Source organism: Macaca thibetana, chromosome 10, assembly GCF_024542745.1.
Source record: "Macaca thibetana thibetana isolate TM-01 chromosome 10, ASM2454274v1, whole genome shotgun sequence".
Taxonomy (NCBI): domain Eukaryota; kingdom Metazoa; phylum Chordata; class Mammalia; order Primates; family Cercopithecidae; genus Macaca; species Macaca thibetana.
The window spans coordinates 39,802,304-40,046,096 of NC_065587.1; the positions used below are offsets into that span (position 1 = coordinate 39,802,304).

A 243,793-nucleotide genomic window follows, 5' to 3' on the forward strand; every position below is an offset into this window, starting at 1 on the left:
CCCGGGAGGCAGAGGTTGCAGTGAGCCAAGATCATGCCACTGCACTCCAGCCTGGGCGACAGAGACTCCCTTTCAAAAAAAATTTTTTTTCTTCAATAAAAAATTAACATTACCTCACTGTAAATGTTTTACTTTATAAACTTTTTATTTTTTTAACTTTTTGTAATAACACTTAGCTTAAAACACATTTTAACTGTATAAAAATAATTTCTTTATATCCTCATTCTATAAGCTTTCCTCTGTAAAAGACAAGGTTGTTTGTTTTTGTTTTTGTTTTCGCTCTTCGTTAAAAACTAAGACACAAACACACATAGTAGCCTAGGGTCAGGATCATCAATATCACCGCCTTCCACCTCCACACATTGTCCCACTGGAAGGTCTTCAGAGGCAAAACAGGCTTGGAGCTGTCATCTCCCATGAGAACAATGCCTTCTAGAAATTCTCCCCAAAATACCTGCCTGAGGTTGTTTCACAGTTAAATTTTTTTTTAATAAGTAGAAGGAGTACACTGTAAATTAATGATTAAAAGTACAGTATAGTAAACATATAAACCAGTAACACAGTCATTTGTAAGCACTAAGTAGTATTATGCACTGTACACAATTGTATGTGCTAGACTTTTCTCCAACTGGCAGTGCAGTAGGTTTAAACCAGCTCACAAACACGCGAGGAATGTGCTGTGCGATGATGTTTCGGCAGCTCGCATGTCACCAGGCGATAGGCACTTTTCAGCTCCATTACAATCCTATGGGACAACCATGCTATACACGGTCTGTCACTGACTCAAACATCACTATGCAGCATTTGACTGTAATTCATGGTCACTTTTTAATACCGATACAAGTGAGGCAACTTACATTGAAGAATATCACCATGTCCATAAACTTGGTGCAAGGTTGGGATTTTCATAGCATAAGTGAGGCAGACATCATAAATCAGAGAACAGCACAGCCGAAACATCCTTGGAGGCCACTTCACCCAACCCTGCCATTTAATGTGGAGGGAAAAGGACTAAAAGGACTAGAGAGGGCAAGTGACAAAACCACTCAAGGAGAAACTCCATCTGAATCATGTTAGCACAGACCACTGCAGAGGACATTCACATTTTCCCAGCTTGGCTATCTTCCCCTCTTTCTGGAAATAGCCCAATTGTCATTCAGCAGCTAGGCTGTATGATTTGTGGGTCCTGGCGCAAAGTCAAAATGTGGGGCCCCTTCTTCAATAATTATTAGGAATTTGTAAGATTGTGACAGCAGAAAATTAAACTAAGAGCAGGGCCCTTCTGAGAACAGGGACCCCATGCAGCCATCCAGGCCACACACTCAAGAAGCCAGGCCAGTCTCCCCATCTCCTCCACAAGGCTTGAACAGAGGCCACATCCATCCCTAAAAGCAAGATCATGTGACCCTGAGCTCCCCCAACCCCTATGTTACAATTCTCAGCCATATTGATTGGTTCAGTGGTGAGCATGTGACCCAAAGACGTCCAATCAGAGCAACTCCCAGGGCTTGCGCCAGGAGTGCTGGGAAGCTGTATTCTCCTCTTGCGGACCTTGGAACCTGTAGCCCAGCTTCTGCTGGCAGCCTTCCTGTGACCATGAGGAAAGAACTTGTCTGGAAGGTAGACAGACACAGCAGGCAGAACAGCTAAGCAGGGAGCCAGAGAGAACCAGGCTCTGATCACATCCTTTATGGCGTATGACAAACTTCCCCATTATGTGATCCAATACAATTTTGTTTGTTTAAACTGGTTTGATTTAGATTTTCTGCCACTTCCACCCAAAAGCATCGTCCCTGGTAGAAGTTTCCACAGATCATTAAAAGCGTACATTTTGCCCAAGTTTGTGTGGATGGCAATTTGGCAATGTCAATTAATATTTAAAATGTTTGTGCCATTTGCCCATAAATTCTATTTCTAGGAAGAAATTTACCCTGCAGAATCCCTCACTCAATTATGCGAAAACCTTTTTAATGGTCTTTGCAGCATGGTTAATAATAATGAAAAATTGGAAACAACCATATCTCCGGCAACAGAGGACTGGTTAAATCAACAAAGGTCATTTCATTGTCCTGAGTAACAGAGAAAACTTCAAAAAAATGAGGCTGGTAGGTACTCCCATAGGAAGGAATCCATGATGTGTTGATGAGTTTAAAAAGCAAGCTGTACAAGAATGTTATAGTTTGATCTTATTTTGTAAAATACGTTAACAACCTGCTGCTAGCATATATCTACGGAGAAAATGTTGCTGGAGGATTGCGGGGATTATTGGAGGGGCTTTCAGTTTTACAGGATACATAAAAATTCAAATGCTGCAGAACTCTAATGAGGATGTATTGGTTTTATACTGGGGGAAAAAAAAAAGATATTTTAAATTCCAAAGTGCATAATTTGTCCTGAGGTATTTGGCCATAAGTAACTCTGTGACACCAGCATTAAATAAAACACGATGAGACTCAGGCCTTCTGCTGCCAGTGGTTCCTGAAGGTTTGAGAATGTGTGCGATGGCCATTCCGGGCACCCTGGATTCCGTGTCGCCAGTGATGTTAACAGGCTCAGACTGGTTGATTTCCTGCCTCAGGGTCCCCTGGTGAGCAGGAGTACCACTTTTCCTGTCCATTTTCACATGATCACCATAACATGTCTTTTTTTTTTTTTTTTTTTTTTTTTTTGAGATGGAGTCTCCCTTTGTCACCCAGGCGGGAGTGCAAGTAGCACGATCTCAGCTCACTGCAACCTCCACTTTGTGGGTTCAAGCAATTCTCCTGCCTCAGCCTGCTGAGTAGCTGGGATTACAGGTGTGCCACCACACCCAGTTAATTGTTGTATTTTTAGTGGAGATGGGGTTTTACACCTGTTAGCCAGGCCGGTCTCAAACTCCTGACCTAAAGTGATCCGGCCGCCTCAGCCTCCCACAGTGCTGGGATTACAGCCGTGAGCCACCGCGCCCGGCCTCATAACATGTCTTACAGCCGTGAGCCCCCGCGCCCGGCCTCATAACATGTCTTACAGCCGTGAGCCCCCGCGCCCGGCCTCATAACATGTCTTACAGCCGTGAGCCCCCGCGCCCGGCCTCATAACATGTCTTACAGCCGTGAGCCCCCGCGCCTGGCCTCATAACATGTCTTACAGCCGTGAGCCACCACACCCAGCCTCATAACATGTCTTGAATGTGCCCTTTAACTGAAAATTGAATGTTTAAAAGACATGGTGAGTTGGCGAAGCACAGTGGCTCACACTTGTAGTGCCAAAACTGTGGGAGAGCAAGGCAGGAGGACTGCTTGAAGCCAGGAGTTTAACACCACCTTAGACAACATACTGAAATGCTATTACTACAAAAAATTTTAAAATCAGCCAAGGGTGGTGGCGTGCACCTGTAGACCCAACTACTTGGGAAGCTGAGGTGGGAGGATCACTTGAATCTAGGAGGTTGAGGGTACAGCCAGTTATGATCATACCACTGCACTCCAGCCTGGACAACAGAGCAAGACTGTCTCGCCAAATAAAAAAAGACACCGTGGGTAGCTCCTACATTATCGAGATCTCAAGCCATCATTTCTCATTGAGGAAATAAATGTTTATTGAGCAGCTATTATGTGCCAAGCACTGAGGAAGCAGCACTGGAGGGTTTAGCCCCATGGCTCTGTCTTCCTGGAGCTCTGTAGGGAAGACAGATATGAGGAGTGGTGGAGAGAATGATTCAGAGGGTAGTGGCCGTGTGTCACATGCTAAATGCAGCTTCTGAGTCTAGAGGCTTCTGAAAAGACAGCAGTTTCAGAAGAAGCCTTAGATGAAGTAAGAGTCATCAAAGATAGACATGCATGAAGGCCCTGGGCAAGGAAGACAATGAGACTGAGAGCAACAAAAGGAAACCCAGTTTGTCTGGAACACAGAGAGTTAGGGGGAGAGGCATGAGTGAGGTGAGGAGGCACCTTGGGTTGGGCTTTACAAACCGTGTTTAAAATGTTGTCATTTCTCTTACGCAGGAGGCCGAGGCAAGGAAATCGCTTGAACCCGGGAGGTGGAGGTTGCAGTGAGCAGAGATCACCCCACTGCACTCCAGCCTGGGTGACAGAGAGAGACTTCGTCACACACACACACACACACACACACACACACACACACACACACACGAAAAAATAAAAAGTTGCCATTTCTCTTGAAGAAAATGTAAAATCCCAGGGAGTTTTAAGCCCCAAGGAGCTTGTGATCACATTTGCACAACATAGGAGATAGTCTGTTGTGCAAATGTTGCCAGTGAGCGGTAGAGACCCTGAGAAATCCCCAGGCAGAGGATAGAGGCTGCAGTGGCATTCTGGAGGTGGGAGTGGGTAAAGCAGTCCAGACTCCTTCAGCGCCAGAGGGAGAATCAGCCTGGCTGAGCTGGTGAGGAGTCTGGGGTGGGGAGCCAGTGGTGAGGTGGTGAGGAGTTTGGGCTGGTGAGGAATCTGGCATGGGGAGCCCATCTGACATGGTTTGGATGTGCATCCCCTCCAAATCTCATGTTGAAATGTGATCTGCAATGTTGGTGGTGGGGCATGGTGGGAGGTGTTTGGGTCACGAGGGCAGATCCCTCATGAATGGCTTGGTGACCTCTCCATGGTAATGAATGAATTCTCACTCTGTTAGTTCACGTGAGTGAGAGCTGTTTCAGGGAGCCTGGTGCCTCCTTCTCTCTCTCCTGCTCTCCCTCTCACGTGGGACCCATCTGCTCCCCTTCTCCTTCCACTGTGATTGTAAGCTTCCTGAGGCCTCACCAGAAGCAAATGCCGGTGCCATGCTTCCTGTATAGCCTGCAGAACTGTGAGCCAAATAAACCTCTTCTCTTTATAAATTACCCCACCTCAGGTTTGCCTTTAGAGCAGTGAAAACCAGACTAACACAGCATCTCAGCCCAGCTCCCTCTTCAGTGCCATACTCCAAGGTGGACCCTGTGTCATCATACCCTCACCACTTCCCAGCTGTTTGCTGTGCACTGAGGACCATGCCAAGCCCGTCGTGTCACTTCCACAGGTGCGCATGACACCCAGCACTGTGTGGTTCTCATCTGAGGCATGACAAGCTGGACACGGTGCCCAAAGTGACCCCACCAACGAGGGGCAGCAGGACAGACTGGATGCAGGATCTGCTGCAGAACTTGCCATCCCAGAGCAGAATGAAAATGTGGGTCCTTGTTGAAAAGGTGCTGAGCACCTCAGGTCAGAACTGCAGAGCATTCAGTGGAGTGCAGGGCCCCTCTGAGCGCAGGGCTGTGCAACCCCCCCGGACTAGAGCAACGTGTCCAGCTCCCAGTTCAGGGTCAGTGCTGACCTTGGGTGGACTCTGCAACCGTATGGGTTACTTGATGAGCACTAACTCACACCGACTGTCAGGCAGAGGAACGGTGAGAGTACAATGTGCCTGCTACGGTGGCACACACACGTTTTTTCCCAGGTATTAATGGTTTGAAGCAATTGGGGGTAAGCTTTCTCCCACTTGAAAAGCAAACCTTAGTGATTTAGAAAATGCTTTCAATCCATCGAAATACCTTCCTTTAATGCAAGTAGTGGCTGGTTTAGTGACTTGAAGAGCCACTCCACTCTGCTAGTTAAGCCACCTGCAGCATCTGTGAGTGAACATGAAGAGGCCACAGCTTGTTTCTCCCTGCTTTAAAACAATGATGAGTACACGAAGGAACACCGTGGATGCAATTTGCTTTTTATTTTCATTTTTCAAATGATCTCTATGCAAAACGAATACACTCCAGGACCTACAACTTCAAGAAGGAAGCCCAGGCTGCATGTCTTATGGCTAGAAGGAATGATGCCACCGCCCCGGAGGCCTCCCCACCTCCTCAAGCTGGGTCCCAGCTCCCTTTCTATGCCCCTCGGCTGGCCCCTGCTTCTCCTGGGACAGGCTCTTAAACCTCTTTACGCCTCTATTTCTTCATGAGAAAATCAGGAGGACACTCGTCCCTATTCCACAGAATTCCAGGGTGATGAGTGCTGGTGCCGGGCCCACTCTAGGCTCTCAGTATGTGTCCAGGTTCCTCACTGCGGCTCCCATGTGTGCAGTGATTTACATAATGGCCCTCCTGTGAACTCCACCCTGGCAGAAACCCACCACATGTGCCACGGCGTTCTTGAAATGGGACTTACCCCAACTGAGATTGACTTTAAGTGTAAAATCCACATCCGATTTCTAAGAGTTTGTTTAAAAAAAAAAGTAAAATAACTCATTTATATTCTTATATTGATGACATGTTGAAATAATATTTTGGACATATCGGGTTACATAAATATTGATGAAACTAGTATTACTGGTTTCATTTTATCTTTTTTAATGTGGATACTAGAAAACATTAACTTAAGCACATAACTCACTTTGTATTGCTTTTGGATAGGGGAGGTTTAGACCAGGGACCAGGAAACTTCTTCTGTAAAGGACCAGAGAGTAATTGTTTCTGGCTTTGTGGGCCAGATGATCGATGTCAGACCTGCTCAACTCTGCCACTGCAGCCTGAAAGCTGCCACAGGGAATATATAAGCAAGTGAGTGTGGCCATGTGCCAATAAAACTTTATTTACAGTATCAGGCGGTGGGCCATATTTGGCCTGCAAGCTGGAGTTTGCACTGTGAGCCCCATGAGGGCAGCAGGGACTCGCTTCCTCACCACTCTCCTCTCTGCACCTCATAGAGGACCCAGCACAGCGTAAGTGTTCTGTAAATATCTGATGAATCAGCAGATGGAGCTTATCTAAATCTGGTAAAAAGTATTATTGTTTAATTGAGAAAGGGATGGACTCTGTATGTTGCCCCTCGTGACAGCAAATATGTGATTTACAGGGTCAGAAATGTACATCCCTGCTCTTAGCTCATTGAGCCATGACTCCAGCAGACAGAGTAATGCAGTATGGGGAGGGCGGGCCACTGTGTGCAGGAGGCTGTGTCCATCTGTGCTTGTCAGGGGCCACCTTTCCCTTCTCAGCAGGGTCCTCGCAACCTGAGAGCTGTGTGGGATGCTTCTGTCTCCGAAGCGCCCTCTCTGAGGGCTCCTGCATGGCAGCGCACATAGGAGAGACGCTGTTTCTCTCCCCGTCCTGCTCTCCTCCACACAGCGTGTCCTACAGCCAGGGCCTCAGGCCAACTTCAGGCCTGTAGCCTGCTACCCTGAGGGTCTGCAAGGGAGGACAGACTGACAGTCCAGCCTGATTCTCTCCGCTCACCCCTGCTTGTCCTCTCTCTCCTCCTTGGAAGGGCAGCACGTACAGATACACACACACAGAAAGCGAAAAAAACTCTAGCTGTTTAGTTGCATTATATCTGCTTCATCTCGACAAGTAACTCTTTATCATCAAACTCCTTCTCCCCTACTCACCCTTCAAGCAGGGCTTCCAGGCTCCTGCATTCTCACCACCGCCTCTCACATGCCCTCCCGCTTGCTCACCAGGCCACTACGAGGCTCTGTTCTAGGGGCGCCATGCACACAGGACCCGGCCACACGGTAGCTGCATTCCATGGGGCTGGTGCCCTGTGCAGTTACGTTAGGAGCTGGACTCCTATCCAACCTCCCCTGAGGGAGAGGACACACACCTCCACATTTCTCAGTGAGGTCCCAGGCCCCCTCTAGCATCTGCCACCGATGAAGCCGTTGGTAAATGCCTGCTTGTTTCCATCCTAATAGCAAGGAACAATCATAAGTATCAGAGCAGCCATTCCCCAGAGCTTATTCGGGGCTGGGCACTGAACTGAGTCCCCGACAGGCAACACCTCACTTACCTCTCACCGAGGAGGCAGGCAGAGTTTGCATCTGGCTTTGGAGGTGAGTGTCCTGAGACACAGAGGTGAAGTGGCTTCTCCGGGGTCTGCTTGTAGGAGCCGGCTGTGCTGGAATGGAAACTTGGTCCAACTGACTCACAAGCCTCAGCTCTTACTTTGTTTGTAAAACTGTGAGTGTCCATGCCCACTCTCACCCTTGGAAGTTCAAGATCACCGAAAAAAGTGTTTCCTGGAATGCCTGAGCTTCCCGTTGAAGAAGTCCTGTACCCATTGGCACAGATCACCATGGCTGTTCAAAACCCATTCCCATTATCTGTGGACAGGGCTTTACTCCTTCCGGATCTCCACTGGACTCTGCTATCTGAATCATTCTGTTCCCCTCCCCCTGCCATAGATGTGCCACAAAAACCACTGCTAATTCCAAGAGTTTACTTTCAAAATAATTTCATTTGGGTTTACAAGAAGGTAACAGAAGCCCTTTGATCTCAACAAGGCACGTACTGTTTCATTCCATGGTTTATGAAACAATTTTAGACTAATTATTTTTGACAATTTGCAAATGTTTGTAAACTTCTTCAAGAAGGAAATGGCACAATTATGCCTTCCTCTGACATACAGAGAAGGAAGTTTCCTTTGTGCCAAGTGGCTGATGTCTATTCCCCCAGGAGAATTTGGAAGCCTTGATCTTCTGAGGTGCTCTGGTTTCCGCTGAAATACAGAGTTAATGAAATTGTCCTCTGAGCTGGTATGAGTTAAATTTAACGAAGCAGGTGAAAAGCCACTGTGGTCAGAACTGTTCACTGTGGTGACATCTTTTGTCATGTGGGCGTGATGGTCATGGTCAAATGCTGGCCTTCTTCTGAGTCTGGATGCCGTCCCTCTCCCAGCATCTGTGCTGTTTATCTGTAGAGCTGCTGATAAACAAGACTTGCCATTAAAAAGAACCTGGGTTCTTCATCTGCTTCAGCATTAAAGAAAATCATCTCAAATCATGGCTATTTGCAATGTGCCGAGCAAGCCTGGGAACTTGAAGAAACCCTCAGATCCTGGAAATGATAAATTAAAAACCACAGAATTGCAGCGAGGCAAAGTGAGGCCCCTGGGCTCAATACCACAGAGAAGTAGATTTGGGGCGGTCCCTCCACAGCCCAACTCACATTTTAATGCCCTTTTGATTATTGACCGTTGTTAATTCAAGTATATGCACAGCAAGCAGGTAGAAATATTGCCAAGCCAACCGACTCTTAATCCCTAGCTAATTCCTGGTCAACTAACTATATCCTTCCTTTATTAAAAAGAAAAGAAAAAGGCATTACGAATCTTTCGTTGAAAACAAATTGCCAACTGAAGAAAAGACCTTTTTTTTTCCCTTGAGACCAGTGAGCTGACTTTTACACTCTGGCCCCATAAAAGGAATCACTCTCTGCTTCTCTCAAATATTTTTCCAGGGCACCAACAAAGTTCTCGTTATTTTCAACATAAATCTGTTTTGTAATTTTTGAATGAAAAGTTCCTTTTCACCATTGTGACTATAAGAAGAAATTCTCAATACTCACCATTAGGAGATAGTCACAAAAGCAGAAGCTTCGTCAAGCTGGTCCCTTTCTAGAAAGGTAATGAAGAAAAACTTCAGATTTTTAATTTTTAAAATGGGGCCAGTAGAAGTCGAAATGATGGGCAGATGTATCCAGCATCACCCACTGAGGGTGCTTCTACCTAGGGAGAAACAGCGAGTGTCTCAGGGCAGACTGATCTTTAGAAGGGAGGAAGCCTACTCACACTGGCCCAAGAAAGGGCTTAATATCAGGAATCTCACCGAAGCGAAGAAGACAAAGTGGTCGGCCTCCAGCACGACAAGCAGGAAACAGAAGTCCCCTGGAGACGTGGCCAGCCCCACCTGAGCACCTAGGACGTTCACGCCCATTAAGCAGTGCAAGATGCAGCACGCGAAGCCCAACCCCAGCCCCACCCCCAAGCACCAAGCAATTCTGGGGCAACTGAGGGCATCTGTCGTCTCTCCCAGAGTCTAGACACACATGTCCCTCCTTTCCATTTCTACTGGTCCATTTAAAAATTAAAAATCTGAACTTTGTCTTTGTTAACTTTCTAGAAAGATATCAGCTTGGCCAAGTTTCTATTTTTGTGATTGGCTCACAATGGTGAGTTTGTTGCATGCCTGCATCACAGCTTTGACGCATCCCCTGCACAGCACTGCACAGATCACCTGCACCATCGCTGACTCATATCTTCTCTGTCAATCTGTAAATAATAAGACCATTTAAAAATAAAAAATAAAAAATAAACTATGACTCCCTTAGCGAGGGTAATTTGACAATGTCTGCCAAAATTAGAAGTTAATGTTCTCTTTTACTTAGCAACGCCACTTCCCAGATATGCTCCTATGTGTGTGGGTCGATGTGAGTCCAAGCTATTCGCAGCTACTCTGTTTATAACATCAAAGACCACAAGCACCTTAAGTGTCAATTAGTAGCAAATGGTTGAATGAACTGTGGTACATCCATAAAATGGAATTGTATGCAGCAGAAAACAAGAATGAGGAAACATACAGATAGGGAACAATCACCAGGGTATATTGTTAGGCCAACAAAGACAGAACAGTTCATAAAGTATGCTACCATTTGTGTAGAAAACTGTTGAGGGAGAACATATATTTATAACAGGTTGTATTTGCATAAACTCTTTGGAAGGATGAACAGAAGTCAGTGGTAACACAGTGTGGGTAGGAGCCGGGTGGCAGAAGACAGATGGCAGGCAGAGTTTTCAATACAAACCTTTTGATTTGCATTGATTTTTGAGCTGAGAGAGTGTTCTATCTGGCCAAAAATAAACAAAGCAATTATATATTTAAAGGAAGTTCATTGTCAAATCAAAGAACATGAAAACTATATATCACTCCTGCACACGGAAAACTACCATTTCCCTTAACTGGTGCATAACCATAAAAAGAGATGAAACAAAGATTAGCTATCAAATCATGAAAAGACAATGGAGAAGACTGAAACTCACATTGCTAAGTGAAAGAAGCCAATCTGAAGAGGCTTTGTATCGTGTAATTCCAACTGTATGACATTTTGAAAAAGGTAAAATTATGGGGACAGTAAAAAGACCAGTGGTGCCAGGAGCTATGGGAATGGAAGGAGGAATGGGCAGAGCCCAGAGGATTTTTAGGTCAGTTAGACTCTTCTGTAGGATCCTGTAATGGTGGATATATGTGATTTTGCATTTGTCCAAACCCATAGAATGTATGACACCAAGAGTGAGCCCTAATGCAAACTATATGTCACCCATCTGTCAATGTTGGGTCATTGATTACAACAAATGTACCACCCTAGGGGGAATCTTGAAAATGGGGGAGGTTGTGTGTAGGTGGGGGCAGGAGGTAAATGAGAAATCTCTGCACTTTCTACCCAATTTTACTGTGTACCTAAAACTACTCTAAAAATTAAAGCCTATTTCTTAAATGGATGAAACACCACTATACAGTGTTAGTAACCTCTTAGCACAGTCACCTGCAGAAGCTCCCATCCTGAGGCCCACTCTGTTTGCGTTAGCAAAGGGTGTCAAAGAGAAGCTCAAGACGCCTAGCACCAGCAGAGACTTCCTATTTAGTCTTCAAGGGCCAAGCAAGAGCTGAAATGCGTGGTTTTCTCACCCTGTGATTCGATGTCATTGTATGCCATGATACCACACTTCAGGTAACATAAGCAATCAATGCTGCTAGTTCCTTTTGCTTCTCCTCTCCCCAGAGGTCAAGTTGTCTTAATGAGTTGCAGTACTGACTTGCTCCTTGTGGCTTCTCATCTTTGATGAACGCTGTAGCAGCTGGACACAGCTCTTGAGCTGGGTAACAAGCAGCTCCGTAAATGCCCAGCAATCTATTAAGTGTGTCACGGTCCGCTCTTCACTCTGCACCTCTCCAAGGTGAACAGAAGAGGTGTCAGCTCCAGGTTGCGGTGGTGTCTCAAAGCTGTGACAGGTAAATAATTCTGATTTTACCTTATTTTTTGCAGATGTTAACAGGCCATGTAATCAGATGCATCAATCTGATTTTCACAGACAGCTGCCCCTGAGCCTGTCCAAGCCTCAGCCCTGGGGCTGAAGATGACCAGGAGCACAGGCTGAACAAGAGATCAGAGCCCCAGAGCTCTCTGGAACCAGAGATTATGTTTTAGTTGGGGAGATCACAGAACACTTCAGAGAGATTCCTGTGTGGGGAGCCATCTCGGGCACTGACTGCCGAGGGCTTGCTGGCAGGTGACAGCATGGAACATTTGACGAGGACATCCTTACCTCCTTTGTCATTCACCTTGTTACTCTTGACGAGCAGCTCAGTGAGCATAGACTTGGAGCTGCCCATCTTACAAATGGAATATTAAACAGAGGCACTACAGCAAGGCTGCCCAGCCAAGGGACACAGGAGTGAAAAAAGACAGTGGAAGGCTGAATTCTTTCTGGAATTTGATCTGCTAATTCATCAGCAGCTTAGGGAAGGTAAGGTGTAACCCAAGTGCTTTGCTTCTCTGTGATTGTTCTGGGCTTTTTCCCTCTCTGTGCATCTCTCTAACCCACAGGCTGGCCTCTGCGTGGAACAAGAGCGGTTGCAGGATCCAAAACCACATGAGTGCAGCACACCACCTGGAAGGAGACAGAGCTTTTCTTTCCCAGCTGCTTACCAAAGACATGGGTGTCACTCAGATTGGACCGACTGGAGGCATCTTTCCACCCCTGAGCAAGGACTACAGCCTTGGGCTTATGAAAGCTCCTCCTGGCATTGTAGATGCCACAATTCCAAGCCCCCTTCCCCATGCACGCGTGCGCGCGCGCACACACACACACACACACATTTCACCATAAAGAAGTGGGCAACAGCATTCGCCATGGGAATTATATTTCACTAGAATTTAGGTTTCATTTTAATCACCATCATTATCAGCAGCAGCTCATATCCACCTGGAGTGTCTATGCCAGCATTTTACTAGAAGCTTAGCATGGATTCCCTCACGTCACCCTCCCATCAACCGGAGAGATGATTTGCTCAGGATCCCGTGGCCCATATGTGGCTGAACTGCAAGGTGAGCCCAGGTCCCAACTCCAGGGCCTGTTCTCTGACTGAGGAGCTATGGCTATAGCCATGCAGAGCACAAGAGAGTCTCCACGTAGGTCAGTAGGTACATGTGGCTCAGAGTGGCTCATAACAAAAATTCAACTCAAATCAGTTTCAGAGAATAAGATGGGAATGCAAGGGACTCACCGGCTCACGCAAATGAGGCCTCTTGTCCCAGTTGTGTCCAGAAGCTCCAAGGAGGTGCCTGGGACTTGACCTTTCTCCTTCCATCAGTTCCTCCTTCCTAGGTGGTGGTTTCAATCTCAGGACCTTCTGTTCACAGAGAGCTCCTCACCTGCCCCCACTAGCTTAGCAACCCTGGCAGGAAGCCATTCAGCACTGCTGACTTTAATCCTCATTGGACCCTGTTGGGCAAGGAGCCCAGCCTTACACCAATGATGGAGAGACCAAGGGTTTAGAATATATGAGCTTGCCTGAGCTGGCTGACGTGTGCACCGCATGGACTAAGAGTGGAGAAGGGATGTTCCCTCGAGATAAAATGGAGGATCACCTTCCAGAAATTGGGGAATGCATCCCAGACAGAATAGAATCACAGATATCTGCTACAAAAGGCTTTGTCTCCCTCGGGAAAGTGTGAGCCTCTTCCTATCCAGTCTGTTTCCCACAAGACAGCAAAGCCAGCAGTCTGTCTGCCACTGTCACCTGCCCAGTCCACCCACCTGTCCTCGCTTGTGTCCTTCCTCTTCTCTCACCTCAGCAGATAGTCTGAAGAAAGGGTTAACTCCCAGAAAATGATTAAAACTGATGGAGTTTTCCCACCTATCTGTGGACCGCATTCTCGCGCCCATTTTCCCATAGTGTTCCCATCTACCTTCTGAGCTTGTTCTCAGGGAAAGCCCTGGTATTAGTCATTCACATGTTAGTTCAATGTTTGCCAAACTTAAATCGTCTAGGAAACCCCTACGTGAATTATACCCTACCCACACCCGCATATCACCAGGACCACATTGTTTACTTCATAGTTTTCTTCAAATGATCTCAGCTTTCAAATGAAAATAAATACACTTAAAAATGAAACTTGCCACAAATAGAAAACAATAAAAAAGGAATACCATGAAAATCAATGAATATTATTATATTCTGCTGAGGTACTGCAGCTGTCAACACCTCTGGGCCTCTGGTCCGTTCTCCCTGTTAAGAAAGAGAAAACGGCAAGGGCTACAGAGGCAGCTGAGCCCCAGTCTGAGACACTCTCCGAGGCTCTCAGGACTGAATGGAACTGAAGAGGAAGAACGTTTACTATGTGGATGGTTACTTAATGCTGAGTCTCTGAACACCTCCTGGTGGTAAGTGCCCCTCACTCACCAGGGCACCCCTGGTAAGCACCCCTGGTAAGCACCCCAGAAAAGCCATCGAGGACCTCAACCCTTCTCCTGGAATGAACAAGAACTCCCCGCAGGGAGCCATTTCTGCTGTAAGAAAAAAGCTGATGCACCACACTCTTGGAAGCAAACCGATCAATACTTGCCCTGTCGTTTATGTAACGCACAAATCTTAGAATCCTTAATGTACACTTTCATGAATCCCTTCCGTCAAATCCAGACAGCATCAGCCAAGAACCTCAATGAATTAAAACAGAGAGTGGCAAGCTCTCTCTTGGGGGTTGTTGGCCCCAATCTCCTGTGGCTCCTTCCCAACCTGACCTCTGCTTATTAAAAAGTGTGGGGACACACAAAGGATGAGGGGTTGCCCCTCTGTTGTCAGAGGGAGAATGGAGAGCAAGACCGTCAGGAAATGGGGATTCCAAGGCAACAGAGAAAATAGTGACTTCATGTCATGCCACAATGTCACCTGGAGCCATCCCAGAGAGTAAAAGAATCTTATCTACTAATGTGGAGAGATGGCCAAGACAAAGCAGAAGGAGAGAAGAGCAATTGTCTGTGGTTTTATCACAGCACGCGATGTCTGTCTCCACACCCAGAAATGAGCATGTGCTCTCTCTATGTATAGACCAGATGACATGGAGACATTTATTAGGCAACTACAACGTGCCTTTGCTCCTCTCACCCTCAGAACTTCCTTGAGGGGCAGGCATTGTGATTCCCACTTTACATCAGTGGGAATTTGGACTTGGTGAAGTTAGGTTGTTTGCCAAAGTTACAGGCACTGAATCAGGAACCTGCCCTTCAGGTGTCTACAGCCCACACCCCTGACCATCAGAGGCCAGACTGCTTCCCGCAAGGATGCCAGCATGTGCATGAGAGAAAAGTCTGGAAAATCACACAAAAGCAGCAACAGACCCTATCCTTAGGGGGCAAGATGGCATAAAAGGACCTCTCTTTTTCCTGTTATTCTACATACGTCTGTGTCATTTGAGCTTGACTTTACATTGAGCATGGATAGATTTTGTATTAAAAGTGAACCAGGTAAGAACCCTGGGTAAGGCAGGGCTCCATCCTGTCTCTCTCAGTGAATGTAACAATAAAAGCTAGGCAAAATTGCATGGAGCACTATTCGTAAGCTCTGAAAGTAGATAGTGGCAGGCAAATCCAAAAGAAGACCAGAATGTGAAGTGCCACTCAGTGGGCAGCAGGCTTGCCATTCTTCTCCTTGTGGACCCCCAAGCCTGATACCAGCACAGCCTGAGACCTGGACGTGGGCATCAGGACTCAGAAAGAGAACTCGGGGAGAAGGCCTCTGATCTGGCTTGGGGAGTGAGAAAGCAGACTCCTAGGACTTTGAAAGAGTGCAGAAATCCCCGCATTTTTCTTTTTTCCATTCTCTCCACCCCCAAGCAATAATCAGTGGCAGAAATAGGTTCCCACAAGAGCCAAAATTCTGAAGGAGGAGATGTTTCCTTTCTAGTCATTGGAGTTTCAGAAATAGACGAGAAAGAGTGCAGGGCTGAAAAAGTATGTAATGAAATGATGGCCAAAACTTCCCAAATTTCACAAAAAATATAAGCCTGCAAATTAAGAAGCTCAGCAAACTCCAAGGGGGATAAACCCAAAGAAATCCACACCCAGACTATTTTGTAATCAAATTGTAATCAAATATTTCACTATTTGATTACAAAATAGTGAAAATTAAAGTAAATAACAATAATCTTGAAACTGACAGGGAAATCCAATCTATTTAACCTGTAGGAGAACAATGATCTGAATGACTACATATATCTCATCAGAAACTATGGAGGTCAGAAGGAAATGGCATACCACCTTTGAAATGCTGAAAGTAAAGGATGTTCAAATCAGAATTTATCCAGAGAAAATACACTTCAAGAATAAAGGCAAAATAAAGATATTTTCAGATGAAGGAAAACTAAGAGAATTTATTGCCAGCAAACATGTACTTCAAGAAGTACTAAAGGAAGTTCTTCAAAAGAAGGAAACTTGAAGAATCAGGAATGCAGAAGCAACAGAAATGGGAACAATCTGTGTAAGTACAATAGACTGTTCTCCTCCTGAGGTTTCTTTGTTTGTTTGTTTGCTTGTTTTGAGACAGGGTCTCACTCTGTCACCCATGCTTGAATGTAGTAGCACCATCATGGTTCACTGCAGCCTCAACCTCCCAGGATCAAATGATCCTTCCACCTCAGCCTCCCAAGTAGCTGGGACTAGAGGTGCATGCCAGGCTAATTTTTGTGTTTTTTGTAGAGATGGGGGTTTCGCCATGTTGCCCAGACTGATCTTGAACTCCTGAGCTCAAGTGATCCATCAGCTTCAGCCTCCCAAAGTGCTAGGATTACAGGCACGAGCCATGGCTCCCAGCCCAATTCTTCTCCTAAGTTTTAAAAAATCTGCTGGATGTTGGGAAATAACAATTATAACCACTGATGGGTCTTCACCCTATGTAGATATCATACATAAGGCAAGTACAACATATAGAACATACAGGGGGATGGTGAAGGGACCTGCAAAATTTTCTGAATTCTGAATACACCACTTGTTCAATAATGACTCACAAAAATTACTCAGTAAATACTTTCTACTGGAATGCACTATGTGTTGTCACAAGCCCCAGGCTCGCCAATAGGAATAGGGAAACTCTGATGAACAGAATGGGGTGGTCTATGAAGACTCCACAATCTCTTGGTGACTCAGTGGCCACATCCTACCAGGAAATAAAGCAAGGAACCTCCTGCGACAGGCCCCTTGGAGCTTGGAGGACAGTTTCGCTTCCCCTAAGGTATCTTTCCCTACAAGCAAACTAGGAGAGCCCAGAAGGTCGCACATACTGCGGGAAGCCTGGAGCCTTTTCACATACTTCAGTCATTTTTGTTTGTTTGGCAAATTGCATTTTATTTTTGAAGACTATTGCTCAGAGAGCCTCCCCATCTCACGCATAGATTGATGGATGAGCAGAATATATGGAGATACGACAGAGAGAGAGGAGAGAGAGCAAGCTTGTGTGGGTCATCATTTACCGCTCTCTTCAGCCAATATCGCTGGTATTGCAATATGATCCTCAGGACCCCTGGGACCAAACTGTTACACTCACGGCCAGAGCCTCTACCTCTCTCCCCTTGGGAATGTCCTCCTCACTGAGCTAGCAGCAGCGATAAATGATCTGATTTGTGATCTGTCCCTTTGCTCTTGGGACTGTAAATTCAGCTTTAGTATGTGATGCACAGGGCCGGGCTGTTCCCAGCCTCCCAAGTAAGCAGCTACCCAAGGCTGTAATGTCACTTTATCTCTCTCCCATTCAAAGGCAATTGAAAGTGAACCGAGGAGAATGAGGGCTGCTTGCAACTCCCGGAACCCTTGAGCAGTGCTTGCTGAAGGGCGGCTGGTGGCCCAAAGGCACCTGGTGCTAAAGGAATGGGAAAAAAGCAACAATTTGCAGAATGGCAAACTCTTCATAATAGTCACAGTAATAATTACCACAATAACCACTGCTGTTTATGGAACACTTCTGGATGCCAGCTCTGTGCTAGGGGCACAGGTAAATGCCTTTGTCGATATCACAAGACGAATTTGCAGTAGAAGAATCTGAGTGAGGCCCAGCAAGGTCTCAGCTTCTAAGTCAGGGAGCCAGGAGCTGATCTTGGCTCTGCCAGACTCCAAAGTGTGTACTCATAACCGCCATGTGCGCCTCCTCCTACAACCTGGAGGAGTTAGCAGAGTCCTGCCCTTAAATTTCTGTTTTAAAATGGCAGAAGAAGGTTCCTCCGAAATTATCAATAAGCGTTTGGTAGCCAATGAGCAACAGGACTCAAGATTCAGACCCCACCTCCAAATCACATGTTCTTCTCAGCACTGCAAGGCTCTCCACTCAGGTTCTGCTGAAGCAGCTCCTGGGAAGTTTACCACTCACAATGACCCACCAGGGGATGGGTGGGATTCCAGAGCCCAGGGCACACAAACTGTTACACTCACAGCCAGAGCCTCCACCTCTCTCCCCTTGGGAATGTTCTCCTTGTCGAGTTAGTAGCAGCGATAAATGATCTGACTTGTGATCTGTCCCTTTGCTCTTGGGACTGTAAATGCAGCTTTAGTATGTGATGCACAGGGCCCGGCTGTTCCTGGCCTCCCAAGTAAGCAGCTACCCAAGGCTCTAATTTCACTTTATCTCTCTCCCATTCAAAGGTAATTGAAAGTGAACCGAGGAGAATGCACGGTGGCTGAGGGGCCACATTGGAACTACAGGCTTGACAGACAGTATTGACATCTTTGATGAAGATTCAGCAAATGTTAGGAAAATTGCCAATATGCACCCGTTCTGATAAACTCAGGTCACCCTCAGGAGCAGAGGGGAATGTTTCCAAGTTAGTGAAAATCCCCAAGAAGAGGAGGAGGATGAAGGGCAGGGACTCTGCCCTCAGGGTCGATTTCCTGGGGCACCCGGCTTCTCCCTTTGTGATCTTGAGTAATTAATTAATACCTGGCTGGGGCTCCGTTGTCTCATCTGTGACTCGAGGATAAAGACAGTGCCCATGTACCCTTTTGGGAGGAGCAAATTTAAAATGTACTTAAGATGCTTCACACAGTCAACAGATATTGTTAATTGCATAGTAAACATTAGCGATAAGTAAGTCTTCTTATTGATGATAACAGTGCGTGTCTTCTATCAGGCAGTGAGCACTTTCTCTTTGGTTGGAGTCTAGTTTTTGTGAAAACTGTGAGGCTGGTCAAGTCTAGTGGCCCTTAGTGAACCTTTTTTGCACTTTTTTTTTTTTTTTTGCATCTTTCTGCATTTTTCCACCTCTCCTCAGATTCCAGTACTATGACACCCTGTTGCCTAGTCCCTCAGAAATGCAACCATCAGTGAATTCGTTCATTGTAAGATATGTGTGGCTAAATGCAATTGGTGCCTCAAGCATTTCATTTTCAAAAGGGAATCTGAGAAGAGCTGTGTGGTGGACCACACCATCGAAGTTGAGCGGGGTGGCAACAGGAGCACTCGCACAGTCCTGCCATTGTAGATTGTAGGGCTGCTGACTGGGGAAGGAAGGAGAACCCCCTCTTATTTTACAGGAGAGGGTGGGAGATGAGGTCCACAGAAGGAAGTGGCTTGCTCAAGGTCAATTAACAAATTAATGCGAGATGTGGGCACAGGACCATTTTCACCTGAGAGCATCGCATGCCCTTCCCACGTCATTCCATTGCCTGGGTGATTCCTACTGTGAGGAAGTGAACAATATCTGTTAAGACTCTTCTGCCGGTCGGGCGCAGTGGCTCACGCCTGTAATCCCAGCACTTTGGGAGGCTGAGGTGGGTGGATCATGAGGTCAGGAGTTCGAGAACAGCCTGGCCAACATGGTGAAACCCCGTCTCTACTAAAAATACAAAAATTAGCTGGGCGTGGTGGCGCATGCCTGTAATCCCAGTTACTTGGGAGACTGAGGCAGGAGAATTGCTTGCACTGGGACCCAGAAGGCAGAGGTTGCAGTGAGCTGAAACTGTGCCACTGTACTCCAGCCTGGGCTACAGAGCGAGACTCCATCTCAAAAAGAAACAGACTCTTCCGTTACAAGTGATAAAATCCTATGCAAACTGGCTACCGGCTTCTGTTTAAAAGAGGAAATTATTGGCTTGCCTACTAGCAAAGTTAGGGAGGGGAGCTCTACCTTCAGAACCAGTCTTGCTCTGGTGGCGTTGCAGGGACGCTGCTCTGCCTCAGCTTCTTGTCACCATGTCACAACATGGAAGTGGACAGAGAGAGGCAGCCCCTACTCAGTTCAAGCAAAACACTCAGAGCTCAGTCCCATTGCTCATGATTGGCTTCATTCACCCACATGCCCTACTCTGAATCAGTGGCTGCAAAGAGGGCAGTGCGGGCCTTTGTTAACAGGCCTGGGTCACCTTCTGGCCATATGGAGGGTCCGTGAGTCAAGGTCTATTCAGGGAAACAGAACCCATCCAGGTCTCCCTTGCCTTCCAGCTTTTGGGTTGGTCAAGCTGGGGTGGGGGAGGCCCTTTGTTTCCAACCTCCCCACCCCATTGGCCTCTCTGTTCTTCCACAGCTGGTGTCATAACCTCTAGAACTAAAGAAGAAATGAGAGGAGGTGACATTGCCAGAACACAGGCGCCAAGGCCATCCTGCTGAAGGTGGAGTCAAGTCAGGGGTGTGCTGACTGGAGCGGGGAAGAAAGGGGGAGGGGCTGTGCCGTAGGAGCCATGGGGGAAACATACCAGTGCGAGAGACCCCCATCCCAGGCCATGGGAGAGACAAGCAAATGCCCTGGCTTCTGCCCTCCTCCCTCCTTCCGTCAGTGCTCCACGTCTTCCCAGAGGCCTGTCCCAGCAGCACCCACCCACCCACATCGAGGGCTTGCCCAGGGTGAGAACTGCACGCAGAGATCTGGTAGCCGAGTTGTGACCCAAGCCTCTCCGTGCTCCTCCGTGGCTCTGAGCTCCCCTCTCTAGGCACAGTCAGGTCAGAAAAGCAGTGAGAGCTAAAGCTGCTGCCCTGTGGGAGCCCCCCATCCCAGCTGGGCTGGCTGCAGCCCCGAGCTTTACTCCTCCCTTAATCCCCACAGCCAAGAGCAAGGCTGAGTCACCACAGGAAGCTGTCCCTGTCCCAGAAGAGACAGACTCAGCGGTTCAGAGCGGGGTTCTGCAGCCTGATACCTGGGTTTGTCTCAGCTCTGTCCCTTTTCATCAAGTGAACATGAGTAAGATATTAAACAGCACTGGGCCTCAGCTTCCCCACGGGTAAAATGGGTAGCAGAATATCTGCGGCGCTGCTGCAAGGCCCAATGAGATAACCATATCAGCTCCTACCTTGGCACCCTAGCAGAGAGGGTGCACACAGCAAGGAAGGGTCATTCTCATCTGAACACACTTGGTCTAGGAGGAAGCATGCAGCCATCTAGGGAAGTCCTAAAAACCAGGTGTGCCCTAATGTATTCAATCTCATCATAAAATCCCATTAAATTGGTCAACAAATATCAATTGAGGACCTACCTGCTAGGTGCCACAGCCTGCCTCAGACTACACACTGAGTTACATAAATGACCACCAGGACAACAGAAATAACACTCCAGCGTCACAGCTCTTCATGACTGATCCCTTTTTATGAGTCAAAACAACCCTGGGGGAGGGTTGAGGTACTGTAAAAATGCATTATTACTGCCCCAGGCATCCAATTACATATATAAGTTGCATGTTCTAATTAAATTTTCCTAACTTCACATCGGCTTTGCCCGCTGCTACTAATTGTTGAAGCCACGTTCAGCTTAGGTGGATTTTCCTCTCCCACCTCACCTCCCGTTCACTCTTCTTCACTCCTGGCTGCCCTTCGGCTGGCTGCCACCTCCCTAAGTATGGGTCCCTTTTGAGCAAAGGCACCCACTGTGAGGCTCCCCTGTTGGATAGAGAAGGAGTCACTCGTAGGAGGAGAAGCAAGCATCACCAGGTGGCTTCGTAACAAACACGTTAAGCACAATGATGGTAACGGGGGATACTCCAAAACATCAGCATGTTTCCCTGCACCCCTCCCCCAAGAGGCTTATTTGCTATCTTCTCACCATCACCCACCCCTTGACCTGAAAAAGTGGTAACTACTCCCTCAGAAGGTTAAAGACTGTGGTCAGAGCCCAAGACGCAAGCATGCAGGTGGATCTGGCAGAGGGAGGTTCCCAAGCCCCTGAAATCAGACTTTAAAACGTACCATGGATGAAGGAAAGGTGGGGACCGGGAGAAAGAACACGGAGCCAGGCCTGGAGTTTTTTCTGCTGGCGGCCATCCTGGGAGCTGCCCCAAAGCAGCAAGCCTAGCCCTTCGCAAAGGCTCATCCTGCAGCAATGCACCCGCCGTGCCCCAGACTCTGCCATGGCTCTCACACAACCAGCCCTCCTTTTGTGGTAAGCCCCCAAGACACGCACAAGCCCGAGATGTTCCTGAGCCCTGGGCTGTGCTTGAGATGTGCAACAAGCATAGCTGGAATGAATTCCTATTCCCAACACTAGGAAGAAAGACATACCACCTTCTTTGTTTTCTTTCAGCCAAAGTTCACCTGCAAATAACCGCCACTATCCAAGAGACAGCAAATTCAACGGCAGTCATTATTACTCCCCTGACCCCATGATATCTTTAAGGACTGGACTCATGCATAGTGGACGCCCCACAGAGATGGGGCCGCGAGGGCAGGACCTCAGCCCAAGTCTGCTGCTCCACCTGCTGGTGCCCTGAGCCCGAGCTGTCACTCAGTTCCAGGGAAAGGGCTCAGGGCGCCCCCGGCTGCTGTCCATTCTAGTACAGAGTGACCCACAGGACCCTCTCAGCTGCTCTCCAGGCCATGGGAAATAGTGCCCGACTGCCCAACCACCCACAGCAGCTTCTCATCAGGCATGCTGCAGCCCAGCCCCATTCCTGTCCTCAGCGAGAGAGGACGCCCACGGCCATGGTGTCTGCCAATTCTTGCTTTTGCAATAGACAAGTCACTAAAACCTCCGTTTTCTAGACACGGAGGCTTGGACCTGCAAAATGAAAGCTTGGCTGCCATCCATATTGGGAGTGGAAGTAGGGAAATACCAACCAAGAGGTAAAGTGTTCTTCAACATACGACTGTATCCAAACACCTGGTACGGGGCATCTCACCTGCCACATGCAGACAATTTTGCTCTCTGCCCCCAAATGAATCTGATACACACTGGGGAACAAGAGTGGCTCCAACAGCCGCTTGCTTAGGGAGAATTTTAATCATTTATTCATTCAACCAGAAAACCTCTTCATGAGCACCTGTGACTTGCTAGGCATTGTATAGGCACTGGGGACCCACCCGTGGACAAGACAGACACAGTTCCTGTCCCCGTGATGCTGTAACTAGAGACGGGGAATAATGCTGCGTAAGCATTAGGAATGCAGTGGAAGTGAATTCCAGCCTACAGCGGGTACAACTCAGCAGAGTCTGGAGTCAGGGTGTAGCGATTAAAACACAGACTGGGGAACCGAGACACTTGCCTTTGAATCCCAGCTCTTCTACCTTGCATGTAACCTTGGACAAGTTCATTTACCTCTTAGTGCCTCAGTTTCTCCATCTGCTAACTGTAGACCCTATGTTATCTATGTCATTGGGTTATTGTGGGGATTAAACAGGTTAATCTATGTAAAGGCAAGTATCTGACACACAGCAAGGACTTTATTAATGTTTGCTTATACTGTTTTTCAGGGAAGTCCTCACTGAAGAACAGAGACTGAGACCTGGAAAATAAGCAAGATTTGGTTATAGGCAAGATCGGGGAAGGATGTTCTTGTCAGAGGGAACAGCATGAGTGGAGGCTGGTTGTGGGGAGGCATGGCATTAGAGGAACCGGAAGAAGATAGGCAGGCAGGGAGCAGGATGGGAGACAGATGGAGAAATTGGTTGGGATCATACCCCAAAAAGTCTTAGGCCATGTAATGAGCTTGAACGTTGACCTCAAGAGCCATGGAGGTTTTAAGTAAAGGTTAACTAGATGTCATTCGAGCTACTACATGGAGAATGGATTAATGAAGGTGATGGCAGGAAGACCAATTGAGAGATTGCTGAAACTCAGATGCAAGAAATGGTGTTGGCATGGTCCAAGGAGGTGTTGGTAGAGATGGAGGGAAGTGGAAAATTCAAGAGATAGAAAATAGAAGAGGCAATGCTTGGTGAATAATTTGGTATGTGGAGAAAGGAGAATGGAAATTTAAAAATGATGCCAAGCTGTCACACTTACTTGGAAGACTGAGTAGACAGTTAACACCATTCACTGGGCTTCACATAAGAGAAAAAATTCTTGAAGGGGACATTATCTGTCCTGTTCTGGTCATTTGGCATCCAAAGGGAGAAATTGATTAGGTAGTTGGATGTGGAGATTTTGAACTGGGAGAGGTGGTCATCACAGTGCCTGAGACGCTGAAATTCTACACAGACAAGGTCCTTTACAGAGTGTATTTGGAATCAGCTCTCACTGGACCAGCTCCAGCTAAGTGCCAAACCCTGTGAAGGGCACTAGATTTCAGAGATGAATAAACATCGTCCCTGCCTCAGGGGGTGACAATCTCATTGACCCTGCAGTCATTCTCAATCTGCCTTTATGGTACGGCATCTCTGTTCACCAAAAAACCCATGGTTCGAGCCCCGTGATTTTGCCTGTAGAATGCTAAAAGATTTTCTCTACTTCCTTATTGTGACAGACAGATTCCATTAAAGCATCCACAACCCTGAAGCTCTGTTTCTCCCCCACTGCCTCCCCCCAAGAACTAAAAGAGGATGATTATTAAAAATTACAAGTGCCACCTTCCACACTCCATCTCCCAAACTTCATTTCACGATGGCTGCTGACATCAATAATGTCAGACAGGATAATCAAGTTTGCATAATGTAACAGTTCTCCAAGGGACCCTCTGCACAAACACCCCTCCCAGCCCGGATACAGGGAAACAGACAGACCTTAGATTAGGCAGAAAAGGCCCTTAGACTGTCAAATACAAGAGTCCTTCCTCCACGTGCGATTTTACAGGCGCTAGCCTCCATCGGAAAAGCTGACTTCTGATTCCAGTTCGACCCTTTACTGGCAGGAGGACAGAGGCAAATCATTGAATCATCCTGTGCCTCAATTTTCTCTGCTTTAAAGTGGAAATAACTCTGTAGTATTCTAAAAGAATGTTGATGTTGAATGTCATATGCATACTGTATGAACATTAACTGATGAACATTATTAACCATAAAAATGTGGTGATAGTTCAATAAGTTACTTTGTCAACTTACTAATATTTGTTAACATGCATTGCCAATCATTTATTTGGAAAATAACTAATATTTAGTAAAATAGAACAACAGAATTGCTGGCTTCTGGTATGTCTTAACATGAACTCTAGAAAAAATATTAAAAATTCAAAACTCAATGACACACAGGAAAATCGGGTTAAAATGAACAATAAATTAAAACAATTTCTTGTGGCCTCTTGGCAAATTTTACTTATAACATGTAATTATTTGCAATTTATTGCAGATAGATTCGGTGAACTCTATGCCATTTACATTAGTTTAATATATGAAACACAAAAGGACGCTTGATAACAAGACAACACATGTGAGAAGATCTCCACAAACTTGCTGTGTTTTTCTGAGCCAGGCTTTGACATACTGGGTGCTTTTGCTTTGCATGTCTCTCTCCACCTGCCTCCTGTCCTTGTAACTACTTCCTGTTCATCCTTCCATAATTTTCTGACATATTACTTCATCTGGAAACTATGCCTGACCATGCATGCTGCACCCCCACTGCCCAACACAGTGCACGGCAAAGGGGAGCCCTTATGTACATTCCTTAAATGGATAAATGAAATGATTGAGGCAATCATAAAGCTTAACAGTTAGTGAATGGCTGAGGCTTAACATGCATGGCCAAGGACTCAGAATCCTACTCTAAGAGCAAGCAGGAAAGGTGAACCCTTAGGACCAAGACATTATAAAATTTCCTTTGGGAGGCCAAGGTGGGTGGATTACTTGAGGTCAGGAGTTCAAGACCAGCCTGGCCAACATGATGAAACCCTGTCTCTAATAAAAATACAAAAATTAATTGGGCATGGTGAGGTGCACACCTGTAGTCCCAGCTACTCGGGAGGCTGAGGTGGAGGATCGCTAGAGCCCAGGAGGCAGAAGTTGCAGTGAGCCAAAATCATGCCACTGCACTCCAGCCTGGGTGACAGAGGGAGGCTCTGTCAAAATAATAATAATAATAATAATTCATGCCATATCTTTTTCAGAGGGCTTGGAAGAGACTCAAAGGGAAAAATACTTGCAAAAACACTGTGTGGAACACAAAACACTGTCTGTCCCGTGATGAAATATCTCATTTCTCAGAGGATGTTTAAACCACCTTTGCAATGTGCACAGATGCATACCAGTGCCCCATGTGGCCCAGTCTTTGCATGGAATAGCATTCAAAGACACACATTCCAACAGCTAAACATTATTAGAAATAAATTACCATCTTTTCTTGCTTCTCTCCACAGACATTAATGGGACACCTATTCATAACCCAAAGCATCACTTCTCCAAATTTCCTTTCTTCCTCAATTACCTTATATCCTCCTGACGTCCCACCTGCCAAACCCCAAAATCAATCTCCTGATATCCAAAGTGATCCCCTCTTCCCCTCCTCCTCCTCCACCCACCCCTTCAGTATGTCAACTGCCTGGACACTGCCGCCGCCTCTCCCAGCTTCCTCTTCATGCCACCCATAACCCAGATGTTATATAAGAACAGAGAGCCTGGACGCTATTCCAGCCAGTGTGAATCCCTCCATCGTCTTTCCAGTGGGCCCTGACTTTTCATCTCTGAATCTCAAGTCTTAGACAGAGGAAGAATTGGGGGCAGCAAAGTCAAGCTCTTCTTAATGGTTTGAGGGTCCTGCGAGGAGGCGCCTGACAATGCCCAGCCATTCATCAGTCCCGTCTCTCTGGAATCTCTGCGTCTATTTCCACAGCATTTTGCAGTTTACAAAATTGTTTCCTTTCCATTTTCTCTACCTTTCTTTGCCAAACTGGGAAGTGATCCTCCCTCTGCCCCGAACTTTTTTGCTTTTATTTTTTCCAGATGAGGAAACTGAGGCTCAGGCAATCAAAGGGACCAAAGAAAAGTCACACATCAAGTAGGGAACAGAACGGAGCTGAAACAACACAACCTCTGACCGTGAGTGCACAGATCCCAGCTCTCCTTAATGCTCTGTGTACTAGCTATCAGGCCTCACACGCTAGTGAATGGATATGATTACAATCATCCTCACTTTACAGATGCATAAACCGAGGCCTGGAAAGGTAGAGTAACTTGACCAAAGTCTCACAACCAAAAACTGGCAAATTTGACACTTGATCCCAGTCTGATTAACTCTGAGATCTGTGTTCTTAACCACTATGACATCTGCCCCTTAGATGTTTGTCCCATGAAATGTGATAAAAAATGCTAATAGTTCCTCACTTCTTTTTTCTCTGCTTGGGGCATAGAGGTCACCCTTAAAACATTAATGAAGTCAAATAAGCATGTCTTTTGCATCCTTTCTCAGCACCTCCTTCCACCGGTGCCCCAGGACAGCAGCCTCTCACCTCCCGGTGCACATCCTGCCCATTCCTACTTTGGAGGCTGCATCACCCGGATCCTGTCAGTGAAGGGCTCTCTGCAGCAGGCTGTCAGGGAAGGAGCTTGAGTCCACAAGTGAAAACTGTGGGCACCTCCACCAGCAATAACACCAGCTCAAGTTCAAGACCAGGACTGTTCCCCAAGGGCTGTCTTTTACTTTAGTTTTATAACCTCAGATGAATTATCTGGGTCTTTGGGGGCTTTTATTTGGTCAGGGAAGAAAATCAAGCAAGACTGATTTTTCCCTTAACCTCAGTACCAGAAAACTGTAACGAGCTTGGCCCTTGGGTCAGACAGACTTGGGTTCAAATTCCTGCTCTTTCCCTTGCACCCTGGGGAACCCAGGGAAGCTGTTTAACCCCTGAGGTTGAGGTTGGGTCTGTCTGCAGTGAAATGGAGATGAAGTAGGGAGGGAAGCATATTGAAGACCCAGCTGAGCCTCCCTGCGTGCTGTACTCCTATCCACAGAAGCCAGCACACACAATACTCACCTGGGGCACAGGGGAGGGCTGAGTTACATCAAATCCTTTCTGTGGGCCATGAGCCACATGCTGTCCCCGCCACCCCCACAACTTCGCTCAAGCCTAGACCCAGGGGCATCGTACACCTCGGGTCTCTGCCCTTCCGCCCCTTCCCTCTCTCTGCTTCCCATTTGCTATGATGGTTCTGAAGTGTCAAGAAAGTCTTTTTTTTCCAATCAAAAAAGGAGAATTCTTACATCTTAAGTCTGGGTGCTGCCTTGAGAGGTCGCTTGGTACATACCTTGACTTTAGATGGGGTCACTTTTAACTGATTCAGACAAAGAGGAGCTTTTTCCCCACATTTGCTTAAAAAGGGCACTCCTTTCTCTTTTTGTGGTTTGGGAAGAAGCTAATTTTAACACATCAGAAGAGATATGTAAAGGGCCGAGCAATATGCAGTCAAATGTGCCAATTATACCTTTGAGCCATTTGGGGCGACTGCATAATGAATGGGCCGTTTTTATAGGCAGCCGTCTGGGCCGAGGCCTCATAGGGGCTGTAAGGTCAGCCTTTCTTGTTCTTGGTTTTGTAAATCGAAAAGGGAAGCCTAGACGTGCAGATAAAGACCTAAAGTCATGATGTGCAAATTGGGACAGATTAGATCACTTGATCTATAAATGATAATTCTGGAAAAAAATCAGAGTATGATCGCTTCCGAATCAAAAGCCCTCGCCCGCTCAGCCTCCTGAATGGAGGCCTGACAGCCCCTGCAGCTGACAGCCTAGGCTTTGACATATTTTTCATCTTATTTATTTGAATACCTCAAGAAAGACAATCCAATAAAAAGAGGAAAATAATACTGGAGCTTCCAGCCAAAAGACAGAGGCATTCGTTGATTCCCAACACCAGCTTTAAAGGAAGCCAAGGGCCTGGGTGTTCCCGGTGAGCAATGAGACCTCGAGGGGACAGTGCTGAGCATGACAGAGGGGGGGACTGTCCGTGTAGTCAGAGCCTCCACCTGTGCAAAAAGCAACCCTGCAGAGGAGGGGCCACCTCAGGGGGCAGGTGGGATGGGTTCTGCATGCAGACCACCCCGAGGCTGAGAGCAAGGCCTGGGCAGAGCTCGCATGTAGGGGTCAGGGGTCAGGGGTCAGGGGTCAGGGGTCAGGTGAGCAGGGTCTTTGACAGGCTCCATCAAGGCCTCTCAGGGGCTGACCACCCGCTCTTCAGTCACGCCCTGACAGTCTGAGCCTCGTCCGCACCTTCCTGTCTCTCAATGGGTCTCAGCTGGCAGTGATTTTGACTTCCAGGGAACATTTAGCCTTGTCAAGAGATGCCTCTGGTTATCCTATCTGGGGAGAGAGTGCACTGGCATTGAGTGGATAGAGGCCAGGGTACCGTGCACAGCGCAGCCCCACGACACAGAAGACTCTTGCACAAAATGTCAGTAGTGCCGAGGCTAAGAAACCCTGTCCTAGAGCCTGGGTGGCTATTTCTGAAATGACCATGCTGGCTCTGCAAGGTGCTGAGACGCTGCCACTTTGGGAGACTGTGCTTGGGGAGTGAGCCCTTCCCTGGCTCCCTGTCAGGCACCTCACAAATCAGAGGACGGTGATGGGGAGGGTGGCTGGGAGCCTGCTGCCTGCTGTGTGTGGAAGAACAGTGAGATGAGACAGGAAGGAGGCCAGGCCCTCCTGCTTCCCGACGCAGGGCCCAAGACCACACCGGCGGTAGCAAGGACATGGCCAAGTGGAGGTGAAATTGCTCCTGTGCTCGGACAAGATGTTCTCCTAGACACGGGGCCGTGGTGATTGCATTATCTATTTCTGTGTGTTGTTTATCTGCAATGTAATGAAATCGGATGAATGTGACTTGGGGAGTGTGTGCGAGGCGGGGCAGGGGTGATGCATGTATAATCAAGGCAGGCAGGGAGCTCTCCCAGACATGTAATTGTTTGATTAAAGCAAATCACCACTGGAAGGAGCAGACGGAACTGATTGGCCTTGTTCCAGCACAAAAGGCCAGGGAGGTGAAGGTTGGACTATTCTGGCGTGGAACAACCAAAAGCATCTCCTCCCAGGCTTAGCTGCCAGGTGTCAGCCCTGCCACTGGGGCCTACACCAGTTTCAAAAAGAGCCTCGGGGCACAGGAGTTGCAAAAGCATTTGTGTAAGGAAAAGAGAAGTGCCTTGAAGGGCAGCTTCATCAGTCCATTCACTGCTACAAGGCCTGAGCCCCACTCAGCCTGCAGCCTTGTGCAGGGGCCATGGGAGAAGCAGCAAAGGAAGGGAATGTGGCAAGGAGGGGGCCCCAGCCCAGGACCTGGCTGAAATCTAGGTATCTTACCTTAAAAATTCACAAGCATTGTAGTCGCTGTCTGTAATGTAACTGTATTTGTCTTCATCGTCTTCAAAGGCTGACATTGCTGACTATGGAGGAAACTGGTGCTCCAGGGCAACACACCAGCCTTCTCCCTGGGCTTGACTCAGCCTCTGCCTCTCAGCCCCGCACCCCTGAGGCCTGCACCCCAAACCAGAGAAGTTCTGCCCTAAGGTTAACCCGAGGGGCACACACGACCAATTGGTCTTGTCCCAACAAGAGAAAACTAAGGTGCACTCCTCCAGCCTTAAATGATATTAACAGTAATTAACACGGATCAGCCACTTAATAAATGCAATGAACATTTTATATGGTTTTATCACATTTGATATTCTTGAGATTAGGGTAAGTGCTATTATTGTGCCCATTTTACAGATGGGGAAACTGAGGCTCAGGGAAGTTAAATGGCTTAACCAGAGTCACGTTGCTGAGGCACTAATTGAACCCAGACAGTCTCCAGTCCAGAGCCTACCACAGCATAAGACCTGGCAGGCTCAGGCACTCTGCAGAGAAGGAAAAGAACGGGCATGAATCTCATTCACTTGTTCATCCAGCAGACGTTCAGCATCGCCGTCCCTGTGGATACGCGGTGCTGGGTGCTGGGAAAATAGAGACAGAAAGACAACATCGCTGCCTGCAAGACATGTGCCCTGTGTGGAGCTGAAGGGAAGATTTCTGTGGTAAATGCCACAGAAGAGAAGGGAAGGGTGAAACCCATGGGTCGGAGACACCAGGAAGCTCTGGGCAAAAGGGAACCTCGAGGGGGAAAGACAAGAGTGACAAGAGCCAGGAGCAGGGAGAATGTTTCAGAGCAGTGGTTCTCTGAGTGTGGCCCCTGGACTGGCCACATCAGCCTTACCTGGGAGCCTGTTAGAAATGCACATTGTGAGCGGAAACTCCAGGGGAGAACGTTTTAGCAAAGCTCCCAGGTGATGCTGACGCCTTCCCAAGCTTCAGAACTGCTGTTTTAAGCAAAAAGAAGAAAACATACAGAGAAGATGGAGTCTGGCATATCTGAAAATCAGGGAGAGCCAGACCCTGCTGGCTGCCTGCCTTCTTCTGGATTCTTAGAAGTCTATGTTTGAACAACAATGTGTTTAGGAAAGGTGGATGAATCTCGCTTGGCCTAATCCATGCATCTCCTTTTGGTGATTAAAGAGAAAAAACAACAGAAAAGAAATCAACTATAGGGGCTTCCAGGGAAAATTGTGCTGAGCTCTAGTGGTTTGAAAGGTGCTCCTCAGAAGATATATCCACATCCATCCTAATCCCCAGAACCTGTGGTTGTAACCTGAATTGGAAAGAAGGGCCTGGTCCTTGCAGATGTAATTGAGGATCTTGAGATGAGATCATTCTGGATTACAGTGGACCCCAAATCAATGACATGTGCCCTTACAAGAGACAAGAGAGAAGAAGATGCAGATGCAGAGAAGGCTACATGGGGCCAGAGACAGAGATGGGAGTGATGCAGCTACACAGGGAGGAAGGCCAGGAGACACCACCAAAACCCAGAAGAGGCAAGGAAGGATCCTCTCCTAAAGCCCCCAGAAATAGCAGGGCCCTACCAACACCTGGAGAGAATATGATTCTGGTGATTGGAGCCACTGAATATGCAGTGTTTGTTACAGCAGCCACAGGAGGCTAAGACACCGTCTACAGGACTGGATTCCCTGATGCTCTTATTTCCTTTCTGCTACACGTTACCATCTCCAAGACATGCAGCTATCTGTTTGTTTGGTTGGGTTTTTTTTCCTGTGTTCCTGCTGGACTGGGAGTATTAAAAGGGCATCATCTGGCATTATATCCAGCACATACTAGATGCTCCATAAATAGTTGTTAAATGCATGCATGAGTGGAAGAAGGTGGCCTAACGAAGATCCATCTTCTGACTTCAAGTAATATTTCCTCCTCTACACATTAACAAAATGACAATGCAAATGAAAGTCTAAGCAGTCATATTATGCCACTAAGGTGCCTGGTGCTTGTTACATCATACCACATCAATGTCAAGGGCATGCCATCTCTCCAAAGCCCAGCTCTTGAAGCCAAGTGAGGCACAACAGAGTAAAATTGGCTCATTGGGCCTAAGGCAGAGTTTCTCAGCCTGGGCACTATTTATACTTCAAGGATAAGTCTTTGTTTAAGGCGGGGTGGCCTGTCCTGTGCATCTTAGAACGTTCAGCAGCATCCGTGGTCTCCACCACACCTTCCCCGTCTCCCTGCCCAGCTGTGATGACCAGAATGTCTCTAGACATTGCCAAACATCCCCATCATGCAAAATCACCCCAAAGTAAGATCCACTGACCCAAGGGATCCACAAGTAGACTAGTAAAGTCAGCCTTCCCTGAAACTGGGGAAAGCGCACCACCATGCCACACTGATGGAAATCCACCAGAAGTCATCCAAATCAGGTCAGAGTGACAGGTGCAGGTGAGGTGAGTCACTTTAGCTCATGGACAAGTAAGAGATGTGAGAGTGGGGCCTGGACCACAGGTTACCAGGGACAAAGATAAACTGTCTGCCTGGGCTGGTGCCCCATCCCAGCAGGTCAGGTGAACGGCAGGACCCAGGTAAGAAGAGACGGCCCTGTCATTTTCCCTCACCGGCAGGCAGTGCTGGAGCGTAACCTAGGAATCATGTTGTAAGTCAAAGGAGTCAACAAGGGACACACATAGTGTTCCCACCAAGCACAAGGGCCTGTGCTCCAACTTCTCGATGGGGCGCCAAGCCCAGCTCAACCTGGGAAGAGCTGGGAGCCAAGGGGGTTCACTCCAAGGGCACTGGCTTCACACCAAGGCAAGGGAATAGAGGATTTGGAGGGATGCACCCAGAGCCAAAGTGTTGAAGAGGATGATGACGCCATCTAGCGTTTGTTGAACATCTGCCCCGGGCTGAGCACTGTGCTGTCTAACTCAAGAGTAACAATTGTCAGTGTCCAGCCTCCACCTCCAATTTTTAAAAAGAAGATGAACAGACAGAATTGGTAGAAACACAATAGGAGCCTTTGAAATACCTCTCTAGTCCTTAATGGAGAAACCAGATAGAAATTCATAAAGACCATAAACGCTTTCAAAGACATCATATGTTTCTGTATTTACAACAGAGCTTTTTTGCTTAATGCATAAAATACTACGAGACCTTTGAAGCCCCATTTCTCTGTTACCATTTTGTCTCCGCTCCCTCCCTCCACAGGGGAAACCCTGATTCTTGAAGGTGATGAACACGCTCTCTTCTGTGCTTTTGATGATATATGTGTATATATTATCCACACTTAGGCTCACAAAATCATATCTAACATTGTTTCCTGTTATTTTTTAATTACTTATAACATTGTTTCCTGTTATTTGTTATATAACAAAATTATATATAACAATGTTTTCTGTTATTTTTACACAAATTTATCATGATGAACATGTTCTTTTTCACTTTCTTCTCACCGTCTCCTCCCCCATACTAAGTTTTTGAGAATTTTCCAGGTTGATATCGGTAGACCTGATTTAATCCTTTTACCTGTGGCAGAGTAATCCATTGCATAAATTACCTAATCCAATCCCCTACTGAGGAACATTTAAGTCATTTCTGATTTGTTAACCAGTATGAACAACACTGCAATGAAAAATCTCACACATACCATTTCTTGAGAATGCATAAGAGAGTTTCTCCAGGGCAGGGTCCCCAATCCTGTGCTGTGAACCAGTACAGGTTCGGAACCGGTTACAGGTTAGGAACTGGGCCGTACAGCATGAGATGAGTGGCTGCCGAGTGAGCAAAGCTTAACCTACATTTACAGCTGCTCGCTGTCATTTGCATGGCCTCCTGAGCTCTGCCTTTTGTCAGATCAGCAGCGGTACTAGATTCTCACACGAGCGTGATCCCTACTGTGAACTGCACATGCAAGGGATCCAGGCTACAAGCTCCTTATGAGAATCTAAAGCCTGATGATCTGTCACTGTCTCCCATCACCCCCAGGTGGGACCAGCCAGTTGCAGGAAAACAAGCTCAGGGCTCCCACTGATTCTACATCATGGCGAGTTGTATAATTATTTAATTGTATATTACAATATAATAATAGAAATAAAGTGCACAATAAAGGTAATGTGCTAATAATAATAGAAATAAAGGGCACAGTTCATGTAAGGTGCTCAAATCATCCTGAAGCCACCCCCCACCCAACCCAGTCTGTGGAAAAATTGGCTTCCATATAACCCGTCCCTGGTGCCAAAAATACTGGAGACTCCTACTCTAGGGCCCAGATAGGGGAGTAGAGTTGCAGGAGCATAGGGTATAAATGTTTTGACTTAACTAAATACTAACAAAAGACTTTCCAAAGTGGCTGAAACCATTTATACTCCCAACAGTGGGATAGAAGTTATTGCTTTCCAGAGTCCTATTTTCTCAAATCTTCAAAGAACTGATTATTTCTGTACTATGGAAACAATTCCAGTACATTGAGAAAGACAAAACGTCACTGAATGGTTTCTCCACAGTCAGCATAACCTGAATGCCAGGGCCTGACACAGATTCCCTGCAGAAAAGGTAATTAGAGAAAGTTCATGCAAAAAGCTAGAGAAAAGCGCTGGCAAATAACACACCACAATGGTGAGGAACTGATTCGCAAAATCCAGGAGCTATATGGTTTAGGAAACTTTTAAAAATACTCTCATAACGTTAATAGGACAAAGGAAAAAGCAGCATATGATCATTTCTTATAAGTCACAAAGACATTTGATAAGATTTAACATCCATTTCTGATACTTGAAATTATCAGTAATTCCTTCTTATAAGATTTTGTTCGTTTGGTTGGTTTTTTGTTTCTGTTTTTTTTTTTTTGGTTTTTTTGTTTTTTTGGAGACAGGCTGTCACTCAGTTGCTCAGACTGAAGTGGTGTGGCGCCATGCCATCGCAGCTCACTGCAACCTCCACCTCCAGGGCTCAAGTGATCTTCCCACCTCAGCCTCCTGAGTAGCTGCGACTACAGGTGTGTGCCACCATGCCTGGCTAATTGCTGTTTTTTGTTGTTGTTGCTGTTTGCTTTTGTTTATTTGTTTGTTTTTTGTAGAGACAGGCTTTTGGAATGTTGCCCAGGCTGGTCTCAAACTCAGGCTTAAGCAATCCATCCGCCTTGTCTTCCCAAGGTGCTGGGATTCCAAGTGTGAGCACTGTAGAATTTTTTTAATGCACATTCCAATCCAAAAATTACCATCAAATTTACTTGTAGAAATACCATCAGCCTTCTATGAGAGTCACAAGTTAAGAATATCTTTATCACTAGTATTGCATGACTTCATTCTAGAAGTGCTGAACAAAGCAATCAGACAAGAATATAAAACAGTCATGAACACTGGAAAAGGCAAAACAATCATAATTTGTAGATAATAAGGTTGTATTCCAGGAAAACCCAAAATAAGAGAAAAACTATTAAAACAATAAAAATACAGTAATATGATCAGTTATAAATAATACACAACAATCAATGACTATCTCACATGTAAATTATAACAAGTTAGAAAATACACAGTTTAGAAAATCATTTCCCTTAAAATACCTCAAAATAAATTTAACAATGCATTTGCAGGACATGTGAAGAGCCAAAAATAAGTCTCAGTGAAGATCTTCTTAAAAGATTTCAATACATGGAAATTCATGTCTTTTTTATTGGATAAGAAGACTCAATGCAATAAAAACATATTTTTTTCCCAAATTAGTCTATACATTCAGTATGATCTCAATGTGGGATATATTTTACCTTGGACAAAAAGAGTGATTCTAAAGTTTATCTAGAAGAATAAACATCTTACAACCATCAGAAAAACTCTGAAACAGAGTGGCATTGAGAAACTCTTTTTGCTAGATATTAAAAATGTATAAGATGATGACAGTTCAGTAAAGCACTGTGTTTTGAAAAAGGAATCAAAAGATAGCTCAAAGAGACGAACTGAGATTATAGGAAGAGACCCAAGTATGTAGATATTTTAGAACATAATACAGTGGTCATTTCTAATAAGGGAGAATATGGAAATGGAACAGCTGAATTACCATTTGGGAAACATAAAACTGGAAGCCAGCCCATTTCTTACTGCAAAGTAAATTCCTGAAAGAACAAAGGTTTACATGAAAAAAAAAAATGCTAAAAGCAAATATGGGAGAATATGTATGTAATCATAAGTTGGGGTTGCTTGGCCATTCTAAACATATGAGCATCAGAAAACACAAAATAAGACATAAATTTAACAACATACACATTTACAGCATCTCTGAATGGCTTTAAACATGATAAGCAAAACTAAAGGCAACAATAATTCCATAATTCTTATCACCAAAGCTAATATTCACAATATACACAGAAACAAATTAATTAAACAAATTAATAAGAAAACAAGTTAATATGTGGGAACATTGACAAAAGATATGAACAGATGTTTCATAAAAGAATAAATGCAAAAGGCGAATGGGCACATTCAAGCTCATTATCAATCAAATAAAAATTAAATATCATTTTTTGCCTATCAGATTGAACAAGAATTAAAATGTAGTTGGAAACCAATCATAGCAAGCATTTAGGAAAATGGGCATTTTCATGCAGTCTTGGAGGGAAAGTAAAGTAAGCATCATTTATGGAAGGTGGTTTGACATTATTGTATAAAAATGTAAAATGTTCATGCCTTTGAACCCAGCAATCCAATTCGGGGAATTTATTCTAAGGAGATCATTTCAGAAGTGGGAAAAATGCATGCATGAGAAAACTTTCTATTCCCACCAGTGGGTGACTAAGAAAAATGCAGTATGTGCTTGAATAACTGCTCTGCAGAAATTAAACATGATGGCGAAATATATTTATTGATTGGTAATATTACCTTTGACATTTTCATTAAGGCATTTCATTTGTGACATTTACAAAAGGCAGGTGCCAGCATATAATGTGATGTCAATTACATAAAATTATACACATGTATCTTTATTTGTATCAATATATGTCAAAGGATTCTTCACTCTAGCTCTTTCCTAAAACCATCATAGACCCCAAAGTTTGCATGGTTCATTCTGTCTCATTGTTGAGAAGATTGTCTCAAAATGACACCACCTGGAGCTCTTTTTTCTCATGGTAGTCATTATCAGCATCTGAAAGTACCTGTGTGTTTCTTCATTTTCTCAATGACTTCTGTGCTGCCTCTCCCATGAGAAGTGACACCATGGGAGCCAGGGCTGACTGGTCCACCTCCAGAGCCTAACACGGACCTGGCCCAAAGTCCCTGCTTGGTAAATACCTGCTGGATGAATGCACGGTGTTGTGAGACCAGTGTTTTTCAGAGCACACTTTCTAGAAGAAATGCCAACCTGTGTTATGGACTAAGGTGTCCCATGGGCAAGTAGGTTTTGGAAACGTGGCATTGGATCAAGCCAATCCGGGGGTTTATTTGGTGCAGAACTTTTCAGAGCCTTTAATATCCAAATGCACATTGTGACTGTCCAAGAGTGTCCCAGATGTGTTGACTGCAGAAGTCCCTCTCTCTTCAGCCCCTTGGAGCGTCTTGTACCATGGGACAGTGTGGGGTGGAGTCTGTTCAGAAGAATATTCAGCAACATATTAAATGGGGGGCTGAGATTGGAGCTGATCCCCAATTTGTCATTGTACTGTCTGTATTGTCTGAAATGTTGACACTGAGTGAGCACGTATCATTTCATAAATAGATCCAAGATAAAAGAATAAAACATTAAAAATGCACTTATTGTCTGAATCTCAAAATCAAGTTTATTTTCCAAAACCATGAGTTCCATTGAAGTTGTTTTGAAAGAAGAAAGGCTGGTTTGAACCAAACAGAAACACAGAAAGTAGCAGAGCCAGGTCTTCTGTATTCAAATTCTACTTTCACCATATACTTATCGGGCATCTTTGGGGAAATCACACGAGATCAGTCTGTAAAATGAACACCCTCGTAAGTTGTGAGGATTCAGACTAAAAATCTAATAAGCCCCAATAAGTACTAGCTTTTTCCGTATTAGCATTGATAAATCTAAATTAAGTTGTGCCATCTAAATATGTTTGCATTCCACTTATATCAGTCCGCTCAAGTCATGGTCTCCTATACCCAAACTCTCCAGAGCCTGGAGCTGCCTCCGTTTGCTAAGAAGTCAGCAGACAAAGGTTTTGGGTGGGCCCCATATTTACTCCTGTTCACCATCAGGAAGTTCTGTGCTGGACCCACCTTCAGCCTGTGGCTGTGCTCGTAGCCATCTGCCTGCCAACAAGAGCTGTGCTAAAACAGGGGAACCGTCAGAACCCAGCCCCGGAAGAGCCTCTGCTGGGACGAATGCTGAGAAGCCAGTTCTCACAGCTGGGTGTTCTGTTTGTTTATGGAGTGGTTATTGCAGTAACATCTGGATTCCTTAACCAACACCAGGCAAAGGCAAAGATTATGTTTAGCTGCCTGGTGTATTTCAAGGGATGTAGCTTTTATTCCGCATGATCAGGAAGTAATTAGCAGCTTAAACTTGATGCCTTCACTCAGCGTTGATTCCACGCCTCTCTTTCAGCAAGGAAAGCAGTGGAATTCGTAGTTAGTAAATTCCCATTGTCTACCCCAAATCCTTAGGGTAGGTGCAAACAGAAGACCTTTCTGTCCTTCCTTTGAGTCATTTACAGTTTGAGCTGCCTTTTTCATGGGACCCCATGATGACTGGGAGAGGTGAAATGGAAACATTACCCAGCAGCCTGATTATTCAGCAACCTTTACCAAAACTCAGTCATGGCTACTGTCCACCAGGCAGTGATGGGATACATCTGGGGGTGGGGAAGTGGGGAGAATCAACTAGGAAGAGAGACAGAGCTTCAGGCATAGTGTGGAATGGAAGGATTCAGGCTCGAGATTGGACTCATCTGTCTGGATCCTATTTCCACTGCATGACCTCCATTTCCGTCTAGAATTTGTGCTCTCCTCATCTTCAAAGTGGGGAAAGTGACAGTACTGACCTTGCTATGTTATTTGGGAGGTCAGTAAGATTGCACACACAAGGGGCTTTGCATCAAGCTGGGCACAGAGTGTCACACTTGCCTGGTGGCTTTACTTCTGAGGAGCGTGGCACACAGCAGTTCCACTGAACAGATAAGCACAGGCTCAGCAAGTGAGCAGTTGGAGGGTTGGGAGGGAAGCCCTGCAGCCTTCTGGGAGAGGTCCCTGTGCCAGCTCTGGGTCTGAGCGGGCACACCTCCACCTTGTGATTATTCATGGTCCATGGTTATATACATTTAAAACATATTTTTAAAAACAAAGGTCAGGGAACTGAAGTGACTTGCCCAAGGTCACACAGAGAACTGGAAAGAAATGTGCGTTTGGAACCCATTTCTCGGAGCGGCACCAACATGGCTATGGCTTCCACTTCTCGTGGCAGCCCCAGGTACAGCCTCCTCCTGGGTTGGAATTCTCCATTCCCACACAGGTCACTTTCTTTCCACATGTGCACACACATGCACACAACACACACATGTGCACATGTACACGCAAACACACATGTGTGCACACACACACATGCATGCATACACAAATGCCAGCACACAGTAAGGGTTTAATAATGGCAGCACCGATTTCGTTGCTGACATAATGACCCAAGAACAGTCTTAACAGAACAATTGCCTCATCTGTGTGATGGGGACAAACCTGGGAAGCACCTTCAGAACTCCGTGAGATTAAATGACAAAGTGCACTCGCAACACTTAGAATAGGGCCTGGGACCTAACACGGGCACAATTAAGGGTTGTTATTATCATTGTTATTGCTAATATTAGCCTTCTTTTGACTTATTTCCACCAAAACATGTCAAATTCTCCCCATCTTATCCTTTGGAATCTGCATGTTAACTCTGAGCAGATAAGAAATCTTGCCAAGCAATGCTTTTGTTCCTGGTCTGTAGAAAACCCAGCCCTAAGCTGGGCTTTTCACCTCTTCAGCAAAGCCTTCCCTGCCTAAGTCGGGATTCCACGCCCCTTCTCATACGAAAGCTGCTACCGACCAGCGAGACCACTCCCAGGTAACACAGCTCCTGAGAACCTCCAGATCCCAAAGTGGATTCTTCCAGCTTTCTCCAAATAGAAAGGTTTTTAACACTTTTTAAAACTGAAATTCATTAGTTTAAAACCCCAAAGTGTGATTGTACACATTTATTTCCCTGGAATTATTTTTGAGATCAGAAAAAAATATAATTTTCCTTCTTGAGGAAAATCAAATTACATGTGCACTGACTTTCTCCAAGTAACACAACCTCAGCCCTATAATTAATATCACCACCTTCTTCCACAGCCTCATAATTAAACATGAGATGCACGGGACTGGGAGGAAGTCATGGGAAGGCAGGAGGTAGATCACCGGGCTGGTCTCTGCCACCCATTTCTTGGGAGCCCATAGGAAGGGGGGAGGTGGCATGGGGAACAAGAGCGGCCCTGAAGCGGGCTGGAGGTCACGTGATCATTTATTTCCCTTAGTGGCCCATCGTCCCAGGGCCGTCTGGGGCATGAGGCCAGCAGTGCCTATGAATGGCTGTGGAGTCTTTGCGCACTGCTTGACATGTATACTGCCGGGCCAGCCAAGACGCAGACACTCCAGCCCGTGGGCCGACCTAACGTGAAAGGAGACGGAGGGTTTGTCCGGAGTCTATGCCTGCTGTTCTCACTGAACGTGAGTTTTGAGAAACACCTGTGCAGGGATGATCTGAAGGAAGCTGCAGAGTTTATTCCATTGGTGTTCTCCCTGCTTCTTGCCATCTCCTCCCGCCACGGACCTCGGGTTGTGTGGCTCTTCCCCAGCCCCCTCCTCCCAGAAATGCCCACCCAGCATCCCTCCTCCCAGCAGCACCCATCTTCCTCCCAGAAATGCCCACCCAGTGTTCCTCCTCCCAACAGTGCCCACCCAGTGGCATCCCTCCTCCCGGCAGTGCCTACCCTCCTCCCAGCAGCGCCTACCCAGCATCCCCCCTACCCCTCCAGCTGTGCGGCTCTCCTCCCTCCCCACCCTTCCTAGTGTCCTTCCTGCCTCCTCTGTCCTCCACTCTCCTGCAGGAGGTGGGAGCCATAGGACTGGTCAGGCAAATGGTCCAAGAACAGAAGCAAGCCTGTGGCTGCCAGGCTGATAACAGCTAGTATGTCTCCATTTTCTCCTCTTTGGCAAACCTCATAGGCCACATATTCCAGGTAAGGAGACCAAGAGGTGGAGAAGGTTCTTTAGGTGGAGTGGGGAGAGCAGAGGTCCACACCCACCTGTGCTGGCTAAGTCACGTGATCAAGAAATAAACCTTTCTGGCTGGGCACAGTGGCTCACACCTATAATCCCAGCACTTTGGGAGACCGAGGTGGGGGGATCACCTGAGGTTAGGAGTTTGAGACCAGCAGAGGTTGTAGTGAGCCGGGATTGCACCATTGCACTCCAAACTGGGTGACAAGAGTGAGACTCTGTCTCAAGAAAAAAAAAAAAAAAAAGTAAGAAATCTTTCCAAGATAAGCCATTGACATTGTCTGGGTTATTCACTGCTGCCGCTTATATTAATTACTCTACTAAAACAAGCACATTCTCTGTGCCGGACACAGGTCCATGCAACATTCAACAGCCTTGTGGAAGAGACGGGAAAAACAAATATATATTTAAAAGTGTGATCAATTCCAAAAAGACATCAAGAAGATAATGTCACAGACAACAATAGGGTCAACCTACCTATGTATCTGGGCTGAAGAAGGCCTCTCTGAAGGTGACATTTAAGACAGGATGACGAATTTCTGGGAACAAGTCAAGTGTAGGAAAGAAGGGTAGGTGTTGCAGGCTGTGGGAAAAGCTTGTGCAAAGGCCCTGTGGGAGAAGAGAATTTGAAATTCTTTGAAAAACAGAAAGTAAAAACCATGTGGCTATGGTTTGGTGCATGACAGGACCAAGTGAGGGGAAGGAAACAGGCAGGGACAGATCCCTGGGGCTCTTGCTCTAATTTTCACAGTGCAAGGGAACCTCGGAGGATTTCAAGCAAGGGAAAGACATGGCTGGTTGACTTGTTAGCGGATCGCCCTGTGTGGAGAACAGGCTGCACAGGGGCAAGATGAGAAGCAGGGAGATCAGAGAGGAGATGTGACTGTCACCCCGGTGGGAGACAGAGGCAGCTCAGGGCAGTTTTAGGAGAGAAGGAGAAGGCCACGAGCTTGAGAAGCTGTCACGTGAATTCCTCGTGCGCCACCGAGTTCTTAGGACATTCTTCCTCACCCCAGATGCAAGGTATGCAGTCTGTCCACTCAAACCCTCAGAGCTGAGGGTCCTGGCCCCTGCCAGCAGCAGCTAGGGCTTCCAGCTGGTCACCGAGCCGAGCATGTGCATCCCATCAGAGGACACTGCTGTCAGGACCGTAAGGAAATCTGAAAGGTCCAAGGGGGGACATATGGAGAGGCAAGAAGGCCTCACATGTGTCTCCAGAGCTCAGCACCCAGAAAGGGATGCAGGGTCACCAAATCTGCCTTTTCATAGACTGACCTCAGCCTAAGGATGCAGGCTGCAGCACTGACCTCCCAGCATGGAACTTTCTATCTGCTGCCCCTTTGTTCCCTGACTTGTTAGAATGTTGGGGAATGGCCTCCCCAATTTTCTGCATTTTCCCTTCTTTCAAACAGATTTTCTCTTTTGGGGAGGTATGCTTAGCTGCACTGGAAAGTTAGTCTTAAAGATGATTCTGCCTCAGTACTACTTAGGAAAGCTTTTCAAAAATAGACTCCAGGGCCCATTGCAGGCCTACGGGATCAGAATTGTTCAGGAAGGGTTCCAGAAGGCTCTTCTTTCTAAAAACCCCCTAGACAATTCTGAGGACCAGCCGCTTTAGACCGGGACCGAATGGAAATATAGATGCAGAGATGCATTCCTACCATTCCCCAGAACTTGCTTTAGGGACTGCAATGCCATCCCAACACACGACACCCAGAACCGGCTCAGACGTCAGAGGCCAGGCACAGTGCCCACAAGAATTTCCAGCTAGGAGTTCCAGGCTCCCCAGAACTGGCGCTTCTGGCCAACTGGCCAAAAATTTGGCATTTCCCACAACCCCCTCAGGTTTCATAATTGGCCAGAACAACTGGCAAAACTCAGGAAACTACTGCAGTGACAAGATTACAGTGTTATTATCAAAGGGTGGAAATACAGCCCAGCCCAGTGAAGAGATGCATAGGGCCAGGCCTGGAAGGTTCCATGGCATCACCCTGTGGATCGGGACATGTCATCCCCAGGCACCTTGATGTGTTCACTAATTGGGAGCTCACCTGAGCCCATGCCCAGAATTTTTATTGGAGTTTCATTACAGAGGCATGATTGATCAACTCACTGCCCACGCAATTAAACTCAGTCTCCAGCCCTCCTCCCCTCGCTGGAGGACTGACGTTGTGTTGGTCAAAGCCCCAAGTCTCCAATCACCAGGTTCACCTTTCTGGTGTGGTCAGCTTCCATCCTGGTAATTTCATGAGCATAAACTCAGGTATGGTTGGAAAAGCCCACCATGAATAACATAGATTCTCCTATCAGGAAGTTTCAGGGATGTAGAGGTTTCCTCCAAGAAACCAGGGCCACTGCCCAGCCAAATCCTTTATCATGGAACCCGGAGATTTGTAACTGGACTGATGCTGTCACAGAAGACAGCCATTTACAGTCTGGCCTCTGGCAGAATCCATTGACAATAGCCTTGAGACCTCCACCTCCTTGTTAGTGGCCCCAGACGCCTGGAGTAAAACAAAGACAGTAAGGACTCTGGCCATTTATCATGGGGTGTGGGTTCTGTGGTGATGACAGTTGAATTGGAAGAGGATTTAGAGAACATTCTGGAAGGAGATCTGCATGCATTTCAGGGAAATTTCCTCTTTAAGTTGTGCTTCCTTCCAGAACATTCTGGAAGGAGGTCTGTGCACATTTCAGGGAAATTTCCTCTTTAAGTTGTGCTTCCTTCCAGAACATTCTGGAATGAGGTCCGTATGCATTTTAGAGAAATTTCCTGTTTAACTTGTGCTTCTTCTAGAACATTCTGGAAGGAGGTCTGTATGCATTTCAGGGAAATTTCCTCTTTAAGCTGTGCTTCCTCAGCACCAGAGTGCCCGGGGAGCTCTCCCACTTCCTGCAGGGTGGGCTGGGTTCTGTGGGTGCGTGCTGCTCCCGGATCACAAGCAGGCACAGCTTCAAAGGCAAAGGGGTGGAGGACCAGGTCACATCCTGGCACAGGAGACAATGTCTACACCACAGTCCGTGACACCAATGACCATCCATCCCATAGTGGGCTCTAGGTATCATCCTTCCATAGCAACTCCAGGCCCTCCACCCCAGCCTCATTTCTTGTGACTTTCAATGGGAAACTAGAAGGAGAGAGAATAAATTTTGGTTTTTTATTAAAGAAGACCACAATCGAGGGAATTAAATTGCACTTATGTAAGGCCGTTCTCTCCCAGTCTTGAGGGGAGAGGTAATTTCACAAATTAGCCCAAGAACCCTGAGACTGAGTTAGGTCCGCCAAAGCCAGAGTCCTATTCCCTTCACTGCAGAAGGCGTGGGCCTACACATTTGAGATGTTTTCTGCTCAGAGGACACCCTCCCTCGGGCCTTTTCAAATCCCTCCAATTTTTCTCCAAGCAGCCAGCTCAGTCTTGGGCTCCAAGACTCATCCACGTTCAAAGCAGCGACTTTGGCCAGAAAAAAACGAAAGAAGGGAATTCTGTGTGTGAAATAATGGATTACAGATACAGCCACTCCCCCATCACTGCCACCACTTTAAAATGAATTTCCAATTGAAAATAGCCATCGGACTATAGATAGCTTGGCGCAGAGATGGCCGGTCAGGCTCCACTCCCAGATGCCTGGGTCAGCAAATTCCAAAGCTTCTACTCAGCAGTTCCACATTCTTCCAAGAAAGTTCAGCTCTCTCCCTCCTTTCAGCCCTGGGGCCCAGGGGCTAGAGATGAGGGTGGCCACCCCCACCCTGTGCTGATGCCAGGCACCTCTCCCCGGGACGACTCCAGGCACCAAGTTAAGTAAATTACAAAAAACTGTTTGAACTTATTTATGGTTTGTGTGTTTTTCTGGTCAGCCTGACCTCTGTGAGCACCTCCAAAATAGATTTCTATTAGGGAAGATGACTTCAGCGTTTTTAACTTTTTTCTTGCCCCCAAAGTCATGGTTTTAATTGACAGTATCACCGAGTGGCTCTCCCTGACAGACAGTGACGATGCAGGCCTGTTGAGGCCCGGCAAGGAATGAGCCAAGCAGATTCTGTTTGCGTTAATCCTGCCAGCACAGAAGCTGCATCTCAGGGTAGAGCAACTACAAAATGAGCTTTCGGGCCACGAGCATCTTCCAGCAGAATCTGGGGGTGTCGAGGCTGCCAGACACAGCAGGCATGCCCGCCTGACCCCATGTTGGACAGGCAGGGCTTGTGGCTACCCCAGCTTGCCGTGGCGAAGGGTGCAGAGAATCCCAGCTGCAGCTGGTTCCTGACAGGCCAGGCAGCACTTTGGCACTGCAGACTCATCGTCTTCTCCGGCACCCAGCTTGAGTGCCAGCCTTGAAAAAAATCAATCAGCTGTGGCTCTAATTAATTATAAGCTCTGAGCACCCTGAGCCTGTGCCATGAGACAGGCTGAGCTCTGCATCCTGGCTTGGTGGAGCCCCTGGATGTGACCGGCCTCCTGCTGCAGTGTGACTGCACGACGCCTTCCCCACTGCCCTGGGTAGTGTGGCTGCTGCCTGACAGCGAGCAGCGAAGCCCTGAGAAAGGATTGCCGTCAAGCGTTCATGGTGCAGGTTTCTTGGGGCATTTATTCTGTCTCTTGTTAACGGCGAGGTGAGGCAGGGATTCATCACGTCAGGTCCTGTTCTTCCTGATTCAATGCTGTGTTTGACCTTGCCCAATCACACAAAAACATCCCCCTCTACCAGCAATTTCGGTCGAGGAAAGTACAGACACCCCTCGTTATCCAAACATTGTCAATTCCTGGAAACACTTTGGAGAGCAAATTTTCAGACATCAGGGCTTCATCCCTTTACGTGAACAGGGAAAAAATAATAATACATTCCCAGGCCAACAAAAAACAATCCCCAACCAATTTTCCAAATATCTCTTAAAACACTCTTCAACGCCTAGATAGCAATATGCTAAGGAGGCTTGCACAATGCAAACATTTACAACTCCTGCTTTCTAATGAGTCTACATTGGATGAACTTCTGGGTGGGATGTTCACATGCAGTATTTAACTGCACTGAATGGAGTCAGATTGGAATCATGCTTTCCTTCTACACTGTAAGGGATGTGCGTAAAATGTTAACTGCGCAAATGAGGTAACAGGTGAAAGACAGAAGCTAGGTTAATCCAGCTTGGGAGGAGCAACATGGGAGCTAGAAATGGCTAGACCCCAAGGAAAGGGAGGGAGGGGAGGAGAGTGACACTGCAGAGCGGCTCTGAATGATCTGGCAGGATCCCAGTGGGCAGGGAGCTGAGATGCCCACTGCCGTGCACCCACCCTCTAGTGGGCACCTCCAGGCACTTTCTTATTCTGAGTGAACTTGGGTAAAACGTTAACACATTGTTAAGGTAGATAATTTAGATCAGGAAAAACTGGGGTGGGCGGAGGGATCAGTACTGGTTTTGCCTCCCAAAAGGTAATTGGGCAATGACTGTGTGTGGCAGGGACAAATGCATTCGGACGCTAGACGTTCAGCCCTCCTCTTCCCCGACCCACTAAAGAAAATGTCACGTGTGCCGTTTGCCCTTTAGCATGTCCGCCTCATGCTAAAACGTGGAGCCGAAAACAAGGCCGGAGCCGTGAGGACTGGCTCCGCGGAGCCTCTGGGAAAGAAAAGGGCTCTGGAAAAGCTCCGGAGTGAGACCATGGGAGGGAGAAACACGGGGTGAGAGAATCGGAGGGAAAGTCAGACAGAGGTTTAGAGGAGTGGAAACAACTGGATCTCCTCAAAGGGTTTGGATGAACTCAAGTCATTTTTCCAATTGCTTTGAGAGTCTATTGCTTCTCTTAGCGGGATGCTGACTTCAGAGCAAGGCAGATGGGGCCACAGAGAGTTTCAGGTTATGCTGGGACGTTCAGCTCAGTCTGCTCAGATTTAATTTGGGCAGCAGCATTCACTTTTTAAGGGTGCTATAGGTGCCACCAGAAAGTCTAGTGTTCAAAAGTGTGCTACAAACACAAGGAGGCTGAGTGCCGCCTTGTGCCCCTGTCACAATACCTCGTTACCCATCCACCCCAACGCACCTGTGCTTCCCCAGGGCGGCCTCGTTCACAATCCCCTGCTCTCTGGTGGTGTTGCAAGCACTCCACCATGAACATGTTTCAACTGGGTCTTCTTAGTGTTGATGAGAAACTAAGCCCAGAGGGAACACGCAGTTCCCCCAAGCTCCCTCAGGATGTGGTGAGTGTGGGATCTGGACCCAGGCAGGCTGGCTCTGCAGCCAGGCCCTTCACTGCAGCTGCCCTTCAAAGAATGCCTGGCTGTGGAAGATTGCACCCTGAACCACCTCCTGTCACCACTCATGAGGCCTGTCCTCCCCTGCGTGGCTCACACTTGCAAGTCATTGTCAGGACTTACCTGGCAATGTTATGTGTTAGAATCACATAACCTTGATTCTTGACCATATACACACATGCACTGACGTCAACACACATGCATTACACATACACATAATATAGATATACACATATATATACATGCACACATCTATATGCATACATATACATATGTGGATATAGACAGCTATCAGATAGACATACACATATAAGCACATATCTGTATGCATGCATATATACATACAGATAAACACATGTACACTCATATAGATTCCCACATTTACAAGTGCATGTTGGTACACATATGCATACATACACACATGCAGGCATGCATGAATCTTTTCTCCCTCTATATCACACACATACCTTTTGCTGAGGGCTTAGTATTTACTAGGTGTCAGGCTCTGCTGTCTTAATATAAGGTTGCCCCAAAGCAGACCTCGAGCTGAGGATTCGGGTGCAGGCGGCTAACATGGGCGGTGCATGTATATGCGTGTATAAATGTGTATATGTGTGTACATATGCATGCGTGTGCATATTTAAATATAGCAGTGTGTGTGTTTGCAAAAGTGTATATGGGCATGTATGTGCATATATGTATAGGCATGTGTATATAGATGTGTGTTTATACACATGTGAGTATATATCGATGTATATACCTATATGTATATATATGTATGATACATCTATGTATATGTGGGCATAAGTATTTGTGGGTGCACGCATGTGTGCTGTATATGTACACATCTATAAGGATGTACATTTATGTGTGTATCTGTAGGTCTATACGTGCATGTGCATGTGTGAGCGTACATGTGCATACATAGGTATATGTGTGTATGTATATGTGAATGTGTGTCTGTATATGTGTATTCATGTGTGTATGTGTGTGCCCATGTGTGCATGTGTTCCTGTGTGCACATGTGTGTTCCTGTATGTCCATATATGTACATATGCGTGTGTCCACAGCTGGGATGTGAGCGTCACACAGGAGGAAACAGGTGTTTCCTGACTGCACCCCCAGAAAATATTCTCCGAGGGCCTTTCAGTGACTCTCTGCTGGCCTCACTTCCAGGCCCCCACGCTGGGCCTTATCCCACCTTTCCCTGCCCTCGGCTCCTTCTTTGCACAGGTTCCCATTCACCACAGGTCCCCGGCTTCCTCCCCACACCACGTTACCCTGGGAGGTGGGAAAGCCGGAAGAGGAGACCTCACAGCAGAGCCCACTGACAGCTGCTCCGTGGCAGGACCCAGGGCGGCTGGAAGGAAATGAAATCCCCTCTCACTTAACAGCCTAATAAGGATTTGAACCTGACCCTGCCAGGAATTGTCCGTTTAACTGCTTTCTCAGATGTGAAGAACATGTCTGGGCTTTTAAGCATGCCCCGGGGAGGAGCCATGACACGCTGGAGGGGAGGATGGCGCCTCTTGCTCAGGCTCCACCTGCCCGAGCTTCTCTGTGAGCCCCCAGAAAACAGCACCGGCCTGGCAGGGGAGCTAGATGCGCAGATGAGAGGGGGCAGCGGCCCCGGGAGACCAGCGCTTGCGGGGGAAATGATGTCAGCAAGATGCAGCCTCAGCGCAGCAAGGACTCGCTTGAAGACATTTCCAGCTGACCTGGGCAACCTGATCCTCCTGGGAGAGGGGTCCACAGACTCAGAGGAGCCGCACAGCTCGGAGCCCAATCCTCAGGGCTGTGCCCTTAGCCAGACAGACTGAACTGCATGAAACTGCTTTGTCATTCACACTGGGCCATTCACAGTCTCCCAAGTGGAATCCTCACCCCTAATCCTGCCGGCAGGTAGCCAGGCCCAGGGCCCCTCTGTTCCTCCTTCCGCCTCCTGTTTTCTGCTCAGCCACCTTGGCCTCCTTCTAGTTCTTCAACAAGAGGCTCATCCCCCCTCCCAGGGTTTGCTCTGGCTGCTCCCTCTGCCTGGAGTGCCCGTCCCAGGTCCTCACAGGTGCGGCTTGTTCTGGGCAGTCAGGTGCTTCAGGCTTCCCTGCCCCCTGCCACCAACCTCCTATGTAATTTCATTCTTGCAGCTGGCCCTTTCCTACTTTGTCTTGTTTAACTCCCTAGCAGTTATTTTCTTCCCTCTCCCTGGAAGGTAAGCCCCCTGGTCATCGTGGGCCTTGCGTGTGTCACTCATGCTGCATCCTCAGAGCCCAGAGGCACGGAGTAGCTGCCCACTAAATCCTCGAGGAATGAATGAATGATTGACCACACCCATCACATTAAGCCTTATGGGATTATTATCAAGAATGTCCTGTTTAATGATGGGGACATGCGGCCCCACTTCCATCCCTGGGCCTTGGTGTACAGACCAGAAAGCCCGGGACGGACCACCTGTCCTCCCTACAGGGGACTAACTTACACAAACCAATGGGCATCAAGCACCCATGGGGAGCAGCCGTGACCCCTGGGTCCTCGGTACCAGCCACAAAGCCAGTTCTGAGTTTGTTCGGAATCCTGCTTAGAATGAAGGATGTGCCTACACTAGAGATCTCTTAATACGACCACCAAACACCATGGGATTTTCAAAGGTAGCTGTCACAGCCACAGCGCACAAGCTCTGTTCCTGGCTTGCTTCTGCCATCTGCTGGCCACTTGATAAAAGGCACTGGGGGATTATTTTCCAGTCTCTCTGATGCTCTTGTTTCCTTGTGGGAGGAACTCATCACCTTTCTTGATCTTGACAAGGGCTGCTTGGCAGACCTGTCCCATAAGTAGTGCCATTCAGGAAGATCCTCGACCCCTTGTGGGTGGGGCCGTCATCCAGTCCTGCATCTTATGACTTCACACGTTAAAAACGTTAACTTGCTAAACACCCAATGTGAAACCTAGGAGTAAGGGACAATTATCTTTACTGTCTACAAACAAGGATGTTCAGGCACAGAGAGGCTAAGTAAGTTGTGCAAAGTCACACAGCTACAGAGTTGTGGAGCCGAGATTGGGACTCAGGCAATAAGGCACTTTGATGGCAGGCACCTTGACGGGACATCCTTTACCAACAACCATGCAAACAGCCCAGGTGCTCCCACGACCCCTGATCCAAGGGGTGCCACCAGAGCACCAGAGAGACAGGGATGTGGGAAGAGCAGAGGACAGAAGAGGACACATGCGTCTAACCACTCGGAGGACAGGAGAAGGTGCCCTAGCCTTCTGAGCCGCCATCTTCCAATCAGGAGGATGGGACCACTGGATACACAATCTTGAGGCTTTCTCGACAGTTCTCTGAACAGGACAGAGAGGCAGGGAAGCATAGCGCTTAGAGCACAGTCTTTTTGGTCAGACAGAACTGGGTTAAAGATCAGACACTTCCACTCACTCTCAATGAGTCCCTATCTGTAAGCCTAAGCTTCCCTCCTCACACATGATGATTAAAAAAAAAAAAAAAAGGAGGCCATGTGCAAAGCCTTTAGCATTGTTTCTGGTTCAGGGTAAGGACTTAATACATGTTTTCTTTTTTTTTTTTTTTTTTTTTTTTTTTGAGACGGAGTCTCGCTCTGCCGCCCAGGCTGGAGTGCAGTGGCCGGATCTCAGCTCACTGCAAGCTCCGCCTCCCGGGTTCACGCCATTCTCCTGCCTCAGCCTCCCGAGTAGTTGGGACTACAGGCGCCCGCCACCGCGCCCGGCTAGTTTTTTGTATTTTTTAGTAGAGACGGGGTTTCACCGTGTTAGCCAGGATGGTCTCGATCTCCTGACCTCGTGATCCGCCCGTCTCGGCCTCCCAAAGTGCTGGGATTACAGGCTTGAGCCACCGCGCCCGGCCAATACATGTTTTCTATCATTATAACCACAGTAAAGGCTCTGAGAAGCCCTGCAGGAAGGAAAATTACTTGTCTTTATCTCAGCCATCCCCATGCTGGCTGCCCACAGAACCACCATGGAGCCCGCAGCTCGGTCACCCCATGCAGCCCATGTGCCTGGTCCATTCAAACTTTCCCTCACATGGGAGCCTCAGGCCCCACTGGAAACAGACTCAGGAGACAAGCCCAGGTCTCCTGCTCCCAGCTCCCCGCTCTGTACTTCTGCTTCTACATCCATCTACCTCAAAAGCAGTTTTTACAACCCATCAACAAAAGAATTCAGAGACAATTCTCCAAGGCTCCCAAGAGGGAATATTTCCTCTTTGGCTTCTACAGTGCTTATTTGTCAGTTTTACAGACCAGAGGCAATTAAGAATCTAAGGCGAGAAGGCTGTTTTTAATAATTCTGTCATTATTCTCAATTTTCAGCACCACCACACATGAAAAACCCATTTCCAATTTCCTTAAAGGTGTTAAATGGTTTTTGCCCTGTGTTGTAAAAGTTTGCAGTCAGCCAAACTGCTGCAAAGCGGGCTTGCAGCATCTGGTCCTGAGCTGTGGGAATGACTTGACCGGGCCTGATGTGCTGAAGCCCAGCTCTTTCCTCAAATGTTCAATTCCCAGCACATGCCGCGCGGGTCCCTGTGGATTTCAGGGTGGACTCACAGCGCTGCTGGGTGTTGCAGTCCACACAATTTCACAAGACTCAGTGCAGGACACCTCCACCCGCCCAGGCTCAGGCGGGATGTGAACCGGAAACCACTCTTTCCTGCCGGTCAACACCCAGGAACTGATTAAGTAACCTGGTGCCCAGCCCCTCTGACAGCCACAGAGCCAAGAAGAGGGAAGTGAGGCGGCATCCAAGGCGGCCCCTGCAAAGAACTAAGCAAGGCAAGTTCAAGGGGTCCAGGACTCCACAGCAGCTGGTGGAGGGCAGGGAGGGGCATTCCGTTTTCAGGGCATTGAAAGTCCTTGAAAGGAGAAAACTTTGATTAAGAATGACAAGGCCTGGATGCAGAAGGTGGGAGACCCCTGCCCTTAATAACTGTCATAGTTGCCAATGACAACTGCGATAAAGAGATGACTTCCCATGGCACGCACTTGCTGCCCTCCGCGGTTCTAGGCTCATCACAGAGAACTCTTCATTTTCATGAGGCTCCATAAGGACATCCCTATTCCTATGATCCTTATCAATATCCTGATGTTACAAATGAGGGAACAGGGACACAGAGATGCTGAGGAACTTGTCTAAAGTCACATCATGGGGACAGAGCCTGGGACACAGCCGCGAGAGGGACAGACAGGCCCTGCCCCTATGCACCAAACCATCTGCTGGGGACACAGAAATCAAACAACTCGTGGCTGCCCTTGTGCCCAGCGCCGTGGGCAGGAGCGAGCTGCTTTGAAGAGACAGCGTGGTGACCTGCCCTGCTGGCCCAGGCAGCATCACACAGCAAGAAGGAGGCTTTGAAGGGTTTTAAACAGAGTCGTGTTCCCACGTCCACAGAGAGAGGGCTGCAAGCCTTTGTGTTTTCCACACTGTGTTATACAGCGCTGGGGTTCACAAACCTGCCCCGGAAGCTGCTCATGGGCAAATGGACGACCATGGGTGGGGAAGGAAATTTCCCTCAAATACACACATGCTTCACCTAGAGCAGCCAAGCTGTTGGTGTGTTTGTGTGTATTCATGTGTGTGTGTATGTGTGTGTGTCTTAGGCCTAATGGTTCATTGAGTTTAAGGATCTCTCAGCTTCCTTTCAGCCCAAATGTTTCGTAATTTGGTAATTAGCGCACAGTGACCAGGCAATACACGTTCATCAAAATGCACCAATGAGACAGAGACAGGAGAGGATGTTTTGGTAGCAAACAAACATCCAGGAGGCACAGTACACCCCCATCCCCGGCCCCAACCTCAGAGAAACAATCGGGGAAACAGAGGACATTAGTATGAAATGACCAAAGAGACTTACCAAGCAACATCAGACTCCCTGCGACATGTGTGCTAATGGGACAGAGCGGGAGTTATTCTCATACTTAAGAAATAACCAAGCATTCTGCATCCCAAAGCCAATTCGGGTTTTAAATACCTTTCATAATTTTTCTGACTATGGAGGTAATATATCCTCTGGGCATAAAATTTAGAAATTATAGAAGAGTATTTTTAAAAATCCAACCATTGAGCAATAACCATTATAAAAATTTTACTGTCTTCCTTTCTTGTCATTTATCTAGGCTTATACAGATATTCGGGGCTTTTTTCACAAAACTAGGAAAATGTTAAAAAATATATTCTCATATTCTCTCAAGATTTTATTATTAGATTTATCATAACCATAAAAGATCTGAGCACTTTTCACGGCAGCATATTATTCCATTTCCATGGAATTACGGTAATGAATCTCCTACTGTTGGGTTTCAGTTGCTTCCAAATTTGAATGTAAATAATTTGGGGGCAGTTCTCATTCCATCAATGGCAGACTAAATGCAGTTGAGGTTTTGCAGGCACACACTGTGCCCAAATGAAAGCCACAGCCCAGGATGTTGGCCGTGGAGAGATGATGCTTTCAACTGTATCAACTCTTGAAGCTGGTGAACCTTGGCTTCTCCCCTTCAGGCACTGGCAGACCTTCTCCTCACACTCTTGGCTCTTTGCTGGGCTGACAACTCCCTACTTGCCCTGCAGGCCTTCCCTGAGCTCTGGGGTCTTCTTTCTGCCCGCTTCCATGGCTCCCCGTGGCTGCCCGCATCTCAGCACTGACATCCTACGTGACTCTTTGTCCACACCTACCTCCCTAGACCATGCACCCCTTGTGAGCTAGGTCTTTGTCTTCCACATGGAAGTTCTCACTAACCACTTGAATAAAGGAATGAATAAACAAATGAATGAACAAACAGTCTAACAAAGAAGGAGCACATGGGCTGACCTTGCAGGGCTCTCAGGCCGAATCCTGGAGGTGCCTTCTTCAGCGTTTCTGTCTCCCAGCCGCTTTACCTGTTGCTCAGGCTGCTCCTCAGAAGTGGCGCACGCAGGAAGCACGGGCTTGTTTGTGCTGGCTCCATGTTTGTTTGCATTTAGGATCACAGAGTTTACTCAATTAAGAAACAGAGTGGAGAGGAGGCGCCGCCTCTATTTAGCACATGAAACAAAGAGAGGAAAGGGGAAGATGCCTAGGGCAGATTTCTCCCACTTTCAGTCTTAAATAAATAACCAGTTTCCCGATGCTAATTTTTCCTCTTTATGATCTTGTCCATCTGTGCACAGCGATGAGGTCTGATCCCCTGTGGTCCCGAACGTCACGTGGCAATGACTTTCCAGGCCACGTCCCTATTGCACCAGAACAGCCCACGTGTGTCTTTGTGAGCATGTTCATAGTTAACCTTGTTGATCATTACATGAAGGTATTTAATCCTTACAACAAGCCTGGGAGATAGGAACTCTTACTGTCTAAATTGCACAGACGGGGAAGCCGAGACACAGAGAGGTAAAGTAACTTGCTCAAGGCCACACAGCCAGCAATGGCAGAGCCTGGATTTTAATCCTGACGATCTAACTTCAAAACCTGTACCTATGATCACCAGCTAGCCCTCAATAGCCAACGTGCTGATTTCTCAAGAAATTCCAGCACATTTCCACCATATATAATCAGCCTGTTATTTCCAGGGAATATAAACGCCTTGGGTTTAATTTAATGAAAGCTGTTATCGGAAAAGATACACCAAGATAATTAATTCCTTAAACAATGGAAATGAGGCTGCAGTTGTGTACAATTTTGTTTTTAGCTGGAGGTCTCCCACCTCTGGAAGAGGGTGTGCTAGAAAGCTGAGAATCCCAGAAAGAGAATCGGGGAGTGAGTCTGGAGGCTGCACGGGCCTCAGGGTCATGGAAGGTATGCTAGTGTGTGGGTGCCAGACCCGGAAGGGGGTGCCAAGATCACCTGGACCACAGCATCCAGAGAGCTGGACAAAGCTCTCAGAGATCCTTCCCTGCTTTGAAATGAGATAACCAATCCAGGGTAGAAGTCCATCCTGGAGCCACGGCAGACAGAGGATGAGGAACCAGCCCGCCAGCCCCTTTTTGAGGCTGGGACTTCTTGTTACCTCTACAGGATAGTATGATAAAGCCCCCCTGGCACAGGGCCAACTGGCATACAGTAGGTAAGTCCTGCAGGTTCAGAGGTTAGTTTTAGCCTTCTTACCCTTTATGATAGCATCCTGATCCCCCCGCCCCAACTTCCTATTGTGTGAGTCCTGCTGGGTGGGACTCTCCAAACAAGGATCCCACCCTGCCCAGAGGGGAGGCACGTAACCTGAGCAGATCCACTGGACCCTCTTGCTCAAGGTCCCCACCTTTGATGAGAAGACCCCCAAAAGAGTAGAAAAGGTGCCTATTTCTTCTGGCCACAGCCCTGAGGCCTCCTGGACACCAGAGTGCCTAGGCTCTGGTTCTTTCTAGGTCCATTTCTCCAGCTTCTGCCCTAAATTTGTGCATTTCCCCAAGCCCTTCCAGCAAATGCCCTCTCTGCTTCCCTGTTACTCTGGCTGTTGCTGACACTCAGGGCCCCTAGCAAAGCAGATGCCCCACAACTGGTTGTTGAGAGAACAAACAGCATCTGAGAGTGGGAGTGTGTATCCTCTGCAGCACCCCAGGCCCCGGTCAAGAGCTCTGCTTTTGTTTCACTGCCAGGAGAGCTTGGGAGCGTCTCTGCATCCCACTCAGCCTCTGTATCCCCCGTAAAATGAAAATCATGACAGTTCCACAGGGCAGGAATGTGGCTAGAACAAGGTAATGAAGGTGAAGTGCCAAGCTCAGAACTTGGCACTTGGCACCTGGCAATGATGTTCTCTCTCAAGAGCCCTGGGCTGGAATCCCCCTTCTTGAACGTCCTCGCTCTGCAACTTCTTTGAGGCTCTGTGTCTTCAACTCTGAAATGGACACAACAGAGGCCCCCTTGAGGAGTGAGAAGCATGGGAAGTGAAATACATCAACACCCCTGATGCACGAGACACAGACCTCGGTGATTTTTTGAGGTATACCAATAGAGACATGATGAGAAGTATTTTCTTTTTTCTAACTGTCCTTCTATTTCTCTGGTTACATAAAAAGTCTCAGGTCTGCACTCATCTCTATTAAAGACCCCATCATAATAAAGAGAGCACAGGGCTCAGCTGGGTCCTCACAGGCAATACCATCAACCAGCATTTAGTTGTATGTTTTATGTCATATTGGGTGTGGTTTCTTCCCATTCCTGGAAGTCTTACTAGTTTTCCACTTGGAAGAGAGTTGGAAATCTTACTTTTTTATTTTTTAATTTACTTAATTTTTAATTGTTGTGGGTACGTAGTAGGTATATATATTTATAGGGTTCCTGACATGTTTCGATCCAGGTGTGCCATGCATAGTAACCACATCATGGAGAGTGGGGATATTCATCCCCTGAGCATTTATCCTTTCTGTTGCAAACAATCCAATTATACTTGATTCTTTATTTTTAAATGTACAATTCAGTTACTATTAACTATAGTCATCCTATTGTGCTATCAAATAGTAGGTCTTATTCATTCTAATTTTGTTGTACCCCACTTAAAAAATGCATTCATTTTAAACAAAAAATTGAGTTGATTTAAAGAAAAATCGGAAGTAAATAACTGTACCAGTGTTAGAAGAACATGGCCAAGACCTTGAAGGTGGCACATACTAGACGGTAAGGAGGCTGGAGATAGTGGATGTAATGCAACAGGAACATGGCAGGTGTGCTGTCAGTCCAAGCTGTCATCATTATTATCATTAGCCCCAGTTAGCAGGCCTGGTGTGAGCAAAGGGGCCGGTCTGCACTAACCCCCTTCCGAAAGCTGCTACACTTTGGAAGAATAATCATCTCTGAGGGCAATAGGGATAATTACACAGGGGATCCATGCCACTGTGCCTGGTGATTAATCACTAGCTCTCCCTGACGCTTCCAAGCAACCCCTGCTGATGGGCATAATCAAACTCTGCAACGTGGGTCCTCCCACCAGCCCACAAAACATGCCCCTTGTGGCTCAGACAGATGTTCCTTGGGTTTCAGACCATGGGAAAATAAATGGGCTAATTCATTGCTGCTCCTCTGAAAAACACCGTCCAACCCTGCAATATCCACCAACTCCCTGCTGGCAGAAGTCACCCACTGCACTGGAGACCCCAAGAGACAAATGGCATCCTTTGCCTGTGATTGCTTAGTGGACTCCTGGGGTGCCAGACCCAGACATGGCCATCAGGCGGAGTTCATTCTCAACCCCACCTCCAGGTGGCACTTTTCATCTGAGACGCTCAGCCCCAGCCAGGTAAGCCCTGCTATCTTTAGCCATGTGAGCCACAGGTAGTAACTAGAGACAATGTTCATAATACACCTGGGCAGGGGATAAACACAGGCGGGCTCTTGTGATGGTTTGCTTGCATAAAAATGAAAATGAGCCAGGCAGAAGCCTGCAATATGAAGTGTGACTCTGACTGGAGCTGAACAATATTTGACCCCCTTATCCAAAATGTCAGCATCACCACATCTTTTTCCTAACAGAGCTGTGTGCCTATGAGCCTTGAAAGATGATCTCTACTATAATTTGTAAACGTCCAGGAGTCAGTATGCCAATTATCTGAGGACTCCACGAATATGATGAATGGAGAGAAAGACAAGTACAAAATTGGGATCCAGGCTAGGAACTAGGAGAGACAGGGACCCTAAGGGAGAGACGAGCAAGAGGGTGAAGGAAGGGAGTGGGAGGTCAGAGAAAGGGAGGAAGAAAAACAAGAAAGAAGGAAAAGAGATGACTCATATATTAGTCAGGACCTCTCTATTGTAAGTCACAACAACCTAAAACAAACTGGATTAAAAAGACGTAGAAGATAGTGACTCAGGGAACTGAGATATCCAGCAAATGAAGACTTCAGGCAAAACCGGATGCAGGTGTCGAAACAATAGTATCAGCACCCATTGTCCCTCCATCTCGCCACGCTGCTGTCCTCTGCACCTCAGGAAGGCAGGTATGGAGCAAGGCTAGTCTCCAGCAACTTCAGATTTTCACCACCTTACAGACCAGAAACCCAGAGGCAGGAGAGCAACCCTGAAAGACTCTCATTGGCTTTCCCAGGTCATGTGCTCATTGCTGGACCAATCACTGAATCCAGGAACAATGGAGTATTCTGATTGGTCAGCTTGGGACATGTGATTAACAGTCTCAATAGCAACATGGACAGAAGAGGCGAGAAGTTCCCTGCATGAGGGGTGTTAGGAAGATAGAAAAGGCAGAAAGGGAAGAGAAGGAAAATGAAATTTCCTGGACACCTGCTCTCTGTCAAGCACAATTGAAATTGTTGTTTTTTTCCAATTTAATCCTCATCATAACCCTGCCAGATATGCATTTATATCCCCATTTTACTAGTGAGAAAATTGAAGCCATGTCAAATTTGGCCACCTCCAGCTGTGCAGACATATCAGACAGTGGGATGTGACAGTTGTGGATGGATTCATGCAGCCCCACCCCCACCACACTACCCAGGACTGATGTGTTCATGAGCCCACCTGGGCTGCTGGCCCATGAAACTTCAGCTCCTACCTTGGCTGATCAGTCAGGCAGCAGCCCTGGCTACAATGCAGCTCATGGACTCTTCAAAGACCTTTGTTACTTGTTACTAAGCAATCATTGACGCACTTACTCACTCATCATGTAAAAATACTTTCGGAGACCCTACCGTATACCAGCTGCTGTAATAGGGACCAGGAACACACGAATGAATAAGATACAACCCCAGCCCTCAAGGAAAGACAGGCAGGCAATCAGGAAAATCAGAAACAAACATTTGTAAAAATATTCTGAAGAGGCAAATGCAGGAAGATCTTGATTATGAAGAACACTCCAAAAATGTATCTAATTTGGGGGGGTCAAACTTTCTAGATAGCTAAGGCCTTAGGTTTTTTTGGTTTTTTGCTTGTTTGTTTTCGTTTTGTTTTTTGTTGTTATTTTTGTCGTTGTTGTAGTTTTTTGAGATGGAGTCCCGCTCTGTCGCCCAGCCTGGGGTGCAGTGGCATGATCTCGGCTCACTGCAACCTCCACCTCCCTGGTTCAAGTGATTCTCCTGTCTCAGCCTCCCAAGTAGCTGGGACTACAGGCACATACCACCACACTCAGCTAATTTTTGTATTTTTACTAGAGATGGGGTTTCACCGTACTGGTCAGGCTGGTCTCGAATTTCTGACCTCAGATGATCCACCTGTCTTGGCCTCCCAAAATGCTAGGATTACAGGCGTGAGCCACCGTGTCTTAGGTCTTTAAGAATAAAACTGGCTACAGTGAGCTATAATTGCACCACTGCATTCCAGCCTGGACGACAGAGCAATACCTTGTGTCTAAAATAAAAATAAACATAAAATAATGGGAGTCCTTCCAGGATAGAAATATTTCTTAACTGTGGCACATACTTTTCCTGACTACCTGAGTGGCATCTGCTGCACCCAGTGGAACCTTCCTTGATGACTTAGGGTCTTCATGGTCAACATGAGTGATGTAAGGAACTGAGTGGCCTCACAGTGGACCTGGCTGCCCAGGGGCAAGTACTGGAAGCACTGGGGGAGGCTACATCTCCCTGTGGGTGAGATCTTGTAGGTATATTGAAAAGAATGCGGGATTCTGCAGAGATTCTCAACAGGGGGTGATTGTGTCCCCCAAAGGATATATGGCAATGTCTGGAGACATTTGTGGTTATCAAAACTAGGGAAGGAGAGGTTGCTGCTGGAGTCCAGTGGGTAGAGGCCAGGGATGTTGCTAAACGTCCTACAATGCACATGATGGCCCCATACAATACAGAATTATCCAGCCACAAACGTCAGTGGTACTGAGCTTGAGAAATCTCAGGCTAGATGGAAATTGGTTTGTTGACAGTTTGAAGAAATAATCCAAGTACATGATTTAGCTTAGTGTATGGCAGATAAGGAGCTGTTAAAAATGTATTGCAATATTCACTGCTATTATCTTCATCACCACCATCATAACCATCACTATCATCATTATTATTATCACAATATTTTTTTCTTATAAAGACACTTCCAACCTCCTGTATTCCATTCGGGCAATGGTAACAAGGATTGCTGGATTAGACCTGCATCATCAGAGCACACACATAGTTGTTCTGTCACTAACTCCTAAGATAACTTTCAATACATTACCCTGATCCTCCTAAGGAGCTCAAGATGCTTACCTATAAAATGAGCAAACTGCTGTCCTCTTCATATGATGAAGACAGAGCTCAGTGCACATTAAGTTTCCTACTGTGAATTCCTTTGAATGTCACAATGAAAAACCAGGTTATACATCCAAGAAAGTAGATTCCCATATTCCTCCATGGCTGTCAGTTTCACTGCTGGAAACACCACAGCTATGACCCTGACTAACCTTCAGCTACGTTCCTCTCTTGCAATCCTCCAGCCCTTCAGCATCCGGACAAAATAACTGTCCCCTGCCCACCCCCTGCAGCACGCATAATCTCCGTGGACTATCTAGCCATCTACAGAAGATTTCTGAAGATTCTAAGAAGTGGGAGAAGGAGGCCCTGGACTTTCCAATGGTCACCTTGCCTGTCTTTGTGGGGAAAAGAAAGATCAGACTGTTACTGTGTCTATATAGAAAGAAGTAGACATAAGAGACTCCATTTTGTTCTGTATTTGAGATGCTGTTAATCTGTGACCCTATCCCCAACCTTGTCCTTGCAAGAGACATGTGCTGTGGTGACTCAAGGCTTAATGGATATTGGGCTGTGCAGGATGTGCTTTGTTAAACAAGTGCCTGAAGGCAGCTTACTGGTTAAAAGTCATCACCATTCTCTTAATCTCAAGTACCCAGGGACACGTACACGGCCAAAGGTCACAGGGACCTCTGCCTAGGAAAGCTAGGTATTGTCCAAGGTTTCTCCCCGTGTGATAGTCTGAAATATGGCCACCCGTGAAGGGTCTGTGCTGAGGAGGACTAGTACAAGAGGAAAGAAGGCCTTTTGGCGGATGCTGGCAGTTAAGATAAAGAAAAGCATCTGTCTCCTGCCCGTCCCTGGGGTGTAAAACCCGATTGTATGCTTTGTTTACTGAGAAAGGAGAAAACCGCCTTAGGGCAAAAGGTGGGACTTGCTGGAACAATGCTGCTAAAAGGTTTATGGAGATGTTTGCATATGCATATCAAGGCACAGCATTTTCCTTTGAACTTATTCATGTCACAGATCTTTATTCATATATCTTACTGCCGATTTTCTCCCTACAATGATCCTATTATCCTGCCACTCCCTTATCTTTAAAATGGTAAAGATAATTATCAATAAATACTAAGGGAACTCAGAGACCGGTGCCAGCTGGGTCCTCTGTATGCTGAGCGCCGGTCCCCTGGGCCCACTTTTTCTTTCTCTATACTTTGTGTCTCATTTCTTTTCTCAAGTCTCTCGTTCCACCTAATGAGAAATGCCCACAGGTGTGGAGGGGCAGGCCACCCCTTCAGTCTTCTTGCTTTTCTCAATGTCAGTAACGTCTTATTTCTATTGTAGTTGCTCCATTCTGTCCCAAATGTGACAGCACCTCTGTTTCTTTTCCCAATATACCACCTAGTATGGTTTATGCCAGGTGAACCTTACCTACCAAGTTAGTGGATATAAAATCTCATGATGAATTGAAGTAGGAGGGCTGTAGAGAGCATGATGAAGGCAGATCAGAGCAGAGAGCAGAAAGCAGCTTCACACCAGATGCCAGAAGATGCCCAATGATGCCCGCTCAGCCCCTCAGCCACAACCTATCGTGGGAGCCCCGAGCTGCTGTCTCCTCCAGTGCCAGCCCGCCCTGCCACCCACTCCCACACAGGACCCATTCTTCCTCGGGGCCCCATGCCCTGCCTCAAATCTATCTTCAGGGCCTACTCCAAAGAATTGTGTTTAGGAGCTACTTCTCAGAAGACTGAGAAGTATAAACTACAATTGGGGAATATTTCTATCTCAAAGAGTGAAAAACGTTTCACACTGGAACATGAAGGACTCACATTTACCTTATTGTGTAGAACAATGTGGCCTTCTTTGCCAAGATTTCCGCATTCCAGGCAACACCGTGTACTTTACCTCTCATGACAAATAGGCCCAACAAATGTTTTCCTAGGCAGAATGGCTATTTTGTTAGGCAGTAAATTTTCCTTCCACTTCCTCATGCCACTAGCATGTTATATCTAGTTTTTTAAAAAGGAACTTCTTCTTGTCCTGGTGCACTCTCTTTCAGAGCTACATCACTGTGGCAACCACTTTCCACTGGGGACAGTTCCGATGACCTTGGGCCAGCCTTCTTCCTGGGAGACTTCCCAAGAAGCTGCTAATCCCCTTGATCTTAGCCACAAATCCATCATCTACTGGATCGTTCTTCTTGGAAGGTATTCAAAATGTGATGCATTTTAAAACCACTTTTCCGTTGGTGTCCCATAACTTGTGGGTCTCATAGAGCTTATTCAAAAGCCATTAGCAGCTATTTGTTTTCCTTCTCTTTTGCTATTCAATATGGCTTTAAAGCCTTTCCCCAAAGTAGAGGTAAAACTCATATGTGTGTATGAGACTTTCATCTCAAACTGTATTCTGCCATAAAACACCAGAATTTATTCATCCTATTTAGCTGTAACTTTGTACCCATGGCCAATCTGTCTGCATTATCCTCTTCCTACTACCCTCCCCAGCCTCTGGTAAACACTGTTCTATGCTCTACCTCTATGAAAACAGCTCTTTTAGAATCCACAAATGAGTGAGATTATGCCTTCTTTGTCTTTCTGTGCCTGGCTTATTTCGCTTAACAGATGACCTTCAGGTTCACCCATATTGCCACAAATGATAGGATTTCTTTCTTTTTATGGCTGAATAGTATTCCATTGTGTGTGTGTTTGTGTGTGTGTGCATGTGTGTGTGTTTCTTTGTCCGTTTATCCATTGCCAGACACTAAGGTTGACCATATCTTGGCTATTCTGAATAGTGCTGCCATAGACATAGGAGTTTGAATCTCTCTTAGATATACAGATTTCATTTATTTTAAATAAATACTCAGTGGTGGAATTTCTGAATCATTTGATAATTCTATTTTTAATTATTGAGAAACCTCTATACTGTTTCCATAATGGCTGTACTAATTTACATTCTCACCAACAGTGTCTAAGTGTTCCCTTTCTCCACAGCCATGCCAGCATTTGCAACTTTTTGTCTTTTTAATAATATAGTCATTCTAATTTGGGTGAGGTGATATCTTATTGTGGTTTTTATTTGCATTTATCTTATGATTAGTGACACTGAACATTTTTTTCATGTACCTATTGGCCATTTGTATGTTTTCTTTTGAGAAATGTCTATTTAGATCCTTTGCCCATTTATTAATCTATTACAGTCATCCCTTGGGGTTTCAGGACACCCCTCAGATGCCAAAATCCTCCAATGTTCAAGTCCCACAAATACTACATTTTTAATCCACATTGGTTGAATACACAGATGTGAGACCCTCAGAAAGGGAGGGCCGGCTGTATTTGCTTTTTGCTGTTAAGTTGTTTGAGTTCCTTATGTATTCTAGATATTAACTCTTTGTCAGACTCATAGTTTGCAAATATTTTCTCGTATTATGTATTATAGATATTATATATTCTAGATATTCTATGTATTCTATATATGATGTATTCTAGATATTAACTCCTTATCAGACTCATAGTTTACAAATATTTTCTCCCACTCTGTAGGTTGTCTCTTTACTCTGTTGATTATTTCCTTATCCTCTCAGATATAAAACAAGACAAAGATGCCTACTTTCACCCCTTTTTATTTAACATAGCACTGGAAGTCCTAGCCAGAGCAATTAGGCCACAGGAAAAAAAGGGGGGACCTTCAACTGGAAATGAGTAAGTCAAATGGTCCCTGTTTGCAGAGGACATAACTGTGTATATAGAAAGCCCTGATGACTCTATCAAAAAAAAAAAAAATTAAAACTAATAAATTCAGTAAATTTACAGGATACAAAATCAACGTATAAAAATTAGCAGTGTTTCTACACACAATACTGAACATCTGAAAGAGAAATCAAGAAAGCAATCTCACTTATAATAGCTACAAAAATAAAATAATCTACTTAGGAATACATTTAAGGAAGGAGGTGGAAGACTTCTACAATGAAAACTATAAAACATCAGTGAAGTAGTTGAGAAAGACACACATAAATGGAAAAATATCCCATGTTCATGATTTGGAATAAATAATATTGTTAAAATCTTCATACTACCCAAAGTGATCTACAGATTTAATGTAATTCCTATCACAATGCCAGTAACAGTCTTCACAGAAATTTTTGAAAATCCTAAAATTCATATGGAACAAAAGATGTTAAATAGCCAAAGCAATCTTTAGCAAAAAGAACAAAGCTGGAGGCATCAAACTATCTGACTTCAAGATATAATACAAAGCTATAGTAAGCAAAACAGCATGGTATTGACATAAAAATAGGTCAATAGAACAGGATAGAAAACATGGAAAGAAATCCACACACTTACAACCAAGTGATTTTCCACAAAGGCATCAAGAATACACATTGAGGAAAGGACAGTTTCTTCAATAAATGGTGCTGGGGAAACTGGATATCCACATGCAGAAAAATTAAACCAGACCCCTATTTCTTACCATACAGGAAAATCAACTCAAAATGGATTAAAGACTTAAATGGCTTAAATGTAAGACCTGAAACTATAAAACTACTAGAAGAAAACATAGCCATAGGGGAAATGCTCCATGGCATTGTTCTGGGCAAAGAATTTTGGATAAGAACTCAAAAGTATAAGAAACAAAAGTGAAAACAGACAAATTGGATTACATCAAACTAACAAGTTTCTACACAACAAAGAAAACCAATTTTTCATTTTCTTACATCAATCAAAGTTCACCCGATTCCTGCTATGGGGTTGATGGGAGGTGCCAGGCCCTCTGGCTCTCCAATGCTCACTGCCTGGAACTGCTACTCTTCCCCTCTGGGAAAAGACTCAAGGAAAACTTGCCTATGGCATGGTCATAGCTCCCCCTTGACAAATGTAAACCGGTGGTTCCTCATCTTTAGCATGCATCAGAAATTACCAGAAGAGCTTGTTAACATACTGATTGCTGGACCACACTCCTAGGATTTCTGAGTCAATGGGGCCTGATAAATTTTTATTTCTAATAATTTCCAGGTGATGCTGATGCTGCCTGTCCAGGGACTACAGACAGTAAGTTATGTCGAGTTCCAAACTACCTCAGTGGTATTTAGACTTTTGAATATACAAGCATCATCAAGGAGTTATGAACGATGAAGATTTTAGATCATAGTCATCAAGAGAAATACAATGTAAACCACATATGTAACTGTAAGGTTTCTAATAGCCATGTTTTTAAAAATCAAAACGAAACCATGAAACCAATTTTTAAGATATACTTTATCTCAGTATATTCCAATTTTTATCATTTCAACATATAGTCAATATCAAAGTGATTAATAAAATATTTTCCTTATACCAAATTTTCCAAATCAAATGTGTATTTTGCTCAATGCACTTTCAGATGCTCCATAACCACTGGGCGCTCATAGCTCCCATCCCAAACAGTGCCGTCCTAGCGCCTTCCCTTGGGAAACTCTAGAAGCTGCTCTTCTAGAAAGCCCTTCCCTGCCTCCCTCCCGCCCCTGAACTTCCCTCCAGCACCAAAAAATTCATACCAACTTTCTCTAATTTAGTGCTTCTCAACCCTGGCTGGGCACTGGAATCACCTGAGGGACTTTAAAACATCCTGAGGCTTGGGTTTCACCCATGTGTGTTCTGATGTCAGTGGTCTCTGGTGCAGCCCAGGCAATGGGATAGTTTTAAATCTCCCCAGGTAATCCTAATATCCAGCTCTAGTCATCTCGTGGAAGCCCTCTGACCCAGCGGGACTGTTAGCTCCTGAAGACAGTGCTCCTCACCTCCCGGGACCACGCCAGATGTTCTCAATCCCGGGCCCCATCCAGACCTGCTGAGTTCAATCTGGCATTTTTATAAGATTGCCAGGTGAGCGGCCGGGCGCGGTGGCTCAAGCCTGTAATCCCAGCACTTTGGGAGGCCAAGACTGGCGGATCACGAGGTCAGGAGATCGAGACCATCCTGGCTAACCCCGTGAAACCCCGTCTCTACTAAAAAATACAAAAAACTAGCCGGGCGAGGTGGCGGGCGCCTGTGGTCCCAGCTACTCGGGAGGCTGAGGCAGGAGAATGGCGTAAACCCCGGAGGCGGAGCTTGCAGTGAGCTGAGATCCGGCCACTGCACTCCAGCCTAGGTGACAGAGCGAGACTCTGTCTCAAAAAAAAAAAAAAAAAAAAAAAGGTTGCCAGGTGATTTCTCTGCATATTGAAGTTTGAGAAGCACTGCCTTAAGGGGAGCAATTAAGAAATTAATTGGGCAAATGTTTCACACTGTCTATGAGGGAGCCAAATACACCTTCTCTACCCTCTATGCTGGGGGCCAGGCCTAGTGTAACTCCTCAGTAGAAAGATGGAGGTTGTTCTCAGCGTTCTCAGAGGGGATGTGGCTCTGACTCCAGTCCAGTGGCTACACTTGCTGCTCTATGTTTGGAAAACCACTTGCCCTCTCTGAGCCTCAATTTATATAGCCATAAAATGAGGGAAATGGGCATAATCAAAATGATAAAAGTCTAGTTTACAGAACCATTTTTGTTGGTTAGTGATTTTCAAAAATCGGTTTCTACCATTTAAAAAAGGAAATTTACCATAAAATCCCCAAATTCTAGTTTATCCTAAAAAATCAGAGATCTGGCACCCCGGGGTCCATATTTATCGTGGCCGACAGTTGGGTAAAGCAATGAACTCTCCAGGTGCTCACAACCTCACCCAGCCCCGCCGCTCATTACAGTACTCACCTAGCCCAGGAGAAGGTTGAGTCTGAGAACTTGTACTGCAGCAACAGTATCTAAGCTGGAACTGTGTTTCCCAGAATTCTTTCTGCTGTATGTTTCCAGGCCAAAGTTGGCCACAAAACAAACCTGTAGTGAACTTGAAGGCAGAAGTGAAGGCACATCCAATAGGCTCAGAAGGGCTGGGCGATGTTGAAGCACCTGCTTCGTGTTGCTGATTAGGGGCCAGGCCTGCAACTCTTCCAGCTCCAATGAATTCTGGGCCAGGTGCGTGAGCAGCCTCCTGGCAGCTTCCTTCTGCAGGTCACCTGTGTTGTCGCATTTGGAGGGAGTATGAGACAGATCCGGGTTCTTCTTTTCCCTTGTGCATTCCAGGTTTTCCTTATTCTCCCCTACTTCCTTTCTCCCGAACTCTCAGCCCTGCTGATCTATGGTGACTTCAGGCCAACCACCAGGTGTGGAGTTTACAACAGCCTTCCATAGACTTCTCCACCATCTTCCATACTTGCTTAAGGTATAACCCTAGAAGAAATCTCTAGCTCCAAATCACTCTCAGGGATTGATCAGGAAAGCAAAACCCTTTATCAACCAGCCCTGGACTTCACAAGTCTCCAAAGCAGCGATTAAATTTTGTGGTCACAGGTCAATGGGAAAATCCCATGAGAACTCTGGGATCCCTCACAGACAATGCAAAACATTTTGCCCAGTGGATTCAATAGACCAGTGGGTCTCAAACCTTAATGTACACACGTATCACCTAGGGATCGTGATCTCTTTCTGAAGTGCAGATTCTGGTGCAGCAGGCCTGGGGTGGCGGCTGAGATTCTGCATTTCTGACAAGTTCCGGGGGATGCTGGTGCTGCTGGTCCAGTGACCACACACTGAGTAGCAAGGTGTTCAAAGGTTCAGGAACCCCTCATAGAAGACCTCCCCTAAGGTCTCTCCTAATTAGAATGTGCAATTGTTTGCCCCGTAGTTTGGTTGAACAGATTGCCCAAACTGAGAGGCAAGTCTGGGGTGGCCTGTGCAATGTCTGCTAAACCTCATAATAAATTTCCCCATGGAGCCCCACAATGGAGGTGCAACGGGACAGAAAGCCCCGCGCACCATGGGCTTTGCAGCTGTTACAGGACAGCTCAGCCACCTTTGGTCAGCACAGCCTTGCTTCTGGAAAGGAGATTCTTGCCTGCCCTGGGCAGGGAGTGAGTTCAGATAAAGACCTTGGTGAAGTGAGGCCTTCACCTTGTTCACTTTCTCATTGAGTTATGCAACCCAGAGCCTACCAGATTGCAGGTTTCTGTGGACTGTGTCATCCCTATTTACCTTTTTCTGTAGCTCCAGGTCCTTCCTGATACACATAGTAGATGCTCAATAAATGTATGCTGACTGAATGAAGGAATATGCAATTTTCACAATAGTTCATCTGAAATTAGGCTCCCTTGGCCATCCACACCTTCTAGGGCTTCCCACATGCCTCCCACTGTTTATTTGTGAGCGTTCAAAGTCCAGAGGCTCTTGTCACCATTGCCCTCAACACAACAGAGTTAGAAAGGCAAGACAAGGCTCAAGGTCACAGGTGTGGCTTTCAGAGGCAAAGAAGAAAGGTTAAGAGCAGAGGTTCTCCAATTTCAGCAGGAACTCCAGTCACCTGTGAAGAGTGTTAAAAATGTAGATTCTAGTCACCTGTGAAGAGTGTTAAAAATGTAGATTCCAGCCAGGCACAGTGGCTCACACCTGTAATCCCAGCACTTTGGGGGGCCAAGCCGGGCGGATCACTTGAGGTCAGGAGTTCAAGACCAGCCTGGCCAACATGGTGAAACCCTGTCTGTATTAAAAAAAAGTACAAAAATTAGCCAGGTGTGGTGGCAGGCACCTGTAATCCCAGCTACTCAGGAGGCCAAGACAGGAGAATCACTTGAATCCGGGAGGTGGAGGTTGCAGTGAGCTGATCATGCCACTGCACTCCAGCCTGGGTGACAGAGCGAGAATCCATCTCAAAAAAAAAAAAAAAAAAAAAAAAAAAGGCAGATTCCCAGGGTCTCAGCCCAGACCTGCTGAATAAGCCTCTGTAGGTGGGACCCCAGCACCTGCATTTTAACATACTCCCCAGAGACTTTGGTGCCTGGTAGGTTAGGTTCCACCCCTCATGACCTACTTCTGTCCTGCAACCACCCTTTGTTAGCATAAAACAGCAAGGGGTGTGTTCGTTCACCCTTTAGTGCAACACACATTGACAAATGTTTCACCTCTCACCAGCACTGTGTTGAGTGCAGAGGCTGCAGAAGAAAATGAGACATATCACCAGCCCCCAGTGAGCTCGCCTACAGCCTGGAGGAGGGGCAGACAAACCAGGAGGCGGTGTATTTTCCAGTGGTTCTGTGAGGTGCTGCGGGGATCAGAGGAGAAATCTGGCCCCATGATCATCCCTGCTGGCACCTGAAGGCTGAGAAGGAAAGAGCCAGGAAAACCTCAGTATGATTGGGACACAGAATTCCAGGCAGAGTGTGGAAGAGATAGACTTGAGGGTGTCAAGTGCAGAATCTGGCCTTCCATCCTGGGGACAATGATGACAGGAATGCAATGTGTGAAATCCACACTTCACAGTTAAACTCTGAAGCGATGGGCGTGGAGTGCCCACAGGGTGTGAATAAGAGGTGAGGTGCCCTGGAAACACCATCCATTCTTGAGAACCCAGGTGACTGTCTCCCATCTGAAAAGAGTCTGCAATAAAATAGTCTTTACAGTTATTCAGAGTTTGCCCTGATCCTGCCAACCTCCGTACTTGATTTAAAATCTTTCCAACTGGAATTATTAGTCCAGAGCAGTTTATCAAAGAAAAGATGGATGGTGCAAGCCGACTGCTGCTGGCATTCAGAAAAACATGTTCTAACTCTGCCATTCAGCAAAAGTTCTTTAATCACGGTTGATTGGAGGTTACCAACCTTGAATTATTAGTTAATGGCATCTCTGCAAAGGAATGATTTATTGGGTGAGTAAACTTTGCAAACAAACACAGATCCTACATTGCTGGCTATTTCATTGGAAGCTGAAATGTGCATTATTTCAACTATCTGTCTTTCTAGTGGAATCAAAATCCGAAGCAGAGGCTAATATTTAGCCTTCATCTCAGATTTCTCTGCCATCGAGATGTTAAGAATACAGAAAGCCAAGGCACAGAAGAACCCCCAGAGTCGTTCTGTTTGCAGGGTTCACCTGTGTTCACAGGCTCCCTTGCAGCTGGCACCCCACCTGGGGGCAGCCTCCCTGTTGAGGATCACCATCGGGAGGGGAGCCTGTGGTCAATGGCTGTACCTCCGTCACCTTTCACCAGGACCCTATCCTGAAACACCAGCCAGGGCCAGTACCACTCACTGCTGGAGGATCCCTGCTCTGCCACCTCTCCTTGGTTCATTTGCTCTCAAGCAAATGACTTTGGAACCAAGAAAGGAATGTGCTCTATTTGTCAATTGTCAGGCAGGGGATACATCTTCCCTTTCTTCCCTTGAAGAGGGACTGGTTCAGCCTCAAACCCTCTGAAGGGCAAGATCGGGGGAAGCAGGAATGCTGGGGCTTCCTCCTCCCCCTCCCCAGCCGTGTGAGTCACGGGTGCACCAGGCTCTTTCCTGCTGTCCCTCCGCTGGGACACTGCTCCCTCCAGTTCGCTGTTCATACTCACAGGCAGCTCGGGCATTTGTGGGGTTTCCCCAACCCCCAGACTACGTCAGATCCCTGGGGATACACTCTCCTGATGCACAAACCTTTTGTGTAGCACTGAATATAGTTATGATTGCATTTTTGTGTGTAATGATTAGATTAATTTCCATCTCACCTCCGGGAGGCTCATTGTTTTTTCTCCCTTCAGCACCCCTGGTGCCCAGTGTTGGAGCTGTGGTTGGTAACTAAGAATGACCAGTGGTTAGAATCACTTGAGAGAGCAAGAAAGCCTAGGGAGGTGGCAGGTGGAGAGCAACCTTTCCGCTTCATTACCCAGAGGAGGAGGCTGACTCGGGCATGTAGCTCATAGGCTGGCCAGCCCTTGCTGCTCCCTATGCCACCTGCAGCCAAGTCCCTGGGCAGCTCAGCGTCCTCAGCTCTTTGTTAACAACTCTGGAGGAGGTAAGCAGAGCACCAGCAGCCAGGGGGAGATAGAGCAAAATCTCTGCCATGAGGGCAAGGGGACCAGAGCCCACATGTGACCTGCGGTAGTAGACAAGGCTTCCTGTGCGAGGACCATCGGGGCGGCCAGGAAGGCTGGTGGAGTTTCTATAGGTAGGGGTGGGGACAGGATTCCAGGACGAGAGCACAGAGTAAGCAAAAGCCTGGAGGGAGGCCCAAGATGGTGTCTGGGGTAAAGACCTGTAGCTGGGGTTTCGGGCTTCAGGCAGAGAAGGCAGGCTCATGGTTCGGAGGCCATTGAATGGAAATTCTCAGGCACTGGTGAGCCACTGATGGGTTCTGATCCAGGGAATGGTTGGCGGGGGATCTTCTGGGGATGTTTGTACCCAATAGATCAGAGACACTGAAGCAGAGAGATTTGTCCAGAGGCCGGGGGAAAGGTGGCAATGGGGACAAGACAGAGCTTGGGGAGGTGATGCGTGTCCAACATGACTTCACAGGTTAAAGGTTAAGCAGGTGGAAAACAGAGGTGACAGTGACCAGGATGAGAGATGGGCTATCAACACACCACACATGAAACACATGGCCAGGTCAGGCTGCTGTGTTCCAGGGTCAAGTCTGGTTTGGTGAAGGAAGGTACAGAAGTTTCTTATCACCTCCTTTTCTCACCATTCAGAAATCAGTCTCCTCTTAAAGCCATAAATAAGAGTAATATATTTGACGCCTTTTTTTTTTTTTTTTAGTTTTTGCATGGAAAAAGATACCAAAAACCAAAGGACAAACTGAAAAAAAAAGATAATATATATAACAAACAGAGCTAATATCCTCACATACTGTATTAGCCTATTTGCACACTGCTATAAAGAACTTCCCTGAGACTGGGTAATTTATAAACAAAAGAGGTTTCATTGATTCACAGTCTGCATGGCTGGGGAGGCCTTGGGAAATTCAGAATCATTGCAAAAGGGGAAGCAAACGTACCCTTCTTCAAAAGGTGGCAGGAGAGAGAGAAGAGAAAGTGAAGCAGGAAAGAGCCCCAAATAAAACCACCAGGTTTCCTGAGAACTCACTCACTGTCACAAGAACAGTGGAGGAACCACCCCCCGTGATCCAATCACCTCCCTCCCTCAACACCTGGGATTGCAATTTGAGATGAGATTTGGGTGAGGACGCAGAGCCAAACCATACCACATACCAAGCATTCTTACAAATGAATAAAAAAGACCACAAATCCATCAGAAAAAAAAAACAAACCAGAAACGGGTAAATGACAAAAACGGGCAGTTCACAGGAAAATAAGTGGCTTGTAAACATAATTTCATCTGTTCCAGCTTCATTTATAATGAAAGTTATGGAGGTTAAGACTAAAATTACAAACGCTTTTTAAGTTATTTTACTTAGGCTGGTAAATATTTAAAAACTGATAATACACACTATTGGTGAGAATGTTGGAAAACAATTTGTCAATAGGTATTAATATTTTAAACGTATGTTCCCATTCCTCTAGGAATTTCACTGCTAGGACTATATCCTAAGAATATGTTCATGCGGCCGGGCGCGGTGGCTCAAGCCTGTAATCCCAGCACTTTGGGAGGCCGAGACGGGCGGATCACGAGGTCAGGAGATCGAGACCATCCTGGCTAACACGGTGAAACCCCGTCTCTACTAAAAAATACAGAAAACTAGCCGGGGCGCGGTGGCGGGCGTCTGTAGTCCCAACTACTCGGGAGGCTGAGGCAGGAGAATGGCGTGAACCCGGGAGGCGGAGCTTGCAGTGAGCTGAGATCTGGCCACTGCACTCCAGCCTGGGCGACAGAGCGAGACTCTGTCTCAAAAAAAAAAAAAAAAAAAAAAGAATATGTTCATGCATGCATAGAAAAAAGGGTAAATTAGAATGTTCTCAGCAGGACTGTTTGTTGTAGCAAAAAGCCAGAAATCGCCTGAATATTCTCAGCAGAAAACTGCTTAAGTTATAACACAATCATACAAACAATGACATGAAACTTCTAAAATGCACAATAACTATACATACGTTGATAGGGCAGGATCTCTTAGGTGGATTGTTAGGTGAATAAGTTAAGGTGTGGTTCAGTTTACACACTGGTATTAAAAATCTTTAATGATATGCATTTCTATTTAGAACACACTATGAACCATAATCACCTCTGCGAAGGAGAACCAAAGAGCTCGGATCTGGGACGGGAAGGAGTCCAACTTGGAGCTGTTAGAGCTTTGATTCTGTCCGTGTCAGGCCTTCTGAGCCACTAGCCTTCCCCATCTGTGTTGGAGTCTCCACGTCAGGTTAAAGCCCACTGCTGTTGTTTGTGGTGTTCAGTCACCAACCCATCCATCTCTCAGACTGGCTCTTTCAGAAAGTAAAACAGACAGGGCCTTGGCTCCAGTCTCTGACAATGTCAGGAAAACTTGCTGAAAGTGGCCTTTCATTTGAGCCTGAAGACTAAAGGAGAACTGGCAGAAACACCCATCTGAAGGCAGCTGGGAGCTGGCTGACCTTTGCAGCTGGTGGGGGCCCTGGCACCCCCACCACTGTCAGCTCTCCCCGGGCTGCCTCTGGAAAGCACTCTCCTAAATGCAATCTCTAGGCCCCTGACCAAGGTATTTTTAGCCACCCTCCGTGGTGGCCACGGCTCTGAGGCTCTGAGCAGAGACTTCAAGGGCAGGGCCAGGGAACATTCCTGAACTCTGGGTCTCTGCTCGGGGCCTGGCTTGTTTCCAAGGCTAATTTAGAACTTTCCTGGCTACCTTTGTGACCTTTTGCCTCGTGACCCTTCCTCCCGAGCACAAGCTCTGGCCCCTGACCGTCCTCTGGCCCCACAGTTCCTGACGTGGCACACCGTCCTCTGGCCCCACAGTTCCTGACGTGGCACACCGTCCTCTGGCCCCACAGTTCCTGACGTGGCACACCGTCCTCTGGCCCCACAGTTCCTGACGTGGCACACCGTCCTCTGGCCCCACAGTTCCTGACGTGGCACACCGTCCTCTGGCCCCACAGTTCCTGACGTGGCACACCGTCTTCTGGCCCCACAGTTCCTGACGTGGCACACCATCTTTTCATGGCGAGCAGTGGCAGAACGACATTGCCTTCCCTTGGAACAATGTGGCTTTATGGACAAATGGAGCTGGTGACACTCTGTCTTGAAGAGCAGCACTTCTAAGCTGGAATGCAGGGAGACACTCTGTGTCCCAGGGTTCCTGAAACTTCAGCTCCCTAGGCTTCCCACCTTTGCTATATTGACGGTTCCCGGTTTTCCCCGTGCTGCCACCTGCACTGATTTACCCTCTTCACCTTTACATTCACTTTAGTTGCATCCTGAAACAGAGGATATATGATATCATGGGTTTAACATGCTAGTTGCTTTTTTAATGCATTAAAGGAAATTCTATTAGAATTTATAGAAAGGAAAAAAGAGAAAAAGTAATTCTTCCGTGCATATGGGATAAGCAGTGACCAGGCCAGTGGTGAGAAACACAGTGAAATGCCATCCACAGTTTGCAGAGGAAAAGTATTTTATGACCAGGCCTTTGCACATTATTTCTTCTTCATGATCTCTCACACACACACACACACACACACACACACACACACACACACACACACATCTTGTCTACCTGGATAAATGCCATCTCCTCCAGGAAGCCATTTCCAAGGCCCTCGCCACCAACAGTAAGCCCATGCCCCTCCACTGTACTCAGCCTGAGACAGCCCTGCAGTTGTGACCACCTGCCCATTCTCCTCTGCAGTCTCCTGGAAAACATGGCTTTTTGTTAAGGGGTGATGGGGAATGTGCACTCTGGACTCGAACCCCACCTCATTCATTTTTCAGCTGTGTAACCTTAAACAAGTGGCTCTTTTGCTTTCTCCCAGCCTTGTTTTCCTCGTCTGCAAAATGTGGTGATAACAGAAAGTGAGAATTAAATAACGTAGGCAAAATGGTAACACAGGCTGAGCATTCACTAAGCACTTGATAAATATTTGCCACGTGCATGCATGTGTGAAGGAGGGCAGCCGGTGTACACGAAGGAGGTTGAACCCACAGCTTCAGATCCACCAAAAATCGTATTACAAACACAAGTTCCCGGGGCAGTGGTGGTGGTAAGAGTAATAGCAATGACTACTCAAAAAAACCTATAAGGGGGGTTTACTATTTTCCCTATTTTACAGACAAAGCAATAAGGACTCAAAGTGTTGAATACAGTTAATCAAGCTCACACAAGGTGAATAATAGAGCCGGTATTTAGCCCTGGCTTCCTCCCAAACCAAAGCCAATGCTCTAAATGCTCATGTCATGTGTCTTCCATACACTGTTTTTTGATCCTCTATGAGACACTAGGATTGGAAATGTGATTCTTGTGTTAGGCCCACATTCAAATTCTTCATAATTCCATCATCTAAATCAGTTTTGAGTTTCATTTCTGACTAACAACAGTACAAATCCGTCTTACGTTGGTAGAGGAACCATATGCATCCAGTATCCATGCGTTCATTCTCATCTCCTCATCTCCCTTGCAAATAGATCATGGTCACGGGACTGGTTCTGGCCAATAGAATTTAACAGCCACTGTGCTTTCTTCGTCTTTTCCCCTGCCACAGCCAACCTACAGGCCCAAATTGTGCACTTACTGGACTTTGCCTGAATGAGAAATAAACCTTCATTGGGTTAAAAGCCTTGGTGGATTTGCCTGCTTCAGCTGCCAGCGTTGATTTCTCCGACTAATACACAGATGAATTTCACGGTGAGTTTCTCACTCAACTTCCCCCACACATTGCAAAGCTTGGGCTTTATGCTATCATTTTAATATGATAGTTATTGAATTATAATACTGTTAGATTATGATTTTTCTTTACTATTCTTAGCCTGTTTGGCTTTTGAGAAACAGCTTGGTGTCATTTCATATTAAAAACTGACTTAAAGAAAGAGGCAGGCCTTCCAAGCAGTGTCACCTGTGTCGTGAAAGCTAATAGAAGCAGACAGCTGCCTGTTGGGGTCTTGATTTACACATTGCATGACAGATGAAGTCCATAGGCTTCCAAAGTAGGAGGATGAAAGATTTAACCCACAAAACCAGAAACTGGGAAAGCGAAGACAGTGGCCATCACCCAGCTCCATGATCAACTCCTGAGAGGCTGTGAGCCAGCGTGGGAAGAACACAGCCCGCTCACTTTCGGCCACCTCAACTCTTTCCCAGACTCTCTATAAAGAACCTTCCACATTACACAAAGTCAATCAGCAAAATACAACACAATAACATCAACTGCTCTGGAAATTACAAGCAGAATGCTGTGAAGATCATACTCCTTTCATGTAAAGAACCTGAGGACATTTTTACAAATAATTAATTAAATTGATTTAATTCTCAAGGATTAACTTGAGATGCCTGAATTCATAACTGAATCTTTTTTAAAAGGAGAAATCTAGTACATGCAAAAATACAGAGACTTAAACCTTCCTTAAGGTCACAAAGAACTTTCTTGAAAGAGGGTGTTCTGGCCAAAGCCCCGTGTTTCCGTTTCCCAGGCTGTGTTAGTCTCCGTGGCACCATCTCCTTGTAAATGCCTTGCGGCAGTCCTCGCCCAGCTGTGGCTCTTCCCTGGGGGATGATGCAGCCCCTGCTGAGGCTGAAGTGATTTCTCACTTTAGACTACACAAAGCAGGTGAGCGGTGCTCATGAGAAGGTTCTCCTGGAAAGCTGGACTTCCAGTTAGTCCTCACTGCTACATTCCCACCAGCGCCGTGACAGGTTACAAATGCCATGGCAACATCAGGAAGTTATCCTACATGGCCTAAAAAGGGGAGGCATGAATAATCCACCCCTTGTTTAACATATCATCAAGAAATAACCATAAAAATGGAAAACCAGCAGCCCTCGGGGCTGCTCTGCCTATGGAGCAGCCATTCTTTTATTCCTTTACTTTCTTAAGAAACTCTCTTTCACTTTGAAAAAAGAAAAACTTTTGAAGGAAATGTTTTCACTCGGGCTGGTTTCCAAAAACTTGAATCAAGCACAAAAGTGAATTCACTGGTGCAGGTAGTTGTCCAAGGCGAGTCACGGCTTCTTAACCAGGTGCAAGACTTAAGCAATGTCATTAGAACCCACCCCCTCCCTCTCAACTCACTTCCAGGCTGCCCACATCTGGTGGCCCCCAGCCACTCTGCCTCTTCCCTTCATGTTCTCAAGTGGCTGCAACTGCCCCTGCACTTACAGCCTCTCAGCTTCAAAGTCCATCCAAGGAGTGGGAAAGAGCCTGGGCCGCACTATCACTGGCTCAGTTTGGGTAACATGCACATCTCTGAACTAGCCATCGTGGCCAAGGGGATGGGCTACATTCACTAGCTAAAATCTTCAAGGATCTGCCTCTGGAACTCACAGAAACAGAGGACGAAGAGATGGGGAACTGCCCAAAGGAAGTTCAGGTGTTTTCCTAGAAGAAGGTAAAGAAGCTGGGAAAATAATAAAACAAAGAAAACCAGATACTTAAAGCACCAACAGACCAAAGTTTCTCTGCTGTGATTGACTTCAAATCACCCTGATGTCCCCGGAATGCTGAGGCTCTGGAGAGCTCGGGTGGAAAACCCACCAGTCAAAATGAATTCCCAATTTTTCAAATAGACACTGAGGCCCGACTGGGGATGTCACCCAGTAAAAAGGTAGCAGAGCTCCACAAAACTTGATTCTGGTGATGGTATACTATCACGTCGGATTGTAGATGTTCAATATGTGTCTTTGTTATATTAACATATCGGTTATACCTCAATAAAACCAGGGGATTGTGGGGGGAAGGTGGCAGAAAGGATTCCCTGTTCAATTTCTCTTTCCCTTCCTTGTTTTTCAACCTCAGTGAAGACTGAATCTCTTGTCTCTCAGTGACCATGTGTTCCTTTGCTTTTGTGTATTATTTATTTATTTTTGATGGTAAGGACATTTAACATGAGACCTACACTCTTAACAAATGTTTAAGTGCACACATACATACCATGGAATACTATGCAGTCATAAAAAAGAATGAGTTCATATCCTTTGCAGTGACATGGATGAAGCTGGAAACCATCATTCTAAGCAAACTAACACAGGAACAGAAAACCAAGCACTGTATGTTCTCACTCATAAGTGGGAGTTGGACAATGAGAGCACACGGACACAGGGAGGGGAACATCACACACTGGGGCCTGTTGGGGGGTGGGGGGCAAGGGGAAAGAGGGCATTAGGACAAATACCTAATGCCTGTGGGGCTTAAAACCTAGATGACAGGTTGATAGGTGCAGCAAGCCACCATGGCACACGTATACCTAGGTACCAAACCTGCACGTTCTGCACATGTATCCCAGAACTTAAAGTAAAAAAGAAAAAAGAAATGTTGAAGTGCATTGTTGACTGTGGGTGCTGCGTTGTTGACTGTAGGTGCTACGTTGTGCAGCAGACCTAGAGGACTGATTCCTCTTTTGTAACTGTAACTTTATGCCCATTGACCAACAGATCCCCATCTTCCCATCCCCTAGCTCCTGGAAACTACCATTCTATCTTCATCTGACTCTTTTCGATCACTCACATGGGTGAAACCTTCCAATCCTCATCCTTCTGTGTGCCACTTATTTCACTTAATAGAACGTCTTCCAGACCTATCCATGTTGTTGCAAAGAGTAGGATTTCCTCCTTTTGGAAGGCTGAATAATAGCATCCCCTTGTGTGTCTATATCACGTCTCTCTACTTGTTCATTTATCTGTGGACATTGAGGTTATTTCCATAGCGTGGAGACCGTGAATAACGCTGCAGCGAACGTGAGAATGCAGATACCTGTTTGAGATCCGGATTTCCATTCTTTGAATATATCCTCAGAAATGGGATTGTTGAATCCTACGGTAGTTCCATTTTTAATTCTTTAAGGAACATCCATATTAGTTGTTGTAGCAGCAGTACCATTTTACATTCCAATCAGCAGTGTACCAGGGTTCAAATGTCTCCACAACCTCACCTGCCATGTCAGCCTAAGACACGCTATCCTCACAGGCCAAGCTGTAGCCTCCCGATCGGCCCTGCCTCCCAGCTGTTGCCCATGCTGTGCCCCTCTGAATGTCTCCTGCCTGTGAACTCCCTGCTCAGCATTTTGAATCATCTCTTTCTGCAAGCTCTTCTCTCCCCCTCCACTGCCCCCTCTGCATCACAGGGACTGGCATGTAAATGCTTTTTTATTTGGATTGCCTCTCGCTAAATCAATAAACATAGGGCGCCTACTACATGTCAGGCCCTGGGGATTCAGCCATAACCAGTTCCTTCCCTCAAGGAGCCTGCAGTCCCAGCGGGGGAGACGGGCTTTTAAAAATGTGGCAGATCAAAAGAAGTCAGTCTCAAAGGATTACATACTGTATAATCCCATGTATATCACATTACATAAATGAAAACATTTTAAAAATGTTTAAGGCTGTTGGTCACCAGTGGTTGGGAGAGGGAGTGGGAAGAGGAGAGCAGGTGCGGTTACACTGGAGCAGCCTGGGGGTCCTGGGGGTGCTGCCCTGCTCAGCACCTTGTTCAGCATCAGCCAGTGGTCATGATCACACAGACCTACCCAGGTGGCAAAACAGTGCTGTGCACATTCCTTGGCTTGTGGCCCCTTCAAGGCCACTAATGGCAGGGTGAGTGCTTTTCTGCTTCCAGTCTCTGTGAAGTCCCTTCTGCCTCACCTCCCTTCTGTAACGCACACACAGAGAGAACAGGTGAAACCGAGAAGCATGAGTAAGGTAGGTGGAGCATGTCGATATCAGTATCCTGGTTGTGATACTGTCCAGTTGTCTGGTCAGATGTTACCCTGAGGGAAAACCGAGTGAAGGGTATAAGAGACCTCTTTGTATTATCTGTTACAAATGCATGTGAATCTATCATTATTCCAACCACAATTTCAATTTAAAAGGTGGCAGGTCACCCACATAGAATACAAACTTAAATTATTTAAAATTAAATAAAATTAAAAAGTCAAGTCTTCCATCTTGGTAGACACATTTCCAGTACTCAGGAGCCACACATGGTGGCTGCTGGGCTGGGCAGCACCAATCATTTTTCATCACTGCAAATCCTGCTGTTAGCCAGCAGTAGTCTGTACCTTTCTGGGATGTGGGTTACACAGTTGAATGCATTCGTCAAAACTCATGGAATGGTGAAGTTAAGATCTCCGCATTTCATTTGTAAATTTTACCTTTAAAAGTATCAAACTCAACACTACCTAGGCAAAAGTGTTTAGGGGTAAAGTATACTGATGTCTGCATCAAAGAATAGAATGAAAGAAGAAGAAAGAGGATAAAGAGGAAGAGGAGGAAAAGGAAGAAAAGAAAAAAGAGGGATGGAAAGATGGATTGATGTATGTTAAAGCAAATATAGCAAAATGTTAACTACAGAATTGAGATGATAGGTATACATGATGTCATTGTACAATTCTTTCAACTTTTCTATATCAAGGGAAAAAAACAACAGAGATCAAAATGTGACCCTGTGACCCCCACCCTACCACCACGGTCCTTCTTTTTCACCTGAGCCATATACAGTGACCTTGAGGCCTCCACTGGCCAAAGGAACAGAATCAGAGTCTTGTGATCACATCGGCACTACTTCTCCTCTGCCCAAGACCATAACCCTGTCCCCAGAATGCTAAATGACCACCTACTGCCCCTACCCTCCACATGCCCCTCGACACACACACATACGCACTGTCCTGGCTCCATTTGCTGCTGTGGTCCCTCGTGTCTTCTCCAGCCTTCTTGCAGAAGCCACATACCAATAGTCGCCACATCACTCATTCACTCAGTGAGCACTTAATGAGCACCTATGCTGTTCCAGACACTGTTCCAGGCACCGGAGATGCCTTGGCAAAGCTTCCGTGTGGCAGTTTACATTCATGCTAAGGGCAGTGTATTCGTTTTCTGTTGATGTCATACAGATTACCAGAAAATTCCCTGCTTAAAAGCAGCATAAATTTATCCTACAGAGTTGGTAGGTCAGTAGTGTGGGCACAGCACGGCTCAGCTGGCTCTCTGCCAAGTTTCACAGAGCCAAAGTCAAGGCATCAGCCAGGCTGCATTCCTTCCTACAGGCTCTGGGAGAGAATCCACGCCCAAGTTCTTTCAGGTTCTTGACCGAATGCAGGTCCTTTTTTGTGGGACTGAGGTTCTTGTGTCCTTGCTGGCAATCACCAGTGGGGTGAGGGGACACTCAGATCCTGGAGGCCATGCACGTTCCTTGGCCTGTGGCCCCCTTCAAAGCCACTAATGGCAAGGTGAGTGCTTTTCTTGCTTCCAGTCTCTGTGAAGTCCCTTCTGCCTCATCTCCCTTCTGCCTCCTCTTCTCCCCCCCGCCGCCAACTCCAGCCAGAGAGCTGTCTCCACTCTTGTGGGCTCATAGAATTGCACCAGGCCCACCCACAAGATGCAAGATCAATGCCCGATTTTACAATCAGCTGGTTATTCACCTTAATCCCATCTGCAAATTCCTTCACAGCAGTGCCAGATTCGAGTGTGAGTTGAAAGGCCTCGGGAATCTTGGGAGGATGTCTTCACCATTCTGTCGCCCATAGGGAAACAAACAGTAAACCCCAGAACAATCGCAGACTTCCCAGAGGGGTTGCAGGCGACAGTCACTTTGCGGGACTTCACCTCCTACTAGATTCTAAGTCAGAATGAAGCCTTTTTTGGGCCATATGTCCCAGTGAGACCTGGTGCCTGGCTCTGGGCTCTGAGAAAGCTAACACCACAGATTCCACATAAATGACATAGTGTCCAGCACATGAGGTTCATTTTGGTAGATTGAAAGCATTCAACACACTACGCCGGATTCATTTTGATCAGGGGCGAGCAGCTCCTAATCACCTTTATTCTATTTTCAGACTCTTGGTTTAAGGGTGTTTTGATAAAGGACAGTGTCAGCTGGAGTCAATGCTTGGCAGTCTCGGTGCTGGGGAAACTGGCGGTGCCAGCCCAGAGTTGGCGATCTAGGTACACGCTTACTCCACTGCTTAATACTCCTCTCAGTTGGGCTGAGAGAGGAAGTTTTTAAAAACAGAGTCATTTAAAACAGGTATGCTTGGCCGGGCGCGGTGGCTCACGCCTGTAATCCCAGCACTTTGGGAGGCCGAGGCGGGCGGATCACAAGGTCAGGAGATCGAGACCACGGTGAAACCCCGTCTCTACTAAAAATACAAAAAATTAGCCGGGCGCGGTTGTGGGCGCCTGTAGTCCCAGCTACTCGGGAGGCTGAGGCAGGAGAATGGCGGGAACCCGGGAGGCGGAGCTTGCAGTGAGCCGAGATCGCGCCACTGCACTCCAGCCTGGGCGACAGAGCGAGACTCCGTCTCAAAAAAAAAATAAAAAATAAAAAAAAATAAAACAGGTATGCTCAAGGGCTCAAACCCTCTACAGGCCAATGTGGGAATGGCCTCGTGACTCAGATGATGAGTCCTTCTGCCCTTCACCACACCTGCTCCCAGCCCAGAAGGGTGTCGCTGAGGCTGATCACTCACCTGCCTACCCCTCAAGGCCCTGGAGGACTTCCGGCAGTTTCCAAAATTCAAATCCAAGCTCAAAAGGACTCTGTGACATTGTGAGGTCAGTGGAAAGGGATATTTAAAAGGCTATGCCAGGGGGCAGTGACAGGCACTTTGGAAGAGAATTGTAGGAATCTGTTAAGCAATAGGGCAGCACGGCGTAAGGAGGAAACTCACTCATTGTACAAATACTTATTTAAACATAATGGGAAAAAATCTGTTCACTGAACGCATTTAACTCATCGAGGCAATCACTCTAAAGCATAACACGTTTATGCATCAATGGTTTTCTGTTTATTGGTTTGGTTTTTAGGTCACATTACTTGGGCTAATTAGTATTAAGTTTGACGATGAATGACAGAACACAGTGCCCCAACAAATACTGGCTTACATTTTTTACTCTTTTGTAAAAGTTTGGGGATCCAGGCCTTTTTGGCCTGCTAGTGGAGGGACTCAGGCTTCTTCCAACACAGCGTTCCACTGTGGATGGCTCCCTTCCCAAGCTCTGCAGACAGTCCCCCTTCAGGTCTGTAGCAGCCTGCAGGAAGAGGGAGGAGAGGCAGAGGAGGGCGCACCCGCTGTCTGCAGAATTCTTCAGAACTTGCACGACCACCTCCGCTGCCACTACATGAATCCCATTGGCCAGAACTTAGTCACCTGGTCACAGCTAGGTCAAGGAAGGCTGAGAAATGCAGTGTACATTTGGGAAAGCCAGAGCCCTGGCTAAATTCAGAGTTTTATATCTCATGAATAAGGAAAGAAGAGATCATGGGAGCGGGTGGGGAGATAGCAGTTTCTGCTATAGTCCACTCCTCTGGCCACCCACAGACCTATGTGAGCCTTTCTTCCCACACACAGAATACACTCATCCCCTGCCCCCAAGAGATACATCTGCAAAATTCCATCCAATCACTGCATCTGACTCTAGATCCGGCAACCCAGGGTAAAGCATAGTCCTTTCTCTGAGATATGAATGAGGATTTTAATAGTTTGACAAACTACAAACTAAGTAATAAGTTACTTGTTCTCAATACCTCCAACATAAGGGAGATGAGTAAGCACAGAAGAGCTGTGATTAAAACTCCCACGTGGCAGTTGGAGGCTAATGAACACAGCCCTTACCATCCACACACATAAGCAAATCCCGGTGGGCAGGAAGAGTGGAGTCTCCTTCTGTAGCATCACCCGCCATGGCCATTGGCCTTGTGTTCTCAGAGGCTCTTCCCTACTATTATCTCCACTGCTGCACCCAGTGTGGGGGGCAGAGGGTATGCCCTTCCTGAGGCTACACAGAGTTCTCAGTTTGCTTCTTGTTTTGAAGGTTGGTGGTTCCAACTCCTCAAAGGAATCACTTTGGGGTTAAACAATCACAAGCTTTTGCAGACCAAGCTGCTGGTTTCTTTGGTGAAACAGTTTTTCAAAAACATAAAGACTTCAGATCTACTTGTTTCCAGTGAGCTCTGCTGTGAAGACACGTTTTTAATGCTGAAACTTCTGTTTTTTTCCTTATGGGCCTCCATGCTCTGCTGATATTTTTTTTGTCTCTCTCTCTCAGCATAATGGTACTCACCTGGAGCCATGGGACGCAAGGGCTTGGCTGGGAAGACAAAACCCTTAAAATGACTTTTGACACAAGGTTCCAAATTTGCTGGGATGGGGCACTAGTTTTATCTTCTGCTAAGCAGACTGCTTTGCAGAAATCATTTCTACAACTGATATAGTTGGCAAAACACGGCAGTTGTTTTGTCAATCCCGCAAGGCTCCAAATTACCAAGCTCTCGGTCAACTTAAATTGCAGACTGCAGGTAGAGTGTCTCCATTAGCACACTGTGTTTCCTTTCATTCTTGCTCAGGGACTGGCCCGCAGTAGCCAAAGTCCAGCTCTCTCTTGTAGAATGTTGCTAAAAGCAGCGAGAAGCAGCTAATGCTTTTTTTTTTTTACATTATAAATTTCTCCTGCCATTTCCTGCCTCAGTCCCTGTTCAGGACATGGATTGCTTTTCAAAAAACAATGGGCAGTGGTTTTTATCAAATGCTTTGTTTCTGCATAACAAGGGTCACTGGCTCTCTAGCTCACAATATTTGAGCACCTGCCACCTGAAAACATCCACTAAGCCAACGCCACGTGCTTCAGTTCTGCTACTTGTAGCTCACTTCTCTTGGTCTCTATTTTGTATCAGTTAAGATGAGACCTGGCCATGAATGACAGAAAATCCAAAAGAGCACTGGCTTAAACACGACACATTTAATTCTCCCTCACTTTGAGTCTAGAGGAAGGTAGTTCAGGAGCGGAGTGGGGCTCCCTGGTGCGCAGGCACCTCTGCCTCTTCTATGCTGCGCCACACTGTGTATCAGCTCTGATGGCCGTGACCAGGATGGCTGCTCCACCTCCAGCCATCACATTCTAATTCCAGGCAGTAGAAGAGGAGGGAGAGGAGACAGACACATCACCATCCTCTTCACGGACACTTCCTGGAAGTGGCCTCTCATTGGCCAGAATTGAGTCACACAGCCATGCCCAGCTGAAATGGAGGATGGGAAATGTTGCTGCCATTCTGCCTGACAAGTGCACAGCAAGAACTCAGGGTTCTTTGACCAGTAAAGAAGAGGTCACACATTTTAGGGCAATCAGCAGTCTCTACAGTCTCATACTTGCATAAAATTTCAGCAGTAGAATGCTTGTGTTGGGAAAAGTGAAAGGACTGTTTTCGTTGCTCCAGAATTCTTTATTCTTCTCCTTCTTCATAGCTTATTTGTTTGGCCTTTGACACACACATTTCAGAGAAGACAATGACTAGACAAGGATTGCGGGCTCTGCCACACAGAAAAACTCTCTGATGAGGGGAAGCCGTCTTAGAAACACCCTCTACCGGGCACTGCCTTGATACCCTTGACGGCTGCCACAGGTCATCTTTGAGGGGACCGTTGCTATGTCTACTTCATAGAAACATAAAATGAGGTCTCCTTGGTCAGTGTTTCACTTGGGAAAAGGAAAGTTTTAACAACTGAGGTATCTACTGTGTTTAGTAAATCATGAAAGAAAGCACAACGAACATCTTAGATGAAAAGCTCCACAAAACCAATCAGATCGTTATTGCACATAAAAACCAAAATTGATGAAATACAAAATAAATATTTAACTTCTCAGACTGCAGCTATCTTTGGATTGCTAAGTAATTTGGAGGCCAATGTTCATAATAAAATCACATTTTCTCTGAAGATATTTACTATTTCTGTTTATTGCCTTATTCATGGCCATTAGCAAGAATTAGTTTAATTCATGAGTATATGTGAATTCCAGTACAAGCTAAGAATTGTCACCAAAACCTCCTGGTGCTGATGTTTCTAATGGAGAATGAACTTGTGAGGAGGACCAGCAGACACCCAGGAATGTTTCCTGCAGACATCAGTTGGGGAAGGTGACAATATATAATATAGACTTACATGTAAAGGGAAAGGCGGAAGTATTCCATGCCAGGGATACTTCATAAAGATGCCAACATGGCCATTTTCTTCACTGGACACTATAATTCCAAGACTGAAGGCCTATGAAAACAGTCAGGATCTGAATATACATACGTGTGTGTGTGTGTGTGTGTGTTTACAAATATAGATATCAGCTTCAAAATACACAAAGAAGACAGCAACTAAAAATTCATAAATGTCTAACTAAATATCTACAAAATATGACATTTTGTCACCTCATTAATTGTTAAATTTGTTGTTCATGAGTATTGAATGAATATTTTATTACAATTGAAAACAATTTGTCAGAGAGCATCTCATAATGCAGGAATTCACAAATAAGCAAAACTGCTGACATTTTGTAGCCAGTAATAAGTTAAATCAGTTACCCATAGTCAAAAGCAAATTTATTTAAAATCTTTCAAAATTTGTATGGCAATGTGTTCATTTTTAATGCAAGGTATGAATACATCTTAAGATGTTTGATATGATGTAGAGTTTCTAAATAGAATGCCCCAGAGAAGGAGTCAAGCACACTTTTTCTATGAAGAGCCAGAAAGTAAATATGTAGGCTTTGTGGGCTGTGGGGTCTCTGTTGCAATTACTCAGCTCTGCTGCTGGAACACAAAAGGAGCCATAGATAATACCTAACCAAATGAGCATGGTTGTGTGCCAATAAAACTTTATTTATAAGAACAGACAGTGTGCTATATTTGACCCATGGTAGTAAAGCAAATCTGGAAGGTCTAATAACCACCTATTGCCCTTGCCAACAATTCAAACTCAAAAGTATATGTTTCTGGGAGTGACATCAGCAAGATGGCTGACTAGAGATGTCTGGTGCTCCCCCAGACCCTCACCAAGAAAGAATCATGGCAACAAATAAACAACTAAGCTTTAACTGAAGTGTTGAAAAGAGCTGTCATGCAGCAGGGGAATGGAGAAGGACCTGTGACGGCTAGAAGCCCAGGAGGGCAGCGTGGAGGCACCGTGCATCTGCATTCCATCTCCCCTGCCTGGATCAGATCAGCCCGGAGACAGGAGGGACTTTCCACGGCAGGAAAAAGGTAAGCAGAAGATCCCTAACAGTCCCTATTGCCACTGCAAACACCTACAGTCCTGACGTACGAGACTTCCACAGTCTTCACAAAGCCCTGAGCCCAGTTTGGAGAACTGCCAGGATTTCACTGAACTGTATTGCTCCAGATTAGTAGCACAAGGTGCTTACTCCCACACCGTGAGCCAAGTTCGCACCCACCCTCACCACCCACTGTGAGCCAAGCTACTGGAGGACAGCACCATTCTGAGACCAGAGCCACACTCTGGAGTGTGTAATGGTCTGGAGATCAGTGGCAACTGTACCTCTACAGCACCAGGGCTCCACATTCATTCCCCAAAGCCCACATGAGTGTCTGAATGTCACAACCCCAGCTGTGTAGATTCCAGGCCTAGAGTTAGCTGTGACTCTGGATGAGCCCAGCAAAACAAACCCACCCTTCACCACCCACACTTCCAGCGGGACAAACAGCCTTGCAGTCCTGCCCAGGGTAAACCCACTCTTAAGCCAGCCAAACCACTGCGTGCCCTACCCCAATTGGGAAAGTTCCTGAGGCAGTAAGCAGCTGATATATCCCCAGGCCAGCTGAGAAACCATGTGCCCCTATCTCAGGCCAGAAAATAGCCCTGTGGCTGCTGCAGGAAGATACCTTCCAGGCTGGCCAAGAGGCCTTGTGCCCCTGTCCCAGGCCTGAAAAATAGTGCCATATGATGCCCCTGGCAGGCCTGATCCCAGGTCAGCCAAGCAATTGTGTGTCTGTGTCCCCAGCCAGAGTAATAATCCCATGGCCCCAACTCCAGAAAGCCTGATCACAAGTTGGCTCACCCACTGTGTATACACATGTGCCCCTGACCAGAGAAACAAGCCAGTGCGCTCACCTCTAGCAAAGCTGCACCACCACTGCCATAAACTCTCTCAGCCCAGGCCACTGAGACAAATATCACTAGCATGGATTGTAGTTGAAGGCACTACATAGAGACTACACTACTGTGTCCACTTAGAATCAAAGCCAGTGCACCCCATCAAACCAACACCCCAAAACCCATCTATATAAATAAGTTTTTCCATATGAAACCTACTCCATAAAATTGGAAGAGGTGACTGTTTCACCAGATATGTATAAATCAATGCAGGGACATATCAAACACAAAAAAGGCAAGGAAACATAACACCTCCAAAGGAACATAATAATTCTCTGGTAACAGACCCCAATTATAAGAAAATACACAAAATTCCAGTAGAAGAGTTCAAAATAATAATCTTAAGGAAACTCGGTGAGATACAAGAGAATACAAATAGACAATTCAGCAAAATCAAGAAGCAATTTCTGACATGTATATGAAATTCAACAAAAAGGTGGATATAATTAAAAAGGATCAAGTAGAAATTCTGGAACTGAAGAATTCAATGAATGAAATTAAACAATACAATTGAGAGCTTCAACAATGGACAAGACCAAGCAGAATAATAAATTTCTGAACTCGAAGACAAGTCTTTTGAAATAACATAGGCAGACAAAAAAAGAATGAAGAAAGACTACAGGATTTATGGGACACCATTAGGTGACAAATATTCACATTATGAGTGTTCCAGAAGGAGAAGAGAATGGAAAAGGTGTATGAAATATGTTTTATGGAATAATACCTGGAAACATCCCAATTCCTGTTGAATAGATAGACAGATCCAGGAAGCTCAAAGAACTCCAAAAAGATTCACTCCAAATAGATTCTCTCCAAGTCACATAATAGCCAAATTGTCAAAAGTTAAAGACAAAGGAATAATTTTAAAAACAGCAAAGGAAAAGTATCAAGTCACACATAATGGAATCCCCCATTAGATTGTGGGTTTCTCAGCAGAAACCTAACAGGCCAGGAGAGAATTGGATGATATATTTGAAGTACTAAAAACAAAACAAAACTTGCCAGCCTATAATATTATTACCAGCAAAGCTGTCCTTCAGAAATGAAGAAGTAAAATCTTTCACAGACAAGCAAAAGTTAAAAGAATTCATCGCAAGTATTCTGACCTTACAAGACATGCTCAGGGGAGCCTTATATCTAGAAGTGAAAAGAAAATAACCACCATCATGAAAACATGCAAAAGTATAACTCACTGGCAGAGGCAAAAACAAAGGGGAAAAAAGGAGCAAAAGCTTATCATTCCAGAAAACCACCCACCTGCAAAAAAAAAAAAAAAGCACTAAGAGAGGAAGTAAGAAACAGAGGATATACAAAATAACAAGACAGCAATCAATAAATCAATAAAATGACAGGAGTAAACCCTGACCTATCCATAATAATCTTGAATCAGATTATATTCCTCATTTAAAAGATAAAGACCGGCTGGATGAATTTTAAAATAACCCAACTATACGCTGCCTTCAAGAAACTCACATAACCTGTAAAGACACACATAGACTGAACATGAAGGGATGGAAAAAGATATTCCACACAGACAGAAACCAAAAGTGAGCTGGAGTAGCTATACTTATATCAGACAAAGCAGACTTTAAGGTCAAATGCTACAAAAAGAGAAAAAGAAAAACATTAAATAATTATAAGGAGACCATGTCAGCAAGAGAATATACCAATTATAAATAAATATGTACCCAACACTGAACCACTTAGATCTATAAAGCAAATATTATTAGATCTAAAGGGAGAAATAAGCCCCAATACAATAATATTTGGGGACTTCAACATCTCACTCTCAGCACTGGACAGATTATTTAGATATAAAATCAACAAAGAAACATCAGATTTAAACTGAACTTACCAAATAGACCTAGGAGACTTTACAGAACATTTCACCCAACAGCTATGGAATACACATTTTTTTCATCAGCACATGAAACTTTCTCCAGAAGAGGCCATGGGTTAGGATACAAAACAAGTTTCAAAAAATTTTTTAAAATAAAATTTATATAAAGTGTCTTATCTGACCACAAGAGAATAAAACTAAAAATCGAGAAAAAGACGAACACGACGAACACTCAAAACTATACATATACATACAAATTAAGCCACATGCTCCTGATGACCAAAGAGTGAGAAAAGCAATTAAGAATGAGATTTTAAAATTCCTTGAGGTAAATAAAAGTAGGAAACACAGCATAACAAAATCTACAGAACATAGCAAAAACAGTAGTAAGAGGCAAGTTTAAAGTAACAAATGACTAGAAATATTTCAAATATGCAATTTAATAATGCATCTTAAGGAACTAGAAATTCAAGAACAGGCAAAACCCAAAATTAGTAGAAGGAAAGAAATAATAAAGATCAGAGCACAAATAAACAAAATTGAGACCAGAAAAACAATACAAAAGGTTAATGAAACTAAAAGCTGATTTTTTGAAAAAATAAATGAAATCAACAAACCATTAGCTAGACTAAGAAAAAAGAGAAAAGATTCAAATAAATAAAATTAGAAACAAAAAAGGAGATATCACAATAGAGATCACAGAAATGCAAAGAATTATTAATTACTATGAACAACTATATGCTGGTAAGTTTGAAAACCTAGAGGAAATGGATACATTCCTGAACACATATAACCTACTAAGATTGATCTAAAAAGAAACAGAAAACCTCAATTGACCAATAACAAGTAACAAGATTGAATCAATAATAAAAATTCTCTCAAGAAAAGAAAGTTCAAGGCTGGATGATTTCACTACTGAATTCTGCCAAACTTTAAAGAAGCATTAATGCCAACTTCTTTCAGACAATTCCACAAAACTGAAGTAGAGATAACTCTTCCTTTCTTACTCTATGAGGCCAGCATAACTGATTCCAAAGCCAGACAAAGACACACAGAAAAAGAAGACTACAGGCCAATATCACCAATGAACATAGATGTAAAAATCCTCAACAAAAATATTAGCAAACCAAATCCAAAAATATATTTAAAAGATAATAGATCATGATCAAGTGGAATTTATCCCAGGAATGCAAGGCTTTCACTTACCCAAATCAGTATACATGATACATCACATCAACACAATGAAGGACAAAAACCATATGATTATCTCAATAGATGCAAAAAAATCCTCTGATAAAATTCAGTATCCTTTCATGAGAAAAACTCTCAAAAAATTAGATATAAAAGGAAAGTACCTTAACAAATTAAGGCTATATATGACACACCCACAGCTAACATCATACTAAATGAGGAAAAGTTGGAAACTTTTCCCTAACGACTGGAACAAGACAAGGATGCCCACTCTCTCTTCTTGTATTCAACATAATACTGGAGGTCCTAGCCAGAGCAATTAGACAAGAGGAAGAAAGAAAGGGAATTCAAATTGGAAAGAGGAAGTCAAATTGTCCCTATTTGCAAATGACATAATCTTATATATAGAAAAACCTAAAGATGCTACCAAAAACTCTTAGAACTGATAAATAAATTTAGCAAAGTTGCTGGAGACAAAATCAACATACATAAATCAATAGCATTTCTATACATGAACAACAAACTAGCTGAAAAATCAAGAAGGCAATCCCATTTACAATAACTACAAAAAATTAAAATATCAAAGAATAAGTTTAACCAAGGAAGTGAAAGCCCTCTACAAAAAAAGATTACAAAATACTGACGAAAAATTGAAGAGGATATAAATAAATGTAAAGACATTTCATGCCTATGGATCAGAAGAATTAATGTTGTTACAATTATCACACTATGCAAAGCAATCTACAAATTCAATGCAATCCCTATCAAAACACCAATGACATTCTTCACAGAAATAAAAAATATATATATTAAAATTTGCATGGAGCCATAGAAGGCCCTGAAGAGCCAAAACAATTCTGAGCACAAAAGACAAAGCTACAAGCATCACACTATCAGACTTCAAAATATACTACAAAACTATAATAACTGAAACTGCATGGTACTATAAAAATAGACACATCAATAAATGAAACAGAATACAGACTCAAGCAATTAATACATATATCTTCAGCCAACTGATTTTTGACAAAAAGACCAGGAACATTCATTGAGGAAAAGACAGCCTTTCCAACAAATGGTGCTGGGGAAAGTAGGTATCTATATGCAGAAGAATGAAACTAGACTCCCCTCTCTCACCCTATACAAAAATCAACTCAAAATGGATCAAAGACCTAAATGTGAGACCCAAAACTATAAGACTATTGGAAGAAAACTTAGGGAAAATGCTTCAGGAAATTGGTATTCGAAAAAAAAATTTATGAATAAGACCTCAAAAGCATAGGTAACAAAAGCAAAAATAAACAAATAGGATTATATCAAATGAAAAAAGTTTCTGCACAGCAAAGGCAACTACAGAGTGCAAAGGCAACTTACAGAATGGGAGAAAATATCTACAAACTATTTATCCAACAAGGGGTTATTATCTGGAATACACGAGGAGCTCAAATATCTCAAAAGCAAAATTAAAATAATCCAATTTTAAAATGGGTAAATGATCTGAACAGATGTTTCTCAAAAGACATAAAATAGCCAAAAAATATAGGAAAAAATGCTTAACATCATGAATGGTCAGGGAAAGGCACATCGAACCCACAATGAGGTATTATCTCATCCCAGTTAGGATAGCTACTATCAAATAGTCAAAAATAGCAAATGCTGGGCCAGATGCAGTGGCTCACACCTGTAATCCCAGCACTTTGGTAGGCTGAGGTGGGCAGATTACCCGAGGTCAGTAGTTTGAGACCAGCCTGGCCAACATGGCAAAACCCCATCTCTACTAAAAATACAAAAAATTAGCTGGGCGTGGTGACTCGTGCCTGTAGTCCCAGCTACTTGGGAGGCTGAGACAGGAGAATTGCTTGAACCCAGGAAGTGGAAAGGTTGCAGTGAGCTGAGATTGCACTACTGCACTCCAGCCTGGGCAACAAAGTGAGACTGTCTCAAAAAAAAAAAAAAATTAAATTAAATAAAGAAAGCAAATGCTGGTGAGGATGCTGAGTAAAGGGAACCCATACACTGTTGGTAGGAATGTAAATTACTATAGACACTTTGGAGAAGAGTATGGAGGTTCCTGAAAAACTCTACAAATAGAACTACAATATAATTCAAAAATCCCACTACTGGGCATTTGTCCAGAGGAAAAGAAATCTGTATTTTGAAGACACATCTGCATCTCATGTTTATTACACCACTATTCACAATAGCCAAGATGTGGAATCAACCTAGCTGTCCAACAGCAGATGAATTCATGAAGAAAGTATGGTATATATACACAATGAAATATTATTCAGCCACTAAAATAAAAAAATTCTGTCATTTATGGCAACATGGATGAAGTTGGAAGACATTATATTAAGAGAAATAAGCCACTAGCAGAAAGTTGAAAACCACATGTCCTCACGCATATGTGGAAGCTAAAAACAAGTTTATCTCAGAAGCAGAAGGTAGAACAGAGGATACAGCAGCTGGGAGGGGTAGGGGGAAAGAGGGATAGGGAGAGATTTATTAAAGGATACAAAATTACAGCAAATTATTCCTAGGAAGAATACGTTCTAGCACTCTATAGTATTATAGGATGACTATAGTTAACAATAATACATAGTTTTAGATAGCTAGAAGGGGGATGAATACTGAATGCTCCGTCCTAATACAAAGAAATGAAAAACGTTTGAGCCAATGATTATGCTAATGACTCTGATTTGATCACTGTAAATATGTTGAAACATGACTATGTACCCCATGAATATGTACAATTATTATATGTCAATTATTTAAAATAAAATAATAAAGTTTTAAAACCTGAGAGAATTTTTTAAAAATCTACAGGGAACAGAATGAAAGAGGTAAGTATAAGAAGGCAATTGAATAATGTGTTTATTTTGTTTCGTTGTCCAAACACATATATTTTTCTTAAAAAAAATGACTTTTATACTGAATTACTGAGAAAATGTCCTAGACTGTCCTCTGAGTCATGCTAGGATCAATACAGCTGTTCTACACTTCAAGCGTCCCATTCAGACATTCCAGTGTTTTAAATGTGGTTTTTCTTCTTTTTCAGCTTCCCAAAGCAGAGAAAGAGCGAGGTAACCAGGTAAGAAAGTCCAGATCTCTTTAAAAGAATTATTTGCACAGCTTCTTCAAAAAGAAGGAGAGCGTTTTAACTGTGAGCTGTAACTCACTGTTTAACATAATACTTCCTTGATTCAACAGCAAACATGTTTCTACTGATTTATTTCAGGGCGTGAGAGAGAGCATTTGCTCATTAATTACATAAAAATTTTATATGGCTGTAGACTTTTAGATATTCAATATGTGCATTAAAGTGTCCTAATAGCATTTTAAACTTTGCTTAGTCAGTCTCTTATCTATTACTCAGACTAGAAAACTGACTATTTTTAGGGCATATGTCTCCATATTAAGATTTTTAAAAGAAACCATTTCCTCCCCTGAAACTGACATTAGCAGTAAGTGGACAAGTAAAAACCAATTAAATTTTGTGGTTTTGTTTAAAGATAAAATCTAATCAGAACTTTTTCATTGAAAGGCTCCTAAACTCTCTTACTTACATAACACATACAAGTTAAATTATGTCAGCTCTTCATTTTTTAAAGAGTGTACTCTTTATAAAGCTTTCAGCATAATCATTTCTCTCAAGATACCATATTTTATCTATTTATCTAATCAAAAAGTGAATAGGGATCAATACTTTTTTAAAAAAAATCACTTAAAATACTGATTACAAACGTTATAGAAAACATTTCTCTATTTACCTAAGTTTTCCCTTAAGAGGAAGCAGAATCATAATCATAGAAATGTAAATAACGTTTTAAAATCTATTTTTATTTTTCTTCAGTATTACCTGCTGTTCCCAAGTGACTGGGTAATCGATGGGTTATATTTTCATTTACCCTCAAAGTTAGGCTGCCAGTGGAAGCTAAGAATAACACAATTAAATTCAAGTTTCTCTAGAAAATATGACAAATCAAATTTTAAAAAAGCACAACTTGTGGTTTTGCTTTGGTTCAAGATGGCTGGTCTCAGAATATCAAAGCATTTAATTCAAACTAATAGTGTGTCCTCATCTAGGACTAGAAGGTGATTTTTTTTTTTAAGGAGGGAAAAGAAGAGCAGAGGGGAAAAACCCATGAATAGTGATTCCCCTCCATGAATTATTTCAATTCTCCAAAATACACATTTCTTTAGGAAGGACCACCTGACTCTGAACATATTTCCTCCAACGGAGTCGCTTTTGAACCCAGAGAGTCCAGCAAATCAGGCGGCAGTCCCTGTTCCAAGCTGGCCAGAGAGCTGAGGGATGTGGCCCCTCCACACTCCCCCTCCTGGCTGTAGACGTGAGGTAGGTAGCCGGGGTCATCTTCCAGCACATCGGCAACACGGAGTTTCTGGGGAAAAGTTGGGGAAAGAGAAGGTAAATGCCATGTGCTTCCATACCCAGCTCATTTCTCTAGGTTTGATTCGAGGAACACCTCAGTGCAGTAGGAACGGCACTCAGGCCCCATGTCCTCAGCTGACACAGGAGTTCGTACAGTCCCAGAAGTGGCAGTCAGGCTAAGGGGAGACATCCCACTTTATAGTCTGAGAGGGAACTGTGACACACTGGTGGCCGCCCCAGGACTATGACAGGAGCCCTCAGGAGGACCTCCCACCCACTCCCACCCTCTTGCAGATTCATTTCTTGAGGCTAGCCCCTCCCTGTTCTGTGCTCTGGACACCTCCCCTTCCGTGACCCCCCAGACCCTCGTTTGGACAACTGTCCCCTCTCTCTTCATCTCTTCATCTGGCCTCTTGCTGTGGGTTCCTTTCTTCCAACCCACAAATGTGCTCAGGTCTGTCCTTCAATCCGCTCATACCTCACAGCCTCCCTCCAAAAAAGGGCTGCCACCGCTTTCTGCCACCCCGTCTCACCCACATGGCTCCTCAAACCACTGCCCTCCAGTCTCCCCGTTCACGCTCAGGCCATGGCTTCATCCATCCCTAACCAATGGTGATGTCCCAATCACCATGTCTGTCTGTGACACTCCCTGTGGTCACATCCAGAGCCAGAATTCCAACCAGACAGCTCCACGAGGACGTCCACAGGGACCTCAGACTCAACACCCTGGAAACCGCTGCGGTTCTGCCCACAACCTGCATCTCCCCCTCCCTCAGCCCCTCCCTCAATGCTTGCCAAGTGCAGTGTGCACCCCCTGTTACAGGGGCTAGCTGGCTAAAACCCAGCGGATAATCCCCCACACTACCTGTTGTTGTAAATTAAGTTCTACTGGAGCACAGCCAAGACCTTTTATTTGTGTATCATCTGTGGCGGCTTTCACAGAACAGCAGGGCTGAGCTGTGGGAACTGGCCTTCAAATCCTACAAGATTTACTCTCTGGCCCTTTATAAGAAGTTCACTGACCCCTGCAGCATTAGATGATTTCAGCGGTATCAGAACACATATTTATTTGAGTCAATGGCCATTTTATCGCATATTTCAAAACATAATAACAAGCACACCAACTCCATGATTTCACAAATACCATTACATAGCTGATCATAAAGCCAAAAGCTAATTAACATGTGAGCTGCTTTACAGAAATGCATTAAATACATAATAGTGAGTGGGTTAAACACAAGTGTGACAGTCGTGTGAGAATAACCAAAGTTCATGAAACTCTAGCCTGGCCTAAGTCAGGACATCCCCAACAGCCCAGCTGCTCAACCTTGAAACCTAGAGTCATCGCCACCTCTTCTCTGCCCCATCCTCTCAAATGCTCGGCCATATTCCTAGTTCTATCCCCTCTCCTCCAGCCCCATGACCAATGCCTGAGGATAGGTCCCTATCTCCAGTCATTGGGGCAAGAGTGGCAAGGAGTTCACTAAACTCATTTCTTGTTCTTCTGGTCACCCGGCAAGATCACATTTCCTGCCTCTCTGCTAGATGTGGCTACGTGACTGATGAAATAGGGATGTCAGGAACACATACCTGGCCGTGAAAACTTCCCCAAGAGCCTCCGTTCTCGCTCTTTCTGTCCTCTAGCCTCATTTCCAGTTCTGAGTGGTGGCAGAGCCACAGGGTGGGAGGACCCTGGGCAGGCTCCGGCTCGACACCGACCCTGATCTCTGACGTGAGCCAGAGGTACTTGCTCTGCGCATTAAGCCGCCCTGCTGTAGGGTTGTCATGGCTTTCTCCCTCCCAACAGCCGTCTTTTCACCATCTCTTCCTCTCCCCAGCCTCTCCTGCCTCAGGTCCACCCTCTGCACAAACCCCAGAAACATTTCCTAGGCTTCGTATCTGCTCATTCCTCTCTGCCTAGAACCCTAGACAGTCCTCCTCTGCCAATCTCCACCCAGCAAATTCCAGCTCAGTATTCAGGACCCAAGTCATCTCTCTGTGAAGACTTTCCTGGCCTGAGTGATACAATAAATAGGGGACAGGAAGGGAGGGGAGAGGAGTGGAGGAGGGTTTTAGCCTGTTTACCTTCTAATACCTGTAGAGAGTGCTATCTGAACCCAGAGCCAGTTCCACAGACCTTGGCAGGAATGGGTTTAGTGGGAGCCTGTCTAATCCGTCACTACTGATAGTAATTCTGAGAAGGTGAGCTCATGTAGAGCATGAAAACAGTCGGAGTCCTGGGGCTCAAGCCCAAGGTGGGAGGTGGGGAGGGCCTGGAAAGGGCAGCTCTGGGACCCCAGGGACCCCATGCATGTCCCCATTCTGATGGGACCCCTGGGCTTCCAAGCTCTTAACTGTGCCCCCTGCCCTGGCCCACCCAGTGACTGTAACAAGCTGTCTCCAGCCTCCTCTGATTCTCAAGAGCCCTGCCTGGGCCCTTGTTTAGTGGGAAATGCTGTGCCCCACCCCAGTCTACTGCTATGTCAGGCTTGGTGCCCACCGGAAGCATGGGAACGCTCACCTGCACATCTGGTCCATTAACTGGGTCTGCTTATTCAGGGACTGTGGTCGCTGTCTGACCATATGGCATGGGGGAGCTGGGGGCAGCGGGAGGAAAGAAAGTTTTTACAGCAAAACCAGCAGATACACAAGCTCCAGCCTAGGTGTTAGGAGTCTGTTCACGTTCTTGCAGTGAAGCTGAATAGACAATTAGCGACGGACATGGTGTGTGCAGAGCAAGACAGAATCTGCAGTGGGGGCTGCACTGGGTGGATTCAACTTCAAAACCCCCAGGCTGACAGCAGAACAGCGGGTGTCTGCACCCTGATTCAGCAATTTTGGAAGCCTCATCAGATCAATAATTCATCATACACCACCATCCAAGTTAGAGGGCTCACGAGGAAAGAACAGGGCCCTCTAATCTGGTGTTCCCTCCTCTCACACCACCAAGCAGAGCTTTGAGCTTCTATTGAACTAAGCTGCCTCCCTCCCTGCAGAGGAGGAGGGGGGCCCGCAGCTGGAACACATCCCCCTCCTGCTCAGCCAGGCAGGACCTGCGATACTGTCCACATGGTCCACTTGGCATGAGCGGTACGTGTGCATGGACATGCATTCATGTGTGTGTGCACAAATGTGAAAATGGGTAAGCCGGATACTATATCATGATCACCACATCCTATGTTTTATGTAGAGACATGATCTTGTCTGCACAAAGCTTCACCCAAGAGTGTAGCAGAGCTGCCCAACTCTACTTTGTAGATGAGAAATTAAGGTTCAGAGAGGAGACTTCCTTGACACTGCTCAATGATCAGGTGGGCCCGTCTGCAGTCGGCCACTCTGCACCCCATTTCTGGCTCTGTCCTTCATGCCTTTACCATTGGAGCAACTTGTCTGAGCCTCTGTTATTGGATTCATCTACCACATTGGGTTATAGTGAAAATGGTTCTTTCATTGGTTCTTCAGTGACCCCTGTGCCATCACCAATAATGACACAGCCTGGCCCTCAGGGAGGTTATAGTCAGCTTGGGAGAGACACACAGAAATTTCCCCACAGCTTATCCTTCATCTTCCTCACCAGCAGTCAGGGCCTGGGGAAGTGCCCTGCAGCCCTGACTCTGTGGGTACACAGCCCCCTTCTGCAGGAGCCTGGCTTGCCTGGCTTTAGACAAAGCTTCTAGGCTCAGAGAAGATGTCTGTGTTTTCTTGAAGTAGGTGCCAGACAGCACCCATTCTGCAGGGCTAAGGAGTGGGAGTGAGAAGGGGCCAAGCCTATAGCACCTTTGGGGCTGTCACTGGGGCACAGAGCTGGAGCTCCCACCTGTGGACTGTGACAGGAACCAGAGGAAGCTGACACTGGGGAGACCCCAGGCAGTGACTCTACATCCAGACACAGTCTGGGCTCACTTCCTCAGGCCACAGTGTTCACAGCCCTGTCTGTCATCCACTCTGACAAGCACAGCAGGAGATGTCCAGGCTCACCAATGTGTTTCACAAAACAGGATCCCAGGACCTCAAGTCAGAGGCTCAGATGTGCACCCCAGACCCACTACAGCAGGGTCCACAGAGTTGGTGCTGGGGACTGCTGCCTTTTAATGAGCCCCCGCAGTGGCTAGACCTTGGAGCCCAGTTGCCTGTATTTGAGCCCCAAATCTACGACTTTCTATGGCTGTGACCTTGGACACATCACCCAACTTCTTTGTTCCTGGGTTTCTTCATGTTACAAAAAGGTGTATGACAGCACCTCCCCCAATAGGCTGATGTGCAGACTGAGAGTTAACATCTTTCAAGTCCTCAGAACAGAGTCTAGAACAAAGTGAGTATCATACATGTGTTTGTCAAAAAAATAAGTCTAGCCTGACAGAGACTGTCTACATTTATGTCTTCCTTTGTGCTGATGATTCCACAGGCCTGAGTTCCCACTGCCCTGCAACAGGAGGAGCTGCTTAGAGTCAGAACAGCCCGGGCAGCTTCTCGGTACATCCTTCCCCAAGCAGAGCCTCCATGACATGAGCAGTGGACTGGCTCTGCCCTATCCGTGTAAACCTGCCCATGGGTTTGCCCAGCTCCCAAGCTGCTTTCCAATCTTCCCAGGACTACACAGTGGCTGTGCTGAGGGACCTTCCAGGATATGCCTAAAATCAGAATCTCACCCCATAGACCCCTTCAGAGCAGTCAAACTACTTCTTTCACAGTTTTGCAGGAAAAGACCCTTCATTCTGAGGTAGGAGGCCAGCAGGTCTTGTTTTCTGGTCACAACCCTGCTGACCAAAATAGGATCTGGTCCAGATGGGATGAAGTTAAAAAAACAAAAACAAACAAACACACAAAGAAACAAAAAACAGCAGAATCCAGCAGATGAGACGAAAGTGATCCTGGTTGCCCTCATTGCTCATTGGTGCAAGACACTCACACCAGTGCCAAGACAGCTTACCAATGCCATGGCAGTGACCCAGAAGTTACCATCCCTTTCCTAGAAAGCCCCTCAGTTTGTATCAACCTGCCACTTAATTTGCATGTAATTGAAAGTGGGTTTTAGTGAGTATAAATACAGTTGCCAACATCCCATACATTTCTGACTGAGTATACTGCCTACGAGTTAGCCCTGCCTTGCAAGGAGCAGTAATGTTCAATAAAAGACTGCTGTCTAACACCACCACCTCACCTTTGAACTCTTTCCAAAAACCCTCCTGGGCTAATCCCCAGTTTGGGGGCTTGCCTGTCCTGTGTCAATTCTGTCTTCAGTTGGGTTCTGCAAAGCAGCACTGGATGGAGGATTCCCATGAAAGTGATTGCTATGGACTTAAATGTGTTCTCTCTCCAAATTCATATGTTCAGGCCCTAACCCCAGTGTGATGACATTTGAAGATGGAGCCTTTGGGAGACAATTAGGTTTAGATGAGCTCATGAGGGTAGAGTCCTCATGATGGAACTGGTTCCCTAATAAGAAGAGATACCAGGGAGCTTGGTATCTCTCTCACCATCCCATGTGAGGACACGGCTGGAAGGTGGCCATCTGCAAGCTAGAAAGAGAGCCCTCATCAGAACCCAACCATGCTGGAACACTGACCTTGGACTTCTAGCCTGCAGAAACATGAGGCAATACATTTCTGTTATTTAAGCCACCAGGCAGGCTATGGTATTTTATTATGGCAGCCTTAGCTGACTAACACAGTGATTTAGGAGGAAGTGTCCCCAAATCAAGCCTGGAGCACAGTGGGGATGCAAAACCCATAGCCAGTGCACAGGACAAGGGGAGCCCTCCCTACCTGATTCAATGTCTCTGCCATCCTTCCTTCCACCAGAGCCAGGAGTTGTCTGTGCACTGTGGCATCTGGGTAAGCCTGCAAGCAAACCAGTAGAGTTTCATACCACAGCAGAGCCTTTGTCCTACCCTGCAACCCCTGTGTGTCAGTGGCCCCAGCACAGATGGGGCATACTCAGCACAGTTCTTTTGGAGGTAAAGAGCCAGGCCCAGGGCAGTTTGTTCACGTTTCCTCTCTTTGTGTTGGGGCAGAGAGGGAGGCCCTGCAATCTCTCATGGCTAGACCTTCCAGTGCCTGGGCTGAAACACACTTTCAGTGAGGAAGGAACCCGAGTGAGCCCAGCCAGGAGGGTTTGCTCCTGCTGACAGCCTCACTCATGCCTTACTCCCCCCTCAATTACACTGCCCCTCCTTGCTCATTTTGGCTTCTCTTCCTCTGCACCTTGCCCACTGTTCCCCATGATGGGCTACTGGCAGTCACCTGCTCATCTGGTCCATGTCTGTGGATCTGGGTCTCTGTGCTATCTAAGGGCAGAGGGTACAGTGGTAGGAAACAGGCTTGGCATCTACCGGGAGGAGTGGCTACCTGGGGACCCGCAAATCCCACCATGAAATCATGTGAGTCAGGCTGGCCTGGAGGCAAGCAAAGCACCCGGGGCCTCACTGCCGGGCTCACGCAGGTGCAAGGCCAGCACCCAAGAGTGGCGGTAAACGTAAGACTGATCTCCAAGGGAAGATCAAAATTTTCTTGATACTTTAAAAACCAATTTATAGGCCGGGCGCGGTGGCTCAAGCCTGTAATCCCAGCACTTTGGGAGGCCGAGACGGGCGGATCACGAGGTCAGGAGATCGAGACCATCCTGGTGAACACGGTGAAACCCCGTCTCTACTAAAAAAATACAAAAAACTAGCCGGGCGAGGTGGCGGGCGCCTGTAGTCCCAGCTACACAGGAGGCTGAGGCAGGAGAATGGCGTAAACCCGGGAGGCGGAGCTTGCAGTGAGCTGAGATCCGGCCACTGCGCTCCAGCCCCGGCGACAGAGCGAGACTCCGTCTCAAAAAAAAAAATAAAATAAATAAATAAATAAATAAAATAAAAACCAATTTATAATAATGTGAGGCAATGAATTAGGTGCTACGTTAACATAATTTTGCAAACTATATATACAACATTCAACTTCCTTTTGTTTACATCATAATCATTATTTTATTGGTAATAGGTATCTGTTATTAATGTCAATGCATACAAAATTAGTACTTAGATATTTTATTTACAATGGAGTTATTTGTAGGATCTCATTTGAAAAGAAGAATTCTGCTGCAAAACATGTTTAGAAAAAAAAAATTGATTAGATGATCTCTAAGACCCCCTTAGCTTAAAATCTCTATAGGTCTGTGACAAAGCACAGCAGAAAACTCAGCCTATGATTGAGATCTTAGCAACTCAACAGCAAAAGAAATTTGCCAGGGACTGAAAAGCTCTTATGCTCTCAAGTCACGGGATAAATGTGCCTTAACTACTTCCAACCTCTCCTCACATTCGCTTCTCCTTCAGTTTGTTTGGATGTTGGGCATATTTTTTTTATCACCTCTTTCCTTCCAAATTTCCCATTGTCAGGGCTTTCCACAGCTTTTAGACAGAACAATAAGGTAAATTTTTTCACAGTAACACCTACATCTGTACTTACAGGAGTAGAGTACATGTTTTCCACACCTCTTGACTCAAAGAGCTCGCCATAACCCTTAAATTAAAGAAAGATGAAAGAAATATTTTCTGATTTCAAATAAATCACCAAAGGATGCAAATACATAACTAGAAATTCTTGCAGTCATATTGCCTTTCATTTTTGTACTAAAGATATAGTAATTCTAAAGACTATAGATATTCATAGGAGAAATTCATGAATAAGTTTCATAGTTGCTTTGTGAAGAAGGAACATGAGAATATTAGATTTGCAAGCTCTGTCTTGGGTCCATGAACACCCAGTAAGATTTCCTTTGTGCCATGGCCATGCCCTGAATAAAACAAATGACACACATCCACTCCTAGGACCCAGGCCCAGCGGCACAACTCTCAGGGCTCAGTGCAAGATGAAAGTTGGGGGCCCTTTGTTTAAAATTAAGAATTTCAAGATGGTGACAGTAGAATATTAAACCAAGGAGGGGTTCTTTAGAGAGGGAGGCCCTGTGCCATGGTGTGGGTTCCACGTCCATGCAGCTGGACACACCAGGACCAGAAGGGTCATGAACATGAAACCCAACATTCATCAATGCAGGAGCCCTTTGGTGATCGATTTGTGGCACCATCTTTGTGCAAAGAAGAACAGCATGTTTTCATCTTTGCTCAGATACTGCCTGTGCAAAGATATGAAATTATAGAGATCTTGAATTTATTTTAGAATCTCTCTCTCGTAAAAATTGGATATGATTCTATGGCTCTTTAGACCCTGAATACCTCTTTTAAATTCAATATTGGAAAAGTAAATTTCTGTTAAATAATGGCTAGTTAAACTGGTGAGGTCCAAGTAAGGTCTGTGATTGAGAACTGTGTTCATAGTGTTGTGCCAAAGTCCATTTTCTGATTTGATCACGGAGTAGGGTTACATAAGATGGTATCTTTGGGGGACCCCCAAGAGCTCTCCGTACTATTTTTGCAACTTCTAGTTAGTCGAAAATTATTTCAGAAAACGTCATTTCACAAAGCAATAGTCCTAGAATTTGTATGTAGCATACATGAAGACACAACACCCAGGGGAAGTCAGACCTCCCTTTCCCTGGAAGCATGCAGTCACTGGGCTAGAATTTAGTCAGGGTCAAAGTCCTGTGCTCTTAATATTATACATTATCTCCGGTGCCCTTAGAAGGACATGAGAAAATGTATCTATTTGCGGATGTTCTAAAAAGTGTCATATTTGATCAGGATTATCAAACAACTCTAAAAACAACAGCCACCACCAATGATCGTAATACCTAGTTCTATAGATGGAAATAGAGTTGCGTGGGAAAAGCCCAACTTCTCAGATTTTCATTGACTATGTGTCTTTTTCTGACAGTATCACAAAATCTTCTACAAGGGCCCCCTCTCAGGGGAACCAACCGTCAGTCACTAGTGAGATGGCCGCAGCAGGGAGCAACCTTCTGAAACTCACCCAACTCCCCAGAGCAGAGCGTGCTTGGGCTGCCCTGCTCGCTGCAGATGGAGGCACTTCCTTGAGATCCTAGGGGGAAAATGCTGATTTACTCAAAGGAGAATGGATTTCTCTCCAGCTGGAAACAAAGTGGGCATGTGTGACCTCCCACCACTTCCCCTTGCTCATATACTCATAGGCAAACACGAATTAACACGATGAGAGGGAGGGCGCAGTGGGGGGGAAAGGAAAAGGAAGAGAGGCAGGGAATAAAAGGGCAGGTGCAATGGAAACGTGTGGCAGGAGGAGGCTTGAACCTGAAGATGCTAATGTGCTTTCCATGACACAGACACCTGAAAACTGCATAGACACACAGACGAGATCTAGAAGGTGACACTCACAGGTGAAACTGTTTAGATTTAGGGATGGGATCGTGGGCATTTTCTGCTTTGGGTTTCTATTATTTTAATAGCGACGCTTCAATAATGAAGTTAAATTTCAAAGAAAATAAAGCAGGCAATGGACCTTGACAATGGTCTCAGTGACGTTATTTCATGCTATATGCAGCAGCTTTTAAAATATCAGGTTACCCATAAATCATAAGTGATGGCTTCACTTCGAGAAAGTCTGTGAATGGCAGTTCATTTAAGCAGTCACCACAGATGTACTTACTAGAATATTCGCAGGACACTGAAGGGAACCCAGAGATACACCAAAACCTAGAGGGTGGAGGCTTTGGTTTCCTCCCCTGTACAACAGGGAAGCAAGACTGCGCTCAACACACACACACCCCTATGGGTTCTGGTGAAAATTCAATGAGATGGGGCATGCAAAGTGCATAGTGTGCCCTTCAGGGCAACGCCTAGGCCTCTAGAAGTTTGCAGACTGGCTCAGAGGAAGGAAAGAGAAGGCTCCTGCCAGCCTAGGAGGCAAGTTTGTAGGAACTAGAAAAGGGAAGCCCTTCCCCCAGGAGCATGGGTTGATGGTCAGAATGCACAGCGGACCCAGCCCTGCTCACTGCCCTGGCCAGGCACGTGCTCATTTATGGCAATCCTGGGTCAACTCTGTTTTCAAAGTAGGGGACACCTACTACTTATGGAATGGAAGATTTAGCTACTTGGGAAACAATTTTAAATAACACTGATTTGCATGGTGAGAAAATTATTCCCTTTCTAATTCTGTTTCCATACCCTAATGACATCCAGGAGGAAGTGTCACTCTGGTGCTAGCCTGGCTTCCATGCTCTGCCTTCCTTGTAGAGGGGCCCCAGGCCTTTGGCAGTGACATCGTCCACCCAGTCATTGTGCCCTACTTCTTTCATGGCTATTTTCACACTTGCCTGCTCTTTATACAAGTAAAACTGTGTTTTCATTTACAGTTGAAATATAAAGTTTCCTACTTAAATAAATGTACTTAATGTGGACACAAGCCCATTTTAAGAAAAAAGTGTCTTAAGAAATACATAGTCCAAGTGCCATATGCATATGGCAAAAAATCACCATATGGCACTGGACACAGTGATATCTGGAAGCACTGGGTCATCTGATGCCATAGCAAAGATGAAGGAACTTGGCCACAGAAAGGCAAGGGTGTGTTAGGCTAAGGGAACCATGGGGCTTTGCAAGTGGGGGCTGGGGTTGCTGACTTGCAGAAGGACCTCCCTGGATGTGGCAGTGGGAGGAGCATCCCAGGTGTTCCTTGTGAGGGAAACCGTCAGGAAAGTCACTTCTTTGCAATCCAGAAGCAAGTAAGGAGCACGTTACCTTAGCTCCCTGCTTGGGTCCTGCTGCAGCTATGCAGACGAGCAGAGCCGGCCTGTGGCCTTCAACATCTGACCATGTCTGTAGAACACAGAGAAAGAAATATGACAAGGGCTGAAATCACAGATAGCAGAAATAAAAACAGAAGGAAAGGAATGACATTTTCTCCAAAACACATTGTATCTATGCCATCACAGAAGTCCAGACTGTAAAAAATACACCTCTCCTATAAATCTGGATGACTTATGTGGGAAAAGAATGTTATTTCTGTTTGCCTTTTGTAATTGCTCGCTGGGAGGTTGAGCTTCTCATGGTTCAGTGTTCCATGTAAACTGATGGTAAAAAGCTCGTTTCAGGAGCCCTCAGAATTGAAAAGCTTGTCTTTTTCTAGGGCTCATGTGATGGCTCTTGGGGTCACCACTGTTGCATGGTATTCTGTGCATTGTTCTATTCATTTACCAACCAACATATATGTTCACTGAGGGACTCAGGTTGATGGATGCTGGATTTCTGTTGGCCAAGGGCTCTTAGCTTCCCCACACGCAGGGAAGGCATCTATGCAGTTCCACAGATCATCACCATCAGACAGCATCCCTATAGTTTAGCAGCAGAATGTGACAACATGTGTGCACCTAGTGATGATGTCTTGCGTGGAGTTTTCCCAAGAGCACACAATGTTCCTGGTGAGTGGATGTGCAATGTAGGCTGGTATCTTTGTGTAAGATGTATAGAGGGAGAAGTGCACCTAGAGATGGCCTTATTTACCAAGGTTACAAAGACATAATCAGTAATTACTGCTAATAATGCTAATATTGGCAACCACCCTTTATTGCATGACCGTTAGTACTGAAAATTTGACATGTGTTATTTGATTAAAGTGTCCAACAAACTTAGGAGACAGAAGACTATCAAGTTCACTTTGTATATGAAAGTCAGAATCAGTTAGATTATGTAACTGATCAATCACAGATTTGGAATCTACACTCAGGTCTGTTGAATCCCACTTCTCAGAGCCCTAAGATACTGAAGCAGGAATGGAGATGCGCCTTTAGTTGTGAATGGGAAACAAGAGGAAGATTTGTTGGTACAAGAAGAGAACAGAGCCCCTTGCCCAGCATGAGGTTCTCTTGTCCCTCTGGCATAGCTGGTCTTTGACCAGTGCCACCATGTCATTAAGCCCCCTCCAACCCTCCTGGTCTTAGCATCACAAGGGCCAAGGTTCCTTTCTACCCACACTGCTTCTACAGCTGCTTCCTCTTTTCCAAGAGACAATCACAAAGCTGCTGGGAAAGAAGGGTAACCAGGGCATCCCCACTGTCCCTTCCATCTCAGCTACAACCTGAACCAATGCTCAGGAAGTGCGACATTCCTGCCAGTCTCCTCCAAGCTCAGCAGCTTTCATGCTCTCCTGCCAAGGAGGAGACTGAGGCACAGCCCCTGGGCCTGGGAACCATTTCTGTTTCCCTTCATGGTTGAGCCTCTGAGCCACTGGAACTGTCCAAGGCAAGAAATTCTACTGTTACACAAAGACTGCTGTTTGCCCAGATGGTTTTCTTCTTAAAATTACATAACAAATCAAGTTTGCTGCTGCTCTCACATTTGGGATGGGGAGATTCCTTCCAGGGGACTTCACAATCTGGAGAGTTTGGACCTTGCTCCTGTTTCCTTACCCAGGAAGGGCTCACAGGAGGGTGCACAGGCACGTACCTGCCAGAGGAGCCTAACCTCCCTTCCCTCCTTCACACCGCAGGGAAGACAAAATGCAAAGAACCCTGGGAGCCTCAGGCAAACACCAGCTTCTTCAATCACATATTTTTGAGAAACTCTCTAATTACATGAGCATCACATCAAAGTTCATTGGAATATCTTTTCCCTAAAGTGTCTCACTTCATTCAGCAAGTCTCTCCCTTCCAGGAAAGAACCACCAGTGGAGGTGTAAGATGGGGTGACCGAATCCTCTGTGTGTGTTTCCTTTTGACATTTGTGTTCATTTTCTAAATCAACCACTTAATTCTAGATGAAGACAAACAGGAGAGCTCACAATGCTTTCATCTCTTTGTCTGTCTAATCCCGGCCCAGAGTTGCTGCAAGGGTGACTAAGATAACGTAGGGCCCATTTCAGAAGCAGCCGGTTTGAAAAACCAGTGGCCATTGGCCAGTTACTTTATATGGTTCTGCCTTGTGTTAGGTGCCTTCATGTGTTAGGTGCCTTCAGAGAGGATGTGTTAGACATCCTCTTTGATCCACAACCTATCTGAGAATTTGACTTTATCATCCCAGTTCACAGATGAGGACATAGGGTTAAATGATGAAGCTAATGAGATGCGAAGGCAGAAACAGAGCCCAGGCCTTATACCTCCAAGGGCAGTGAGCTTTCTGGTTGGCCTCTGCCGGACAATGGTAGAAGAGCAGGTTCTGCCATGATCTACGGAAAGCCATGGCCAAGAAGCCAGCTCAGACTCATTTAACCAGTGAGCCTAACACAATCCCATTTAGGGAACGTCTACCTAATAAAAATCACTTTTTCCCTAAGCACAGTTTCTCAAACTTAGCACTTAGGGGACTGGGGCAGATAATTCTCTGTGGTAGAGACTGTCTTGTGTGTTGTAGGATATTTAGCAGCATCTCTGACCTCAACCCACCAGACACCAGTAGCACTCCTAACTGTGACCATCAAAACTGTCTCCAGGCATTGACGAATATCCCCTGTGGAGCAAAATTGCTCATGGTTGAGAACCATTCATCTAAAACAATAAATTCATTTATCTGAGTTAGTTTTTCCAAGAATTTTTTCCCACTTGCTACTGAAACATGGGTAAGAATGAAGAATTAAGAGGTGGTACAGTGGGTGAAAAAACACATGCTATATGTCTGTGTATTATTGAATTCCTTGCCATAAGACACAAAGCATGATATTCCACTACCTGGGCTGAAGTGGCTTTGCTCTCCTCATTATACATGACCAGTGTTTGGTGGCCTTCATCATTGGATATAGAGCATCCATGCCTCTTAGGTTCAAGCACAAAATAGCGTCGCAACAGGAAAAGCAGAGCCACTGTGATAAGACAAAGGGGAAAAACAGATTAGACAAGCTCACCCATATCAGAGGTTTCATGAGGATCTTGTTCTGTTCATTTATAACTCAGTCATGAACTGGCAAGGTCAAACTGCATCTTGGTCATCTGTGTAGCTCTAAAGTTTAGCACAGTTCCGGGATATAACTAGATGCTACGTACTGTTTGTTGAATTAATCAATAATACTATCTGGCCGGTAATATTGTATTGTTTCTTGGAAAAGCTGCTTTCTCATTAGCCTTGCCAAGTCCAGGAGCCTGGACATCTGTACGTTGCTGTCTCCATGGTTATTACAAAGGACCACTCCTTGACTATGTTTACCGATGGAGTCCATTGTGAGTACAGGCTGCTTTTGCTGGCCAGGGATCTTGCCTGGCCAACATGGCAACCTCTGATCTGCATCTAGGAGTGTGAGTACACCCAGAAGTCATTCTCAAAGCCATTCCACCAATCCTGCCATCGGCTGTCCCCTACCCCAGCAAACCCCATACCCTTGGCCTATTGCCTGGGGAGAGGAGCCATAGTCCCAGGACACCCCTACAGACCACTGACCTGCCAGAGCCACGAATGCTGCACAGACAGGGGACAGGGCCCCCACAAGAAGCCCCACTCCTGCATCTGCATGCTCCACACACGTGAACCCACTGGCACAGGGGCAGATCCTTACATGGACAGTTTGCTTCTGGGAAAGTCCCTGTTTGTCTCCAATGAAGAGTGGCACCAAGTAATTACCACGTGGCAGGCTTCTCAAGGTTAAAAGTTCAACTGACTGACCTGCAAAGGGAAAAAGAACATGGCATGCATTGACTCACTCATCTGCTCATCTGCTCAATGCACGCTTACTAAATGCCCTGCACAGGCCAAGCTCTGTATGAACGTAAGCCAACTGCAGAGTTAGAGGGAGGGGTCCCCAAGGGCACCCTCACTTCTGACACCAACTGCAAGTTCATGGATTCCCAAGACCACCCTCAGGTTCAACAATTCTCTAGAAAGACTCACAGAACACACTGAAAGTTGTTACAGCGATGGTGCCGTTTTTTACAAGGAAAAGATACAGATGAAAATCAGACAAGGAAAGAGGCACGTAGGGCAGAGTTCAGAAAAGCACCAATGTCAGAGCTTCTCATCATCCTCTCCTGAGAAGCCAGGTCAGCATCAGTGAGGGACAGCACACATGGGATGCTGCAGTCAGGGACGTTCACCTGAGCCTCAGGCTCCAGTGTCCTCCTGGGGCTTGGTCAGGCAACCTGGTGGGCCTCCCAGGTGGGTGGCCTCAGTCTCCAACCTCTCTGGTAGTCGACTGACACTATGTGACTAGAAGTCCCCAATCTAAATCACATTGCCCCGTCTGGCTCAGCTCAAGACACCCAGGTAAAGAGACACCGGTATCAGACATGATATCCCAATAGAGATCACCCAGACCCCAAGGACAAAGACCAGACCTCTCTTTGGGCAAGGTGAAGTTCTTTACCATACACTCCAGGTCTGAGCTGAAACCGTGCCACAGTCTACAGATGCCATGGCTAGAGGCACAGAGGAGAGTGTTGACAGAGGGTGCCAGTTGCTTTTAACCTGCTCAGCAGGTTCATCTTCTGATAACAGTGCCCCAGTGTTTCTTTAGGGAAGCCCACACTTCCCAAATTCTCAGTATGAATCAGGAGAGGCTGAGCCCAGATCCCAACAAGGTCCAGGTGTGGGCTGGGAACCAGTCAATCAGCACGTCTGCCCTCCTAAGTCCCACCTACAGTGATTGACAGGGCAGCTGACCCAGGTCAAACTGTGACATCAATCCTGGAGCTTCCTGGGAAACACCCTTCTTGCCAGATGTTAGGATATGTCTCAGGGACTCCCAGCAGCCTCCTACCCCCTGATGAGGAGAGGTTCCTAAAAGTGAAGGAACCCAGAGAAAAGCAGACCGTGTGTGGGAAGGTGGCTTCCAGGGATGTCCTTTGAGCACCTAGAGCCAGCTCTGCCAGAACAGACTTCTCTGGCTTTTTAAGCTAATAAAGTCCTTTTTTGCCTAAAACTGTTTCAATTGGATGTCTGTCATTTTCCACTCTTTGCCCGTGACCAGTACAAAAACTCACCCCAATTTTTCCCCAACTTCCATGTGTCCTCTGCGTTTCGCAGGGTGTTGTCCAATTCAAATGTAAATGGATCAGAGAAGGGCTCCAGGTCCGGATCCTCTGCCTCGATGTGGAGGGGCTGATGCACGGCAGACTCACAGACCTCCATGTAGCGGGAATGTGGCCGGAGAGTCGGGGCGTTGTCATTGATGTCAGACAGGAAGAGCATTAGGGTCCCTGTAGCAGTCTGCGGGGGGAAGCCTTGTACGGGGAGGAAGTTTCAGGAGTTGGTTATCTCGTGCACACAGAGCCCTGGAGAAGGAGCACTCTCCGTCTCTCAGAAAACAAATATTCCTGAAATACTAGAACTGTTTCCCTTTCAAATCATAACTCTCCTGGCATGCATGTGATGATCTATTTTCCTGCTTTTATGAACATTCAGAATATCTGGGTAAGGTAAGCTAATAAAGCACTTACCACCTCAAATCATTTGTAGAACAAGGTAGAATGTGGCATCATTAAACAAACAAAAGGTCGATCAATGGTGCCAGGCGTTAAGGATGGGTGGGGTGGAGGAAAATGGGTGTGACTAAAGAAGGGCCCCATGGGGGTCCCTGAGGAGAGGCAAATGCGCTGCATCTCTGCGTTGATGTCCTGGTTACGAGATTACACTGTAGTCCTGCAAGGTGTTGCCCCTGGGGGAGACTGGCAAAGGATACGCAGGATCCACTAGATTATTTCTTAAAACTGCAAGTGAATCTACAATTATCTAAAAGGACTTTTTCTAATTTAAAAAGTGGCAATCATCAATTCACAACTGCAAATATATGGAGCCAACCTAAGTGCCCATTGACCAATGAGTGGATAAAGACAATGTGGCATATGTATACTATGGAATACTACTCAGCCATAAAAAAGAATGAAATAATGTTTTTTTGCAGCAACTTGGATAGAGCTGGATGCCATTCTTCTAAGTGAATAACTCAGGAATAGAAAACCAAATACTGTATGTTCTCACTTGTAAGTGAGAGCTAAGCGAGTGATATAAGGAACTCTGGAGACTCAGAAGCAGGGGAGGAGGGAGCCAAGGGATAACAAACCTCACACTGGATACAAAGTACACTACTCAGGTGACCAGTGCACTAAAATCTTAGACTTCACCACTGCATAATTCATCTACGTAACCAAAAACCACTTGTACCCCAAAAGCTTTTGAAATACGAAAAGCAAAAAATAAACAGAAAAAAAAAGAGTACCCATTATAAAATCATCCATAACAGAATGAGGGAGCCCTGAAACACTGGCCCCACTTTTTCTCCTCCCTTAATACTGATTAGGAATCCGTGTTTCCTATCTCCATTGCCCCCCACCCCCAATATTCCGCTACTTAATTACAGAGTGGAACGTACAGCGACATATCACTTGGAGCTTGGGTTTTAGTTCACAGACTTTCTTAAATACAGTGTTAAAGTTATTTGAACATTTTTATTTCTTCAACTTTGTTTTGGTGTGTTTAAAGATTCAGCCTTAGGAGAGCATAGAGAAAAGTGCTGAAACATGCTCATAAAACCTCCCATCCTGGTTGATGACAAATGTGTCCCTTACTGTCCCATTTACCTGAGCTCGTACGCCATCCCAAGCACAGGGAAGCTGTGCTAAATATCACACACCATCGGCTTTGACAAAGAGCTAAAGAGTTAGCTCATGAACAGATGAAAAAGATGTTGGGTTTGATTGCAGCCTCCTTGCTGATTTAATTGTCTCCTCTGAATGAATACTGCCCTCTTTCGATGGTATTGGTCCCTTGTTTACCATTTCGAGAATTACTACCAAAAATAATCACCAGCATGGATGCAGAGTGATAACAAGGTTTATTTTATCCTTTTCTCAGCTGTGCTGAAAGACTCTCACCAGGATTACTTTCCCGCAGGAAGCAAGAATGAGCATTTTATTTTTCCAATTTTGGGTAAACACTCACCATCATCAACAGCGTGAACGATGATTATATAAAAACTGTCATTGACATGAGGGGATTCTCGGTCAATTGGCTCCACGGTGGTGACCACTCCGGAGTTTTCATCTACGCTGACCCAGTTTGCTGGGTCATGAACCCGTTTATATCTTGTAGAAGGAAAACGGATGGCAATTTTTAAAATTAAAAACTTACATCAAAAGATGTAAAAAGTTACATGAAAAAAACAAAATATGTCATAGAAACACTATTTCTACCACAAGTAATTTGAGAAATTCTAAGAGAAATTAAACTATGAGAGTGTTAAATTCACAAACGGAATGGAGGTGCGGGGAGGACAGCCTAAAGACGCTCCTAAGTCTGTGGAATCGACATTCACCGGAACACCAACTGTCCCCCTCCTTGTTGGACTGAACATGGTTTTGTCTGCCTTAAGGAAATGTTTCATCCTGGAAAGGAACCCATCTTCAGTTGCCTGTAGATGATGGTAGCTTAGTGTGAAAAACCAAACTGCCCTTGCAACAGAAGCCTAGGACTTTACCCCCGGTGTGTTCCCTTTGCAGAAGAGCCCCAGCGGTTCACAGGTGGGTAACCCTGTTCCTCAAAGTGGTCTTCTACATCCCCGTCACCTCTGTGAACCTGACACCGCTTTAAGGGGTGGGCCATGCCAAACCCTCCAGGATTCCTAAGAGCTGTCAGCCATCGTATGGCATCCTTTGCAACCTTACCAGGTTGCCAACCACAGCTACCTGCTGCGGCCCCACAGCAGGAACATCCTGGACTCAGGCAAACAACAACAACAAAAAGTACAGGTCCCAGAAAGGTGTGGAGAGGGGCAGTTTCTCCTTACGCTGTTCCTTCATCCTCTGGGCAAATGCTTTTCAAAGGGTCAGCAAGGATTCCTCTCTCATGTTGGGTGGGTCACAGTTTTTAAAGGGATTGAAGCTTTTTGTGCTCTGCTTCACCTCTTAGGGAAAGTTCCCGAAATTCCTTAGAAGCACTGTGATTTTGCAATGTTTACAAATGAGGGGAAGAAACTCAGAGTTCCTCTGTGGATTATCTCAGGCCGAAAGGCAGCTCCCTCAGCTAATGCAGATGAAGCAGAACTAGAGGAAACCAGAGCTGCACCCCACCCAGATCATGCCTCCGCCCTGTCACAAAAGACACTTGCGCTGCCTCCTGGACAAAGCCATACTGAGGGAGGCTATAACGATGGACTGTTTAGTTCTTGATTTCAGCACAATCCAAACATTTACTGAGACCTACATATGAGCCAACCATCCCCAAGAGACAGGAAGACAGCAGCGAATTAGGAAAGGCTCCTATCGGTGGTGCCAAAGGGAGCCCCAACCAGCATCACGGGCATCCCTGGGAGCTTCTTAGAAATGCAAATCTCAGTCCTGGCCCCAGATCTCTCAATCAAATTCTAGGGGTGGGTTGGAAACCAGCCTGGCCAACATGGTGAAACCCCGTCTCTATTAAAAATACAAAAATTAGCCAGACATGGCAGCACATGCCTGTAGTCCCAGCTACTCAGGAGAATGAGGCAGGAGAATCACGAGAACCTGGGAGGTGGAGGTTGAAGTGAGTCGAGATTATGCCACTGCACTCCAGCCTGGGTGATAGAGAAAGACACTGTCTCAAAAAAAGAAAAGAAATTCTAGGGGTGGGGCCCAGCAATCTGCATTTTAACAAATTCCCCCAGAGATTGATATACACTATAGTTTGACAGTTACTTCTTAAGAGCCATGCTAACTCAAGGTACACCATTGTGCACCAGAAGGGGTCTGTAAGCTGTTGGTTGGCTGCTCATAATGAGATAACTGCAAAAATGAAGGGCAAGTGTTGAGAGGCTCTTAGAGTTGTCAGCATTGCTGTGCCCCCCAGTGCATGATAATTTTTCTAGTAATTCAATTTCATTATATTTTGCAAACTTATCAATACATAACGAATTGTAAATTAAAAAAAAAAATCTAGCCTTTCCCAACAGATAATTTGAGAAGGGTTGCTGTAAGGGGAGGAATCTCACACTGAAGTGTGGACAGGGGCCATGCAAGCATGAGAAATGAGTGAAGCTGGTGGAATGGAGTCTGGGGTCAACTGCTGAGCTCGACCTGGAGAGAGAAGGGGCATGACTCATGATCCCATTCTGTCCCCATGATCATGGTCTCATGGAACACAGACTCAAAAATGCCAAATTATTTCATTCCTTCAAGAACATCAGGAGATTCAGGCCATATGCTACCCAAGTGCCCATAGATGGATGAGCGGATAAGCAAAAATGTGTCAATACCACACATGCTTACTCAGCATCAAAAAGGAAGGCCATTCCGATACACGCTAAACATACATGAACTTTGAGGACATTATACAGAGTGAAATAAGTCAGTCACCTAAAGACAAATATCATATGACTCTACTTTGACGACCTGGAGTCGTCAAATTCAGAGAGACAAAAAGTCGAATGGTGGGGGCCAGGGCTGGAGAAGGGGGAATGAGGAATGAGTGGTTAATAGAGACAGAGCTTCTGTTTTGCCAGATGAAAAGAGTTCTGGAGATGGATGGAGGTGATGGCTGCACAACGTTGTGAACGCACTTAATGCCAAGACCCGTACCCTTACAAATGGATAAAATGGTAAGTTTGATGTATATTTTACCACAATTTACAAAAAAAAACCAAAACAAACAAACAAACAAAATCTTACTTTTGTTGCCCAGAAGCAAGAGAGGTGCTGGTTTATAACTTCTGGTACAGAGCGGGGAGATAGAAAAATATAATGAATTATTCTAACACAAAGGAAAGAATACAAAAGGAACACATGGAAAATGCAAAGGAAAACTAACAAGTGAGTTCTCCTGGTGGGGTCAGAAAAAGCTATGGATGGAAGACGACATTTAACCCAGGCCAGTGGTCATGCACTGTGGCTTCTTGTATTTTCGTCACTGAGACTGAGGCAACCTCGTGAACACGTCCAAGGAGTTGGTTTTCTAACAGGAGCCATCTTGGTTATGTGGCTATTTCTACTTAACCGCCCTTCCTGGCCCTCTCTTCTCACCTTATCTGGCTGTCTGGATCCGTGGCATTAAAAGTTCCCAACAGGGTCCCAGGCCCGGTGCCCTCCTTTTTACTGACAATGAAGCTCTGGGGGTGAAAGGTTGGTGGGTCGTTGGCGTCTGTCACCTGCACACTCACAGTGGCGCTTGCTGCTGCCTTCCTTGGTGGCTGAAGCTTTCCTCTCTCGCAGTAGAAGAGCCTCTCCTCATTCTCCACGGCAATGACGAGGCTTCGTGCTGGGCAAGTCTCATAATCCAAAGGCTGGAACCCCAGAGAGAGGATATCATTAGCACCTGCTGCTCCTCTGGCCAGAGGAAGCCCAGCGCCGAGTCATCATTGTGAACTCAGAGCTTGTGGCTTTTGCATTTCATTTATTATTTATGTTGTCTTTGATAATGATCAAAAGACAGTCTTCAGCTCATTTTCAAATCATTTATGGAGTTCTTTTCTCTTTTATTTTCCCCTCCTCCTCCGCTGGTTGAAAAGAGCCACCATCCTTCAGAGGGTAATGAAAAATGCAACAAAAACCATAGCCTAATGAAACATTAATGAGACAACCATGCTGCAAAATAAATCAGGGGAACTTAGGGAAATATAGATATTAATGATCATAGTTATTCAGGGTACAAAGTGGTCAGTTGACTTAAAAGGATTAAAAGGCTGGGAATATTTTGAAAATTCAACCCCAGGCATCTGGTACAATGTCTACAGAGCCTTGCTATTCATAGCATGGTCCGCAGGCCATCAGCATCCCCTGGGCGTTGGTCAAATGGGCAGGCGAATCTTGGGCCCTACACCAGACCTGCTGATTCAGGTCTGCCTTGTGCCCAGGTGACTCACCTGCACTGCACTGCACTACAGGCCCTGGTCACTCTAGGTCTGGTTGTGAGCAATGAAGACTAGAGGCACTGGGGTCAGACTACCCCAGTGGGATCCTCCACTCCACCATTCAAGCTGTGTGGCTTTGTGTAAAGGACCTAACCCCTCTGGCCTTTGGTTTCCTAATCAGTAAATGAGAAGGTAATATTAATACTTTCTTCCAGGCCAGCTTCTCCATTAGGCACAGTGCTAGAGGCTCTCCATACTCTTAGGGGCCACATAGATGCACTCCCATTTGTTTTAAACTTTAAAAGTCTTAAACATTGAAAATTCAGATGAAAAGAAAGAACTTTTAGTGTCGAAGAAAATAGTTTCATTTTTTAAATCACATCTGAAAAAGAATAATCATTTTAAGGCCTATGTAAATCTATTATGTTATGCCTACAACAACAAAAAATTAAATGGTGAAGTATTAAGTCATATCAGAATAAGTTTTATTATTGATATTATTTTGGTAGGAGGAGTCCTCAGCCCATACACAGAAGTGGCACTGAAACCCTACCTTCCTTGCCTGGTGACACATGGTACGTAATGGTCTCAGCACCCAGCATCCACGGGCGTTAACTCCTAGTTCATTCTGAGTGATCCTACAGCAGAGGCCTCAGCGTCTGCCACCACCTGGTTGGTACATCACTAGTATGGTGTTACCTTGATAACATTTAATATCCCTTCGTTGGTCTCAGGGTCAGTCAAAATGTCAAAATGTCCTTCTTCGTTGCCATGCAATATGTTGAATTTTGCTCTCCAAGCTGATGTAAATGGAGAATCTCGATCTTGAACCAGGAGACGCACCACGCCCTTGCTGACTCGGCCTTCAGGAATCTGAATCTTATACTGAAAGAGGCAATCACCATGTGCATATCATGGAGACAAAAACATAATTGAAAAGGCAAGCAGAGAGGAAGAAGGGAGAGACGCAGAGAGCGAGCGAGAGAGAGAAGGAGAAAGAAAATTTCCTCATCACAACGTCCTGGATATTCCTCATGCTGCTGAACCTGCACAATACCCTGGATATTCCTCATGCTGCTAAACCTGCCCTAATGGATTTGCAACCTGCCTGTTATAGCAGAAGGTGCATCTGTTGGAATATCTGCCCCTCCTACCTGTGACTTGCTAAATAATTTTTAAAGTACTCTTAAATCCAACTCAATGCCCTATTTTTTCTAAGAATTTTAAAAATAACAATACGCAATCCTAGTTTATGCTCTCTAAAAATCCTAGCTCTTCCCCTAAAATAGGACACTTGCGGTTATTCAGATTAATGTGATCGTTTTTCTAACACATGTAGATCTTCGAAATAGCTTGTTATTCAATATTTTTGGAGACAATGTTTCTAGACAAGCACTTCAAAATAACACGGTATATTTTTTTCCAGCGTATTTTTAGAGCATTGGTTTTTACCAAGCCAGGAAAAGATTTTGAAACAAGGCTCAAGCATAATATTATTTTGTAGTTATTATATACTTCTGGTGAGGTGCTTTGGTTTGCAAGCATTTCACTTTGGTTTATACAGGTTTTTTTTTCTAATTAAATGACACCTTTTAAAAAATAATTGTTTGCATCATTTATTCAACAACAGCTTCTGTGTGCCACATTCCATTTCAGATGCTGTGAATAAGACGGGCAAAAATTCTGTCCTTGATGGAGCTGAGAGCTGAGTGTGTGTGTGTGTGTGTGTGTGTGTGTAGGAGGACTTATAAAATAAATAAAGCTAATTGATTAAGTAGAACACTACTAAGCAGAAGAAAGCACAAAAGGGCTAGAGTGTGTCCCAGGAAAGAAGTGGAAGGGTTTTAACTCAGTAGTCAAGAAAGGGCTCACTGAGAGAGTCAGGAGAAAGAAGGAAATATGGTGGATATTTACTTTTTTAAAAATACATATGGAATAGTAAAAAATAAAATATTGGAAATAGATCGTGAGTGATTCTTATTTTATCTCTTAGCCATCTCACATGCCTTAGGTGGAGCATCTATCCCAAATCATCTTACACAGTAGGTTTCAACACTTTCTTAGAGGCTGGGAGGCTTGCAGCCTGGGAAATCCCACGTGGACCCTGACATACAACGTTTTTAAAGGGTCACTGCAGTTACTTCTGTACTTGGATAAGGTAAGATGAGGAGGGTGAGGCCAAAGCCTACCTGCTCACCTTCTCTCTAGAATCCTGAACGTGGTGTGAAAACCTTGGGTGCAGACTTCTTACCCAAAGGTGATTCTTCTCCCGAGGGACATTTGGCAATGTCTGGTGACACTTTTGGTTGTCACAGCTGAGGGGCGCTACTGACATCTACTGGGCAGAGGCCAGGGATGCTGGTGAATATCCCGCAGCACACAGAGTAGCCCCCACTCTAAATAATCATCTGGCCCAGTGTCAATTGGGCTGAGCATAGGAACCCCTGACTCCAAGTAAACAGGAATGCCCTGTCTTCCCCTAAAGCTCAGTTTTCCCATCTGTAAAACAGAAATCATGTCGTAGTTTCAATAATCAAAAATGAAAAAAATGCATGTAAAAGTTCTTAGCACAGTTTCTGGCATACAGCAGTCAAAAATGTAAGCTCATGTGACCATTATGAAGTGCTTCTATGTCAGTATGATTTGGCTTCTTGATTCCAGCTTAAGTCACTTTGGAGAATTGCACATATCTTGGGTGACTCCCCGATATAGTTTGGAGATTTGTCCCCACCCAAATCTCATGTTGAAATGTGATCCCCAGTGTTGGAGGTGGGGCCTGGTGGGAAGTGTTTGGATCATGTGGGCAGATCCCTCGTAAATAGCTCTGGCCATCCCCTTGGTGATAAGGAAGCTCTGGCCCTGAGTTCACATGGGATCTGGTCATTTAAAAGCGTGCGGGCCCTCTTACCTCTCTCGTTCCTCATTCTCACCCACCCACACCCTGTATCTTGCATGCTCTTGCTGTCACCAAGCGACATGCCTGCTCCCCCTTGTCCTTCCGCCATGATCATAGACTTCCTGAGGCCTTCCTAGAAGCTGGTCGGTGCCAGCACCAGGCTTCCTGTAAAGCCTATAGAACCATGAGCCAATTAAACCTCTTTTCTTTATAAATTACCCAGTCTCAGGTATGTCTTCACAGCAATATGATAACAGCCTAACACCCTCCCCAAGAAAAACTGAGCCTAGGGCCCAGGGGCTACTTGTTTTGGGGCTTAGATGTCGGGGCAGCCCCGGTGGCTCACGTTCTCCTGGGTAAATATGGGCCTGTGGTTGTTGTTTTCTTGCACATCCATGTGAACGGTGGCCGTGGATGACAGTGACGGTTCTCCACAGTCCCTGGCTCTGATTAGCAGTGTAAACTGAGGAGCAGTCTATGTGGGGAGGAAAAGGAAAGTTAAGCCCCTCAAATATGGGAAAGGAAACTATTAATAAACATATTAATATTTTATAAGACATATTCTGTTTTGCAATTTCAATAGCAAATCTAGCCACAGAGGGTTCCCCACTACAAATGTAGAATCTAAGCCTGGGGCTCAAGGATGGGCCACACATTTCATTTTAAAAAATAATAAAATCCACATAACCTCATAATCTAAGCACCCGGAGAGTCGTATTTCTCCACTAATGCGATCAACCTGGAAACCACTTTCTTTCAGTAATGGTGTTTGAGAAATGAGGAAGTAAAGGACTTGAGAATTTGGAGTGTTTTCTTCATCCAAATCGACTGCTAACATCTGAAAAATAGGTTGACCTAGAAATAATTTTTAAAAACTGTTACTATCGGATAAAGGTAGCCTATCAAACCAGTAAGAGGATGAATTATTTGCTAAATGGCATTGGGGCATACACCAAAATGAGTGAAATGTTTAAATATAAAATAAACTGTGGACATACTAGAAAAGATAAGGATGAATATTTAATCAGCTATAAGATCAAGAACTTTCTAATCATGACTGCCAATGCAGAAGACTTACAAGACAAAACTGGCAGATCAGATTACATTTTTAAATTTCTGGCAAAAAAACTATGGACAAAATTTAAAAGAAAATGATAAAGCAGGAAAATATATTTGAAACATACATGGCAGGCAGATATTCTTAATATAGACTGCAGAGGTTAAAATCAAGAAAAATGACAAACACACTAACAGAAAAATGAAGAAAAGAAAGGAAAAAGCAACCGATAGAACACGGAAATGGCCAAGAAACGTAGCAAAATGTTCAAGCACATGGTTATCAAAGACCAACAACACACCAGGCACCTTCACGGATTGCAGGCAGGTGAGCAAATGAGGACGCTTACGTTGTATGTGCAGGGCGAATCAGCAAGTCTGCATCTCTGAATTCATGCTAAGTAAACAATGCTTGATTGGGACACATATTTAGCTTAAATTTTATCATTGAAATATATTTTATAAAAATAACAGAAAGTGGCAAAAAACCATAAATGTTCAACAATAGGAGATCGGTCAAATACTTTAAGGCATATCCATAAAATATTATACAACAGGGTATTTTAGAAAAATATCAGGTTACAAACAGTAAAATTGCACCTTTAGAGAGGAAATTTATAAATATGCACATGTGAAAAAGCACACCAAATATGTGTATTTACTATATACACATATACAATGCGTACTATGATAAAGACGAAAAAAATGTATGTATATACAAATACACATTTGTAATTATATATAAAAATGTGTGAATGTATATACATATATAATTTTAACTTACAGCATGTGTACACACAGACAGAAAATGCAAAGAAAAATGCTGAAAGAATACAAACTAAAACCTTAATGGTTGTTATTTCTCATGGGTAGCATTAAAGATGCTTTCTTTTTCAGTCTTTTCATTTCTTGGAATTTTTTAGAGAGATGATTATACAAAAGAAATGGTTTTTGTTATTAAAATAAATCCACATTCTAGTAAGAATAGGTTGGGTTTAAGAATGCACAGTATCTGTAACTAGGAGGCTTTAGATGTGATCGTGTTGCCATTTTACAGACAAAAAATCTGCAGAGATATGCAGACGCTCATCATCCAGCTCTTTTCCCCTCACTGCATGTGGCTTTATTTTTAGAATGGCATTTACATATCAGCCCTTCCCACTGATGTAATTCCCACATCATTTTATTGCCGATACAAAACGAGGCTTACAGACCTCAAAGCATTTCGCTCAGATCCAAGTCCTGCGACCTTTGAGATGTGAACAGTAAAAACTCTCCCTGAAGATGACTAGGATCAAGCTCCTCATCAATATTAATGAAAAGGAACAGAGCAGAGACAGAAGGAAGCACAGCAGCCCCCCAACCGCACACACCTGCAGTTTGGTTTTCTTGCACAGTGATGTTAAATTCCTTCTCTGGAAACTGGGGTGCATGATCATTCACATCACTGATCCTAATGTTGAAAATCAAGGATTTATCCACAATTTTTCCTGTTGAGCGCTCCGCAACATCAAAATAAACCTAGGAAGCAGAGAGCTGTAAAAATCCTGCAGAACAATTTATTTGATAACACTCTAATAAAATAACTGTTATTCTAATTATGGGTTTACATCTATCTCCTCCTCTAGACTGAGAGTTCCAAAGGGCAGGAATCAGACTGCCATCATTCACCACGTACCCCAGAGACCAAACACAGTACTGGCACAGACTAGGTTCTCAGCAAATGTGTAGAACAAGCCAATGCTCTGGCTTGGAAAAAAATGATGAGTTATTATCAGGTTCAAATCTCAGTCTCTCCACTGGGTAAACACATGCAGGTTGCTAGTGAGCCTCCGTTTCTACAACCTATCAGTATTGTCATGAGAAATAAATATATTAATTGAATATTACTGAAATATCACAGAGAGCAGACACTTAAAAATTTTGGGGAAAGTGAACATTTATAATAACTAGCACAGCTACTGACATACTATGCTTTCAAATGGCCACTGTACTTCTGCACTTCTGTACTTAGATAAGAAAAGTCAGTCCATGTCAAATGTGTATATGTGTAGTCTTTCACTTCAAAAGGTCTCAAATCAATTGTTTAAGCTTCTGCCTTAAGAAGTTTTAAAAAGAGATCATAATAAACCCAAACAGAAAGCAATAGTAAAGATAACAGCATATATCAATAAAATGGAAAACAACAAAACAATAGAGAAAGCCATGTAACCAAAAGCGATTCTTGGAAATGATCAATAAAATGAACAAACCTCTAAGAGGACTGATGAGGGAAAATAAGGAATTGGGGAGAATCATCAATAACAAGAATGAAACAAAGGATATCACTAGAGATTCTACATATATTAGAAGAATAATAAGGACTATTATGACTAAGTTTATGCCAACGAATACAGCAACTTAAATGAAAAGGACCAAATTCTTAATAAAGAAAAACTACCAAAACTTTCTCAAGAAGAAACAGAAAACCTGAATAGTCCTATATATATTTTTAAAGTGAAATTTGTAGTTTAAAATCTTTCAAGAAGTAAAAACAAAAAACCCCAGGCCCAGATGACTTCAATGATAAATTCTAGCAAAATATGAAAGAAGAAAGACCAATTCAACAGCCTCTTCCAAAAAATATAAAAGGTAGAAAAACTTCTCAACTGATTATATTTTGTAAATTTTATAAATTACAGGGAAAACTACAGAACAATATCTCTCATGAATTTAGAGTTAAAAGTTCTCAACAAAATACTAACAACTAGTACCCAGAAATATATTAAGAGGATAGTACATTATGACCAAATGAGGTTTATCCAGAGAATTTTAGGCTGATTCAACTTTTGAAAATTAATTTCAGCAACGTCACAAGATGTAAAGTTAATCTACAAAAATCAACTACATTTCTATAAACCAGAAATGAATACTTAGAAATAAATATTTTAAAATAGCCCCATTTACTAATCTAAAATATGTACAGGATCTATTTAGTGAAAATGTTATAACACTGATGAAAGAAATCAAAGAAGACCTAATTGAATGAAAAGATATACTGTGTTTACAGACTGACTCAGTATTGCCAAGATGACAGTTCTTTCCAAATTGACCTATAAAGTCAGCATGATCCCAATCAAAAGACTAGCAGAATATTTTAGAGATATCAACAAGCTGATCTGAAAATTATATGGAAAGGCAAAGAAATTTGAATACCCAAAATCATTTTGAAAAAGAAACACAAAGTTAGCGGACTCACACTATATAATTTCAAGATTTATTATAAAAATACAGTAATCCAGAGAGTACAGTATTGATGAAAAGATAAATATATACATCACTGAAACAGAATAGAGTTTAGAAATAGGCCCACACAAGTATGGTTGATTGATTTTTGAGAATAGTACAAAGGCTAGCCTTTTCAACACATGATTCTGAAACAATTAGATGTCCATATGCAAAAAAAAAAAAAAAATGAACCTGGGTCTATATCTCACACTTTAGACAAAAATTAACTCAAAATGGATCACAGACCTACACGTAAAAAAAAAACTATAAAACTTTTAGTAAAAAAAAAAAAAAAAGGAGGAAATCTTGATGACAATGTGTTAAATGTGTTAGATACAACACCAAAAACATGATCCAGAAGAGAAAATATTGATGAATTGGATTTTATCAAAATGTAACAACTTTTGCTCGATCAGAAATGTTGTTAAAAGAATGAAAAGACAAAGGAAAAGAATGAGAAGACAAAAATGAAAAGACAATTGCCTGAGATAAAATACTTGCATTTCATATGCTGACAAAGGATTTGTATTCAAAACTCAATAAGAAAACAAACAATACATGGCAGGTGGCTCAGGCCTGTAAACCCAGCACTTTGGGAGGCCAAGCCGGGCGGATCACCTGAGGTCAGGGGTTTAAGTCCAGCCTGGCCAATATGGCAAAACCCATTCTCTACTAAAAAAAATACAAAAATTAGCCAGGCATGGTGGCAGGCACCTGTAATCCCAGCTACTCGGGAGACTGAGGCAGGATAATTACTTGAACCCAGGAGGTGGAGGTTGCAGTGAGCTGAGATTGCACCACTGCACTCCAGCCCAGGAGACAAGAAAGAAACTCGTCTCAAAAAAAAAAAAAAGACAATAAACAATACAATTTTTAAATGGGCAAAGGGTTTGAACACACTTCTCCGAAAAAAGAGATGCAGATGTTAAACAAGTCATCATTTTTCACTAGGGAAATCCACATTAAAACTGCAATGAGCTATCATTACACACCTTTTAGAACAGTTAAACTGAAAAAAACCTGACAATACCAAGTTCAGCCAAAGATTCAGAGCAATCAGAATTCTTATACATTTCTAATGAGAATACAAAATTATTCAGTTATTCTGAGAAATCGTTCGGGAATTGCTTATCAAATTAAACATACACTTAGGCAATCCATCTAAGCCACTCCTAGGTATCTACCTACAATAAATGAAAACTGACATTCACATAAAAACCACATGTGGGCTGGGTACGGTGGCTCACACCTGTAATCCCAGCACTTTGAGAGGCTGAGGCAGGTGCATCACCTGAGGTCAGGAGTTCAAGACCAGCCTGGCCAACACGGTGAAACCCAGTCTCTACTAAAAATATAAAAATTAGCCAGGTGTGGTGGTGGGTGCCTGTAATCCCAGCTACTTGGGAGACTAAGGCAGGAGAATCACTTGAACCCAGGAGGCCGAGGGTGCAGTGAGCTGAGATCACACCATTGCACTCCAGCCTGGGCAACAAGAGTGAAACTCCATCTCAAAAAAAAAAAAAAAGTGCATAGCAGCTTTAATCATCACTAAAATCAAAAAGAATCCAAGCATCCCTTAGTTTTATAAAGTGAGAAGTGAGATACTACTCAGCAATAAAACAGAACAAACTCAGCCAGTGCGGTGGCTCACACCTGTAATCCCAGCACTTTGGGAGGCCCAGGTGGCCAGATCACAAGGTCAGGAGATCGAGGCCATTCTGACCAACATGGTGAAACCCCATCTCTACTAAAACACAAAAAATTAGCCTTGTGTGGTGGTGGGCGCCTGTAGTACCAGTTACTCAGAAGGCTGAGGCAGGAGAATTGCTTGAACCTGGGAGGCAGAGGTTGCAGTGAGCCAAGATCGCACCACTGCATTCCAGCCTGGTGACAGAACAAGACTCCATCTCAAAAAAAAAAAAAAAAAAAAAAAAAGAACAAACTCTTGACATGGATGAATATAAGATTCATTATGCAAAGTGAAAAAAATCTAGACTTAAAAAGCCATGTATTGTGTGATTCTGTCTCTATGATGTTCGAAACAAGGTAAATTTATTGGGAAGGAAAAGAAATGAGTGGTTTCCAGGGGTTAAGGGTTGAAGGAGGGTTTGTCAAAACTCTTAGAACTATACATCAAGAGATACAAATTTTACTGTACATAAGTTTTTAAAATAAAGTTTTAAAAGGAAAATACACACACATTTGGAAGGAATAAAGGCAGTTCAGGGTTCTCAGGTCATTATATTGTCAAAGAAGTTATTAAGAACTTTATATCAAATCTAATAAGTGAAGAATGAATGTTGTAATTCCTCTGTAATTATTTTTTCCTTCTGTGGAATTAGACCAGAGGGGAAAGTTGTGGGTGGGATGAGATTTTTCATATATTGTATAAAATTTCATAAGAAGCCCTTATTAATTTTATATGTAAAAAGTAAATATAAGGTTGAGCGTGGTGGCTCACACTATAATCCCAGCACTTTGGGAGGCCGAGGTGGGGGGACCACCTGAGGTCAGGAGTTCAAGATCAGCCTGGCCAACATGGTGAAACCCCATCTCTACAAAGATACAAAAATTAGCCGGGCATGATGGTGGGTGCCTGTGATCCCAGTACTTGGGCGGCTGAGGTGGGAGAATCACTTGAACCCTGGAGGCAGAGGTTGCAGTGAGCCGAGATCGCACCATTGCACTCCAGCCTGGGCGACAGAGCAAGACTTCATCTCAAAACAAACAAACAAATAAAAAGTGAGTATAAAGAATAGGAACTCTCATTTATTGCTGGTGAGAATGCAAAATGGTACAGCCACTTTGGGAGACAGTTTGGCAGTTTCTTACAAAACTAAATGTACTCTTGCTACACAATCCAGCAATCACCCTTCCAAATGTGTTGAATATGTATGTGCACCCGACAACCTGCACACACGCGTTTATAGCAGCTTTATTCATGATTGTCAAACTCTGGAAGCTACCAAGACGTTTCTCAGTAGATGAATAGGTAAATAAGCTGTGTCTATCCATACAATAGAATATTATACAATGAAAAAAAGGCATAGAGGAACTTTAAATGGATATTGCCAAGTGAAAGAAGCCAGTCTGAAAAGGCTACATAGTGTATGATTCCAACTGTATAACCTTCTGGAAAAGGCAAAAGTGAGGAGACAATAAAAAGACCAGTGGTTGCCAGGGGTTCTGGGGGTAGGGAGGAGGGAATGGGCAGAGCCCAGAGAATTTTTAGAGCAGTGAAACTTTTGTCGAAACCCATAAAAGGTAAGATGCCAAGAATGAACCCTAATGTAAACTCTGGGTTTTGGTTAACAGTAATGTAAAATACTGGCTCAACAATTATAGCAAATGTAGCACATAAATTATAGCAAATGCAGCACACTATTGCAAAATGTTCATAATAGGGGAATCTGAAGGGAGGGGTGAGGGGAGGGTAGGATGGGAACTGTGTGCCTTCTATTCTGTGCTTCTGTCAATCTAAAACTGCTCTAAAAAATGAAGTCCATTAATTTGAAAAATATGATGTCCCTACTTACAAAATAAATATATATATCTTTTTTTTTTTTTTTTTTTTTTTTTTTTGAGACAGAGTCTCGCTCTGTAGCCCAGGCTGGAGTGCAGTGGCCGGATCTCAGCTCACTGCAAGCTCCGCCTCCCGGGTTCACGCCATTCTCTGGCCTCAGCCTCCCGAGTAGCTGGGACTACAGGCGCTGCCACCTCGCCCGGCTAGTTTTTGTGTTTCTTAGTAGAGACGGGGTTTCACCGTGTTAGCCAGGATGGTCTCGATCTCCTGACCTCGTGATCCGCCCGTCTCGGCCTCCCAAAGTGCTGGGATTACAGGCTTGAGCCACCGCGCCCGGCAATAAATATATATATCTTAATAAAATGTAATAAATATGAACTATAATAAAATACAAACTGGTGTATTTTAAATAAATATACATATTTTTACTCCTGAATCTCTCATTGCTCTAGTATAAACGGTGCTTTTGTTTGTTGAAGGCTGAAAAGGCTGTGGGGAAAGGCAGGAGTTCAGAGTCACAGAAAAGAGAGCGGGAAAAGGCATGAATCGTGGCACGAGGGTGGTCCAGGCAGGTGCCTGTTCTGCATCGAGACCACTGGATTCTCAAGGACCAACTGGTCGCCAGGTACAGTATCCTGCTTGGGGTAAAAAGGTTTATTGCAGAAGCGTGGCCGCCAGCTTCAGCCAGGCCCAGGGCGGACTCACCAGCACCAGCCCTTCACGTAGATGGTCTCCCTTCATCCTCGCGGAAGCCCTGGAGGAAGACACCCTTGCTGTCTAGCTCTGCACCATGGAGAGACTAAGTGACTATTTCACCTTCAGCTTAGAAGTAGAGTAGCCCAGATCCAAGTCCAGTCAGGGATCAAGACTGCACCTTCCGCCGATTCTTCCCCATTTCACTCTACAGGCTACTCAGTGCCCAGAGTCAGTGGCCCTCCCAGGGGGCCTCTCAGGGCCTTGAAAGCTTTAGGCAACGCTGTCTCCATCCCCTTCCTCAGGGGCCTAAAGGTCTTTCCCTCTGTTTTGTTTCGCGTGGCTGCTTGAGCCCCCTTTCCCTGCAGACTTGTGGCTCACTCCTCAACTCCATCACCGCGGTCGCACCAGGTATCCTAGAACAGCAGCCCCCACGTCTAGCGCAGGTCAGCGCTCCTCCTCCTCCACAGTAGGACTGAGGGAGCCTTCAGGGCTTCTACTACTGAGCTAGTCCGCTTCAGGGACTTCAGGGACTCTAGCATACATTTTTAAATTTTTGTGCAAATAAATTGGCTTTCTCACACACCATCTCTACATTCTCCTCCATAATTTATGACTGTGCTGGCAACTCTTTGCTCCTTAATCACCCTGACTTCTGGCTGTAAAACCGTGCCAACTGTACTCCTTCCATTTAAAAAAAGAACCACTTGTGTGTTTCATGTTTATTATTTTATATTTCATTTATTATCCTAAAGCTACATATGAGACCTTTAGTTCCATAGGACGCCTGAGAAACACAAGTGCTGTTTATTCTTTGGCAAGATGCTAAGAATTTCTAGGATTTCGGATTACAATGGTGAAAAGAAATGTCATGGACATTGTCTGCACTTGGAAAGTGTTTCCAGCCTTTTGTTATAGCCTCAAGATTTATACCTTTGGATAAACAAACCATAGTGCGTTAACTGGATGCATCACCATATGCCTATTTGAAATTACAGGCACAAGATCTATGGCCTTACACACAAATGAGAACATGGAAACACCTTCAGGACCAAATGCACAATACCAAATCGCGAATGCATAGGTTAGACTGTGTGGTGATAAAAATTAACACATAATTATTCTGAGAAATATAAAAGGATGGCTTTGGGGGTAGCTTTGTATTCTACAAAAATGAGCATATTTTGATATAAATAGATAAGGTCCATACACAGAAAAAAATTAAAACTTTTCCTGTTGCTGTCTCTGTCTTAAATCTTACAGTAATTCTCAACTAGTGTTACTGCTTTCTTGTAGACGCATGGAGTTAATAAAAAGTTGGCCTCCCCCACACACTCCCTGAGCACAATTTTGCTTTTGGTTCGTTTTAGAGACCCTATCAGGATGCTCAAGAGTAAAGAAGTGCTGCTGGAATGTCTTTTTGCTGCTACATTAGGCTTACTTGATTTTTAATAACATACTATCTTGATGGACTGCCAAAGCCAATAATAATCATTCTCTCACAGGAGCAGATGGTTAAGCTAGGATGCTCAATTTGTGTAGTGTTTAGGATATGTCCTCATTTATAGGACATGGCTTATACCACCCTTCCTGGTTGGTAATCCTTCTCATTGGACCATTTCATATGCTCCTAAATAGTGTGTAAGCCCCTGGCTGTTAGTTTCCTGTGGCTGTTGTAACAAAATACCACAGACTCCATGGCTTACACTAGAAACTTATTCTCTTACACTTCTGGAGGCTAGAGTTGAAATGGAGGAGTCAGCAGGGTTGGTTCTTCTGGAAGCTCTGAGGGAGAGACTATTCCCTGCCTCTCTTGGCTTCAGGTGGTTGCTAGCAAGCCTCGATATTCCTTGGCATCACTCTAATCTCTGCCTCCACCTTCACCTGGCATTCTCCTCTGCATCTGTCTCTGTGTCAAAGATTCCCTCTTGTTCTAAAGATACTGGTCACTGGGTTATAGCCCACCCTAATCCAGTATGACCTCATTTTAACTTGATTACACCTATAAAGACCCTATATCCAAATAAGGTCACAGGTGTGGGTAGGACTTGAACATCTCTTTTTGGGAGGCACAGTTCAACTCACAACAGCCAGCAAGGCCAAGGCTACATTTTACTGTGCTCGCTCATTCATTTACTCCTTCATCTAACATGATTAAGGGAGAATCTATTATGTGAGGAGCCCTGATCTTGACCCTGGGGCAATGGCAGACTTTCCCCAAAGTCAAGAATAAGGCAGAGTCTCTCTGCATTCTAATGGACCAGCATTCTAATGGAGGAGATCAACTATCAACAGAGAATTAAACACGAAGTTCACATTTCAGGTGATGAGTGGTGTTGAGGAGAAAATAAAACAGGGTCATGAGATGGAGAGTGACGGGCAAGGTTGGGACATGCCTCAGAATCTCCACCTTGTATCTTTCCCTGTGGAAGTTCGTAGTTAAATGAGAGGGCCACGGATCAAATAAGTACATAAATCAATATTAAAAGACAACTGTGGTCAATGTTTGGGGAATCAGAACAGGGATTTGGCCTAGCCAGGGAGCTCCAAGCATAGGGCCCTGGAAACCTGACATAACAGAACTCGGGGATGCCATGTGTTTCCCCCCACCCCACACTGTCACTGTTTGCTCTAAATGGTCCCTGGGATCTATCTGTGATGTGCCAAGCATTTCCAACTCAACTTTGAGTTTCAGGAAATGCTCTTAGATATTTGGCTTTAGCATTATCAGCTTTTAGACACAAAGTCCCATATTAGACATTATGAATGCCAACCCTTAATACATCATTTAAAATGTTAAAAGCATCGTTCGCAAAAATGTTCTCCCATTCTGTAGGTTATCTGTTTACTCTGTTGATAGTTTCTTTTGCATCTGAAAAAGATCGAATATCTGGCATCTATAAGGAACTTAAACAAAATTACAAGAAAAAAAACCCATTAAAAAGTGGACAAAAGACATAAACAGACACTTTTCAAAAGAAGATATACTTGTGGCCAGTAAGCTTATGAAAAAAAGCTCAACATCACTGATTATTAGAGAAATGAAAATTAAAACCACAAAACCATAATGAGATACCATCTCACACCAGTCAGAATGGCCATTATTAAAAAGTCAAAAAACAACAGATGCTGGTGAGGTTGCAGACAAAAAAAACAAAAGGAGCATGTATATACTCTTGGTGGGAGTGTAAATTACTTCAACCATTGTGGAAGACAGTGTGGTGATTCCTCAAAGAGCTAAAAACAGAAATATTATTCAACCCAGCAATCCTATTACTGGGTATATACCCAAAGGAATATAAATCATTCTACCATAAAGACATATGCATGAGTATGTTCACTGCAGCAGGATTCACAGTAGCAAAGACATGAAATCAACCCAAATGCCTATCAATGGTAGAATGGATAAAGAAAATATGGTACATACATGCCATGGAATACTATGCAGCCATAAAAAAGAATGAGACTGTGTCCTTTGCAGGAACATGGATGGAGCTGGAGGCCATTATCCTTAGCAAACTAACACAGGAACAGAAAACCAATACTGCATGTTCTCACTTATAAATAGGAGTTAAATGATGAGAACACATGGAGGGACACTGGGAACGGACACTGGAATCTCTCAGAGGGTGAAGGGTGGGAAGAGGGAGAGGATCAGGAAAACTAACTAGTGGGTACTAGGCTTAATACCTGGATGATGAAATAATCTGTACACCAAACCCTCATTATACACGTTTACCTATATAACAAACCTGTACATGAACTTAAAATGAAAGTTAAAAATAATAATAATAATAAAAGGAAAGGAAAAAATAAAATATTAAAAGCAAACAAGCAACAACAACAAGTGAGCACTGAATGTGTGGCTCCATCCTTGCACAGATTATGACCATCACTACGTCCTCCCTACTCAATGTATGGAAGCCCGAGGACAGCAGCATGAGCATCACCTGGAGCTTGCTAGACATGCAGGCTCTCAGGCTTCACCCTGACCTACTAAAACAGAATCTGCATTTCTACCAAGATCCCTAAGTGATCTGTTTGCTCATTAAAGATTGAGAAGTGCTATCTCAGTGTCTCCTTGTGACTACTCTCTACTCCTTCTTTTTAACAGACACTGCAAAGTCTACACAGAAGGGAGGCATGCATTCATATGGATAAGGAAGACCTAGAGAGTCATCTTTGCATGTTCATTGGAGTTTTAGGAGAATTTTCACCTATTTAAAAATTAGAGAGTCAGAGCCTATTAGTGAGTTAAGGGTTTATCTTTTATTGTGTATATCAGTACATTGAGATCACTGGAGAAAAGCTTCATATATTACTTTTCTTGAATGTTAATCAACATCTTTCCACCCTGAAAAAGTTAATGAACAAATGTACAGCCAAGCAGGCCTGAGAACCAAGCCCAGTTCCCAACAGCTCCAGTCCACTGAAGTCAAAATAGAACACATTTTGACTACCTAAGGACTCCCTATTATGTTAGATGGGTAACGTGATACATAGTTTAGGGCTTTTTTCTTTATGATTTCTTTTCCTAGTTTAGAACCTGAATTTCAACTTCATAGTAAACCACAGTGTTGCAGTGATGAAATTGTAAAGAAAACCTGCACTCACAATAAGACATCGTCAACAGGTATGCAATTGCTCATGCACCAGTTATTGGGCCACCCACTGGGTCTGTTATGGCTTGTCTCCATATTTCAGAAGTCACTCATAAAAAAATAAATTAGGCCAGGCGCGGTGGCTCATGCATGTAATCCCAGCACTTTGGGAGGCCAAGGTGGGGGGATCACAAGGTCAGGAGATTGAGACCATCCTGGCTAACATAGTGAAATCCCGTCTCTACTAAAAATACAAAAAATTAGCTGGGTGTGGTGGCAGGCGCCAGTAGTCCCAACTACTCCGGAGGCTGAGGCAGGAGAATGGCATGAACCGAGGAGGAGGCGGAGCTTGCAGTGAGCCAAGATCGCACCACTGCACTCCAGCCTGGGTGACAGAGCAAGACTCCATCTCAAAAATAAATAAATACATAAATAAATAAATAAATAAATAAATAAGCCCATTTTATAAACATTCTGTGACCCTATCCCCAAGTGCTTTCAGATATCCCGATCATGCTAGGACACTGGTCATTAGAATAAAGACTTACAGCAGCTCACATCGATTGCAGAAATCATTACAAAGCCAAAGCCCACAACTCCAAAACAAGATTACAAAAGTCTCAGGCATACTCGTAAAGCTTGTCACAAGGCATAATTTCTCAGTCTCCCGGAACCTGGCACATAGTCAGCTTAAATAATGCTTACCAAATGCAACAGTCTTGCAAGAGCTTTCAAATCCAAGCTTAGAATATATCAAATTTTAGATACCGTGAAAGACGGTGTCGTTTCTCGATCAACAGGGCGGTGAACATATATCCTTCCGTTCTCATGATCTTCAAGAGAAAACAAACCAATCTCTGGATATTCATCCACACCAGGTCCACTGAGTAGATACATTAGCGACATGTTATCAGACATATTATTGAACAGCTAGAAGGAGGAAAAATGAAAAGGAGGATGAGAATAAGCCACTATGATAGTCAAGTATCAAGGCTAAGAATCAATGGCATCTTTAAGAAATTATACCCAGCAATGGCACATCTGCCAAAGAAATAAACAGATGGGCAGAGATGCAGGAGCAATGGTGTTGAACTGTTGGCTGCAGTTTGGTCTGTAATAGTGACAATTTGGAAATAGCATAAATGTTCATCGACATGAAAAAAATAATATAGTGATACTTCCTTCACATAGCATGGGATACTCTGTAGCCTTCAAAGATATATTTACACTGCCATAGAAAGACGGAAAGATGAGCAGGACACATCGCTCAACAAGAAAGGCAAGCAGAACAACACACCAAGTGTGATCTCATTTCTTTGACGCAGATTCACATCAGAAAATCTGTAAAGAGATATCTGGAACCACACATACCAATTTATTTCATATTGATTATCCCTTGAAGGAAAAAGAAGTAGTGATCACACAACTAACATTTAGAAAGAGTTTAGAATGAGTGGGCCTACAATATGCCTTGCTTGCCTTAACCTATTTAATCTTTAAAACATCTCTGAAATGTAGGCAATATCATCGACCTCATTGTACAGACACATTAAGAATCTCTAACCTTAAAAAAAAAAAAAAAAAAAAAAAATCTCTAACTTACCCAGCAAGGACGTGGTGCAGTAGGAATATGAACCCACTCCCTCCCCCTGACTCTTAGGAGTATATACTTTTAACCACTGAGACTTGAAAACTTTCTGTACTCTTTATATTTGTTTTTTAACAGTAGGCATGTACTGTTTCCTTTTTCTAAGAATCACAGAATGTCACAGAATGTCAGAGCTTAATCAGTACATAATTCGAAGGGCCATTGGTACCAGGAAGGTAGCGGAAATAAACAACATGAGCCTGGTGGAAAGATTCTACCATTCCAATACCATGTGACTTTTTCAAGGCGGTGCTTGCCCTCAGCAAGAGGGAGGAAATAGGGAGTGGTGGAAACTGTGGTATTCGGAGTAACTCAAGCCCCACCTAATTGTTGTCATGTGGGAATGTGGGTTCCATGTGGCCAGAACTTTCCACTTTTAAAAAGTCTCTAGAAGGGCAAAATTTTTAAGACAGTGTCCCTATTTATTTATTTATTTATTTATTATTTATTTATTTTATTTTATTTTTTTGAGACGGAGTCTCACTCTGTCGCCCAGGCTGGAGTGCAGTGGTGCAATCTTGGCTCACTGCAAGCTCTGCCTCCTGGGTTCATGCCATTCTCCTGCCTCAGCCTCCGGAGTAGCTGGGATCACAGGCGCCTGCCACCATGCCCGGCTAATTTTTTGTATTTTTAATAGAGATGGGATTTCACCATGTTGGCCAGGATGGTCTCGATGTCCTGATCTCATGATCCGCCCTCCTCTGCCTCCCAAAGTGCTGGGATTACAGGTATGAGCCACTGTGCCCAGTCGACAATCTCCCTATTTTAAAATAATATTTAAACAAACAAACAAACAAACAAAAACCTCTGCATGGGCCAAATAAAGCAGACCTGTCAGTTGGAATTAACCACCCTGTTGCTGTATGAGATTCTCATCAGACACTCACACGGAGAAGTGACTCGCTCAAAGTCACATACCCAGGTAGAAGTAGAGTGAGTTCTAGAACGCAGGCATCCTGAACCCCAGGCCAGTGCTCTTTATGCTCTACTTCACTCCCTGGCCTCACTAGCACAAAACCTTTCGAGACTTAATCTTCCTGGCCAAAGGGGCATGCTGACTCAGAGGCCATGATGGGGTCATTCCTTAAGAGTAGGCACCTCACCTCACCAATTAGTTTGGGAAAGGGTCCCGGGTCTTCCTCCTCCAGCTCCAAGGTGGTGATAACCCATCTTCTCTTGGATCGCCGTAGAGGCTGGTAGCTCTTTCCCTGGAAATTATAGTGACAATGATGACAATAAGGATGGCAGTGATGCTCACAGCCAGGATTTATCACACCCTTGCTTCATGTAAAGGCCCTGTGCTGACACTTGGCCTGCATTCTCTCATCCCCACAACAGCCACCTAAGCTTGGAAAATCCAAGTGCCTGTCTTCTTAAGAAGCTTAAGAGTCATATTCAGCTAGTACCAATGGCCCTTTGAATTATGTACTGATTTAGCTCTGGTATAGCTGTGACACTCTGTGATTCTTAGAAAAAAGAAACAGTACACGCCTACTGTTAAAAACAAACATAAAAAGTACAAGAAGCTTAAGAGTCAAGCTTCTTAAAAAGCTGTAGAGTCATCTCTAACCATGGGGCAGATGCCACCCAATGATTTGACATGGTTCTTGAGATAATTTTAGGAGCTATCCAGACATAGCATTAAAGATGACTGTCTGCTATGTGCCAATGGCTGTCTTACGGTAGACATACAAACCGTTGTTGAGAAAGTTTTCCTACTTCCATTTATCTCTCAATCTTCCTGAAATTATTGATGATTAGGTGCTGATAGAGCTTTCATGCCTCTCTGTCTATGAATACCCCTTTTAACAAATGTGCAGACATGTACACAAACAGAAAGAGAGTGACTTAGACTCAGATCTTGGGCTCAGATATTTGTCAGGTAAGGGAATACACGAAATTTAAAGCATTGTTTTGTTTGCATTATATATTTTCACAGTTGCCATCTATTATAAGTGAAGCTGGTTTCTAGCCACATTAATTTGATCAACAAAAATGCAAGTTCTTTTTTAAAAAAATTGCTTAATGATAAAGTGAATTGACCAAAAGAACAATACCAAGTAAATAATCACAACGTGGCACGAGGATATGGCAACACCTCACAGTGGTAGGTGCATGACTGGTGCAATGGAAAATAGTAAGTCCAATATATTCTAATTCCATAAAGAAGAAAGTGATGTGGACAACCTCCAAGCTTGTGGTGCACAGTTGAATTTTGATGTTCGCAGGCTGCTCATATTCTAATTAGACATAAAAGCATCATCTGCAACTCTCTGGCAGTCCCTCAAGATTCTAAAAGGCCACACGTGGTTCTATTTTCTTTTCTGCAAACCAAACATTGGTAGGCACTAAAGCCCTCCAAACTGCAATTCTGTCTCTAAGTCAGGTGTACAGACTGATTTTATCTATTAAGAAACTGATTTCCAAACCTCACCTTTGTTTGCTTAGTAAGATCATCTGTTTCCTGTTGGACACTGTCAACGATACTGACCTTAAAAATAAAAATAATGTTAATTAGTAGAGAATATACTTATCAGAATCACATGGAAACTGCCTGGAGTTGCACAAATCTAGAATTAGAAATGACAGAAAAAGAACTTCTGTATTTAGTTTTGGTAAATAGAATTTCTTACCTCTACATCTTTTTTTTTTTTTTTTTTTTTTTGAGACGGAGTCTCGCTCTGTCGCCCAGGCTGGAGTGCAGTGGCCGGATCTCAGCTCACTACAAGCTCCGCCTCCTGGGTTTACGCCATTCTCCTGCCTCAGCCTCCCACCTCTATATCTTAATTCATGATTACCACTTCTCTAACTATAGGAGAAATAACGAAAAGAATTCTGATTTATTATTACCAATGGTGGGGAGACATTTAAAATTATAAAATACTACTGTTAATTAACAAAGCAGGCAGCAGAACTTGTTTATTCAGGATGAGCACAGAAGTATTTATATGTACACATGTAAAATAACACCAAATATTAATTGGTGATGAGCTTTAAGTGGGTTTTTCTTTTCTTTTTTTTTGCCCCTTTTTTCCTAGGCATTATTTACAATAATTAAGAATATAATAGACATGGCACTTTACATTTACATAATGACTTAGAGTGATAATACTTATTTATAATTTGTATCTCAACAATCCTTTCCCTTCCTCCAAAAAATACATGTGCAAGACTGTTGAAATAGAAAGAGATAAGTTGGCCACATGGTGGCTCACACTTTTAATCCCAGCATTTTGGGAGGCCAAGGCAGGTGGATCACCTGAGGTCAGGAGTTCGAGACCAACCTGACCAATATGAAACCCCATCTCTACTAAAAATACAAAAATTAGCCAGCCATGGTGGCACGCGCCTGTAATCCCAATTACTTGGGAGGCTGAGACAGGAGAATCGCCTGAACCTGGGAGGCGGAGGTTGCAGTGAGATTTGATCACACCACTGCACTGCAGCCTGGGCAACAGAGCGAGACTTCATCTGAAAAGACAGAGAGAAGGAAGGAAGGAAGGAAGGAAGGAAGGAAGGAAGGAAGGAGGGAGGGAGGGAGGGAGGGAGGGAAGGAGGAAGGGAGGGAGGGAGGGAGGAAAGGATGTAGGATGGGGAAAGGCCCTGCAATGTATGGTTAGAACCAGCAGCAAACGAAAGTGTGAGAGTGGGGAGGGAGAGAGACAGTGTGCAAGCAGGATGACTAGAATAAAGCGAATGGGGCAAAAAGTATAAACAACTGGTGAATTTTCACACAGAGTATTTTGGAATTCTTTGTATTTTCCTTAAATCTTACAAGTTTTATACCAAAACAAAAAGTTATCAAAAAAGACAATTTCATGAACTAAGATTGGGTATTCAATTTAGCACTAAGATTCTTGCTAATTAATATAAAATGGGAAAGTCTGTCTTTAAAAAAATGAAACGTTTTTAATAAAACCTTTTCTTGTTATACAGTCTTCCTATTTAAAAGAAAATTTGATAGCAAAATGCTTTAAGCATACAGAAAGAAATAGAGAATGGCATAATGACGCCCATCACCTAGTTCTATTAAACCTTAATACTTTTACCCTATTTGCTTCGAAGTGTTGAGATGTAAATTGTTACAGATAAAATGGAAACTTCCTGTGTACCCCTCCCTCATCTCACTTTTTCCTCAGAAGTAACTCTCATCCTAAATTATATTTAGCATTTCAATGCATGTTTTTAAACCTTCACTATATATCTGTGTGCATAGATATAGCTATATATTCATAACAGTGTGTAGTTTTTGTGGTTTTAGATTGGACTTTTAAATAATGGTTCACAGTAAGCATCATCCCATAACTTATTTTGTTTTTTTACTTATCATCGATTTTTCATTTTGGGGGAGGATATGTGTGTTAACACCTACAGTTCTAGTTCATTCATTTTCATTGCTGTAGAGCATTTCACCATATGAATAGGCAATAATCTATTTATCTATTCTCCTAGTGATGGTCATTTAGGTTGGTTCCAGTTCATTATCAAAAATGCTATGGTAATAAACATGCATGTATATGTGAAAAGTTTCTCTGTAGCAGCAATTTTCAAAGTATGGTTTCCACAGCCCTGTAAGAGAGTCCACAAGGCCAAACGCTTTCCTAAGAACACTAAGGCATTGTTTGCCTATTTCGCTGACTGACATTTGCACTGATGGTGCAAAACAATAACATTGGTGGGTAAAATTGCTGATGCCTCAACACAAATGAAGGCAGTGGTACCAAACTCCCAGTAATTTACTCAATTACTATAATTGCTTGAGAACTGATGAAGTAGTAAAAACAATATTAATTGTTCTAGGCCTGGCGCGGTAGTTCACGCCTGTAATCCCAGCACCTTGGGAGGCCGAGCGGGCAGATCATGAGATCAGGAGATCAAGACCATCCTGACTAACACGGTGAAACCCAATCTCTACTAAAAAATGCAAAAAATTAGCCGGGCGTGGTGGCGGGCGCCTGTAGTTCCAGCTACTCGGGAGGCTGAGGCAGGAGAATGGCCTGAATCTGGTAGGCAGAGTTTGCAGTGAGCCCAGATCGTGCCACTGCACTCCAGCCTGGGTGACAGAGCGAGACTCCATCTCAAAGAAAATAATAAATAACGGCCGGGCGCGGTGGCTCAAGCCTGTAATCCCAGCACTTTGGGAGGCCGAGACGGGCGGATCATGAGGTCAGGAGATCGAGACCATCCTGGATAACCCAGTGAAACCCCGTCTCTACTAAAAAATACAAAAAAAAAAAATTAGCCGGGCGAGGTGGCGGGCGCCTGTAGTCCCAGCTACGCGGGAGGCTGAGGCAGGAGAATGGCGTGAACCCGGGAGGCGGAGCTTGCAGTGAGCTGAGATCCGGCCACTGCACTCCAGCCTGAGCGACAGAGCCAGACTCCGTCTCGAAAAAAAAAAAATAAATAAATAAATAAATAAATAGTTTTAAATGGCGACACTTGAGCGCACATCTTTTAAATACTCTTTGTGAGTGGGTGGGAAGTACGTACAAAGCACTGCTGCTGCACATCAAGGCAGAACGTTTATGTCAAAGAAAAGTACTTGAGTGATTGCTTGAGTTTCCAGCTGAACAGGCCACTTTTTTTTTTTTTTTTTAGTGGAACACCATTTTACTTGAAAGAACAACCAATAAACTGATGATTCATGCCAGGGTACTTGATACATGGTTCCTTGATCATGAGCAAAGTGAGGCTTTCACTTCAAGAAAATCAATCAACGCACAGTATCTGCTCCCACTGACAAATGTAAGCTTTCAAGCAAAAATCAGAATTGTAGAAAACTTGTGTCTGCCAATATGAGCACGAAAGCTTCCTAATATTAAAGATTTTTATTATAATAGCAATTTTTTTTAATTTTATAGGCTGAAATATGTCCACATAGGAAATATCTGCATAACTCAATAGCCAATAGCTTCCTAATGATCAACACATCATGTTCTAAAATCACACACAGGTAAAAGAGTCATCCAGAGTGCAAGAGAGACCAGTGGATTTTAATGGAACAGAGTAGGGAAAATTCATTGATATGGTTTCAGATTCTACACAGTAAATAACTGTTAAGACATTACAGTGTATTGAGTTTTGGTGCAATATCAAAGAAAAATATTCACAATTTTCTGTTCCAGGTTATTAAAATATTCCTCCGTTTTCAAATATCTGCGTGAGGCCAGAATTTCTTCATATACTCCAACCAAACAAATTCACAACAGACTGAATGCAGAAGCAGAGAGGAGACTCCTGCTGTCTTCTTTAAAGCTGGACATTCAAAATATTTGCAAAAATATATAGATAGTGCCACTTTTTCCACTAAATGGAATTTATGGAAAAATATGGATATTTTCCAAAATATGTGCTATTTTTATTACCATAGAATGGGTTTATTATGGTTATGTCCAATGAATTGAGAAATATGTTTAAAATTTCCCTGTTTTAATATCTACCATGGTATCAGGAAGTATAACCCACATAAGCTAAATCTCTAGGACTGATACCTAAATCACCAGGGACAGAGCCTCCACCCTGGTTGCCTCGTCCTCGTCAGAATCTATCCTTATTTATCCTTATTCACATTACAATACAAGAGGCCATGGTGGGTGGTGGGCGGGTGATGTTATTGGGCTGTATTGTTAGCATCAGGGCTAGTGATAATATTTGTTTCCTGGCCAGGTTATATTTCTATGTATTTACCTGAAGGGAAAGAATGTTTAAACTCTTTGAGTTCTGAAATCTCAAACTGAATTTTTTAGACAATGAATGCTTCTTGATTAATGTCAGCAGTTTTAAATTAAGGGCCTACCCAGGTGTATAATTTTTAAATGGAGAAAATTGTAGTTTTTGTAAAAGATAAAGAAATTAATTCTGTTTCTGAAACAGGTGTATTTCCAGGTGGCCAAGGTTATTAACAAGGAATATATTGAGGTTTCTTGTTCCCTCTGGGCCTCAGTTTCCCTTTCTGTAAATTGAGGGTATGAGACAAGGTGTCTTTAAGTGCTCTTTCAACACTGAAGTTCTGTAAATTCATTTTATTATGATAACACATAAACGGCACAGTTGACAGTCATGTAAGAGCTGGCTGAAGTGTTCAAAAAGAGGTTTGAAATGGTGGATGCTTGTACTTTGCCGGAGATGCCTTAAATTTCACATCGTTGTGTGTGTTTCATTTCTCCTCTCTTTATGCAAGCCTTAGAAATTAACTTGAGATCTCTCATCTGGGTGATGCAGGAAAATGGAAATTGTTATATTTTCTGTAATGATTTTATAAGTGCTCTTATTATATTTCTCATCCGTGCCAATTTTAGGCAGTCTGTCCACAGAGAAAATCTTTCCGAAGATTTGCATAATGCTTGCTAGAATGCAGTGCGGTGGGCCTGGGGTGGGGTGGGGGGCGGTTCTTTCTAGTTGCTTGTTCCCTCAGCTACCATGTCCACCAAACCACGTTATCAGAGGGGGCCAGGAAGACATACGATTGCATGGTCCACCCTGCACGTGATTTGACAGATGGCTCTGGACCTGGGGCATGTAACCAACATCATTCAGGCTGGCCTGGCTGAGCAGCCATGGCATCTTTTGGGAGAAAATTCTCTGAATGAATGAAGATGTAATCTGTAACTATACAGGATACTAAACAGCTAAGAGGTCTAGATAGAAATAATTCTTTCCCAAAATGCTTGGAAATATTTCATTTTTAAATGCAAGCTTTTATTTAAGCAGAATTCGGGTCCTAAAAATCAGCAGAATTTGGATCCAGGACTCTGTTCTGCAGGTTTATGTCTTTGTCCCAGATTCAGTGACAAGTAATGAGAAGCCATAGGAAAGGAGTCTTTCTTCCCTCTTCGGTCATTTCCAGTCCTGACAGCCGATGAGGCCTCAGCTTGGGGCTGGGGCAGGCTTGAAAGACCAGAGAGGAGAGAGGTTTTAAAAGAATGAAATCGGACAGTTAGGAAAGTCTCTTTTTTGTTTGTTTGTTTTTGGACAATGAGAAAAGCCTCTTAAGCTTTCATTCAGGGAGAATTTGGATCCTAGAAATCACAGAATTTCCTATGAGAGATTCCTCTAGAGATTCTTTGAATCTGTACCCAATATCTGTATTCTGGGCTCTAGAGCAGAGCAGTCCTGGGAAAATCTCTGTGAATATGAGAATGTCCCTGCTGTACTGGCCAGTGTGGTAGACCCTAGCCACATGTGGCTAATTGGGCCCCTAAAATGTGGCTAGTGCTAGTGTAGAACTGAATTTTAAATTTTGCTTAATTTTAATTAACTTAAATTGCCATATGTGACTAGAGGCCAATGCAGGTAGTATAAAGTATTGGTTAAGCATGTGGATTTGTAAGTTTAGAAGACCTGAGTTTAAATCCTGTTCTATGGGCAACATGGCAAAACCCTGTCTCTACAAAATATATAAAAATTAGCCGGGCATGGTGGCCCGTGATGTAGTTCCAGCTACTCGGGAGGCTGAGGTGGAAGGATCGCATGAGTCCAGGAGGTGGCGGTTGCAGTGAGTGGAGATCATGCCACTGCACTCCAGCCTGGGCGGCAGAGTGAGACCCTTCCCCCACAAAAAAATCCTATCTACCCCTCACCAACTATGTGGTTTGGGGCAGGTAATTTATGCTCTGGAGTCTGCATTTCCTCATCTGTGCACACACATGCACACCCCCTACATATGTAAATGTATAAGTGAATGTATGTATTTGATCCTCACAACAGCCCAATCATGAAGGTACTATTATTATTCCTTTTAACATACAACACTCACATGCAAAGTGCTCAGGATGGCAAAGGCTACATAACTATCTCCTCTTTTTCCTATTCAAGTCTCTAGGCAACATTTCCACTGGCATCTCCCACAAGCAACTCAAATCCTACATGTTCCAGACTGATAGCATACTTGTATTCTCACAAACCTGCCCATCTTAGGGGCTCTCTAACCACAAAAGACACTTACCTACTCATTCCAAAGGTCATCCTTGATGCCTCTGCTTCTTTCATCCCCACCTCCAAGTTCTGTCAAGTTCACTTCCTAAGGCCAGCTCTTCTCTGTCTCCACCCCAAACAGCTAAAGTTTCCACCACCTTGAGAACCCACAGGATTGGTCTCTCCTGTTCATTCCATCCTTCTGTGGTGGGTTGAATTGTGTCCCTAAAAGCATATATTGAAGACCTAATCCTCAGTACCTGTGAACGGGACCTTATTTGGAAACAGGCTATTTGCAGATGTAATTCTTAACTGAATTACAGTTAAGATGAAGTCACACTGGGTTAGAGTGGGCCCTAATCTAGTGAGCAGTGTCTTGATAGGAAAACACAGACACAAAAAGAGGATGCCATGTCATGACAGGGGCAGAGACTAGAGTGAAGTAGCTGCAAGCCAAGAAATAGCTGGGATTGCCAGCAACCCACCAGAAGCTGGGGAGAGGCCAGGGAGTGTCCTCCCAGTTTCGGACAGAGTTTGGCCCTGCTGACACCTTGATTTCAGACTTCTGGCCTCTAGAACGGCAAAAGAGTACATTTATCCTATTTTAAGCCAATGTACCAGTTTGTGGTTCATTGTTTCAGCAGTCTGAGGACACTAATATACGTTCCTAACACATTCTCTGCACAGAGGCTTGAGTGATCTTTAAAAGCACAGATCTCACACCCCTTTTCCCCCAGGGTTTTTACTTCTCTTAGGACAGAATCCAACCTGCTCTGTCCCCTGCTGACCCTCTCAGCTTCACCTCTGACCACACTATCCTCACCTTCTGCAACCCCTCACTCTGTTGGCCTTAAATGAAGGGCCAAAAGAATAATTCAGTAAAAGCATAAATGCTAACGATTTATTAAAAGGTAACTCAATTCAGAATTTCCCAGATTGGTAACAACGCCACCACCACCACCAACAAAAAATCGTAAGTGGCTTTTCTCACTGTACAGTTTCATTCTCTTAAAACTTCCTTCCTCTCTGGTCTTTGAAGCCTGCCACAGCCCAAAGGTGAGGACATATGAGCTCTCAGGCTTGGAAATGACGAAAGGGGAATAAACTCCTCTTCCTTGGCTTGCCATTACTTGTCACTGAACCTGGAACAAAGACATAAGCCAGCAGAACAGAATCCTGACTTGGTGATTTGGCTTCATGTCCAAATGACAAAGAAAGGGTGTGGGGATTTCAGAGGAAAACTACCGTGGACACAATAGCGCTCCAGCAGAAATGGTATCAGCTTGTAAATATGGAGAGCTGAACAGGGGGACGTAGGTATCTCTTATAGATGTCACAGATGGCAATAAGCCAATTCGGGGGGCGGGGATGTAAAGGAATGGAATGGAATGTTACTTATAGCCAATTGGACAGTTATTGAGCACCTGCCAGGTGTAAAGCTCTTTGCGAGTTAAAGGTCCAGCATTTGGATTGCTAAAAACTTCTTATATCTATTGAATCATGTTCTCTTCATCTGCCTTGATTCCCGGGAATCCACATAAAGCCGCTGTCATCAGTAACTGAAGTAAAATCCACAGTCCCATCACCACTGCCCACCCCACCTGACACACCCTCAGAAGTCAATTCATTTGTTTTGGCGCTGCACTCATATGCCAGAGGGAAGAGAATTCAGGTCTGTTTCCTGATGAGACTCATTGTGGGTAGGAGCAGGAGCGAGGGAAGGATGGGGACAGGATTTGATTTGGACTATATTCAAATCCATGCAAACATGGGCTATTAAAAAGGACTTCTACAAAGTATTGGAGATCAAATTAATGTGCTGTCTGACTAAGGAAACTCTTAGCTCTTGACATGGCAAAATGTGACCAAGAAAATTCTCCAAACCTCAAGCAACTGGTATCAAACAAGTTATCCACTTTCAGACAGGGTTTTCCCCCTATTTTGTTTATTGGTGTATTCCCAGTGCCTGGCCCAAAGCAGGTATCCAGTAAATAGTTTTAGCATGAGCTCTCCGTGAACATAGCCAACCATTTTCACTGTGATGAGAAAAACAGAAAGACACAGACATAAGAGCACATTGACTGGGCCCTTACTGAACTGTGAACCTAATAGTAGAGATTGATTCTCTAAGAGAAGATGACGTTTATCTGGGAAAGGATATTGCCATGGGAATATGTGTGCCATGGTAAACGATGTGCAGAGTCAGGGCGGTAGAGGAAGATAAAGGTTTTCAAAGGGAAAAATAAAAAGGATTATATCATTGTTTTGAAATAATTGTCATTGGCTACAAAGATCAATAGCAAGGGTGACACCGGTCTGAGGTTGCACAAAAAGTTGCTGGGAAGATTTCTTCAAAAAAGTGTTTTTTGTGTAAGGTTTTAATGGCCTTTGTGCAAAGTTGTTATTTGTGCAGTTTTTGTGATAGTTTTAGTTATCAAGCCTACAAATGTGAGAACCCCCTTTGCATAACCTTCTTTGTGTCTATATATCAGGCTTTGTGCCTGTGTGTGTGTGTGTGTTTTAATATAAGGAACTCCATTTTAATTCTGACAACTTTCGCAGTACCAAGGGCTTTTACGCATTTCCTCATTCATTGTCACAACCACTGGCTCAGATAAATTCAATTATTAGCTCTGTTTTCAGGTGAAGAGAAATAGACTTAACAAGGTTATGTTAAAAATCCTGACACCCAGCACACTCCCAGATCAGCTTAACCTGAACCTTCGGGGGCAAAACCCAGGCACTGAGATCCCTTGAAGCTCCATAGGTGAGTTCAACTTGATCCAAGGTAAGGACCAAAGTTAAGCTGGCCCAGGTCCCCAGCTGGCCGGGAAGGAGCCTAGGTCAGGACGCCAAGCAGCCCAGTCCGGAGCTCACAGTTACCAACCACTGTGCTGCTTCCCGCCCTCGGCTGATACTCAAAGGAAGAAATGATTCCCTCTCCCTAGCTGCAGAAAGCCAACGAAGCAGATCCTAACCAGCAAGCACATGTCCACTCTAAGTACAAACAGAGCAAGCCCATAGGTTTCGAATCCTGACTCCAGTAGCTTGTATTCCTTAAACAGTGGCAACTGGGGGCAGTGGATTTAGCCCTCCCATCCCCGTGGGTTTGCTCAAATTGCCTTGGATACAGACAACTGAGATTTCCGCAATCTTATGTAAAGTGTGAACAGAAGTATCATTATAAAAATTGGCAGGGCACAGTGTCTCACTCCTGTCATCCTAGCACTTTGGGAGGCTGAGGTGGGCAGATCACCTGAGGTCAGGAGTTTAAGACCAGCCTGGTCAACATGGTGAAACCCTGTCTCTAATAAAAATACAAAAACTAGCCGGGCATGGTGGCATGCGCCCGTAGTCCCAGCTACTTGGGAGGCTGAGCCAGGAGGATTGCTTGAACCTGGCAGGAAGAGGTTGCAGTGCACTGAGATGTCGCCACGCACTGTAGCCTGGATGATGAGACTCTGTCTCAAAAAACAAACAAAAAAAAAATTGTGTGTTGAGTGGGTGAGGTGGCTCATGCCTATAATCCCAGCACTTTGGAAGGCCAAGGCAAATGAATCATTTGAGCTTAGGAGTTCGAGACCAGCCTAGGCAACATGGTGAAAATCCATCTCTATAAAAAATACAGAAATTAGCCAGGCATGGTGGTGAGTGACTGTAGTCCCAGCTACTCGTGAGGCTGAGGTGGAAGGACCACCTGAGCCTGGGAGGTTAAGGCTGCAGTGAGCCTTGATCATGCCACCGCACTCCAGCCTGGATGATGAAGCCAGACCCTGTGTCAACAAAAGGAGAAAGAAACAAAGAAAGAACTTGTGTGTGTTGATGTAAATAATCTCACTAAAAATAGTGTGAGCTATATAAATTAGTTTTAAACAAGTCCCTTCTCCTGCTCCCACTGTTGCCCCAAACAGCCTAGGACCCTTAACTTCCCTTTATATAAATCCAGAGCCCCTGCTACCTAAGCCATTCTCAAGACAGCCAGCCCTGGGTCCCAGCAGGTCACACTCAGTCCCTCTCACCTCCCTTCTAGAAGGGGCAGGGCCAGCTTGCACTTTGCTTTCAGTTCCCTGCACCTGAGCACTAGGCTCCAGGCTCAGCTCACCAGCTTACCTGCAGCAGCCACAGCAGCAGCCCTAGAAGCAGCAGCAGCAAGGGGTGACTCCCGGATCTCATGGCCATATGGGAATACCCAAGACAGACTCAGAACGTGCAGCTGCTAACCAGTCCTCCAAGCTGGGGATCCCGCCGGAGCCACACACCTCCTTCTCAGTCAGCAGCTTCTTCTCCAGTGGTTTCCAGGTCACTTTGGCCCAGACACTTTCATCCCAACTTGCTCCTCCCTTCTCAGCTTTTCTTGCATTTATCAGAGTGGGGAGGGTGGACTTGTAAGCTCGAACATCCGTTTGCCACAAGTAGAGTTCCTAGGAAGGGTGGGGTAGGAACTGAAGCCACCATGGTCCTGCACGTACACAAAAGACTGGCTGGGGTCTGACCTCAGGAACAACAGCTCAGCCAGGGGAAGTGAAACCAGCACCTATTGGAAGGTAGAATTATTTATTTCTTTGTTTCCTTGTTTGTTCTAGTTTCCAAGTAGAAGGCCCAATCATCTCTTTCTATAGGAGGATACGTTAGTGACTCTTTTCTATAACCCCCATCCTCTTGAAACAAACAAACAAACTAGAAAATGACCGCAAGAATGATAACTTTATTAAGGGGAAGGGATGAGGAAGAATGAAAGAAAAGAAAAAAACAACTTTTACTTTCCAAAGCACTAAAAATCGTTATTCCAACAATATCCCAGGGCTCTGGGGTTTGCAAATTATTTCTACTAAAACCTCTTTTAAGCTTAGATTAATCTGCCTTTTTGAGTTTGGAATTAAAGTGGGAGGGAGGAGAGATGGGAAAGAGCCTCCCTGTGGGCAGGGATCTCTGTGGCAACCTGGGAGTCTTTGTATTAGAATTCTGAAAAAGACAATTTGAGATTCTATTATACCAATACTTAAGGTTGCAATAAGCAAGTTTTAAAACACAATCTGTGATACATTAACCCTGATTACCTTAACATGACCTTTTTATCACATTACCTTGTTTAAAGTAGTAAACAGATAAAATAAAAGGTAAACTTTCTTTGCTTATTTTAGATATTGGCTTAGGCAAGGATTTCATGACTAAGAACCAAAACACAAATGCAATAAAAACAAAGATAAATAGCCGGGACCTAATTAAACTAAAGAGCTTTTGCACTGCAAAAGGAATAGTCAGCAGAGTAAACAGACAATCCACAGAGCAGGAGAAAATCTTCACAAGGCGGGGTGCAGTGGCTCACGCCTATAATCCCAGCACTTTGGGAGGCCGAGGCGGACGGATCACAAGGTTAGGAGATCAAGACCATCCTGGCTAACAAGGTGAAACCCCATCGCTACTAAAAATACAAAAAAATTAGCCGGGCGTGGTGGCAGGTGCCTGTAGTCCCAGCTACTCGGGAGGCTGAGGCAGGAGAATGGCGTGAACCCAGGAGGCGGAGCTTGCAGTGAGCCGAGATCGCGCCACTGCACTCCAGTCTGGGCGACGGTGCGAGACTCTGTCTCAAAAAAAAAAAAAAAAGAGAAAATCTTCACAATCTATACATCTGATAAAGGATGAATATCCAGAATCTACAATGAACTCAAATAAATCAGTAAGAAAAAAACAGTCCCATCAAAAAGTGGGCTAAAGACATGCATAGACAATTCTCAAAAGAAGATACACAAATGGCCAAGAAACATATGAAAAAATGCTCACCATCACTAATGATCGGCGAAATGCAAATCAAAACCACAATGCGATACCACCGTACTCCTGCAAAAATGACCATAATTAAAAAAACAGCAGTTGTTGGTGTGGATGTGACAATCAGGGAACACTTCTACACTGCTGGTGGGAATGTAAACTAGTACAGCTGCTATGGAAAACAGTGTGGAGATTCCTTAAAGAACTAAAAGTAGATCTACCATTTGATCCAGCAATCCCACTACTGGGTATCTTTCCAGAGGAAAAGAAGTCATTATTCAAAAAAGATACTTGCACACACATGTTTATAGCAGCAAAATTCACAATTGCAAAATTGTGGAACCAACCCAAACGCCCATCAATCAACTAGTGGATAAAGAAAATGTGTATATACATATATATATGATAGAATACTACTCAGCCATAAAAAGGAATGAATTAACAGCATTTGCAGTGACCTGGATGAGATTGGAGACTATTATTCTAAATGAAGTAACTCAGGAATGGAAAACCAAACATCATATATTCTCACTGATTTGTGGGAGCTAAGCTATGAGGACACGAAGGCGTAAGAATAATACAATGGACTTTGGGGACTTGGGGGGAAGAATGGGAGGAGGATGAGCAATAAAAGACAACAAACATGGTGCAGGGTATACTGCTTGGGTGATGGGTGCACCAAAATCTCACAAATCACCACTAAAGAACTTACTCATGTAACCAAATGCAACCTGTACCCCAATAACTGATGGAAAAATAAAATTAAAAATTAAAAAATAAAAAAACATCAAAAATAAAATATAAAAATCTCCCAGTTAAAAAAAAACTTTCTTTGCTTAACTGAACATTCATATCTCTGAGATGCTGCTGAATATTTTAATTTGAATAGCTTATTTTCATTGAAATTAATAGCTTATTATTGAAAAGAGTAATAAATACAACTTTAAAGTCTATAGATATTTCCTATACATAAAGAGAAACTGAATACCTTGTGCCTATTTTCAAAGTGGATATTTCTATAAGGATAGCTTATTTTTAAAAAACTGATTAAGTCAGAAGCACTAATTTAGAATATATAAGTCAGGTTAGCTAAACCATGTTAAATATTTGGGGAAAAACCACATCAGTTGAGCACCCCCTGCTGCTAGAATAGCTCTGGGGACTGAAACATTCTTGCTAGAAAGGCGTTAGCCTCACAAAGGTCTAGTCTGGGAGGAGCTGGGGGACAACAGTGAAGGATTCCACTTTCACATTCATTTTAACTTTAAAAATAATTGGTATTTTAAAATTAGCCGGGCGTGGTGACAGGCACCTGTAATCCCAGCTACTCGGGAGTCTGAGGCAGGGGAATCCCTTGAACCCGAGAGGCGGAAGTTGCAGTGAGCAAGTTGCAGTGAGCCAAGATCACATCACTGCACTCCAGCCTAGGCAACAAGAGTGAAACTCCATCTCAAAACAAACAAACAAACAAACAAAAAACACCATAGCAATTGGTAATATATTAGAAACAACCAAGTTTTCAACATTCTCAAGCATTTAAAATAACTGAGCAGAATGCCAGTTCCCCACACGGTAACCCTTCTTGGGTAGGCCATGGGGCCTGGAACTCAGCTGGTGATTCTGGGCATCACCTGCCACACATCTTGGGTGAGCCTGAACTAGAAGATGTCCCCATTCTGGGCATCACCTGCCACACATCTTGGGTGAGCCTCAGCTAGAAGATGTCCCCATTCCCTTTCTATTCTGAGCATGTGATCATAGTGACAATAGTCTAGCGCTCCTTTCTGTGTACTTGGAAGTACAGTAATATTTTATAGCCACATGGTGGCAGCTCCTAGCTCCCTGTAAGCTAACAAGTGAAGAATTGAGATTGCTCATGAGATAAAAGTTACTTATGATTGCAAGGGAGGTGTGAGCTACAATTACCTACCCAGGGTCAACCTTCTTATCTTTTCGAGGGGTGCCTCCAGCCACCTCCAGTTCTCACTGTTCTTTTTTTAATAATGATGATTGCATCATGAGGACATCTCCACCCGGCTTGGATTTCTGCGTGGACAGTGGTCTGGCTGGCCAGGCCTTATGCCCAGCTGAAAGGAAGGGAACTGAGGTGGACAAGTGGGACTGAGGGAAGATAGCAAATGCACCTGACTCTGCCTACGTTTGGCATTTTCCATATGGATCAAGTAAACACCAGAGAAGTAAAGCGCTGGGCTTGAGCCTTCTTTCCTGGCTTGGGAGGCGAGAAGGCTGGCATTCGATGCCACCTCCGCAGAGGTGAGCCAGCCGCAGCGAAAGGCTGCGAGAGTGGCCTGTTATGGAGGACAGGCCTTAGGCTCTCCCTTTAGTCTGTCTTTCTGTCACCAACGCTGGGGGAGGCAGAGCCTGGAAGAGGGAGGGAGCAGAGGTGTCCTGATGGCAAAGCACCACCATGCCCTAGGATCTCAGTGCTGGGTTGGAAGGTTAGGAGGGGCTGCCCAAGCCTCCCCTGCCAACACACCCACCCGGGAGTCCAGCCCACCCAGGGCGGACGGAAGAGATTAGATTTCCATCAAGGCTGACATTGAAGTTTTAAGCTGGACTGGTTTTACTGACTGATGTGACTGGGTAATGATGAACCCCAGTTGTAACTGAGGGATTGAAATGGTTTGGGTGAAGGCTCAGATTAAAGAAGAATAAAATGGCTCATGCTTATATGTCCCCTGAGTCAAGACCTTTCTACGTTCACTAACACAAAAATCATTTTCCAGCCAAATACTTCTGAATTCAAGGTCGTGTTTCTTCATAGTTACAAGAAAAGTTTAATTTCTCAGAACACTCTTGAGAAGGGTTTTTAAAATAATCAGGGAAGAGTTCTGCTTCCAGTAGTGGTGAAGTAGCTTCAACTCTGCTGTAGACGTGATAGCTATTAACAAAATATAAAACAGGGCCGGGCGCAGTGGCTCATGCCTGTAATCCCAGCACTTTGGGAGGCTGAGGCAGGTGGATCACCTGAATTCAGGAGTTCGAGACCAGCCTGGCCAACATGGTGAACCCCTGCCACTACTAAAAATACAAAAAAATTAGCCAGGTGTGGTGACACATGGCCAGCTACGTGGGAGGCTGAGGTAGGAGAATCGCTTGAACCCAGCAGGTGGTGGTTGCAGTGAGCCGAGATCAAGCCATTGCACTCCATCCTGGGCAACAAGAGCAAAACTCTGTCTCAAATAATAATAATAATAATAATAAAATATAAAACAGCTACCCAGAGTGGAGGCCCTGGAGGGTGAGCACGGCAGGCAGAAGCTGGAGGGATTCCGATGCCTGGAATAGGCCATAGCTGGGACTGCTAGGTGGCTAGAGGGACAGATGGAGCAGACAGAGCTAGGTGGCAACTGTCTGGTTGTGAGAGTAGGCATGCGAAGCTGTGAAGCTCTTTCCACTTTCCTGTATGCTTGAATTTTTTTTTTTTTTTTTTTTTTTTGAGACAGAATCTCACTCTGCCCCCAGGCTGGAGTGCAATGGCGTAATCTCGGCTCACTGTAACCTTTGCCTTCCGGGTTCAAGCGATTCTCCTGCCTCAACCTCCTGAGTCGCTGGGATTACAGGCGTGTGCTGTCAGGCCCTGTTAATTTTTGTATTTTTAGTAGAGACGGGGTTTCACCGTGTTGGCTTGGCTGGTCTCAAACTCTTGACCTCAGGTGATCCACCTGTCTCGGCCTCCTAAAGTGCTGGGATTACAGGTGTAAGCCACTCTGCCTGGCCTGAAAAATTTTATAATGCCATATTGGGAAAAAACCAGAAAGGTGAATTTGACTCCATCAAGGAAAACTCCACCAGCACTTTACTTCTCTGGGGTTTACTTGACCCATACGGGAAATGCCAAATGCAGGTAGAGTTGGGTGTGCTTGTCATCTTCCCTCAGTCCTGCTGTCCACCTCGGTTCCCTTCCTTTCAGCTGGGCATGGGGCCTGACCAGCCAGACCACTGTCCAAGCAGAAGCCCAAGCCAGGTAGGGGTGCCCTCATGAAGCATTCATCATTATCAAGTGAGCTACACTACACTTATTTTTAAGTGCAGTTATTTTAAGTGAGCAAAACTACACTTATTTTTAAGTGTAGTTTTACCCAATACTGGATAGTGTATCTCTAGTTGTACCCCAATAGCTTGTCACATATATTAAGAGCTGAAGTTCATTAGACTTCACATTCGAATAAAATAATTTATCATTTGTGTTTCTGGGTTTTTTTTTTTCAAGGACTAAGAATTTTGTTTTTCAATTCTGATTATTAATCACATGGGTTGATTTGAGAGTGCAGTTTCTTAGGTTTTAGTATGTTGTCAGTCACTGAGAGCTGGCCAGAAAATTACCTTGGAGAGATTTTAATCTCTTACCCCAATTTTTTCAACTAATATGTAGTTGCAGATACGCAATTAGAAAAACAAACAAAAACACTGCCAGATATAACATATTGAAGGTGTTTTCACTTTTTGCAAGTATATTCCAGTGCTAATCATACCAATGGTATGAATCACAGGCTCTTTCTTCTATCATTTATGTTTGTAAATCAAGCTTGTTCAACCTGTGGCCCAGGATAGCTTTAAAAGTGGCCCAACACAAATTCATAAAATGTCTTAAAACACTGTAAATTTTTTTGCATTTTTTTAGCTCAATAGCTATTGTTAGTGTTAGTGCACTTTATGTGTGGCCCAGGACAATTATTCTTCCAGTATGGCCCAGAGAAGTCAAAAGAATAGACACCCCTGACATAAATTGTTTATGCTTCTTTAGGAAAGGAGAAAAAGAAGGGAAGGAAAAAAAAGGGGAAGATTTAAACAGCTGTTTTTATCTTCCTGCATCAAAAACTGTTCTGTTAAGGTGAAAATACATACTTTAAAAAATCAGAACATCTTCAATTAAACTTGTTAAGCTATTTCAATATTACATAAATTCTACAAACAAAAAGCACTTCATTCCAGCATTTAGAAAACCGAAAACACCACACGAGAAAAGCAAAGCCTTCTTTTTCTTTCTCCTTACTTTATTTAGGCAGAGTATCTCAAGAGATAGGTTTAGAGGAAAAGCTTGCTGACAAATGGTGAACACTCTTCTAATCCTGGACAAAATGACCAAGTGAGTGAAAGGAAGGGGACAAGGGAAGGTAGAGTGAATGTTCCACACCTGCAGTTCAAAAATCTAAGAGTCTGAATATAAGGAAAATGGAATGAGGTGGTTAGGTGACCTAAGAAGCCCGAACGCTTATATTTTAAGTCTTTGATCCATCCTGAGTTGGTTTTTGTATAAGGTAACAGATAGGGATCCAGTTTCGTTCCTCTACGTGTGGCTTGCCAGTTTCCTGATCTACGTGTGGCTTGCCAGTTTCCTGATCTACGTGTGGCTTGCCAGTTTCCTGAAACAATGAAAATTCTAGAAGACAACACTGGAAAAATTCTTCTAGACATTGGCCTAGGCAAAGAATTCATGACTGAGACCCAAAAAGCAAATGCAACAAAAATAAAGATAAATAAATGGAACCTAATTGAACTAAAAAGCTTATGCACGGCAAAATAATCAGCAGAGTAAACAGACAACCCCAGAATGGGAGGAAATATTTGCAAACTACACATCTGACAAAAGGAATAGTATGTAGAATCTACCAGTAACGCAAACAAATCAGCAAGAAAAAATTAAATAATCTCATTAAGAAGTAGGCAAAGGACATGAGTAGACAGTTCTCAAAAGAAGATATACAAATGCCCAACAAAAATGTGCAAAAAGTGCTGAAGATCACCAATCATCAGGGAAATGCAAATTAAAACCACAGTGAGATACCACCTTACTCCTGTAAAACTGGCCATTATTAAAAACTCAAGAAACAATAGATATCGGCATGGATGTGGGGAAAAAAGAATGCTTGTACACTGCAGATGGGAATGTAAATTAGTACAACCTGTATGGAAAACATATGGAGATTCCTTAAGGAGCTAAAAGTAGATCTACTATTTGATCCAGCAATCCCAGTACTGGGTATCTACCCTGATACAGTTTGGCTGTGCCCCCACCCAAATCTCATCTTGAATTATAGTCTCCATAATCCCCACGTCATGGGAGGGACCTCTTGGGATGTGATTAGATTATGGGTGTGGTTCGCATGCTGTTCTCCTGATAGTGAGTGAGTTCTCATGAGATCTGATGGTTTTATAAGGGGCTTCCCCCTTCACTCAGCTCTCATTCTCCCTCCTGCCTCCCTGTGAAGAGGTGCCTTCCACCATGATTGTAAGGTCCCTGAGGCCTCCTCAGCCATGTGGAACTGTGAGTCAGTTAAACCTCCTTTCTTTATAAATTACCCAGTCTTGGGTATTTATTCATAGCAGCATGAGAACAGACTAACACATACCGAAAGGAAAAAGAAGTCATTATATGAAAAAGACACTTGCACACGTATATTTATAGCAGCACAATTCACAATTGTAAAGATGTGGAATCAACCAAAGTGCCCATCAATTGAGTGGATAAAGAAAAAGTGATATATATGTACACACACTCACACACACATATATATATAAAGTATACCATGGAATACTACTCAGCCATTAAAGGGAGCTAAACATTGTCTTTTGCAAAACCTTGGATGGAGCTGGAAGTCATTTTTTTTTTTTTTTTTTTAGACAGAATCTTGCTCTGTCACCCAGGCTGGAGTGCAGTGGCATGATCTTGGCTCACTGCAGCCTCTGCGTCCCGGGTTCCCGGATTCTCCTGCCTCAGCCTCCTGGGTAGCTGGGATTACAGGCACATGCTACCACGCCTGGCTAATTATTGCATTTTTAGTAGAGACAGGGTTTCGCCATGTTGGCCAGGCTTGTCTGGAACTCCTGACCTCATAATTCTAGCTGAAGTAACATAGGAGTGGTAAACCCAAATCTTTATGTTTTCACTTAGAAGTTGGAGCTAAGCTATGAATATGCAAGGGCATATAGAGTGACATATGGACTTTAGAGACTCAAGAGGGAAAGTTGGGAGGGAGGTTAGCAATAAAAACCTGCACATTAGGTACAATGTACACTACTCGGATGACAGGTGCACTAAAATCTCTAATTCATCTCTATATAATTTATCCATGTAACCAAAAACCACTTGTACCCCAAAAGCTATTGAAATTTTAAAAAAAAGAAAAAAGAAACTTCAACTCCTTAGTTTTCACTCGTGGAGCAGATTTTATCAGAGGCTGTAAATCACTCATTCAGGCAACCTCTTAGGTAAATAGCCGGCCCAGTGCCTTTAAACTATGGAGAAAAATAGGGCTAGATAAGCAAATGGCTTGCTTGAGGGGAGACAGGGCCTGCCAACTACTCACATACCATAAAGGCAGTCACTCAAACTTGCAGACTTAAGTACCAGGAAAGCAGGTTTCTCAAACTTTAATGTGCCAAGGATTTTGTTAAAATGCAGACTTTGACTCAGTAGGTCTAGGGAGGAGCTCGCAATTTGAGTAGCAAGGCATGAAATTGTCCTTGCTTAATGTAATCTAAAGTTAAATATGTGTTATTTGTTTGCTTTAAAATCTCATTTAAGCTAGGGCAATTAGATTTATGACTATCCCATTTTTAATTCTATATGCATTTTTCCAGTATTATTACAGTAATTCCTTACATATTAAATTGGTGAAGACAAAAATATTCAAATTGTATTTTATGAAACACGGATCTCTGTACAGATTTTTATAAATTGATGATTTATGTTACTTCATTGAGCACAATTCTTTGCTGGATACAGTGTTGTATGATGTGAGAATGTTCAATGAATCAAAGAGAATCCTCCACAGCACGTAACTGCACATAATAAACCACTGTATTCTCTGATGGCAGAGTGAAGTTAAATAAAGAACATGCTTTGGGCCTGAAGTCAAAAAGTCTTTTTCTCTCCACTTCTTTTTGATTCCAGTGAAAACCTTGTTATTTGACTAGAAGGCACTCAGGCCAAATTCTCTGCTATCTGAAAGGGTTTAGTCGCCACCTTGTGGATAATAAAACAACAACATCCCCAAATAATACATTTCCTGTACAAAAAAAAAAATTTTAAACCTCCAGCATGGTTAATTTTCAAAATATATCCAAAAACTTACTTTTTAAGCCACTGAACATTACTGCCACAATTTGGTAGACTCAAAAGAATGCACCCTATTGTCAGAGTGAAGTTAGAAGAGCAACGGGCCTTTCAGAATGTTTGCAGCCGGAGCTGCTCAAAACTGCCATCTCCTAACCAGGCCACTTCCTTGAAAGAGACCTTACTCATTTCCGGATATGTACATAAAGATGCAAGTTCATTACATCACAGGTTACCTTAATTTATGCTTACTGTATTTGCATCCTGCTCCCCTAATTAATCCTCAACACTTTTTGTGGGGTAATAAGTGGAAGAGCGACTCAAGAAATGTACTGCAATGCCTCTCAAATATATCTGGTAATGTTAACCTGTGCTTTGGCCACCCATGTCGCTTAGCGTTAAGACAAGAGTTGGAATAGCATTTCATCCTGGGCAATTCTTTTAAATAACCAGGGAGAAAATAAAGGCAAGCTTCATAAGAGAACTGCATGAAAAGCAAAACAAAACAATACCAGAAAAATCCAGACAATATTTTTCTGCTGTTTAATTGATCTCAAGGAAGGAGAAATTCAAGTCCACAAAAACTTACATGAATTCTGTTTATCACATACAAAACTAAACATACAATATAACAGCAAATAACAAACATGCTGAATATTTTCAGGCCATTTTGAATGGTGTCCTGTACATGTACATACATAAATAATAAATACTGCTTCTGAATTACCTTAAAATACAGTACCACCAAGAGTTTTACATTTCTATGTGACTACTCAGTAAATGAGCATAAAGGAATGAGGAAGTAGACAATATCCATATCAGATAAAGTAGAAAGTCTTACGTCCTTCTGAAAAGCAACACAATAGGCCCAAGAACAACTACATACCATTTTCCTTTTAGCTAGTAGGTATATGGCAAGACTAATGATATTCTCTTCCCCATCCTTTTTGTCACAGGGTATGAAGTCTACCCTATTCAAGTTAGTTACAAGTCTTCAGCCCATTTAGTCATTTAAGTTGAGAAAGTCTAAACCTAAATAATCATAGCAAATACTGCAAGTACTGATATCTTTTTAGTCCATTTTTGTACTTTTTTACATTTTTTTCCATTAGATAATTCTAAGCCTGAATTTATTTTTTTTTTTTTTCTGGTTCTTTAAAAAAAAAAAAAAAACTTGGCTTGTTTTAATTAGTTTAAATGCAGGGTATACGTAAACAACTCCCCAGAAATGAGAGGCACTTCTTGGAAATACAATGACCCATGTCACTAGACTAGCAAAACACTCAGTGCTTTTGATTTGATGAACTGAATGAGTTCATGATTCAACTTTCCAATGTTGTCTACTTGAAAAATAGCAAGACTCTTATCTGCAGCATTTAGTGCATTAAGATGTATTAGATAGGTGTATCAGATTAAAATTGTGCTTATGTTAATTCTGTAATAGACCTAACTTTAACACACTTCATGTTATTTACTAGGAGCTATGATCTAGTCGTGATAATACTGGTTAAAATAGTCAATCTGAGGCAGAAAGTAAACAAGCAAAGTCACTTTTGCAGTCTTTTAAAACTATTTAACACATGAAATTCTGACTCTTCCCCAGATTATGCAACCAGCTTAATTTAAAAAGCTGAGAAATTTAGAAGTATGAGGCATTACTTCTAAATTTCTTTTTTTTTGAAATGGAGTTTCACTCTTGTTGCCCAGGCTGGAGTGCAATGGCGCGATCTTAGCTCACCACAACGTCCGCCACCCGGGGTCAAGTGATTCTCCTGCCTCCGCCTCCCGAGTAGCTGGGTTACAGGAAAGTGCCACCATGCCTGGCTAATTTTGTATTTTTAGTAGAGATGGGGTTTCTCCATGTTGGTCAGGCTGGTCTCGAACTCCCCACCTCAGGTGATCCACCCGCCTCCGCCTCCCAAAGTGCTGGGATTACAGGCATGAGCCACCGTGCCCAGCCACCTCTAAATTTCTTAATCATGATTGTCTTCAGCTCAGACATACACAAGGCAAGTAGAATTACTAATAAATCACTTTACCCTCAACCATTCAAGGTCTCTAAGAGCATGCATGTGGATACATTACAGAGAAAGGCAGCAACTCAGCATAAACCCTTTAGTATTAATATAAGGAGTATATATACATATACACTTATGTATAGAATATCATGCTTTTCAATATCTATTGGCCATGAAACTTCATAGAGATCTGCATAAAAATCTAGCAGAGAAAGGATCGTAAGTGAAATGCCAGCCATGGATAACAATAATCTGTGCTCACAAAATAGGGCAGGCAAGGAACACACAGACACCACTCAGGAACTACACGAAAACTAAGAGTAGTGATGTTTTCCAAATATAAAACACATACTAAGTACAAAAGTTATAGTATACTTGAGGACTACGGAAGTAATGCTTACCATATGTACATCTTTTGTTCACATAAAAAGCTTCAAGTACGATCTGAGTGTAAAAGTAAGCTTTCTCCAGTAGGATGGCGTGAGAGGGAAAGAATGTAAGAAGGAACTTGTACAAGTCTAAAAATTAAGTCCTGAAAGAAAAAGCCTCCCATAAAAAGTTTTATGTCATTTGGTATGATTAAAATCAGATTTTGAAAGACCTTAAAATGTAACCTTTGCACATTGCTTTTTATAATTATATACATATAATTATAGCTACATAATCTTGTCTTTATGCTGTTTTTGATATTTTTTCAGACATTTACTGCTGTCTGAAAAGTTTACAAGCTATTATATATTCCCAAATGAAAAATGCCAAGTTTTTCATTTGCCCCAAAGGTGAAAAAATTGAAACCTCTACGTCAAAAACAAATACAATAATTGTTTAAAGGGATAAAATCAACTATAACGACATGGGCAGTATTAAAATACACTGCACAAATATAAACAGAAAGCTCACAGCACAACTATAGGAACAAGAAGATGTTATTCAACTGCAGTTAAATAAGAAGGGTTGGAGAGAGTCGGGAAGCCTGAAGACCAGATAAGGGAGTTTAGAATTCATTCAGCAACCTTATTCATATTCTACTCTCCGCCCCTCACCCCAAGCAAAATAATAAAATCCTGCTCTTGCAAAATGAAACAGATCATTATTTTTGACTAAGGACCACAGGGTGTGGAACCCAAATCAGTAACTTTGTAACTATTACATTGAATGTAGGTCCATATGTTTTGATCCTTTTATGGCCCTTCCTTTACAAATTGTTAAGAGTCATTTCCCTGTGGTGCCTCTCTGGAGAAGCCTTACATGCCAGCAATTCCAGAGTGTCAAATATTTCATTCTCAGCCCCACCAAACAGCAGTAATCATGCTAAGCCCATTGACTTTGGAAAATTCTGCAAATTATTTTAACCTCAGTTCAGAGAACTCAAAAGTGGGTTTTACTACCACCTCTAAGTTTAAAATGCCACCCTCATCAAAAAAAAAAAAAAAAAAAAAAAAAAAAAAACAGTCAGAGAAAATGTATTAAAGTACTAGATTCCACTGTCTCTAAAGAGCAACCAGCTTAGTGATAAATTACTCCTCAAAATACAAACTCACTACTCCCTAACTTGAGGAAGAACTAAAGCTTCTCCTAAGGGTAAAATGAACAGAAATTTTGCTTGAGGAGTTTATAAAAAAGTAAGAGAGGGAGTGGGCAAGAAGAGCCTTATTTTAAACATTTAGGATTCCACACCATTTGAAACAGTCTGCACTCTTTTATATACTTATGTGCGTGTGAAAATGGAGAGAGAACACCACTATCTGCTCTACAAAGGCCGGCTACTGTAGCCCAGGTTTCGCCCATACTTTCCCTGGAGAGGTGCCATCTTATTCCTTTATATGGCATATGTTTTAGGTAATTTTTATCTGAAGGGCTCTCATTTGCCTAAGACTGACAACACAAAGAAAGGCTTATTGAAAGACACCTCTCTTTGAAAATATCCCCACTAGGGGTAGAAATAAAGGTGGACAAAAGTGCCAATCAACTACTTAAATGTCAGTAATTGTAAAATTCCTTAAAATTCACAGTATTTTTACTTTTGGAAGAACTCTAATATTGAGGTACCTGCAGGTCTTGGCAATTCATCATTGTAGGTATTTATTTTAGTTTATATGTGTTTTGCTTTACTCCATTTGTTTTCAGTTTTTTCTCACTCGATACAGTGGCATGACCACAGCTCTCTGCCTTTCCCTTTTTCCTAGGATGTGCATGTGCTTGTGTTTTGGAGGCTTTACAGGAATCTGCTGAGTCCAGAATCACAGCTGCCTGTTTGGGAATTCGAATGTTACCGTTGGTTTCCACCTTAGAGCTGCTTTCACTGCAGGACAGATCCCAACGTTGCAGCTTCGTACTCTTACTGGATTTCTTTTTCTTTTCTTCTGTCCTCATTTCAAGGGTTTGCCTCTGAGAACAAAACCTGGTACCAGCAAGCACATCAGTGGGTCTGGGGGCAGTCTCAAATGCATAATGTGATGGGTGGATTTCTTCATGGTGAAAAGCTTTCTTTCGGGAAGGGCCTGACTTTGATGCCCCTTCCTGGTGAGGTAGTGGCTTGGACAGAGCACTCGCAATTAGCTTACTTCTCCCAGGGCTTTTCAGTGCCCCTGAGGTCCCAGGGGCAGTGAGGGGCCTTGCTTTGGCCCCCTTTGCTTTTTCACACTGTACAGTCTGGACCTGCAGCCACTCAAGCTGAATAAGTCTATCAATATACTTCCCAAGAAGTCCTCCCACTCGGGGCACAGCTTCCATTTTGTTGTCTGCGTTCAGAAGCAGGGCCATGTCTCGTAAGTCCCAGGAGCTGAAAGGGGGTGGAAGGAAATCAGGATAATAGTACTCAGGCTTTGTATGGCCCTGACCAGGGTGAAGATCAAAGTAAACTGGATCAATTTCTTCAGCTCGAAGATTGAGATCTGGAGGTGTGAGGGGAGAAGGAGGAATGGGAATTCTTTCCGAATCAGAGAGATCACTTGCACTGTCCTCATCAGCATCCTCTTTAATAATTTTCATTGACTGAAAATCAAGAAACAATTTATTCCCTGAGGCCCCCTGACACCTGGAACCGAGTGGATTCCTTTTGCGTCTTGCTTCCGGGGCAATGCTTTCTTTAAGTTTTTCTTCAGTTGGCTGGGTGACAGCTGTGAGGCTGCTTCTCAGCTGAGAAGCAGCGTGGGGTACTTGGGATTTACTCTGCCTTTTTCCTGAAGAATTCTTTGAATGTTGCACTTTATTCCAAGATGGGCCAGCATTCATATTGCTATGAGAAAACAAAACTGCACTTCTTACCACGTATGACAAAAAATGGTCTGGCTATAATTAAACAAACAAAAATAATCTTCTAGTTGTACTTTTTTGTCTCAGCTATTACTAGGCATTAGAAAATGTCAGCTTCCAAACTCCTTACAGCATAATTTTACAGAACATTTTTCCATATAATACTCTATTTGAGATACATTATATAATGCATGTGACAAAAGAGAACGCACAGTTTCCATTTTATATCAAATATTAGCATTTAGGAAAAACATTTCTCAAAGTGCTTGTTTCATACTTTTAGTGCAATCGTGTGTACTTTAAAAAAAAACCTTAGTTCGGAAAAAAATCAGTCGCAGACTCTGGAATTGTTACAATCAAAAGCATTTAATAACATTCAGAAGTAAAAACAGTTTTATTTTATATACCTATTTTAAATTAAGTATAAATATGATATAACATGCAAGTTTTGCAGTTTAATCACTCCTGATTAGTGGTGATTCTGAGCTGAGGGAAATTTTAATATATAAAAGTATTGCACATACAAACCTGTACCTTAAATCAAAAGCTTGTTAAAATGTTTTCAAACAGAAAACACATTTGGGAAAATTGTGTTTAAAGAACAGAAATAAAATCATATGGTGCCTTGTAACACATATGAATGAAAACACAGGGTCTTAGTGCTACCTTGTGAATAGCAGGTAAAGGGAATAATGAATACTGTGTGCATTATGAGTATAGCAACTAATTCTCTCTTGCATAATTTATTCTGAGGCCGAATCTCACATCAGGGTTGAAAATATCCTCTTTTCAATTTATTTACCAAGAATGTGTCATTTTGATTAATAATACTTCTCTGTAATATAAGTCAGATAGAATGAACAGAAATGGGTGGTAAACATGCTTTCTGGAAACCTCAGAGGTTCATTTGCCCAGTGGTTTCAGATAAACTAAGCAACTATTTGAATACGTGCTACATTTTAATTAATAAATACGGAGGATATTAAATCATTGCCAATAGTACAATGTGTGCTCAATAAATGCTGAATAAATGAATGAAAAAATGAAGGAATCTCCATTATTCAGAATTCATAACACTGTTAAAACATTTTGTTTCTGCTTGTCAATATGCATCCATAAAAATTAATTATTGTCTGTATCCTTTTATATAAAAGGAAACTAACATAGAAAAGCATTAAAGGATTTATTCAAAATTATAATTCTGCTAACAACTGCCAGAATTATGACCACTGGAATCCTTATCCACTATTATGCTTAAACCACTTTTCCACTCATTTCTGCTAGAAAAAAATATATAAATGTATATTTCTTATCTATAGACTTACTTTTTTTCCCCACTCCACATATTCAATCTGGACAAGAGAGATAATGAGCCTTTCGCAAGATAAAACAATTATACTAAAACTATTTACCTGCTTTTCTGATGAGATTCATTTACCCTATTCCTCTTCTTGAAAAAATCACATGGCTGATCATCATATAGGGTTTGATGGACTGTCTAAAAAACAGGGATGCAGTAATAAATCCTGTGAACATGTACACAAGAAACAAGCAAGCAAACAAACAAAAATCCCAGAATAAATCTAAGTAAGATTTTTCTTCTAAATTGACATTACCTTTCCTGTAGTGCTCAAAATATTCTTGCTCAATCTGCTGGAAGATGATGACAGCTGGGGAGGTGACTTCTTTATTCCTCTTATATTTGGAAAGGTCTCCTCACCACCGGAACTAGAAGCAACAGAATATTGTCAGTAACTACTGATTGCAAATGGTCCTAACACCAGTATTGGTTGGTTTTTCACTTGTTTGTTTTTTAATACTTGTATAATATTGAAATATTAGGGCTGTGATCATATAGCGGTTGAGTTGTGAAATACTGGGGAAGGGAGACATTGTCTTATGCTTACAGCTTTGTCTTTTCTGTTTATTACAGTAGATATCAGAGACAGGATCACAGGATCACACTACTATAAATACTGTGAGTGGATTCCATCTCTCTCTCTCTCCCTCTATTCACACACAGGTATAATCTTCCCTGGAAATAACATGTTGAAGAAATTTGGAAGGCCAATAAGGTCAGGTCTTATTCCAGTGTTCAATCATTGTATTGCCCAATCATTCATTCATTCAACAAATAATTACAGGAGTACCCAGAAAAATGGCAGTGATTATGCATGTCCCTGTTCTGAAAGAGCTTAAACTCTAGGAGGAATGTTCCCATTCAATTTTTCGGCCTTCTCTATCACATCAATCCATTATAAGATTTTCCACATATTCATATATATTACATATTATATATTATCTCTTTGTGAAACATTGTTGACCCATACCACATATTGCTGTTATTCCCCTCTCATTTTGAGTGGCCTATTAAAAGTGCACTGAATGGAAATTGGGTACTTCTCTTTTCCATGTCACCTGTCTCTGTAAAATAAGAGATATGATTACAGAAGATTTTTATTTTCTTCCTGAAAATTTCCTGTATTTTTTCCAAAATAATCATGTAAGCCTTTTTAGTTAGCTTACATCCAATGATAAATAAAATCACTCTCTCACATTTAATGAATTATACCACAATCAACAGCCTTGACTCATTTTAGACGTAGAAAATGTTCTTGAATCAACCCCCTTTCATTAGTCTGGTTTTTTTCTGCTTTGTGCCTCTGGACAGTAAAAAGGAACCTTCCTAGTGGAATGCCTTGCCCCAAACTGCTCTCTGGAAAGTGCACTTGCATCTTTTCCACTTCATTTCACCTGGTAAGCTTTACACCAAAGGCTGTGGGGTCTTGTGCTCAAAGCTACCGGGTGAGAGACACGAATGCTTGCAGTGTACTAAAGAGGCAGAAAACAAGCTCCAGGCCTTGTTGGTGTTTCTGGCTTGCTTGGAAACAAAGCTAAAAGATTTGTTTCGGAGATTCTGCCTACAAATATGCTTCCCAAGCGCCAGAGGCTGATTAGGGGCAGCTGCAGAAGTCATCACCGGGTAATAACTCTTGTTCCCCTGTCTTCCTCTCTGGCGCTGAGTCCAGGAAGACAACAGCAGCACCTCCCCACCCCACCCTCAAGGGAATCTGCTGGCCATTTGGTGCGGCAAAGCATTCTGGGTGATGTGGACGTGACGCTGCTCCTCTACGCAGCGAGGCTCCCTCGGTTTGGCCAAGGGTCCAGGTTGCAGTGAACCTGTCCAAAGTGTGGGCTGGCCTTGATGTTTAAAATTAGCCTGCGACCATATCCCGGCAAGGCCGGTTTTTGCACCACCACTCCTCCCATCCACAACCCAGAAATCTAAGGACACGCAGCATGCATTTTCCTTGTCCTCCGTTTGTGCAAAGTCTATAATCGATAGGCGCGCAGTCCAGGCAGACGTAAACAGAAATTGATCAGACCTGTTTCGCGACTGCAGCGGACACGTGACGACGCTGCCAGCCTTCCTTCCTCTCCGGCGCCCGCGCGGGGAGGCCCGGCTGCGGCGCGCTGCGGCAGGGGAGCTGGAGGCGGCGGCGCGCAGCTCAGCGGAGCTCCCGGGCTGAGCTGGGGCAGGCGGGGGCCCGCCTGCAGGCGGCGTCACGAGGGGCGGGGCGGAGGCTCGCTAGGAAGTTGCACCCGGTCAAGTTGCAGCCTTGTAAGTAACGCTGCGGACCGGGAAAGTGGGAGGGGCCGCTCCCGGAACGCAGCCTTCTTGTAAGAACCTCCAAGAAAGCAAGAAAAAAAAACAGAGGCCCTACCCTGCGCTCCCGGGAGGCCTCTGAAAGCTTCAACTAAAGAAGCACCCCCTCTCTTACAATTTCTTTAACTGCAAGAAGCGGAGGACCTGGACAAGGACTCGAGGGGCAAGGTGGCGAACCAAGGGTAGGGCGTGCCGGGCCCGAGAGGTCTCCCGCAGGTTGCAGATACGGAGAACTCTCAGCGGCTTCTGAGCACGGAGGGAGCTGTCGCGGGGTCGGGAGGCCGTCCCTCATCCCTGTCTTCCCATCTTCCGACGGCCGGCGGGACTATGTCCAGAGGCCCGAGCTCCGCGGTCCTGCCCAGCGCCCTGGGATCCCGGAAGCTAACCCCCCGGAGCCTCAGCTGCTTGTCGGACCTGGACGGCGGCGTGGCCCTGGAGCCGCGGCCCTGTAGGCCCCCGGAGAGCCCGGGCCGCGCGCCGCCGCCAGCGCCAGCGCCGTCCGGCTGCGACCCCCGCCTGCGGCCCATCATCCTGCGGCGGGCGCGCTCACTGCCCAGCTCCCCCGAGCGCCGCCAGAAGGCCGCGGGCGCGCCGGGCGCTGCATGTCGGCCGGGTTGCAGCCGGCAGCTCCGCGTGCGCTTCGCCGACGCCCTGGGCTTGGAGCTGGCTCAAGTCAAGGTGTTCAACGCGGGAGACGACCCGTCGGTGCCGCTGCACGTGCTGTCGCGGCTCGCCATCAACTCTGACCTGTGCTGCAGCAGCCAGGACCTGGAGTTCACCCTGCAGTGCCTGGTGCCCGATTTCCCGCCGCCCGTCGAGGCCGCCGACTTTGGCGAGCGCCTGCAGCGCCAGCTTGTGTGCCTGGAGCGTGTCACTTGCTCGGACCTTGGCATCAGCGGTACGGTGCGCGTGTGCAACGTGGCCTTCGAGAAGCAGGTGGCTGTGCGCTACACTTTCTCGGGCTGGCGCAGTACCCACGAGGCGGTGGCGCGGTGGCGCGGGCCCGCAGGCCCCGAGGGCAAGGAGGACGTCTTCACCTTCGGCTTCCCAGTGCCACCCTTCCTGCTGGAGCTCGGCTCCCGCGTGCACTTCGCGGTGCGCTACCGAGTGGCGGGTGCCGAGTACTGGGACAACAATGACTGCCGAGACTACAGCCTCACGTGTCGCAACCACGCGCTGCACATGCCTCGCGGCGAGTGCGAAGAGAGCTGGATCCACTTCATCTGAGTCACGTGGGGACCAGCCACGTGGAGCCTCCACACCTAAGCTGCGCCTCCTGTCATTTCCCTGCTGGGCTCTCACATCTATCCGGTTGTTCTTCGCCACCCTGCAAGTCCTCTGACCTAATTTTCTGTGGCAAGGTCCCCTGGCAGCGGCCCATCCTGTCTTCTACTTGAAACGTCTGAGACACTTGGTCTAAAAAGTAGCCTCAGGTGGCCAGAAGGCCGAGTTGTGTAATGAGTTGGGGCAGGGTAGTGGGGTAGGTGCATGGGAGGGTGGGCCCTCTGGGGAGGCCCAAGCAGCTTGTTTTGCAAAGGCCCAAGTCCTCCTGCTAGGAAAAGCTTTTGCATGTGCCCTGAATGTGTCTCTGTAAACATAGCTGTTATTTATTATTGTGATGTTGGGACCGTTAGCCCATAGCGGATGCCTCCTCAGGAATATTCTCGATTTAATAAGCTAAAAAAAAAAGTTATGTTGTATGTTTGTGCCCACAGTAAACAGAATGTACAGTGTGACCCACATCATGGTCCCTCCAGGCATTCCTGCCCCAGGACAAGGAAAACCTGAGACCGCATCTGATTGCCAGTGGCTGTCGCCTTCTAACCGTGGGAAACTATTAATAGGCAAGAAATTTCTGCTTTATCAGTCATCACACAACCATTCCTGGGCATTGAGACTGTCTTGGTTAGGCTGTGTGTCTCCTACATTAACAGCTAGGGAGGAGGAAAAGCTTCAAACTTTTAAACTAGCAAAACAGTTATTTCTCTGCATTCACAATTCTGATTTCATGTATTTCTCTGTACATGTTTGATCATTATCAGGCCATTCTGTTTAAGTTTTAACCTTCCTAAATATTTTAAGAAATCTTGCCTCAGTTGTTTCAGTTTTCAGGTGACTAGAGAATTTCAGGCACCAGTGCCCTTTGCAATTACCTTTTTGATGATTCAGGTGACTTTTTATTTCTTGTTAAGCATCAGAAGATGTCAGCATTCATCTTTTGGGAGTCCAGTTACAAGGTGGAACTAGAAGGTGTTTTCAGCAATAGCCAGAGCACTGGAGGAAAAATAATTGACAAATACTTATACTTTTAAATTGTTTTGAGTTGTATTTACATACATCACGTTTTATCAGGTACCCACCAACTTTATACTTTGTGCCTTCAGATAGTTTCTAACATTTTCTAGTTTGTCAGCTTTAAAATATTAAATTCTTTTATGTTTTTAAACTATCAACCAGTAAGTCAAGACCACTGTCCCCTGCTGAGTTAGGCAATCGCTTAAAACTCCAAAGAACTCCGGGCTGAGTTCTTTTGGTGCTCAACAGTGGTCTGACAACAGGTGCTAGAATTAAGGTGTAGGGGAAAAAAAGCCAAGAAGGACTAGATCTCCAATTTGTGAAGTTTGTTTATGATACAGTTGAAACAAGTCTGATCAGTTTTATACCTGTCACCAGGAAATTAACTCTAAATTTTTGAATGCTTGTTGGCATCTGTCAAATCAATACTGAAAGGATGCATTTCGGCTTTTAACCAGTTGGTTCTGATCATTGCAACCTCTGTGCTCTTATAATTCAAAGAACAGGGATGGCTTTCTTTGGTATCTTTTGATCTAAGAACACTGAATTTTGACTTAAAATATTGTGACTAAATTGCACAATCTCTGGCTATTAGCACTGTTCACTACATTGACATGCAAGAGAGAGAGAAGCCTGGTTACATTTCCTGCTATTTAACAAACGGTCCAATTAGGTCAGCAAGCCTGTTAGGGCCTTGGCTGCTATGCCCCTGGTCCCCCAACAGAGAGCAAGACAATTGTCCGGAGAATGTAGGTATGAGTTAAGAGCTGCCAGATTTATTTTATTTAAAGGCATGTAGAGAATCTCATAATCTATGTGAAAGTCACTTGCCAGAAAGGTTCTGGTCATGAAATATAAAGTAAATGTTACATATTTAATATTATGTGAACCTCCTTGTGCCTTTTAAAAACTATCGACATTATGAAATTTAAAAGCTTAAATGTATTTGCCTAGTTGATAAAGAAGCTGTGGAACAGCTGAAGGAGAACTTTCAGACCCTAAAACAGTTATACTGCCTAGATGGTAAAATTTTCTAGTGGACTGTGCAATTGCTGGGTTGTCTCCCCAAACATATTTTAATATGTTATTTAAAATGATTTTACCCAAGCCTAAATATTAAAGTATATATGCAAAAGTAGCTGTGAGCCATTCTATTATGCTGGAGTACGTTTTTCTTGTGGCCTAATTACAGAAAACCAAGCTTTAGAAAATCTTGTTTAAATCATTTCACATGCAAGTCTTATCCTTTCTACAACACTGACAAATGTAGAGCCTTGGCAAAAATTAAATAAATTTTGTCATTGTGTCTCAGCTTCAGTAGCAGAGTTGTTGCGTATGTCTTTTAGAAAAGGAAATACAATTTTATATGCCAGGTCAGCATGAGATATGAAGAAAGCTCTAGAGGAATGCAGGGAATGTGATCATTAATGTACTTCTATTGCAACAGTTAATGACACTCTGTAGGCAGTAATGAGTGTGTGTCTGCCTTCCTTCCGGATGATGACCCTCACCTAAGTACAAAGTCTTGCACATGGGGGAAGAAAACTTTTATTTTGTCTTGCCTTATTTGCTTGGCCACAATGCTAAGTGCTTTAAATATGTGATTTCATTTAATTCTGAATGTTATGCTACCTGGGAGACAATGTCCCCTTTTTCTTAGCTGAAAAGAATAAGGCTCAGAGAGGTTTAAGTACAGTCATAGGCCACATAACATTTCACTCATCAGGGGACTGTATATATGACAGTGGGTCCATGGAATTATACCAGTGTTTTCCTGTATCTTTTCTGTGTTTATATACACAAATACCCTTGTGTTACAGTTGTCTACAGTATTCATTACAGTAACATACTGTACAAGTTTGCAACCTTGAAGCAATAGACTGTACTATATATACCTGAGGTGTGTAGTACACTATACCACGTAGGTTTTTGTAAGTAAACGCTAAGATATTCACACAATAACAAAATTGCTTGAGGACACCTTTCCCAGAACTTACCCCTATCATTAAGCAATGCATAACTGTAACTCACCTAAAGTCCCATAGCTGGTAAGCAACAAATTGAGCATTCAAATCTATTTCAAAGTCAGTGTGCTCTCTCTACCTGTTATATAGAATATTCCAAATAAATGCTTGTTGATTCAGAAAGCTGAATTAATTGAAAGCCAAATTTTGATATTTCTCTTGAGATAAGGTCTTGTCCTGTCACCAACGTTGGAGTGCAATGGTGCAATCATAGCTCACTGCAGCCTCCAGCTCCTGGGCTCAAGTAAAATTCTCCCACCTCAGCCTCTGGTATAGAGTAGCTAGGTGCACAGGTGCATGCCACCACGCCTGGCTAATTTTGTTTTTTGTAGAGATAGGCCCTAGCTATGTTGCCCAGGCTAGTCTCAAATTCCTGGCCTCAAGCAATCCCATCAACTCAGCCTCCCAAAGTGAAGGGATTATAGGTGTGAACCACTGCACATAGTTTCCAAATTTTAATTGTAATTGATACAGTTTTTCATGAAACGCCAGTCTAAAACCTAAAAAAAAAATTAACAGTAAAATTAGTGATACCCTTTTTTTCTTCCATGTTGTGGTTTACTGATGTTTACTAAATAATCTGCAGGCTTCCTGAACACATGAAGCAATAAAAAAGGCTCTAACACTTTTCTTCAACTAAAAAGCAGCAAGGTAAACAAGTCATCACTATTAATTTTTGAAGTGTATTGGGAAAATTCCTGTGTGCAACTCCATCATGAAGGAACTTAAATCTATTGGCGGAAAACTAGGTGTGAAAATAATTATGCACAATTGTCGGGTCACAATTTTGAAACACTCTACCATCTTCTTACATTTTGTGTTATACATTATTAATACTTAAACATATGAAGAATTCAAAAGCATTGAAAGCTTTGAACATATAAAATCCCCTCAAATCCCTGCATACACCTGTGTACCTTAGATTGCATATGTAATCTATCAGCTCTGAATTTAAAAACTAAGATATCAAAATTAAGTTCAACAGGGGTAGTTACAAAGTTGTCAAGAAGCTGGTAATTCTAACTAAGCAGAATATTTAAAACACCTCTGAGAGCTTATTTAATGTGATTTGATCTGCTCTGGTCCACAACTGAGTTTTGATTCTATTGCCTTGTGTTTCTTTTTTTCAGGTGCTTTCCACCTCACATTTAAATCCTAATCACATATTTTTAAACAATTAGTGCCTTTTAGATAGGAAATTAAAATGTTATTAAAATATAATTTTAAATTTTTGAGGATACCTATAAAAAGTTTAACTACACATACAATTCAACTTTTAAAAATGTATCCGACACAAATGTTGATTAATCCAAAGGTGGTTTGCTGCCGTATTATTTGTAATAGAAGTGTAGGCTCATCAGTGGAGGATTGAATTCCTCGGATGAAGTTAATCCACATGATTAAATAATTACGAAGCTGTTAAAAAGACTGAGCTGCATCTCAGTGCACGTGGAACAGTTTCCATCTCAGAACGGGAGCACGGGGAAAACACCCAGAAGACTGAGCACGGAACACCGACGCCCTCTGCGAGCCAAGGGGCAAGGGGACCCTTTCCCGGCTGTGCCTGTCTCCAAAGGGCTTGCGTTTTTTTACAGAAGCACCCGCTGGCTGCGTAAGGTAAACGGGTATCTTAAATGGAAACGTCTGAAAGAGCCTAGGAATACGCTGTTGGGTACCCAGCTCAGCACCCCGTCCCGGGACTTGCGGGCCCTCCCGCCCTCCGGCACCGGCACCCAGGCGACCCTGCAGGCGACCCTGCGTCCCCTGCCGGGAGGAGCCAGGCCTCGCCCAGGAGTCGTCTGCCCGGCGCCCCGGTCCCCGGAGCCCTGGTCCCCGGTCTGGCTCGCCTCCGCAGGGCTGGCTGGAGCCCCGGGTCCCAGTGGCTCTGGGGACGCATAGCTCGGCGATGGGCTCCTCCTAGTCCTGCCCGCGCTTCCGTCCCTTCCATCCCTTCCTGCTCGCCTGTCCCGGGGCCAGGGCCCCAGTCAAGGCGGCGCGTCTCCTCGCTGGCGGGGGCGACTCCGCTCGCGGGGCGTTCATCAGGAGAGGGCAGCCAGGGAGGATAAGGCCGAAGCGCGGGGACAGCCCGGACCCACTAACCTGAGGGCCCGGCCTGAGTCGCGCCCGCTGCGTCCCCCTTGGCTCAGGCCTCGGGCGATCCGGGCGAGCGTTGGGGGGGGGGGGGGGGGGCGGGGCCGGGCTGGCGGCGACGCCGATTGGACGCACTAACGACCGCACCTGGCGGGGATTGGACGGGCGCTTCCCGCCTTCCGCCGGCCGCCTGAGGCGCTGCGGCGGTCCCTGAGGGGCAGAGTTGCGACGCAGGGCGGCATCGGGGGCGACTCCACCGACACTACGCGGAGGCCTCCTTCTGCCGGCAGGTTGAGCCGAGTGTCTGGGTGGGCTTCCCCGACGGCGGGGCGCGGAGGGAGGGTGCGGCTTCGGCTTGGCCTTCCAAGCCGGGAGGCGAGAAGCTTCGGACGGTTGAGGTGCAGCCGTTGTGGAAGCTGCCGAGGGGGAGGGGGCGCGGTTCTGCGGCCACTGGGCGGAGGGGAGGCGCCGGGGCGTGGGCCGTGCAGAGTTCGCGGCGAGGGTGGCTCGCGTGGGCGCCGGCCCTGGGCGGGATCCCTTTGGTGCAGGCGCGAGGCTCCCCGTCAGCACCTGCCTCGGCCTCGGGGATGGGAAATGGGCGCTCGGAGCCGCCCCCGCGCGTTGGCGACTCTGTGGAGGTGGCTGAGGCGCGGGGCGGGACGGTTGGCGAGCGGGGAGCGGGCCTGGGGCTGCGCGTGTCGCCGGCCCGAGGCGGCTGAGGGAGAAGCGGTGGCGCCGGGAGCCCCCTGGGGGCCGCTGCTCGCCTGTCTCCGGGCACCGGAGTTGGGGGGGGGGGGTGGCGCTGCGGCCTGCGGCGCGTCTCGGGTGTGTGTGTGCTGTGTTGGTTCGGGGGTGACCCTCGGAAAAAGGGGTCACCGTGCCGGCGATGGGAGCAGGGACTTAGCCTTCGGCCTCCTTGTTGCCATTGCCAGTTCCGCTTGGGGAAAAAGCGGGTGCGCGCACGACGTCCCTCCTGCCCCGCGCCGTCAGCCCCTTCTCCTCCCTCCCGCCCGCCCCTCCGCGCAGCCGGGCCTGGCGCAGTGCGTGACACGCGGCTCCACGTGCGGCCTCGCCTGGACTAGGCCCCGGGCTGGCCCAGCATCCGCGAACGCGGTGACGTCTCCTTTTTTCTTGTTTTTGTTTGTTTGAGACGGAGTCTCGCTCTGTCGCCCAGGCTGGAGTGCGGTGGCGCCATCTCGGGTCAGTGCAGCCTCCGCCTCCCGGGTTCAAGCAGTTCTCCTGCTTCAGCCTCCGGAGTGGCTGGGACTACTTGGCGCGCCACCACGCCCAGCTGCTTTTGTGTGTTTAGTAGAGACGGGGTTTCTCCATGTTGGCCCAGCTGGTCTCGAACTCCTGACCTCAGGTCATCCACCTGCCTCGGCCTCACAAAGTGCTGGGATTACAGGTGTGTGCCACCTCGCCCGGCCTACATTTTTATTTTAGTCATGATGGGAGGAGGAGGACCTCCCCTTCATTCGCCTTTAATGTCTTTTTGGACACCTTAGCTGTGTTGGTTACCATGGCAGAGGGGACTTTGAATAATCCACTCCTGCTTGCGTTCATTCAGCAATTTTTCCTTTGGGGGAAAATCTTTCCCTCCCCCATCTGCCAAATTGTTTTGTTTGTTACTGTTTTTAACCGTAACCACTTTATCTGCCTGCAGATACACAGTTATCCTCTTACTAGTTCTCTGTGTTGCTCGCTAACCAATCCCCCAGTTCAGTAAACGGGGGCTCAAAACCTGCTTACTTGACACATAAGTCCTCGCTTCTCCTGAAACATTATTATTCTGTTCTCGGTTTCCGAAGTCGTTCTGTTACATAGTAGTAGTTCCTAAAGATCTTTTAAATTGTTTCCTCATGAGGCTGGAAAAATAAGTGTATAACTTTTGTTTCTTTTTAGAGTTAGCTTTCTCTTTCATTTGCAAATGTTTATTTGTTTGATATTGTGGATAGTGCTGTGCTTTTGATACTATTGTGGCCTGTATACATTCAACTTTGAGGCGTGTGTGTGTGTAACTGGATTATTCAGTTTGCTTTCCTTGGTTTGTTTTTCCCCGACTGACTTCATGAAAAAGTAGATTAGAAACTAAAACCATCTTGTTAGCTTTCTGTGCCTCTTTGGCTGTACTTTTTTCTGTGCTGTAATTAATGTCTCAGGGCACTTTGTAAAATACACTGCTTCAAATTGCTTTAGTTGTGAAAACAGATAAAGCATAAGCTAATGGGCAAGCCTGCCTCAATAGTTGCTCGCCCTAGGGAAAGAGTATAAATGGAGACAACACATTTTAAGTATTTAAAGTTTTAAATCAAGTTTTCAAATTGTAACATAAAATAGTCTCAAATTTCACAAACACACTTTCACTGCATCAAAATAGAAAAATACGTGTATGGCTATTATTATTATTGAGACTTGCTCTGTCGCCGAGGTGGGAATGCAGTAGCGTGAACATGGCTCACTGAAACCTGGGCCTCCCACTTCAGCCTCCTATTAGCTAGACCACAGCTGCGAGCCACCAGGCCAGGCTTTTATTTTTGTAGAAATAGGATCTCACCATGTTGCCCATGCTGGTTTGGAGCTCCTGGATTCAAGCAATCCTCTTACCTGGGCCTCCAACAGTGCTAGCCACCAACATTACAGTCATAAGCCACCAGCCAAGGCTATTATTTTTATGATTGAATCCTGAAAAGTATCAAAGATAACTGAATACATTTATTACGGATATCTGATGATGAACTAGTAATCTCTGAATAAGTGATAAAATACTCACATAATTCGTAAGTTACTATATATAGTTCATTTTTATTTTAAAAATCATAATGAAGATTTTTACTTATTTACTATTGACAGCCATGATCTAAGGGTTAAAACTGTAATTACTCAAAATGTGTTATACTCAAAATGTATCAAATTTGGGTTTATATCACAAACAAAATAGGTATAAAAGTATTTTTCTCTAAAAAAATTCTTAAATATTAAAATTCTCATAGAATTGTAATTAATGAATAGTTTCCTTAAAATTTTAACACTGGAATTGCTTATTTTTGAATAATTATGATATTAAATATTTTATAACAGTATATTTATTCACTATTTTAGCATTTGCTTACTGTCTACTGTAAAGAATCCATATCATGTTCACGTAGTTTATGTCTCGATCTACATATATGTTAATATGAATTGCTTGCTACTACAAAATGTTCCTCAGCCACCGTGTGCTACTGTTGCAAATACTGTGCACTAATTTGCTAGTATTTCTAGAGTCACAAATTGGAATAAAAAGAGAAGGAAGAAGATGGGCATTTGGCACTGTTAAGAAGTAGTATCTTATGCAAGAATCAGCTGTATTCTTGCTTTGCAGGGGAAAGATTTGACAATATCTCTTTTCTCTTACCTAAGCACTTGCTCACATGCTATCTTTGTTCTGAAGCAGAGACTAAAATATTAGCATTAGCATAATCTGAAACCTTCTTTGTATTCAATTGTGGCTTCACACTGTCCAACTTCTTTAAGTATTGTTTTTTTATTATGGAAAATTCGGACACATAAAGTAAGCAGAATAGTGTAATTAATTGCAGTCCCCTTCTTTCATAGGCATAAGCAAAGGAAGTGTTTCTCAGGGGCCTGAAGGATAGAGTTATGAGAATGAATAATGTGTTCATGGTTATAGACTTTCTGAGTCCTGGATTTTGAGCTCATAGAGATGCCTGTGTGCTCCATAATAAGAGAGAGAGTGAGAAAGAGATTGCACTATGTAGAGTGCATAGCAAGGGCCCCTTTTGCTTTGTCCTAATGGTAGTGGTGATTGAAAGGGTATATACGAGTGTATGTTGAACCTTAGGAAACAGAATTAAGTTAATTTAATCCATTGTATTCTCAGTCCAGACACCATGCTTTACTACACTCTAAATAAAAAATTAAACAATTAAAATTCTTTTTTTTTTTTTTGTCTTTTGATCCATTTTATTCCCTATCCCTAGGGTTATTTTCTTTGCTTGTGCAAATCATCCAATGTTCATATGCCCAGGATTTGTATCCTTCTTTAATAAAGTACCCTGTGGTCTTACAAAGACACACACATATCAATAACAGTCATATGAGCCTTTATTAAGTATATTTTAGGTTTTACATAAATAATTTCTATTATCTCTGCATTTTTTTGTGTGTGTTATATTGTGTTTGAGATGCACCGTATTCTGAGATCTTCTTCATTATATTCAGCTACTGAATTCATTTGCATCACTCACCACATTTCATGTTTATTTACCTCCTCCCCCATCACACTGACAGGCAGTTTCAGTTTCTTGATATTGGAAGAAATGCTTCAGTAAATATTTTTATATTCCCTTTGTGCTTTTGAGTTTCTCTAAAGTGTAAAATTAGGAGTGGAACTACTGTATTATATGGTATTCCAGTTTACATTTTTACGCAATGCTATCAAACTCTTTTTCAAAGTGCAGTTATTTACTTCCCACCAGGAGTACATACATGATTTCCAATTTCCTTTATTCCCACTGTGACTTGGTAGTATCAGTCTCTTTAGTTTTTGCCAATCTGGTGGATGGTGGAGAGGGGACTGGTGGTTGTTTTACTTAGCATTCTGATTACCAGGGAGGTAGCATTTTCATTTCTTTATTAGCCAGTTGAGTTTTATTTTCTGAATGACCTCTTCTTCTTTTCCATTTTTGCTGGTGGGTTATTGCTTTTTTCTCCTTGATTTGTTAAGTTCTTCATAATAATTCTTTTTATATTAATCCTTAGTCTCTTATTCCATTGCAAATGTCTTCCTAGTATGCTGCCTTTCTTTTACAGTGATGCACAAAAAGTTAAAATCTATTACTTTTTATGTTTTGTGCATTTTGTTTTAAATTCTTTCATATTGGAACATCTTAGTGATAGCCTTCTGTATTTTCTGCTAATAGTTTTTAAACATTTACTTTTTACATTTAGGTAGTTAATTTATCTAGACCTAATTTTTTTATGGCAAAGTAGATTTCTAATGTTATTTTTTCCACATGCCAATTCACTTTTTCCAGACTATTTATTGACCAGTTTACCTTTCCCTGATTTGCGAAACCATATGACTCAGATATGAACTTCCAACATATGCTTGACTATGCATTTGAATTCTGTTTTGTTTTATTGATCCATTTGTTTTCCATTATTAATACTTCACTGTTTATAATTATTTCTTGTGATTTTGTAATATGTTTTAATATCAAATAAGGTGATCTTTCTTTGCTATTTTAAAAGTTATTTTAGTATTAGAGCAGCATTATTCCTCCATACACATTTTAAAAGAATTGGCCAAATCTGTCAAATTATTATTTTGTGTTTTTTACTGGAATTGCTTTGAAGTTTAGAAATTCAGATATTTATTTTAGTGAAGCATTGATGGTTTTATAATAAGTCCTTCCGTTAATGAGTAGGAACAACTCCATGTATTCGTATCTCTTGTTAAGGTCTTTGGTATATTATCTTCATAAAGATCATATCTCCTTTTTTGTTAGATTTATTCATTTTAGTTTTCTATATTAAAAAATTCAATTGTCTGATTATTGCTAATATAAAAGGAATACTATAGATATTTATGCTGAGCCTTGCTGGAATCTCTCAAAGGTCCTCTGACAAACAGCATTCCTCTTTCTTCCTGGGTTCTGACCAATTAGGAAAAAAAAGTAACCTTCATTAGTCCTATATTGGCTAGTTCATGGGTGTGAGTTTAGGTTGTTGGTTTAGTGAATTTGCTAATACTAAGCTCCAGAATTAAGCAAACTTACTGCCCAAGGCACTGCAAGGTAATCGAGTTAGACCTTTCCAGCCCTGCATTTTTTACCTTCCACCCTGGAAGAGAAAGCTTACTGTATTGACTCCATAGAAAAAGGACGAGCAAAATGTCGACTTTCTCACAGGGGCAGAGCTTCCAGAAGGAACAAAACTGAAAACAACATGAAACTCCTCTTTCAGTTTTCATGTAAAAAAAAAAAAAAAAAAAAAAAAAAAAAAAAAAAAAAAAAAAAAGGTGGAGTTGAGCTGAACCTGACTCATTTTCTTTCCCAAAGTTACCAAATACTTCCAGCTCCTCTGTGGTGATGTAAGTTAAAGGAATAGAGAGAGGCCAATAGTATACTCAGCCTTTCTCACAGAAGCTGGGAGTAGGGAAAAGGTATTCTTCCTCTCTAACATTTCCTAGCTTTTTGTTCCCTTAATTATTAACCTGTTTTTTGGAGATTTATCTGGATGGTTCTTTTCCTTTCTTCACGAGGCCATTACCTTCTTTTGGGTATTCTCTTTGGATTGTGGAAGAACTTTAGATGTTGACCGTGGAAGATTCTACTTTGGGGTTAGAACAGAAGATTAAAATTAAATTTTAATTTTAATTAGTCATAAATGAAAGGCAGAAATGTCATTGTTTATTATACTTACCATTCCAAATTATCTCTAGATGTAGAGCCTTTGATGTACTGTACTGAATAAAGGTATTTGGCAATACATAAAGATGTTTCAGCAGTAAAATGCCAACAAATTTGAATATAAAGATCTTCTGTTTTGAACATCTCAGGGAACCTTAAGGTTGAAAGATTAAAACCCTTTACAAGTTAAAGACCAAGGACTGAAAGATTTAAATGTCCAGAATCATTTTTTTTTTGCTTCTGAATTTAAAAGTCTAAAGGCCAAAATTTTTAAGTTAAAGTCCCAAATACGCATTCTCAACAAATCTTATTATGTTCAGATGCAGTCAGATTCTTTGGTGGAGTTGGAGTTCTTTCATCAGCTGTAGCTTGAGCTGTCTTCCATGGAAAGGAAGTACCAGTTATATGTTCTCAGAAACTATATTAGTTCAATGCCAAAGTTCTGGTATACATTATCTTTTAAAGCATTCAAAAGTTAGTAGTACATTATGCTTAGCACATTACTAGACCTGTTTCAACATAGAAAAATTACCAATGCTTGGTCCCTGTTGCAGTAATTTCAGAAAATAAAAAATTTCTATTACCTGGTACTTAGCACTGCTAAAGATCGATTGAGCAGTCTCAGTGGTATGGGGGCAGGGGAAGAGAGTAGCCTGAGATGATGGTCCTCTTTTCTTAAAACTTTCCAGTAGACCAATCTCTGTTGGTTATCCAGAATCTGACTTGCTTCACTTTAATTGAAATGGAGAAAATATTTCAGCAAGAGGCTAATTTTGGCACTACATTTGAGGAATGTTTCTATGATTATGTCACCCTGTGATGGCATTGCTGCCTTATGTGCAGGGGTAACCTGGTCTGCCCTGGTTACTAGCTCTTATTTGACATGTTTTCCTTCCCCATCCAGTACATTCAAAACCTCAACTTTTATTTCTTCTTTGAATCCCCTGTTTTCAGCATTCCAATACTGAATTAAGTTTGGGCTTTATGTAGTGACTGTTATGGGTTGAATTGTGTTCCCCTAAAAAGATATGTGAGATTCTAATTCCCAGTATCTCATAATGGAACCTTTTCTGGAAATAGGGTCTTTGCATTTAACCGAGTTAAGTTATTAACTTGTTATTTAAGTTATTAGGGTGGACCCTAATCCAATATATATTTATAAAAAAGGGAAATTTGGATACAGATATGCATAGAAGACAAGGTGAAAATTAAAAGGAACAATACCATGTGATAAAGGAGGCAGAGACTGGATTTATGCTGCCACAAGTCAAGGAATGTCGGCAGCTACCAGAAGCTTAAGGAGACAGGAAAGATCCTTCCTCTAACACTTTCAGAGGCAGTATGATCCAACTGACCCCTTTATTTCATACATCTTGTCTCCACACTGAGATAATTTCTGCTGTTCTAAGCCATCCAGTTTGTGGCACTTTGTTAAGGCAACCCTGGAAATTAATACAGTGACATGGAGTCCACACATAGCTGTGAGCAAACCTTTTTCTTGTTGTTACAGAAGCAGTTGGCAAAATTCCATCCCTTATGGAATTTCTCAGATTTATGAAACCTGTCTTACAGGAGAAGGGTCCTCCTTCAATCCATATTTGTTTTGGCTACAGACTCTATCCCAACAGATTCCTGAATGGAAGCTGCTTTTGTTGCTTCTGAAGTTTGTTTCCTTAATACTAGGAGGTGGGATTAGGAAGAATTCCGGCCTATAGACAAACATAAAGTCAGAGCTATTATTTCCACAGTTCTCCGTGAGGTTTTGACTAAGTAGTGAAGTTTTAAAGCAGGCATATTGTGTGCTTCACATAATCTAAATGAACACTCATGAACTTCTGGTTTTCTTAAAAAATGAACTCTAACAGATTGATAATCAATTATAGTACCTACATGTATTTGGGAGAAGTAGTAGTCCCAGTAATCCTCTGTTTGATGGAGAAATCTTACCTGTATTTAAAACATTTAGGAATCAAAGATGTTAATTATAACCTTGTTACCAGGGCAATACATTAACAAGTGAGGCAGCTAGTCAGAGTTATAGACTCTTTTGAAGGTGGAAGGTCAGAGGCTATGACATTAAATAGGCTGTGGTGCCAAAATAGGATCCTTTTGTTCAGTTCATATTTCCAAGAGTATGTTTACATAAACTGATAACCAAATAACTTAGTAACTGTTGTGAATATTCACACAAGTGAATAATATATGAGAGATAAATATTTTCATCTCTGTGGCCTACCTTGTTCTCTAAATGATGTTTTCCAGCAGAGTTCTTTCTTTTGTTAAATCCCATGCTCATGGATTGAGAAAATCAATAGGTTATTTTATTTTAAGTTCTGGGCTACATGTGCAAGATGTGCAGGTTTGTTACACAGGAAAATGTTTGTCATGGTGGTTTGCTGCACGTATCAACCTGTAAATGTTAAACTCAGCATGCCTTAACTGTTTTTCCTTATGCTCTCCCTCCTGCCGCCCCACCAGACCCCAGTATGTGGTGTCCCCCTCCCTGTATCCATATGTTCTCATTGAACAATAGTTTCTAATTTTAAGGTTGTCCAACTTAGCAGTTGTCTTTTATGGTTAGAGTTTTTTTATAATCTTATTGCTTATTTCTTATTGCATGGTCATGAAGATGTTCTAATATATTATGTTCTAGAAACTTAATTGTTTTCAATTTTCGTTCCACCTGGAAATGGTGTTTGCGTATGGTATGAGATGGTTAGTATGAAGTAGTGAGGTTTTGTTGTATTTCTTATGAACATCCAGTTGAACAGTATAGATTAATTGTAAAGATTATCTTCCTCTTTCCTTACTGCTTTGTGTTCTACCTTTATTGTAAATCAGGTCATGTGTATAGGTCTGTTTCTGGATTCTCTTCAGTTCCATCTGTGTTGGACTTTTGTGTTAAATCCAACGGTAATAGAGTTTTATTAGCTTTCTTTTGGTTAATGTTTGTGTGGTAGATATCTTTTCTTTTTATTTCCAACTTTTTTATAGCCCTTTATTTAAGGTATATCTCTTAAAAGTATAATATTTTTGGGCAGCATATAGTTTTAAAAATGATTAACCTACCCGACAGTTCAATTTTTTCTTTTTAATTTTTGTGGGTACATAGTAGGTGTCAATACAGTATGTGAGACGTTTTGGTACAGGCATGCAATGTTAAATGAGCACATTATGGAGAATGGGGTGTCCATCCCTCAAGCATTGATCCTTTGAGGACAATCTGACTTTTAATTGGAGTTGTAGGGGAGGCAAAACTTTACCTCTTCCCTTTTAGAGTTAAATTGACATAGATCAACTGGAGAAAAGCACACAAATTTCTTTAATACAAGTTGTACATGACACAGGATCCCTCATACGAAAATGAAAACCCAAAGAAGTAGTTAGGGTCAGTCAGTTATATACTGAATTGGACAAAGAACAGTTAAGTTATATACTGAATTGTTATATAACTTAAAAAAGTTATAAAAAAGTTATATACTGAAGTTATATACTGAATTGGACAAAGAACAGTTAAGATAAGGCAAAGAGGTTTTAGGCTAGGGTAGTTAATTGGGTGGAGAAATGACTAGGAAGATAAGGGTTGGTTTAACAAAGTCTGGTTGTACAGATTTTCTTGATTTTTAACTTTCCCCCCTTGATTATAAGATTACTTCCCTTTTGGTATAGGGAGGACATCTTTCACATGGGAATTTCATTTCCTGCTTTTAGGAAACAGAATGAAGGTCAGAGTGATCTTGTACCTGCTGTTTTTTGTTAAGTGCCCTTGATTTAAAATAGTCAATATGTCAGAGCAGCATATTGGGAGGGTGACATATTCTTACCTCTTTAGAGTATATAGTATATTTTACTTTCAATGTAATTATTGATATGTAACTTTTAATCTATCACCTTACTTTGTGTTTTCTGTTTTTCCTTCTTGTTCTGGGTCTCTCTCTTTCTGTCTCTCTCTCTGGATTGATTAAAATGAAAACATTACAGCCTCCCTCCCCCACTTAGCTTAGTAGTTATATATTCTTTCACTGCTCATTTAGTGGTTACCTTGGAAATGATGACGTGCATTCTTTTTGTTTATTTTAGAGACAGAGTCTCCCTCTCTTGCCCAGGCTAGAGTATGGTGTTGTGGCCATAGCTCACTGTAACCTCCAACTTCTAGGCTCAAGCAATTTCTCACCCCAGCCTCCAGAGTAGCTGGGATTACAGGCACACACCACCATACCCAGCTAATTAAAAAAAAATTTTTTTGTAGACATGGAGTCTTGTAACATATGATATTTTTAAAAAACATTTCCATAATTATTAAAATGAGATGGTAAAAACATCATCAGACTTTATTATTTATAAATGAATAATACTATCAGGCACATGGTTCCTCTCAGAATGACCTTTAGTACTTTGCTCCAAAAAAGGCAGGCAAATAATTACGTATATTCTACAAAGCAAAATAGGGATACAGAGCTTTGAGGATGACTACAGCAATGATTTGCATTTTCTTGACCAAAATAATATTAATTCCTTAGGTGTTCATGGCAGGGAGAATAAATGACCTTTATCTTCGATCCTTGTCAGAAACACACTAGATAGGATTGTTTGAAGTGATTTAATCTATTTTTGGTCCTGTTTTCATAAGCATGGAATCTCTCTTTAGAACCTTGTAGATACTTTCTGTTAGCCATATTGCAATATATTAATTTGTGGCAGTTATTTATATTTGCACCCCACGGTCTTTAAGGATCCAGATAACTTTGGGAAAGTGAGGTCCTCACCTTAATTTCAGCATTCGACCAGAAATTGGGGGTTCTTTCTTTCCTGAACACTCTCGTGGACATATGAAATGTGTTTGGGTTATCTTTTCCTCACTCCTTCATATTTTGATCCTGTTCATTGTTAGCATATCTGCATATTCCTTCTTTCTTGAATATTAATAGTCCAAATTTCATGTACACATTAATTCAAGAGTTTTTTTTTTTTTCCTTGTTCTCAAAGATGGAACAAGTATAGCAGGGAATCACTGGAATGGGAGATCCAGGTTATTCTTTTACTAGCTTTCTGACCTTTTGGCAGGATATTTGATATTAATTTAAGTAATCTATAAAAAGGAAGAGCTTGAGTAAATGATCTTCAGGCTTTTCTCTGGAAAATTATTTGATCATATTCAAATGTGTAATTTTATAAACAGGTAAATGTTTAGTGAGGAAGTTAAACAATATTGCCTTTGGTATAAATAACAAATGCTTATTTATGTGTGTAAGATATTTAAACTGTTAAACACATGAAACAGATTATGAGATACAGAAAATACATGTTTTCTTTTATAGGTGTTTATTTTGTCTTGCTTTTTTTTTTAATGAAGTCAAAATGCCAATAAGACCAGATCTCCAGGTATGTAGTCCTAGACCAAAAGTATTTTAATTCTGAAAATCACCTTTTGTTTACTTATAGGTATTCAGTGTTATGTTTTTAGCAATGACAAAGCTTACATGTTTTTATGAAATGGTCAAGAATAGTTTAAAGTGTCCATTGATTCATGCATAATTTATGCTTGGATATTTTTGTATTAAGTTTTAGAAATTAAGATATTGTATATTTAGGTAAAGTGTAAGTGTTAATAATCTATTCAATATGTATGTAGTTCACAGCTAAACCTGTTTAGTGATCAGGTTGTAGTGTGAACATTTGTTATTAATGAAGTTGTACTTTAATAGCAAGGATGGCAGATTTTATTAAGGTTATAAATATTATATAAGGGTAATGCTTAAGTTATGTTAGCATAATTTCTAAAAGGTGCTTTTGCCTGCCTTTTTTTTTTTTTTTGAGACGGAGTCTCGCTGTGTCTCCCAGGCTGGAGTGCAGTGGCGCGATCTCGGCTCACTGCAAGCTCCGCCCCCTGGGTTCATGCCATTCTCCCGACTCAGCCTCCCAAGTAGCTGGGACTACAGGCGCCCGCTACCACGCCCGGCTAATTTTTTTGTATTTTTAGTAGAGACGGGGTTTCACCGTGTTAGCCAGGATAGTCTCGATCTCCTGACCTCGTGATCCACCCGCCTCGGCCTCCCAAAGTGCTGGGATTACAGGCTTGAGCCACTGCGCCCGGCCACTTTTGCCTGTCTTTATGCATTTTTTTCTTTACTGTTTAAACCCTGTTAAGAGATTCGTAGTCAGGTATACTAGGCTTTTATTCATTGTATTAAGTATTAGTTACTTTAAAGTTTTTTTGATTTTCATCAAGTTTCTGTTGAGTTTGACATAAAGGTGACTTTGGTAATAAAAGATATGAATTGGAAATATTAGTAAAATATTTTTTAATCAGTCTTATTATCAAAGAAATGTAATTTCTAATTCAGTTGTTCCAAATTTAATAGTGGCCATATTTTTTAAAAATAAGTGAATTAATAATTTGAGTTCATTTGAGAGTTTTCATGTGGAAACAGTTCTCAAATTACTATATTGCATAGGTAATTAATTTTGGTTTTGATACAATATGTGCCATTAAATATATTTCTCTAGCACTTGGAAAAATGCATTGATGATGCTTTAAGAAAAAATGATTTCAAACCTTTGAAAACACTTTTGCAAATTGATATTTGTGAAGATGTGAAGATTAAATGCAGCAAACAATTTTTCCACAAGGTGGACAACCTTATATGCAGGGTAAATATTCATTTTTGCTCAATGGTTGTTACAATTATTAGATAGAACTCTAGTTTTAGAAAGAAGTACTCCATTAGAAAAAAATGAATAGAAAGGCTTGCGCAAGCTCAGTTATGATTACATAAATAAATTCTTATTTCACCATTTGCTTATTTTTGTTTGTTTGCTTGAGGAATTTCAACACATTGGAATGTCATTTCCCAAATAAAAAATACAAAAATATGTGTTCACATGGGGTTTACCATCAACTGTGGCTGAAATTGGGGAAAAAATACTTCAGCTCTTTGAAGTTTAAACAAGTTGATAGATTTTTAAAAAAACCTATCAGTGTATACTTGGTGTTACATAGACAATGCCTACTTCTGTCAAAACTAAAACATAAAAAAATCACCCCAAACTTTAAATTTAATTGATCATATTTAAGGCATTTTCATACATGATAAAAGGTGATTATTTATAATCCCCCCCAGTATCTGAGATTCTTTATGAATCCAAGAAATTGAATAAAAATTTATTGTTTCTGTTAAATACATGGAGCTTTTTAGAATGGAAAGTAGCTGGTTCATTGTATCATAGTATAAAGTTTCTTGGATTTATACAGATTTCCATTTTTGTCCTGAGTTTGTCATTCCCTGACTGTATGACTTTGGGCAGGTCACATTCTTAAACCACATTTTCATCTGTTGCAATATAGAGATGATTAAAATGACCATCTTTCAGGATTTGTGAAGATTAAAATATGTGTGCAATGCTCCTTGTACAATGTCTGTTTCATACTGTTTTGTGTTTACAGAAATTTTAATGTATAGCTTTTATTTCAGGAACTTGATAAAGAGGATATCCACAATGTTTCGGCCATTTTGGTTTCTGTTGGAAGATGTGGCAAAAATATCAGTGTATTGGGGCAAGCTGGACTTCTAACGATGATAAAACAAGGACTAATACAAAAGATAAGTATAGAATATGTAACATATTCATGTGAATGAAATATTATAAAAGATACGCTTTCTAATAAGAAATTATCCAAATTGTTGAAAATAAATTTAGGAACTTTATGTACAATTTTGGGAATAAAACATTTCTATAACTTGTGATATATGTTACAAATATAAAGATCACAAGAAAACTGTACAAAGACAGACTCCTTGATAATCATGTGAGTTTAAGCTCCTTAAGGCTTTTACTTGCTTTATTGACTCTTTAACTCCTTATTCTCTAACTTCATTTTTTGTTTTTATATTGTTTATCTGTCTCCCATGCTAGAATGTAGGATATTGATTTTTGTCTGTTTTGTTCATTGCTACATTATTGGCACCTAGAATAGTATCTGAGATGTATGTACTCAAATATCTGAATTGATTAGGGTAAAATAATATGAAAACTTTTCACATAGTAACAATATCAAAAATGGTCTAAATTGTGATGATAATTTACTTCTTTCTATTATAATAAATGTACCCTAACTAGGAATTTGAAGGGGAAATAAGGATCTGCTACATGGAATCAAGATTAACTCCATTTATTCCCATTTTAAACAATGGGAAAAGATAGTTTAAAAAAAAATCTTTAAAAACATGAATTTATTTTGATACAATACTAAAATTTTAGTTTTAGTGTGTCTTTATTCCTAGGCTTACTGTTTATACAAAGACAAGTACATTCTTAAAATTATTAAAATGAAACTCAAAGTAATAAGTTCATTCCTCTTTTTACATGGTTGCCTGGTTTGAAAAATCCAAGGAGATTATTCAGAGTCAAGGAAATTCAAAAGATGAAGCTGTTCTAAATATGATAGAAGACTTAGTTGATCTTCTGCTGGTAAAAATCACATTGATTACACTGATGTTTATAAAGCATGTGTTTATTTAAAAAACAATTTGTGATCTCTGTGCCCTGAGCCTAAAAGTCACTAACAGATTGGTTGGTGCCTTGGTTGGATTGGTCTGTTCAGATTGTATAAAGCATTTATTCTGGTAAATATAATTAAATGGTTAGTTAATAAAAAATAAATATGCTATGAGTTAAAATGTAATCTGTCATTTCAGTACCATTTGTAATGGTTTATAATATTGTAATGGTTTATAATATATAGTAACTTGTAAATTAAATATTATTCACTTTTTTTCAGGTCATACATGATGTCAGTGATGAAGGTATAATAAACACTTATTTTCTATTGGAACAATAAATTACCGTTAGAGCTTTAGTATAATTTTGCAATTCCCATAGTATTGTCCTAGTATTAAGAACCCATTATCTGATTCAAGGATCAACAAACTTTTCCTGTAAAGGGCCAGATAGAAATATTTTAGACTTTGTAGTCCAAGAGAAAAACAATTAAGAATATTATGTAGGTACTTGTATAACAAGAAAGAAAAACAAATTTCTACAAATAATTTATTGATGCCATTGAAAATATAATAGTTGTACAATTTTTTGTAATATAGGTCTACTAATAAGGAAACTTGCATTCTTTTTGTGAGAGAATAACATTTCACTTAATTAGGGTTCAGAGTTAGTGTTTTGTTTGCAAAATTGATTGTAAATGTTCATTTGTTAATCCCTATCTATAATGAGGTTTTATGTATGTCACATTAGAAAATGGCTTTTCATGCAGACAATGCCAAATACTGGTATCACTGCATAAGCATGCTTTTAATTGAGCGTGTTCATCACTTGAAAGGCATTAATAGAATTGTTAGGTTCTTAACATTTGCATTTTAGAATGTCATTGCATTGCAGATTAATCACTTCCAATTGAAGGTTATGTGGAAGCTTCCCAATTGCACAATTAAATGAATTTTGAAATGTGGAAATTTCCTTAGTACTTAAATCCCAGAAACACTGCTAGACCTGTAGTTGGAGTTTTGAAAAAATATATCCCCTGCAAATTTGTGTGGTAATGGAGATGTTGCTTCCTGTTTTAACTTTTGACAGTCTGTGAAGTGTATAAAGCAGCATAGTATTACTTGCCTTTCACATCACCTTAGTTTATCAGAATGACTTCATTGCAGTGTTCATGATACAAGCATTATTTTTTCTTGTAATTTTGTGCCCAATTCATTTAGAAACATTGTCAACTCTGCAGCCAGTGCTAATTACCAAAGCCATTCAGTATTCAACAATAAGGGTTGAGGATAGTTCTTGTTCAGAAAAATTTTGGTCTTGGTGCTGGATATCAAAAAGTCACAATAAAACCCCACTGCCATTGGACTGCTGTGTGGTAGGGAAAGTCGGAATACTTAGCTTCCGCTTCTGACAAAAATTCAAATAACTGACCATGGCTAAATTGACGAGAGAGAGTGATGTTCACCTTTGACAGTACTGTTTTAATAAAACATGATAGATTCAAACAGTTTTCACAGAGCACTTGCTGGTGAGTAATACAGTCATGCAAAAACAGGCAGTGAGTTACATTTAGTTTGTGGGCCATAGTTTGCCAACCTTTGATCTAATGGAACAATTTTTCAATAGTAAATTGAGACTACAGAATATGTTACTACTCATTCTTTGACTTGTGGCCTGCTTGTGCCAAACAATCAGATCCAAGTTATTTTAGCTCTGTGTTGACTGAAGACGACTTACCTAGGATTGGTCAGTGAGGGTGGTGAATTATTTATAGATAAAGTACTTGCTGCCTTCAGAGCCAAAAAGTTTTAAACAGATTGCCATTGATTTAAATAATAATTAATCCTACCTCTTCATTGATTGATTTTGCTACATAACAATGTTGTTTAAATTTTTAAGTTTTTAGGGAAAAAACAGTCCTAAACACCAGCAATTAATTATAAAGTGATCCACCTGATTTTTAAAGTAAATAATTGTATCTTTTCATCTGAGTACTTTTTTTCTTTTTATGTAGTCACTTTGGAAAATTGTACATTTGTTGTTACAGTATTTCCATTGTTTAAAGTTATTTTTAGAATTTGCATTATGAAACAGCATGTACACGTTCCTCTGAATATACTCAGTATTGATAAAGCCTCATCTTTCAAACATGCGTTAACCTAAAAGTGGCTCACATCATTTAGAATTTAATTGGGATTAAGATGTGTTGGTCTTAATGAGTATAAAAATTTTTTATGTTTAACTAAAAATTAATGAGGTCAGTTTTGGTAAAAGCCACAGATTTGAACTTTTCAATTTTGAACTATATTTACTTAATCTAAAAAGAAAATACCTCCTTATATGCCTGCAGTTAGAAACTAGATCTAGAGTTGTCCCTTGACAGTATTAAAATCAGTCACATTTAGTTGAATGGTGTTTTTTGCAAGGCCAAATAGAATTAGGACTTAATTTCATTCTTTCTCATCCCAAGCCCTAGTGGGCATTCTTCTGAACTGCAGTAGTATATCCTTTCCACTATTATTTTATTTATTTTTATTTTTTGAGACAGGGTCTCACTCTGTCACCCAGGCTGGTGTACAGTGGCACAATCATGGCTCACTGCAGCCTTGACCTCCTGTGCTCAGGTGATTCTCCCACCTCAGCTTCCCGGGTAGCTGGGATTACAGGTGCCTGGCTAATTTTTGTACAGACAGGATTTTGCCATGTTGCCCAGGCTGGTCTTGAACTCCTGGGCTCAAGCAGTCTACCCACCTGGGCCTTCCAAAGTGCTAGGATTATAGGCCTGAGTTACCATGCCTGGCCCCTTTCTGCTAACTCTTATAAGAAAAGACTGACAGTTGAGAGGATTTGAAATGAACATTTATCAATAATTTAACACTTTTATTCAGGTAAAAAACAAGTAGTGGAAAGTTTCGTACCTCGCATTTGTTCCCTGGTTATTGACTCAAGAGTGAATATTTGTATTCAGCAAGAGGTAAAGTCATTTATTTGTTTGTGTTTTAAAAACTAAAAATGAGAAAGTGAAGAAAATAAATAGCAATTAAATTGAAAATTTATTTCATCTAGGACTAAATTACTTACCTTGGAGTATATGTCTATCATCTTAACAATCTATTGCCTGACATATTTCCTAAATAGTTACTGAAAATTTATAACCATATGGGTTTATATATGCATATAGCTCAAATAGAAATAAATTATACTATCCAGATTTTTGGGGTGCTTAAGTAGTTAAATGCTAAAAATAATCTGTATTAGTATATTTATGTGTGTACATATACTATCATAAGAACAAAATAAAGTAACATTTTTGGCTTCCTCAGATCTTCTAATGGAGTTAAAATAAATATAACTTTTATTGCAAAAAGTACAAGTGCTTTAAGTACAGGAGTCATGTTATATTCTATTTTTGATATTCTATAGTTTATGTTGTTTTTATATTCATTATTTTATACTTTATTATTTTTATTTTTTTGAGAGAGTCTTGCTCTATCTGCCCAGGCTGGAGTGCAGTGGCGCAATCTCAGCTCACTGCAACCTCTGCCTCCCAGGTTCAAGTGCTTCTCCTGCCTCCCTCCTGAGTAACTGGGATTACAGGTGCGCGTTACCATGCCCAGCTAATTTTTGTATTTTTGGTAGAGACAGGGTTTCACTATGTTGGCCAGGCTGATCTCGAACTCCTGACATCAAGTGATCTGCCCACCTCGGCCACCCAAAGCGCTGGTATTATAGGCGTGAGCCACCATGCCTGGCCTGTTTTATACTTTATATATTCTTTCCTCCATCCTACTCCATTCCTATAATAAAACTCAGTGATTAAGAAAAAATTAGGCTTCTAAGTTTATGTGCTTAGAGTATTTCTCTAAATAGTGTTTCACTGAATATAAAGTTAATGCATTATCTTTTTTTCTTTTCTAGATAATTAAAAAAATGAATGCTATGCTTGACAAAATGCCTCAAGATGCCCGGAAAATACTCTCTAACCAAGAAATGTTAATTCTCATGTAATAATCTGTACTATATTGTTTTTATTCTTTTTTTTTTTTTTTTCTGAGACGGAGTCTCGCTCTGTCGCCCAGGCTGGAGTGCAGTGGTGCGATCTCGGCTCACTGCAAGCTCCACCTCCCAGGTTCATGCCATTCTCCTGCCTCAGCCTCCCAAGTAGCTGGGACTACAGGTGGCCGCCACCACACCCAGCTAATTTTTTGTATTCTTAGTAGAGACAGGGTTTCACCGTGGTCTTGATCTCCTGACCTCTTGATCCCCCCGCCTTGGCCTCCCAAAGTGCTGGGATTACAGGCGTGAGCCACCACGCCCGGCTGTTTTTATTCTTAAAATCAATAATTTAAAAATGTTTTATAAGACAGTAAGACAACCATGAGTTTGCATTAATAATGAAACTGATAAACTGTTGCAGCTTTTTAATATAATTTAGTATATGTATATAATTTCTGCAAAAGTCGGTGATATTAGCCAATTGTAAATTTTAGTGAAGTTTCTTTTCCTCCTAAACATGTGGACTTCCTATTTAATTGATACTGGTCCGTTTTATAATCTGTTATTTTAATTCACAGGAGTAGTATGGGAGAAAGGATTTTAGATGCTGGAGGTATGTCTTTTCAAAATCTAAAATTATTCCATATTTGTGAATAGCAGATAGTATTTTTTAGTTAAAATATTAGCATAGCAATGTGAGACTGAGGTAATTATAAACTTTAGGTACAATTAAGCAATTTTTAATAAATATAAATAAAATTTATCTTTGGGACAAAAATAATTTATGACAGTAGGCATTAGATACATACAATTTGTACCTAATGGTAGACTTATGAATAACATAATAGCTTAAGATAATAGCTTAATTTAATAGCTTAATATAATAGCTTAATTAAAACTTAATAGCTTAACATAATAGCGTAATATAATATCTTAATTTTTCAATAGACCTGAACTACTTGTGCTAAGAAATTCCTCAGACAGTATTTTATGAAATTAGGATGTCTAATATTCTTGGTATTGATGTATTTGTTTTTAAACAATGTGTTTATTAAAATAACTTAAAATTTATTTTCTAAGCTTTTTGTGAATGAATTTTAATATGGTGATTTACATGTAGAATAAATCATGGTTTAAAGTACTGTGGGATAACTGTAAACATGTTACATGAGAGGAAAACAGAATTTGTAACTTACAGACAACTGTATGGGTTACTTCGCATTTTATGGCAGTGTCTTTGAATATTTAGAAGTCTCAAATTTTTAAAAAAATTTTACTTATTTCTTCTGTTAGCACACTTGTTATTTGGGCTGTGTTAATTCTTCAAATGATGAGATTTCTAATCCATATGAAGAAAATATTAATAGATTAATAAATTACACTAATATATTCTTATTTCTCTTGTTTATTCTAATACCTTATAAAATATCTGGTCTTTTATGAACTTAATTTTCATAATTGTAAATCAAACATTAACTATTTTTTTAATAGATTATGACTTACAGGTAGGCATTGTAGAAGCTTTATGTAGAATGACCACAGAAAAACAAAGGCAAGAACTGGCACATCAGTGGTTTTCAATGGATTTTATTGCTAAAGCATTTGAAAGAATTAAGGACTCTGAATTTGAAACAGTAAGTTGTGTAACAATAACAGAAATTTGTGAATTTTTAAAAATTATTATAATTTTTTTAAAGTATTTCTCTTTAAAATTAGGATTGCAGGATATTTCTCAACCTTGTGAATGGCATGCTTGGAGACAAAAGAAGGTACAATGCAAGATACAACCATATACTGACAAAGAACTAGAGCTCAAGAGTGAGCACCCAGTGTTGCATCTTTATACATTTAACTTTATTTGTTCTTGTATGTTGTAGTGTAAAATGTTCTTAGATAATTTAAAACAATAACATGATTTTAGCAAATTACTCCACCAGTAATCTGAAATAATTCTGCACTGGCCTTGTTTTATTTTGTACTTTTTAGAGGGAAAAGTTCATTTATGTTTAATTCATATTAATTAATAACTTTGGATATATTTGAGTTGCATATCCATTATTTAATGTTTGAGGGATAATAAAAATCTAGACATATTTATTACTTGAATTGCCTCCTTCATCCACATGCTAGAATGTAAATATATAGGAAATAAATCATCTTCCTTTATAATTAACATACAGTAAGTAGGATCTTTCTGAGGGGCATGAAAGGATATGTAATGTAAATTTTAATCATTTTTTTATAACGACCGAAAAACAGAATTTGCAATGCCTGGCACTTTATGGATGTTCAACACAATTATTGGATGAATGAGTTCACATTTACTGTACTTACTAAAGAAATTAAAAGTATTGTCAGGGTTGTGCAAGAAGTCATATTACCTGGATTTGAATCTATAAGTTCCTCTCTTCCTGTTCTAATATTGGGCAAATTATTTAACCTTACATGCCTCAGTTTCCTTAGCTGTTATATAATATTAATAACTACCTCATATGTTTGTGGTATAGATTAAATGAGATAATATGCTAAATATTTAAAATAGTAGCTAAGAAAACATTCTGTGAATTTAACCATTTTTAACATAATTATTCACTTGTATTCTTTTCTGATTTAGGTTCTGTGAAAACATATATTAATAAGCTAAATTAGGAAACTGCTTATATTTGATAGTACACTGTATTAGTCTGTTTTCATACTGCTGATAAAGACATACCGGAGACTGAGAAATTTACAAAAGAAAAAGATGTAATTGAACTTAAAGTTCCACGTGACTGGGGAAGCCTCACAATCATGGTGGAAGGCAAGGAGGAGCAAGTCACATCTTACATGGATAGCAGCAGGCAAAGAGAGAATGAGGAAGATGCAAAAGCAGAAACCCCTGATAAAATCATCAGATCTCATGAGACTTACTACCATGAGAACAGTATGGGGGAAACTGCCCCCATGATTCAGTTATCTCCCACCTGGTCCCTCACGTGGGAATTATGATAGTACCATTCAAGATGAGATTTGGGTGGGGACACAGAGCCAACCCATATCACACACAAACATTTGGTGCAATCATTTTAGTCAAAATGGTAGATTGAATAGTATCCTCAAAGTAATATGGTTTTCTCTACATAAATGTCCACTAAACCTGTATTTTGGAAAGTATTAAAGAGGGAAATATTATTTTATTTCAATTATTATGACCACTGCCTGATTTCCTTTTGATTCTAGGCATGATTTCTATTGCTGGACAAGATATGCTGTGAAAGCTTATTTATTTTTTTCTTAAACTACTTTTTATTTCAGGGTCTTTACATTTCCTTGTTTATCAGCATTTCTTGATAAATATGAGGTAAAATTTTAACTTAACACATTATTTTAGTTACTGTATGAATTTTGATAGTCAAGTGAATTATGAGTTAAAAATGAATAAGAACATTAAAAATAGTTGTAATTAGATCATGAATATAGCTGATCTAGTATTCTGTATCTGACAGTGATACCAGGAGAAATTTTATGGAACAGCGTATTCATTGCCAAGAATAACTGAAAAATAAAGGCTGTAGTCCACATTTTCTCCTGTTTCCTTAAGACCATTATTGATTTCTCATGTCTGAACCTATTCAAACTAGTACTTTCAACCTTTATTAGCACTTGGAATATTCATGATTTCTTGGAGCTAGTTGATTTTTTATAAAATATTAAAGTAGCATTTTATTGTTTTTAAATTTATCTAAATATTATACTTGTCTATTCTTTCTCTTCTCTCCCCTTCTAGCTTTGTTTTCTTGCTTTAGCCATGAATATAACATCGTAATTTTCTGTTATTTTTAAATCATTGTATATGCCAGTTTTGTATGTTTATTTTATTAGCTGCAAATACCATCAGATGAAAAACTTGAGGAATTTTGGATTGATTTTAATCTTGGGAGTCAGACTCTCTCATTCTACATTGCTGGAGATAATGATGTAAGTTTTATTTCCTTGGTATTATTCTTTATGTATATGTATATATAAGATTTTTACTCACTATAAGAATGTGGATTTATTTTTATGTTTTAGCCAGTCTTTACATAGATTTTAACATTAGCTCTAGTAATTTGATTAGCATAGCGACCTACCAAGCTAATTATAAATGAAAATTACTTCTGATGTTTTATTGTATGAGAAAAAATAATGCTAAATTTTAATACTAATTTTTTTAACATAAGCTTTTCAAAAATGTTAATTCATGACAGATACAATTTTATATTCACGTAAACAAAGTGAACTGACTTTAGAAAAGGGAACAGTTACTCAAATACAGAGGCACTCTATTGAAAATATTAACAGATAGTGACAAGTGGTCCTAACTTAATCATTCATAAAATCTTCTCTTTGGAAATAGGACTTGATTGGGAGTTAATTTTAGTGTTTTTTCTTCCTATGCTTTATCATAGCTGTGCTCAATCTTCCAAATAGGTGTCATATTTTCTGCTGACCTGAATATTTTTTACCTAAGGAAAATCCTTGAGCCATTATTTCATAATAGCTACCACCTCATATTTGATACACTTGCATACATTTAGCTTAAACTGTGTAATCTATTTGCCAAAATCTGAGTAAGAGTTGATCAGCATTTACTAATCTGGTTGTGGCTGGTGATATTATAATAAGGCTTTAGTCTTTTTAGTCTGTTTCTTATAGAATCCTGCTATTTATTCCAGGTAAACATTTTATAGATGAACATTAACCAAATGCTTTTTAGGATTTCCACATGCCTTTATTGCTTTTCATTTTAAAGTACCTTCTTAGAATGCTTAAAATTGAGTTCCAATGACTAGCACTGCTTCTCAGGGAGCACTGACAGTTTCTATTAGTGTATTTCTCCTGCAGGTTTGTAGGAGTGTTTTAAGCTGATTGTTTTTCGAGGAGCTACTTAGGCAGGTGCAAAAGTAATTGCGGTTCTTTTACTTTCAGTGGCAGAAACCATTACTTTCAATGGCAGAAACTGCAATTACTTTTGCACCAGTCTAGTAGAATTTCATTTTGGGAGAAAAGTATTGTTATTAGATGGCAGTAACTACTATAAAGGAAATAAATAGGGCAGTGTTCCTTCATCAGCTTGGTCTAATGGATTATTGAGATAAAAAAATAAGCAATTAAATACCATGAAACCCCACCTCTACTAAAAATACAAAAATTAGCCAGGTGTGGTGGCAGGCACCTGTAGTCCCAGCTACTCGGGAGGCTGAGGCAGGAGAATGGCATGAACCCAGGAGGCGGAGCTTGCAGTGAGCCCAGATTGGGCCACTGCATTCCAGCCTGGGCGACAGTGTGAGACACACACACACAAAAAAGAAGCAATTACACTGTAGCAGTGTACATGATAGGGAAAGTATAAAATGCATATATAAGTATTTAATGCCTACTGTGTTCCAGACACTGATCAAGATGCTGGGGGACTCTTCTTTCCAAAACTATAGTTAGAATCCTCTCTCCCCTGAATTTCCATAGTTGTAATATGTTATTCCTTTATTCTCTCTTGCTCTCCATAAAAGCCATTCTCCACAGTGGCTCCTTGAATCCTTCTTCTGTCTCTCTGACATGGCATACAAGGCTTTTTGTGGTCTGGTCTCTGGCTGTTTCTCTGATATTTCATGTATTTTCTATGATGACTGTGTTCCAGTCACATTTATTTTTCTATTTCTCTAACACAGATTATGCTAATCTTAGGTCTTTCTACTTCTTAGTTCTTCTGCATAGACCACTGCCTCCAGGTCCTTGCATCTTAGTCCTTCCTGATTAGATTTAAGCACAAATGTTGCCTTCTCATAGAGTATTCTCAGGCTACTCAATATAAAGCAGCCTCACAGCCACATTATTCCACATTGTCTTATTTCCTTTATAGTAGTTATTGTTTAAAATCATTTTGTTTATTTGTTGTTTGTTGTCTACTTTCCTGCATAGAGTGTAAGATTAATAAGACCAGGGACTTTTTTTTTTTTTTGTTTATAGCTGTTCAGTGGCTTATGTTTGTTGCAAGAATGAGTAAACAGAACATTGAAAGAATTGAAAGATATATAGAGGGCATAGGGGATTGGAAAAATATAGGAAGTGTGGAGCCAAAGGAGAATATAGGAAGTGTGGAGCCAAAGGAGAATTTTAAGTAAGAGGTAACATCAGTTCAATGAATATCTATTGAGAACTATGTGTCACGTATGTACTAGGCACTGGAGAACACATTTGTGTAAAAGATGCCCCGTGGTAGGGGAAATGGATAAAAATAGACTGGGGAGAACAGATTACAAAGGAACGAGACTAGAGGCAGTTAGGAGGCTTTTGCAATAATCCAGGTGAGAAATAATTGTGGGATGGTTTTGAGATATAACAATGGGCATGGATGGAAATTGATAGAATCCAGAAAGACTTGAGAGGAGATAGAACTGAGCAAACTTGGTGATTTGTTTGTAATTTTTTTAAAAAGAAGGATTACTAAAATTTGGGTAGCTAGATGGGAATTGAGTCATAAGTAGAGATATGGAAGCTATCTGTATATAAATGACAGAACCATGGTTTTTAATGAGTGCCTACATGAAAGAACTATGAAAAACCAATTTCTACAGGATAAGTAAAAGAGATTTTAGCTAGAAGGATACTTGAAGAATCGGCCAAAAGGGAACAAATTAAAAGGGTATAGTGTTATGGACGACAAAGGAAAGGAGGTTTTATGAGAGGAAATGATCAACACAATGAGATATTCCTGAGAGGTGAGGTTAAATACAAACTTGTAACCCATGAAAGAGCAGCTTCACTCATGCGATGAAGAGTTTAGGCATTCCTAGAAAGTTAAAATATTTGCTAAGGAAGTAAAGACATCAAGTTAAGGAAAGAGATAGCATGAGATGTGGACTCAAAGTAGGGGTTTCTGTTGGGTATTTTAATGATAAGAGCTTTCATAAATTGATGGTGAAGGGCAGATAGGGAGAGGTTGAAGGAAAAAAATTGAGGTCAAGAGGAGGAAGGAGTATAATGGAGGGAGAGTAGGAGGTGAAAATGGAACAAAATTGCTATAACATTGATAACTGTTGAAGCTGGGTGAGGGCATATTTTGGGTTTATAATATTATGATTTCTGATTTAAAATAATCTGTTTGAAAATTGCCATTATGTGCGTTTTTTAAAAAGTGAACTAAGTGCCTTGATATATAAGGAAGAATCAGTTTTAAGTTGGTAGATGATAGCAATTATTGGGAATAGAGTATGCCAGTTGAGATATTCCTCAAAAGAGCAAGTTTTTTTACACACAGAGAAATATGAGGCTGCTCAAAGCTTTGGGGAAAAATTAGAATACCACCCGTTTCCTCCTGATCCTGAGGTTTTGAGGTAATGGATAAAAGTAGAGAAGAGAAAGGAATTAGTGAAAATAATAAGGATTTAGAGGAATTTCTCAGGAATGAGTTGTCCTTAAGTAACAAAAGTATTTAATTTTTTTGGTTTTTTTGTTTGTTTTTGTTTTTGTTTTTGTTTTTGTTTTTTGAGACGGAGTCTCGCTCTGTCGCCCAGGCTGGAGTGCAGTGGCACCATCTCGGCTCACTGCAAGTTCCGCCTCCTGGGTTCACACCATTCTCCTGCCTCAGCCTCCCGAGTAGCTGGAACTACAGGTGCCCGCCACCACGCCCGGCTAATTTTTTTTTGTATTTTTAGTAGAGATGGGGTTTCACTGTGTTAGCCAGGATGGTTTCGATCTCCTGACCTCGTGATCCACCTGCCTTGGCCCCCCAAAGTGCTGGGATTACAGGCATGAGCCACTGTGCCCAGCCAGGAATGGTATTTAATTTTTACTATAACTTTGTGAATTCAGTATCATTCAGTTATACAAATTTTCAATGAAAATACTTGGAGCTAACATTTTAGGTTATTATCATGCACATTCATGTTTAAATCAAAGGACAATCTGTTAATGAGTATTGTGGTTACAGGACCTGGAATAGGTAGTAGGAGTGGGAATTGAGGAATGAGTATGACTTCATAAAATATTTCAAAGAAAACATAAAAAGACTTGGTAACATTTTTAAAAAGGGTATCCTCTAATAAATATTAACAGTCATTCCTTTTTTGGTTAAGGATAGTAAATTGTCAAAAACATTTCGTTTTAAGAATGAACAAATACATTAAATGTAATATATGTAGTTAATTGGTGGAGCAAGAAAGGTGTTATATAAACTAGTTAGTGACTAGTAAAAAATATTGATAGTTCATGTAACTTAAAATTTGATGTTTAAAGAAACTGTAAATCAGAAATAAATTATTTATTTATGGCCAAAACCTGTTTTTAAATTTAAGGATCATCAATGGGAAGCAGTTACTGTGCCAGAGGAAAAAGTACAAATATACAGCATTGAAGGTATTAAACTTGTTTTTTTTTTTTAAAAAAATAATTTTCTTAATTCTTACCATATGGAACAAATATTACATCCTTTCTGGGTTAACAAAACAGACTAATGAAAGCAAAATCAGTATTTTCAGATATTCACATTCAGAAATTCATCAAATTCCTTGATCCCATGTTTCCCTACTAATCTCCCAACTCTACACCTGTACTTACTTCCTTCCCTTTCTAGTCTAGAAACAGTGATCCAGTTTGTCATTCTTGTTTCTATGTTCAAGGCTCCTGACCTTCCATCCCATTTTCTTGATTAAATCTGAATATCTGGTTTCTCCAATCCTGTAACTGGAACTGCATAACACTAGTGGACAAAATCAGACTAGTACTATTACAAATTTAGATATTAAGACATATTTTAGTCATTTCAATAGACATAAAATATTTCATTATGATTTTTATTTGCATTTTTCTAACGACCAGTGATACTGAGCACTTTTTCATGTGCTTTCTGGCCATTCATATATTTTCCTTTGTAAACTATATATTTTAAATATTTTGTTCATGTTTTATTGGACTATCTAGTTCTTAGGTATCCTAGATTCTAATCCTTTGACAGATATATATGTTCTATATTTTCTCCAAAACTGTATCTTGCTTATTCATTTTCTTATTGATATCTGGTGAGCAGTTTTAAATTTTGAAATCTACTTGATCTATTTTTATGGTTATTGCTTTCTGTGACCCAAGAAATTTTTATCTAGTCTTAAATCACTAAGATGTTCCATTATCTTTCCACAAAAATTTTATAGTTTTAGCTTTTATGTTTAGGAGTATTATAATCTCAAATTAATATTTGATTAAGGTGTGATGTAGAGATTGGAGGTTCATTTTTTCATATGGATATGCAGTTATTCCAGGATTATTTGCTGTAAAGGCTTTTCTTTTCTATTGGATTTCTTGGGCTTCTTTGTTGAAAATCATGACTCTGTAATAGCGTGTCTATTTCTTGGTCCTCCAATCTGTTCTATTTATCATAGGTCTACTTACTATTCTTTATGTCAGTACCACACTGTTTTGATTATGGTAGATTTGTGGTTAGTCTTGAAGTCAGTATAAGTCTTCCAACATTGTGATTTTTAAAAATATTGTTTTGGAAATTATAGGCCTTTTGAGCTTCTATATAAATTTTAGAATAGGTTTATCGATTGCTTGTTGGAATTATGATTCAGGGTTTAGATCAATATGGGGAGAAATAACTTGTTAACAGTAGTAACTAGTTTATAAACATGGTGTATCTCTCCATTTGTTTAGGTCTTTGATTTCTCTCAACAGTGTTTCACAGTTTTCACTGTATAAGTCTTTTGATGAATTTGTTCCCAAGTGTTCAGTCTATATGTTTATAAATAGAATAGATCTTTAATTTTACCAGTCATGGGATCTGCAAAAGAGGTAGTTTTACTGTTTCCTTTCTGATCCTTATGCACTTCCTCCCTCGTTTCCTTTTGTTGCTTTATTGCAATGGATAGAACCTCCAGTGCAATATTGTATAGAAGTGATAAAAGTGGACATCTTGGCCTACTTCCCAATCTTTGCTTAGGAAAGAGCATTCAGTATTTTACCATTAAGCATGATGTTAGCCAAAAGTCTTTTGTAGATAACCTTCATCAGGTTAAGGATGTTGATAACTCTTTATATTTGTCTATGCACGTGAAACCATCATGGCAATCAGGTTAATAAACATATCACCCCCAAAATTTCTTTGTACTTCTTTTAATCCATCCTTCTACCCCCAGGCAATTACTGATGTTTTCTTTATCTTTGATACTTTTACATTTTCTAGAGTTTATATAAATGGAATCATACAGTATGTAGCAATTTTTGTCCAGCTTCTTTCTTTTAGAACACTTTAAAAAAAATGATTCAAGCATGTTGCATTTATCAGTAGTTTATTCTTTTTTTTTGCTGGATGTTATTCCATTGTATAGATATACTTCATTTGGTTTCTATAGTCACCTGTTGATGAGCATTTGTAATGTTCCCAGTTTTTAGCTATTATGAAATGTTGCTGTAAATATTCATGTATAATTAATTACTTCTGAAAATATGTCTTTAGTTCTCTTAGGCAAATACTAAGGAGTTCAGTGGTTAGTTCAGACCCACAGGCATATGATTAGCTTTTGAAGAAACTTCTAAAATGTTGTCCAAAGTGATTTTACCATTTTACATTTTCACTATCAGTGTTTAAGAGTTCCATTTGTTCTACATCCTTCCTAACACTTTTATGGTCAGTCCCTCCTACCGTCTTGCCTTGTTGTACTGGCTGTATAATCTTCAGTACAATGTTAGTAGAAATTATAAGAGCAGACATAATTGCCTAGTTTATGATGTTAGTGTTGAGGGTGAAGGGGATTATTTTTTCTTCTATAATTATTTCATGTTGACAATTTCTCTGTTAATTCAGGTAAACTAGTTGTTTAATTAGAGTGTGGCACTTTCCCATCTCTCTCTTGCTGCCTCGCTTGCCATGTGACACACCCACTCCCCTTTTGCCTTCTGCAATGATTAAAGCTTCCTGAGTCCCTCATCAGAGGCAAATACTGGCACCATGCTTCCTGTACAGCCTGCAGAACCATGAGCCAAATAAATCTTTTTTTGTAAGTTGCCCATCCTCAGGTGTTCCGTTATAGCAGACTAATATAGTCTTCTTCTAAAAATATCTGTTGTTTCCTCTCTTGATCAGTCATGTGTTGTTGTCTCTATGCATGTCAAGTAATTTTATGATAGATAATGCATATACAGGAATGATAGATGCTCCAGATAGTCCTTCCACCAGAAGAGTTTCTTTATTTCTTCTTAGGCGGAGGGGCTGAAGGCCTGATCCAATCATGGATGTTTGTCTGTGTTTAGTTCTAGTTTTAAATTTACTCTTTGTCTTGTTTGCTTCTATTACTCAGGTGTGGCCATCCCAGTCTGTTGATGATGAGCCTATTAGATTTTTGTCTTCTGAACCTGAGAGACTATGGGAGATACAGTTCTGCCTCTTAGAGGTTTCCAGCTCAGCTCTCCAGCCATTCACTCTACTCAGTCCAAAGGCAAATATTTTGAGCAGGACACTGAGTATATGCCTGAAGATGATACATGTATCAGGCAGTACATTGATTCCAAGCCCATGAGACTATTAGAGAGTTAACTCTGCCTTTCATCAGGTTTGGTCCAGCTCCTTGTGCTGCCCCAGAATGAAAAGAAAATTAGTTATGCCTTTAAAGCTTTTAAGTGTCCTATTTGTTACTCCAGGCACTACTGCTCACTAAATACTTGCTTGTCTTCTTTTCTCCAGCAGAGGTTTTCTTCTTAAGCCTACAAACAGAATTAGCAAATTTCCTTAGAGAAAAAAAGGCCAGAGATCTTGTTACATGTACAGCTCTCTGACACCTTTAAACATATGATATTTTAATCCTTCTGATTTTTTAAAACAGGATATTAGCCTGCCACAATATTCTACATTTTTCCCAGAAGTGGAAGTCTCCAACTTCCAACTTTGGACTCTCACTGCTACTTGGCAGTCTTCCATGTCCATAGTTGCCATCCCTCTCCAGTCCTCTAACAGCTACTATTTAAATTTTTAAGTTATCCTTAAGAACCTTGCCTTTTTTGCTTTCACTATGATGTGGTAATTCAGAAGAACATGAATTTTTCAGGTAAGAATGCCTTTACATTTTGGCCCTGCAGACCCTCCATCTCCAAACATCTTTGCATCTGTATCCTCCTTTATCTCTCCTGTAAAGAGAAGATATGTATCTACTCTTGTTGAAAGGTAATCTCTCCGAGTTCTCCATACATATTCTCCAAGTCTTTGCTCCATCAATTCATATTTCTTGTATCTTCTTCCTCTCAGTACCTCTTTTCTCTCAGTTATATCAATGGGCTCAAATGTCTATCATAAAACAAAAAGCTTACTTTTATCCTATGTCTTCCTGAAGCTATATTTTTCTCCCCATTCATAGCCAATTTTGAGAGAATAGTTTTTACTCTTTCCTTCTCTTTCTATTTATTCTTATGTTATAAAATCTTGATATATTGATATCCATAAATACTTGCATTTTATAGCAAGCAACACAACAATGTTTTCTTGTATCCTAGTAACACTGCTAACTAATTAAAAGGGAAACCAAGCCATTATATAGTCCAGACAGAGCAAATATCAGGAATTTCAACAATCATTAAAATATAACAAATATTCATAAATTTCTATGTAAGTAGCCATAACATAGGTAGACACATTTTTGTACAAATAGGCACAAAGCATTCAGCGAAATAGTAAATTTGAAGTAATTCTAATACCATGTACAAGCAAGGAATTAAAGCAAATATTATATTTAATATAATTTACAGTAAGCTATAGAAAAAGTCAAATGCATATCAGAGGAATAAAACAATCAGCAGAAATAGACCTAAAAATTACAAATGTTTTAATTTTCATCAAAACACGAAAAATTATCTTTAAAGCCACCTAAATTTTCATCTCTGAAACCTGAAAACTTGTCACTGTCTAACTTTTAAAAACTACTAGCACTCTGAGTTTGAAACTATGGTTACCACTTTCAAGCAATTGCTAATTCTTAGTACTTTCAAAGAGCATTACTGTGAAAGTTTCATGAGCATATTTTTGCAAAAGCAAATAAAACATTTTCTGCTTGGGCAGGCCTCATAAGAATCAGGATATTTCATAGCCTGTAGGACATTTGTCCCTTAGGCCACATCATGGCGTAGCCTGCAGAGCTTTTTCAGATGTAAAGATAAATTTCCTTATTTTGTGTGATCCTGCTCCCCCAGAGTTTTTCTCCTGCAGGCAGGGTTGGAGACTTCTCATCCAGCAATAGAATTCCTGCCACAAGTAGAATAGGAGCATGGTGGCCTCTGATCTGTAATACACGTCCTTTTATTAGGTGCCAGGTAATTTTTTGGTAACTTTTGTAGGGAGGGAGAGTGTGACTATTTCTTATAAACTGGTACTTGCTGTGTGCTCTGTTTACTGGATTGGTAAGTTCATTGAGGCCAAGTGCTAGATCCTTCTCACCTCACAATTTCCTGAAACTTAATTTTTATCAAGTGTTGTTTATTGTCAGCATGTTATAACAACTGTGGATTTAATAGAAATGTTTATATGCATATGTCTAGAAACATGGTAATTGTATGGAATTAAAGTTGTTTTTGTTTGCCTTTATTTAAATTAAGAAAATAGTATTCTCAGATGTGTTCAAGGAATATTTTATTAAGAATTTGTTAGGGTCCAGAATGTATTTGGGACTCTATCTTATCAGGTATAGCCATATCCCATATTTTATAGATAAGAATACTGAGGCTAGGAAAGCTAAATTGACTTGATTTATTTACCTAGGTAAGTAGTGTCAGAATTGATTAATTTAAACACTGTTCAGTATTGAGAATTTGAATTTTGATTCAATTAATATGCTACATCCATGTCTTATTCATAGTATACTTGCAGAGTAGTATCATAGAAACAAACTAATCAGTGTTATTTGTTTGTATACAGTGAGAGAATCAAAGAAGCTACTAACAATAATTCTGAAAAATATAGTAAAAATTAGCAAAAGAGAAGGGAAAGAATTGCTTTTGTATTTTGATGCATCACTAGAAATCACTAATGTGACTCAAAAAATTTTTGGTGCAAATAAACATAGGGTAAGTCTTTAAACTTAATAAATATTTACTGTTTTCATAATTCTGGAAACACTCAGTTTGGGGTTATAAGTTTTATTGCATTTTTTCCTTTCTAGTATTCTTAAAATGTAGATTTTAGTTCTTTAAATTTGTACTGGTGAAGAGTCATCAGCTTGTTAGTCATATCCATTGAGATACCCATTAGAAAGTATCTGATGACAAAATTAGCAGCTGCTCAAAACATTTAATGAATTTCTGCCAGGTGTTTAAAAAGTAAAATGAGAGAAAGCACTGTTTTCAAGATTTTAAACATCGTGAAAATTACACACATGATACATAAGAAGAAGTAAATAATGGCATAGGGAACAAGAGTTGTAGATATTGAAGAAAGAGAAGGCTCATAAAGAGTCAGGTTTGGAGATAGGCATTATTATGGATATGGGACTTGAAATGGCCTTCGAAGTTGAAGGAAAGGATTTAGATAAAATACTTTCCAGGCATGTAGAAATTACGAGCCAAATATTGTTTAACTGAGAATTTAAGGTGGCAATTCATGTGATGTGTTGGGGAGATATTCAATGGACAAATTTGAATAGTGCAAAAGATTTGTGTTGCAGAATATTAGATGTATTTGTTGTGAGGAACAAGGGTTCCTCACAATGACCCTTGTTCCTCACAAATGACAAGCTAAGCTGACTGGTTAATGGGAGTGATTGAAGTGTTCTGAGAAAGTATTCATATATGCAAAGTAATTATTTGGGATATTTGGCAATTTTGGAGGAAAACAGGTAGAAAATAATTACATTATTTTATTTTATAAAGTACATTTTATAAAATAAAATATAAAATGACATATAAAAATGGAAAGAAAATGTCATCACTGTGAATTGATTTAATTTTAGGAATCTATCAGAAAACAAGGTATTTCAGTTGCCAAAACATCGCTGCATATACTTTTTGATGCAAGTGGATCACAGGTATGTCTCAGACTTACTTGATTTTTATCACTGGGCTAAGTTTAACCATAACTAATAGAACAGTAATAAAGGTGTTGTTGGACGGTGAATATATAGAAAACAAATGGTCTCAATATAAACAGTACCCCGATAAAATGTATATGATGTTTAAACATGTTATAAATGATAATTTTAGTGTAAAGTGTGGGGTTATTAATATCAGTTTAGTAACTTTAAAACTTTAATAAAGCAGTAAATGTCCTTACATTAATGCCAAGCTTGTTTTATGTCTATTAGTGTTTGAAAACATGGATACTTTTTATTGGATCACTTTGTAAAAATTATAACAGCACATAGATAGAAAAGGGAAACAATTGATATTTGAATATGAGATGAGTATGAGCTTTATTAAGACATCCAGTGATTGTTGATTACTTTCTGTGGTTTGCAGTTTTTAATACTTTTTTTTTCATGTTCTCCAACAGATTCTAGTGCCAGAAAGTCAAATCTCACCAGTCAGAGAAGAACTCGTTAGTTTAAAGGAAAAATCAAAGTCCCCAAAGGAATTTGCTAAACCTTCAAAATATATCAAAAACAGTAACAAAGGGAATAGAAATGATAGTCAGCTTGAGGTAAAGATGGTGTCAAAATACTGGCTTATAAAACTACCATTGATCAAATCATTGCTATATATGAGTACAGAAAGAAGCATCTATAATTTATATATTATTGGCCTTGATTAATCACATTTCACAGTTTTTCTCCTACCTTTGACAAATGCAAACAAAAGATAGTGTGTGTCTTAGCAAATTGTGTACATGTTATGGGGTTAGAACAAGATATACTTTACACTTGTAAATTACAAATTAGAGATAAGATAACCTGCTTCTTGCATTTATCCTTTTTGTTCTATCATTGCATTTGGCTATAATGTAGAATAGTAATGTATAATGTTCTGTTTATTTGCATGAGAAAAAAAAGTATGAGGTTCTTTCTTTTACTCCTTTTCTTCCTCTTCCATTGAAGGACCTCCTCTAGGTCACATCCAGGAGAACCATTTCTCATAATTGGAACCCCTACCACCATACCTTGCTGTGACACTTGACATTGTTGATAGCCCTCTGTTTCTTAAGGTCCTCTCCTTCAGCTTTCATTGTATATCACAGTTCCCTTTCTGCTTCTGTTACTACATCAGAAAAACTTTCTCTCTATACCTCTTTGTAGGTTAACTCTAAACCCAAAACCTTGATATCCAGCTGTTGGAACATCTTGTTGCCTTTTCTTAGCTTCTTTCATATTCATGATGTGAGCTCTTAAAATGTAGCAGACTTTTCTTAAAAATTCTATAGCTATATCTCTACTTTTTTTTTTTCTGTATTTCCATTTGTATGTCTTTTCAAGACCTTTCCTGAAGTCTAAGCTCATTTTATCTTTTGCCTAAAATCTGCATCTGTATTTCAGTACAAAAAAATCTGCCTAATTTTTTTGGCAACATGCTTGATTCCAGCCTCTTCTCCCCTTATATCTGGAACCAAGGTGCTTGTGATTATTCTTTCATAGTATCTATCTCTCACATCCATTCTTTCTTATTTCTTCTACCATTACTCATCTCAGCACACTTAGGTTAATACAGTAGCCCCCTTGTATGACTTTGTCACCACTGTTTTATCCTATGAGATACCCCATATAATCAGCGATTTTCCTTAAATATCAGTATCTTGATAGCATTCTTCTACTCCAAAAGCTTTGTGATTTCTGTGTTCATCCCACTGACTGAATAAATTTTGGCTCAGTTCTGAGACTTTGTATAATTTAATTTTACCTTTTCTATTAAAACTGTAATATGTATTCTCCCCTTTTGTAAGGTAGTTTGCTTTACTGTCTCTTTGCATGCCATGTTCATTCATGCCTCTAGATCTTCATTCACATTATTTCTTTTTTTGCCTTTACCCATCTAAAGCATACTTACATTTGCAAGTCTTGTTCATTTTCACTTTCTCTTTTTTTGCTTTCCTTTTAAAACATTTTACAGATCTTTTTTTTTTTTTTGTAGGAAGTCTTTTATTATACTTTAAGTTCTGGGATACATGTGCAGAACGTGCAGGTTTGTTACATAGGTATATATGTGCCATGGTGGTTTACTGCACCCATCAACCTGTCATCTACATTAGGTATTTCTCCTAATGTTATCCCTCCCCTAGTCCCCCACCCTGCAACAGGCCCCAGTGTGTGATGTTCCCCTCCCTGTGTTCATGTGTTCTTAACTCCCACTTATGAGTGAGAACATGGGGTGTTTGATTTTCTGTTCTTGTGTTAGTTTGCTGAGAATGATGGTTTCCAGCTTCATCCATGTGCCAGCAAAGGACATGAACTCATCCTTTTTTATGGCTGCATAGTATTCCATGGTGTATATATGCCACATTTTCTTTATCCAGTCTATCATTAATGGGCATTTGGTTTGGTTCCAAGTCTTTGCTATTGTGAATAGTGCTGCAATAAACATATGTGTGCGTGTGTCTTTATAGTAGAATGATTTATAATCCTTTGGGTATATACCCAGTAATGGGATTGCTGGGTCAAATGGTATTTCTGGTTCTAGATCCTTGAGGAATCACCACACTGTCTTCCACTTTCTTTTTATTTAGTTTTTGAGATGGAGTCTTAAGTTCTGTCACACAGGCTGCAGTGCAGTGGTGCAATCTCTGCTCACTGCAACCTCCGCCTCCCAGAACCTCTGCTTCCTGGGTTCAAGTGATTCTCCTGCCTCAGATTCCCAAGGAGCTGGAATTATAGGCATCTGCCACCACACCTGGCTAATTTTTGTTTTTTGTTTGTTGGTTTGTTTTACTAGAGACAGGGTCTCCCTTGTTGGCCAGGCTGGTCTCGAACTCCTGACCTCAGATAATCTGCTCTCCTCGGCCTCCCAAAGTGCTGGGATTACAGGCATGAGCCACTGCGCCCAGCCCATTTTTTGCTTTCTTCATGGAGCTTTGCCTGATTATTTCAGTTGTTACTAATCTCTCACCTTTAGGTAACTATAACTCTCACAGGCACTTCCATATGTTTTGGCATGTTTATGTTACTATTTTGTTTTTTTAGTCTTTTGTTCTCAATTAAAAGTGTCATTTATTTCCTCTAGACAATTAGCACATGAAAGCTATTTTTGGTGTCTTTATATCAGAATCATGTTGGGTGCTTATTAACAATGCTGATTCTTAGCCCCACCTTAAATCTGTTGAATCATAAACTCTTGGAAAGGTCTTAAGCACACCAAAGTTGGAAAAACGCCACACTACTGTTAAATACCTGTGCTCTGTTTTCAATGAGGATGAACTGTTTGAGGCATTTATATGAATAAGTAACTTTTCAGGTCCCATTCACTATGCCACTAAAAACTTAATTTCTCTAAGAAAAATCTGTTGGCTCAGAAGCTTGTTTTCTAGTTAATGTTATAATTTTCCTTTCTGTTATCCTTTCCATCCTTCCCTCACATTTCATATACATACTCACAACTACATCATTTTTTCCCCTGTTCTAGGGACAGGTGCCTTAAAACCAGCTCTTTTATGCCTCTATGCAGTATGTCACCATTTACTTCTTAACATGGCATCCTCTGAAACTCCTGTCTCCTGTAGTCCCTGCCTCTACTTATCTACTTCTGTCCCTCTTATAAATCAGTGTGAGATGATATGGGAGAAAACAAATCTTTATTGGAACCACTAGATTATGTGCCACTGAATCTATGAATTCCTGCAGCTACTTCTCCAGTTTAGCCTTCACTGATTATTAGTACAACTTTCAAAAATGTGTGAATATTTTGAAGAAAGCTTAATATGAAAGCACTCAAAATAATTTTATATAAAGATGTAATCCAAACATTATCCTCATGGTATAGAATAGGAAATTGCAAGCTATGGTTAACTAGATAAGCTCAATATTGATAAAATATTTTCAGCTAGCATATAAAGGTACTGTACTTCATAGGTATGGATATTCTATAAAAATTCTTTAAAACAGTGTTCCTTACTTGTTTTGGCTACTTATTTAATACCAAACATGAAGATGAACCTTTCATATCAGCCTAAAACATGGAAATTTATGGATATTGTGTTGTTTGTTTAAAAAAACATATATCTTTGGCATGTATCAAGGCAAAATGTTATAAGTAAAATTGCAGGATATTTAATTTCCAAAAGACTGTGTTTACAGTGGTTGTTTTTCATCATGGTTTCAGATAATTACTCCTAGCAAAAGAAAAATGTCTGAAGCATCAATGATTGTTTCTGGGGCAGATAGATACACTGTGAGAAGTCCAGTACTTTTCAGCAACACATGTAAGTTTTATAGTTTTAAAAGATTTCTAACAATTATTTTAAAGGAGGCATTTTTTAATTTAAGGAACTCTGAGCATAATTTACATAAAGGATAAGTTTGGTGTATAAAAATTGATAAAATATGAACCACAAATGTCTTCTAATGGGAGGAAAAGTATAATGCTAACATATGAACAGAACAATGTTCAAAATACTAATATTTGACAATAATTTGTTATAATTTAAACAAGACACAGCATATCTTACTGGTTAAAACACTGAATTAACCAGGCCAGGCAGACTTAGCTCCCCACTTCCAACTGTGTACTTTGTACAGGTTATCCTCTAGCTAAATTTAGAACCAGTTTTTTTTCTATAAGTGGCACTTAAGTATCTCATCAAGTTGTTTAAAGGACTAAATAAAAATCACTCATTTAATAAGGAATCTAGTGAAACTTTAAACAGTGCCTGATACATACTAAGAGCTAAATAAAAGTTTTTAAAAATCTGATACTGTGTACTAGTTTCTTTACAGTCTTAGTCTATATGACAACTTAACATTGACCTTCTGTTCTAAAAATCTAGTTGCCTACTGGCCAATTGCCTAGTATCTGACAGGCTCCTCAAACTTAATAGGTCCAAAGTTAAATTAATCTTTCCATCCTCCCTGCAAATTTTTCCTTCACTTCTTATCTTGGTAAATGACATCTATATTCACTTACTTATCTAAGCCAGAAACCTGGGAACCATCTAAGAATGTTCATTTCTTACCTTCCTCATCTGAAAAGTACCTCAACAATAGCAATAGGTAAAAAAAAGAAAAAGAAATCTGCAATCCTTATCCTCCTTTTTAGCAATACCACCACGAAGAAGAAGAATTAAACCACCACTGCAAATGACGAGTTCTGCAGAGAAACCTAGTGTTTCTCAAACATCAGAAAATGGAATGGATAATGCTGCATCACTGAAATCTAGACCATCAGAAGAAAGACATAAGAGAGATAATACAGACAAAGTAACTTTACCTTGAAAGTATTTTTAAAAATTTTTTTCAAGTAATTGTGGAAATATGCATTGAACTAACTTCTTTTGCAAGCTGCAAATGTCTCATTTTGTTTAAAGCATTACCTTTTTTCCCCCTAAGTATCATTTATTGCTCTTGAAAGTAGAGTCCTTCTGACATATATGACTCATTTACTGTGCTTACAATAAAACTTATGAATATTCACTATAACTTGATTTACACATTTGGGAGCATAAATGAACTTGCCATAATTATGTAATTTATTATACAAATTAGTGACTGCTATAGGGAAGGCTGTGGTATAGGAATGTGAGATACAAGTGGACTGTGTCCTTAAGTTTCTCAAAATCTAGCATGAAAATTAGATAATAAGTTATAAGCATTCTCAGATGTACACATATAGGATGCAGTAGGAACCAAGTAGTAGAGGGTCAAGTGCCTAACCCTGTAGCTAGATGTGAGGGTGAAGATCAGGAGATGCTTTTTAAGAAAATATGGAGAGAGAATTGACTTTTGAAAGGTCAATAAAGAGTCAAATGGATATTGAGGAGAAGGGCATTTGTTCCAGGTCGTTGAAAAGACAGAGCAGGAAAGGATAAGAGAGAATAGTTTCTTCAAGAAACAGGAGGTAATCAGAGTTGCAGATAAGCTTGTAAAGGAGGAACATCTAATAGCTTTTGTTTTTTCTGAAGTGTGAAGATGGTGAGTTTCTCCTAGAGATCTGTTGAAGTACAGGATTCAGGGACATGTAAAGCTATGTGCAAGGTAACGGAGAGGCCTAAGAATAACTGTTAGATAATGTTGAGGACCCAGTTTAAATATGACTTTTATAGCATAAATATGTTTATAAATATGTACAATTTTCTCAAAGCTTAGTAGCCTTGGTGTTGATAGTAAGATGAGAACAGATGATGGATTCTTAAAATTTAAATGGGTATGTGACAGAAAGATAAAGCGTATGAAAGTTGAAGATATTACAAGAAAATAGTCAAAGTAATGGTTCAAGTTGTCTTAAGTGTTTCTTAATAAGGGGATTATTTTTCAGTTGTGCGACATGGTCCTAAATGTTGTAGGATGATAAGCATCCTAGCTAGGATCGTGCTTACCTATTGTCAGGAGAAACCCTCTGTCGTTGTAACAACCCAAACCACACCTGCGTATTTCCGTAACGTTCCCCTCCCAGTGCGGAGAATCACTGGCTAGAGTAAGAAGGAGAGGCAGCCAGGATGAGGCAAAATATTTTAGACTAATGGGAATATTTTTCTGACAATAGTGGCAGATTTGTATTTGATCTGGATTAAATGTGTATCTTTGGCTATGGAAATAGGGAAGCTCGCTGTAGGAAAGAAGTTACCTGGGCAATGCAGTAGATATTGTTATAAATAAAAAACTTACTAAACAAAAATCATCCTCATCAATATCTGATGATAATTCTGAAAAAACAGGAAAAGTGAAATATAAGAAAGAGTGGACCATATCAAAATCGACAAAGCAGGCTATGTAATCAGTAGCAACTGGAGAGATTTCTCATGGAGAGTACAGAACTTGTCAGTTACAGATGAAAATTGAATTATTCTAGCTGTGGATGTGATCAGAAAATTTATGCAATATTCTGCCTCATCTGCAGTGATAGTTTTCTTGTGTTTTAGGATAGGGAACATTCAGAAATGGGCATAACGTTTATGAAATATATAAAAATAGTATCCAACTTTTCATATCAAGGCAGATTTATTTTAAAACACTCAAACCTTAATACTCTAACGTTTGTTTTCCTATAACATCTTAAGTTTACGTTAACATGTTTCCCGTGTTTACAGCACATCAAAACTGCTAAGTGTTTAGAAAACACAGAAAATATGAACGTTGAATTCTCAAACCAAAATTTTGGTAAGTATCTTGTGGTTTAATTTAATTTTAGTCATTTTTTTTTTGAAAACATACTTCTCCCTGTATTTTCCTTTAACTCCACTGGCTTTCATTGGTTTGAAAAAGATTTACAAAGAATTTGTTTGACTTTGTGCAAGGAATTTTTGAGGTTACAAAGAAATATACAACCTTTGTTCCCCAGAAGTTTGGGTCTAAGAGGACGCAAAATCGATCAATCCATTCATCCTAATACGTGAACCTTTATACGTTTCTATACTAACTCCCCATCCCACTGCCAACTGCATGAAAAAAAATGAAAATATAATAATACTTGTTTTATTTAGATGAACTCCAGGATGTTATACCTGATTCACAGGCAGTGGAAAAAAGAGATCATACTGCGTAAGTATGAGAAAATCATCAAATCATTTAGTCTATACTATTGCTGTTTTTAGTGAATACAACAGATTTGGAGGAAAAGGACTTTATATGATTAGAATGTAGCATTAATCATCTCTTAAGTGTTATGACAGCACAATGGGGAATGATGTATATGGTTTTTTCCCCCCATATGGACCAATATAACTCTTTTCAAGTGGAGAGACTTAAAATGAATGAGATTTTAAAAATGTATAAACAATGTGTAGAAATTTAACTTAGTTTACAGTAGAACATGTAATATAAGATATATTTACATATTATTTACACACATGTAATACATTGCTTTCAGTAAACTTTGACTACATTAAAAATCAAGGTCTTAAAGTCATAGGCTAATGTTTTATAACATAGTAAGCAAATTATTTTCTAGATTACCTGGTGTTTTAGACAACATCTCTGGAAATAAAATGCACAGCAAATGGGCATGTTGGACACCTGTAACAAACATTGAACTATGTAATAACCAAAGAGCAAGTACTTCATCAGGAGACACATTTAATCAAGGTGAAACTGAATTTTATCTATATATAATAGTTCAGTGTTAATTTCCTCAAATGTCTAACAAGCAGTAAAACAAATTTAACAAATTTTACATATTGTCAAATTACTAATTTAAAAAATTAATTTCTCATTTTCCTCAATAGATATTGTTATAAATAAAAAACTTACTAAACAAAAATCATCCTCTTCAATATCTGATCATAATTCTGAAGAAACAGGAAAAGTGAAATATAAGAACGAACGAACCGACCATCTCAAAATAGATAAAGCAGAAGTAGAAGTTTGCAAGAAACACAATCAACAACAAAATCATCCTAAATATCCAGGGCAGAAAAGTACTGAAAACGCCAAGCAGAGTGATTGGCCTGTTGAATCTGAAACTACTTTTAAATCGGTTCTCCTAAATAAGACAATTGAAGAATCGCTGATTTATAGGAAGAAATACGTATTGTCAAAAGATGTGAATACTGCTACTTGCGATAAAAATCCTTCTGCTAGCAAAAATATGCAAAGTCATAGAAAAGCAGGGAAAGAATTGACTTCTGAGCTTAATTCCTGGGATTTGAAACAAAAAAAAATGGTGAGCTTTCAATGTGTTTTGATTTTTGCATATCCATAAGATGCCTACTTGATAACATAAGAAAGAAGCTTGATTAATTGCTACACATTTAATATGTGTAGTACCTTGTTTAATTCAGTGCCCAGACTCTGAGAATTCCTTCTTAAACTCCTCACTCACCTCTCTCTTGTCCTAGCTCTGACAGAACAGTAGTAGGCACATATCAGACATGTAAATATGTATAGAATTAATGAACCATGCAGTTCCTATCTCTTCTTTTTGGGTTCCTCCCACTCTTTCCTTTTGACTTGCATATAGAACTGTTTGTACATTTCTTATAATTCTTACCTTTCTTTTTAATAAATGGTTATTTTTTTTTCTCTCTATGACTGTAACCATAGACTATGTTTTATTCAACATTTGTTTGCCTGCATGTCCTAGCACAGCCTTGTACACAGTAACATCTCAAATATTTTTTGGATGAATGCATTTAACCTTGAGAAGGTTTTGCAAGAAAGTATGTAAATGGGTTGGAAGAGACTGTCTTCTATTGTAACTGTTACTCATCATCATTAGAGCTCCCACTTTCTTTTTCAGATTACTCATCTCTGGAGAACATCTCTAAGACATTTTTAGCTACTTTGCCACCAGACTTCCAGGGAAGAAAATTTTACTTTTTTGTAACAGTATGGGTAAATCATTTTTTCTTAACTATCAAAATGCAGATTAAGAAAAAAAAACTTTAATTAGAATATACATTTCCACTGCAAGTAATGCAATCTGCTTTTTGATATTTCTAAAATAATCCAGGTTTTGTAGGCTTTTATTTTCATTTATCTTCAGTAGTAATGCTGATACCTGTGTAGCCAGATTTCTAGAGTCAATGTAAAATGTTCACACAATGTAACATCTCAATGTGCAAATTACATTTAAAAGATAATTTGCAACTGTATATAATTAGGCATTATTTTTCTCGACCAGTCTCCTTTAAAATATTTTCTACACCTGCAGCTCACTTTTTGTGCCTAATTTGGCTGTTTTCTTCTTTAATCATATTCTTTTGGGTCCCTTTTTTTCTTGGATCCTAATATGTTATTTTCTCTTTCTCAGCTGCTATTTACTTCCCTCAGTCCCAGGGGAAATAAGGTTCTTTTTGTCCAAACAAAGATCTGTCTTTAAATTTAAATTTTAAATTGCTTTCTTTGGTATTTAGAATAATTTCACATAATTTCCCTGAGCTAGTCATTTCTTTTTTCTGGGAGCACAAAACCTAATAATCTTTTCTAAGCTGTGCTCTGATTTTAAAAAAATCAACTTCCTGTTTTCAGAAATTGTCTTCAGTCCTTCATAGAGTCACTACCTGTATCCTATTTAGGATTTCCCACCAGTTCCATGAATCACTGTCTTCTATCTACCTACCTACCTACCTACCTACCTATTCATTTATTATAGTTTAAGTTCTGGGGTACATGTGCAGAACGTGCAGTTTTATTACATAAGTATACATGTGCCATGGTGGTTTGCAGCACCCATCAACCCATCATCTACATTAGGTATTTCTCCTAATGCTATCCCTCCCCTAGCCCCTCACCCCCCAACAGGTCCCAGTGTGTGATGTTCCCCTCCCTGTGTTCATGTGTTCTTAACTCCCACTTATGAGCGAGAACATGGGGTGTTTGATTTTCTGTTCTTGTGTTAGTTTGCTGAGAATGATGGTTTCCAGCTTCATCCATGTGCCAGCAAAGGACATGAACTCATCCTTTTTTATGGCTGCATAGTATTCCATGGTATATATATGCCACATTTTCTTTATCCAGTCTATCATTGATGGGCATTTGGGTTGGTTCCAAGTATTTGCTGTTGTGAATAGTGCCACAATAAACATACATGTGCATGTGTCTTTATAGTAGAATGATTTATAATCCTTTGGGTATATACCCAGTAATGGGATTGCTGGGTCAAATGGTATTTCTGGTTCTAGATCCTTGAGGAATCACCACACTGTCTTCCACAATGGTTGAACTAATTTACACTCCCAACAGTGTAAAAGCATTCCTATTTCTCCACATCCTCTCCAGCATCTGTTGTTTCCTGACTTTTTAATGATCATCATTCTAATGGGTGTGAGATGATCACTGTCTTCTAAGGTAGCCATCTGTCTGATACTGTCTTTCTACTTATTGGATCACCCCAGAGCAACCTATGTTCTTAAATGGCACAGATTTCCCAGGCTGGCTGCAATTATACTGGAATTTCTGAAATCATACGGTATTTTAGAGAAGGTTCATCTTGGTACCTTTCTATCAAGACAAGTAAACCATGTTTGCAATCTGATAATCTTAAGGGAACATTAATAACTTAGTACCTATTATATATAAGAACATATGGACTTCAAAATGGTTAAAATAGTAAATTCTGTGTTTACTAGAGTTTTGTGTATATCACTATAATTAAAAAACCTATATGCCTTATAACCAGAGAAAAGTAAATATAAACTCAGGAGCCCTCATGTCTTTAAGAATACTACCATAGTTTATTAAAACGAAGTTATCTAAATTATGCTGAGAATAATTCTTATTTTGTAGTCCTTTTACTTTTAAAAATTTATTTTTGGAGCAATTTTAGTTCCAAAAGTGAGTAGAAAGTATAGAGATTCCTCATATACCCATTTACCCATTCCCCTGTTGTTAACATCTTGCATCACTGTGGTACATTTGGTAGAATTGATGAATCATTATTGATACATAATGATTATTAACTCAAATGCTTAGTTTACATTAGGTTTCATGCTTTGTTATACATTCTGTGTGTTTTGACAAGTATGTAGTGAAGTGACATATCTACCATTACAGTATTATACAGAATAGCTTCAGTGCCCTACCATTCCCCTGTGTTCCACTTGTTTGTACTTTCGACTAAGAATGTGTTAAATCTATAGATCAAGTTAGAAAGAACTGACATCTTGACAGTATTGAGCTTTCTATCCATATATGTGGAATATCTCTTCATTTATTTAGATCTCCTTTGATTTCTTTCATCAGACTTTTGTAGTTTTTCTCTTGTACATGTTTTGTTAGATTCACATTTAAGTATTTCTTTTGGCAGTGCTAATGTAAATTATATTATGCTTTTGATTACAAACTCCACTTGTTCATTGCTGGTTTATAAGAAAGTGGTTGACTTTTGTATATTAACCTTGTAATTTGCAATCTTGCTACAATTGCTTATTACTTCCAGTAGTTTTGTTGCTAATTCTTTGAGATTTTCTACATAGACAGTGAGGTCATTTGTGAACAAAGACAGTTTTATTTCTTCTTTCCTAATCAATATACCTGTTATTTCCTTTTTCTGCTTATTGCCTTAGCTAAGAATTCCAGCACAATGTTAGAAAGAAGCAATGAGAGGGGACATTTTTGCCTTGTTTCTGATTTTAATAGGAAAAGCATCTTGTTTCTCACCCTTAAGTGTGATGTTAGCTGTAACTGTTTTTGTAGATATTCTTTATCAAGCTGAGAAAGTTTCCATTTATTCCTAGTTTGCTAAGAGTTTTTTATCATGAGTTTGTGTTGGATTTTGTCAGATGCTTTTTGTGTATCAATTTATATTGATTATTTTAAATTAGCCTGTTGATATGATGGAGTACATTAATTTTCAAATGTCAAATCAGTCTTGCATGCCTAGAATAAATTCCACTTGGTAATAGGTGAGTAATTCGTTTTATAGGTTGTAGGATTTGATTTGCTGATACTGCTGATGTTACAGATTTTTGCATATGTGTTTATGGGAGATATTGGTTTGTACTTCTACTTGTTTGTAATGTCTTTGGTTTTGGTATTAAGGGGATATTGGCCTCATAGACCAAGTTAGGAAGTAGTTCCTACTCTTCTATCTTCTAGAAGATTGTGGAGAATTGGCATAATTTCTTCCTTAAATGTTTGATAGAGTTCACCAGTGAACTCTTTCTGGTGTTTTGTTTTGGTAGGATATCAAGTATTCATCCCATTTCTTTAATAGACATAGGCCTAGTCAGATGATCTGTTTCTGTTTACATAAGTTTTGGTAGATTATGTCTTTCAAGGAATTGGTCCATTTCATCTAGCCTATCACATTTGTGGGCATGGAGTTCGTAATATTGACTTACTATTTTAATGTCTATGTGATCAGCAGTGATGGTCCTTCTTTCATTTCTGATAGTAATTTGTTTTTTTCCTCTTTCTTCTTTGTTAATCTGACTAAAGGTTTATCAATTTTATTGATCTTTTCAAAGAAATGGCTTCTCCTTTTTTCAGTTTTTTATTCTCATGGGTAGAAACATTTTTAAAAATGTCTACAAAGCACTCTGTAAAGTTCTGTTAAAATATTTATCTTGAGTTATTTCAATGCCTAACAAAGCTCAAACTTATTAAATAATTGAGTCTATTTCTCTTTACAGGTATAAATAGAACCAGATTTATCTTAAAAGTTTTTTTTCAGCCTTTATTTTCCTTTGAAGATTAACTGGTAGAGTTTAAAAGTAACTTACAAATTTTTTCAGAGAGAAAAGTCAAAAGGGAAAGAATTTACCCATGCAGCAGAATCCTTGATAAGCCAAATCAATAAAAGATACAAAACAAAAGATGACATCAAGTCTACAAGAAAATTAAAGGAGTCTTTGATTAACAGGTATGTTCTTAAATTTCAGATATGAATATTTTTCTGACCGATATAACTATATTACACAATTTAAAAAAGGTTAATTTTAAACATAGGTTCAGATAATGTAACTTTTCAGTAGAAAACACATGGTTACTTAATACTTTTATAAATAGTAGATGTTTAAATTACACAGGAAGGGAACTAAATTTGAAATTTGTCATTCTATTGTCTAGTTACATTTTATATAGGATCAAACACATATCAACACAACATACCATTTTAAAAATAAATCTTTAAGATGTAGACATTGTACTTACTGAATCTAGTAATGAATAAACTAAATATATTTAAATACATTGCTTAATGAAATACAAAATTTAACCAGATATGAGAGTTTTTTTGTAGTAAATAGTACATTCTTTGCAGTCTTTCCAAAGATTGTGTTTATTACAGAATGTCCATTTATAGTCTGTCAGGTTGTTAATTCAAGTTTACGTTAATTCTGGCCTTACTATAGATCATGAATAAATGACTCTTATGGCAGAATCATTCATTTTAAATTCACACTTTCTGCTGCATTAATGATTCAGCTTTGAAGGCTCTATTGTAAGTGCTATTTACTGTGAGTGAAGTAGCAAAAATATCAGACTATTACTGTTACATTTTGGTTATTTTTAACATATTGAATATAGATTTAGTGATATAAATGTGGTTTATCTTAAATAAAATGACTTTTATGAAAAATATTCTATTGATACTTAATTGCCTTTTCAATTTTGACAAAATCTTTTTTTACAGTGGTTTTTCAAACAAATCTGTTGTACAACTCAGTAAGGTAGGTGTTATTTACTTCACCAAATGTGTAGTCAAACTCAGTATTTGACCATAAACACTAAAATAACATAGTGGTAAAGTGGAATTTGATAATGATGTTTTTGGCGTATTGCTAAATGAATGATAACCACTGACGGGTTTAGTAGCAAGTACTCAGAATAGCCCTCCAACCTTCTGTTTTTCAAATAAAATGCTTCTATTAGATATATGAGCATAATATTTTTACTTTTTGGTATATGATTCACTATATCCTTTTCACTGTGTGTGTGTGTGTTAATAGCCGATCCCATCTCTCCTAATAATTAGATCCTACTGAAGTTCCAATTTTGTTTTAAAAAACCTTTACTCTTTATCCAGGCTTATAATATAAATTATCTTTTTTCTAATTCCTCACAGTTGCTCTCTGTGTCCACTTAATATTTCAAGTTTTGAAGTTCACCCTCTGTAAGTTCTTCTTGAATGTTTTCTCCCCTGTCTAGGCCAACTCCTATTAGCCCAGTTTCGGTTCTGATTTCTAATCTCTGGATTATTACAATAGGCTTTATGTATTAATTTTCTTTGCCTCTAGCATTTCTCTGTGTCAATCCATACATTACATTCACTACCAGCTTTTTTTCTTTCCAAAGCACACAGCTCCAATCATGCCACTTTCTTGTTCAGAAACCTTTTTTTGGTCCCTGTTGCTTATTGAATTAAATGGAAACATAGACTGGCTCACTTGTCCCTTTAAAAGATTATCTTGTTTCTTAATTTTCTAGGCATGTCATGTTTAACTGAAACATGATAACTTGAGGTTTCCTGAAGTAAGTCTTTCCTAAGTATTTATTCTTTTTCTCTTTGCAATGAACTTTGAACTTAGTCAGCAGGCTCTCTCACCCTCTTATCTGATTTTTAAAATATTTCTCTTTGCAAGTCTTGCTTTGTACCTTCCTTATGAAAACTTTCCAAGATGCCCTGACTCAAAAACCCATTTGGCAATAATTCTGAATCTGTACAATAGAGTGTTTTGGTACCTTTTACATTTTTATTTATTTTTGCTATTTTACTCATGGGGTTTTTTTTCTTCTATTTTTTCACTACACTTTATTCTGAATCATCTTTGTATTTTCTGTAACATTTTTGTGCTCACCTTTGTATCCTCTATAATACCATTGATACCTTTGGCTTATCTTCTTTAACATCTTTGCTCATTTTTACATATTCTGTAACAGCACACAAAAGATGCAACAGATGAATGAACACGTGTATGCAAGCACTGGTAAAAACAATACTGGGAAGGATAAGTCAGATAAATGATCAGAGGAGTAATATATTGAGAGAACCTTTTTAAAATAATGCAAATACTTCTATAATAAAATAGCCGAGAGAAATAAATTGAAGATGTCAAAAAATAAAATTAATACTTTAGGTTTTAATATTTCTAACTTACTAGATAGTCTAATTATTTCTGATCAGTAATCATTAATACAACATATTACAATTAATAATTTATTAAATGTTATTTTATTTAACTTCTTTTTTGCCCTCACTACTTTGAGATCTGGTTGTATATCTTTTTAGTTGTAGACTGTATGAATAATCTAACACTTTTTTTTCCTAACAATACTAGTTAATTGATAGCTTTTTGACTCTTTTATATGAGATTTTACTTAAACCTTAGCCTCTCAAAAGTTTTCTATTTAAGAGTTTAAAGCAAATGAAAATCCAAAACAAAGTAGAAGCATGCTTGGTTTGTGATCATGGCATCACCAAAATTTAGCTTGTAGAATTCCAGTAAGGAGGTCATTTATCTACATACAACAATGTCAGTAAGTATTAAGGTTAAAGGATTTTATTAGATTTACAATATTTTCTATTATATTTTTACTATTTAAGTCTTCAATATTTCAAAAAAGTAGTTTTCTTATTGTATATATTTAAGGTGTATAACATGATATACATAGTGAAATGGTTACTATAATCAAATTAATGTATTCATTCATCTTTGTGTGTATGTGGCAAGGGCACATAAAATCTATTCTTGGCAAATATCCCAAATATAATAGGTTGGTACAACAACCTATTATATAATACTGTATTATATAAAGTTGGTGTATTACACAATACTATTAATAGTCCTTATGTGTTCTGCATTATATCTCTAGACTTACTCATCCTATATATCTGCAACTTTGTATCCTTTGATCTCCCTTTTTCCTTCCCCCCGCCATCCTCTGGTGACCACTGTTTTATTCTCTTATTTCTATAGATTTGACTTTTTTTTTTTTTTTTTTTTAAGAGTCCACATACAAGGGAGGTCATGCAGTATTTTCTTTCTGTCTGGTTATTTCGCTTAGCATAATGTCCTCTTGTCTTGGTTCATCCATGTTATAGCAAATTTCAGGATATACTATTTTTAAGGCTGAATAATATTTCTTCATGTATATATACATGCACCACAATTTATCCATTCATATGTCAATGAATACTTTGTTTCCGTGTTTTGATTATTATAAATACCACTGCAATGAACATAGGAATGCATTTTTTTTTTTTTTTTTTTTTTTTTTTTTTTTTTTTTGAGACATAGAGTCTTGCTCTGTTCCCCAGGCTGGAGTGCAGTGGTGTGATCTTGGTTCACTGCAACCTCTGCCTCCCAGGTTCAAGCAATTCACCTGTCTCAGCCTCTTGAGTAGCTCGGACTACAGGCGCATGCCACCATGCCCAGCTAATTTTTATATTTTCAGTAGAGATAGGGTTTCACCATATTGGTCAGGCTGGTGTTGAACTCCTGACCTCAGGTGACCCACCCACCTTGGCCTCCCAAAGTGCTGGGGTTACAGGTGTAAGCCACTGCACCTGGCCCTAGGAGTGCAATTATACTTATGGGTGGTGATTTAATTTATTTTGCATATATTTTTATTCAGTTTAAGGAGAATGTTACAAATGTCAGATTTATATTAGTGAAAGCACAACTAGAAAAATATTTAAAAATTAATCGCACATTATTTGTTTGGCACATAGAGTAATGTACAAGTTTTTTGTTGAGGTAAAATATAAAATTTACCATCTTTATCATTTTTAAGTGTGCATTTCACTGATTATATATATAAATATAAATATATATAAATATATAAATATATATAATATTACATATTTTATATATTTTATATATATATATATATTTAATCCCTTAGTTCCCCCCCTACTCCTTCCTACTCTTCCTGGCCTCTGATAATCACTGTTCTATGCTGTATCTCCATAAGATTCACTTCTCTAGCTCCCACTTATGAGTGAGAACATGGGAATTTGTCTTTCTGTGTTTGGCTCATTTCACTTTACTTTGGCCTCCAGTTACATCCATGTTCCTACAAGTGACAGGATTTCATTCTTTTTTTATTGCTGAATAATATTCCATTGTATATACACAGACCACATTTTCTTTATGCATTTATCCATTGATGGACACTTAGGTTTCAATAATGCTGCAGTAAGCATGGGTGTGCAGATACTTCTTTGGTATATTGATTTCCTTTCTTTTGGATATATACTCAGTAACTTGCTGGATCATACTATAGTTCTATTTTTAGTTTTTTGAGGAATCTTCACACTGTTGTTCACAGTGGTTGTACCACCATTTGCATTCCACCAACAGTGTATGAGACCCACATCCTCACTAGCATCTGTTATTGCCTGTCTTTTTGGTACAAGCCATTTTAACTGAGGTGAGATGACATCTCAGTTTTTGATTTGCGTTTCTCTGATGATTAGTGCTGTTGAGCATTTTTTCATATACCTGTTATCCATTTTTTCATATACCTGTTATCCATTTAATGATTTTTTTATAACCCTCTTTTGTATTTAGGAAAAAGTTCAGAAAAAAAGCTACAGAAAACTGAAGACTACTTTTGTCAATGTTACTTCTGAATGCCCATTGTAAGTATTTTTTGTAAATATTTTTCATTTTCTTCGTATTTGAAGAGACTACACGTATTTAAGTGGAGCTAATATTTCTCTTCATTTTCACAGGAATGATGTTTACAATTTTAATTTGAACGGAGCCGATGACCCTATCATAAAACTTGGAGTAAGCTAAAAATCAATAGATACTTTGTATTTACTGAGAAGTTACATTGTATTTACCGTGCGGTTATTAGATAGTATGTTTTTAATGTGCATCCTCTTACATGCTTTAAATTTTTTAAGAAATAGGTAATAATATTTTGGATAACCAGCCTATGTATATTTAGGTGTCTTTTTTTTCAATTTTTTTTTTTTTGGAATAAGATAGAGAAAAACAAGCAATTGTGGGGTAGAAAGCCTTCACTACCAAGAAAATCACCTTTCTTATTGATGAAAAGTAAAACTCTTATTTATTTTTATTATATGTTTTCTTTTCAAATACAAATATTGTAGTAAAGTTAATTTTATGTCAAATCTTATTTTGTGAAGCAAAACTAGATGTTTATTCCTTTTAATTCTTGTTTGACATTGACAACTCTTTTTTTAATGTTTATTTACAATGTAGATCCAAGAGTTTCAAGCTGCAGCTAAAGAAGCCTGTGCGGATAAGTCGATTAGATTGTAGGTATTTTTGTTCGATTAAAATATTCTGATCTTTTTTTTCCTCTTAAATATCTCTTCCCAGTCTTAGAGTTTAACAAATGAGAAGAGTGAATTAAAAATGGTAGTTATTATTACTCCCATTATGATTCTGTTACTTCAGCATTTACTCTAAATTAATATGCAAATTATCATCACTTTGAATATTAGTTGTATATCCTAGATCATGAAGCTGAAAAGACTTAGTAGTTCTTTAATCTAACATAGTTATTTTATAACTGAGGTCAGAGAGGATAATTGGCTTGGCCAGAATAATATAGCTAATTAGTGAAAGAGTTAAGACTGAAAACTCAGGTCTAATTGTCCATTGTGTGTTACCTTAAGAAAATAAGTATGAAGGGTATTTTTTAATTAATACATATTTTTATTTAAGGGTAGGTCCAAGGAATCATGATGAACTTAAATCTTCTGTCAAAACAAAAGATAAAAAAGTAAGTTATAATATCTCAATATGTCTATTAGAAATAGTATTTCTCTTAATTTTTAATGTTAAAGATCATCAAAAACAAGAAAACAAAAATATTTTGATTGTTTTATTTATGCAACTATCCACATTCCTATTATGAATTTTCTTATTGTCTTTCAGCTGTTTGTAATCATCTAATGAAATGACAAGTTTAGTTTTTTTTCTATGTGTACTATTAGGTTATATCTCTCTGGAAATAAGTTGTTTTAACTTTGAATTAACAACATCAACACCAAAATGCAAGTATCACTATCTGATCTGGTTTTTCAAGCGACTTTCTTGGATAGGTTATTAATGCCATCCTAAATTAGGATATTGTTTTTTGTTGTTGTTGTTTTGGTTTAACTTACCTTGCATGATATAATGAGATGTAGTATTTCTTCATGCATTTCAAACTTTTTTTATAGATTATAACAAATCATCAAAAGAAAAATCTATTTAGTGATACTGAAACAGAGTACAGATGTGATGACAGCAAGACTGATATTAGCTGGCTAAGAGAACCCAAATCAAAACCACAGCTAATAGACTATAGCAGAAATAAAAATGTGAAGAATCATAAAAGTGGAAAATCAAGTAAGAAATTATCTTTTGGAGAAATGTTGCAAATGATTTTACAATTTATTTCAATTATTTAAAATGCTTTATATAAGCTTATTTTATTTAGACTTCATTACTACATACTTTCATGGATAGGACAAAACACTACAATTTTTATGGTTTTTGTTTTATTATTTTGGTAATATGGTTATATTTAAATTTTATTTTTAATAGGACCTTAGGAACACAAATTATGATTTATCATGATCCTTGGCTCATGATTCTCATCACTTGTCTACTCATGGCCCAGTATTATCCAGTTATTTAGCTAATTATTGTGAATAATATACCAATTACTCATGAACTCAACACCTTTAAGATCAAGGCTTGAACTTTGACACTAACCTATATATATTTACATGTATTTACATTTATGTGTTTGTGTATAAAATATATGTATTTATATGTGTGTGTATATATTTTTTTACTAAATATCCCATCTTCTTGCTGCACCCAACATGCATCCTTTTTAAGGAATTTATATAGACACAAAAAATATATCAAAAGGCAAACAATTTTCTTCCAGATTTTTTTTTTTTTTTTTGCCTAAGTTTTCCACAAAGTATTTTCCTAGAAAGTGGTTTCTGCTTTGTCTTTGTGATAGTGAATCTCTTGAAGTAGTTGGTATGAGTTTCAGGTATAAGTTTTGGCTAGAGAGAATTACCATTTTCACAGCTGAACATCAATTTCAATGTTTGCTAAAACAAAGATTTTATATGTTGCATTTTTAAAAGAAGACTTAACTCTGTGATTTTCAATTAAATGTATATTTATTTTAAAGGCGTCAGCTTTTATTTTATTCCAGGATTAAAAATAACCAATAGTTACCTAAAAGTAGAAGTGAATTTTGGCATGTGTTTAGAAATGAAGCTGAGTCTTGAAATTTAGGTGAGGGGTCACCAGATACATGAGGAAGTAAAGCAGCAGAATTATCATATATAAAAGGGAGAGAAGTATGGAATAGCATAGTATAATCAGGGAATGCAGTATTAAGGTATTTGGTACATAGATCATATTTGTGGGAAAATGGTGAAAGGTGAGGCTAGATTGCATCGTAGTCTGAACCTTGAAGCAGCCAAAGAGAAATATAATAAGACTCACATGCCCTCAGGGACCATAGAGTCTAGTGGGAAGATGTACAAATAAAAACATTTATAACATAAAGTAGAAGATTAGAGATCTCAGGAAGACGTTAGAGGTTAGAATACTGTCATCACTATTTATGAAATTGAAATTCTGTATGAATTCTTTTGTTTAAATTATTGAACAACTACAAGTTAATGTGTTTGAATTGACTTATTGCCAAGATTAGAGGACCTTTCTTCCAAAACAGCTTTGCTTCCTTTGCTTGGATAATCTCATTTCTTAGGTTTCAGAGACTATTTGGAAAGATACTTGAAAGGCAAAAAAGGGAAGTGGGACTAAAGCTGCTATCAATAATATGGATAAATCTTATTAACATAGTGATGTATGGAAAATAAATCATAGGATATTATACAGGATGTGATATTTTATAAATCTCATTATATTGTTTAGAGATATATATCTGTGTAATAACGCTTGTTTTTAAAGCAAGTAACTAAGACCTGCAGATTTCAGGACAGTAATTACCTTTTAGCAGAAGGGACACGGAGGATGGTATAAGAGAGCATACGTAAGTAGATTCAGCATTATCCACAATCTGGTTCTTAAATTGAGTGGTAGATTTATAGGTGTTAACTTTATAACTTATGTTGACATACTCTCTTATATGTTTAAAAAGTTCTATAAAATAAAGGAGTGGGAGGAAAACTGGCAATTCATATCATACCAAACACTATACAGTAAAAGTTATCAATTCTTGAAAATTACATTTTTGGATGAGTTTAAAGATGGTGCCAATCAGAGATGTGGTACAGTTGGGCTACTAAAAAGTTCTGGGAAAGGAAAAGCTTCCAAAGTAGTGTATCATTGTGAGGCCAGATTCTTCAGCAGAAGGGGTGAGGAGAAGATTACGGTGTCAGGAGGGCTGGTATCCTGGTGGCCTGAAGCCACATGGAGGTTCATTTATTAAATGCTAACAAATGCTTTAAAAACTTACTGTTTTTTGTTATTTTAATTTAAATATGCTGAAATGATGTTCTCATAAATTTAATGCCCATTCTTATCTATTGTGAAAATTTAACCTTATTTTTCTGAATTGCAGGATCATCCTTGGAAAAGGGACAACCAAGCTCTAAAATGGTAAGCCAAGAAATTTGTGTTCAAACATCCCTTTACAATTACTTTTTCTTGTCATATGAAAATAATTCATCATCTCATAATTTTATTCTTGTTATCAGTTATGTGTGTTATGTACTTGTTCCTCCTTTTGCACCCTTTCTCATGACTTGTTTCTTTTTTTAAATCACATTGGCCTTTATTTGACTCCATTTTATTCTGTGCTTTTAGATATTTTTTTAAATCTCTTTTACTTCAGTTAGATAGTATATATCAGGCTTCTCAGGGATTTAATGGTAGGGATACAGAGCATGGTAAAGAAGGTAACTGGAATGGGAAGATAAAATCCATTAATTTAAAGTATGTTAATCAAAAATCAATCTTACAAATATTTTACGTAAAGCTTGTCACAGTGCCAATTTTATAGCAAATTGTTTGTATTTCTTGTGCCTCAAATATTGATCTAATAATATTCAGGAATTTTTTTCCTAAAGATACCCAGTAAAAATATCACCAAAAAGATGGACAAGACAGTTCCGGAAGGAAGAATCAGACTTCCACGAAAAGCAACCAAAACAAAAAAAAATTATAAAGATCTCTCAAATTCAGAATCAGAGTGTGAACAAGAATTTTCACATTCATTTAAAGAGAACTTGCTAGTAAAGGTAAATACAGTTCAGATTAATTTCTAAAAGCCTCTTAAAATATTAAACATATCTTTTTGTAAAAAATGTCAAATTTATCTTGTTACTTCTTAAGAGTTAACTTCCTATGTGACAAAATTTAATAATTCTAGAAATTTGCCCTTAGGCAATAGTTGGCATTTTTGTTATAAAACAGATGTGTGCATCTAGTGAAATTATAACCTTATGATAGTATCTTTGAAATGGAGAAGTACTTAATCTTCTAAAATTAGGCTTTAATAAAGTATAGCATGGAGAAGTTGTCCATCTGTTGAGTGAAAGCAAAATATTGGTGTCTGAGGTTCTTCTCACACACTGGCTCACCTGTCACCATCCCTGACTTCTTCCTTATGTCTCATAATGTCCAGACACTTTCCCAGTCACCTGTTCTTGAAAGCAAAGTTATTTATTTGTCTGGCAGTCCATCATCTATAGAAGTAATGAGATGTCAGTATAATTTCATTTTTTTGTCAATATTCAATAGTTTTCTGTAACTCCAATTATGGGAAAAATATATATACTTATATATATCACTATATATAGTAACCACTGTACATATACACATATAGTGTATGTGTATAGTATATAAATATTTGTAGTGCTTACAATGTGCCAGCTGCTATATTAAGCACTTTACAGATTTAATGTCTTAAAATCTCGTAAGTACTATAGGTAATTAGTACTATTACTGTCATCCCATTTTACAACTGAGAAAATTGAGGCTCAGAGAGAAGGAGCTTGCTCAAGGTCACACAGCTAGGAAGTGGTAGATCTAGGATTTGAAACCAGAGAGTCTGGCACTAAAGATAGGTTTCTGACCAGTACAGTGTGCTGATTTAACATCATAAACTTCCATCTCTTCTTGTTCGCAATCTTGTTATCTCTTACCCAAAAGACTTTAAAGATTTCCTAATTTTCTATCACTTTTTTTTTTTTTTTTTTTTTTTTTTTTGAGACACAACCTCGCTCTGTCACTGGGCTGGAGTGCAGTGGTGTGATCTTGGCTCACTGCAACCTCCGCCTCCAGTGTTCAAGCGATTCTCCTGCCTCAGTCCGCCTAGTAGCTGGGCTAATCTTCTTTGAACCCTCAAAGAAGGTTGGCTATTTGTATCTCTTAAGATATTTATTATAGTAAATGTATTATATTCTCCTGGGAATTTGTCTTATGGCTTCTAGTATATTAGAAAGTCTTTCACTACTCATATCTAGGTCCTTGTTATACCTGTATGTGGTAATATACAACCTTTAATAAATATTTGAATATAATTTGTTTTATGTGTCCAAGTGTAAATATTTGTACTTGAGTATAATTTGAAAGTTATTGATACATTTAGGAGGAGAATATCCGTTCCAGAATGAAAACCGTAAAGCTACCAAAGAAACAACAGAAAGTCTTCCATGCTGAAACAGAAAAGGAACTATCAAAACCCTGGAAAAACTCATGTCTACTAAAAGATACTATACGAGATAATTGCCTTGACTTATCTCCTAGATCTTTATCTGGCAGTCCATCATCTATAGAAGTAACGAGAGGTCAGTAATAACTTCGTTTTTTCTTAACTTGAATATTCAGTAGTTTTCTATAACTCTAATTATAGGAAAATACAATTTTGAGGGGCATTGGTGATTATAGTACTTAAAACTTCATTGTTAAGCTAGTTAATGCTAGTAACTTGACTTTTGATAACATGGGAACAATGCTACTAGGATACTGAAGTTTTTCATGTTAGGAAGTTAAAGATCAAATGCTTTAATGTGGAAAATATTTAGTCACAAATTATAACTTGAAATCTTAAATACTTAATTTTAATGTGCTTTTTTAGCTCAATATATATTTAATAACATGAGAATTTATGGATAATTCTGTTTTTTCTATTTATATTTCATTGACAAAAGTCCAAGGAATATCTTGGACCCACAGTGGATTAATACTGTATACAGTTGAGGTTTTGCTTTTACTTTTAAATAATTGGCAAAGAAAAATTCATATTCTTTGGAGCTCTGGTATATGTGTATGCCTACTAGTATAGAAAGTATAAGCTTGCCCTTTTTATACCATTTTTGTTTCCTTGCAAGGACATTTTAAAGCATTTCTAAATGCTAATCATTTCAGTTAAAATGCAAGACTTTAAATCAGTTAGTATACTTCTGCTTCCTCTAAAGTAGCTATTGTGTTCTCAGTACTAAGGACCACTATAAAATTTCACATAAGCACATACTTAGAAGACAGATGTACATGCCCTGATTTGATCTGAAAATTGTCTGAGGATTTATTTATATTAAGATTTATTCCAGCAATAAATTTTCTAATTTTTATGTGAAAGATGTAGAGCAGATGATTTCTTTTTCAATGATAAAACTTTGTTACATTAAAATATACAACACTGTCAGCTATGATGTCAAAATACTCAAGATAATAATTAGGTTGATCCTTATATTTCAGGTCATACTGTAGATATTTTTATTGGAAAATGTTTTGAAAGTTCTTGTGGTTACAAGTATATTTTAAATTCAGCCATTATTGTTTTTCAGTCTTATAAATATTTTAAATATAACTTGATTTTAATTTTTTTAAAAGGTATCCTTTTTTATAGCCAAGACTTGAAGATTTGACAAATCTTTATATTCTTAGAATTTAAGTTAATCATGCTATTTCTAAAGCAGACATCAATGATAGCGCTTGCCATCTGTTTTCTTGTGTTTTTTGATGCAATGTAGGTGTAGAGAAAATAACAGAAAAGGATTTTACTCAGGATTATGACTGCATAACAAAATCTATATCACCTTATCCAAAAACTTCATCACTTGAATCCTTAAATAGTAACAGTGGAGTTGGAGGTACAATAAAGTCACCCAAAAACAATGAGAAAAACTACCTGTGTGCAAGTGAAAGTTGTTCACCAATTCCACGACCACTGTTTTTGGTGAGAATGTATATATATATTTTTCTTTATCAGATATATCTGAAGGTAGTAAGTCATTTTCCCTATCTTAATCGGATACACATTGCTTGTCTATTTAAGGTTTTGGGTTTGGTCTAGGGTCTTGGGGGAGAGGGACATAATAAGAGAGAGAGATAGTTGCCAGTCTTGATGAACCTAACAAAAAATATATATATAGCTATACGGGAGGAAGAATGTGGTAGCAGGAGAGTACAGTAGTTTCTCATTATCTGTGGTTTCACTTTTTGAGGTTTCAGTTACCTACAGTCAACTGTGGTCTGATGATATTAAATAAGAAATTGCAGAAATAAACAATTCATGTGTTTAACATTGTGTGCCATTCTGAATAGGGTGATGAAATCTCGAGCCATCCATTCTGTCCCTCCTGGGACATGAATCAACCCTTTGTCCAGTGTATCCATGCTGTATACCCTACCTGCCTGTTAGTCACATAGTAGCCATCTTGGTGATCAGATCAACTGTAGATGTATTGCAGTGCTTGTGTTAAAGTAACCGTTATTTTACCTAACAATACCGCCAACGGGCAAGAGTATTGATGCTGACAATTCAGATGGGCCAAAGAAAAGCCATAAAATATTCCTTTAAGTGAAACGGTGAATAGTCTGTGCTTAATAAGGAACCAAAAATAAGGTATGTCAAAGTTGCTAAGATCTATGGTAAGAATGAATCTTCTATGAAATTAGGAAAAAGAAATTTGTGCATAGTATAATAGGGTTAGATACTATCCATGGTTTCAGAAGGGTCTACTATATTTTAAGAAGAAATGGTACATATAATTTGATACATAGATGAGGAAGAATGAAGAAATTTTTTTCAACATATATTTACTTTTTATATTCCTACCATTTACCTGTTAAACTTCCTTATAAACACCTAAACCAAATATTGTAATTACACTGTTTTCAACTAAATTGTCCATTTACTTTGTCAACATGTAATTTTTGTAACTAAAGGTTATTAAAGGCCGTAGACTTTATGGTGAAATCTGAAAGAAGTACCTGCATTGCAGGAATAAGCATATTCAGATCTAGAAAATGTGTGTAGTTCTAATGTGTAGAACAATTAGTAGTATCTCTTAGGAAGTGATCATTCCTACTACAAAACTCTTATCTGTACTCTGTATAGTAATCACCCCTTATTCTCAGGGAATATGTTCCAAGACACCCTTCCCCCAATGGATACCTGAAATGGAGGATAGTACTGAACCCTATATATACTATCTTTTTTTCCTATACATACATACCTATGATTGTTTAATTTATACATTAACTTATAAATATGCAATTTATAAGTTATTACAATGACAAAACAGAACAACTATAACAATACAGCATCACTACTCTTGCTTTTGGGGGCCATTATTTAGTAAAATAAGGGTTACTTGAGCACTGCAATATCTCCAGTCAATCTGATAACTGAGATGGCTATTATTTGACTAACAGGCAGGTAGCATATACAGCATAGATATGCTGGACAAAGTGATGATTTTCATATCCCAGGCAGGACAGCAGGACAGCCAGAGATTTCATGGCACCACACAGAATGGTGCACAATTTGAAACTTATAAATGATTTCTGGAATTTTTCATTTAATATTTTTGGGCTATGGTTGAGCATGAGTTATTGAAACCATGGAAAGCAAAACTGCAGCTAACGGGGACCATTGTGTGCCAGACAGATAAAAGTGAAACTAGGCTGTTTTAAAGTCAAGGTAGGAGATCTAAACGCTAGATCTACCTAGTCTCCCTCACCTCCTTCCCTCAAATAATCCCCACGGCATATTTTCAAAACTGAGTTTCTACAGACCACAATTTGAAACCCATTTTCACACTAGTGAAATTGACACAAATTCTCCTGTGACCCTTTATCAATATAGTCGGCCCTCCATATCTGTGGGTTCCACATCTGTGGATTTTCAACCACAGACAACACTATATATTTTTAACTGTGTCTATATTGAACACGTACAGACTATTTTTCTTGTCACCATTTCCTAAACAATACATATAACAACTATTTAAGAGTATTTACATTGCATTAGGGTAGCATAAGTAATTTAGAGATTACTTATGTATATGGGAGGATGTGTATAGGTTATATGCAAATACTGAACCATTTTGTATCACAGATTTGAACATCTTCTGATTTTGATATCCACAGGAGGTCCTAGAACCAATCCCAGTGTTTCTGTCATTCTCATTTGCCCCACATCCTTTAATCCCGTCAGTGTGCCACCTTGCAAAATCTCCAAACCTAGGTAATCCCCACCCATCATCTTTGATGCTACTCTGCATTAGATGGAATTTTAATAGTTATATTCATTGGCTGGACACTCATGAGACATTCCCCCCATGCTTCCCCTTTACTGTCAACTCTTAATAAGGTGTTGGAAATTTGCTTTATGCAGTAGTTGAACCTGCTTACACTCTCAACACTATGAGATAGTGCTCATTTCTCTACAGTTTTAACTAACTAGGTGTTATCAGATGTTTCTGTTTTTGCCAGTCTGGTAAGCATAAAGTTGTGTCTTTAGTTGGCATTTTCCTGACTCATGGCATCAATGAGTATTTTCACATGATTTTGGCCATTTTGTGAATTCCCTGTTTTCTTATTTTTAAATTGCACTGTTTGATTTTTCTTACAAATTTGTATGAGTTCTTAATATATTCTGGATATTCTTTATTTGTTGTATATGATGTAAACATTCTTTTCCTGCTGTGTATATTTTCACTTAATTACACAACTTCCCTATGACAAAAGATAGGATATAATCAAATTTACCAATCTTTTGGGTTGTTCAAGAAATCTTCCCCTAAGCTATTGTCACAAAAATATTTTCTTATAAAAATATTAGTTTTGATTTTTAAATTTTAGGTTTGGGTCTCTCCAGGCTTTCTTTTTCATATGGATATCAAATTAGTGCAACATCAGGAGTGGAATAATCTTAATTTAGTCATAGGCCGGTGATCACATGGGCCTGGATTTGGCACTATTAGATTTTACTGTTTACTGGCCTGTTTATCTGTCTCTGTGCTAATGCCACCATTGCTTTAATTAGGGTCATTTTACATTTATAGGGTGTCACATACCCCCTGCCCCACCATTCTTCAGAATTCTTTTGGCCCTTTACTGATTCATATACATTTTAGAATTCATTTGTCTAAGGGAAGAATTGCCATTTTTCAATATTGATGTTGATCTTTCTTAGGTAAACATCATTTATCTCTCCAGTTTTTCATCTTATTTCCTACAAAGTTGGGCAAAGTCTTCTACAAAGGAAATTATGCACCTTGTTGGATTAATTCTTAAGTATCTTATGGGTCTTCTTTTTGCTGTATTTAAAAAAATCAGACCTTTTTTTAAAATTATATTTTCTGAGTTTTAAAATTTTTATATAGAAAAACTATTGGTTGTTTTATCTCCAACAACCTTGCTGAATTTTATCGTAATTGCCTAGATTCTCTTGGCTTTTCTGTATAGACAGCTGTATAAACTGTTACACATGAAGACTGGAACAGAAAATGCAAAAAAAATTCTTATTCATGTTCTTGTTAAGGTGACTTTGACCTCTGGAGCATAGAAACTGTACTAGCAGGGATCCTTATCTACAGGTTTTGGTCATCAAAGTAATAATCTACTTGCCTAAGGATTTTTTATTTTTAGTTATGAATTGAAATTGAATTTTTGCAGGGAATTAGGTAGTTTTGAAGTTTTGCTTTAATGTTTTTTATTATGTTTATGTTCAACTCTTTTTGGGGGGGGGGGCTTTGAACAATTTTGTAACTACTTTTGGGTTTTTGTATGTCTTCATTCATAGCCCAGACATACTCCAACTAAGAGTAATACTATTGTAAATAGAAAAAAAAAAAGTTCTCTGGTACTTACACAAGAAACACAAAACCGTAACAGCTATTCAGACGTAAGCAGTTATAGTTCAGAAAAACGGTTTATGGAAATTGAATCTCCAAATATCAATGAAAATTATGTACAAAGCAAAAGAGAGGTAAGTATGGTACTATAACTTATAAATTTTCCTTAAACTACAATGGTTCTTGTAAGACTCAGATTACTGACCTTTAGTGGTAATTATAATATTTTAATGCCTTTCAACTGTTATTACCTGCAAATCTGATTTTCAAAGTATACAGAATAGCTTGATCATAGAAAAATATTTTTTGATAGAAGAAAGTTGAAACTTTTAAAATGGGAGTAGTAAGGTCTTAAATAGTGAGGATATCACTGCTGAACTCCGGATTGCATATTTATAATTGGCACTTTCTGGTTTCATGAATATATAGGTATTTGGTTGAACTTCCTGCCACCATAAAAGCCCATCCATCCATCAATAAAAATATTTTAATAACCTGTAAAATATAGAAAATCAAGACAGAATTTTACAACTTGGAGAGGGCTGGGATTTGAGCTAGACCTAAGTGGATGGGTAGGTATATGTAGATTAAGTGAAGAAAAATCAGTAACCTATGTAAAGGTTACTAAGTAAAAAAACCTGTATATTTAAATAGTATAACATAAGGTTAGATGTGAAAGATGTGGTTTGAAAGAAGAATAGTTTAAACTTTAGTTTTCTGTGGCTCCTCATTTCCTGACTCAAAGAAATGAAAAGCAGGAATAGAAAAAAAAGTAGCTTACATCACAGCTATTACAAGAAGATTGAGGTCAACTTAGAATCAAGGTTAACACATGGTAATATTAGAGATGAAAAGGAAGGGATAGAAACAATCTGAGAAATAATTGACAGCATTTAAAATTATTGGCTTTTGGGTTTGAGAAAGATGATGAAATGTGAATCGAAACATATTTACAGAATTATTTTCTAATTTCTAATACATATTTTAGGAAAGTCATTCAGCATCTTCATTATCCAAGTCTAGTGAAGGAAGAGAGAAAACGTGGTTTGACATGCCCTGTGATGCTACTCATGTATCAGGTTTGTAGTCGTAGTCTTGCTTTTTAAAAAATGATTACTGAAATGCTGCATGACATTTCATCTAAAGAAATTATGTATTTTTAAGTCATACCATTATTCAACTTAATGGAAAAAGAAAATAAGTAAACTAGGTAGAATTGAATGCATAATTACCTAAAACATAAAAATACTTAGTGGAAACAAAGGCTTTTTAAAATAAAAGCAAGAAAATATTAGGTATTTTTAATGAAAATTGTAGCACTTTTAACTTTCTTTAACTGTTCCTAAGGCCCCACTCAACATCTTAGTCGCAAACGGATATACATGGAAGATAATCTGAGTAATTCCAATGAAGTAGAAATGGAAGAGAAAGGAGAAAGGAGACCAAACTTGCTTCCCAAAAAACTGTGTAAAATTGAAGATGCAGATCATCATATCCACAAAAGTAGGTAGATCAGTAGCCTGTATCAAAATGCAGTTATTTGGAAGGTGGTTCTTATATTTTGAATGAGTCTATTTACAAAACAAATTTGTAAAGACAACTTCAGATATGTCCAAGATGGATGATGCTTCATTGCAAAGTTCACATTTATATGAATAATTGTTGTAGTAAGGGTCTTATATACCCATAGGTCTCCCTTATCATTCTATCACTTTATCATATTTAGGTTTTACTAGAGTATGAATTTACTGATGTGCTAGTACCTCATTAAATACTTAACAATAATGTGGAACTAGTTAAAAAGCAGTTAAAAAATAATCCATAAATGTTCCAGCTTAAAGTAGTCATTGCTGCTGTAATAGCCATACCAAAAAGTTTGTTTTATAAATCAGAATAATCTCTTTTTTAAATTAAAAAAACAGAAGGAACTCTTCTGCCTTTGATTTCATAATCCGTAGGTTTCACATAGATTCAGAAAATAAGATAGATTTTGTTCTTAGCCTAATTACAAGGCTAAATTTACAGTAATGCATATTTTAACTTCAGCAGATTGTTTTTATTTTTTAGTGTCTGAAAGTATATCTTCATTATCAACAAATGACTTTTCTATTCCTTGGGAGACCTGGCAAAATGAATTTGCAGGTATAGAGATGACTTATGAGACTTATGAGAGGCTCAATTCAGAATTTAAGAGAAGGAATAATGTGAGTTATTCTTTAAATTATTATTTATACCCAATAATATAATAATATGCCACACTTTCGACTCGACCATTGGCTTGTTGGATCCTTTGGCAACAAATATCCATTCATGAAACCAACTTTCCTTATATGTGAATAACTGGAATAAAATCTGTATATTATCCATATTCTTTCTTTTGCTACTACTTGTTTCTCTTTTGTCCTATTTTCCTTTTCAATTTAATGTTTTGGCTTTTCTATGATTTTTCTTTTTTTACTGGACGGTTTTCTTTTCATGCCACTTCTCAAGACATTTTTTATCTCATGGAGGTGACCATTAATGAAGGTAGTGTAGTGTAGTATAAAGAATGAGCAGCTGCAGTCAGAGAAATACCATTTCACTTCATTTTACTAGTTCTGTATTATACTTATGTAGTGTTAGTTTTTGAGGTTCCAGTGAGATAATGCAAAAATGCTTTTTAAAACAATTTTTAATTATTGGTAATATTTTTCTGCCTATCTCTTTCACATGCCTCTATTTGGAATCGATAGCTTTTTATGCCCTCCTTTGAATAAAAGATTTTTTTGGCACAGGTTATCAACCCCAACCCCCCCGCCCCTGCAATCTTGCTTTCCTTTCTTCTATATTCAGGGTTAAAATTAGAATTTGCTTGTTTTTTCTCTTTTTTTTTTTTTTTTTGCCCAAGGTCAACCTAATCTGAATAGAGAAGCTTTGACTTATATATTCAAATGTAGCTACAGACACATATTAGAATATATGTTTTTGTGAAAAAAAATGGTTTTAAAAAATTCTGAGTGTGACTTTTAGGCTGTGTCTTTGAAGAGAATTATGACCATCAGCATTTTGATAAATACTGTAGAGTATGGTGTTCTTATGAAAACAGTTGAGGAGTAATTCAACCCTTAGTCAAAAACTTACTGATGGAGTTAAATAAGTTCACTCAGAGCAGTGTCTATTAACACTTCAGTTTAAATAACTGTGTTTTTAAATTTTTCACTTTTTCAAGTTCTTAGTAATTTACATTTCATGGAAAATGATTTGCTCTTACTGTAGTCTTGGTTATATTGTTATTTTGTAAAGATATTTTAAGTTTAAAATGAGTATTTTTCAGATCCGACATAAAATGTTGAGTTATTTTACTACGCAGTCTTGGAAAACAGCTCAACAACATCTGAGAACAATGAATCATCAAAGTCAGGACTCTAGGTCTGTAATACAAATCTGTTCTGAAAACTTTTGAATGCTACATATTCTGAATGCTACAGTTTTTAAAATTAATCTCATTTTGTTTCTGTAATAGGATTAAAAAACTTGATAAATTCCAATTCATTATCATAGAGGAGCTGGAGAATTTTGAAAAAGATTCACAGTCTTTAAAAGATTTGGAAAAGGAATTTGTGGTTTGTTACTTTTAAAAATTTTTAAATAAGTTTAAAACCTTGTTTTTAAAGAGCTATACTTGGAAAAACTTTCTTTTTTGGAAGCACATCCTAAAGCTTTTTGTTCAGAAAATAATTTAGTTTTATCTTAGTTTTGAAGTACAAACTTAAATTTATGATTAATATCTTTGATAATAAATGAGAAATCCTGAGAGATTTTACTTTCAATTTTATTTTAATTTGAAAGAGCATGTGACATCTGGAATATTCTTAACATATAGCCATACTGTTTGTTTAAATTTGTAATAATAGAAATAGAGTAATTCTACTGTTGGATTTTAATTTTTAATAAAGTTTAACTGGATTTTATACCTTACAATGTAGGACTTTTGGGAAAAGATATTTCAGAAGTTCAGTGTATACCAAAAAAGTGAACAACAGAGGTTAGTATGACATTCTTAATGACTATAATCTATGAAATTAGATTTTTAAATTAATTTCTATTGAAAACTTATGAATACTATATTATAGCACTCTAATTTGAATTATTGATAAATACAAAGTTAACTCTCATTATTTTACTTGTTAGGCTTCATCTTTTGAAAACTTCATTGGCTAAAAGTGTCTTCTGTACTACTGATAATGAAGAAACTATTTTTACATCTGAGGTATACATTTTATGCTTTTTATAGGTAACCTTTCTTGATTACAAAAAGAATTTGTTAATCTAACTTTGTCTTTGCTGTGAAAACTTTTATGGTAAATTTCCTGGGTGAAATATATTTACTTTTTTACAGATGTGTTTGATGAAAGAAGATATGAAAGTGCTGCAAGACAGGCTTCTTAAGGACATGGTAAATCAACTAAGTTTGAAAATGAAATAATCATACTTTAATGACTTTTGTTTTTGATTTTTTTTGTTTCTGCTTTTATGTCTTTTTCTTTTTGGGTTGAGAGAAGATAGTTTTAGCCCAATTACTTTTAGTTCTTTAAATAATGGGAGCATATTTATATGAAAGAATAGGGGTAATTTAAACAGGCCCTCCTAAGGAATAAAAGAGAATATCAATTTGCAAATTGAAAAATTAGCTGAAAGAATGACTTGTTTGCAGTTTCTAAACACTGTGTACTGCAGCAGGCCTCTGTCCTGCTCTGTCTTCTGAAGGAGAAAATATGGCAGGACAAAACTCCCAAAAAGTCTGTAGTTTAGTAGAAGAATTATTGTCTCTTTGGACAAGATGTCATTTACTTAGATTTGAGGATAAAATTAGTTTACTTTCCAACGGCCTAGCAGACCAGCAGCTGCATTCTGGGGTGGAACATGGACCTGGGAAGGGACTAAAGGTACTGCTTTAAGTGATAATGTCTTTGGAGTTTTCTCAAAGATGAAAGGCATTTTTAAGTACACTGATCTTTGTATACACAGTATATTAATGTGCTTACAAATTGTGTTTTAATAGAACCTCAATATGCTGACATAGTACGGGATCAAGATGTTGTGGCTAAGCTAGTTTAGCTTCAAGCAAAAAAGAAACTACTTAACTAGGTTGATCTTTGTTGAAATTGTTTTCTAGACTTTTTATTTTACTCTCTTCCTTTAAAAATTGAATCTAAGTTTCATTAATTTGGGGCTTTAAAAGATTAGAGCCTTCTCTCAACTGATTGTCTCGAATATCAGTAATGATCACAGAATTCTGTAGATATCGAGATATAGATCTCTTAGAATGCAATATCTTCATGAAAGAAGTTGTTTTATAACAGCTTGAATTTTTTTCTAAGTGTGATTTTTTTTTTCTTGGCCATAGCTAGAAGAGGAGCTTCTTAATGTACGCAGAGAACTGATGTCAGTATTCATGTCTCATGAAAAAAATGTTAATGTGTGAAATCTAGTTTTTATCAACATATTTTATCTAATTATTCTTATCTGTGTATAACTGAGGAAATAAGAGTAGTCCTACAAAGAGAAAAATATACATGTTACCCAAGCAAGTGTACCCTTTATAGGAACCCTCAAAATAAAAAAAAAAAAAAAAGTCTTTTAATGGATGAGAAAGACCCACTATAACATGACTCCAAGCCCAGAAGACTTCTGTCTATACACTATTATTTTTTAATTTTGGAGATGAAAGCTTCAAGAAACTTTTTGAGTTATGCTCATAAAATGAGTTTAATTAAATTTTATTGTGTAAAATGTATTATTACATAAAATGTGTTTTTGAATCAATGCAGTTTGGGGATGAATATAATTAAAATGTTTAATAGCTTAGAATTCAACTAACAAAAATTTAGCCACACTTACAAGGGGGAGGAAGTCCCTAATTTAAAATGTATACCTGAGTGGTAGATCAGTACTTTCAGCACACTGTTGGAAACATTTATTCGGTTATGGCTCTGGCCTAAAAAAGCTACTACGTTGCCTAAATATGTTAATTCAATATAGAAGTCCTATTTCATAAGCAGGCTGTTTGACAAATACTTTTAATCTAGTAGTCATTGTAATATCTTGCTAGATTAATTTATAAAAATGAGTACACATTTGATTTGCTTTTAATGAAGTTGAAATAAAAGCTTATGTCACTTAAATAAATATAAATCATTATATTCCTATTTTGTGAACATTGGGTATCTGAAGAAGGATATTTATTTGATCCAAAGTGTAATACTAAGTAGCCTTACTATCCCTTGTCTACTTAATGGTAGCAGAGTATTATTCAAAAATAATACCAGTAATTAAATACAGTGGGAAACCTGGCCTCTTAAAACCCTCTCATTTTAGTCAGCTTTATGCAATTATTAGCATCAGCTAAGATTTATTGATAGGGCAGTGGGGTTGCTATTTTAAGAGAGTGACAGCTGTTATAATATTAAATACCACTCAGGACTTGCAAATCCATGTTGCCCTGTGAGACTAATTCCATCATGTCTTATCACCCTGTTTACCTCATCGTCAGCCAAATTTCCAAGACTCCTAAATCATACCCCATACTTATTTCAATACTGTACTATATGTGTAATCCATCCCAGGTTCTTTATTCTTTCCAACTCTTCTAAAATCCTGTCATTACCAGCAATTGTGCCCCTTTAAATCTCAATTTCCAACATTCTTATCACTCCAGCCTATCTTTCCAACTTGCTTTGTATAGTAGTCTCAAGCTATTTATACCTTTTCCCTATGCCTGTTACCTTCTTGTCTGTCCTTCCTTCCTTACCCATTCTAGATGCCATAGTTCAAAATAATACTCTTGCCCTTTCTCTT

General features: G+C 41.2%; 4 protein-coding genes and 1 long non-coding RNA gene across 7 annotated transcripts; 2 read left to right on the forward strand and 3 right to left on the reverse strand.

The window, feature by feature from the left end:
• Positions 1–50,022: 50,022 nt before the first annotated feature.
• LOC126929357 (uncharacterized) lies at positions 50,023–52,442 on the reverse strand. Its single transcript, XR_007717157.1, has 2 exons — positions 52,269–52,442; positions 50,023–50,633 (listed from the first exon to the last, which is right to left on the reverse strand). It is a non-coding gene; the product is annotated as an uncharacterized LOC126929357 (long non-coding RNA).
• A 42,440-nt stretch (positions 52,443–94,882) lies between these two features.
• Positions 94,883–148,494, reverse strand: CDH26 (cadherin 26). Of its 2 annotated transcripts, XM_050745552.1 has the most exons (18): positions 148,413–148,494; positions 137,824–137,880; positions 136,493–136,597; positions 134,510–134,671; positions 123,031–123,178; positions 121,290–121,456; positions 120,948–121,076; positions 118,405–118,590; positions 116,879–117,138; positions 113,829–113,971; positions 111,872–112,111; positions 110,337–110,558; positions 109,634–109,764; positions 106,713–106,790; positions 104,971–105,039; positions 103,510–103,563; positions 101,827–101,901; positions 94,883–96,071 (listed from the first exon to the last, which is right to left on the reverse strand). In XM_050745552.1, exons 1-18 carry the CDS (start codon positions 148,479–148,481, stop codon positions 95,868–95,870), a joined length of 2,499 nt encoding a protein of 832 aa, XP_050601509.1. In that variant the 5' UTR covers positions 148,482–148,494; the 3' UTR covers positions 94,883–95,867. The 2 variants fall into 2 exon arrangements, with proteins under 2 accessions (XP_050601509.1, XP_050601510.1); XM_050745553.1 differs by lacking the exons at positions 120,948–121,076; positions 121,290–121,456; positions 123,031–123,178; ... (2 more) ...; positions 137,824–137,880; positions 148,413–148,494 and having other exon boundaries at positions 117,016–117,138; positions 118,405–118,497.
• A 10,186-nt stretch (positions 148,495–158,680) lies between these two features.
• FAM217B (family with sequence similarity 217 member B) lies at positions 158,681–164,916 on the reverse strand. The gene is made up of 2 exons (XM_050745559.1): positions 164,837–164,916; positions 158,681–163,407 (listed from the first exon to the last, which is right to left on the reverse strand). Exon 2 carries the CDS (start codon positions 163,401–163,403, stop codon positions 162,252–162,254), a length of 1,152 nt encoding a protein of 383 aa, XP_050601516.1. The 5' UTR covers positions 163,404–163,407; positions 164,837–164,916; the 3' UTR covers positions 158,681–162,251.
• Positions 164,917–166,945: 2,029 nt separating this feature from the next.
• Positions 166,946–170,521, forward strand: PPP1R3D (protein phosphatase 1 regulatory subunit 3D). The gene has a single exon (XM_050745560.1). The coding sequence runs from the start codon at positions 167,419–167,421 to the stop codon at positions 168,316–168,318; it is 900 nt and encodes a 299-aa protein (XP_050601517.1). The 5' UTR covers positions 166,946–167,418; the 3' UTR covers positions 168,319–170,521.
• A 3,173-nt stretch (positions 170,522–173,694) lies between these two features.
• On the forward strand, positions 173,695–243,144 carry SYCP2 (synaptonemal complex protein 2). 2 transcript variants are annotated; one of them, XM_050745550.1, is made up of 44 exons: positions 173,695–173,791; positions 185,233–185,296; positions 186,422–186,565; positions 187,387–187,515; positions 188,279–188,383; positions 188,694–188,718; positions 191,302–191,387; positions 192,332–192,417; positions 192,988–193,022; positions 193,901–194,043; positions 194,126–194,178; positions 195,704–195,749; positions 196,271–196,366; positions 200,722–200,782; positions 206,319–206,467; positions 207,349–207,423; positions 207,888–208,034; positions 211,637–211,736; positions 212,570–212,730; positions 214,557–214,626; positions 214,950–215,007; positions 215,417–215,550; positions 215,691–216,127; positions 220,641–220,768; positions 221,540–221,576; positions 225,420–225,490; positions 225,584–225,641; positions 226,083–226,138; positions 226,551–226,608; positions 227,051–227,219; positions 229,429–229,466; positions 229,937–230,107; positions 231,460–231,658; positions 232,844–233,049; positions 236,905–237,090; positions 237,945–238,035; positions 238,304–238,459; positions 239,024–239,160; positions 240,270–240,364; positions 240,459–240,558; positions 240,922–240,980; positions 241,127–241,205; positions 241,335–241,391; positions 242,343–243,144. In XM_050745550.1, the coding sequence occupies exons 2-44, from the start codon at positions 185,273–185,275 to the stop codon at positions 242,418–242,420; spliced, it is 4,593 nt and encodes a 1,530-aa protein (XP_050601507.1). In that variant the 5' UTR covers positions 173,695–173,791; positions 185,233–185,272; the 3' UTR covers positions 242,421–243,144. The 2 variants fall into 2 exon arrangements, with proteins under 2 accessions (XP_050601507.1, XP_050601508.1); XM_050745551.1 differs by having other exon boundaries at positions 173,713–173,791; positions 185,268–185,296.
• The last annotated feature ends 649 nt before the right edge of the window (positions 243,145–243,793 follow it).

Bases quoted from the DNA above. Each gene is read 5' to 3' on its own strand.
- SYCP2 (XM_050745550.1), top strand. From the start codon at position 185,273: ATGCCAATAAGACCAGATCTCCAG. The intron at 195,750-196,270 runs GTAAAATTTTAA...TTATTTTATTAG, and splicing joins CATTTCTTGATAAATATGAG to CTGCAAATACCATCAGATGA. The intron at 229,467-229,936 runs GTAAGCCAAGAA...TTTTTCCTAAAG, and splicing joins GACAACCAAGCTCTAAAATG to ATACCCAGTAAAAATATCAC.
- FAM217B (XM_050745559.1), bottom strand. From the start codon at position 163,403: ATGAATGCTGGCCCATCTTGGAATAAAGTGCAACATTCAAAGAATTCT.
- CDH26 (XM_050745552.1), bottom strand. From the start codon at position 148,481: ATGGCCATGAGATCCGGGAGTCACCCCTTGCTGCTGCTGCTTCTAGGG. The intron at 137,881-148,412 runs GTAAGCTGGTGA...TTTATTTTTAAG, and splicing joins TGCTGCTGTGGCTGCTGCAG to GTCAGTATCGTTGACAGTGT. The intron at 112,112-113,828 runs GTGAGTGTTTAC...TCCCCGTACAAG, and splicing joins CGTTCACGCTGTTGATGATG to GCTTCCCCCCGCAGACTGCT.
- PPP1R3D (XM_050745560.1), top strand. From the start codon at position 167,419: ATGTCCAGAGGCCCGAGCTCCGCGGTCCTGCCCAGCGCCCTGGGATCC.